We start from the raw sequence: 240,027 nt of genomic DNA, 5'->3' as shown, positions 1-240,027 counted from the left end.
TTTTTAAAGCTTTTACTTTTTTTAAAAAAAAAGTAATTTTTTAATAATTTCCATATTGAAAACATTGTGTTTCTGTGAGTGAGATCTTCGAAGGGAGTGTGTTCACATGGGGCCCGTCCAATAATAGGACTTTCCAGAGAATGCCACGTGTCCAAATCCCACGATTGATAGATAAACATGCTTCCGTAGAATACGACAAAATCCAAAGCCCACATTACATGACCCTAGAAAAAATTATATTAAATAATTAAAAAAAAAGAGAAGAAAAAAAAAAAAGGAAAGGCAAAAGCCTTGTTAGTCTCCCAGGCTCTGACAAAAAACATGCCGTCACGCGCTTAACACTACCGGACAAAAAACATGTCGTTCTCAGTGGCTGTTTCGTGGTTTCCGTGGGGGAAACGAGGGTAACTTAGGTATTTCCGACGGTGGTTTTCGGACAAAAGACTAAAAGAGTCGAGACGGAACCCTTTGTCGCCACGTGCCTTGGCGTCGGCCGCACGCAGGAAACTCTTGTCTCCTTTCTTTGCTTTTTCTTCCTTTTTTTTTATTGTTTTGTTTTTTAGCGAAAAAAATTGCTGTTTAGTGCAGCTATTGCCACGGCTAGGTTTTGGCTATTTCCAGAAACTGTCTTTTATTTTAAAAAATAAATTTTCAGAACCTGTCTGAAGTGATATTTGAAGTAGTACTTTCCCTTTTGCATTTTTTTTCCTGGAAAAAGAATTATTATCGCTTCTGTTCAAATACGTATTCTATCGTCCAAACTCCAAACCTCAAGTACAGATTTTTGTGGAATAAAGAATATAAGAAGGGTTGTGCAATTATCCCTTCACTTTTCCATCTCAATGCAATTATAAAAAATATATAATTTTTTAGATTAATATATATTGAGATACCTGAATTTAGTAATTTATATATATAATTTTTTGAGCTTAATTGGTATAGAACTTGATATTTTTTTTATATATTTTAAAATATGATAATGTACTACTGACATGTGATAGTATCACATTTGAAGCGTGACAAAAAAATATATCACTTGTCAAAATATGAGGCTGTCACATGTCACAATGCTTTTGGTTGTCAGTGTCACGTTAGCACACATGCCCAGCCTTAGGGGTTGTCTGGAGGTGCGGCCGACTAGGGCCCAATGACTGTAAGGGATCAAAAATATTGTTTTCCAATTTTTAAGGGGCCATTTTTTTTTTAGCTTTTAAGGGCTCAGAAATATTTTTATCAACTTTTAAGGGATCTAGAAAAAATTTTCTCCAACTTTTAAGGAATCTAAAACCCCATTTTATTGTTTTGCCTAGAGGCCCAAAAATATCAAGAGCAGGCCTGTTAGCATATTTTAACGGTGTTAGTTAGATGCCTAAGAAAAATGACCAATTGGAGAAAATCGACTAAATTTACAACTGTATGAATAGTACAAGACTAGTAATTGAATTTAACCAAACGAATTTAATTTATACTGTTTGGGTCAAGACTAAAATTTCAAATTCTGTAAAGTACAATGACTAAAATTGACCAATTTGAAAAGTACAAAGACTAAAAATGATCAAATAAAAGTACAGGGACTAAATCTACATCTTCCCTAAAGTACAAGAACTAATAGCAAATTTAGCCTTTATAAAACCTAAACTTTCCTATTTGAAACGAAGTTTTATTTTGATTTTGATATATATTTTAAATTTTTTCACACCTTTTCACCCACATTATTATATTTTTATTAATTTCAAGTTAACGATTGAGTTAAATGTTATTTTACATGCACATTTGTATTCTAAATACATGATTTTTATATGTATATACATGTGATACAATTATTAGTAATAAATAATCGCGAATGAGAATGTGAGAGTATTAACAAAGATTGAGCATTTAGATACTAAACCTATGCGGTGAAAATCATGTGTTATTTTTTTTTCTCAACTTATAACTTCAAAATGTACAATAATAAACAGTCGATTGAACCACGCGTGAAGTGACAAAAAATTTGTGCGCAGATTTCCGATAGAAAATAATATTTTTAACATAGTTTTTTCTAAAGATTTTTTTACTCATTGTTATTAAAGATGATTAGTTAAATATGAATAATTAAAATTAAAATTAAATAAAAATACTTTAAAATAAAAAAATGAAATATGTCAAAACAAAACTCATATAGGATAGGACTTAGAACAAAATAAAATTCCAAAAAGGACCCATTTGGAAAATAAAAAAAATCTCATTTTCAAAGAAATGAACAGGAAAGAAACAAATAGATGAAAAAAAAAATCGAACTAGAGGAGTGGCAATAGCCATAGTTTGAAGATTCAAATGAACACAAGCATAAAGGTTAATCACATCGTACATCCCCAAGTTATGATCTATGTTTTAAATTAGTCCCAATATTTCAACGACGCAGTCGAATCTTTAAAATATTAATACCATTATGTTGATCAGATCCTTCCATCAGTCTAATCATAAATCGAATTAATGTGAAGCATGTATAAAACATATAAATCCAATTTTAAATATTAAGTCTTCGATGCTTAAATGTCTTGTTTTTAAAAAATTACAAAATATAAATTTAAAAAATCTAAATATATCCACATAAAATATATAATAAAATAAACATACGTAAATTTTATGAGCTAAATTTGTTATTATATTAAATAAATTTATATACAATTAACGAAAAACAATAACGATGTAATTACTGCTAATTTTTAAAATTGGGCTAATCTGGTTTGCTAGTCTAATTAATTTATCGGTTTAATTAAATAAATTATTTAAAAATAAAAAAATAATTTAATTGCTTAATTCAACTGATTTAAACTAATTTTGAGATCAACCAATTTAATAATTTTTTTGGAACGAAGCCTCATTCAATTCTCAATCCGAGTTTAAGCCTACAAGAGAAGAATGTAGGACCCACAATGAACAGTATAATTCGGCCGCCCCGCTTTGTCGTCTCTATCGTCTCCGTTCTCCTCCGTCATTTCTCTTCCCTCTCCTTTGACTCTTTTTTTTAACTAAAAAAAAAAAAAAAACTTCCTTTCCCTCTCTCTCTATCTCTTTTGTATATTTTATATACTTCCTTTCTTTAAACATTATATAGGTAGACACACGTAGACACATATCTTTGCGTCCTCTCTCTGATATTTTCCTCTCTTTCTCCCTTCCATTTCTCTCCCTCTATTTAGTGGTGTTGGGTTCTTTTTTTCTTCAGAAAGGAAGTGTCTCTTCTTGTTCAGAACAAAAAAAAAAAAAAGCCAAAGAAAGGAGGGAGAGTATAGAGACTCCAGTACAAAAGAGCAAAAAAAAAAAAAGAAAAAGAAAAATCCGGAACCAAACAATAATTCTCTTACTTTTTAGTGTTTTTTTCTTTCTTTCTTCTTGTTATGAGGCTTTCTTTGGGAAGATAAGTTTCATTTCCTTTCTTGGGGGTTTTCTTTAAAACCTTTTGTTTTTGCTTTTCCTTCTTGGAGTTCTTTTCCAGTCCGGTTTGTTCGGCCATGGCCGGTAGCAATGAAGTCAACCTCAATGAATCCAAGGTATATATATATTTTTGGAAGATTGAATTGATCTGATGACTTGTTTTTTTATTATTATTAATTTCTAGCAAAGTTGGTGTCATGGGGTATTTGACTTTCATTTCAACTTGGGTTTCCAAAGATTTGACCTTTTTTTTTCCTTCTGGGAGGGGGGGGTGTTTGATTGTTGGGTTTAACCGAATTTTTGTCTAATTATGAGCTTTTGTTGACTGAATAGTTTGTGGGATTGTGTTAAATTATATCCTAGTCTGATATGTTGAACAAAAAGGTTTGAAATTTGAAATTTGAAATTTAAGTTTGATTTGGAGATTTTTGAATTTCATTGCTTGCTTGTTTATTTGGGGGGGGGGGTTTGATGTTATTATTGATGATCAAAGCTCCTAATTGTTTGGATTTGATTTTTTTAGAGGGTTGTTCCATTGAATACATGGGTCCTCATTTCCAATTTCAAGCTAGCTTACAATCTACAACGCCGTCCTGATGGAACCTTCAACCGAGATTTATCCGAGTTCCTTGACCGTAGAGTCCCTGCCAATATAAACCCTGTCGATGGGGTTTTCTCCTTCGACCATGTCGACGGTGCCACTGGTCTTCTAAACCGGGTTTATCAGCCTTCTTCGTTGAATGAGGCTCAATGGGGCATGGTAGACCTTGAGAAACCTTTGAGCACAACTGAAATTATTCCTGTCATAGTGTTCTTCCATGGTGGAAGCTTCACTCATTCCTCCGCTAATAGTGCTATCTATGACACCTTTTGTAGACGCCTCGTTAGCCTTTGTAAGGCCGTTGTGGTGTCTGTAAATTATCGCCGATCGCCTGAACATAGATACCCTTGCGCGTACGATGATGGTTGGGCGGCTCTTAAGTGGGTTAAATCAAGAACTTGGCTTCAAAGTGGGAAGGATTCTAATGTCCATGTCTACTTGGCTGGTGATAGTTCTGGTGGAAATATAGCTCACCATGTAGCCGTGAGAGCGGCCGAAGCTGATGTCGAGGTATTAGGTAACATTCTTCTTCATCCGATGTTTGGTGGGCAGAAAAGAACAGAATCCGAAAAACGATTGGATGGGAAGTATTTTGTCACGCTGCACGACCGCGACTGGTATTGGAGAGCGTATCTACCGGAAGGGGAAGATAGAGACCATCCAGCTTGTAATCCATTTGGTCCTCGGGGTCGAAGCCTCGAAGGGCTTAAGTTCCCCAAAAGTCTTGTTGTCGTGGCCGGTTTGGACCTCATTCAAGATTGGCAATTGGCATATGTTGAAGGGCTTAAAAAATCCGGGCAAGAGGTGAAACTTCTCTTCCTAGAGAAGGCTACGATCGGGTTCTACTTCTTGCCGAACAACAATCACTTCTATTGCCTCATGGAGGAGATAAAGAACTTCGTCAACCCTAACTGTTAATAGTCTCCACTTAACCGTAACTACAGTCAGCGTATACATAAATCCTAAATATAAAGATTTTGTTCCATGTCCAAACATTGTTTCTGGGTTTCAGACAAGCAAACCCTTTTGTCTGTTAGGCATGGCAATGGTGAAGTACTTGGAACTATAGTGTTGTAAGGACAGTGATTCTTTAATGTTTCTTCATATTATAACCATAAATGACCTAATAAGTGGATACTTGTTTACCAAGTTAAAATGTTGAGTGGCCAACTCTGAAACCCTCCCTCCTAGAAAACGAAATGAAATTTTGGCATCACATGTGGATCAACATTTCAACTAATCGTTTCCACTCTAATAAATGCTTGTCAGCTAAGTAGAAAATTCAACTACTTCATAATGTACATTAACTTTAAATATATGATATGATGATTCATGGTAGCAACTTGATTGAATGCCAGTCTCCAATTTCTTAGCTGTTTCCCCTAAACAAATTAAAACCCTAAACCAAGTTTTCTGCATCAAACAGTGATTGGGAATTTTGGAAGTACTCTATACTAAGGGACCACAAGGGTATTGGATTTGGATGGTTTAATGGGCACTAAGTGGTAGGAGAAAGAGCAAGTAAGGATAAAGACAAGGAACCTTGTCTGTGTTTTAATTGACTTTCTAGGCTTTTGCTTAGAATATATGCTTTGTGTTAATTTAAAATATTAATTAGTGTTTAGATTTCCAATGGCCAATTTGATTTTTTTTTATTTTTAATTTGTCTTATTATGAAGCTGTGGGCTGTGGGCATTGTAAATTAGCTGTTTATGTCTTTTGAAAATTATTCCCTAATACGACAAAATAAAGAATCATTATCAACAAATTTGCCTTTTTGCTTAAATCATAGTCTGGGGACAAAATCCTTAATTTACTTTGCCTCATAATATTCTACTTTATTTTCTTTTTTTAGTCTTTGCTTGCCGACTTCAACCTTTGCCCCTTTCACACATTTATTATTATTGCTCAAATTTTTACATCAGTCCTTGTACTTTAGTAAACTTTGAGATTTAATCTTTATATTTAAATCATTTACTCTTTTTTAATTTTAAGAAAAATATTAATCCACTCATCAATACCGTTAAAATTTGTTAACATTTTAGTTAAATCATTATTGCCGTTGATAGTTTTTATTAAAATTTATTGAAATTGTAAAAGATATTTGAAATGTGATGAAAATTGATATGTCAATCAATTTATAAGGTTTTAAATTTTAAACACATTTTAATGGGGTTTTTTCCTAAACACATCAAGTGATAGATAAAATAAAAATAAAAGCATGAGAAAATACAAGAAAAAGGTTTGATGTTATAGATATAACTCCAGAAAAGGAAATGGAAAAGATTGATTGCTCAGAATTTTCTTTTTCCTTTTCTTATAGTTAAATTTTATCAAAGGTCCCTGTATTATATCTTTTTATTGAATTTAGTCTATTTGCTATATATATATATATATATGTTCTTAAATGTGTATTTTAATCCTGAGTTTTGCTCCTTTTTTTATTATTTATTCGATGAAATAATTTGAAATGATTCCATTTTTCTTAAACATGTGATATCGTGATATATACACGGATAATTTTTTATAGTTTGATGACTTTTTACACATTTAAAAAAGACAAAAAAAAGGCGAGTATTTGTTTTTATTATCTTGCGAAATCTTAAAAATTTCTTTTTTTTTTCCGAGTCATTTGCGACTTCTCTTTTGTTTGCCCAGGCTGGTTACCTTTTTATCTTTTTTCTCCCTCCAACTAATCTTCTCTTCTTTTTTTCTTCTCCTCGTTCACTTCATGTGCCTTTTTTTTTTTAATTTACAAATCTATTTTGTGGATACGTTTGCTGACTTCACAAGTTGTGATGGATAGATGATTGTGCTTGTTGTTAATGAAGCTCCACCAACAACTAACAATTTTTCTTGGAAAGTGGGTGGCTCTTCGTTGGCTTCTTAATATGTTTTTGTTTTGAGAGTGTATCAGAATAATAAATGATTTCACAAGTCAATTTGGATCCGTGTTATCTTATAAATTGATTTTGTTCCTTTTTCATGAATTGGAATAGTTGGGTTCACATGAGAATAATGAAAACAAAGAGACAATAATAAAGGATGGGAAAACACTACATCTATCCAACACACATCAACATTTAACTATGATGTTTGTTTTTATGTGTTTGGTTAAGTGAAGCAAATCTGGGTTTTCACTTTTCTCACTTTTTTGTATTTGAGTTCGGTTTTGATGTACAATTTGGTACCTGAGTTTTTCTTATCCTAATTTAATATTGGAGTTTGACTTCCGTGTTTATTTTGGTACATAAGTTTTTTTTTTAATCTATTTGATACTTGATTATTTTTGTCTTAGTTAAATACATACATTTGACTTCAATGTTCAGTATGATACTTGAGTTTTTTTTACTAGAACACATGCGCCAAATATTCATTGAACTACATGATGCTATTTGGTCTAAATATTAAATTAAACATCGAAACCAAATTTAATGTACCAAATTAAGACAAAAAATTGATTACTAAATTGAACTATTAAAATCAAACTCAGATACCAAATAGTATATTCATCCTTATATTTATTTAAAACAATAACTCTGAAAACTAAGAAATAGGTTAAAAGAAAAGCCATGTTGTTCCTAGTCAAACATGTTTCCGCATGTTTCCTGCAATATTTAGAGTACAAATATTAGAGATAGCTCCGACATAGACATAGTTCAATCTTCAACCGTATTTCGAGGGTGTCAAAATCTGGGAAGCAAAATGGTAATGGGGTTATTACCAATGGCTTCCTTGCGGTGTTGTAGGACAACATGTTAATCGTTAAATAATATATTTTTTTCTTTTACAGCTGCTGCAACACAGCCAGCTCTCGTCTGAATGTGTTTTTAAGTTTTGAGATTTTTTTTTTTTTTTGCCACGAGTAGACAGTCATTGGACATTGACAGCAACACTTGATCCCATTGTACTGACAATCTTTCTCCATCTCAAGAAGAAGAGCCAATGAAGAGCCTTTTTCTTTTTCTTTTTGCTGCTAAATTGAAATTATTGATGCATGAAATTTACCTACATACATACATAAGCCAAGGGAAGAACCCTAGCTTTTCTTTGCAGCTTGAATTATGGTTGAGATTCGAAATTTGATGTTGAATACACGTATACTTATTGTACAGACAACTTAGACCTAATGTTAAAAGAAATACTCTTCTAATTTTATTAACATTATCTTTTTTTCTTTTTTTTTTAAGATGTTATATTTAAGTTGTTCATGCAACAAACGCACACTTATTTACAATTTGATGAACGTCAGATCCGAACTAGTATTTAACAACAAAATTGACAATTAGGATAAGGCAAGGACCTAATCGATACAATGATAACACTTTAAGGACTCAATTAATGCTTTGAAATTTAGGGACTAATTTAAAATATTGATAATAGTTTAAGGGTGTTGTGTAGAATTAACCTATATATATATTATTTAGTTAAATAAATAAAAAAATGTGGTAATAATAATGTTTGTAATTTCTAAAATGAACCATGTCCTGTCTTTGGTCAATTCACAATCTAACACTGTGTAATAGTTTTAGTAGTGTGAGTTGTATTTAAATGATATAAATTTATGTATAAAAAATATTAAATATAATATTTATGACAATAAAAATAATACAACTATGAGGTGGGAATGATATTTGTAATTACAATTAGGAAAATAGAAAACACAAAATCCCTTCAAAACATGGGCCCTTGTCCAGAAAGGCTAAACAGGCAAAAGCTTGGACCCCTAGCCGAAAATAATAGGCATAATTGTAATTTTAGCCTTCAACATCTATATTTTCTATCAATTTGGTCATTATTCTTTTTTTATTATTATTATCTAAATTTAGTTATTAATCTTTCAAAAAATATCAAGTTATCTTTTAACGAAAATATTAACTAAAAAAATTAAATTTTTTTGATGAAATTGACGTGATAACCCGCTTGGTAATCATCATGAACTTCATACTAACATAACACTATTTGACTTATATGCCACATTAACAAATAATTTAAAAATTATAAAACAAAAACTAAATCCAAAAATAAATATAAAAGTTGATTAAAATTTTTAAAAAAAGTAGGATGAAATACACATGGATTGCCTTGCAGAACATTTTAGCCGATATTTTTATTTAAAAGAATCAATTTGACTCTTTCTCAAAAGGCTAATAGTCAAATTTGACTCTTTTCAAAAGCTTGAGGGCCAAATTTAGCTAAAAAAAAATAAAGACTAAATTGACAAAAGATATAAACATTAAGGACTAAATTTGACATTATGCCAAAATAATAAATAAAAAACTAACTAAGCCATCCTTCACTATAGAGACTAAGGCATTAACTTAAAGCATAAATATCAAATGAATTTCAACACATACTGGACTTGTAGCCCAAAAATCAGCCCTTATGCTGTTATAATGAATGACACTTTTTTTTTTTTTTTAATACATAGTCAAAAGAAAATAGAAAATATATCAAGATGAGTCCTAATCTCCAAGTACATTTAGGCAAACATGGATTGATTCTAAAAGGGTTTGAATATTTGATCACAGAGGCAACTTCCAGTCAACTTTCTATTTTTTGAGTAATTTGTTCTATCGCCGAGTTGTTGTCATGGAAGTTGCTTGATCTATACCTAATCCCTGTAGATGCAGTAAAGCTTGGCGTAGGAACAACTTGCATTGCAATCTGGAACCTGCTGAAGTTCTTTGTCTGATGATATTGGGGTTGATCGTTTGCCTGACCTGTTTCTGTTTGCGGCAACGGTAACGCTAAGAGGTGACTCACAGGTGTATTTGAGGGGAGCAGGGATTGGTTTGGAGATAAAAAGGATTCCTGGTTGACTCTGGTGTTAGCGTTGGTTTCCTCGGTTTGATATACTGAACAAAGGTACTTGCAATATCCTGAAATTGCATGAACAGTCTGTAAAGGGTTAGCGGTGTTGCTCGAAAAGCAGACGGATTTGCTTTGGATCCAGATTTGCCAAAGAGTAATAATGAATTTTCTGTATTTAAAATGGCGGTCATACTCATACCCATCAAATTTTAAATCCCCCACCCAACTTGCAATCCATTCCTGTATATCAGAAGCCTGTAGCTTTTGGGTATGAACTAGACCGCTCGTGCAAAAGATAGCCTAGTGTTTTATCTTCCGTGAAACACAGTGGGCAACGAGAATCGATAGCAGTTGTTGCAGATAGTTTTATACGCCATTTGTTAGCCTCTTTGACCGTGAGATTACCTGAGTAGTTGAACTTTCAAACAAATCTGTCACCCTGTTGGAACACGGAGAATGATCTGGACCATAATTCCTTCCATCCTATGAGCGTAGATTCGATGTTGATATTCCTAGAGTAGGGATAATCCATTGTCCACAATCGATTCGTTTCCACCATCCCAAAATTGAATGTCAATTCCCTGCAAACAAATGTCGCCTCCTTTTAAGTTACTCTTCCAAATGTCGGGGGCAATATTTCGCCAGCAGTATTCTTGAAATAAAGGGTTGAGGTTCCCAAAAAAATCCATCCCTATAGCAATATTTGCACATCAATCCCACTACTTACTCAACCTTGTAAATGTCTGTAACGAGACACTTATATATATGTCTTGTATATATAACAATCCGATTTTAGACCGAATTTAATAACACGAACTGTTTGGAAAGTTAAGAGACAAATATGGGTTAAGAAATGGAAATAATTAGTAATTAAACTGATTAAGTCATTAAAGTAAATAGTACAAAGACTAAATTACAAAGTGACTAAAATAAACTGAAGTTTAGAACAAGTCCTTAGTATGAAATTGATCCATGGTTTAGTAAATAATTTTACCACTAATAATATGAGTTAGAGGAGATCGCATAGCCATTGGTTTTTATTTTTTTAATTCGATTGGGTAAATAATGAGGTACGAGTGTTTCAAGCATTAGGAATTCAAAGGACTAAATTGTCATAAATGTATTCATGTTTAAATGACTCGTAGATTATGTTCGAATTATGTGATTAATGAGTTTCTGTATTCGAGTTTAATTTCATAGCTGAAGACAATGTAGGATCGGCTCGAGACAAAGGGAAAGCCAAAGTCGTTGACAAATAGTCATTTCTAGTTTGTGCTTCTATAATTCTCTTTCATTAACTCGTTCATAGTCTAGTAAGACGTTATAAACAAATATGAAATAAATGTCCAGGTAATCGTATCTTTCCCCAAAAAATAAGAGATGATGAATTTGATGTTGTGATTGTCGAAATTGAACTATGAATGATTAAATTGTGATTTATATATATGCGCGCATGCACGTACATATATGTTTGATATAGATGTATATATGTTATTGAGATCTTGATATCATGTTGAATTATGTTATAATTGTGATAATATTGATCATGCACGTTATACGATGTTAGACGTAATTTGAGTATAGTTGGCATGCCATAGGGTCACCAATATCAGTGATTTATTAGCCCCAATTCCCAGATGGTCGTGAGCAATCCCAATTTCCGAAGATTCATGGACATATATTGACATTCAGATTGAGTAGTCTCAATTCCAAGAGGGTCATGGACTTACTCGTTATATAGATAAAAGTATTCGCCCTAATGTCTATCGTCGATTTATAAGGGCCGAAATGAGTAAGTATTGCAAATGATAATGTATGACATGTTGAAATATTGAGCACATCACGATATGAAATTATGAGATATTGAAATACGTATCAAACGAGAAAGTTTGGAAATTATATGATTATTGATATTGTGATAAAGTAAAGTAATATAGTTGATGTCATATTCATATATTTGCTTTAATTTAATATTAATATATTGATTTTCAATTATATTAGCATTACTGAGTATTCAATATTCAATGTACTGTATTGTTTGTTTCCATGTACAAGTTTCGGATGAGAGTTGACGTGGATTAGAAGTAGTCAAGCATCCAACTCAACAACTCAGCTTGGGAAACATCTTGTTACCTCTTTTGTACGTATTTATGTGTTTTGGTTATATGACATGTACCTAGGTTATTTGAGATTGTTGCTTAAGTTAATATTTTGGCATATTTGGTACTTGACATATAAGGTCTTTGAAGTTGAATTTCATCCTTTAATTAGTAGTCATTCGTGTTTGTTTATATAGGTGTGAATTATGCAAATTAGTTGGTTATGCTTTGATGCATGAAATTGTTATGGTTTGATGATGTTTAAATGTATTTTGCACGTGCCAATTGGTTCATTTGAGTTTGTGTAATGTTTAGGTATGTTTGAAGAAGTTTTGGGTATGATTTAGTCACTTTGAAACATTCAACCTAGGCTAATTTATCATAAAGTCTCGAGACAGGAAGAACATGTCTTAAGACTTTAAGAATAAATTTTACTATATGGGATGTTACATTAGACTTGGTCCAGAGACCAACCTTATAGGTCTCGAGACAACTTGACTTATGCCTCAAAATAGAGTGGCCTCTGTCTTGAGATAAGGGTACATCGAAGCTAAATTAGTTTTGTCCTGGTCCAAGTCTCGAGACAAGAACCCATTGTCTCGAGACATTCAAACATTGAAGCTAAAATAAGAAAATAAGGGAGGTTTAGGTTGAGGTTGAATTTCAGGTGCAGAGGGAACATGAGGCAGATGAGGAATAAAGAAACTGATTTAATGTTTGGAAAAAAAGTCTTTTGTGTTGGCCTTCCTTCCTTAGCAAACACTTGCTTCGGTTCAACTCTTTATTCTCTTTCAGGTTCTTGTCTTTGTTCATGTCCACCTTCTTTAGGAGGCCTTAGATTTACAGGTCCTTTCGACTCGCTATGGGCCAAAGGTGGGAATTGTAACACCCCACACTCGACCTAACCGCCAAATTCAAATGTGTGATGTCACATTACATCACTGAAGCAACTTAAATTACTAAAACAAAAATACATTCAACTTCAATCATCAAATAATTCATATGATTGTATTTATGCACTCATTGAATTCATTTCATCAATTTACGAGGTTATAGGAGTTGATTTTAGATTTAAGACTTGAATTCAAACTCAAATGTTCAAATTTAAAGTTATGTCTCGAGATAGGTCATAAATTATTTTAGAATTTTTGGCTTCAAAGTCAACATGTCTCGAGACATTACATGTTATGTCTCGAGGCAAGGTCTTTTATGTCTCGAGACTAGGTCTCAAGACCAACCTCTCATGTTGTCCTATTTTTACTTTGATGTTTGAATGTCTCGAGGCCAGTGGTTCCTGTCTCAAGACCTAAAGCAGGGTAAAATCTGTTTAGTTTCAATATTCTTTTGTCTCGATACAAAGGTCATCTGTCTCAAGACTATACAAGTATGTCTCGAGACCTCAGACTATAGAATGAAAAGTTTAAGTGAAATTTGTTCTTCCTATCTCGAGACTTAATGACCAAATGGTCAAAATCCTGCATTTTTAAATGTTCAAAACCTTAAACAATTGAACTCAAACACACCTAAAATGTACCACAAATCATATTCATCCAATTGACCTATCTAAATACATTCAAACAATACCAAATTTTAACCTTCAATACATCATAACTAAACCAACCAATTAACGCATTCAAACTCACATAATTAAACCCAAGTAACTATTGATCAAAAGATGAAATTCAACTAAACTAATATTATAGGTCAACTGCCAAAAGTGCCATAACTAAGTTAAGTTATAAGTCAACCAACTTAGGTACATGTCATATGACTTTAAAACATATAAATACATATTGCAATGACTTCCAAGTTGAGCTTGAGGCTTGGATGCTTGACCGCAAGATTTCTTTAGCTTTATCCAAGATCTGCACATGAAAACAAATAAATCCGTACGCTGAGTAAAGTATACTCGATGGTGCTAACATAACTCGAATTCAATTATAAACATAACTAAATTTAAATAACATATTAACTCAAGCTAACCAACTAGCCTTTTCATGCTAATATCAAAGATATGCATATATTAATAATTCATGTATCATTTCAACTGGTTCTCATCTATGCTTTACTCGATAATTCGATATAATTTCCGATGCACCTCAGGGTATTTGCATCTAATTTAACATAACAAGATCATGCCTCACTAAAATCAATGTCTAGTATCAATTGAATACATATTCAATATATCATTTTTACATTTTAATCCCTCTTAATCAAATCAGATACAATAATGAATACTTGGATTAATCTACCATCAAATATAAAGCAAATAATTCATTCAATCATGCATTCATGTCATAAACACATTTACATTACGATAAGCATTGTTCTGAGTCTCAATCGAGCTTACGAAAGCTCTTTTGTTGACCTGAGCACAAAATATGACCAAATTGTAAAGTTCCAAAATTTTTGGTCGACGTCGTGACGTCACATCCTCCATTTCGTGACATTGTCAAACAGTTTGTCACGTCGTGACCTCAGGTCACTCGACATCGCGATGTGACTCGCTGTCTGCCGACGTTGTGATGAGAAAGATTTCTTATCGGGACATGAACTCTGTTTTTAGTAAAATTTGAGTCATTTGGTGCCCATTTCAAGACTGCCATATAACCTTCACATTTTGAGCACAATTGACTAGTTTTCCTGAATTAAAACATTCCATACACATAACTAAACAAGTACAGATAACCATATTCATCTTCACATCAACTAATAACATCTAAACAACCTTTAGACATATCATTCATTTATCAAAGTATATATGTCAAACCATTAACCGAATACCATCTTTATCACTATCACTTCACATCCAAAAATGCCATTTCAAATGCCATACATACAACTCATACCATTTACCAAAAGCATACCATCTCGACAAGCATTACCATTATGCAAAGTTATGCATAAAATGGATTTCAAGCTATGTCATCATTCAAGGTTAACAAATACATAACACCTATATACATGCCATAAAACCAAACTTTTAAATGATTGAGAAACTACAAAATCAGAAACGGGATAGTGTGAGCTTCTTGTTGATCTGCTTGACACGTTCAGCAAGTTGACAATCTACAAGAAAAGAGAGGTAACAGAGTAAGCATATTAAATGCTTAGTAAGTCCATATGAAATTTACTTAACTTACCTTGACATTTCAACAAACTAACATTTAAAACACATTGGTATTTAACATGACATCATTTGACATATTTTGTAACATCATATGCAAACCATCATATACAACCAATGGTTAGTCAATTTACATATCAAGAACTTATAACACAAATCATATATAACCATTCAATTTGGTAATATGTACCAACCAATTAATAATCTATTAGAAAGCATATATAGTTTAATTCATATTCAATCCATTTCAATAATTCTATTTCCACTAAGTTGCATTTTCACCCGAAAGAACCTTAGTAAATCAAACTCAGATACACGGGTCAATAGTGCTCATACAAGCTGACATTTATGAATTTGCTCACACAAGCTGACATTGTATCGAGGTTACCAATCCAGACTAAATCAATGATACATATAAACTGAGAATCCGCAACAACTGTTAGGTCTCATATAACCATGTAAATTCCTGATCGATTCCATATTAGACCCTAATGGCATGTCATACGTATCCTAATCCTTTACTAAGTTCACACGAGCATTATTACTGTAATCATATCATTTCAATTCCTATAACAGCATATACATGTCATACCAATTTTATAAAAATTCCATTTCCATTTTGGTACCTTGTACCTGTTCATAAATATCACATTTTTCATACTTTATAATTTAGTCCAATTGATGCCAAAATCACCAAATTCACATAAACTAATAAGCAAAATAATTAAAATTCAATTATAACATGAAACAAAAAAGTTTCATATGATCTTACCAGGCAAAACAACAATCTATACAATAATTTGGTTCAATTTATCAATTCCAAACATTTTATAACATTGTATTACAAATCAGTCCAATTTTATTTTTCGAATGCCCCTAAAATTTTGCATTTTATTCAATTTAGTCCCTAAAACCGAAATAACAATAATTTTCAATTTTGAGCTTCGATTTCGAAAGCAATCTTAATCACATCTTTCTGTGGCCCTCTATTATCAATAGTTACAGAAATTTCACATCAATATCAAAATTTATACACTTTAGTCCTTTTGGACTAGAGGTGCTCATGAGTCGGGTCGGGCCAGGCCCAGCCAAAATTTTAGACTTGTTTTCCTAAGCCTGACTCGAATAAAAATGCTAAAACTCGGGCTCGGGCCTTATTAATTTTTTATATAATTTATTTTAAAAAATATAATACATCAAAAATACTAAAAACTATAAAAAATAAATGTCTCCGAAAAAATTAAAAATAAAATAAAAATATGTATACTAAAATAACACTAAGATAGGTGCAATTTAACAAGCAAATGCCTCTAAAATAGTAACAAAATTAACAATAAAACAAGAGTTATACAATAACAATAAAATAATAGCAACATAATAGTAAAATGGTAGCAAAATAGTGAAAACAACAATAAAATAACAATAAAATAGTAAAAAAATAGCTTTTTTTGAATATTCAGGTTGGGTCGGGCTGGCTCGGGCTAAAAAAGCCTTACTCGAGGCCCGACCTGTTTTCACCCAAATCCTCCCACTTTTTCCAAGTCCATTTTTCAAGCCTATATTTGTACCCAAACCCTTCCACTTTTCGAGCGGGTCAGCCCATGAGCAGGTCTATTTTGGACAAAACTAGCAACTTAAACTTTACAATTTAGTCCTTTTTCACATCTAAGTTTAAAATCTATCAATTCAACACCAATTTCTTTAAGAAATAATCAATGGCAACTTTCAAAAACTTTAATAGTTTTACAAATTAGTACATAGACTAATTAAATCAAACTCTCACAACCTCAAAAACATAAAATTTATAAGAAAAGGACTTGAAAACTTACCAATTTGAGGGACCGAATGTTTAAAGCTCAAAACGCTTCTCTTTTTCTTTGTTTTAAGCTTACGAACGGTGGAGAAGATGAACTTATGACAATTCTCCACCTTTTTATCTTTTATACCATAATTAATACCTTAATTACTTAATTAAATTAACTTAATCTTAATTATATTAACTTAATCTTTCGTTCTACATATTCCACTATCTATTAATAAGAATTGGTTTAATTACCAATTTGGTCCTTTATCCAATTAAAATTTTATAATGATAAATTTTTTACAATTTAGTCTATGTACCTTAATAAACTAACGATTTGACAAAATTACTAGACCAAACTTTAATAAACTTTTATACTAGCATTCATAAAGATTAAATCTCGAATTACGGAAACGAGATTCCGGCACCACTGAAAACTGAGTTGTTACATACCTGATCGAATTTAAATCCGACTTAATAAATATAGTACAAGGACCTCCTACAATCATTATTTATTCTTAAGCCTTATAGTTTCTATCATTTACAATTTAGTCCTTAACAATACATAATTTATCAAATGATTCATACTAAATTCTTTAATTCCTATTACATTTCTGACATATTTTTCCATTCCTTAGCTAAACTATATTGATGCATGAATTCAAGCTGTTTATATCAAGATTTGAAAACTTTCTAACAATGAAAACCTAACTCAAACTTATTAATTTCATAGATTTATGTCATGGGCTTCTAAAATTAATCAACAATTTTACAAAAAAAATTAAAGAAAATGAAGGATAATGATGCTTTACTTTTTAAACACTTAAAATCATTATATATAGCATAATTAATTATCTAACCTAATCACTTATTATATTTTAAGATTAATTTAGTGGACAATGATGACAAACTTCACCATTTAAGCATTATCATCTATTTCAAATGGTTTAATTGCTAATATAGCCTTAACTTAATTGAAATTTAAGGCACTTGCCATATTATAATTAAGTCACTAATCAATTTAGTCCCCGTACTATTTTTATTCAATCACACTCACTAATTCAACTTTTCTATCTCGTATTTGACACTTAATTATTCTATTTTTAACTATCTATTAATTCAACTCAATTAGTCCGCCCCGAAATTGAATTTTACGACACCATTGAAAATCAAGTCGTTACAAAGAACTCATTATTTTTACAAAGTACCAAATATTAATACAGTGGTATTTTTGTATTTTCAAGTGTTTTTTTTAAATAAAATAACATAACCATTTCGACCAAAACCTCACTTGGTTTTAATATAAAAGCTTTATAAATATATTGTAGTCGGTGAATTTTTGGATCAATTAAAAAGCATCGCATGTCAAGTCGAGATTACTGTGGATAAAGTCGAAGTTATAGGTAAAATTGATAACATCGTATCAATATCATAATTATATTTTAATTAATTTAAATTAATTAAGAGATAAATAATTAAAAGTTATATTAATACTAATTAAAAATAAAATAATTAAGTGATAATATTAAATGGTTATTTTATCTCTAATGAATTGAATTAATAAGAGACAAATAATAAATAAAAGAGCTGAAATTCTTGTAGAACAATAAAATGAAACAAGTAAATTCTACTAAAACTTTCTTCTATTCAAGTAATTAATACTATAAAAAAGGAGTCACCCCGAGCTATTCTACTCATAAAAAAGTTTAAGAATTTGAACGTTCTTTACAGAAACTAAGAAACTAAAGAACTTGCATAAATTTTAACGAACACCATATTCGTTCAGAAGAAAATCCACATTCCAATCCAATTCAATCAAGAAGAGGAGGGCAAAAGATGTTTATGACAACATATTATTGATTAATTCAAAAAAATTTTTTTATCGAAAAATTGTATTAGTAAGTAACATATATACAAAATGAAAATACATAAATGAAATTGATAATTTAACTATATTACAAAGATAAAAAAAAAAGAAAAAAAAAGGTGCATAAGATGTCCATCTCTCTACTCAAATCATCCATACTTGAAAAATACATTACTTGCTTTATAAAATATATGGTATAAATAAGTGGGTAAGATGCAGATTTCGAAGGTCTAAATTGAAGGATTGGCAGTTATTTTCACCCAAAAATTATACCATTCAACTAAAGTCAACTCTTACTAATTACTGTTGAGATGCGGAGGGGAATGACGTACATAAGAACAAGTTTTGGTTCAACATGTCAAACGATACGTGTCAGGAACTGAATCAATCAGGTCCATCTTATTGCACCCACTTCAATCATCAACAATCCCCATACTCAGTTCATACCCCCAGAAAAAACAAAATTATAATTTTCCCCAAAAACAATTGTTGGCAAAGGGAAACTCCTAATCTGTCTGAATCTCAGCAGCAGCATCTAAAGAACCAAAATAGGTAAAGCTTCATTTGTGTCTTATCCACTTTTAAGCTCTTTAAGCCTTTTATTTTTCCTTTTTAATCAGTTTTCAGTTGTCTTGTTTGTTGTTATGTTCAAGTAGGTTTGGGTTTTGTTTTTGTTTGATGATCGAATCTTTGTTTTTATAAATCTTGTGTCATGTGCAAACGGTTCGACTTTGTGGTAAAACTTCACACTTCGCCTTGCTTCAAGAGCTGGGTTTGGTTTAAATTTCATGGTGGTAGGCTATACAAGCATGTGAATTTTAGTTAATTAAAGAGCAAAAAAACTTGTCATTTTTTTGGGGTTTCTTACACCTTTTCTGGGTATGGATGGAAGTGACCTTAAATTTGGTCAAACTCTGACAAAAGTTCATTCTCTTGACCGTTGATCATGTGAATGTTTGTCTATTACAAATCCATGTTGTCCTTATCTTTTTAAAACTCTTCATATACCCAATTTGTATTTGGTGTTTTTTTTCAGGTTTGACCTGTTAAGAACCCAAAAAATTGTACTTTGGCATGAAGGGTTAGCAGATATGTGTGTGCATTAGTGATAAGAACATATTGGCAGTTGCTTTTATATTGAAAGAATGTTTGTTACAGCCAGTGGGGTTGACATTGATGAAATGGGGTACGCCATGAGTAGGCTAGAGATAGAATCCGAGTTGTTCGATGGCGGTAATACTGTCCATGAAGCCAGTAGCAGTACTAGGCCCGGCAAACTGTTTCCTAAAGTAGATGACGAGATTTCCCAGCTTACAAACCTCAGATCAGGGCCTAATGATCGACTGCATCAACTTGTGCCCGGAAAGCAGCAATTACCTGTTTCCCCGGTGAGGATGTTGGCAGGTCGAGAAAGTAATTATTCAGGAAAGGGAAGGTTCTCGTCAGCGGATCGTTGTCACATGCTTAGCAGGTATTTGCCTGTAAATGGTCCTTGGCTTGTGGACCAGACGACCAGTCGGGCCTATGTTTCTCAATTTTCAGCTGATGGTTCTCTATTTGTTGCCGGGTTTCAGGTATTTTTGCTCGGTGTCTTATTTCCAAATGAAACTGACTTGATATTGAATTGATTGGATTATAGTAAATAATGTGTTTCGATTTAATTTGATTGTAAATGTTTGGTTTCAGGGAAGCAATATTAGGATATACAATGTGGATAGAGGTTGGAAAGTTCAAAAGAACATTCTTGCTAAAAGTTTGCGTTGGACAGTTACCGACACGTCCCTTTCTCCGGATCAGCGGTACCTTGTGAGTTTGAACCGGATACTGTTACATTGAAATGCAACCCTCATTATTCGAGCAAATCATTTTGTAACAATTTATAAGATATGAAACTAAGGCATTAACTTGGATTAGTTTCTTTCCAACTCTAAATACAGAATGAATGTCTTAATAGATTTGTTTTTTGATGGCTTTAAATGTTTTTTCTTTTCTTTTTTTTTTTGCAGATATCTTAATGAAATTTCTATTCCTTTATTTCAGGTTTATACCAGCATGTCGCCTGTAGTTCACATTGTTAATGTTGGGTCTTCTACCACGGAATCCTTTGCAAATGTCACGGTAGAATGCTCGTAATTTTGGGGGTAGCATTTGTGGTTTAAAGTTGAACAACATGAAATATTTTGATTCGGGGATGTTTTTTTGTATTCATCCGAGCATTGTTTATGTCGACAATAACCTTTTCAGTTACACATTTGGAGTTCTAATGTTTTTCAGGAGATCCACGAAGGATTGGACTTTTCTTCTAATGATCGAAGGTATTCTTTTGGAATATTCTCCGTGAAATTTTCAACTGATGGACGAGAACTTGTGGCTGGAAGCAGTGATGACTCGATATATGTTTATGATCTGGAAGCAAACAAGCTTTCCCTTCGAATTATGGCACACACGGTTGGTTCACTGCCCCTGTATTCTCGATATGATAAACTTGTTGTTTTATGATCATTTTATTGCTTGGATATTGTGGATTTATCATAACTATCATTTTATCCCCTATCAGTTTTAAAGATTATATTTGCTGCTATGCTTATACTTTGTCTTTGTGACCAACAAACTCGAATGTGTGACTGGTAATAAAATGTGTGGAAGTTGCCTCTGCTGACTTGTGATTGTATTTAAGTTTATATGGACATGACTTGGAGTCTTAACTCTTGCCTTTGTAATGCATCGGCATTGATGCGCACAAGTGTTGCATGAACAAGAGAATTAAGGGAATGAATATCCTCAGAACATATGTATTTTTTCAAGATCCATTCAATAAGTATAATGCTTTATTTTGGATTTTTTTCATTTAATTTGCATTGGTGTACTTCCCACTCTAATGTCGGAAGATTACATGTAATGCGGTGACCATTTTCCCTATTTGGATCTATAATTTCTGGGGACCTAAAAGTTGATTTGTGTTTTGTCTTGCAGGCTGATGTTAACACGGTAACCTTTGCCGATGAAAGCGGCAATTTGATATATTCCGGGAGTGATGATAACCTCTGCAAGGTGATTCAAGTCTTCCAATGCATGGAATGCATAGATATTATTATCCTTTTCTCTCACGTACCAAAGTTATATTCCGTTTATTATGCATTCCTCCGTATGTACAATATTTTTCCAAGGCCACTGCTAATCTTTCACTAACACTAATATTTTGATTTTGTTTAGGTGTGGGATAGGCGTTGCTTTGTAGCAAAAGATAAGCCGGCAGGAGTCTTGGTGGGACACTTGGAAGGTATTACATTCCTCGACAGTCGTGGGGATGGTCGTTATTTCATATCAAACGGTAAAGATCAGACTATCAAGCTTTGGGATATCCGGAAAATGTCCTCCGATACCTCTTGGTATGCTTTTTTTTGGCTTCCGATATGCATGGTTTAGATTTTCTCCACGTGTATGTCCTGTTCATGCTCTAGTAAAGAGAATTTATTTTTTTTATCGATTTGAATTCCAGCGATAGTTTGATCATAAAAAAGTTCGGATTTTGAATTCAATTTACTAGATTACTTTCAGTTAAAGCAACATCCAGTTTACATGCAATGGATTAAGTTTACGGGAGTCGACATTTTTATATGTTATTGCAGCAATTTAGGGTATCGGAATTTCGAATGGGATTACAGATGGATGGACTACCCTCCACAGGCTAGAGATTTGAAACACCCAAGTGACGGATCAGTGGCTACTTATAAAGGTCACTCAGTGTTGCGCACTCTTATTCGCTGTTATTTTTCACCCGAATACAGGTGAGTTCTCTTATTCTCCCTTTGCTCGATCTTAGTCAAATTAACAATACAGTTTTCTTTATCTAACCGTTGGTTCCAGATTACAGTATTGATTAACATTTCATCAATTTCTCGAAATGTTTTATCGCAGTACGGGCCAAAAGTACATTTACACCGGATCTCACGATTCTCGGGTTTATATTTATGATGTGGTAAGTAACTAAATGTGATATGCTTTTCCTATAGGGTGCCTTCAGAGTCGTCACCGTTGCAAACAGCATTGACATATCCTGTAGATATTAAGACTACAATGCTCTTTGCCGGATTCAATTTGTTATCGGTTTCATATATTACGAAAAATGTCTATTGCCATCTGATATTTGATGCCATGCATGAGTGATTATGCTGACAAAATGACGGCAACATAATGTTACTAACCATTGCATGAATACCAAATACGAGAGAGTAATAACATGGTTATACCGTACAGGTCACCGGAGCCCAAGTTGCGGTACTGAAGCACCATACATCACCAGTAAGAGACTGTAGTTGGCACCCGCATTACCCTGTGTTGGTCAGCTCCTCTTGGGACGGGGACGTGGTTAAGTGGGAATTCCCTGGTAACGGAGAAGCGCCGGTCCTTGCGAACGAGAGGAGAGTCAGGAGGCAATATTACGATTGAAGGCGGCGATCCGTAAGCTATAATCATACTACGTATACGGTATTTGTTAACTGTATCTACATGTTTTTTTAAGTAGCAGCTCCGGTATATCTTACATTATTTGATCCAATAAGGTGTAATCATTTAAGGAAATGATTACACATCCATGTATAAAAAGTTTTAGTTGCATAGTGCATATAAATAAACCATACAACTCCCTTGTTTTGCTAAAGAATTTTATAATATTTAAATTATCTTCATGGATAAATTATAAAATTGAAAAACATTGGTATTAACTAAAGAAATAAGGTGGAGTGGCAAATATTTCCTTACTAAAATTTGGGTTTAAATTTCTTCGTCACTATTTAATTTTTTTGGATTTTATATAAAAATAAATAAAAATATCTTTAAACTAATATTTATTACTTTGTTAAAATAAATAATTTAATGACCAAATGATTTGGGACCTGATTATGATTTCTCATTCTACTTAGGTCTCTTACATCAAAATAGAGATAGCCATGGGGTAGTGTGAATTTTTGCCCGCTCCGATCCGAGCTTGATATACGTCCAACATAAATTGATCTCAACTCGACTCAATTGAATATAATTTATCTAATTTGAAAATTCAAAGTTATACTTAACTCCAACTCAACTTAATGTCATAATTTTTAATTTTAAAATATTAATAGAATAATAGTTTTTAATTTTTAATTTACTATTAATTGTTCTCTGGATATAATTATGCTAGAGAAAATATTAATATAAATTTTATTATTATACATTTTAAACAAGTATTTAATAATTATACTGAGACGGAGTGGATTTTCGCTTAATTCGACCTAACTAACAGGAGAATTAGACATACCTGACCCAGTCGAATCTAAACTCGTTGGGTCCGGACTTTCTTTTACCATACCAATAACTGGTGGGCCGTACATACCATGCATCCACCCATTTAAGTTTTGGATCATTCATTGTTTCTTCAAAGGGTTAATATATTGTTTGTGCTCTAAATTTGTCCAAAAGTATTTAAATCTTTTTTGGGTCTAATTGACATTCAAACTTGTATTCTCTCACCTAGTCTGGTATCTTTACACTAACACCACAGTTTATGCTAACGTGACACTGCTAATCGATCGGTGACATATGGCGGCCTCTTGGTATTACATGTAGCATATATAAATTCCAAAAAAAAAAAATTAAAACATATGAATTAATAAATATATATGATTTTTTTCACATCAAGAATGAACCTGAGCAAAGAATTATACTCTTTATTAATTTATTAATTTTTTAATTTATACTCGTCACATGGAATACTAAGAAGATGCCATGACTCACCTCTAGATTGGCTATCAGTGCCACATCATCACAAACTAACGATGTTAGTGTGAAAATATCAACCTGGGTAATGGAGCACAAGTTCAGGTACCAACTAAGTACTTGTGGACATGTTTAGGGGTAAGCTACATATTAACCTTTTTTTCAAATGATAAATTAGATTAGCAAATACATATTTTTTTTTAAAAATACTTTTATAAATAAATAAAAGGCTTATATATCAAAAAAGCCCTTAACAAAATGCAAAAAATAAATTAATCCCCCTTTATTAAAATCGAACCCAATTGAGCCCTTGTAGTTAACAAAATGATCAATTAAGCCCCTCGATTAACGGAATTCATGGCTAAATATATTCACTGTTAAAATAAATTGATGGACCAATCAAATTGTGACATGTGGCAACTTCTAGTTTAATATAATATTTTCCCCATAAAATGATTAAAAATAAAAAAAATCATTAAAATATAATTAAAATATAAAAATATAAAATTTTAAAAATATTAAAATGATATAAACTTATAAAACTATAATAAAATAATAAAAACTTATAAATATTATAATAAATTCTAAAATATTATTAAATATTAAAATTGATATAAAATTATAAATAATATAATACATTATAATAAATCATAAAAAATATTTAAAAATCACCTAAACCCTAAAATCATAGTGAGCACATGGCATCACACCAATCGTTAGAGTCATTATTATGTTGAATAAAATGTTCTTAATATTCTATAAATGAACCAATAATTGTTGGACCCTCTAATTTTTATTGATAAATTATTATTTTATTTTAAATTTTTTATCTCTAATTTTTTAACTACAATACAGTAGTTTAGATATTGAAAAGTTGAAAATTGTTTGCTAAGTATCGTACGATATAAAAGATTTTTACTACAGTTAGATACTATCAAACCAAAATTTTATTTTCCAACTATTAGCATATGTCAGAATGGAATTTTTTGACCAATGTTTTCAGAACTAGACTAGTGGTCGAATTGGTTTGTTAGTTCGATTAGTTCGTCCAATTTAATTTAATAAAACATTTAAAAAAATAAAAGAAATTGGTTCAACTGCTTCACAGGTCTACTGATCTAATGACTTTCTTTGGACCGATACCCTTGTCAATCTTGGTCTAACCAATCTGACCGACTAATCCGGTCCAATTCAAATTTTTATTTTTCTTTTTATAAGTTTATGTTTATTTTAATATTTTTGATATTTTTTATACTTTTTAAATAATTTTAAGGATTTTAATACATTTTTATAAAATTTTAAATATGTTTTATTAATTTCATAATTTTTTTATAGTTTATTAGATTTTCATATTTTATAGTATTTATAAGTTTTATTATTATTTTTATATTTTTATATCAATTTCAATATATTCTAATGTATTCTATTTTTTTTGTTTTCTTATATCTTTTTCTTATGTTTTTTAATTATTTTTACGGAAAATATTATACTAAATCATAAATGGTCATGTGCCACCATCTAATTGGCTCGTTAATTTATTTTAACAACCAATGTTGTCAATGATGGAAACCATTAACGGAAGGGCTTAATTTTTTTTTTTGTTAATGACAGGGGCTTAATTGAGTGTGAATTTAATACATGGACTTAATTGATTCTTTTGCATTTTCTTAAGGGCTTTTTGACATATAAGCCTAAATAAAATATCTTTTTTTTTTCCTTTTGATATGGGTAAAAGTGCCACAAAACCCCTGTACTATACCTTAGATTGCATTTTGGCCATTCAACTAAAAAATAGACAAATTGTGTTTATATAGAATATATAATAACAAATTTAGCCCTCAATCTTTACAAATTTATTCAATTTAACCCTACCCTTTTATTGGAAGTAAGTTAAAAAATTTAAAACTAATAAAGCTAAAGGGTCAAAAGGTCTTGTAACAAATTAAAAATAATTAAGCCCTTTTAAAATTTAAAAGTAATAAAAAATCATAAAGTTATAAAAAAGTTATAAAAATTTTAAAATTATAAATTTTTATTAAAAATAACAATTGCAACCCAACAAAGCAAGGATCAATTTTCTTTTTTTATCTTTAAATATTAAAAGGGCTTAATTAGTTTTTGTTTTGTTTTTAAATTGCTACTAAGGTCTTTTGACTCTTATTAGTTTCAAAAATTTTAATTTACTCCCAATAAAAAGTAGGGTCAATTTGAATAAATTTATAAAAGTTGAGAGCTAAATTTGTTATCTTCTATATAAACACCAAATTTTAACGGATAGACTATTTTACCGTAGAAATTTTATCTTTTCAGTAGAGAAACTAAAATGGGAGGAAATTTGGTCTTACTTTTACATTTGATGTGAAAGAATGAAAGTCATTCATTTGCAAAAATGACCCTTTTTACCATCAAAGAAATTGGTATTTACTTTTCCTTTACAGAGTTTAGTTGCAGACAGAATATATAAGAGTTTTACACAAATAAAGACACACTACCATTGTACCAAAAACACACAAAAGAAAAAGGCATGCTAAAGTTGATACCAAGTCTTTATTCTCTGCTACTTTGCATTACAATGGAGTACATTTCTGGGTTCCATAAGGGTTAATTTGGTTTGCAAGAATCCGGAATTAGGTGTGCGTATGGGAGACGCAATAAAAACCTAACCTTGGACGGTGGAGCAAACCAAGTGCCATCCTTTTAACCTACAAGTCAAACTAAAAATATTTACCCTATTTTCGGGTCTTTTTATATTCTGATTATGCACAACAAATTTACCTAGTTTATTTATTGGATATAATGCAAAGTTAGCCCTCACCCATGGAATAAGACAGGCTATACTAGAATAAAGCAATACCCACTATGCATCATGCAAGTCAAAAGGAAAGTTCACTCTTTCATTGTTTATCCAAGTAGTTTGTGCTATTAGGCTTCGTTTTCAGCCTAGTGACTGACTAACCATTTTAGCATTGGGTATATGTGTACTTTTTTAGAGCATTGGGTATTCATCCCAGTTGGAGTTTAAGATAAAATTGAAGCAATATTTTGGGGATTGAAACTTGAAAATCAGTGTGGGGGAACATGTGAGAGATAAGGGCCCCTACTTAGGCAAATTGATGGATAATAACACAATAAATGACCTTTTTTTTTCTTTCTCTCAATAACCAAAGACTTAAACTTGATAATGATTAGTGGGGGACAAAGACTGTGAGGGCCACCATTTATAGGTAGTTTAGTTTAACATTTTTGCAGACAATTTAGATTGAAAAAGTAAGAAGAAAATGCCTAAGCAAAATTAATTATTGTAATAATTGATTCTCACCATAATTATTCATATTGTTATAAGTTTGACTTAATAATCATATTGATGTCTTAAAATTCTATTATATATGAGTACTTTATAGGTCTTTTATTATAGGAATCGATCCAATTACTCCTTCTATTATTAAATCGATCAATTTAATCACTGTATTTAAAAAATTTTAAATAAGGCTAAATTAGAACAGAGTTAACATTTATTGTTTAGAAAATATCGTTTATAGAAATATTTTAAAAGAAAAAGAGGGCAATATATATACTAGATAAAGCTTAATCACAATTGACAATACCAACAACTCCCACAGTCCATACCCAAAAATTTCAGGCACTTTGCATAATATGTCATTTTCTATGATTTTCTTTTATCAGATTTGTTTCATGGGTAAATGTGATGGTCCATCATCTACCTTATACTATAATCTTTTACAGTGTTATCTCCATGTCTCTTTATTTATGCTCACATCACTGTGCATGTATTATAACACCTAAGAGGCAAATTTACAGTAATTTTATTAGGTCTTGTTTAGCAGAAATTCCATAGCAGAAAAGTATGCAGCCCAAAGGGGACAATTTTGACAAGAAAACGATAAGATTTGGTGGTATAGTATATGCACTATGAAGTAGGTGTCACAAAATACATTAATATAACATGCAAATAAACATTAATTAATTACATATATATAAATATTAAAATGATACATACTGATGGGGACGATATCTATCACCATGGATGGTATTTTCCATGTGCCTAGGCACTGATATATATTATTATTATAATGGTATCTTCAGTCTCCATCAAACCTAATCCTAGTGGTTTACTCATTTGGTTCATTGCCAAAGGAGACTAAGCAAATAAAAATGGTGAGAAAGAACTACTTTTTGGGTTTTTTGGTTCTCGTTATGAAGAGGACAAATGTGTAGGTAACGTATGAGGACCACTTCCAGTGTGGAAATACATTTGAATATTCGTAAATCACAGATTTTATTTAAGAAATATTTATCACTAAAAATATAAGGAATTATGAGGTGTTGAGAAAAGGAGAGCTGCAAAACTAATAGACGTAAGTTGATTGGTGAAGCTATGCTGGCCCCAACTACATTGTCGACGCCAATCATGAGTTTACATTTCATCTATGTTTGGGCATGATTTGGATGATTGTTCCATTCTCTTTTTTGCCCAACCTCGTGCATTTGGAAAGCTGCTCAACTCTCAAACAAGCCCCAAGTTTTACTTTATTTTACCCCCCACTCACCTTCCTTCAAAACATGAACACAAATATAAGAAATGCTTTTTTTTAATTGTATCGATCTGGGTGTTGTTGAAATAAATAAAAAAAATATGTTGTATATTCAAAAAAAATATTATCTGATATTTGATAATTACATTGAATTTCAACTAAATTTAAATTTGAGCTAACTAATTTTTTTTTTAAATAAAGCTATTCTAAAATTATTTTTCAGGTCCACAAAACTCAAACTTTACTTACGAAACACTTATTTTTGAGGTCCACAAAACTCAAAACTTAGTACTTACTGGCAGTGATGACACTAGCGGGGCTGACAGGGACTCGCCCCTATTAAAATGAAATTTTTTTTATATAATCTCTTTAAAATTTTTAAAATTACTTTAGCTCTCCTTAAAAATATAAAAATTTTGATTTAGTCCTTTAAAATTTATGTATTAATTACAATTTAATTTCGACTAGATTCACCCATGCTTAACTAGCAATGAAATGGCAGTTGTGAGTAGGGAATGTGGGCTAACCAATAATATTGACATGAAACAAGCACAAGACTTGTCCCCAAAATTGATACTAGTATTAATGTAGTTTAGTTTAATATAAATAAGGGTGATTAAGTACATAATAAACTACAAAATATTGCATATCACAAAATTATAGTGTCTAAATTCTCATGTATCAACCTCACTTATTGTCACCTTTTACCCACAATATCAATAAAATTCTATCCTAATTGTTTCTTCTTCTTCTTTTTTTTCCAAAAGTACCCTCCACAGGATTGCTCAAATGACCAATTCTATCCTTTACACTGGGAAGTAGGCCTAGTCTTCATTTTACCGGCTTTCAACGGGCACGCTGTCTGGACCGGCGGCACCATGCAATTATACTGTAAACATAGCGAGCTCCTCAGAGGAATCTCCGCCGTCGGACTGATCTCGATTCCGGTCAAATAGTTATGCTGCAAATAGAGTATTCTTATGCGGGCGGATAATAACCGGTCCACGAAGCTGGCTGGGACTTGACCGGTGAAGTAGTTGTTGTTCAAGTAGAGATTCTGTACGGTCGACAACATTGGTGATATGTGACCCGACAATCTGTTGTGGCTCAGATCGACGGTCGGTATCGTCACTTGTTCAGTCGGTTGCACTGGGCCGGAAAACGAGTTTCTTTCCAGCTGAAGGTTGGTGATTGGGAATGAGAACAAACGGCCCGGGATGGGACCGGTGAATTGGTTCAAACTTAAGTCTAGGTAGTTCAAGTGGTTGAGCCGTGATAGAAGCTTATCGACCGGTCCGGTAAGCCGGTTCCAGGAGAGGGAGAGGGACTGCAAAGAAGGAGGGAGGGAGTAGGGAGCGAGCGAACCGGAGAGGGCATTGTGTTTGAGGTCCAACCGGGTTAGGACATGAGAGAGAAATGGAGGAACCGAACCGGAGAGATGGTTATGACAAAGAATAACATTGGTGAGCTCCGGCATGGTTCCGATGGAACGCGGGATTCCACCGGTGAGTTGATTATAACTGAGATCAAGCGTTTTAAGCCTCCTCAGTCGACCGAGAGTCACTGGAATATTCCCGGAGATAAAATTCCGGCTGATCGCAAGAAAACGAAGGCCCTTCAATTGCGAGATTGACTCCGGCAACGACCCATAGATCCGACCCGGAACAATAGACAACTCAGCGAGAGCAGATAGTTTACCAATAGCCGAGTCTATCCTTCCAGTTAAACCCGGCGAACCAGCACGAGGATCACCAAGATTAAGAGCTACTACTTTATCGGACGCACAGTAAACGCCGGCGAAGTTACAAGGATCGGAAGTAAAATCCCAGGAAGCCAAAAAATTAGAGCCAGGCAAATCATGGAGAGACTTTCTAATAGATTGTAAAGCCAAAAAATCAATTGGGTCTAAAATTGCAAAAGCCAAGAATCTACATTGAAACAGAGCAACTAAAAACAGAGCATAAGAAACCACATGCATCCTCTTCCTTCGTTTAAGAAGACCCGAGTTTATCTGAGTGAAGCAAAGAGGTGAGGGAATTGAAATGTGGTTTATATAAGAAGAAAAAGCCAAAAGGGAAGGCTTTCGGGTTGGCAAATGTAGGTTTTACGTGAGAGAAGAGGACCGGTTTCTCGTTGGGGATACAAACGTGAAAGCTTTTAATGGCGAAAAACTATCAGCATCAAAAAGATTATATATAACTTAATGAAGTAAAACAAAGATTGGCTTCAAACAGAAGCAAAAGACCAAAACTTTTATCTTATTCTTTAGTTTTTTTTAGTGGCTTCTTAGACAAGATGCATAGCACAACGGTGACGGCGTATTTTCTAACACCGATGAAGGAAACTGCAAATGTTTGTTTTACTTTTCTTTATTGTTGTTTAATGTTTTGGTTAAGGGATAAAGGGTTTGTTCAAGCCTACATGGAAGGCAGAGGGATAGGTTCGGGAGACAAGTCAGCAGGTAGGGTCGGTTGACGGTGGTTGATCCAGGGGCTCAGGGATCACGTGACTAATGAGAGTGGACTGGACACAGGGTGGCAATGTCCAGCTAGGATAGTAACGTCGTCAATAAGTGAAGCGGTACCATTGAAACCTATCATAACTATATATATGACATGTATATAAAATTGTGAATTAATTTTTATCGAGATATCGGATTGAAATAAAGAGTTAAATTGATTGACTCGTAAATTGGTTGAATTATTAGTGATCTGATTAATTTAAATACCGATCTAATTCCGAAAAGGGTAGCACTAAGGATTAAGGAAGCATGTTTTGAAGAAAAAAACAGACCTCCCACAGACAAGAGCAGAGCCCAAAATTCATGTTTCTTTGTCTGCTTAATGCACCAAAAAGACGTAGGACATTGATCTTAATTGTGCGTTCCACTTTCCATTAATGGAGGAGTTATATATAATAAACGTGTAAACAAGAAAAAGGATGTTTGCATTTGGACAGCATGCAGATGCAGGCAAAGGGCTATGCCTTAGCCACTGTTTGCAGCAGTTGCAGTCTTCCCTCATTAACTCCCAGTGTCGTTTCTCTCAACCCAGGCCCGGCTATTCACTTTTCACTACGTCGCTATCCCATTTTGGTTTGGATAAAAAAACATAATTATTTGACTCAATTTTAATTAAAAAACAATCTTTTTAATAAATAAAATACCAAATTATTATATTAAACAAAAATTGTTTTAGGTCAAATGATGATTATGTCATGTATGAGAGAAAAAACACCAGTATCCCTTGACCTTGATCTTCCAGCTGAATGTAATAAATGTTCCAATAACAGATTCAGACCCACACAACATTTATTTTTGTCTTTGATTTTCAAAAAACATGTTTGATGATGTCCCTCTCAGCTTTTCTTTTCTTTTTCCATAGGCAAAAATCGTAGGAAACCTTTGCTTAAAGCAAAAGTAATAGTTTTTGATGTATCCATCTATAGATAGATAAGTCAAATGCTAGTGTGAAAACAACTCTGATGTTGTTTAGTTTTTGATGCATCAGTCTATCGATAGATAAGTCAAATGTTAGTGTGTGAACAACTCTGCTGTTTTAACCAGAGGTTTAATCAGTTTTATCGATACGAACTGACCCGATTTCAAATCGAATTTAACACGAAAAAGTTTGATGAAATTCTCAGACATTGAACAACTTATGCAGGAAAATGCTAGAAATGTTTTTATTCACAACTCTATGCAGTGTTTCTCCCTTTTATTCTATCAAGAAGACGATACGAAATGTGATTTAATGCACTCTTGGAATCGATCCACCAGCTGCAACTATTTGTTTCTCCAGCTGAAACACCAAAACATCAGGGAACGGTTCCGCATGCTCATTTCCCCGGCAAAATATCACTAGGCATACATACAAGCAACGGGAAGCAACACTTACCCGGAATAAGGTTTGAAGCTTGTTCTTCAGTAGGGAGTATTCATGAGAGAGCTGTTGCAGACATCTCAAACACCTGGTCCATTCATCATCAAGCAATTAGGTGCATAAAAAAGCATTGCATACAGGCAAAGCAAGACTCACCCTTCGCGGTTTTGACCGTCGCTGAAACTCCGAAAGGCGATACATGCATTTTTAACCCTCAGTGCACCTATGCTATTACCATAGAGGCAAAACACTTGATTTTCAAAGGCATCCATACAATATGATCAAATTAGGTCCTTGAAAATGCTTTTGAGATTGAATTACCTGGAACTGCTACCCTTTAGTTGATGGATACATTCATCTATTTGCTTGAAATCAACACCTTGTTTTTGTTCACTTTAAAAGAAAAGAAATGGAACAGGAATCAAAAAAGCGAAGAAAGAAACAAGACAAATGATGAAGACAAAAGCAGAACTTACAGTGCTATGGCCATATTGTTAATAAGTTTCTCACAATCTTCAAAGAAAAGTGAGGCAACCTCCATGACAAAATGTGGGCTGTTTTCATCTTCCAGTTTTCGGAGCTGAGTGAATTGATCATCCACAATTCCCTGTTCATAACCATTAACAGCCCATCATCAAAACACAGGCAAATAATGGGACAAAAAATAAGACTTGGTATGGTATCCAACCCGAAACCTGGTGTTCACAAGCACAGGGTACGAAGCCAAACGAGTAAACTAACGAACACATGTCAATACCATGCCACATAAATACTCGATTCTCCCCGCTAAGAGTACACCCCTCAAAAACACTCAACACCAATAAAAATCCAACTTTTCCTTAAGTGGAAGGATTTTTGCGAATCTGTAAGACCCCACAAGATTTGGTTTTTATAACAAATACACTTCCTTAAAAACAAACGATTTCCCATAAATATTTCATTGGAAAAAATCAAATCTTTTAGAGTAAAATCTAATGAAGGAAGCACAAATAAAACGTAAAGGAAACATGCATTTTTACCTCACGATGGAGTGATGAAGAGTAGTCAATGAACTTTCTTTGCAACTGATTGACAAAATCCATGGTCGCCTCTTGTTTTTGTTTCTTGAAAAAGGAAAAGCAGTTAAAAACAGATACTTGAAAAACTTTTTTTGGAGGAGATTAAGGAAAGTAATTATTTGACTTATCAATTATAACTAATTTATTATTTTTTACTTTCACCTTTAACTACATTAATTATTTTTTAAAATTGAAAATGAAATGACACTTAAAATGTATTATTTATTTGATTTATATAGAAAAATATTTTAATTAATTAAATTATAACTTTTAACATTAATTTAAACTTAAAAGTTTAAAGTTTAAACACAATTGTCAAAGACTGTAAAGTATTATATAATAAATTTAAATATTTAAACTAAATATAAAAAATTCAATATTTTAAAATAATTTAATTATTTTAAGGTGGAATAGTTTTTAAAATTAAATAATATCATCTTAAAAATTGTTTTAAATCAAGTTGTTATTTATAAGAGTATTTTATTGTATCTAAAATATAAATCTTTGTTAATAGATTTTTAAATTTAAATTTCTCAAAACATGCTATCATCGAAATAAATTTTTCAAAAACAAACGTGTTCTAACCCGAGACATGAAGAGCACTGTCTCGATAATGTTAAAACCTGAAAATTAGTTTAAATTCGAATCCAAATTTCTAAATTGATTTAGTAGCTTCGCATAACTCGATGAATTAGATAAATATACTTTATAAATATATGACTGTACATTAAATGGATGATCATTTTAAAATAAATGATATTGTTTGCTGTAAACTGTAACACCCGTTACCCGTATCCAATACCGGAATAGGGTACGAGGTATCACCAAAACACATACACTTGTAAGCGTATTTAACCGAGTTATAAAATTTCATCTAAATAAAAACTTTCAAAATAATTAACATGCTTCTATAGCTTTTCACAATATATCCTCGAAATATTATAATCATAATAATTAGGGCCTACGAGACCCGTCACATACTCATGCAATTCAATGCTTCGTTTCCATTTCATTCAATTCGCAATTTCTCATGCTCACAATTTAGATCATATCACTAGCAATTTCCATTTAATTCACGTACAATTCAATGTCACTAAGTTTAACACTAATACGTATTTACCATTTAACTCAACGTTTATCGATTATACCATTCACTAACACATTTATGAAATTCTCAATTTTGCAATGAAGATATCACTTTAACTTAAATAACAACATCATCCTGGTATAAATACACTACCACTTATCCAATTGCTTTAATTCTTTTGGGCCCATTTGTCACTTACCATCCTTAATCAAATTAGGGAACGGTTACGGAAAATTGAGTACTTCACTTTCACTTTGCCATAGTATAACTATGGTCTTACGTATGATCACTTATCACTTGTCCCTGATCAGATAAGTGTAGCCACTTATCACTTTGTTTCTTGATCAGATAAGTGTAGCCACTTATCACTTTGTCTCTTGATCAGATAAGTGTAGCTAAAGCTATCACTTATCACTTTGTCTCTTGATCAGATAAGTATAGCTGAAGCTATCACTTATCACTTTTCACTTGTCACTTGATCAGATAAGTGTAGCCGAAGCTATCACTTATCACTTTCCACTTGTCACTTGATCAGATAAGTGTAGCTGAAGCTATCACTTATCACTTTGTCACTTGATCAGATAAGTATAGCCGAAGCTATTACTTATCACTTTCCACTTGTCACTTGATCAGATAAGTGTAGCTAAAGCTACCACTTATCACTTTGTCACTTGATCAGAAGTACTCAAACCCGGCGTTCCGCTCAATTTGATCATTTATTCATATATCAGGCTTACCAACATGTGTTAATTCATAAACCATTCATGGTATTATTTCATGCCAAATCATACACTGAATACACCATACACACATACTATGAAACTTTATTTTCACACATGAGCTTAAACCATGACCAATAATGCACAAAAATAAGCATCATTCATATTTCATCGTTTATCAGTTATAATCAAACATATGACCATTTATACACGAATCATTCATATATTTCCCAATTTTCCTCCTCCTTCTCTCCATTCCACATCCTTAATGTGTATAACACACTTAAACAACATTAACCATAATTTCAATATTCACTAACATGTATATTCAAAGCTGTTTATCCGAGTCAGAGTCACTAAATTATTTTTATCCGGAGCTACAGAGCTCCAAATTAAGATCCGTTAATTTTCCCTGAAACTAGACTCACATATATTCATAGCATAAAATTTTCAGAATTTTTGGTTGAGCCAAATAATACAGTTTATTCTTTAAAGTTTCCCCTGTTTTGCTGTCTGACAGTTTTCGACCACTCTTCACTAAAAATTAATTATCTCATTGTACAGAATTCAGATGATGTTTTCATTTGTTTCTTATAAAAATAGACTCATTAAGGATTATAACCATATAAATTATAACTCATAATAATTTTTGTACAATTTTTAATGATTTTCCAAAGTCAGAACAGGGCAACCCGAATTCATTCTGACATTGTCTCACAAAATCTATTATATCTCATGATTTACAATTCCATTGCTCACACTGTTTCTTTTATAAGAAACTAGACTCAATAAGCTTTAATTTCATATTTTATTCATACTCTAATTCAATCTCTAAAATTTTTTGTGATTTTTCAAAGTTACACTACTGCTGCTGTCCAAAACTGCTTTAGTGCAAAATGTAGATTTCCATTTTGCCCCAAATTTCACAGTTTATACAATTCGGTCCTTTCTCAATTAATCTAATTTTCTCAATTAATACTTTACCTAGACATTATAAGTTGTTACACAACTATTGAAATTCAGAATTTCCACATATAACTCTATCTTAAAGCTCTTTTACTATTAGGTCCCAAACATTCACTTTCTATTCAATTCTTTCGATAAAATCAGCATATGAACAATTTAAAGCTCTAATTCCATGCTAAATCATCATATACTTTCAGCACATATTCATATCAACTTTCAACTTCTTTCATAAAATCAAAACTAATGAATTTAACAAGTGAGCCTAGTTGTAAAAGTCATAAAAATACAAAAATTTCAAGAAATAGTCAAGAATTGAACTTACTTGTAGTAAAAATATGAACAACCAGCTTGAAGAAGCCCTTCCATGGTGTTTTAGCTGATGAGAATTCAGAAAAATGAAGAGAAATCTAGATAATTCCACTTGGGTCCTAACTTTATTAAGCAAATTTTGTAATTTTCCAATTTTGCCCTTAATTCTCCTTACTTTCTTGCTGATTTCATGCCTCTGCCGTCCAGCCCAAATAGACCTTGGGTCTATTTGCCTTTTAAGCCCTCTTCCTTTTATCATTTAAGCTATTTAATCATTTCCCAAAATTTTGTATTTGTTACAATTTAGTCCTTTTTGTTCAATTAATTATCGGAACTTTAAAATTTCTTAACGAAACTTTAATACTAACTTTTTAACACTCCATAAATATCTCAGTTTAAAATCACCGAGGTCTTGATACCTCATTTCGATTCTAATTATTTTAATATTTATTTCTAGTGCACTATTCACTATTTCAAAAATTTTCCTAACTTCATATTTAACTTATACTTACTAAATTAATAATATTTTCTACTCATTTGTCGAATTTAGTGATCTCGAATCACTGTTCCGACACCTCTAAAAATTCAGGCCATTACATTTTTTTTTCTCTCGTCGGATTTGTGGTCCCGAAACCACTGTTCCGACTAGGCCTAAAATCGGGCTATTACATAAACGATATGATTAAAGAAGTAAACTAACCCGAGTTGCATCACATATTCGAATTCGGTGACTGAATATGGCGTGAGATGTTACGATTTGAACAAAATATAATTTAATATTGGATGTGGTTCCATCTTATCACCTATATAGTGTTTACAAATACCACTGTATGAAAACACAAAACTCAAATAAAAAATTATCTATTTGTTACAACCTTATGCATAACCATTTCAATACTTCTCTCAGTTATAAAAAATTATAGACAGATAATGATACGGGGGTTGCGCGCAGACCAAGATCGAGTTGCCAAGTCACGGGAAACTCCTACGAAAACCCTAAACAATCGATCTCAAACGAAACAGAAAATTAAAAGATTAGAATTTTGAATTTCCAGATCTGAAATAAAATCCCCAAAACAAGAAAGAATCAAATTGAGAATAGAAATAAGTGTTAATAAGGGTTCTTGAAACCTAAAGGAGATTCGATTACGCCAATTGAACACCAAGATAGTTTTCCCAAATTTCGACAATCTAATTTCACCCAAAAGAGTATGGAAGAACCCTAGAAATTGGGGATTTTGGGTTGATTCCTTAAGATAGAAAAAGGTGAAAACACAATAAGAACAGAAAATAAATTAGATAAAGATTCAAAGACAAGCGAAATAAAGAAAGAATTGATGAAGAAATTAAAAGATAAGTCCTAAGAAGCCTTGAAATCCCGAAAGATCTCACAACTCCCTTCAAACGGCTCTAATCTCCCTCCAAAGAATATCAATGGCAAGAAGAAGGCTGAAGATGGCTCCCACAATCAAAAGATTGTTAAAACAACTTCTAAAGAAAACTCAAGAGAGAATTCTTGGAGAAAAACTCAAAGAGAATTCTGCACTTAAACAAATCTGATATTTTTGATATAATTGAGAAGTTGTTTACAAGGTGGCTAGCCATGCTTTTAAATAGGCCTTATAACTAGTCTTAATCTAATTAGAAAACTAAAATAAAAAAAACTCCTAATTATTTTAATATGAAAATTCAGCCAAGGGTCTTTATTTGGGACTCTGGGACTGAATATTTACATAAAAATTAAACTTAGTAAAAATAAATAAATAAATAAATAAAAATAAAACTTTACAACTTGGGCCACTTTGACAATTTGACCTGATTTTCAACTAAGTATGGGTGGATTTCTTGATTGGGCTTGGAATCTTCTTATTGGGCCTTGCCTTTGTGACTCGTATCAGATAATCGCGTTCGTTCCGACTCTTGGAACCTTCTCCGCACCCTTTCTCAACCCTGCAACCGCTGGTTGGTCGGTTACGGGACGAGAACCAAATGACGGCATTCAGACAAGTATTGGGATGACTGTGGGTTGGTGGATATTGCATACTCTGGAAGCTGGTTCACATGGGAATGAGGCAGATTGTCGAATAATAATATCCGAGAAAGGCTTGATAGTGGGCTTGCTAATGCTGAATAGAAGGATGAGTTTCCTAATTATTCTTTGCAACACCTTCCGCACAGTTTTTTCTGATTACTGCCATTGATATTGTTAGATACAACCCACATGCTGTTATGAGCAGAAAAGTTAGTAGGAGACATTTGCGAAGATTAAGTGAAACGGGGCGTTTTGGCGTTTTGTTTTTAACAGAATGGTCCACGTCATTCTATTTGTTTGTTTTTCTTTATATTGAATGCATTGCATGTTTATACGGTTATGTTGAATATACATGAAAATTTCTCAAATCTCTGAATTCTCCTCTCTTCTTCAAATTCTTTTTTTCTTCCTTTACTCTTAATTTTGTTCCGTAACAAAGGTATCAGAGCTTTCTCGATCCCTTTTAAATGGCCGGCGATGGTGTCTTGACGTGGTGGCAGAAAGAAGTGGGCAGTATACAGCAGGAAATTTCAAAAATCCGAGAGAAAATCGCGCATCAGGAGACCAAAATGGAAACTCGACTTCAAGAGTTCAAAGTTGAGCTTCGAGGAGACTTGCAGGCGTGGATGGGCCAGTATTTTGGACCTCCGGTGACAAGCTCGTCGGGAAATCCTGCAGCTGCTGCTGTTGATAAGGGAAAAAGAGTCCTAGGGGCTCCTCCTGGGTTCCTACCAAAATATTCTGATCCACATCAGATGCAGACGGATCCGTCCGTTGCTGCAGGAGGTAGTGTGCATTTGAGAGGGCAACCACTTGCTTTGGGAGCTTCGGGGAAAGGTAACAGGCTGGAATGGCCCAGGTTTGATGGCACTGATTTCAAGGGATGGTGGACCAAATTGGAACAGTTCTTTGAGGCCGATGGTACTCCAGATGCTAACAAGATCCGACTGGTAATGCTGAACCTGGAAGGGCAGTTCATATACCAGAAGGGCGCACGCGCCTTGAACACGAGCATTGGTGCAATAGCGATAGTTTCAAGTGGAACGGGGTGTTTGGATACAGGGCAGTTCATGTACCAGAAGGGCGCAACATTCGGTGCCCCGTTGGGAAATACTGCACCTTTTCCGGAGAGGGTCCAAGTTGGGGGATCTCCTATGTACAGGATAGAAAGAAAGCTTGGTAAAGGTGGACTTGGTCAGGTGTTTGTTGGAAGACGTGTTAGTGGTGGAAATGAACGTGCAACTGGTTCTACAGCCATGGAGGTAGCTTTGAAATTTGAGCATAGAAACATCAAAGGTTGTAGTTATGGTCCTCCTTACGAATGGCAAGTTTACAATGCTCTAGGTGGTAGTCACGGAGTTCCAAAAGTGCACTACAAAGGAAAGCAATGAGACTATTATGTGATGGTTATGGACATATTAGGGCCCAGTTTATGGGATGCTTGGAATTCTTCAGGGCAAACGATGTCTGCAGAAATGGTAGCTTGTATAGCTGAGTCCCTATCTATACTAGAGAAGATGTACTCCAAAGGTTATGTGCATGGGGATGTTAAACCTGAGAACTTTTTACTTGGTCAACCATCCACGCCATAAGAGAAGAAGTTGTTTCTTGTTGACCTTGGATTAGCAATAAATGGAAAGATAGCAGCAGTGGACTGCATGTTGATTATGATCAACGACCTGATATATTTAGAGGAACTGTTCGATATGCAAGTGTCCATGCACATTTGGGAAGAACTACTAGCAGAAGAGATGATCTTGAGTCTCTTGCTTAAACGTTCATATTTTTTACATCGAGGCTGGCTACCATGGCAGAAACATACATTCCAAGTCAAATTTCCTCATTTTCAGCCTTGAGGACAAGGCTGTTTTCTGGGAAAGGAATATTGTTATGAGCAGAAAAGTTAGCAGGAGACATTTGCGAAGATTAAGTGAAACGGGGCGTTTTGGCGTTTTGTTTTTAATAGAATGGTCCACGTCATTCTATTTGTTTGTTTTTCTTTATATTGAATGCATTGCATGTTTACACGGTTATGTTGAATATACATGAAAATTTCTCAAATCTCTGAATTCTCCTAAATTCTCCTCTTTTCTTCAAATTCTTTTTTTTTCTTCCTTTACTCTTAATTTTGTTCCGTAACACATGCCTTATATAGGGCGCTCTTGGAGGTTCCGTTTCAAAACTGATTGGGTTCTTGTGAAAGTGTTGTAAAAGATAGTTGGGCTAATTCAGCTAGTAACGTGGTTGCCAAATTGAAACAAACGGATGTTGATTTGGGTAACTAGAGTAAGGGCATTAGAGCTTGTAGGTCTCATCGTACTACAATGCTTAAGCAGCGGTTAGCTAAGTTGAATGAAGATGACCCTAATTCCTATCTGTCAAAGAAATTAATTCAGATCGAATATGATTTTCTTTTTCACCTTTTTTTTTTGTTCAGCGTGAAAAAGATATATGTACGAATATATTTATAAAATTTAGGTGGAAAGCAAATAAACAAGATTAATGGTGAGTTTAGATAGGCAGTACGTTTACTTGCGGTTAATGTAAAAACAGTAATGACGATGAGATTAAATATTGTAGCGATACTGTAGCTTGAGACAAAAAATAAACTAAACACACCACACCCAATCGCCCATCCAAATCCACCCTAAAACTTTGAAAATCGAAACTACTTTTCTAAATTTTTTCGTGTTTAAATTCTTTTAAAAAAATTTATATAAAAACATAAAAAGATAAATATATATATATATATTATTGTTGAAATTTTAATCATTTCTCTACTAATGTATAAAAAATATATAAACAAAAAACAAAAGCATCTCCAGAGAATGACAGAGTGAAGAATTTATGGATACCTTACAGTCATTTCATTTGCTTTTTCTTCTTTTTTTTCATTTTCATCACCAGACAAACAATATTGTTAATACAGATTGAGACCAACAACTTCACACAGTTTTCTGTACATACAAACAAATCCAATATCATCAACACAAAGGAACTTCAACCCAAATCTAAGTACCAGAATGAGTTTTACCCCCTTCTCCTAAGCTCAATACTCTCATCCATTTTTACGTATTGCCAGCTGAATAACATGTACAAAAGAGAGGAAGGGAACGATGAAGCGTCGTTCTTGCTACACTTTAAGTATACAACACAACCACCATTGCCCTCCCCCACCCTTTATTTACAGGGTGCAATGCATTTTGAATCCAAAAACATACCTTTGCTAAGCTTTCCACAGTGGTCAAACCAATACCGTGACTGATGAATCCGGTTCAACCTGTTAAAAGAATCCCGACCGTGAAAGGACAAGTCAATTTAATTTTAGACAAAGGTGGATAAACAACATTATTAACGAGGAAAGCAAATGGTGTTTGAGGAAATGCTGCCCCATTACTTGAAGTTTTCTACCTTCTTCAGAGAACAGAAATATGCCACCTAGCATTTCATCATTTTCCCCATCTTCTTCCAGTTTTTCCTTTCCACAGTGGTTGCTGCTGATGCTGTCGACATCATCATTTGCATGTACAGACAACTTGCCACTTCCATTCTGCTGTATGATTTCATAGTGCCCTTCCCGGAAGTGCACAAAATCAACCGCAATCTGTTGTGCAGAAAGTGATGATTCATCTGCCAGAATGTTTTTAGGTGCATCATAGTGGTCTACATGCAACATTGAGGCAGCACCGATCCCTACAGCATTGAAAGAAGGTATTCCTTCAGCCTTACTTCTTGATGGAGGCAACTCCCTCTCCAGAGAGGAAAAATCACTTCTCTCAGAGTGACCGGTATCATTATATATATTCTCTGAGTGCTGAAATGGAGAAGATTTGACAGTCAAAGACTCCTGATTCAACACCAATGGCTCAATGAAGCCATTCCCCATTTTTCCATGGCAAGTTTCATTCAGACCCTGGTAGATGGATGGATAAGGCTTTTCGCTGTTAATCTGATCGAAATCAAGTATATTATCCAGTCTCCTTGATGAACCTGACAGGAATTGCAATCATCAAATGAATGCAATTTTAGAGGCAAGGACATTTCAATAGCAAAACCAAAATTTCTCTCGAGCAATCACATAGGCTTACCTCCTTCAGAACTTTCAGTGGAGCTAAGTGACGCTGGTTTTGAATGACAAATAATAATCTCTTGCGAGGCTTTATATTCACCTTGATGAAGATCAGGAGACAAGGACAGAGGATATTTCCCAACGGAAAAACACCTATATGGAACAACCAAGATAGCTACTTTATAGATTTTAAACACAAACCATAGTCAACAAACATGCACATGAACACACATTTGCGTTGCATGGACTTGCTGCATCTAAAGCTTGTGGGAAGCATTGAATTCCCAGAAGTATGGAACGTCAATCCTTAAAAATGAAGGAAAATTTAACCAGAAATCCTTTTTTTGGCAATCAAATACATATTTATGTCCAAAACTCTGTACAAGAAAATATTCCATGATATTAGTACATCCTATATTCATCTAACAAACTACCCTTCTTCAACCAAAGCCAAACACTCTTTCCCTCCTGAGTATCGTATGCGAGCACATTATAACTGAGGGTGAAAGAGGTCATATTATCTTGCATCTTCTGTATACTGGAGGAAATAGTAAAAATCAAGACCAAACAATAATTACAGAACTCTGCTGTACGTTTAAAGACCTCAGGCACACATGGAAACACTAACTTAAATTTGTGGCAAAATGCTAAAAGACAATCTTATTATATCCTTGGTTATACTTTGAGGCTACACTATAAACAACATCAGCATTAATACGGACAATAGATGTTAGATGTAAACACATTCTTAGTGCAAACTAAGTATGAGAAACTTCCAGATAAATTCAGCAACATCAGCCCATTTCAGTGAGATTTTCCTTGAATCATCGGCCAGAATAAAACATTTCACTAGATTGGAATCAATAATAACCAGAAACTTCAGGCAAGGATGGATATCAATATTAAATTCAGAGTTCAAAATATGGCTAGAGCAGCCAAAAAGAATATGCATGAAAGGGAACTCACCTGTCATTCCAGCTTGATTTGATTCGATGGAAGCGATCAAAAAAAGGTAATAATTCCTTGCTTTTGATTTCAACTTCATGAACTGGGACCTCCTCAATTTCAAACTCACCACCATTATGACTATTGGCTCTTGAAGAATCCATCATATAGAAAGAAATCTGTAATAATGAAAAAACTAAATCAACCAAGTTATTGCACCTATTATGAGTAATAGAAAATTAAGAACATGAACTACCTTAGACTTTTGCCATGTTGGTAACCTCCAGGAGTTTACTTGCACCTCTGCATTAGAGAGGTACCAGTGGAAGCTCTCATGGGGCTTTGTGGGAAGAGGTGTTGAAGTCTTCTCTCCACGGGCATTATCATTAATTTCCAGAGAATTAATGCTGTATTCCTCACAAACTGATTTACTTTGAACAACTTCAGCTAAATCTTGTCTCTCAAGGGTAGCCTTAGAAATACTTTCCTCTCTTTCTGGCCAATCTGACCTCCTACATACATCCCACCACTGAACAGGTTCAACCTTCACCCTCAAGTCATCCTCTTGTACGTGTGTATATGAAGCTGTCTGGAATCTTAAATTACTTGCTCCTGAATCTGCCCCAATTGACGGGAGAAGCTCATGTTGAACTACATGACCTGATGGAGTATAAACTAAGAGATGTTCCAAGGAATTAGTTCTTGAAACAACATGCTGAGGAGCGAGCGATATAGAATTATGAAAAGCAGCAGCAACAGCACCAGATGGCACAAAAACCTTTCCTGTCGCAGAATTCGCAGCATTGCTTACTGTATTAAGCCATCCAAAACTACTATATTTTATCCTGCTGACAACAGAAAGGGCAACAGGTAGTGGGGGTGGGAAAGATTGCTGATTAGTGACACAAGATGAGGTAGACCACCATGGTAGGGATATAACTGGAAAAAGGGAGGGTTCTTCACCCTGAGAACTAAGCGTTTGAAATCCTGTATCACCTCCAAATGGGGACAAGACAAAAATATGGCAAGTTCCCTTGGATGAAACAATCGCAACCCACTGACTATAGTGACTAAAGCAAATATCTTGAATCATCTGTTAAATTATAACATAAAAAAAGGAACAAAAACAAAAAATATATATTAAAATGCAATCTGCAAGGGGAAGGTAGAAAAGTAAGATATATCTTGAAACTAAAATTATACTAACAGCTGATGTCATTCCCCGATGTAGCTTGTAAAGATGCACATGAGAAGAGCTCCAGTCAGAACTTTGCACACCGGATCCAGAGCGCACATACGATGGCATGATCCTGAAGATGTTTATATTATTTCCATATACTGATGCAGTAACCAGAAGGGTCCCACTAGGGTCAAAACTTAGTGCAGAGATTGGGCTTGTATGAGCTTTAAATTGAGATATAACATCTCGAGAAACAAAATCCTTTATGACAACCTACAAAATCAACCATTTGAATCATAAGAAGTGTCAGTAATTGGATGTTCTAAATCTCATCTATCATGTAAAATATACTCTCTTAATAGAAAATAAATAAGACGGCACAGTCACTAATGCATCCTCCCAAAGCTATTTATGATATAACTGCATTCATTTTGTTCTTCCCATTTAGCCTTGCAACTTCCATAGACAAGGAAACATGAGGCCCAATTTGCTCCATTTGGAGATAAAATTGGAAAAACAAAAACGATCATCTCATTCTCTTTGCGGACTCCATACCTTTAATAAATTAAATTAAATTCTATTTTTCAGAGATAATAATATTCTTTATGATTGAAATGATATTATGTATCCTGCTAGACTTCTTATAAGTAGAAGCATAGCAAGACATCCTAGAGGAATCCAACTGGAATATTTAAATTAGTTTTCGAGTCATCAGGCAGTAACCTCAATGCATTATTTTGCTGCAAACATGAACTATTCAGAAATGCCATCCAAAAATAACAGGTTTAACCTCAAATTTTAAAGCATGCGTACTTTCATCCTGAAATATAGAGAAAAGAAAGATCTTATTAAAATAGAATGTAATCTACGTAAAAGCATAAGACTAACCATTCCTGCATTGTCCATATCAGTTCCTGCAAGTCTTCCAACTTTCCAAACTGAATTCTGTGACACGGGGGAATGTGAGCCATCAGGAAGTAGCTCTTGACAACACTTGGATAAAGTCCTGTATCCCATATCTCCCAGGTTGATTAGCCCAGTTGCCAAATGCTTACTAGATTCCATTGCATAACGAGCAACCAAACTACTTCCACCAGGGGATGTTGATGGACTGACACCAGGAGAAGGGGTAAGGTTTTGTGGGCTTAACCGTCCAGTGTTAGACAACAGTGGATTATTGGAAGCATATGCTAACCACCTTGGACCCACAGCCATTGGACCCAAGCCGACATTAACCCCAACAGCCCCTTGTCCTGCCAACTGGGGAACAGGATAGGTGAGGACACTAAACTTATTCTCGAGAGTGAGGGCATCAAAACAATATATCTGCAACCATACAAGAAGAGTTGATTATGATATCTGCAGCACCAGAAATAAACTAGAAAAAGAGGAGTGCATAATCTTCATAAAATTGCTTTGCCTTTGATTGGTATATATATCTCAGCTTACTGCCTTTGGACTGACCGATCACTTGCAGCACTAGTTAAAGCAATACAAGAAACTAAGACAACCTACAGACTGAGATCACTAATAACCATGACTACAACAAAACTTAGAACAAAAGGAGATACAGGTTATAAGGAAAAACCTATGCTGCTGATAAATTTTTATCATAGAATAAAGCAGCAACAATGCCGAGTAATTTAATCTGCACTTCAAAACCCAAAACATGCAAAATGAATTTTCAAACTCTCTTAAATTAATATACCATTTATATCAGCCAGCACTTACCTGTGTTGCAAGACCTACCGCTACAATCCGGGAACTGCATCTAATCATGCAAACCGATGATCGAAATCTCAGCACATGCACATAAGAGTGAGACTGGAGAGAGTAAAATCGAACTGTTGTAGGTGAGTTGACAGTGTTTCCTGACTGTGGCTCCATACGGCAATCTTGGGCCACCCCAACTGAATGGCCAGTGTTCTGAGCCAATCTTGAACTATTGGTGTCATAACCAGCAACGACCAATAGCATAGGATGCGATGACTTGAATCCTTCTTGTCCATCTGAACTCAGGGGGCAAGGCTGCATCTGTAAGAAGGAAACTGGACCATCACGCTTTGAAACTAGTTCACTATAGTTAGAGGCATCCTCCACATCAAGGACTTGAAATCCATTCTGGTAACCAAGTAAGAGGACACGCTTGAAGTGAGACGGACCAAGTTCCAACCTGTCAAAGCCAGCCCATGTTACCTGTTCATGGAACAAATAATGGAAACACACCTAAGCAAACGTTGATTTCAAAATAGGAAGAAAGGAGAAGCATTCTGAGACAGCCCAAAAAAATCCAACAGAATTATTATATTTAATTCGAATGTGCCAAATTCACACCAAGGCAGGGAGAGCAGATAAAAAAATCATTGTGTAAAAATTTGTTTGTTGATAATTTAAAGCTAAGCCTCACCATTCCATGAGAAACCACATTCCAAGTCTAGTGCAGCTTAAAAAGAGATTCTTAACAAATATTAATGCTTCACAGAGCACAACAGTCCAGATATGAGACATTATGAAAGACACATTCATGCACACACTAGTTCTACTATATCAATTCTCCACTGTAAAAAATCATAACAATCTAAATAAATTTAATTCACAAGATAGTGCATCGGTGACTTAACTCTTTAAGATTTTCCAAACAAACACCCCATGAAAATTGTGCAGACAAAAAGCAGCATGAAATAATCAATGCTTTAAAGGATATCAAAGATAAATAATCAATGCTTTAAAGGATATCAAAGATATAAGGTTTGAGTTAACATAGTTAGAGCAGGTTAGCTAGACTCCATATCCAAATTGTTTAATATTAGCAGAGTCAAAACTAGTTTTGTTAAGGTGTGCGTTTAGGAACTGTGCCTGCATAGGTGTTGTTAGACAAGGAGCTTTTGATGAGGCAAGCACACTTTTCTAAGGAGGCAGACACCAGAAATATATATATTTGAAGTTCTCTTTAATTTCTTTCATTTTTTTCATTAATTGCATCTTTAGTAGTTTTTTTAAAGGACAAATTCAAGCTCTCTACTTCTAATGTTTGAATATTCAACAATCTATGGACCATAAAAAGATCGTGCATATTGGCCAACAAAAGAAAAGGAAAATTGTGCATGTTTTATAAGATGGGCCGCTCTTTAGAGTTTATAATCAAAATTATATATCTTAAGTGTGTGCATATCTGCATACACGTACACAAATACACATACTGCGCCTTACTTAAGTAAGCGACTTCTTGGGCAATATAATAGCTGAAGCACCTAAAGCTCATAGTGCGCCCTAGAAGTAGACAAGACTGAGCCAAATGGTTCTCGACAAGTAATACCGAGTAGTGAGAGCAATTAAGCTTTAAATCACCATTAACTCTATGCAAACACTAGACAACTCTACTAAGTAAGCTAAAAGCTTTCAAGTACCAAGCAAGCTAAGAGTTCAAAAGCTAAAAAGAAAGAAACCAGAAAAACAAATGTAAACGATTGAGCCTAAAATGGAAAGTAAACCTGATCTTTATGATCTTCAGAAGAAGTAGAAATGGAAGCAGCGACGGAAGCACCAGCGGAGCGAACCGTGGATGCGACGTTACTAGCATTCGAGGAAACAGTCTTCAAACAAGACGATATTATCCTCAAAGAATTCGGCAACAAGCCATTGTTCCTTCCTTTCCCTTTCCTCATCCTCCAACTATAAAAACACTCCTACTCGTACTACTACTCTCGAGCAAAACCGCCACCGACTCTTCTCCTTCTTCTCCTCCTCCTTTGTCACTGTCACCACCAGCATCACAACGGCCTAACTCCGCCTTCACCACCGTGACCACCGGCGAGTAGCATCTCCGATCGCCGACGATCGGATTTAACATCCGATTCTCCTGATCGCCACTCGAAAATCCTCACAACAAACAAACAAAAATAACTTTTACTTTTTTGCAACTTAGCCTGAGATTACTTTAAGGCTTGCTTAATGTTTGACTTCAAAGGAAATATTATCAGCTGTATCCTCTTTATACTTATCCAAATTTACTCTTCTACATAAGGTATTTTTATTTATTTATTTATTTTCAAATTTTGTCTCTCAGAAGTTTCTCTTTTTCTTTCGCTTTCTCTCTCATATCAATCTATTTTTAATTTTTTTGAATGAATTCTTATTTACAAAAATTAAATAATTTATTAAAACTATAAAACTCGAAATAAATTTTGGTTAAGATAATAAATTTAAATGTTTAAAAATCATAGCGTATTGGCGTACTAGAAATAAATTTACTATATGTGAAATTTTATTAATTTTATATAAAAATATTTTTGTATAATTTTAATTCAAATAAAAATTAGTTTCGGAAGGTAAGTCATAATTTGATTTTTCATATAAAATATATTTACAAAAATAAAAATATTATCATAATAATATAATTTTATAATTTTTTTACTCATTTTTAATTGAATTTAATTAATATAAACTGAAAAGTTAAAAAACAAAAATATTAATAATACATCCATTTATAAATATCTTTGTTTATATTTTTAATGTTATAGAATAGTTTTGAATGGGCGATTGGGTGTGGTACGGTGCGTTTATTTTATTTTCTGTCTTATATTATAGTATCTCGTTATCGCTATTTTTACACTAACTATAGATAGAAAGTGAAATTTTGGTTTGGGAGGGAGATGTGGACCGAGCGGTGTGGCTTGGACTTTGGATCACAACACGCGAAAGCCTGAAAAACATGTTTACAATTTTTCTTAAAAAATATAAAACAGTGTGACCTTTGTCTCGTGCCGTGTGATATCAGTTGTCAGGCTGTTATTAATTTTTCTGTTGATTCATTAGTGAATTTTGTCTTCGCATTGGGCTTCTTGCAGTAGATTGGCATGGGCTGGCCAACTTAAGACTTCTTTGGTTTGGATTGGACATGAATTTTATTAGTGACTATCCTAAATATTTAGTGTTTTTTTTTTAAATTAGTAAATTATGAGGTTTTAATGTATTATATTTTATCAAAATTAGGGTTTAATTAGCGTTTTAATTAGGGTTAAATTGATAACATGATTAACATAATGGCATAGTTTTTTTTTAATTTAGAAGTCGGATTAAAATTTTCACTTATCATTTAATGGTAACAACTAATACTTTTATCAAATTGGACTCACTAATGATATTATAAAGAAACCAAAATATTGTATCAAATAAAACTAGAGGGTATCAACTAGGAGGAGTTTGAGCATGCTTTAATGTATTTTTCTTTTAGTTTATTTGGTGGAGAGAGGTTATAGGTAGAAGTATTGTATAAAAAGGTTTAATGATAAATCTAGCCACTAACATTACATGTTTTGTCAAAATAGCCCTAATTATATTTTTTAGTCTTTTTAGCCATCAATCTTTGTTTTTTTCAAATTGTTTTTTAATCGATTTGATGAAAATACAGTTAAAAAGTTAAACGGGATGATGTGAAATTTCATACGTGGAACATTCTTAACGAGGTGTAATTTATTACTTAAGTAACCTAATAAGATAATTACATGTGAAAAATAATAAAATAAATAAATCATACATGAAATTAAAAAATAACTCTTAATTTAAAGAAAATAAACTTAATTGTCTAAAAAAGTTTGAAATGATCATATGTTTGTTTCTTGAGAGGTTTTTAAAAGATGATTAATAAATCAAATAAAAATACCGAATATGTGTGTTCATTTTAAAACCTTTTGTTAGATAATTAGTTTATTTTCTTTAATTCTGATTATTTTTTCACATATAATTATTTTATTGGATTATCTAAGTAATAAATTTTATCTCATTAAAATATTTCATGTATGAAATTTCATATCATCTCGTTAACTTTTTAATGGTACTTTCATCAAATATGTTTTTAAAAAAAGTAATTTGAAAAAGGAATAAAGGTTGATGGTTAAAAAATTTCAAAAATATAATTAGGGCCATTTTGACAAAACATGTAAACATTAGTGGTCAAATTTGTCATTAAGCCTATAAAAAAATGTTGAAAATTTTAGATTTACAAGCTAAATTCTCAAGGGAAAATTTAGTGGCGAGAGTTCTAATCTTCAAAGGTTGAGGTGTGACATATTTAAGTTCTGTAGTTGTAATTGTTTAAAGATAATGAATACTCCTCACTGAGTTAGGTTCTGCAAATATAGAGAAAACGAATTGCGTAAACAAACTTGATTGTCACTTGTTTATTTTGTGTCTTCATAGTGCGTGGATAAGTGAAAACTTCTGCAATCACGGCTCTTTATAGTTTTCATTATATTAAAAAATGAAATTATTAATAAATTTTTTTGTGGAAAAAGAAGTTAATAATAAATGGAAAAACTAAAGAAAAAAGTTAGGGTGAAATGATAAGATGATGAGAAGATAAGAAAGAAGGTAGGCGGATTACGGTGGGTGTAATGGAGTTACGTGCCGCCTAGGTTGGGTCAATTGTAAATAAACAAATCATCATCGTCATAAGTCAATTGGCTAAACACCTTGAGAAAAAAAAAAAAAGATGATCCCATCAATTGGCTCACGATAGAAATATATAATTAATTTATGTTTTTTTTATTTATTTTAGTTTTAGATTTTATATGGTTTTTAAAAAAAAAATTAGACGAACATATAGTAAAATATTAAAATGTCACGTCATTATATTATAATAATAAAAACTGTTAAATTTGACTACTAATGTGAAAAAAACACATTGATTAAGTTGAGAAAAATACTGATTCTAATCTACTAATTTTTAAATATATATATTTTGATTCCTCAAGATATCTACCGAATCAGTCTAGTAACTAATCTTCCGTGATTTCGTAGGCCCATTAAGGGTAGATATTTTTAAAATATATTTAGTTAAGTGTATAAGCATTCTATAATCAATAGATTTAAATGTCTAAATCAGTATTTGTTATTCAAATAAGTGACATAGATTCATATAACGAATATCCGGGATATCTATCGCATCTACTTCAAATTTGCAGCAGATAGTAATTTTAAAATTTGAATATTCAATTCTCAAAACCTAACGCTAATTTTGAAGAGGATTATTTTGTACAAAATTTTACTCATCATTCAATTTTAATTTTAAATCATCTTGATTAGTTTTATTTTATGTCTCGCTATTTAGTGTTTATCTTCTTTATTCCATATTATCGTTTTTAGGAATATACAAAAGTTCAATTAAATAATATTTAATGAAAATTTTAATCAATATGTTAGATGTAACAATATGACATATTTTACTTCAAATGAGAGAACTCAAATTTAAATATTAGATACGAGATTATTGAAACATATAATTATGAACTTTAACTTTGTATGGAAACATGTTTTTCTATTAATATATCTGCCTAAAACTATTTATAGTCCCTTAAATAGAAGGATAATACGTTTCAACGCACTCAAACCTACGTCCTCCTGCACTAATAATAATGCCAATACTAATTGAACTAAGAGTCGATCAACTCAGATATTTTTGACATTATGGATATGCCAAAAATTAATAATTATCCATTAATTTTTGTTTAAATTAATTCATTTCCTAATATAAGGGTGGGTTTAAATGGGCGGTGCGTTTATCTGTGGTTAGTGTAAAAACAGCGGAGGCGATGAGATTAGATACTGTAGCGTGAGACAAAAAATAAGCTAAACGCACTGCACCGCACCCAATCGCCCATCCAAACCCACCCCCTAAATTGGTTGTGATTTGACAAAGAAGTAAATTGAAAAAGTCCAACAACATAGAATTGAAGAGAGAGAAAACAGTATTAAAGAATAAATCAAAGATGACGTGGAATAATAACATAGCAAATAAATATCTTATTTTAAAAATAAAAACAAAAGAGCCTTCTTTTGGGAATTAAAAAAAACTCCTTTTATCATTGTTTGCTTTAAAGTTAAAATAAATTAGAAAAAAGAAAAAAAAAAGACAATGGCTGGTTCTCCCCCTTAATCTATTTCTCCGACAAAAATTGACTGAACCATAGGGTATTCTCTCTACTTCTGCTCCCCAATGATTCTCTTATGTACATGTCTTCTATGTCCCAAACACACTGCCATTCTTCACATTCCTTTTTGCCCTCCTCGGAATTCTACCCAAACCCTAATCCTGTTCTGTTCCTTTTTAAAAATCCCATTTTTTAATGTACGTGAAACAACGTCAATCTTTTCAATTTGGTCCCCCCTTTCAACTTCATCTCTCTGCATGCACCATTTCAAATCTCTTCATTGAAAGCTTTTTTGAAAAAACGGGACCCGACATTTCTTAATGCTCTTTAAGCTGTTGGGATTGCCATTAAGTAGCTGCACTACCTGCATGACATTTTAACAACCAACTGTTAACATATATATACGTATATGTATATGTAATATGTATGCATGCATGAAAGTTATCAAAGCTTTGATGTGGAACTTGTCGACATGCCTGACTCATTTGCGGACGCCGTATCGACGACCGGTGTATGCACAGCGAAGCGGCTAGGAGGACAAGGCCCATTTCTCGAGCACTGTAATCGTTGCCGAGATTGGGATCGATCAGCTCTCGGATTTCGTTCTTCTTTAGCAAAGGTTTAGCCTAGGTGGGGTCGAAAACAAATTCAAGGCATAAATAAAATACATGTGCATATCCATATAAGCGAGTACTTGAGTATATGGTGATGTTGTGTGTCTGCTTTAGTGGCGGTACGTACCCACAATACAAGGCTTTGCTGAGAGTAATCCAGAGCTCTACGGCCGGTAACGAGTTCCAACAACAGTACACCAAAGGCAAACACATCGGTTTTTTCGTCGACTATGCCGTGCATCAAGTACTCAGGAGCTAGGTAGCTGCAAAAAGAATGACATAAAGGAGATCGATTTAATTATTGGAATCGATAGCCGATAATTGTAATGAAAAGTTCAGTGTTTAGGTATACGAACCCGAAAGTGCCTTCGAACTTGGAAACGGTGTGGTGAGTCCAGTTTTCGGGTAGCCATTTCGCGAGTCCGAAGTCACAAATCTGTTGCTTTCTTATGTTACTATATAACAAAGTAAGAAATGGAACGTTTAAGGATTTGGTTTTGGAGGGTACCTGAGGATCAAAGTCCTTTGTAAGCAAAATATTTGCAGCCTTGACATCTCTATGTATGATTCTCCTCTTACTACCTTCATGAAGATACCTTAAACCTTCAGCTGTTCCTAAAGCAATCTTAAACCTAATACCCCATGTCAGTTTTTCCTTTGAACCTGTAAGAAAAAACAATACATAAAAAAAAGGTCAATTCAGACCGGGATCCATCATCCATCCCTTCAATGTTCATAATTTCATGAAAACGATGAAACTAACCATAAAGAAGAGAAGCTAAGCTCCCATTTGGAGACAACTCAAGGACAAGATGCATTCCACCTTCAATTCCATAACCAATTAACTTAGCAGTGTTGGGATGGTTCACATGAGCCATAATCCCAAGCTCAGACAAGAAATCCCCTATAATCTCATCGGCTGTGCCTTTTGTTAGTCGTTTTATTGCAACAAGCTGTCCGTTTCGTAAACTCCCTTTATAGACTTCAGCATAACCACCTTTTCCGACAAGATTCTCTGCACACACACACCAAAAAAATAAAATAAAATAAAAAATCAACCCATAATCAAATTCCAAGCAGAGTACAAAGTATACTAACCAGTGCTGAAGTTTTTTGTGGCAGCTTGAAGCTCTGAAAGAGTAAAAATTTTCCTACGATTATATGAACCGGAAAAAAAATCTGGTGCAACAGCAAAGTTTTCTCTCATACTATTACTCCTTAACGACAGCCTAAATGACCCGAAATTCTGCAAATTGGCTAAAGATTTCTTCGATTTACTTCGGAATAATTGTGCCAATCCTCGCCATTTAGAACCACCTTGCTTTGAGCTTTGATCATTTGTTGGTTCTTTACAAGAATTAGTCCCTTCGAATTCTTCACTCCTAAAGAAATCCTCGAGAACACCAGTTGGAGAACATGTATCCACCTTCTTCTCCATTTTTTTAAACTTTCATGTTTCAGACGATAAGAGGCAAAACAGGGGAGACACAGAAACAGAGTACTCTGTTTTCTTTTTCTTGTCTTCCCCCACCAGTTTAATTTGCAAAATTGTTTTGATTTCCCTGCAGATATAATGGATAAGCAAAACAACACAGAGAAATAAAAACCCAGAAAAAAAAAAAAGCAAAGAGAATGAGTGAATACCATTGGAGGATGAAGGTTTTAAGTTGTTCAGAAATATACAGATATTGTAGTTGTGAGACGAAGAAGCAAACAACATAAAAAACAACAGAAGATATGGAAGATATTAAACGAAACCAAAAGAGGGGACGATTAAAGAAGAGGTGCACATAAATTTGCGGTTACTCTAAGCTTTTTATCATCACTTGCTTCTCCATCAATATTGTTTTCAATGATTTCTTTCTGTCTTTCTTTAAAAAAAAATGTTATTATTTATTTCTGAAGTAAATATTACTTCTTCTGCTTAACTAATTTATTTATTTTTAATTAATATTATTAAATAGAAAAAAAATGGAAAATATATATATATATAGCTTCGGTTGGTCAAAGACGGCTTCAGTCCATTGAGTTGCGGCACGTGACTTAGTTAGACACGTGGGTTTTTACTGTTATCTCTGCCGTATCATGTAAGAACTTTCCGGCTTGGTTCAATGACGGGACGTAATTATGGATCACACAAATATATATAAAAATCTCTATTATCTCCATCTAAAGAAAAAAAAAAAGGGAGGACAAAGTGGAATATTTTATAAAATTGTAAGCAATTTTCTGACTTTTCTACTAAAATCTAGACAAATAAATCATAATCTAAACAAGAACTAATTTAGTTTAGGGTTTTGGGACAAATGTACAATGTTTTATGAACGTGTCATGTTTTTAATTTGGTCAAAATGTTTAAAACCTTAAATTACTCGAATTTAATTAACGGAAAAAACCATTTAAAAAATTAAATATAAAAAATAAACAAAAATTTGAATGTGAAAAGAAAAATGGGAGGGACGATATGATGATTATTCCTTCATTGATTACCTTGTATACAAGTTTCACTTTATAAATCATGTCTTATACCACATCACCCCTTTAGGTTAGTTAAACCAAATCAATGCTACTTCCAATAAATTAAGTGGAGTGATAATAAATAATGAAAAGAGAATAATTGGGATCGGATTTGAAATTATAATCCTGCTATTTTCAAAATATGATGTGGTAATGCTATGTCATCTCGTTATTTTCATATATCACTTACTAAAATTTTAATTAATGGATCAATGACTATCATTTGTCTCAAGATTGAAATTTTAAAATTCAAAAAGTATATAAACTTAAAATGATCTAATTAGAGAATATTGACTAAATCTGAGATATGACCTGCTGGGTGTAATTAAGATTTTAAAAATTAAAAATTATAGGGATTAAAATTGACTAAATTAAAGTATAGATACTAAATCTACAACTTTCATAAAGTGCAAGAACTAATAATATAATTACATATATAAACTTTGATGTGAAGTATAATCAGCCGCGTAGTGAAAGGTTAGGTAGGCACAACACACCATGATCACCTTGATTAAATGGAAAATTTATTTTATAGTCCCTATCAAATACTAGTAATTCAATTTAATTTTGTTTAGCTTTTTTAGTTAAATGAAAATTTTTATTTTTGGCTCTTCCAAAAATAAGGTTTTTTTCAGCCACTGATTAAATGGGAAAAACTCTTTTTTGCCCCTCCCAAAAATCAATAATTTAAATTAAACTCCTTCAAAACAAAAATTTTAATTTGTATCCTCAAAATTTTATAATTTATCTTAGTTCCCTTAACACAATTTCTTCAGTTCACCCTCGAGACATATATAAATTTTGATTTGGTGTGCTTATATGTATATATATATGAAATTTTGGTTTTAATAATTATAAATTGCTAACATCATATTGACTTAATATTATTTTATGTTTATTTATTTCAGAAATAGGATTGACTACGAATTTGAACAATATACACATGGTTTCATAAAATCATACGATTATCCCGATCTAAATTAAGCAGGTTTTACATGAAGAAGATTTGCCTTGGCATGTTCTATTCGATACGAGTAGGAGAAGCGATATTCTTAAAAAAAAAATAGAGAAATTAGAACTAAGTCAATATGATACGGACCAGTCCCTTCTTCTTGTGTCAAAAATCTTACCATTTCTTCTGTCAAAAAAAAAAAGATCTTACCATTTCTGAAGGAACTGGAGTTACATTTCCAGTTCCTTTCAAGAGTTCTTATGTGTTCACACGACCCTTTAAGACCCCGAAATTTTGACAAAATTCTTTTCTTTTCTTAAGAACATATACAAGATTCGTCACTACAAACAAGATAATGGTACATACATAAACAACTATATTTATTTACTACGAAAATAACCGAATTTATTTATTTTAAAAACATACAATTGAATCTAAATTTTAAAATCTAAAAAATAGAAAAACTAAATTCTTAAAAATAAAAATAAAAATAAAAATACTAGATTCTAAATTTGTGAAAAGTTTATGCATTGAATCTGAAGTAACTTGTGAAAGTGGATTTTGATTGAGATGCAAGGTGAAAAAATAATGGGTGGGCTCTTATTGTTGTTCACCATTTTGGTTGGTGGCTCTTAGACCTCGATTCTCATTTGGGTCTCGCGTGATTTGTTCAGATTTTGTTTTGTCAACTACTAAGTCTTGTGTTGACACGTAATCCGACTCTATTTGGATAATCTAAAAATTGACCCAAGCTTAAAATTTTGATTTCCAATGTCCCAAGAAAAAAACATGCTGATGTTGTGATTGAATATTCTCAAATTCAGCAGCATAAGTTTGACAGTTTAAGTGATTAGCTATACTATATTGCACTAGTAATAAAATAAGAAGAAAACTAATGAATAATGTAAAAGATGTTGAATCTTGTTAATTGCTTAGAAAAATAAAGGATTGAATGGAAGTGTTTAGATGGTTATTGCGATCAACAAATTAAAAAATGACAAAAATGATTGTTTATGTAATTCGGTTTTTTTTTTATGTCTTCGGTGTGTAAATTTACTATTTTTAGTCCCCAATACAACAAGTAATTCATGTGATATCGCTCTACTAGCATAACAGCCTCACGTTTGTATTTAAAGACCTAGATCATTCACCTCTAAGTTCTCCCATTTAGAACTTAGGCAATAAGCAAAACACGTTTACTCTCTTAAATAACTCAATAAAGAGTTCTATAATGAACAAATTAGTTTTCTCAATACACATTATAAAACCTATACAAGCCTCTCAATATATAAGAGTTTTCAAGACTTGCTAACATACTAGAGATCAATTACATTCCTATTCTTATAAAACAACAATTGTAAAATAGAAAAATACGATATACTAATAAAGACCAATATAAAGTGGACTATTGGAGTTTTTTTCTTTAATGTTATCCCGATCTGTTCTCCACAATCTTAGGATCTGATTGCTTGATCCAATCCAACCTTTAAGATACGTTGCTTCATATGGATAGGTTTTCAAAGTCGGGCTTGCATGTATCCACAATATCATCATCATTCAAAGCCTAAAGATTTTGTTTCAAAAATTGTTAACTTCAAATATGGCAGGTAACATCATGCCACAATGATTGTGGGAGTGACCACTTCCGTTTGCACTTAGCCAACCACTTCAAAAACTTGCATCAACAATCTCTCTCTTGGGCAATTTTTTAACAAAAACCAACCGAGTCAGGAAGTTAATGAACAATATACCTATAGCTCCCCTTCAGCACAACCCCTTTAATCCATCACACTTATCTCAAAACATAATCAAGCAAATTAACCATCAATGCCTTTGAGTAGTTACATCAATATTTAATATATTAGAATTATAACTAAAATTTAATATATTCTTCAGGAGTATGTAAGAATTCTCTTAAAATAGTGATTTGACATAAGATGTAAATTATTACAAAAGTTGGTTACAAAACAGATCTACACGCCACTCGCCCAAACGGTCATACATGATACAAATTTAGTCAAGCGGCTCACTATCAACAGCAACTCTAGCTTAGTCCCATTCTACAGAATCTTTTTCTACTATCTATATGCTTGAGAAGGAAAAGATAACAGAGTAAGTTCAAAAGAACTTAGTGAGTTCCATAAAAAAAACACAAAAAATACAAGGATACCACTGGTGAACAAGCATTAATTCTCATAAATAGCATTGCACTTTTCGATGAAACCATGAGGTACTGTAACAGCCCGTTTTCAGTGGTGTCAAAAACAGTAGTTTCGGGACCACAATTTCGACTAGTGACTTATTATTTTATTATTTATTTAATGTCTACAGGATTATATTAAGGTCGTATTAAAAAATCGTTAAGAAATTTTAATGTTTAAATGGTTAATTAGGTAAACAGACTAAATTAAAAGGTATAAAAGTTGAGTTCTATTAGTTAAATGGGTCAAATGGCTATGAAATTTTAAATTAACGGACTAAGAGAGTAATTATACCATTCTTAATGTTAATGGACATTTATGGGGTAATATTTTGTTAAATTTTTAGTTAATAACCAAGGTTAAAATGGTAATTAATAAATAAACTTAAACTAAATAAAACAAAATTGTTTCATCTTCCTCACTTAGTCTCTCCACCGAAATTTGAAGAAGGAAATAGCCATTTTTAGGGATTGAAGGTTCGACTAGCTTAGGTGTTTGCATGGTACGTGATTTCGATCCAGTTTTTAGTGATTTTTATGTTTTTGAGTTCATTTTAGCTTAATCTAGCTAGCCAGGGGCTAATTTGCAAAATTTTTAAAGTTTGAGAGACTTGCCATGGATTTTTTGAATTTTTTCGATGTTAGTTGATAGATTATTAATCTTGGTTGTAAAATAAACATGTTTTGTTAAGTGATTTTTGTTGAATTCTGGAAATAAGGATTAAACTATTAAAAGTATAAATCCATGGGTTTTGTTGTGAATTTTTGGTGATTATGGGTTGTTTCAAGGTCCCTTGTAACATTGGTTAAGTTGGATTTAGGCTAAAATGAGTTATAAGCTTAAGGACTAAATTGTGAAAGTTAAAGTATTAGGGGTAATTTTGTAATTTTGCATAAATATGAACTATGGATTAAATTGAATACTAGAAGTACTTAATTGAATGAAATTATTTATTTAGATAAAGACAAACCACAATCAGACTTAAATCGAGGAAAAGCTAAAGCTTCGATTAGCTCGACTCTACTACTACGACCCTAATTATCGAGGTAAGTTCGTATGAACTATGATCGTTTTAATGTTAGTTAAATTGATTATTTTCTATTTTTTAATATAAATGAATCTATGTATAAATGTTTCTATGCTATGATGAATTGACGAGTAACGAGTCTCGTTTGAACCTTCAGAATTCTCAGGGATTTCATGTTTCGGGTGCTGGTCTTGAATGTCCTATCAATGGCTAAGATTCTGCATTTATTGCGGATTCTCCACAGCTCGTGTGAGTAGTATCGTGTAGCTAACATTCCAACCCACAGCTCGTGTAAGCTAGCCCATTTCACAGCTCGTGCGAGCATTGATGTAAAGGAAATGTTATGGTTATATAGAAAGACACACTATGTGTGAGCATTCCCGAGTATCTGATGTAATTCTAGACGGTTCAACGGGTAAAAAAAGGAAATGAAATGGTAAGTATGCAAATAGAATGAATCATGATCTTATGAAAACATTGATGAGTTAAATATGTGTTGATATTTGGAAATCTACTTATCTTACGGTTGAATTCATGTGTATCATGGACAAGTATACTAACTTGTGAGTTTGATGATGTTGTATAGGCTTATGCTAAGCTTATGGCATTGGTAACGATTTATGTTTGATCTATAAATTGTATTAATGAAATGGTAAGTTATGTTTAAGTTTATACGAGCTTACTAAGCACTCATTACTTAAGTAGTTACTTTCCTTCGTTTATAGATAATCGGAAGCTCAACCGGTTGGAAGCTCATCGGAGACCTATCACATTATCCAACAATCATTTCGGTAGTTTTTGAGTATTTTGGCCAAGGTTAATAATGGCATGTATAGGATCTTTGTAATGGATGTTTTTGTATGTTTAAACTTTTGAAGTTATGTTTGGTTTGGTGAACTTTAATGTTTTACCAAGTTATGTCATATTGGTTACTTTTAAGTGCTTGTAAATAAGGTTCTTTTTCTATGTTTGTGATGGCTTGAAAATGGTCAATTGTGGTAGAATATAATGGTTAAGTGAACTAGGTTGTGTGTTTGAGATATGATCAATTTGCTTTGGTTTGATTCATAACGTTTGATACAATTGTGGTGCCTTTGAATGACATATTGATTAGGTGCTTTAAGATGTTTGAAATAGCATGTACATGTGTGTTTGAATTATGGTTCCCAAGGAATGGTTAATTGAGTATGGTTTGACATGGAAACGGCTTGATTTTCGGTAAATTTTTTGGATTACACAGCTTGGGACACGGGTTGTCACACGACCTGGTGACAAAACTGTGTGTCATTTGAAATTTCTTAGTGTTCCAAGTCAGTGAGTTACATGGCCTAGCACACGGTTGTGTGTGGCAACTCAGAGAGTTACACGGTTTGGCACACGACCTGCGACATGGCTGTGTGACCCTACTCAGTGAGTTACACGAATGAGGACACGGGCAGAGACACGGCCAATTTTTAATAGAGTTAGCATTGATTGTTTAAAATTTTCATTTACTATTTAACAAAGTTAATATTTTTAAAATTTATATGGTTCTGCAAATAAAATATTTTATCTGAAGCTGAACTACAGATGAATAAAATTTTTCCATGTCATTTTCTAAGCCGTAAATATTAATTCTATTAAAATTTGATGTTATTTATTAGTTAATATTATATATATATATATATAAAAGGCAACAGCTTCCAACTACTTTACCATTAGCCTTTTTTATATTCCTTTCCAAAATCGATTTTATATATTATTACAAAGTGTTTAAAACGTGGAATTTATTTTGAAAAATTAAGCAGGCTTTGAACCGGATGAATTTGATGTCATCAAGTCATAATTATAGGCATAAGATGATGTCTTGTAATGTAAAGGATTAAGTTGTCGCCTTCATTTGGAGCTACAACAAGAAGCCAAGTGTTTTGTGGTTTTGTTATGTATGTATGTATGTTAGAAGGATGAAGAAAATGAATACGAGCGGTTTATAATTATACCTATTAATAGAGTTTTATCTCTAACATAGAGGTGTTCATGGGCCGCCCGGCCCCGACGGCCCGCCCAAAATATGGGAGGGTTCGGGTAAAAATATAGGTCCGAAATATGGGTTTGACAAAAAAAATGAGGCTCGTTTAGAAAACGGGTCGGGCCTCGGGCACCACTTTTTTAGTCCGGGCCCGTCCCGGCCTGAATATAATAAATATTTATTTTTTATTTTTTAATTTTAAAATATTTTTAAAATATTTTTTTTATTTTTAAAATAAATTTTTAGTGTTTATTAAAAAATGAATCGAGCTCTGGCTTAGGAATTTTTTCCCTGGACCCGGCCTGGCCCATGAGCACCTCTACTCTAACCCATAAATATATATAACCATATATATAAATCTTCTTATAACAATATAACAACTTTAAAATTTTCACATTTATGTTGTGTATTAAAAAAAGAATTAAAATTTCAAAGTCAAAAAATTATCATTCTAATTAAAATATTTAAAACGTGCATAACATTATTCCAAAAAAAAGTACATGTTAGGAAAATAAAATCACGTTAATATATAATTTGATTAAATATTTCAATTATTTTTTTATGAGTATAAGAATAAGAATACTAATTTAATAACATAATCCAAATTTGTATTTTTGTCTTTATTCGACCTCGAGTTATCAAAAGAGCTTCTGTAAGCTCATTTTAACCCTAGAAATGAATGTATATTGTAATGACCCGAAAATTAGTGGGGTCAGAAAATGTGATTTCGGAATCCTGATTCCGTAAACCGGGCACGTAAATATTTTTATGTTAGTAGTGAATTAAATTTCAGTCGATTAATTTTATCGAATCAGTGCTTAGTTTTAGTACAGGGACTAAATCGTGTAAATGATAAAAATAAGAATTATTGAGGAATTACAATTGGAACTTAATATATTGGACTTATAAAGAAAATAAATCCTCAGATACATGATTAGGTGGCCGGTTACAACTTAATAATATGTATGCTATATATTATAAATTTTAGTTAAAGTAAAGTATAAAATAAAAAAAAGATGATATTTAGTGGATTGAAAAGAAAGTGTTCAATCTAAACATTTCGAAAACAAAAAGAAAAGTGAGAGGGACGAACGACAATGTTTTCATAGATTTCAAGCTTCAATTTGGTTAGTTTAATTTATTTTTTTAATTTTTATGTTTTTGAATCTCAGTATTATAAGCTAGTTGACCATGTTGTTTTTAGTATTGTTAAAGAATTAAGAAGTTGCCTTTGTTAGATAGTTGAAGCTTTTGGTAATATTTTGGTAGATTTTAAGTTTAGGATAAAGGACTAAATTATAAAGTCAATTGGTGATTTTGGTGTAATAGGGACCAAATTACAAAAATTTCAAAATTTTGGGGTAAAAATAAGAAATAGGGAGTTAAATTAGGCTTTTAGTGAAATTGGTATAAAACTTTGGGGTTAAATTTAGAAGTTATGTTAGTCTTGGTTTTAGGAGCTAAATTGAATAAAATACAAAGGTTGCATAATTTAGCAATTGAATTTGAAAATGAATGTAAATTGATAATTTTATGTGTTGTTTTTAACCCGTACCTAATATCGACTCGAATTCCTCGAAAAAGAAAGAAAAAGACAAAGTCGTCAACGAATAGCTCGGAGTTTACAGTTTGTGTTTCTATAATTTGAACTCTTGTAAATTGCTGCATTTTGAACTGTTTGTGCATGGTAAGAATACAAGGTGAGTTGATTGTGATAATGAAATGATTTTGGCTCAATTGAGTTGATTGATATACCTAAGGATTAAATTGAATGTATATGGAAAAGATATATTGTTTAAAATGTGGAATTGAGTATGAAATGTGAATATATAAAGTTGATATTTGTAAGTTTATATGTTTATGATGAAAATAAAGGTGAAATGAGATATTTGATGTTATTGAATTATGAAATGAAATCTCTATTAACTGTTCGGGCAAGTCGGATATAGTTGGCATGCAATAGGATAGGAAGAGTTTAGGGTTACTTCGACTACGAGTCGATGAGGTACTGGGTGCCAATTTGCTTTGGTTTAACCAATGAGACACTTGATATCAAATTTATTTATAGTGCTAGGAGCAACCACTTGCTTCGATTTATCCAATAAGGCACTAGATGTCAAACTGGTGTGTTGGTTGGGCCCATGTATCCGTCAAAGTTCGAGTTGTGTTAATAGGGGAAGTAAATGGTAAACTTGAGATAATGACTTTGAAACGGAAAATGAAGTTGAAATGGCAATGCTAGAATGAAATGTGAAATGGAAACCAAAATAGTGAATGGATATGTGAATAAGAAATGGTGTTGATTTATGTATGAAATGAATTCAACAATGATTGATATGATCATTGTATACATGAAATTGGATTTCGGTACCACATGATATGTAAATTGAATTTGCCGTGTATTAGTAAAATGTGTTTGATAAAATAATGCATATATTAACATGCACATTTGATATGATATTTGCATAGCATCATCTAGTTTCAACTTGAGCATTTAAATGTATTATATTTTGCTTTTAATGTTTGGATTATAGAAATACCTCTGAGTTATACTCATTGTACAATTTTGTTTTTCGTGCGCAGGTTAGGTACTTATCAGTTCGATCGTCAATTCAACATCCAGCGACAATCTCGAACTCAAGTGTTAGTGATGTGTTTCATTTTGGGTCTTGGCATGTACCTAATAAGTCTAATGGTTATATGATGTCCATTTTGGGTTACATTGCCATTTTGTGAATCACATGTAAATATTACGTGTGATGGCAAAAATCATTATAATCATAACTTGTTAAGTAATTGATGGGCATGTTCTTTGATTAATAGTATTTAGGTGATATACTCAGATATAGGTATGGAAAGATGATACTTATGCTATGCCATGCTTAAAGTGATTTGATATTTCTTACACCTAAGTTATAAGGCTAATATGGAATCAATTGAAAGATGGTTTGAATTGTTAGATGATTACATATTAGGTTCAATGTTTTGGAGGTGCCATTAAAAGTTTATTGATTTAGTTGAATGTGGTCTTTTGTTTGGTTTTGATTTGTTAATTGAGGTGTCAATTGTGGCATATTGGTTAGACAATTAGGTTGACTGTTAAAGTGATGTTTTTGGCAAACTGGAAATGGATAGAAAGGTACTTTGTTGATGGTTTTTATGTTATAATTGTGCTTATAAGGTACCAAAGTTTAGATGAATTTGGGCATGAAATGGACCATTTAAAGATAGATTTTTACCATTTCTGAACTCAAGTACTGATATTTTGGCATTTGGTATTGATACTTGACCAATAACAGTTTTTAAACAAACAGAATGCCAAAATGGTGTCCATATGTATATAAGTATCATACCTTTTCATAAACTATCAGTACCAATTGATAAATATTGATACCTTTGATTTGCAAAGAAAACATATTTTTAAAAAGGTATCGATACCAACTATGAACTTTTAGTATTAACTTAAAAACTTTGAAATTTTACAGTCTAATCTCATTTCATGTCTAGATTTTCATAATTAATTCCTTACTGATCTCAAATTACTGATGTATGGTATGTGATTTGTAATAATGTAAATTGTATTTTAAATATGAATGTTTTTTTATGTAAATTCCTTACTGATCTCGTTATTCGGATCCGACGTCCAGGTCGAGTAAAGGGTGTTACATTTATTATATGTTAAAGATGATTAAACTAAATAGTATGCATATATATAAATTGTGATATTGAATTATAATTGATCGTAGTTGTTCTGGCAACGAATGTGGCATCTCATAGCTCAAATCCGGCGATCGGTCGAGTATGGGGTATTACAATATTACTATATATTTAATATTTATGCACCATAAATTACATTATATTTAAAATAATATAATATTTTCAAACTTAAAAAATGGATTGAACCGAGTTTAGGCCTTGAATGTTTGAGCCGAAGCTCAACCTATATTTTAAACTAATCTAATTGTTTGTAATTAAATACGTGCTAGTAATTATTGTAATAAATAGGTCTCAATAATTTAAATTTAATTGGAGCACCTCAATTACTTGCTCTAATGCGTATTTAGTTTTTTATATTTCATTCACTTTCAATTATTTTATTGTCTTATTACAATTTGTACTATATAGAAAATTAAGATTTAATTACACTTTGCTACCTAAACATGTCTAGACAATTTAATATTTTTGTAATTACAAGATGGTGTAATTACTACGGTGATTACACTTTTTGCACTTATCATTTGATGTTTAGATTTCAAACTTGTTCAAGGCTTAAGCTATTTATTTTAAATATCAAAGCAAAGAATCCTACAAATGAACTCAGAACTAACTCATTCTTAATATTTTAATATTTTATTTTACATATTATATAAATTAAATATATCATAAAAATATTACAATTTAAAAACATAGAAATATTAAATATTAAACTAAAACTAGTATAAGTTAGGTTAGGTTTTAGGGTGGGTTTGGATGGGCGATTGGGTGCGGTGCGTTTAGCTTACTTTTTGTCTCACGCTACAGTATCGCTATAGTATCTAATCTCATCGTTACCGCTATTTTAATATTAACCACAGATAAACGCACCGCCCATCTAAACTCACCCTTAAAAAAAATGAAAAACTTGAGGCATATCTTAAATAGTATCCAACTTAAATAAATATAAATCTATAACAAATGTTACAAAAATGTAAACCCTGGGGATTTATTAAAAACAAAACCCCAAGTGGGAGCACGTAAAAACAAAACCAACCACATCATCAATAAAAATAAAATATTATTACACGACACAATGCATCATCAGCTTCCAGCCTCCTGGTACACTTTTGCCAGCTCCTTTCCCCTGTCTCTATTTCTCTTCGATCCGCACTTCACTGTTCTGTTTTTTTTTAAAAAACATTATACTATTTTTACGCTTGGCAACTCATCTCTCCCTCGATTCTCGTTAACTACTATTACGAAAAATAGTCAAAAAGGCTGCTTTGATGCTTTTCCCATCTCATCTTTTTCAAGTCAAATCTCTCAACTAAATCACAAACACCCCCCCGGTCTCTCTCTCTCTTCTTCGGCAACTCCCTTTTCCTTCTTTCCATTTCCATCTCCCTTTCCATGTATTGTAGGCTATAGCAGTTACCTTTCCTTCCTCAAATGTCCCTTCTTCTTTTCTTCATTGTCTTCACTTTTTCCCCACTATGTTTTGCTCAAAGCAATACCCAACAACAACCATGTCCTTTAAACTTCACTATCCTCCGTCCCATCCTCCCTAACCCCAGGCCTCGTCTCAACACCTCCATGGAATGCCACTATGTTCGTCAGGGTCTCCGCCTTGTCCTTTCCGACTACCTCAAACGCACCGATTCCTTCTACCCTCCTTTAAACACCGCCGAGTCCTGTTGGCAATCTTACCAATCCCTCGACCCCACCTTCGACATGCGTTCCAGTTGTGGTTTCCAGACCGATTGGATCTCTCAAGGTTGCTTGAACTTAACCACCAGGGCTGATTTTGAAGCTTTGATCCCCAACGCCACCTTATCCGATGTCGTTTCGAATTGTAACCAGTCGTTGCAGGGCTCGGCTTGTGCTTCTTGTACTCGAAGCTTGGCCAATGTGCAAGCTTCGTACTTGATCGACAATTCAGTAGCAAACGTCTCCGACTGCACCGCTTACCCGTCTATTTACGCAGCTGCTTTCGCTAATTACGCTGGACCAACCGATGAAGCCACCGCCTCTTGTTTATTCTCGGTTGATTTTAGCACCATTAACAATCGTAAAAGTAACAGACTTGGTCTGATTTTGGGTGTTAGCGTTGGTGTTAGCGTTGGTTTAACTGTTTTGATTGGTGGGTCTTGGTTTGCTTATAGAAAATACCAGGATTCAAAGAGAAAGAAAGGGAAAGACAGAATCAGGAGCCTCGAGATGGGTGGTGCTGGTGGTTCTGGTTTGTCTTCCATCACTGAAAGTACTAATTTGCTTCGCTTTACCTTCGATGACATCAAGGAAGCCACTAGGAATTTCTCGAGAGACAACATTATTGGCAAAGGAGGGTATGGTAATGTGTACAAAGGTTACTTACCTGATGGCTCTGAGGTTGCTTTCAAAAGGTTCAAGAACTGTTCTGCCGCTGGTGATGCCAATTTCACACATGAAGTTGAGGTAATCGCCAGTGTTAGGCATGTGAACCTTGTTGCTTTGAGGGGATATTGTACAACCACCACCACGTTAGAGGGTCACCAAAGGATAATCGTTTGTGATTTAATGAAGAACGGTAGCTTGTATGATCATCTGTTTGGTTCCATGGAAAGGAAACTCAGTTGGCCAATGCGTCAAAAGATAGCACTAGGAACAGCTAGGGGATTGGCTTATTTACATTACGGAGCACAGCCAGCAATCATTCATAGGGATATCAAAGCGAGTAACATACTTTTGGATGATAAGTTTGAGGCCAAGGTAGCTGATTTTGGACTAGCAAAGTTCACACCAGAAGGAATGACACATTTGAGCACCAGAGTAGCTGGAACAATGGGGTATGTTGCCCCTGAATATGCATTGTATGGTCAATTGACCGAGAGAAGCGATGTGTATAGCTTCGGCGTAGTGCTTCTCGAGTTGTTGAGTGGAAAAAAGGCACTCACGATGACTGATGATAACCAGCCTTCTCTAGTGGCTGATTGGGCATGGTCATTGGTTAAGTCTGAGAGAGCTTTGGATGTTATTGAAGACGGCATGCCGGAGTTAGGGCCACCGGAGGTTCTTGAGAAGTACGTGCTGGTCGCGGTCCTTTGCTCGCATCCAGAGTTACAATGCCGGCCAACCATGGATCAAGTAGTAAAAATGTTGGAAACTGATGTTTCAGTTCCCTCAATCCCTGAACGACCGATTCCTCTGGTGGCTCATATCGATGACATTGAGAGATCGATAAGCAGTAATGGCTCGGGTCATCTCTCTGGTTTGGCTGGCTATCAAATATTTACTTGTGAAAGCAGTCATCATTCAGGTAGTAAGGAGGAAGGGACAAGTTTAGGCGCTATTGAATAGAGAAAGCTTCCCTGATTGGTATGCTCACCTTGATTTTGAATGGTTTAGATTTTGTGCTTCACCAGTTTTAGAATTGCATATGATGTTGTAAAGATTCATTAATAGTTTCACGGTCACGTTAGGTTCATTTGAATTCAAATGATATATAGGGCACATAAGTGCTTGCCACATTTGTATGTACAGCAACTTCCTCTAGAACATCAAATTGATTTGTTCACCAAATGATGCTTCATTGTTTTTTCATTTTCTGGAAATTCCTGTATATACATGTATGTCATGTTTTTGCCAACTTGTGGCATGGAGTTTTGGTCTTATGAAGAAAGAATTTGATTGTTATGTACTGCAAGAATTTGATTTGTAGACCTTGTTGCCTAATATGTAGCTCTTTGCAAGTTCTAATAGTTCTGCTTAATTAATTTCCATATATATATATATGTATATATGTATGTATGTATGTATGTAAGTCTTCATTCAAAGATTGTTACATGACCACAAAACGATCAAGAGAGAGAGAGAAGGCCGGCCTAGCGAAGAGGGCCACAAACGGCCTAGCAAGAATGGCCATAGACAGCCAAGTGGAAAAGACCACAGATGGTCTGGCAAACAATGCTTAGCCAGCCAGCGTCCTTAACACCACGAGCTTCTTTCCCAAACACACCGGAGAGGAAGTCACTCCAACAGAAAGGAGAAGACAGCCCCTGGAGAAGAAGCCACGTGTGGTGACAGCAGCCTCAGAGGTCCTTTCGGCCGACAGCAGAGGCAGGGAGTTAGGAGAAGAGAAACACGAGATGGCCGAAAGCAAGAATAGAAGACCTTTTTGATGGCTTCTTTTATATAAAGGAAAAACGGTTAGGTTGATATATTCTTTTACATATTTTGTTCTTTTGGAACTACAGAAAGTTGGCAAATTTGCAAAAGAAATCATCCCAGACATGCTTGTTAGAAACTGGTGCAGCTCGTGCTGGTCTAAAGCTTGGACAAGAAATGGGTGATGTTGCACCTTTCACATATCGGATGTGGCTATGTCACTTGGACTTAGCATGTGTTTGACGCAGGTATATCGTATTCCCGTATGAAGCATCGAATGCGACTATCGAACATGAGAGTTTGAGCAACATAGCAGTGGAGAAGAGTGATATTTTACAGATTTGGCTTTAGCAATGCCGCATCTGGTGTGAACCAAGGAAGCATCATTGTAGTTGAGGAGTCATGGTTTAAGAATTTACTGAAGATGGTTGACTGAATATATTATGAATATGAAGAAGCAGATAAGACGGCCCTGAGGTGGGTTTTTTCTTGTGTCTGAGCTTAGACTTGACCAACCACGATTGTAAGCGTGAATTCAAACGTCTTAAAGTTGACTAGTCAAAGCAAAAAACGGCGGCTGGTAATAATAATTGAAGAATGATGACTGATATTATTGTTTGTTAATTTCTGACCTCAAGCTATGTACATAAAGCTTAAGCCAATGGTAAGTTAGGGGCCCAGAAACTGGACTGCCCAATGTACTCTTGCTAGAATAGAACCCTCGGGCTTGCTTCATGCTTCATGGGAAACCTACAAGCATCACAAATTCTTCATAATCGGATCCGTCAAATTGAGAATTAATTAAAATATCAATTTAAAATAAATGGTTGAACTTTGATTTATAAATTAATATGAATCAATTGAATATGTTAAAAATAAGTTAAATCGATTTTTTAATTTTTTAAAATTTTATAATTTATTTAATTAAACCAGATAAATTAATTTGAAAACCAATAATTTCTTCAATTCAACTATATAATTTTGAAAACAAAAGGTTTTCACGTATAAAGTTTCACATAAAATCTTGTCGTTGGACAGGCAGGTCCATAGCGCATCATGGGCAACTTTGAATTTTAGGATTTTTTTTTTGTCAATTTATTTGATATTTTTTTGTTTTTATATCTTTTTAATTTTGGAAATCTTAATTTATGACTATATGATAAATTTATTAAGTTAAATTTTACTACTTTTAAAATTTTATGGAAAAAATATATTATTATATGTGTAATGTGATGTCAACTTGATATTTTCACATAATACTCGAAAAGTATAGGAACTAAAAAATAATCAAATTGGAGAATATAGACTAAATCCACAATTTACGCATAATTTGAAACCCATGTCAGAATTTGACCTAATGGATTAAACTACTAATGTTTGAATCATAACTGAAATTTCAAAATTCGAAAAGTATAAAGACTAAAATTAGGGATGGCAATGGGGTGAGGCGGTTTTTTGCTCACCTCGATTCCGACCCTACCTCAAACTTGTTTTTATTTTTATTTTTCATTTTACTTCCTTTCATATGAGTGTAGCATCATGATTCCTAATCTTTGATTTTTGATACAATGCTTAGAACTACCCAATACCCATATCCCCTCCCCAACCTTTAAATAAGAGAATAATGTGCTTCAGCGCGATTGAACCCACATACTTTTGCACTGGCAACAATGTTGATGCCAACTGAGCTAAGGCTCAATCCGCTAAACCCATTTTTAATTAAAAATTGGGTAAACTACACTATTAATCACTAAACTATGGTAAGTTTTCATTTTGGTCACTTAAGTAAAAAAAGTTATAATTTTGTCACTAAATTATTTGAAAGTTTTCATTGAAGTCACTGAACTATATATTCAAAAAAAAATACTTAAGCCATTGGGTTGTTAAGTTTTTCAAAAAACAAATTGCATCAACGAGCTCTCAGTGACGATTCGTTCAGTTGAAAGTCAAGATCGACTCGAATTTGTCTTGCACAAAGCACAGGTACTTTCCAATAAAAAGTTATTGCTATAAATATCATAGAATGACTCGGTTTTGAAATTTTTTTAACTTCTGCTATAACTGTAAACCGTTTTCTTACTTGGATATTTCCAACACAGTACCCATCGATGAGTAGAAGAACATACCTCAGATCCAAGTCGATTGGACGGTCAGAGTCGGAAATTGAAGAAAAAATTGTTTGAACTTTGTTTCCTAAATTTGTGACATCCAAAATTGTTTCATGAAAAAAAAAAACCTGAATTACAAAAGAGAAAGTGAAAGAAATTTTTTTTATTGGTGCAAACAGTGTGAACAAAGAAAGCCATATAACATTGGTTTTAACAACCCAATAATTTAAATGAAAATTTTAAATAGTTCAGTGACTATATTGTAACTGTTTTAATTAGATGACTAAAACGAAAATTTAATCATAATAGAGTGAGCAATAATACAGTTTACCCTTAAAAAATTTTGTCCCAAACTTGGAAATAACTTCACGATCCCATCTCACCCTAATATAGAATTATAATATATTTATTTTCATCAGCCCCCAAATCAGAACTTGACAATCTAACCCCAAAAAACACCATTGTTTATAGCTTCAAAACAACAAGGGACCCTGTCTCTGTTAAACCCTAAAGTTACTTGTCAAACCATGATGTTGAACTTTGAAAACACAGCCAGTGTTTTAATTGAACACAACTACTTCTAAACAAATCCATTTCCTATCCTTAACTGCCACTGCAACCTTTTCCTTTCATTAATACTTTCATGCTCATCTCTTTGGTTAATATATACTAAATTTTAGGAAATAAAAGAATAGAGACTAAATTTCAAATTTGTGGAGAGTAAAGGGGCCTATTGCAAATTTTAACCCTTTTTTGTTGTTGTTGTTGTTTGAGTACTTGACAAGGACTCATCAACACTTTCAACAATGTTACTGCATCTAAGGACAAAGGACTAATTGGACACCCATGAAGCATGTGATTTTTCCCAGAAAGGCTGAAACATTTTCAATCCTCACATCAGTTCCAATTCCAAGAACTAATTTGTTGCGTTGGAACTTCCTTTGGGGTTTAATTATACCAAAATTTGTAATTTAGTCCTCATATTTTAATTGAATTTAATTTGGTCCGTTTGTTTTTATAATGTTGTTTGTATGTTCACATTGATAACATTATCGAATGTTTACATAATCAACTAAAGATATTATCAATTTAGATCTACTAATAACATTATGGAAACAAAAGGTAATGTTTTCAGAATCAATCAAATCATCAACTTTCAATTCAACCAATTCGATCGGTTAAAAAATAAATCTAAAAAGTATAAAAAAGGGGGTAAATATCAAATAAAAAGGGAATTATTGCAAATAAGGTCAATCACAAGCCTTTCGATAAACAAGAGTGCACCTACCAAATGTACTCACACAATTCCCTTAAAAGTTGATAGCGATTTGTGTCATTTATCAATCCCCATTCTTGGCTTGCTCCATTCATCTCGATTTTTGTTCTTTGTTTATACTAACTCCTTCTTTATCACCTCCACGGCAGCGGCTGCAGCTTCAGACAATGATGCTGGCAGTAAGGACGGGAGAAGCTGAAGAAACAACAAACTTGCCATGAGGCAGAGGGGGTTGAACGCAGTGAGTAAAAGGTAGTGGATTTTGATTTTCCTTTTTTATGGTTTAGGAATGGGTGGGTTGTTATTTAAAATAGGTACCTAAAATATTGTTTGTGTTCTATTTTGATCACTAAATTTTTATTTTGTTCATTGAATTGTTCGAAATCGAATTTTTTGGTCATCCAACCATTTGACATTTGATGGGAGTGTTGACGTGGGTTTTTTTATTGCTCTAATAATAAAGTTAGTTCTCCAATGATTACTAATTCTATCAATTTGATTTTAAATTTTAAAAATTCAATAAATTTAGCCCTCAACGATTACAAAATGATAATATTTAATTTTTAAAAATTTTGTAATTTTTAGAATATGTAACTATTAGAGGCTAAATTTATTATTAGAGCAATAAAAAATGTTCACATCAGCACTTTCGTCAAATTTTAAATGGTTGTTAACGTTTGGTGACAAAAAATTTTGATTTCGAATAGTTTAGTGATCAAAATAGCATAAGTTAAAAGTTCAATGACCAAAATAGAATAGGGGCAATACTTTAGTAACCATTTATGTACTTTACCCTTATTCTTATTTTTTTTCATTTTGGGCAAGTTTTAACATTAGGCTTTTGTTATTGGAGGGAGAGAGGGATTTACTGTAATGAAGTAAAGGAAAATTAATAATGAAGTTGTTGAAACCGGGTCAGATTGATTGGATCAAAAATCGATTGATGTATTGGTTAGGATAAAAGCATCAAATTAATTTTTGAGCGAATTATTCGATACAGATAAAAATTCAAAAATCAAAACAAAAAAATTGAAGTTTAAACCGGTTTATACATTTTTAATGGGTCGAATCAAAAACCAGTAATGTGACCGATTCAAGTAACTCTTGGAGTTTTAAAACATTGATGGCATGCCTGTCTTGGTAGGTCAGTTATCATCAAGAAACAAGTTGCAAAGCATGCTATTGCTATAGCCACAAACAAATAGTTGAAAAGACCATACTGTCTATAGAATGAGACAGACTTACCAGCCATGGACCACCAGCAGCTGCTAGTCATTGTCAACATTTAGTAATTTTAACAGCAATGGTGTTTTTTGGTCTGAAACAAAATCATGGTGTATTGTTTTCAATCTTTTCCTGTTGCATTTCTATGTTCAAATTCCTTTCTTTTTTATCTATTCCACATTTTCATGAATACCAACAAAGCTTTGTCCACTTGTATCAAAAGTAAAGTAATCGAATGAAGGAAAAAAAATAACAGCTTGCAATAGCATGTCTCTATGTGACTTCAATACATACAAGAAACCAACCTGGTAATTTTCACAAGACAGGGAATTCATTCTCACCTGGAATTGGAAAGTCCCTGGATTCCCATTTGTTTTTCATCATATTGCTTCAAGCTTTTTCTCTTTTCCATTTGTATCAATCTACAGAAACTTAAATACAAGAATTGAAGGAGACCATGGCCATTAAAGAGGACATAGAGAGAGGTAACGACAGTGTTCTTGAAAGCGCAGCTGTATCTCTCTTGCAAGAAGAGAATGATATGGCCGATAAGGAAGATGGATACACTGATCAAACAAGCAGCAAAGCAAGTCTGTGGATGGTTTACTTCAGTACCTTTGTTGCTGTGTGTGGTTCATTTGAGTTTGGATCTTGTGTACGTGTTCCCCCCTATTCTAAAAAAATGTCCTGGAATGAGCTCAATTTGCTTGTAATATTGCTTCTTTAAGTTGTAATGCTATAATTCAAGTTATTTTTCAGGCAGGCTATTCATCGCCGACTCAGACCGCCATCAGGACGGATCTCTCTCTGTCTCTAGCAGAGGTACTTTTTGCTTGTAATAACTCAATTGGTATGTTCACTAACAGAAGCAACTTCACACTGATGCAGTTGATATTTGAACGTGCAGTATTCAGTGTTTGGTTCTATATTGACTTTTGGTGCAATGATTGGTGCGATCACAAGTGGACCGATTGCTGATTTTATCGGTCGGAAAGGGGTAAGTTGAGAAATCATTGATTAATATGCATGCTAAGACTGCTGTAGATGATGACCCTGAAGTAACATCATGTGCATGCAGGCAATGAGAACAGCTACTGGATTTTGTGTTGGAGGGTGGCTTGCCATTTACTTCGCTAAGGTTTTAGTTTGCCCCCACCTATAAAATTAAACCAGAAATGCAGAAATATGACTTTATAATCTTTTTATCTGTCTTGATTGGAAACAAAAGGGAGCTTTGTTGTTGGACGTTGGAAGACTGGCAACAGGTTATGGTATGGGAGTCTTCTCGTATGTGGTGAGTTTCTATCTCTTCTAGCAATTCATTTCTGAATCCCTTGTTCAATGAACGGTACTCGTACACTTTCTCTTCTTAATGATTGTGATGCCTTTGTTGAATGCGTGACAAGGTACCAGTATTCATTGCTGAAATCGCACCAAAGAATCTTCGAGGAGCATTAACAACTATAAATCAGGTAACAAGAGCCTATTAAGTAGCAGTATTCGTTTATGATCATCACAATTTACTGAAGTTGTGAATGTAAATATCTAACCAGTCGTCAGTTTTATCTGACTATTTCTTATCTTCTTATGCAGCTTATGATCTGCACTGGAGTATCTGTTGCCTTCATAATAGGTACAGTTCTAACATGGAGAGCTTTAGCACTAACAGGTAAAAAAAATGTTTTAGCAGTCAATTCATAGCACGGTGATGCCGAACATTATTCTGCCAAAACCATGTATATATGTGGGACTCACAAGTAGGGTGATTGCAGGACTTATTCCTTGTGCAGTTCTACTCTTTGGACTCTTTTTCATTCCAGAGTCTCCTAGATGGCTGGTAAGAAATAGCAATGAAAAGATGATGAAATCCTTTGTGTTTTTTTTACCCTGACATATAGAATTACATGGGAAACTGGGAATGGCATAAAAATCTTAGATATAATGCAGGCAAAGATTGGACGTGAAAAGGAATTCGAAGCTGCACTACAAGATCTTCGTGGCAAGGATACTAATATATCAAAGGAGGCAGATGAGATTCGGGTTCTTAATCTAAACCTATCATCCTAACCAACAATGAAGATGAGTTAGAACATTATAGAGAAGATGTTTAATAAAAAGAACTTTATGTCATTGTTTGACAGGACTATATAGAGACCCTCGAACGGCTTCCGAAAGCCAAAATGATGGATCTGTTTCAACAAAGATACTTGAACTCAGTCATTGTAACTACAACTCTTTCTAAACCCAGTTTGTGCAATTATATCAATCTTTCTAAACCCAGTTTGTGCAATTATATCAATCTTCATATAACAATTAGCAACCACAACATTGCACTCTTCTATCTTAACTAAATGTTTCTTTACCATGCATTTATGTTTGATCAGATAGGAGTTGGACTAATGGTCTTTCAACAATTTGGAGGGATCAATGGTATCTGCTTTTATGTCAGCAATATTTTCGAGATGGCAGGTAACGAAACCTTCAAGTTGCACCCTGATGCACCGAGGAATCCGAGTTGGAAGAGCCCGTAGGGACTTATCTTTTATTAACATTGCTGCTTTTGTGTTTCAAATGTCTCAGGATTTTCTGCAGCTGTTGGGACAATAATCTATGCTATTCTTCAGGTTTCATCTCTCCCTTTCCTTGAAATCAATGTACTTTCCTTCTAGCAAACAAGAACTTAAAAGCACCATTTGTGCAGGTTGTCATCACTGGCCTTAACACAACCGTCATCGATAAAGCTGGAAGAAAGCCTCTATTACTGGTAAGTAAACAACAATTTTACAATCACGAGGTCCTCGAAATTGCTTTCAGTTTCATGGTTAAGAAGATGAATCTCATATATGTTCCTTTCATTGTAGGTTTCTTCAACAGGACTGGTCCTTGGTTGTATACTATCTGGGGTTTCATTCTATCTTAGGGTTAAATGTCAAACCATATCATCTCTAACTATACATATACTTCCCTCTGTTCTAAACTACTAACATTTCAATAATCTTTGCCAACCAGGATCATAATTTGGCACTCGATGCAGTTCCCATTCTTGCTGTAACAGGCATATTGGTAATTTCATCAAATAATATACTCAATTCAATTTGTTCATTGGCAAACTATGACTTACCATTTCTTCTGACATAAATCTTAATTGATATCAGATATACATAAGTGCCTTTTCAGCTGGGATGGGTGCAGTTCCTTGGGTTATAATGTCTGAGGTAACAAAAAGAAGTGCCTGCAAGATTTACCATTACGCTAATTGATGTACTAACCATTCAACTCTTCTTAACCATGCCATTTGGTTGCAGATATTCCCTATAAATATCAAAGGAGCGGCCGGAAGCCTCGCAACGCTGGTGAACTGGTTTGGTGCATGGGCAGTTTCTTACACTTTCAACTTCCTTATGAGCTGGAGCGCCTATGGTAAATAGAATGCAATTTTTAGCAGCTTCAAGTTAAAAAAAAAAAGGGATTTGTGAGTTTAACAGCAACTCTTGTGGATTCATGGCAGGTACCTTCATTCTTTATGCTGCAATTAATGCAGGGGCTATATTGTTTGTGGTCACATTGGTACCTGAAACAAAAGGGAAAACCTTGGAACAAATTCAAGCAGCCATTAATGCATGAAAGCAGATTATCTTTGAGAGAATAAAGAGCATTTACAGATGCTTTACAAAATCAAACAAAAATGGACGCTACATTTTGGGTGATACAGTTATATTTGTATGATGGGAATGATTTATATCAAAAACCGGAGGAGAAATAAATACAAAGGCAACATCTCTTCACACAAAATAAAGCTAATGAGAAATAGACTTCTGTTAGCTTTTTCTTTAAGATGAATCCTCAAATGAGAGGTTAACATTCAAAATGTTATAAATTCTTAATATTTTCTTTCTACTTGTTTTTGATGTTTTATTTTAATGGTATCATATTTGATTATTTTTCAACTGGAGGTGAAAATCTAAATGATTACACTGAAATACAATTGTTTGGCTTTAAAGATGTTAGTGCCAAGACTCAAACTCTAAACTTTGAAGTGTTTAAGTCAGAATTTTAATCACTTGAGTTGTAATCCGGATTAGGTAAAAATTATGTTACTCGAATTTGGATGTAAATATTAGATATATATATGTATGTATTTGACACAAGCTGAATTTTTTCATGTATTTGAAATATCTTTAGAGGTCATATTTCTGACCACAAGTGACGGATAAAAATACAACATGGGAAAAAAAGAGACTAATGAATTCCCTAGGCCCTCCATTTGTTGACACTAACCCTCGTTTTCTTTTTTCCTTTTTTTTTCACCTTTCAATACAAAATCTCCCGTTATGGTAATTAATTGGTTACCTGACTGAAAAGAATCTACTCAAACAAATAGATCATGTTCAAGCCTTGGAGGTTAAAAAGTAAGCAACACTTGATGGTAAAACGTAAATGTAGATCTAAATCATATATTATATCATTATATGGAAAAGAAACAACCTTTATTAGATGGTTGTGAGCTATAAAAACTTTCTCTTCTATTTTTATCTTTTTCATACTTTTAAACTACTTGTATAAACTACTCCAAAGACCCCAAAACAAAAACAAAAGGCACATGAGGTTTGAAGGGACTTCTCAGAGCTCCTTTTTCACCTATCTACCATCAACTCACTGGTCTTAGTCGAGCAAAATGGTTCAGCGAGCTATAGCATGTGGCTTAGCAAGACGTGCACATATGCGGTTACTGATCATGGTCCTACAAGCAGGACAGTCCTTCATCCGTTGTTTCTCATGGAGCTCATTGCATTTAACACATAGGACCTGATGAGCACATGGAAGAAATACCACTATCTTCTCTTCTGATAAGCACATGACGCACTCCCGCTCCTGTTTCAGACCTCTGCTCCCTGAATAATCATTAATGTCAACCACCCTTTTAGAGAAACTTGGACTATGATACCCCTCGTTGACAGAAGAGCACTGGCCATTTCCACCATCGATGCAACCCCAAAGTGCTGCTATTTTTGAAGAATCCAGCTTCATCTTCAACTTGGATAACTTGTTCTCAAGCATTTTTATCTCCTCTCCATATTTCTTCATATCTTTTTCAGCTTTCAGCTTAATCTTATCCTCCTCCACTTTTGCTACAGCTTCAAGACTTTCTCTTTCCTTCCTAATGGAGGCAGCCTGAGCAAAGAACTTCTCCTTTGCCATCCTCTCCTCTTTCCATGTCATCTGCAACTTTCACCGTTTCTCATGAGAAAAATATAAGTAAATAGAATTAATCTATTTAAGGGCATAAACAGCTAAGTCCACTTCTCTAAGCACCTTCATGAATCTTGCCATAAAATGAAGACGGAAATTTTTGAATGAGAAAGTTGCCAAGAATAAGACGTTTGACCATTCTTGGTATCAATAATTGTCTTTACTGGCTTATAGATCTAGATGGTAGACAACCTGTCAGGGGTTTGCAAAGTCTTGCCATCCTTTTGACTAATTTCATGATAATTTGCAAAGAAGACAGATTGGTACCTGTACACATTTTTGCAAATTCTTATGGTCTCTTAGAGTTTTATACTTTATTGTTTTCTCTTGGGGGCATTTTATTCGATAATCTGTCTTCTCCTCATCTTACCATTCTATAATCTCCCTAATCTATTTAGTTAGGGAAGATTAACAGCCATATATTAACTTAACAAGGCAGAAGTAAAATATACGTTGATTAAGGTTTATTTAGCAAGTCAATGAGCATTTTGACGATGAGCCATACCTCAATTTGGCTGTAGATATTTTTAGCCTTGCCTACTTTCCTTTGCAGCTCTGTTGCCTTCTGCTTCTCCGAAGCAAGCTCCTCCTGAAGCAAGCTCCTCTGTCCTTCCCATGACTGAATATCCTTAAGTGCCTTTTGTTCTCTCTCCAATGCCTCTCGACAACTTACAGCTGAAGCAATAGCTTGTGATTTAGCAACCTCCATCTCCATCTTCAGCATAGAATGCTCCACCTCAAGCTTCTGAACAGTATTGTTAGCATCCTCAACCTGACTAGTTGCGTTATTCAACGCAAACTCCATTTCAGACAGCCTCTTCATGGTATTCTCCTCCATGATTTCCTTTTCCCTTTTGAGCTGTTCTACTTCTTCCTTCTCTTGCCTCAGTGATTTAAGTTCAGCTTGGTCCTTGCTAAGCCTTCGAGCAGCCTGCATGACCTTCTGATTGGTCCATTGAGTCCAACTATCTAGTTCATTCTGCAGTTCCTCTATCCTTGGAACAAGCTTCAAAATCATTTCATCCTTCTCATTTTGTGGGATGTATTTTCCTAGAGATTCATCATATGGAATTCCAGCACAGTAATCGATTGACTTAGAAGACATAGAAGTGCTGCCTTTGGCCTTTGGAGCGGGTTTCTTTCCTGCATCTTGTTCAGGTGTCTTAGAAGATTTTGAGGTTCCTCCTTTAGATTTTGGAACAGGTTTATTTTCCAAAGACAATGAAGGTGCAAGCCCAGTATTTGCAGTTGGAACTGTAGATTTAGTACCCTTCAATGTTGAAGAATCATCTGCCACATGATGACTTTCATCAGCTAAAGCTCCAGCTTCCATAACTACATTTGGTGAAGAATCTTTCATATGCACAGATGGTAATTCAGATGGAGACTTCATTCTCTTTTCAACAACAGAACTGCCAGAGGCAGCTAGTTTCACAGCTCTAAAACTTTTCCAATAGGCCGCCCTGTTAATTTCCATATTGAAGGATTTTTTCCGGATTGCAGCTAGTTCCTTTTTGGAGCGCCCCTTTCTACCAGTCCCTGTTTTCTCTTCAGAGATAGATGCAACCGGGACATAATCTCCAGAAACACTCCTAGAGACCAAAAATTCTTTCTCTGGTGTCATCCCTTCATAAGGAAGAGGACTTTTGGGTTTAGGTAAATTAGGGAAACTTCCAAATTTGAGTGCTTCAGAGGACAATGAAGGTTTTGAACCATTGGACTGATTCGAGATTGAAAGTTTAGTTTCGGGATTTTGAGTTCCCGCTCTCGACTTGGGGTTAGAATCAGAGGAGCTCTCTCCAGAGACTTCCACACAACCTAAATTACGCAAAATATCTCCTTCCACTTCACATGCCACGGAAATGTTTAGATCAAACATTAACAACCACCACATTGCTTCTGCAATAGATAGACATGGTTTAACCTCTCTAAGCACACTAATCATCTCCAGCATTGTATACACCACTAGCTGCTGCAAATCCTCGAACAGATGAATTGAAATATCACCTTCTATCCCTTTCTTCAAGGAAGCAATAGCATCATTCACAACATTCGACACAAGATCTTTACCCCCTTGATAGAGACCATGCCTCGAAATGGCCTTTTCCGCAACATCTTCCTTAAATCCACACTCAACAATCTTTTTAATAGCGTTCTGGAAAATCATTTGCAAATTAGATAACAGTAATTCCTCAAGTTGACAAGCAATTGGATCATCCCAATCAGCAGGTTCAAAAACTTCACTAAGAGATCCCATAGAGGATTCTACCTCCAATGGTCCAAGTACAGGGCCTCTGAATATCTCCAGAGGTAATGCGTAAGAAGCGAATTCACTCATGGACAAAGGAACCATAACCGGATTCTCTAAAGAAGGATCATCTAATTTTCTCTTGTTCTTACTTCCTTTATCCTGATGTAAGATAGAAGTCCCTAGTTTGCAAGCAATACTACCACCACCACTATCATTCTTTTCACCCATCTTATGAACAACAATAAAAAATATCTCACAATTTCCAAATAAATTCTCTCTCCCTCTCAACAAACCCTGTATGAAGAAGAAAACAAGCAGGAAATAAACATGTGAAAATTCAATAAAAATTATGAATTTGAAAAAAAACCAGTTGCTAATAGAAATGAACAGCAGACTGACATACTGATATACAGTGTAACTTTAATGCAAATTAAAGCATACAATACTCCTATAAACAGACACTAAAATACAAGTTAACTACAGCTTACAATAAGATTCAAATTATAAAAAATCCAACTTTATCCTCAAAACAGATAAATACATGATACACACACACAAAATAAATAAATAAATAAATAAACACGACAAGAAGTTGAAAATTAAAAAAAAGAAAAAAAAACCGAAAGTCTATTTCAAGCAAGAAGTAGAGAGGGAGAGCAAGGGACGAAAAAAACGACATACTAGGAGTGGATTTCGATTGGAGCGGAGGAAATAGATCCTTTTTGGGAGGTGGAAGCCGCGACTTGGGCCGTAGATCTAGCCTTTTTAGGGATTTTTTGAAAACCCAATCTGGTAGCCAAAAGAAAGAGGGCAATGAGAGTTCGGAGATGGAATTTCGGAGTAAAAAGATACCGGCGGGCGGCGGGAGGTGGCAGCAAACAATGAGTGAGAGCAGAGGAGGATGAATTAGAGAAGCTGAAGAAATATAATAAAATAAGATTTTACGGAGTTTATTCAAAGCATTATACGGCACCGTTTAAAAGGGGTAGAAGACAAGACAATTAAAAACATTAAAATAAATAAATAAATAAAATTTTAGCAAAGATAAAAGGAAAAAAAGGAGTAACCAAATTTTAGCCTCAATTTTCTTACATGTATTATTTATTTTATTTCAATGTTATTAGATATTTATATTTAAGGTTTACCACATTTAAAATTAATTTTTCTACTTTAATTTCTATAAATTTTGTCTTTACGAAATTTTTTAAAAAATTCTACTTTAATTTTTACAAATTTTGGCTTTGTGCTTACAAAATTAAAAACTTAATAATACAATTAAATCGTAAAGTTAAAAATCTAATTTATAAATAAAGTAAATTAAAACATAGAAGCGTCAAACATAAACATAAAAAAAACAAATTTAATTGGAAAAAATCAGCATTAACATACACTAAAAACCATACTTTTTTTCTTAGAAAATTTGAAGAACTAAAAAAGAAAATGCAAAATGAGACAGTCTGTTTCTCATACCTAGAAAAGAAGAGGAGTAGAGCAATGGAGAAGGAGAAGAACCATTTTTCTTGTTTTTGATGCGTTACATATTACATTGAAGGGAAAGTTAAATTTGTAGTGGTTTCGTATATAATCTATAAATGGCACCCTTTTAAATTTTCTGATTTTATTGCCATTAATGGCTTTTTTTTCCTGAGAAAAATAATGAATTTTTGGAAATATTTCATCATCATCACCTAGCATCTAACCCGAACCAAAATCTCCCATTTTCTTACAATCCACAACCCAAGGCACTATCATAGTCTTGATCATTCTACCACTAAACCCAAAACCTGCAAGCAATAAATAAACTGCAACAAAAATTCAAGCAACTCGGTTACCTGTATCTTTAAAATCGAAAGCAACAGAGGAGAGAAAAAGAAGGCTCGAACCCAACCACATCTAAGGAGTTTTGGTTGTCCTTTTGCAAATCCGAACGGTGGAGCTGCAAAGGAGATTGCGAGGAAGCACTAGTTTTGAACGAAGGACGATTAGATTCCCAACGTTGGAGATCGAACAAGAAGGAGCTGAGAGTTTGAGAATCATTTTGGGGTATTCTTGAAGCTTTCTGGAAAATTCAAGCTCGATTCATGTTTAAGACGTTAAGATGAATAATGGATCAGTGCCATTATTTAAGTCGGTGGCGGAGCAACGACATTGGCTGCATGAGAGGGAGGAAATGTGTTTTTAATTTTTATGGTTTACTATGGAGACGAAGAAAGAATAAAATTTTAAATATTTTATGTAAATAAAAAAAAGGGTAAACTACAAAAATAGTCACTTTTGTTTCCCTCAGGTTACATTTTAGTCACTTATGTTTGAAATGTTACGTTTTAGTCACTTATGTTATTATTTTGTTACGAAGTGATCACTCTTCCGTTAAGTTCCTTTATCTCCTTACGGTAATCCTACGTGACAATTCAACTAGATTTTAAGTGCCAACTTGGATTTCCTAATGGGACGAGAATAAATTTTTAATTAAATAAAGTTAATTAATTAAAAATTTTAAACCCTAAATCTTAGTTAAAAAATCATTCATCTTCCCCTTTTTTTAGTTTTCTTTTTCAGTTGACTAAGAAATCTATTATCATCAGAATTTTTTATTCACCTACAAAAACAAAAGAGGATTCAATAGAGGGTCCATGTATGTCTTCTTCACCGACAAATTTATGTTCTAAGACTTAAAATCAAGTGGTTGTCGACAAATTTATGTAATAAGATGAACTGCAATGACTGCAGCATGTGAAAAAATGATGTTCCAGTTAACATCCTAGAATGAAAAGTCAAAACAGTTTGTTTCAATGGCTGAACCAACTTTTGTTCAACTTGGGGCTTTTTCCATTTTTATTTGACATGGGATTGTTTATTCAGAGAAAACTCAGAATTCCTATGTTTTGTTAATTTCCTACTTGATCTTGTTTCAAGTAAAAAAAGACAGAAATCGCAAACCAACTTGGAGTTCTTAATGCGTTGCATGCAGCAAAGACACAATGGTACCATTTCACCGCAATTGTGATTGCTGGAATAGGTTTCTTCACTGACGCTTATGACCTTTTTAGCATCTCTTTTATCACAAAATTGCTCGGTCGTATTTACTACTTCGATGCACTTTCTGAAAAGCCTAGAACTTTGCCTCCTCGTATTGCAGCTGTTGTTAATGGTGTGGCCTTTTGCAGAACTTTAGCTGGACAACTTTTATTTGGCTGGCTCGGTGATAAATTAGGACGAAAACGAGTTTATGGACTCAACTTGATGCTCATGGTGATCTGTTCCATTGCCTCTGGACTTTCCTTCGGAAAGTCTCCAGATGGTGTAATGGCAACCCTTTGCTTCTTCAAGTTTTGGCTTGGTTTTCACATGCTGCAGTCATTGCAGTTCATCTTATTACATAAATTTGTCGACAACCACTTGATTTTAAGTTTTAGAACATAAATTTTTCGGTGAAGAAGACATACCTGGACCCTCCATTGAATCCTCTTTTGTTTTTGTAGGTGACTAAAAAATTCTGATGATAATAGCTTTCTTAGTCACCTGAAAAAGAAAACTAAAAAAAGGGAGGAGATGAAGGTTTTTTAATTAAGATTTAGAGTTTAAAATATTTAATTATTTAATTAAAAATCTATTCTAATCCCATTAGGAAATCCAAGTTGGAACTTAAAATCTAGCTGGACTGCCATGTAGGATTACCGTTAGGGAGATAACGGAACTTAACGGAAGAGTGATCACTTCGTAACAAAATAATAACATAAGTGACTAAAACGTAACATTTCAAACATAAGTGACTAAAATGTAACCTGAGGCAAACAAAAGTGACTATTTTTATAGTTTATCCAAAAAAAATGGTAGAGAGAAAGAAGGGTTTGGAGACCCATTTGCCATAGAATAGGAGAAAAAATTAATTAGGTGGGAATTAATAAATGACGTGGAATGCAAATCAAAACCTCATTAAGGAGAAAGCGGACGAGTGATGATTTGCGCAATTTAATTAAAAAATTTTAAGTGATCAAAATAGGAATATTTCATTTTTAGGGTGACTAATGGGATATTTTACCCAAATTATATATATTCATAATTGACTTGCACACACATGACAGAAGCAAATCACTATCAACTTACACACACAAGAAGTATGACTATCCTTGTGATTCGAACTTACAACATGAGTTTTTAAGACAAGGGAGAGGAAACAATGGTGGAGGGAGGTCCAGTGGAGGAGGGGGAGAGGAAGAGGAAGAGGGATGAGGTTGAGGATTTTTATTTTATTTAATATTAAAATAATCATATCTATTGAAAACATTTATGTTTTTTTTTTTTTTATAAATTTCTTTCAATTTTTAGAATTAGGATCTAATTGAGATCAATTGTAAATTTTGAAGGTTAATTTTTAAAATTATGACTAAATTGATATAATATGTAAAAGTTGAGGATCAAATTGTTATTATACCAAAATTTTTAACTGTCATGTTAACTTGCTATTTGTGATTTTAATGGAGTGACCAAATGAGTACTTGAATTACAATCTTTTAATTTGGGTACTTAAATTTTATTTTTAATAATTAGGTGACTATATATACAATTTACCCTTAAGTTAAACACCTAATACCGCTAGACAAAAGTCGAGGTTGAATTTATAAAAATATATTAAGAAAATATTAAACTTGTTTAAATAGTTATTGGCATAAAATGTTACTAAAACCACAAAATTGAAACAAAGATTTTTAAAATTGTAAGGTTGAATTTAATTTCTTTATTTTTAAAATTTTAAAATATAAATAAAATTATTTAATATTGTTAATATTTTTAAATTTTTATTAAATTTATTGGTGTGAAATTTAAAATTTTAAAAAATAATTATTTGATAGTCATGCAACTAAAAAAGTTTCGAACCTGAACTTGAATATTATATTAACAATTGAACTTGAATTCTTCAATCTGAAAAGTCAAAAGACTAAATTATTCAAAATAAAAGTTGAGAGACTAAATTCTAAATCTACAAAGAATACAGTGCTCAAAATAAAATTTAACCATTTTGTTTTCTTTGGAGAACTTTCTGACGTGGCAGTTATGATGACATGGCAAAAACCCGAATGGGCCTATTCGGACACTAAAGCCCATATTTTTTTAATTGAAAAAAGGAGAAATAAAAGTCCAATTTCAGCCTATTCCGGAAAGTAACAGAGAAAGATGACTGGACCTTGCTTCATTTCCTTCTTCCTTCTCTTCAACTTGCTTCCATTCTTTCAAACTCTCGAAGCTTCTCACTGCTCCATCAAAGGTAACCCTCTTTTCATTCCTCTTCCTTTCTGGGTTTGCTTCAGTCTTTCACCAATTTTCCCTCGTTTTCGAATCGGCTTGTTTTAGTTTCCACCATAGTTGCTTTATATTGACCTGGAGAAAAAAACATTGGAGGTTGCAGCAGTTCCTTGATCATTGATTTATGTGGAGTTTAATTTATTTATTTGTCCAGTCAATACGGGTCAAGTTCATTAAGAAGATTACTAGGATTTCTTCAGTTTTTTAATGGCTGATTTTGTGTGAAATAATATATATTTTGGTGTTTTTTGATACAGGGTTACCTCTGGTGAGGAACATTGCTGATCTTCCACAGGATAATTATGGAAGAGGAGGTTTATCCCACATAACTGTTGCCGGTTCTCTCTTGCATGGGTTGAAAGAAGTATGCAGTTTATTTAGATATATAATACTATTTCCTTTTGTAAATTGGCCTACTTTTCCGAATTTTCACAAATAATTATATTTTTATGTAAATTTGAATAGAAGATGTTGAATATTCTCCATAGAATAACTGTTTTTGGGTTTTGCTTAGGTTGAGGTTTGGCTTCAAACATTTGCACCAGGATCGCGCACGCCGATCCATAGGCACTCTTGTGAAGAAGTTTTTGTTGTTCTTAAGGGCAGTGGCACTCTATATCTCGCCTCGAGTTCTAATAAGTACCCTGGAAAACCGGAGGAGCACTTTATATTTTCGAATAGCACGTTTCATATCCCTGTCAATGATGTTCACCAGGTAAAATATTTTCACTATTATGAATGTGATTGATGTGAAGAACCATAGGAATCTCGAAACAGAGACAGTTTTGTCTTAGGGTTCGCATGTAGTAAGATGATGTGGTTATTTATCACCTTTTGAAAAATAGTAGGAATCATGAAGCAAGAAAATCCTCAGAGGATTGAGAAACTTTGATCATTTCCCTAGCCAATGCTATGCATCAATAATCGATATGGTCGTATTAATCTTTACTTTATAAGGTTATGGAAAATGCATTGCCCCTTTCTTCACTTCAATGCTATCAAACATGCTAATTGCTAATATCCTTCTATTTTTGTTTAAGTTTAACCTCCTTCTTAACTTTGGAAAACGTTCTCTTTGTTGGTGCAATCTAATCTTGCTTGGTAGTTGCCACTGATTTGGAGGATTGTTAATGTTTTCGGTTTAATTAGGTATCTCCACTGGATGCAAGTTTGGAGTGTGAATGTGCATTTCAGTTTAAGCACTAACATATGCTATAGTCTTTAGGTTAAAGATTTGATGACTGTAAGAATTACTATGATATTAGGTGAAATGGAGGGAAGGACCCGATGAACAATGACGTCACTATGATGAATTTCACAGACATTCCTTGTTTTTCAATTATTCATGATTGTCATTGCAGGTCTGGAATACAAATGAACATGAGGATTTGCAAATGCTTGTGATAATATCTCGGCCTCCTATCAAAGTGTATGTAATTTTTCTTCTGTCTCGTTTTGCATCAACATTTTCACCATTAGTTGATGGATGTCCTTTTGTATTTCCATTGTCCAGTTGAAAACCATGGTTGCTATCTTTGGCTTTCACCCTTCCAAATGTTTGCTGGTTGACACATTTTAGTTCTTGCTAGTTTCGAATGACATCTTCCTAACATTTAAAATAAACGAACCGAAAGCACCCATTCTCGAAGCACTTTGCCTTGGTTTTTATAGTCCTTTAAGTTGCTATATTAGAGTACATCAAGATGGAATTTACTTACCTTGAAACTTTAACTGTCCTTTACTCAATTAAGAGAAAGAAAAGTGGGAGCAGTTGTTTGGAAGCTTAAAGCAAAGGCTGTCCATGTATCTTTTAAAACATGACCCACATTTTCTTTATCTAAACATGTTCCATTGCCATTGTTACTTGTTTAAGAACACAAGAATGAATTACTGTTTGAGCATGCACGCATCATGATTGCAATTCCACCTGTTGATGTTTCCTGCATGATTGAAGATGTTGCTCAAGTTACTATACGCAAAATAGAATTTAAAGAACATTATTGGGTGCGATTGTTCATTCTTTTAACCCGAAAACTTTGTATTTTCAACAAATTTTCTTGTATGAAACTGAAAATGCGGCCCTTGTTTTACTAGTTCCTTGTGATACTTTCCCTTGATTCTCTCATTCATGAATGCTGAGGATGATTACTTTTCCTTTTTCAATTGAAATTTGCATTTAGGTTCATATATGAAGATTGGTTGATGCCTCACACTGCAGCTAAGTTGAAGTTTCCCTACTATTGGGATGAGCAGTGCTTTCAAGTACCTCAGAAAGATGAGCTTTAATTTTTGAAGACACGCCCCTTCACATGCTTCTATATGAACACTGTAATGGGGCCATTCCCATTTTACTGCTCAGATTACTTTACAAATTACATAAAGATTACAACATCTTAGCTTAGTGTGTATATTTTCCCACTCATTTTGAAGTCTGAATCCATTTTCTATTTTCATTTCATTTGACACTTTCATAATCAATTGACGGTTTCCCTTGAAACTTCTCATCCCTCTGTTCCCAATGAATAGTTAAAATATGGCACTCTTCACAAATTAGGTGAAATTAAAATATAAGGATTAAATTTAAAAATTAACATAGTAGAGGGATTCAAATCAAAGTTAGACCTTTTATTTATAAGCAAACAAGTGGACAACAGTGTCTAGAAACTGAACCGGTCTGGTTCACCGTCAAAAACCAACAAGAAATAGGCCCTCCACCCTCTTTTGATGCGCTCTTCACATCCATAGTTTCGCTATTATTTCACTATTCAGAAAACACAAACTTAACAAAAAAAACTTTGTTCCCCCAAATTTTATCCAAAATTTTCATTTCCCTTTCATTTTCAGTTCTTTAACCCAGGAAACCCCAATTTTTCTTCATGAATTTTTTCAAATCAGTTTTCGCCGATGATCCGGATCCTCCTAAACCCCAACTCGAATCCGATTCACCCAAAGCCGATTACTCCACTCCCGATTCTTCTCCCAGGGTGCCCGATCCCAACCCTAACCCTAGCGGATGGAGCTTCGGCGGCCTGATCCAAACGATAGCAACCAGATCCGAATCCGTCATCGAGACTTACCGTCGCGATCTCGAAGAATTCGGGTTGGGTCTCAAAAAAGAAATTGAGGTAGCTCAGGATTCATTAGGGAACGTAGGGCAAGTCATTGATGAGTTCGGGAACACGGTTATAAAGGGAACGACTCAGATCATCAATCAAGGCAAGGATGCAATACTAGCTGCCGATAACGAATCCGATTCCTCTTCCTCCGAGAGTAAGATCACCCAACGGAGCTTGAACTCGAAACGGTACAGTCGATTCGATGCTCAAGTGAGGGCAATTCAAGGGGATATTAATACTTACATCGAAGAGCCAGAGGATTTGGAGGATTACAAGAAGTGGAAATCAGGGTTCGGTTTGGAAGAGAAAAAGGAAGAGATTGAGAGATTGATGGAAGAGAATGGGGAAATGGGGAGTATTTATACAAGGATTGTTGGTGTTTCAAATGGGGTTGATCATGAGACGTTTTGGTGTAGGTACTTTTATAAGGTTTTTAAGCTTAAGCAAGCTGAGGATATGAGGGTTAAGCTTGTTAATAGAGCGATTTCTAGGGAAGAAGAGGAGGAACTGAGTTGGGATGTTGATGAAGATGAGGAAGAGGAAGAGGTGGATGAGAGAAATACGGTGCCGAAGGCGAGTTTGAAGAAGCAAGATGTGGATAAGAAAGAAAAAGATGAAACTGTGAAAGATAAGGCAGAAAAAAGTGATCTTTTGGAGAAAGAAACTGTGGGAGAGAAGGGTGAAAAAGATGTTCTTTTGGAGAATAAGGATCAAGTTGTTGAAAAGAATCCTGTTGAGAAAGTAAAGGGTAATGTTGATGAATCAAGTAGTGGCAATATTGTAACTGAGAAAGTTAATTTGGAGAAGAATGAGGAGGTATGCAAGGATGATTCAATGGCGAAATCTGTTGAGAAAGTAGCTTCTGAAGCTAAAGACAGAGAGAATAAAGAGCCTAGTAATGGCAAAGGTAAAGACAGTGACATTTCTGTGGCGTCAAGCCATCCATCAATGGCTGAGGAGGAGGAAGAGGAGGATCTTGGGTGGGATGAAATTGAGGATCTCAGCAGCATTGATGATAAGAAAGAAACTCATGGTGGGAGCCCGAGCTCCAATAGGGATGAGCTGAGGAAGAGACTAAGTGCAGCTGAAGAAGAGGAGGATTTAAGCTGGGATATTGAAGACGATGACGAACCGATTAAAGCTTGATGAAAAGCGTGTAGTTTCATCTGAAATTGTTGATGTTTATTGCTCATAATTTACTGCATTGTTTCCTTTTTTTTTCCCTTGTGTTCCTCATATTTGTCCCCTGGATTCATTTCTCGTTTGAAATGCAAACATCTATTATTGTGTACCCTTTACACTTGAAATGAAATTGAAGCATCTGTGTACATATTAAAACTGCATTTACACGTATCCATTTTTACTAACCATGATATTGCTTCTTCATTATGGCCAACAAAAAAAAAAAAAAAAGAAGCTTGGGTTTTAACGGACTGAGATTAACATATTGATGTGATCTTGAACATGAGGCTTTTAAGTTTATTAACTGTATCTGCTAGGCATTTGAGAAGTTTGATGTTTGCATTTTAATGGGTGCTAATGAAAGTTTAGATGCTATAATTTGGTGTTATCCTCCTAATCAAGGGTTTCATTTAGGAGAGCATTTGCATTAACCCTGTTAGGAAAATTGCCAAAAAAAGTAATGACATTTAAATTAATTCAAGTAAACAAAAAGTAGTGACATTTAAATAGGGAGTTTAGGCCTTTGCAAGTGAACTCTAAGACTGCAGCATCATAAAACCTTTTTGGAGTCATATAAGCATTCCTGCCGCTATGCTTCCAAGTTTTATTCTACCCTTCAAGGATTGGCTGATTACTAAAGGCCTAGACACCCCTGGAATCTCGTCTAAGCTTACTGCCATCGTGTCAAACACCCTGACATCTGCTGCTGAAGTCTTTTCTGCACACTGGTCATGCCTTTCAAATGGAATCTACCTAACCCTGGTTGGTTTAAACTCAACTGTGATGGATCATCCATCGGTAATCCAGGTTCACAACCATGAGGGAAGTTGGATTGCAGGTTCACATCGTTTTCTTGGTTATTCTACCAACATGGTGGCTGAACTTCTTGCTAGAGACCTTAATATTACTCATTCAATCATTGAAGTTGGTGCTACATTGGTCATTAGTCTTCTTAAGAACACGTTATCAAAGAATTTATTGCTTGATCCGTTAATTGATAACTGCAGGACTATCTCGAGAACTTTTTAGAGTAGCCAAATCCTTCATGTTCTCCAATAGAGCAATTGATGTGCGGAAGGGGTAGTGACTACTATTTTCGGGAACTCTAATGATGATTAAGTTGTGTAAAAGAGACGAATATAAATGACTTAAATACAAAACTCTGATCCTCACACTCAGTATATCTAATTCACACTAAAGCTCAACTACCTGCTAAGCCCTACCATGGCTTTCAACAAGTATTGTGACAATTGCTAGAACATAACCTTGCTGAGGAAAATTAGAGAAAAAGCGAAGGGGGAAACACAAGAAACTCTTACAGCACTTGAACCGCATTTGTACAGTAAGTTAATGCTCTTTTTAGAGCTAAGAAGTGCGTACGAGCAATGCCTTTGACAATTCATATTGATATGGCCCTAGGGCTGGCTTTGAGCTTGACTTGTACTGGTTTATGTTTAATATTTGATGCCTGGTTCAGAAGTAGACTCTGCAACATGAGTCTCAACAAGTGAAGGTAATGCAAGCATTCTTCTTTTTAGGGGCACGTGGTGGAAGGTGTTTAGTAGGTTTCCTTGCTCCCATTGTCCATGGCAAGAACACCCCGTACCGCCATGAGGAAGTTTTCAAGGGCTTGTTATCATCGGATGCCCAGGAGCAAGCATGACAATAGGACGACGGAGGATTCCCGATTTTGGCATCATCATATTCAGTGCCTCATTGACATTGCATGCGGAGTTGTGGACCTTGAACACCAGGCTGCCACAGAGTCATGGCACCAGCCTAGGTAGGAATTGGTGGAGACTGAACTTGGTTGTTACGAGGCTGAACTCGGAAGGATGTAATGCTGATTGCTGACCCTTTTGCTCGGAGATGGCACATTACATGCCTTGCTTTCCCCCTCATAAGTAGAAGGGACCTGAGAATAGTAGTAATATGTTACGAAGTTGCTTCTCATGTAAGAGGATTATCTTCTCGTACTTATATTCAAATACGGGTTAGACACAACCACTTAAAGAAAATTGAAATTTTAGAAAGTTGAAAATTTGAGTACCATAGCAGAACATTACCCTTGAAAGTTGGTGTGTTCCCCTATAGTTCCCTTCACAATTACTCACAATAGTGCGGCCAGAAGCCATTGTTGATTCAGAGAGAAGAGTGGAGATAGGTTGATCCAAATGTGGGGGCTTAATAAAAAGGCTTTGAATATTATCCCTTCAACTCCGTCGGTCTTCTTGGCAGCCACCTTTTTCAGCTCCACCTTTCTGGCTTTCTCAGTCTCATTCTCCTTTTGAATAGTTTCCTTTTTCCTGGAAGAGAATCGAAGTCTTCTCGAATGATAAAATTTTGTATACGCAGTTTTTACATTAAAGTTATTTAAGGTAAAAATAACTTTTTGGTCCCTCTCAATTTTGATATTAAGCAAATTAGTCCATCTAAAAAAATCAAAGCAATTTGACCCTATCAATTTCAAAAGTGAGTAACTAAGAAAAATTAATCACAATCATACATCTTTTTCTTTTTGTATAATAGTAGTTTTAGCCCTTAAAGCTTACATATTTTGTTAATTTGATCTTATTTTAACAAATTTGGTCTCAATTTAATAAATTTAACCTACAAAATTTACACATTTTGTTAACATTTACACAAATATATAAACATTGAATGTTAAATTTGTTATTATACCAAATAAAATTAGGTAGAATTGACAAAAAAACATTAATATTGTGATTAATTGTCCTTCTTTGCTCACTTTCAAAATTGATAGGGATTAAATTATTTCAATTTTTTAAATAACTAATTTACTCAATTTCGAAATTAAAATTAAAAGTCACTAGAAAAGTGTTTTTACCTTTATTTAATGGAATTAGCGTAAGTGGCATAATTTGTTAATAATAAAAGTTCAATGGTATAATCCATTTAAATTAATCTTTTGTGACCTGTATGAAAATTGATGTTAAATTGATGACCTAAAATGTAATTTACCTTCAGGTTTGTAAGGTTTCCTCTTTATATACCATGCCTGGTTTATATATTTTGAATTAAATTTTACAAATGCTTATATTAATTATTTAAAACAATTAAAATTTATTAGAATATGGAGATATATTTGAAAATAATATATAATAAATTAACGTATGTTTTGAAATTAATTAATAATAATACATAAAACGTATTGTGTATATTAAAATGAAAATGTACATGAAATCTTAAAATAATATTTTAATTGAGTGGTAAATTTAAGGTTTTACTAATCTAATTAATGTAGGTTCAAATTCCACCTTATGCATATTTTATTAGTTTTTGTTAAAATAAAAAAACTAAAGGACCTCAAATAATATAATTTATTTTAATTACGAAGGACATTTCGTAATTTCCTTAATTGAGTTGGTGTTCGGTTGACTCGTGACACCGATTCAATAAATAGCTTTATAAATAGCATAGATATATCATGCATCGATATCATTTTAAATAATTAAAACTTTTAAGCTTTTTAATATCATATCTAAAAAGATATTTTGATTTTTTCATGACACTTGTTTTATAACAATGATAAACAATTAAAATAAAATAAAAACATATTTTCCATATCACTTTTCAAAAAACACTTTCTGAATTAAAATTTTCAAAATTATACGAGGTTTAAGACTCAATTTCATACTCATGGATGTGATGGGCTTATACTATCTCAAGGCCCAACAAAAAGGTCAAAAGGTCAAGCAAATCAAACCAAAATTCAATCAAAGCTAGTAAGTGAGGATGAATCTTTTTGAAGAAACGAGGAATGATACATGCATGGAGTAGGTGAAATTTATTAAAGTCAATTCAATCAAAATGTAAATTTTCAAGTTGAAAAGATTAGTCAACTTGCAACGAATTTTTGGATTGGTTCTAGGCATTTATTGGTTAAGATGTTTTCACGACGTTCGAAGATCTATCTCTTAGTTTCGAAACTCACTTTGAATCACTCAATTTTGAGTTCGGGAGCTCAAGTTATGACTGTTTTAGTGAAGACTGTGCAAGTAGAATTTCTGAACGGAATTATGATGGGAATTACGAGTTTCGAGCTTTTAATTCGAGTTTAAATCATATTGGATTTGGGTTTTAGGCTTAATTTTTATTATATAAGAGCCCAATATTGTATTTATCAGCTCTTATTATTTTTTTATTCCGATTTTTTTTATAATTATTAAGTATTTTAAGTTATTTAGGAGTTTCATGTCAATAAGAAAGTTTAGTTACTCAAGAGTTTTATTTAGATTTATTTAACTAGTCTATATAAAGGTTTTTACATTGTACACAAAATAATAAATTCGCTTTGAGTTTTTCCTTTTAAAAATTTTCTTGAGTGTTCTTTTAAAAGAGTTTGAACGATTTTTCAGATTGATTGATCATTTTCAAACATTTTATTGTTATTTTTTTAAAGGGAAAATTAGAACCGCTCATGATCTATTTTATTTATTTTCTTTTTATTATTCTAATATATGATTTATTGTTCTATTTTATTTATCTTAGTTACTTACTTTTTTTTATCTGACTTGGATTTGTTTGTGTTTTAGGTTAAATGAAAATCTAAATTTATTTTTTAACGTCTAAAACTCTAAGTCAAACCTACGACTTGGATAGTGTTTGCTATCATGTGATTTTTGGTTCCTACACTAGATCCATTTGAATTCTGTAAAAGTGTAATTACATGCAAGGGCGGAAGGCTTGATCTTTACCTCCTAAAATGGGAAAATTATCCTTTAAACCCTCTAAAAATTGTAAAGTTATAAATTTATATATAATGAAGCATTTTAATCCTTCAAGAATGATAAAATTATGATCTAATCCTTATAAAAAATAATGAAATTATATTTTAGCTTTCATAAAAAAATAAAATTTAATTTTATCTCCTTATAAAATAATTCAGCGAAGTTGAGGTATTATAGTATACCAAAAAAGCTACAGAGAGAAAATCAAAGTTGATCCAATTATATGCTGAAATAACAAGAATGCCGAAGAAGCCCTAAATAGATGAGTAAAGGAAGGAGTAAATGGTATTGGGCCTGTCAACGACATATTGATCTGAGAGAATTGGACTGGTAATCAACATCACAGAGCCCTTTTTCTCTTCTTTCGCCCTAAAACCCTCGAATCGGAATAAAAAGCTAAAACCCTTTCACCAAAGGCCACCACCAGCAGCAACAACTACCCCCGCCCCTATCTCTACCAGCGCCACTCTCTCTGTACATAAATTGCTTTGCTTTTTTTTTCTAACTACAGATCAAGAACCAAAAAGGATAAAACTATGGCTGCGGCTGTCCTCCGGAACCCTAATTCGAGGCGCCTTTTGTCATTCTCTTCCCCGATTTACTGGTCCTGTCGTGGCTTTATCTCTGCTTCCAACTTCTCAGTTTCCGATCTTCTCTTTGGAAATGAGGAGGCGGCAGTTCACGCTAACGCTAACCCTTGGTGGAGATCCATGGCTACTTTCACTCGCACGTCAGTTTTCTTCCCTTTCCTCTTTTTGCTAAATAGATTAGATCTCTTTCTCTTTGTTACTTTCAACTCTCATATGTAAGTTTCTTTTTGGGGGTTTAGTTGGTAAAATTCGTGACTTTAAAAGTAGAAGTAGGCATTTCCTTTCTGTTTTTGGGATTTTGGTGTGGCTTAATGGCGGGTATCTGTTGAAACATGATATGAGAAATGGGATTTCATCTGTAACTTTTGAAAATCGTTTTCTTTTTTTCAGAAAACCTCATGTTAATGTAGGAACAATTGGGCATGTTGATCATGGAAAGACCACACTGACTGCAGCAATCACAAAGGTTGGCTTATGGATATGTTTAATAGTTTCTTTCCGCAAATCATGTCACTTTGGAACAGTTCTGAATTAGTTATTAGTGTTAGAATAGTGATCTGAAGGCAAGTTCGGAGTTTTGTGAACAGGTTCTGGCTGAAGAAGGAAAAGCCAAGGCTATTGCCTTTGATGAAATTGACAAGGCTCCTGAGGAGAAGAAGAGAGGAATTACAATTGCCACGGTAGGTAACTTTTAATACTATTGCTCTCTTGAATTGTTTCCCCCCTGCAAGGTTATCACGCTTGATTTGGTTTTGCAGGCTCACGTGGAGTATGAGACAATGAAACGTCACTATGCACACGTAGACTGTCCTGGACATGCTGATTATGTTAAAGTAAGCTGTTAACTTAATATGGTAAATTATGTTTCCGGAATCTTTTCCTGCATAACCTGGCTGGATATGTTGCAGAAATGTTGTACCTTTCATGTTAAGAAGCATGCTATTTTATGTAAATGAAACTATAAGTGTTTTCTTTAGGGGGATGGGGATACTAGTTTTTGGACTTTCTAATGTTCTCTCATTACAACTTCAGTATTACTTCTGCTGGTAGTTTTATCTAATTTCACATACTTAACCATCTTGAATTGTTGATGTGTTATGTTTATTAATGCATACCACAAACTCTTCAAACATCTTATGAACAGTGGCCTAATTATTATCTGTTCTGCAGAATATGATCACTGGTGCCGCCCAAATGGATGGTGGTATTCTGGTTGTGTCTGCTCCAGATGGGCCCATGCCACAGACTAAAGAACACATTCTACTTGCCCGACAGGTGGACACGGCTACTAATAGCTGTTTAGAACTTATTTTCCATGGATGTTTGTCCGTGGGTTTTATAAGAAAGCTATTTACATATAAAAAAGCTTTTCTTCTGCAGGTTGGTGTGCCATCTCTCGTCTGTTTTTTAAATAAAGTTGATGCCGTTGATGATCCAGAGCTGTTGGAGCTTGTGGAAATGGAGCTTCGTGGTAAGTAGCCTTTTGAATTATTCTTGTTTGTTCGATGTTTTGGATTCTTGTAAGTAATTCACCTAAGTTTTTCTTTGCAACAGAGCTTCTTAGCTTCTACAAGTTTCCTGGGGATGAAATACCTATCATTAGGGGGTCAGCACTGTCTGCTTTACAGGGTACAAATGAGGAAATAGGGAAAAAGGCAATTTTGAAACTAATGGATGCGGTAGACGAATACATTCCTGATCCCGTGCGCCAGCTTGACAAGCCTTTCCTGATGCCAATTGAGGATGTTTTCTCAATTCAGGTAGAGGGCCATGCATTTTTTTGGGCACTCACTTAATCCATTGTTTTAGAAGCACTTCTTATGGCTTTGGTTATCATCAGTCTTGGTCATTCTTCCCTTTTTTATCCATCCGAGTTCCTTTAGGATTGTGTTAAATGTCAAGTAACTGAGTTGTGACTAGAGGTGCTCATGGGCTGGGTCTAGCATGATATTAACCTACTTTATGCTTGCCCAAGCCCGGCCTAGCCTGAAATTTAGGCCTAAAATTTTGCCTAAATCCGCCCGTATTTGCAAAAGACTAACCCAAGCCCATTTAAGCCTGCCCATATTATTTTTTAAATTTAAAAAAATATTATATTATATTATTTTAATATTTAATAATTTTATATATTTTGTATTTATTGAAATTTTTTATATAGTATCTTAACATTATTTTAATGTTTACATTAGAGTAATATTATATATTTAATATAGATTTATTTTTTTAATGTGTTCTAAATTACATAATATAAAGTATTATAAACTTAAAATGGGTCGGGCTGGGTCAGGCTTAGGCCTTGAATGCTCAAGCCCGAGCTCAACCCATATTTTAAATGGGCCTATTATTTTTGCTTGAGTCCTCCCAAATTTTGGGTGGGCCTTTGGGCCTGGGTGGGTAGCCCACCCCATGAACAGGTCTAGTTGTGACTACAATATTGTTGTCATTTGCCCTTTTTCTGTTTCATTTAGTATGTTGACGTGGGGCTTAATGCTTGGAAATGGGAGTTTTTTTCACATAAATTTGCATTTTCTTTTGTTGGAATTGCAATCATATTCTGGTCCCCTTCTGTATTTGAATAAACCCTTTCTAATGCATGTGTGAGCATATTTTGTGAGTAAAAGTTATAGAACTTTGTTACTATTACATGCTGGAAGTGGAATTTTTGGAGTTAAAATTCTTAATTTAGGTCTGATGGTTTTGGTTTTGTCCTGAAGGGGCGTGGAACTGTTGCAACTGGCCGTGTTGAACAAGGAACCATTAAAGTTGGTGAAGAAGTTGAAATTTTGGGGTTAACGCAGGTATATGTATATTTATTTTGTCATTTTCTATGAAATCTCAGATGCGTTTTCTTGAGACACATTAGCTGTGACTGATTCTGGAACTCTTATTCTGATTCAGTCAGCTTGATAAGGGTTGTTGATGAATGGTTCTGTTGGTTTGTTTTAATAAAATGTCTTCAGGGTGCACCTCTAAAAACCACAGTTACTGGGGTTGAGATGTTCAAGAAAATCTTGGATCAAGGACAGGTAAATGAACTGTTATAGAGACCTTTCCGTGCTATGGCTCTTCTGCATTTGTTATCCTGTGTATTTATGCTCATGTGTTTTCTACTAGGCTGGTGACAATGTGGGACTTCTTCTGCGTGGTCTGAAAAGAGATGATGTGCAGCGGGGAATGGTAAATGGCACCAATTAAGCTTCTTTATGTTCACTTAGTTCTGTAGCAATAAATAGAACTTTTTGTAGTAACTGTAATCTGATTTCTTCCTACTGCTTAGGTCATTGCTAAACCTGGAAGCGTGAAGACATACAAAAGGTTTGAGGCAGAGATATATGTCCTCACAAAAGATGAAGGTGGACGTCATACCGCCTTTGAATCAAATTACAGGCCCCAGTTTTATCTGAGGACAGCAGATGTGACTGGAAAAGTGGAATTACCCGAAAGTGTTAAGATGGTTCTGCCAGGGGACAATGTTACTGCAACTTTTGAGCTCATCTCACCTGTGCCTCTTGAAGCAGGTAAGCTATACAGAAATTCGTTTTCACCTGTTATTGTACCAAGAAGAGGTTTGTTCACATGTTATTAAAGTCTCAAAGCTTAGAAAACAAGACAGTCTTATCATGTTGCTTGCCATGAATGTAACAGGACAAAGATTTGCCTTGAGGGAAGGAGGTAGAACCGTAGGTGCTGGTGTAGTATCAAAAGTACTGACCTAAGAAGTTGCCATTCCCATATCAATGCCTGGTTTTCTCCATCTTGTTGATCGCAGAAATGGAGAAATTGATAGAACAATCAGTTGGTGATATTTTCTGTTCTAGAATTACTAAAGAGATTGTTAGTGATATGAAAAATGAGGGCTGTTATTGAAATTATTTTGATTCAATTTCGCTGGTGGTTGGTAAGCAGTCAGCATGTTTTCCCCTGTTTCCACCCAAAAAATCACAATTGAACAGCTTTTTAATGTCATTGAAAATAATAGTCCCTGTTGAACAGTGCTATAGTGCCATGTAAACTTGGTATTTTGCACGTCTTAATCAATCATTTTTCCTTGGAAGTTGTTTCTTGTATTGTAGATACTTATCTGTAAGGAAAAAAGTAATCCCTTTACTGTCAAGAAAGAGTATTTAAGCGACCACCTAATGTCAATGACACAGTTAACCAAGCAAGATAAACATAGATTGTTATTCTTTTGTTCCAAATCTCTGAAATATTTTATGTTATCCTGCATCTTATAATCACCTACACCATTTATGTTGCATTTAAGGAATTCTGTGGAGAAGCAACTCCATGGCGTATTTTATTCATAGAGGTGACATGATTGATTTTATTACCTGGTTGAGGTGATGTAGAATTATTGTCTTTTTTCTTAGAAATTTTATTGCGTTCTTTCATCGGACTCTCAAACTTCGTATAAAATTTTACTTTAGTTCTGAATTGTAGTATTAAGTTTTAATTAGAATTTTAAAAAAAGAATGGAGATTAATTAAATATTTTTTTCAATTTAGGGCTTAATAAGACTTTTATTGAAACTGAGATCTAATAAATTTTCAAAAATTTAAGAAGTTATTTTTGGGAGTCTAGAGGAAAACCCATACTCAAATAACCATCCACCTGTGTCATACATTTATCATAATATTATTATGATTAATATATTAATTTTACAAACCTTATCTTATTATTTCAATACACCAATCTCGATTTCTTTTATTTTACCATAACATATATTATTTCAATTAAAGTGTATTTTAGATAATTTTTGCAGTTGGTTAATATACTATTATATTAAATATGACAACTTTTTTTTTTTCTTTTTATTAATATATTATGTTTTTTTGAAAGCTAATATGTTAAGTTAAAATATTACATTATAGTAATTTGAATTAAAAAAATATAAAAAATCATAAAATGAAAGAATAAAATTGATCAAAATAAAGAAAAAGATAAAAAAATGATAAAATCAAGATTACCCCGAGTTTTACATTATTTTATATTATTTAAGAAAAAAATGATAAATCTTTGCGAACCAAAGTGAGAACATTATACCAAATGTGCAAACTTTACCTTACATATATTTCAAAACCTTGAATAATCTTCACAAACTAAATTTGAAAAGGTTATATTAGAATATAAAATTACCGTTAAGAAATGCACTAAATTACGCTTCCCTAGTTCATACAGGGGACAGACAGTTGACCCATTTTACAGTCAATTTGTTATTTTATCCACTGCACTGTCTTGTGCACACTATTAGTTTCTGCAAAACAAATACCAATTTTAATAGTTAAGAAAAGCTTGAAATGCAATGCCAAAATTGTAGTTATATATAAATGAAAGGTTTGTTCCTTTTGGCCCTAAGGCAGTAGTACTCTGACCCTCTCCATTTACATGTTTACGATTGTTGTACATACAGAAGCACCAGAGTATGTGCTCTCAAGCCCATCATAGGACCCCCCATGGATATAGCATAGTAAGTCAGAGTTCCATTGTTGCCCTCAGAACCCCTCTCTGTTCTTCAGATATTGACATCCCAGATCAATATAATTGAGTCTAACTTTCGACTGTCTAGATCTTCAGAGTTCATGCAAATCTCAGCACTGCTATAGCCATCAATGTCGCGGCTCTGAAATAGATCTGATTAACACTTTTCTCCACTCTCTCAACCATCTCCTCTTCCTTCAGACCAGACTTGCTAGTATTTTTGCTGATTTGTACAACCGTGTCTCTCAATTGGTTAACTGCCCATGAGATCCAAACTAGCCCAAAACCGATGCTGGCGCTAAAGAGTTTAGGTGTACAAAATGGAACTCTCCAACAAGCTACCTTCCAAATAACAGATAAAAGAACAGCAAGACCGGTCCCAGCAATGCCAGCGGAGAATTGGGACAAGAGCTGAGAAAGTTCAGGGCCGGATTTCTTAAGGGAAAGAATTGCTGTTCTGCCATGCCGTCTCTTATCAACGATCAAGGAAAGAAGACACTCACATGCATGGAAATAATTCTTTTTGTAGAGATCTCTCTCACTGGCTAACTTCCTAGATGCATTCTTCTTTGGAGATGGCTTCTGCTTGATTTTCTCGGGACTGTCAAAAAAGAACAAACCATTTTTTAGGTTCCATAACCAGTCAACAATAGCCAAGTTTCTGTGATCTTATTTTTGTTCAGCACACTGTTATAATTTCTATTTCCGTTTATACATATTTTCTGGTGTTCATCCCAGTGCTATGGTCTGATTACAATTAACATAAATGAAGTTGGTAACTCACAAGTCATTATCCCATCAAGATTCTATGCATAGATTTCAATATCACAACCAAGATAAATTTCAGTTACTTCAACTAGACGGTTTCCACTATATTATATAGACAAATTACGGCAAGATAAACATTCTTGAAAAAGACAATCAATCACGTACCTTTTCATAGGTGCAATACTCGCAACTTCAGACTGTGGAGAAGATAGGTTAGTACCGGTACGTGCTTTGGTAATCCGCTTCCTGTTTAGTTAGAGTTTAGCATCAGAAGCCTTTCAAGCATTCAAATCAACTTATCCTTTTTCATTACAATAAGGTTAAACCAGAGCAGAAATTTATTTAATCTCAAACCGGAAGCTCAAATTAAATGAACATGCCACAATATAATTGAAATGAAGCAGGTGTTAGTTGCCATACCTATCAAAGTATGGGACCAGTGAAAACTGATTTCTAGACTTAGTTGAGTTGCTTGATAAGTAAAACTCAGCTACGATCGAAAGGATGTCTTTCATCTCAGTCCCGGTAGCTGTAAGTACAACTTGACCATCTGGGTTAACTGTAATTTTCGAATAGTGGATCATCTCTCCTAAAAAGTCTGGGAGAGGCACCTGGTAATCGATTTTGCTACTTGGATATATTAGAGAAGACGCATAAGGCTGTTGATGCACACCAAACATCAGTGGTTGAAGTCCCATCAAATCAGATAGCAAAGACAAATCAAGTTCCCCATTCTCTAATTCATTCGATCCAGACATAAGAAACTTCAAGATTTTTTCATGTCTAGTGCACTTTTCAGCTATCCTGAAGCTAAACCGTGCTGTGTCTAGATAAGCATCTGCAATCAAAACAAGGCACGTATAAGCATTGAGACTACCGGAGAGGTGTCGATTATCTCTCAACTCCTTTTTTCCCTTAAGAAAATCAACATCTAAAATTATGAGTCATAGCAAAGTTCTAAGTTCCAAGTATACAAACCCTCATCAAGACTAAACGGAAATCTAATTAGCATGTTAACTAAACTTCATACATAAACACAAATTCTTTATCATGTTTCTAAGAACAGCAAGTACATAGAAAAAGCAACAATTAGTCCAATACAAGGAACTAGGCAACAAGTTGCAGACCTGGTTTATCTATAACCACGGGGTTTTGTGCCGTTGGATCAGCATCGATAATCAGTTTGGTCTCACATAGTGCAGTAACTGGCTTTGGCTGCTCCTGGAAATGGAATTGGTTGCACCTCAGATCAAAGGAGCCAATCTGTACCATGTCTTGTTTCACTAGCTGACCTGGGAAGACGGAACCAAACTCCTGCTTTGGTCCAAACAATAAAGTATTCATTAATAAACAACCACAAATCTCAGTAACTTCTCAATAAAGGCACGAGTTTTGATAAAAACTCCATTAAACAAAACCATTAAAATCCAATAACACGAAATTAATTAAACAAAGAAGAATTAACACAATTTAACAAGCTCATAACAGAAAACATTAACCCAACAAAAAAAGAAGAAGAAGAGAAACCCAATTGAAATAACAACGAATCTCGAAAACCCAAATCATCAAAAACCATAGAAAAACAACAAAAAAGAACAAACCTTGACCATCCTGCTAAAGCCTGGCTCTTGGTGTAAAACAGGCCCCAGACCACGAGGGTAGCCATGAGAAACCATTAAGCAAAGCTTCAACATATTGATTTACGGAGAGAAACCCGGTTCTAAAAATTCTCAGAAATTCAGACCTCCCTGTTTACGTGACCCTTTTAGCCACGGAAGCTGAAAAATCCTGGATTTCCTCGCAATTATCATTGGTATTAGTGGTTATAAGAGGGAAGATGGGGAAATGTAGAATTATGTGAACCAATTGATAGGATTTGAGAAATTTGAGTGGGTTGGGTATTTGTGGCAACCCTGCTTAGAGAATCAAAGATCTGAAACCCGGGGAAAAAAAACAAAGAGGGTCGCTGTTTTCAATCTTGGATTCTTCCCAGATTTGTCGACTAAGTGAAGTCTTTTCAATTGAGTGGTTGTCTGCTGTGGTGGATTCGATAATTTTAACCATATCAATAATTGAGTGGCGGAGTAAAATTAGAGATGCCAACCGGGCGGGGTGGGCTTTTTCCCCGCCCGACCACACCCGATAAACCTTCAATGTCATAATTTTTATTATTATGTAGAATTTATATAATTTTTTAATATGTAGAATTTATTATCTTTATTGGTTATATCGATTATTTTATTTAAATATTGTTTAATATGCATAATTTATTATCTCTACCCGTCGAATATATACTATACTATTAATAAAATTCTTGACTGAATTGGTGTCACGGGTTAATAGGGTTTTAAAATAAAAGAATTAAAATTAACATATTAAGGGATTAAACTAATGTTTAATAAATTTATAAACAAATCCTTTACCACCACACCATTAATAATTCTTAAATGAACTTAAAAAAATTAACTTTTAACATAAAATATTTTCTCCCATCATATTTGTGTATCTATACTATTATTTAAGCTCCTTACTAAATTGGTGGCACCTTCAACCGGGTCACCAACTTAGCTAAGAGAATTACAAAAATGTAACACTGTGATTAAAATAAGTTATATTATTTGAGGATACTTTAATCTTTTTATTTAAAAAACCAATAAAATTATGTTATAAGGGGATTTGGACTCAAACCAATTATATTAGTAAAACCTTCATTTTCTTTTTAAAAATCCATTTACAACCTATTGGTTTGGACCCGGTGGAAGATAAACTAAAATCTAAGATTGATTTCCCATTTTTAAATCCATCTCATCATTTATTGTTTCTTTCCAAAAAATAGAGTCCTGAGATTTCATTAACTCTTCAAATGTAATAAGATTAGATTCCGTACTATAACAATAAGGTATTTTATTGCCTATACTTTTACCTTTACCTTCTACAAGGAACTTAATGAAATCTGGTCCAAAATCTTTGACCTTTCTTCTTAATTCTTAACAAGATTTATCATTGTTATCAACTTGTTCCAATGGAATCTCATTTGAAGAATGAATTAATTGTTGTGGTTGTAATTATCTTAAAATAAAATTAAATCTATTTTCATAAAAATAGCATCTCTTGATTCAATAACAGTATTAATTGAAATTGAATAATTTGGTTCAATTACCATGAACCTATATGCCTTGCTATTATGTGCATATCCTATAAATATGCATTCAATTTCTCTTTCACCTAACCTTTTACGTTTAGGTGTTGAAACTTTAATAATAGCTCTACATCCCCAAATCTCCAAATAATTAAGGTTTTATTTCTTTTCTTCTATTGTTCATAAGGGGTTATTTTAGTTTTTCTTATTAAGAACTCTATTCAAGATGTGACAAGTTGTTAGAACAACTTCTTCCCCAAAAACCTTGTTCAAGACTTAAATATGACTATTTCAGTCAAAACTCTAATTTTTCTTTCAGCTACACTATTTTGTTGTAGTATGTAAGGAGCTGAAACTTGATGGACAATCCCAGTGGATTCAAAATAACTTGAATTATAGTATTCTCCACCTCTAACTAATTTTAAGCACTTGATAAATGATTCACGCTGAAGTTCAACTTCAGATTTATAAAATTTAAATTTATCAAGCGCTTCATCTTTTAAGTGCAATAAATATACATAGCAATATCTAGAATAATCATCAATAAAAGTAACAAAATATTTCTTTCTACCTAATGAAGGAGTATTATGCATGTCACATAAATCACTATGTATCAAATCAAACATTTTATTTTCCTTTTAATTTTAGGGAAAGAATTTCTAGTAATTTTAGTAAACATACATGTATTGTATTTTTTAATAATATTAATAAAAACATGAATTAAATCTAACTTATGCATGTCATTCAATTTTCTATAATTCAAATGACCTAATATATAATGCCATAAACAATAAGATTCAATCATATTTTTTTCTTATTGATAATATTGAATTTGAATATACCCTCATACATATACCCTTTCCTACAAAAATTTCTCCTTAGATGAATATACTTATCTACCAAAAACAAATTTGAAACCAAACTTATTTAACAAACTTCCAAACACTAAATTTTTCTTAACTTCTGGTACATAATATACATCATTTAAGGTTAAAACATTTCCAGAAGTGAATTGTAGTTCAATAGACCATTTGTCTCTGATTGCTACAATAGAAGAATTTCTCATGTACAAGTTATTGTCATATTTATATTGTGTGAACTTTGTGAACATACTTTTATTTTTGCACACATGTTTAGTTACTCCAGTATCAATCCACCATGCATTATCATCTTGTACCATATTAAGTTTAGAAATCATGGCAACAAACTTTTCGTTATTATCAGCCTTAAAAGAAGATTTCTTCTTTAAGAATTGAAATTCATTTTTGAAATGTCCTGACTTGCCACAATGGTAACATAAGCCCTTTTGTTTCTTTTTGAACTTAGGTGCTCTAGCAGTCTGTATGAATTTTCTCTTGGATGGTTTAGTAGTTTGTATTTTCTCCGTAACATGCACTTTGGTATTTTCAGAATCTAGGTTCTGATCTTGCTTTTAATATTCTTCTTTAGTACGAAGGTGATTTGCTAAAGCCTTAAGAGATATTTTCTCTTTCTTATGTTTTAGACTTCTTTTAAAGTCTTTCCAAGATGGATGAAGTCTATTTATTATGAAGGATACAACAATAATTTCATTCATTTTCATATTATATTGCTTAAACTGATTCAACATTTTTTTCAATATCACGAAATTGTTCCATAACAGAACGATCATCAATCATTTGATAATTATTGAAACGGCTTACAAAAAATTTCTTATTTGTAGCATCTTCGTTCATGTATCTTGTCTCCAATTTGTCCCGTAGTTCCTTAGCGGTGACCTCGTTTTAGTAGGTGTTGAACAAACAATTGGATAAACCATTCAATATGTGACCTATGCACATGTAATCAACATTGTCCCGTTTTTGTCTTTCTTGGGTTGCAACAATAGATTCATTTTCATCCTCTTCCAGTCTTGGAGTATTCAAAATATAGGCAATCTTCAAAGTTGATTATAAGAAGTACATCTTTTTCTGCCATCATTAAAAATTGTCACCATCAAACCGACCAAGCTTGACAAATTTGGAAGCCAACTCCCTTAGTGTTCCATTTTCATAGAGACATCTTTTAATATATGTCTTTGCTGAATAATAACATCTTTAAAAGAGATATAATTATTCATCTAATACCATAACTATTTAAAACTATTCAAGTAATATTGTTTGAATATTTATAATTCTTTGTTAAAAATCGAGTGATATAACTCTTGACCATTAACCAAAATATATAACTTTTGATTGATTACACTCTTTCATTTATAGTTATTGAAACACTATAAATATTGTTGAAAATGTTCCAACAACATAACTTTTATATTTTAACTTACTCCTTCGAAAAGTTAAATCCTTTTTTAGGATTTCATTTTTTATGCATATTTGGTAATCTAAAATTAAAGTAATTTGATAGAATCTTTTCTAAAAAATATGAAAAATAATAAGTAGTTAAAGGGCCACTTATCACTTAATGGATAATATTTTTATTATTTCAGTTTTATTTTATTTATTTTAATGTTATATTATCATATAAAATTTTTACATTTAAAATTTTATTTTTATTTAGAATAAGATAAAATATTTAAAAATTAAGGATAAATGTATAATATATTTTTTATAATTTAAAATCTATATTTATTAAACAATATAACTATATTCTATAATTAATTTTAAGTAATATATCAAACAAATTTTATATCTTAAATTCAATACTTAAATTTTCAACACTTATCTTTTCAACATTTAATTTTTAATTTATCAAACAATACATTAATTTTAATGCTTTTGTTTTAACTATTTTAATTATAATTAAAAATAAAATATAATCATTTAAATAAATTAATTATTTTAAAATTTTTATTTTATATAAATATATTTTATGAACATGTAATTGATATATAGATGCATATTATATGTGTTTTAATAAATTTTAAAAATTAGATATTGAACAATTAGTTAAGAGTTCGTATTGGTATTCAAAGTTCAAGGTTCAAATCTTAATGACATCATTTTTTCTCTTTCTACTGTACATAGGGGTAGAGATAGTTGTTTTTTTTTTCTCTTAGCCTCTCTTATATCAGGAGTTAGTGTGTCCTTTTATTTGAGTCATAAGAGATGGTTTACATAATCCCCAAGTTTGGTCGGATAAAGAATCACATGTAAACCATGTATAGTCCACATGTCTAAAGTCACGCAAGGTTTGATGAGGTGAGATGTCAGTAAAGTCATTTTTAAAATTAATAGAATAAAATCGTAAGACGTGATGATTGACTTGACAAAATTATCTAAATAATGTAAAATCGTTAACAAAAAATTTAAATATAAATCCTTTATCATTACACTTACATTTCAATATTTAAAAATCCTACTTTTCTCTAAAAAAAATCTACATTTATGCATCAAATGATTGCACATTCAAGGCAATTAAACCTTGATTTAAAAAAAAAATTTTCCCTTTCAAATGGGATGTCAGTTACGTTATCTTCCCAATTACATTTTGAAAACGTAAAATCTACACCGTTAAGAGGAAATCACAATCTTCTCAATACAATAACAAGGCTTCTAAGGCTTAATTATTTTCTATTTCAAGAAGAGTAAATAATCCAGATTTTCTTGCCAAAAAGGAAAAGCAAAGGAAAATTCATCAAAATTTTTCTTTAAAAATAGCCACACTCAACTACATTGCCCTTCCCCTTACTTAGGTTCTCAAAGTTCCAATGGGAGACGATCTCAATGTCCCGGTATTCATCTTTTTCTTTGTATGTATGTATGTATGTATGTATGTATGTATGTATGTATGTATATATGTATGTGTTTAATACCCGTGATATCTTTTTCATGGTTCTACTTATTTTTCAATTACTTTTCAGACTTGTGTTCTGAAAGTGAATATCCAATGTTGTGCAACATGTCCCAAGAAAGTGAAGAAAAAGTTGCAGAAAATCAATGGTATGCTTCCTCCCTGAAAGACTCTTTATTTCATCTTTTGAGTCCTGTCTAGAAATTGAATGAGGAACTGGTGTCAATTGAAGACTTAAACACAAGTTCATCGTCATAGTTCAATCGAACCACAAGACCAACATCTTTAGAAATACTTTCTGATCTTTGTTTACTTGATTCTTGTCATGTAGAGGTGTATGATATTGACATGGATACCAAAAATGGGCTGGTTTCGGTTCGGGGCATCATCGAACCCTCTATTCTCATTCAGACAATAGCAGAAAAGGTTGGCAAAAAAGCAGAGGTTTGCTCCTACGAGAAGAACCCCAAGATTCAAAGCGACTTGCTAGACCAAGACAATCGTCGGACCGGTCGTAAATACGAGGAAAAGAACCAAACATGTTCTTTTACTGATGAATGTAATGTTCGTGATGAAGCTAAGGACCCTATTTCAGAAGGTTCCAAAGGCTCACATTCTAGGCACCACCCACAACATGACGTGAGAAAGAAGAAACGAGGCTTTGCTAGTTGGCTTGGCAAGAAGAGTAATGGAGGATACGCGAGGCTGCTGACGCCATCGTCAGCACCGTCGCTACCACCGTCATCATAACCAGCTGACATGTCCTTATGATTACTCTGATGATACAATGTTAATGCTTGCAGTAAATGAGATGATGTTGAATTGATTTTTATTATCATGGAAATTTGGAAAACCAGTACCTAAACCTCAATTTATGATCAACAGATGCATGGGTGCATTCACAAAGTAACATAGTTGCATGTTCTTCATCCATAATATATCCAATATATACTAATATATCTATGTATGAACAATATGAATATCAAACAGAGCCTCTAAAATAATTAAAAGATGCATGATGAACAATACATACATCCAAAGTTGATTCTCCTTAATTTTATTCTCAAAAAGTAAAATTTTGTCTTTTAAGTTCCACTACAAGAAAAAGAACATCCAAGATTTAATTCTCATTCTGTGGTTGATTGTACGAGAAGGAAGCTAACTTTATTTGATTTTGAAAAGCAGAATAAAAAATTAAGCCTCAAAAAATTAGAGAAAGTAAGCAACACCCCAAAACCAGATGAAAAAAAAAAAAGTAGCCCCCAGAATTTGTATAATCTAGTCAAAAGCAAAGCACAAATCCTTTCACACATATTCCTCGAATCTAAAAAGAGAAAGGAAGAAACCCACAGATAACATTTTTGTTCCCCATTTTTGTATTGTGTTTCAATCAGGTTTCCTTACTGACTTCACTGTAAATACTTGGTAAAATCATACTCCATTGCACCACCACCTTGCGGTTGCAGTTTGCAGTGGCTGTCAGGCGGCATGACGGTGTCTATACAGGCGAAGGGTACTACTGTTTGGGACTGGGTACTGGAGTGCACTAAGTCTGCTCGGGAAAAGAACAGTGACCCACTTCTATGGGCGGTTCAACTCGGTTCTAGCCTTAACTCGGCTGGGGTTTCTTTGCCTTCAATCGACCTAGCTCACCTCCTTGTCTCCTACATATGCTGGGATAATCACGTGCCTATCGCGTGGAAGTTCCTAGAGAAGGCCCTGACTGTCAAATTCGTTCCTCCTATGCTCGTTCTCGCCCTGCTCTCTTCCAGGTCCACTTCCCTGATTTTGTTTTAATGTTATATATATATATATATATATATATATATATATACAGGGTAGGTGATATTTATGACCATATTGAAGTTGATAGTATAACGTACAGTGCAATTGTAGAAATAAGATAAGTGTTGTTGTGTATTGACAGTGCTAATGGGTGGCCAAGGTAAGTTGTTATGATGATATCATTCATTCAAAGGACCTATGTATAAAAACTGTATTTCATTCATAGTCTTTCTTTAAATTGATTGCCTTATTTAATCCATGTATAAGAAACGCTAATGCCAAAAACTCATAATCCTGTTTCGTCATCAGAGGTTAAAAATTTACATATGGTATTTGGTTCTGTTTTGTTTCATTGTCCAGTTGTCCTTATACCTGTAAGTGTTCCAAAAGGTTGTTTCTTTGATGCCCTTTGCTAGTGATTGACATAAACTTTGAGGATATACAACAATGTGATATGGACTTGTGTTTGAGCATCGGATATGAGTATGTATATGGTTATAATTTTCTAAGTTTTTCCATGTACTTAGAGAATCCTTGTAGGTCATATCCCCATATCCACGTGTCATTTATCCTCAAAGTTTATGTCAATCACTAGCAAAGGGCATCAAAGAAACAATCTTTTGGAACACTTACAGGTATAAGGACAACTGGACAAGGATGTGTGTTTGTCACTTCTGGTTTTGAAAGAAATTTTCTGCTTGATGGGGATTTTTTGTTAGATTCTGACCATTAAATGGCTATCTTTTCTGTTTTTCTCGCATACATTTAAGTCCTCCACCGGGATACGTTATCTGATAATAGGTGGGCTGTGAAATTATGACTTCACTTGGAACTGACTATAGTTGTTGTCTATGATAGGGTCATTCCAAATCGTAAGTTTCACCCTGCAGCATATCGGCTTTACATGGAACTGCTTAGGAGACATGCCTCTGCACTTAAATGTCAAATCAGTGGACCAAATTATCTAAAGTAAGCTTCAATTTCACCTACCCCATTTTCTTCATAGAAGTAGAATTTGTTTATATCTTTATGATTACCATCATGTTGACATATTTTACTGCCTATTATAAAATCCATGATTCATCAGTGTCTTTTTTTCATTTTATTTTCTCTTTTACGACATTTTATGATTACCCCGTTTTATTTTCGCTTCATATCTTTCAGGGACACTTGGTTAAGCAACTGCAATAGTATTAAACTTAATGCTAGTTCCTGGTGAACTTGCAGGATTATGAAATCAATAGATGATGTTCTTCACCTTTCCAAGATATTTGGTGTTCAAGCATCCGAACCTGGTCTGCTTCTAGTTGAATTTGTATTTTCAATTGTATGGCAACTACTTGATGCATCATTGGATGATGAAGGGTTACTGGAACTTACTCCAGAAAAGAGATCAATATGGCCTATTGTAACTCAAGACATGGAAATCGATAATGCTGATAACTTTCATGAAAAGAGAAATGACCACCATGATGTGCTATATAAAAGAAACACTATGATGGCTATTGAGATTATTGGGGAGTTTCTGCAAAATAAAGTAACTTCAAGGATTCTTTTATTGGCACAAAGAAATATGTAAGAACTTATATCTGTTATTGATCTTCTTCTTTTTGAGGCATTATGGTGCTATCATTTGATTTATTGTACTTAGGGTGGAATCCTGGTAATACTCTTGAGTTAATTGAGTAAGATTTGACTAACACATATTCTAATACCGTTTTTAGTCCATCACATTGGGAAGCTTTCATTCAGCAATTAAGAGTTCTTTCCGCGAAGTCAGTGATATTGAGGAATTCAAAACATACAACTCCAGAGGCCCTTTTGCAGTTGACATCTGATACACATAAAGTTCTATCTAGGAAATGTAAAACACCGTCACAACAAGAGTTTCATCTTCTCATAGGCTCTAGGTCTCTAACATCTGCATCTGGTCGGTGTCACGGGACTAGTCCTTCTGCACATTGGCTTCCTATTGACCTGTTTCTTGAGGATGCTATGGACAGATCGGAGGTGGCAGCAACTGGTGCTACTGAAAGACTTACTGGTACTTGTTAATGGTCACCATATGCTTAATTTATTGCTTTATTCAAAGCAGAAAAGGCTCTAGTTCCTTGATCACTTTTACCTAGAGTTATTCTTGCAGGTTTAGTGAAAGCTTTACAGGCTGTCAACAGTACAACATGGCACGATACATTTCTAGGTCTATGGATTGCAGCTTTGAGGCTTGTTCAAAGGGTAAGAATTTCTGCAAATTGATTGAGCTCTTGTTTGCATACGGCCATCGTTTTCTTTTGTACTGATTAGAAAGTTTTTGATTATACGTAAATAAGTACATACACATATGTATAACATAGCATTTATGTTCGAATGTATCTAGATAGATGGATGTATTTGATGATACCGAGAAAAGATTAGTTCATCATAGGTGCGGTTTGGTTTGTCAAAGACCTAGTTCTGCTTAAGATAAGCCCATAAATGATAATATAGAACACATTACACTCCAATATCCTTTTTTCTACTTTTTCATGTATCTGAACGGATCTTCCCTTTCTATTTTATTGCTTCATAGGAAAGGGACATTAGTGAGGGTCCTATGCCTCGCCTTGACACCTGCCTGTGCTTGTTATTGTCTATTTCTCCTCTTGCGGTGACTAATATTGTGGAGGAAGAGAAATCTGAATTGATCGATGAAATTGATTGCAGCCAAACCACTCAAACAAAAGAAAAACAAGCCCCTGGGAGATGCCATAAGGGTTTAATATCCAGCTTACAGATGTTGAATGATTACGAGGCTTTACTGACTCCTCCTCAATCAGTTCGTTCAGTAGCCAATCAGGCTGCTGCCAAAGCAATCATGGTTATTTCAGGTCTCACTATTGGTAATGGATACTATGAGTGCATGAGCAGTAATGACATGCCTATTAATTGCTGTAAGTACTCTTATCTTCATCTTTGATATGTGAAAGGTAACTGATCTTTTATGGCTGTTTTGAGATATGTTCCTGCATAAGTCGACTTTAGTGCAGTCTCTTAGTGAGCGGTGCAAGAGGCATAATGCTAACTACATTTTTATCTTTTTGAAATTTTGTGAAATGTACCCTCAAGTATGCCCTTAATAAAATTCAACCATAGAACTAAATATAGAGCTTTGATTATTTGTTCTATAATATTATGATTTCCTTGCAGCTGGAAATATGTGGCATCTGATTGTCGAGGCTTGTATTGCTAGAAATCTATTGGACACATCTGCATATGTCTGGCCTGGTTATGTAAATGCACGTCCAAATATACCCCGTAGTGTTCCTAGTCAAGTCCCTGGTTGGTCATTACTGATGAAAGGATCCCCTCTAACTCCAACACTGGTAAATGCTTTGATTGCAACTCCAGCTTCCAGGTATGCTGCAACATATATCCCTTTCAAAATTATTTACCTAATTATTGGCCACATTATTATCATCGTCGTCATTTGAAGTTAACTAGTTCCGGTTACAATTAATGTTAGTTGTAAGTTGCCTTGGGGGATAATTTGTTTCATCTTCATAGTATCATCTTTCTTCTATCTGCTAAGGCAACTGAATTTGAGCTCATGGATTTGATTGAAGCTTAGCAGAGATAGAGAAAATATATGAAATTGCAACCAAAGGTTCAAATGATGAGAAGATATATGCAGCTAGCATTCTTTGTGGAGCATCTCTAATTCGTGGTTGGAATATACAGGTAATTTAATGGAAGGTTACTTCCTACAGGGTGCATTACTGTCACATTGTCAGTACAATTCGTACAAATTTCGGCTTTATTTTGGTCTTGCTTGTTTATAGGAACATGCCATTCTCTTCATTACAAGTTTGTTATCGCCACCAGTTCCTTCAGATTATTCTGAGAGTGAGAGCTATTTGATCAGTTATGCTCCACTTTTGAATGTTCTTCTTCTTGGAATATCATCTGCAGATTGTGTCCAGATCTTATCTTTACACGGCATGGTAGGTTTTATTTGTAATGGCTCATGCTTTCTACTGTCTTATATGGAAATATTCTTGTGTGACATTTGATGAAAGATCCTCCATGCATTGATGTTATTTTATGTTTTTTTCAGGTTCCAATACTTGCTGGTATGTTGATGCCCCTTTGCGAGGTTTTTGGGTCAACTGCTCCCGATGTTTCATGGACTCTTCCAACAGGGGAAGAACTAACTAGTCATGCGGTATTCACCAATGCATTTACACTTCTACTGAGATTATGGAGGTTTGATCATCCACCTGTTGAACATGTGATGATGGGAGATGCAACACCGGTGGGATCCCAACTAAGCCCTGAATATCTGTTGTTGGTTCGAAACTCGAAAGTATCGGATTTCGGAAAATCACCCAAGGATCATTTGAAAATGAAAAGGCTGTCGAAAAATTTAAACCTCACCTTGGAACTCATATTTATGGATTCCTTTCCCAAGTTGAAAGGCTGGTATCGTCAGCATAACAAATGTATTGCTTCCACCCTGTCAGGACTTGTTCAAGGGACCACTGTTCATCAAATTGTTGATGCACTCCTCAATATGATGTTCAGGAAGATAAGCAGGAGTGGTCAGTCTTCTGGAAGCAGTAGCCCTTCTACATCTGGAGCTGATGATGTGCCCTTAACACTAAATGTGCCCGCATGGGATATCTTGGAAGCCACTCCATATGTGCTTGATGCAGCTCTGACTGCCTGTGCTCATGGAAGACTCTCGCCCCGTGAACTGGCAACAGGTTTGTACATGGAATATATCAGTATACCATGAACTACAGATAATAGTACTCAAGACTCTATCTAATGTAATGTTTTCTAATTGACCCTCTATCTCTCAGGACTCAAAGATCTTGCTGATTTCCTTCCAGCAACGTTGGCGACCATTGTTAGCTACTTTTCTGCTGAAGTAACACGAGGTATATGGAAGCCGGTTTTTATGAATGGATCAGATTGGCCAAGTCCAGCTGCAAATTTATCCAACATCGAGCAGCAAATTAAAAAAATTATAGCTGCCACTGGTGTTGATGTCCCAAGCCTTACCACAGGTATGATCTTGTACCACTATATGTGTTTGTGGTCAAAATGATAATTGTCTATTTAGTTGCATCTCCAGAACATGAAGTAACTTTTTGAACTAAATGTTGCAGGGAGGAGCTCTCCAGCTATGCTTCCTCTTCCCTTGGCTGCCCTTGTTAGTCTAACGATAACATATAAACTCGATAAAGCCTCGGAACGTTTCCTTGTATTAATCGGCCCAGCATTGAGTTCCCTCGCTGAAGGTTGTCCCTGGCCTTGTATGCCAATTATAGCCTCACTATGGGCTCAGAAGGTTAAGCGTTGGAACGATTTCTTTGTGTTTTCTGCTTCTCGTACAGTCTTCCACCACAGTAGTGATGCTGTGGTTCAGCTTCTTAGGAGTTGCTTCACCTCTACTCTCGGATTAAGCCCTTCCACCATTTACAGCAACGGTGGAGTGGGTGCACTCATTGGCCATGGATTTGGCTCTCATTTCTCCGGGGGAATGTCTCCGGTTTCCCCAGGGATTCTTTACTTACGAGTGCATCGATCAGTCAGAGATATCATGTTTATGACCGAAGAAATCGTTTCTCTTTTAATGTCTTCGGTAAGAGATATTGCGGGTAGCAGGGAGAAACCAAAAAACACAAAGTTTGGCCTGAGGTATGGACAAGTTTCTCTTGGTGCTGCAATGGCTCGTGTCAAACTCGCTGCATCACTTGGGGCTTCATTGGTTTGGCTCTCTGGTGGATTAAGTTTGGTCCAATCGCTGATCAAAGAAACACTACCATCTTGGTTTATATCAGCTCATTCAGCTGACCAGGATGCAGGGGAACCTGCAGGTATAGTTGCCATGCTAGGGGGTTATGCACTTGCATACTTTGTAGTGCTTTGTGGTACCTTTGCATGGGGCGTGGACTCGGCCTCACCAGCATCGAAACGGAGACCTAAAGTTCTTGGATCACACTTGGAGTTTCTTGCAAGTGCAGTAGACGGTAAAATATCACTCGGATGTGATTATGCGACTTGGCGAGCATACGTAGTACGGTTCGTGAGCCTGATGGTAGGTTGCACCCAGAAGTGGATTTTGGACGTCAATATTGACGTCTTGAAAAGGCTGAGCTACGGATTGATACGGTGGAACGAGGAAGAACTAGCTATGGCTTTGCTTGGACTCGGTGGTGTCCGAGCTACGACTGCAGCTGCCGAATTGATTATCGAAATTGGGGCTTGAATTCTTGTCTGAATATTCCTTACTGCTGGTAAGAAAATTTGGTTTCCTACTATTTGATCCACTACAAGTATATATGCACTGCTGATGTAGAGTTCTGAGGTAATTTATTTTTGTGCAAACTACCAATTTAGTTACCCAACTTTAATAAATTTTATTTTAGACACTGAAAATAAAAAAAATTACAAATTGTACATCACCGTTAACAATCGTTTCTATTTTAGTCACCGTCATTAATTCAATGTTATCTTACACTCATTTTTATCACTCGACTATAATAAAATTTTATTATAGTCAATTTTATCATTCAATGTTAACAATCGTTTCCATTTCAGTCTTTAAACTTACGGTTTTTTTGTCAAATCATTAAAATAGATAGAACGCGTTCATTAACTTTATGGTATGATATACATGTAAATTGTCACGTGGTTGATATATCAAGATTTAATTAATTTTTAAAATTTAAAAATATAAAATTATTTTTAAAATTAAAAATCATTGAATTTATTAAAATTATATATATTTTTAATATTTTAAATTTTAAAATTAATTAAATGTTGACGTATCATCTACGTGACAATCTACATGTATATCATACTAGCAAAGTTAATAAACACGTTTCCATTTATTTGGGATGATTTGACAAAAAAATGTAAGTTCAAAGGCTGAAGGAGTAAAAAAATTAAATAAAGAACTAAAATTACTTTTTTTAAAGTTAAAAGGGCCAAAAAAATTTACCATGCGATCCAAGTAGACCTGTCCATGGTCGGGCCGGGCCCGGAAAAAATTTCGGCCCGACTCTTAGGCCTGGGCCCGGCCCGAAATATGGGCCTGAAATTTTGCCCAGGCCCGGCCCGAAAAAAAAAATAAGCCCGAGCCCGGCCCGACCCGATTTTTAATAAACACAAAAAATATTTTAAAAATAAAAATATTTTTAAAGTATTTTAAAATTAAAAAATAAAAATAAAAAATATATATTTATTATATTCAGGTCGGGCTGGGCCAAACTCGGGCCAAAAAGTTGATCTCGAGCCCGGTCCATTTTTTAAACGGGCCTCGTTTTTTTACCCAATCCCATATTTCAGGCCTATATTTTTATCCGAACCCTCCCATATTTCAGGCGGGCTAGGCCGCCCAGTCCATGGACAGGTCTAGATCCAAGTGACCTAAATAGTAAATTTCCCATAGTTCACACAGGTAATTGAATAATTGTTTTTTTCTTTATTTATTGGTTAAAATATTTTTTAAAAAAATTGAACTAATCTTGATTTATTTCCATGGCTCAAAATTCCAATTCATTAAAAACAGCATACAGAAAAGGCGGGAAAGGAGGACAATTATGAACCAATTGGCTGCTTCCGTTCCAATTAAACTCCATAAGAAAATCCACGTCATTATTTTTCAATCCCAAGAAAATCAGTTTCTAACATGAGGCCAAAAGAGCATAGCCATGGGACCCAATCCAGACTCGACACGTCATATTTTACATTACAAAAAAGAAAAATCATAGAGAGAACCAATCTGGTCCGCTAATCTGTTTCTTTCTTATAATACGCGCAAAAATTTAATCATTAATTACAAGTTCAGCAATAAATCGATGGGCCCACCTCCTAAAACATCTTCCCCTAACGAGCTCGTGCTTCCATTTGTCACCGTCTGATGGCTACACGCGTCCCCATCGACCTCATCATAGCCGGCATGATCTTCATTCACATCATCGTCGTCGCCGTCGACGTCTTCCTCCCCATCGTCACATACTTCTTCATCGGACGACAGAGGTACGAGCCAGCAAGCCCCGTGCAAGTGCCCGTTCACACAAACGAAATACTCCAGCCTTCGGTCACCCGACCCGAGCCGCCTAGCCGCGCTCTTGGGGACGAGCCGAGCCGCCGTCATGCTCCAGACTCGGGTCCCACAATAAGGGCACCTCACTCTCTCGTCGAACGGTACTTGCCGTCTGAGCAAACAGGCTCTTGTCTTAGATCTCATGAATCCCCGAAATACCCCTCGGAATATCCCCAGATCGTCTTCCTTATCCCCCATTGGATGCTCGCACGGGTCACTCACGAACAACAAATCGCCCCGACACTTCTTGGCCAAGAAACTCCGACCCGAAGTCTTCGAAAACCGAGAAGCTCGGGTGAAATGACCCGGAATAGCCCGACTGACTATGAAATGACGAGTCGACTCACAACCGCTGCAGAAAAACATGAGCTTCGCGAGCGCATCCCATCCACCACCAATTCTTCCATTAGGTGCCCCGTTGGCCAATGCTGCAACCATGCACGGCGCTCGAAACACGCAGAGCTTTCGCCACAACAACCGTTTCGCTATAGCTCGAAGCTTGCGATTCACCGAAGCAGTCAAGCAAAGGACCTGCAAGTCCCATTTTATGGACTCAAAGACGAGTAAGAGAATACCCTCGTTCAATATCCCCGAGTAATCCGACTCAGGCTCATCACTCGGATGAACATTCACTCGCCGTCTCTGGGCAGCACTCATTTTTTTTTTTTTCTGAACATTGAGACAGCAATGGTCAATGCAAACAATCCTAAAATACCAGTGTCCCAAAAAAAAATTCAACACACGTGTCGTATGAGAAATGGATATTTTACTGCTGCCGATCCCATCACACGTGGTGGTTTTCCATTGGAAAGAAGAAGACGCGTGTTGATCACACATTGCTGAAATGCCGTGATGGAGAATCTAAAGGATTAGGGGGAGTACGTGTCGATGAGATTACCAAATCCGAAATATCTTTTTCGTGGCTCGAAAATATCAAGGGGATTCCACGTGTTGGATGGGAAGCGAGTAGGGAGACGCGAGTGCGCCTTAGTTTAATTTTAAGGAATAAGAAAATCTGAAACTGAACCCAGCTAGCACGAGCACTGCCGGTACACGTGGAAGGATGTAGAGAAAACAGGTGTTTTGCTTAAAAAGAGGTTGCTTTGACGTATGAGCACGTGGGTCCCGGTATGGACCATGAAGCAGATGACAACCAAACCCCAATATTGTTTAAACCGGTGCCCCGGTCCGTGAATTGTTTTGAACCGTTATTAAATAGTCAATTACGAGAACTGGACAAATGGATAAAAGATGGGTTCATTTTCATCTAATCCAAACCGAAGAACAAGCCCCAAAAAATAACACTCAATCTTTATCTATCTCAAAACCAATATAAAAAAGCCTGAATTTAAGCAGTGTGAAATCGATAAACTAAGCAAGCAGAAGCTGAATGATTTAGAAGAAACAAGAAGACCAGAAAGATGAACTGAGAAACTGCAACAATCGTTTGTGTTTTCATATTTTGAAAATCATTGGTAAAGAAAAAGAAGAAGATGAACACAAAAGAAAGAATATGGAGAAAAGGAGACTGAAGAAGAGTTGAAAGTTGAAACGGGAAAGACTTGAAAGTAGAAAGAACTTTTAAAAATTGAAATGAAACTAGGTTGCACGGAAAACAATGCTTAATCTAACTCCATCAACCCATCCGAGAGTTGTTGTTTAAAAAAATAAATAAATTCATTAATACATTCAATTAATGAAATTATATAATTTAGAGAAATAATAATAAATATTCGTTGTAGATAGTGAACGACAAGCTGCATCAATATAACAAAGTTTTAATACAAGCACTTAATACGATAAGAAAATTAACCTCGGATGATCCAGAGCGGCGAGCAAAACTCACCAAACCAGAGAGGACGACAACAAAACCATCCCTAAAATCACTTGTAAAGCTAAGATTACATGCATAAGAAAAACTAAAAAAACGTGCTACAAAGCAGACAAAAACTTCTAAAATTGAAGACTTATTGAACAATGGAAAAACAAACAAACAAAAAACATATAAAACTTAAGACAACACGAGTCCAAATCGACACGTGAAATCATTTATTATTCTAAGATACTTTCAAAATAGAAACAAATTAAAAAGTGGACGAAAAACCACCCACTTTCCAAGAAAAACTATTGGTGGCCGGTGGAGTTTTAGTGAGCGGCAGACACCATCATATGTCCATCACAACTTACGAAGACAATAAAGATACTTATAAAATAGATCTGCAAACTGAAAAGAGAGAAGACATGTGTAGTAAATGAGAATAAGAAAGAAAGGGTTGATGGGCGATAGCCAGCTCGGAGGCTAGCAAGGGCTCTTTTTCCATTTTGACCTTTTAAAATTTTTAAAATTTTTTAAATCAGCAAATTTTAAATTGCACTTTATCCCTCCTAAAATGATAAAATTTCAATTTAATCATTTAAAAATTACATTTTTACTATCTTAAAAATTATAATTTAATTTCGACCCCTAAAAAATTCTATGGCGTTACCCCTGAAAGTTAGCACTACCGCTAAACAAAACAAAAGATAAAAAGTAAACAACTTGAACCAATTTTTTTACTTAAATACGTATGGTTTTAAATTAGTCTTGTAATTAAAAGTGATTAAATATGAAAAGTAAAGGATAATTATTTTCATATATAATTAAATAAAACAATTCTACTATTCTGCCCCGTAAAGGTTGTATAAGCAATGTGTTATTCACATAATATTTGACATTTTTTACCCTTTTGAACTTCTTAAAACGATCTCATACATGTAAATTAAATAAATATCAATAGTAAATATAACAAAAAAACAGTTCATGGATGCTAAAAGAACAATTAATTAATGAGAAAGGATTGTATGAAACTGTGATTCCACGTCATCCCTATCCATTTCCAATAGGAGAATGACAAATGAGATTTTTTCTCTTGATGTTGAGAAAGGATTGTATGAAACTTTAATTCCACGTCATCTATATCTATTTCCAATAAGAGAACGACAAATCAGATTCCCCTCTGATTTTTAGTATTTTTTGTTGAATTTGAAATTTTTTAGGAGGAAGATACTAAAAATCAGGAAGAAAAATCTAATTTATCATTCTCCTATTGAAAAGAGATAAGGATGACATTGAATCACAGTTTTATATAATCTCTTTTCTAAGGAAAAGATAAACATATGTAAAACTTATGCACATGCAAATTTCATCCTTTTTTGGTATATTAAAAGCAATAAAAGCATAGAAAAAATACACCAATTTTAAAGTGTTTTTTTTAAACATTTGAGGTTTAAGGAGAATAAAGATTGATGCAAGAATATATTCATATAAAGATCATGTCAATTGTATTCTTACAAATAAACACAAAATATGTCATGTGACCACCTCCGAACGTACTAATGTTTAGAGTGTAATATTACAACTAAATAAATAGAATTGAGGTAGCGTCCACAAGTATACGGGTCGGGTTGTAATATAGTTACAACGAAGTAGGTAAGTACTCCGAGGATTGTACCCATGGGAGACGAATACTAAATTAACTTTAACCTAAACGCAAATAAATCTAATTAGTACTTTAAATAAATTATATTACGAATAAACATAAATAAGAATTTTTGGTTTTGATAAATAAAGAAACAAAAATAGCAAAAATAAAGGGAGCTTTAGATAAATGAATTCTAACTTAATCAAATCTAAACATGGGTAATTAGCTCGCTTCTATTTTGGGTGTCTACTCAATCAACTAGTTGTTACCCTAGTAAGATCTCTCGATCTTCCACTAAACTAATGAGTCAGCAAGAACTACTTATCTCTTGACCTCATAGTCTAGACCGATTCAGGGCTAAGATGTTCACGGATAGGTCATACCAATTTTGGGTTAATTCCCACCTAAATGACTTCCTACAGTCGTACATAACTAGGCATTTTCATGTTGACACATAATCTTGGCATGATATATAAACAACTTACCACTTTCAATATCAAACACCTAAGTTCAGCATATTATAAAGTATACAAGCATTAAGGTTTTCAAACATATGCATCCATCAACAAATTATAAAGGTAATTTGATTATCTTAGTAGAATACAAATAGTTGTAAATGTAATTACTTAATATGATGTTAATTCATGAATAAGTCTACCTAGATCACATAGGACTTTTCGATTTGTAACATTTTGAGGCTTAGGACAGGTATGAAATTCAAGAACAGGAAGCATCAAAATAGTTTCAAGCACGAAAATAGTTTGACACATCGTATTGTTCCTTATTCTTCCCCCTTAGTAATCCTTGCCCACTCGCTGCATTATTTCTCTTTCTCTCACCTTCATTATTTCTCCACATAGGAAGTTACAACATAATATAGCAATTACGGCTAGCTCACGAGTTTTTGTTCATCAATGACTGAGTTTTTCCACTTTTGTGACTTCATCACTTTTTGATCTTTTTCATACATCTCACCCACAATGATTTTGTTTTTCACATACTTTTTCTACTCGTTTTGATTTTTTTTTTGAAATTTTCTTTTGCTACACATATTGGCTAACCTATAATCACTATATCACATTGATTCTTCCTATGAATGTATTTATTTTTTTAACAAGTGACGGGATTCGAGTCACACAATTTCTAACAATATGATCTAAGCCAGAATAAATTTGAATAGAATTCACAAATGATTTACACGGAATGTGAATCAAATTTAGACACTTAAGGACTCAAATCCTCAACTTTGCACACGTAATTGTAAAACATGATTATTAAATACATTTGTATGCAATTTCTACTATTACTCATAACCTCACAAACCCTTAAATTGAAAGATAATATACGTTTAATTAACCATATTCAAACTTACATTCTCTTAAATATTAAGACAAAATGATACGAAGATGAATTTGAATATCGTTAAAATGCATTATTTACTTAATAAACAGCTTTTAAATGTTTGACCTACACGAGTCAACTTCACATTACAAAGAAAATTAAGACAACAAATTGACAAATAATTAGACACTGAAACCGTTATAATATAATATTCACAGATATTTTGTGTTTGGCTCCCTACTTGTTTCTATTACATTGCACAGGAATCAATGATTGACGATTTTAATTTATCTGAATTATTATTCAAAATAATATTTTTATTTTTTATAATATTGAAATAAAAAAACTGGAATCTGGTGTCTTCATTCTGAAAATATTTTTGTTTAATTTATAATTGATTTTATTTTATAATGTTATTTTTAAAATATATATATTATCTATATTTGTAAAAAATAATATCAATAAAACCTATTTTTTGTAAAAATGAGATAAATTAATGAAGACGCGTTTAACGGGAGAAAGTCCCATAACCAGAACTAGAAGCAGTCATGTGGGACGAAGACAATATCTGGTGCGCGTAAACGCAATTTCCTGTCGGGACAGGTGGCAAGTGGAAAATCGAATATGGACTCCACCATCATAACATGTCTAAATGCAACCCACCACCACCCTATGGAATATGGGTCCACCGATGCCTAGTTAACCGGTTTAGCATTGTTCGGGTGTTCAAAACCGGACTTTGTTGGGCCGGTCCACGCTGCATTTCAATAGAGGGCAGCAGGGCTACCGAGTTCATGCTCGATAGGAACTTTAGCAAAATTTATATTGGACAGTTGGTCCGTTGCGTATTCTTCTGGTTTAATTCTACATCTGGTCCATATACTTTGAACTTTTGAAATCTAGTCCTTATACTTTTAATTTCATGAATTTAGTTACTCTATTTGTCGAATTTGAAAATTAAAATCCAATTGATAACCCTATTAATGAATTTCAGTTAAATTTGAATATACAGTAATTTAATATTCAATTGTCTAATTTAAAAATTAAAATCCTATTCACTCAAATTTAACAAAAGTCAATTAATATGTGTCAAAAAAAAGTCTGTAGGGCCCAATTTTTGCCCGGCCCTACCAATAATAAAACCAAATGCAAATAAAAAATAAATACCCAACCATTATTACAATAGCAGGCCCAATTAATTGACCCTAACATTAACCCAAACAAAAAATTTTCAGAAACCCTAGCAGCTTTGGCCCCAGCGCCGCATCACCCTGCGCACCACCCCTCCGCAAGCTCTGCACATCGCGCCCGTCGCTCCCGCGCGTCACGCTTGTCACTCCTCCCCCATCGCACGCACTCAACAGCCACCAAACCTGTGGAAAAGAGGCATATGGCGCAGCAATAGCAGAGTAGTAGCAAAAATCGCAACTAATATTGAAGGGGAGATATGATTTTTTGTTATTTTCGGCTATTTAAAAGCCGTGAGGATTCAGTGTAAAGGGGGGAATTCAGTGTAAAGAAATACGAAAATAGGGAGAAATACAGAGGAGATTTGTTTTTTTCGAAGGTTTTGTTTTTACTTTGAAGTGTTCATCGTTTCTTTTTGTTTATATATTTCTTTTATTTTCTTTTATTTTTTCATTTTATTTTACCTAAAACAACAAAGAAAAGAAGGGAAAAACACTTACCTGTTCGCCGAGGTCGTCGTGCCACCACCATCTCCGCCGTCATCGGAGCTTTGAGTGGGGAGGCTGATGAACGGCGGCGCAAGGATGCTAGGGTCGAAACCCTAGCAGAGCAAAAGGGGTAGCATTCTTTTTTTTTTTGTTTTAAAATGAGCTATCAAATTTTTTTTAAAGGAAAAATTTTGTTTTTATTGAAACTACAAAACAGCACCGTTTTATCTAGGAATGACCCGCGCGGTGACCCGACCCGGAGGGGAGGATCCGCGCATTCTGGCCTTGAATGGGAAATTTACGCATTTAGCCCCTACTTTTTGTGATGCGTTTCAATTAAACTCATTTTGTTTTTTTAAAAATTAGCCGCGAATTTCATTTCTGTTTCAACTTGGTCCCTCGCTGCGTAGCGTTTTGGAAGGTGGGAATAATTTCCCTTTTGGTCCTCCATTATTGCTTGCGCATTCATGTTGGTCTTTTTTAATCTATTTCAAATCTGCCCCACTTTTTTCCGTTTTAGTTCAATTGAGTCCATTTTTTCAGTTATTTTTATTATTTTTTATGCTATTATCATTATACCATTATTTATTATTATCATATTATTTACTATCATTTTTTATAATTATTTCTAAACTTATACATGCATTTTTATATAGTATATATATACATATTTCTTTATATAATATATATGCGTTCTTAAGCTTTAGAACATGTATGCATACTGTAATAAGCCCAATCTACCCGGGCCCGCATGCAAAAAATAAAGGCCCAATTTTTTTTACAAACCCAATACCCAAACAGCCCAATAGACCCAACAAACTAAACCTAGCCCACAAAAACAATATAGCAGAAACCCTAAGAGCTCTCTGCTGTCAGCAAGTCAAGAACCACCCCTACGTGCCTGGCTCCCACGCCCAGCAGTCCCCCTTGCACTTCGCAGATCGCGCCGCCCGCCGCGAATCTCGCACACACCTCCAAGCACGCACCTACAAACAACCCAAAAAAGCAACAAACAGGAAAAATAGCAACGAAAAAGAAGGAAAATAACAGATTTCGAATAGAGAATAGTTTTTTTTTCTTCTTCTTTCTATTATTTTTAGGCTATAAAAACCCTATTCCATGTACTCAATAGGGGGGATTTCAGTGTAAAATATACGAAAAAAGCACGGAGAAAAGACAGATTTAGAACCTTTTTTTCAAAGGTGGTTTTTTATTTTATTTGGCAGTGTCCATTTTATTTGCAAACGTTTTTTTTTCTTTTTTCATTATTATTTCGTAAAATAACAAAGAAAAGGAAGGAAAAAACTTACCTTTGCGTCGAACCCGCCGAGTCGTGGCCATCTCCGTCGCAATCGGAGCCTTGGTGCAAAGGGGAGCGACGGCGCTCAAAGGGTTGAGAGAACCCTAGAAAAATTTTCTTTCAGGAAGGAAAGAATCTGGAACTTTATTTTAGTTTTAATTTTGTTTTTTAAAACTTTAAAGCAAAGACGAAACGGTGCTGTTTGGAAAAGGGGAATCCGTGCGTCTGACCTTAAATAGTCTATTTGCGCGCTCGGTCCCCTATTCTTGCAGTGCGTCTAAATTGAATTTCTGATTTCTTGTAAATTTTCCGCATGTTTTGTTTTTGTTCCATTTTGGCCCATTGCTGCGCAGCGTTTTGGAAGGCGGGAATAATTTCCCTTTTGGTCCTCCACTGTTGTGCGCGCATTCAATGTGGTCCTGTCTTTAATTTGCTTCGAATCTGCCCCATCTTTTCGTTTTTAATTCAATTTAGTCCATTTTAGTTTTTTTTTAAATATTTATCATTATATCATTATTTATTATTATATTATTTATTATTATGGTTATTATCATTATTTCTATATTCATACACGCATGGTTTTTACATAATATATATATATATATATATGCATTTTTTTAATATATATATTTTAAGCTTTTATGAATACATGCATATCTTTTATTCATACGTTTATATATATATATATATATATATATTTTTTTATATTTTTAAAACTTTTATATACTTTATATTTTATATATATACTTATACATTTCTTTTATTTTGTAAATATATACATTTTTTATCTTTATTTTATTTTCATGATTTTCATATACATATATACATGCATTTTTATTAGTTTTTGGTTTGACGTATTTCATTCCTTCTTTTTGTTTGCAAATTTATTTGTATATCGTATTTATATATAAATTTGTAAATATTCATTCATATTGGTCTCAAATTAAAGTTTGTTTCATATTATACATTAACTTTTAACATACCTTTCGAGAAATATATTTTGGTCTTGTCAAAACATTAAAATCATCATATTTCATAAGTTTTCAAAGTATTTGGCGTTCATGATTCTCAAGAAAGACCGTGTCCTAACTTACTGGATTGCGATTATTCTTCGATGAATTTAGAACGCTAAGTATTCATTTTACACTAAATTCGCAAAAATAAAAGCTTATTCTTGGAGTTCAAAAATGTTGGGTCCTAACTTACTGGTCCTGATATTTTGACTTCTCGAAATAAGAATTTTCAAAAGCAAAAGGCAATATTCGGGCATTTTGAAGATTTAGAAACATTGTGCCCTAACTTACTGGGTGTGGTGTTTTATTTCTTTGAAATAAGAATGTCTTATCATTTTAATTCATTCATGAAATAAAAAAAAAAAAGTTTCCTTTTAAAATCTTTTCAAGTTTTCGACACCAAGGCATAAATAAAATCAATTTGGTACAAATTTTGGGCGTTACGAGGGTGCTAATCCTTCCTCGTACGTAACTGACTCCTGAACCTGTTTTTCTCAAATTCCGCAGACCAAAATTATTTTTAAGGTGCGCTGATCACACCTTAATAAATGATCGGTGGCGACTCTCATTTTCGTTTTTAAAGTCGACAACCAAATTTTTGTTTTCAAAAAAACGGTTTCGACACATACATTTTCATTCATGCGTTTTAATTTTTTTTTAACCTTCACATACATTATATTTTATACATACATACTTTTTTTTATATTTTTTTATATTTTTTATTTTACTTTCCTTTTTTTTAAACTTTATACTTTATATATATGCATATACGTATTTTCACGATCTTCCAATACATACTTATACATTTTTTATTTTGTAAATATATACACATATACATACTTTTATTTTTATCTTATTTTCATAATTTTTAGGTACATATATATACCTATATACATACATTTTTTGTATATACATATTTTCATATTTTTTATATATTTAACAATTTATATATCTGTATAAATCTAAATACATTTTTATTCTTTTATTTTTTATAAATATATGTACATATTTTGTAAATACATGTACATATTATATATATATATATATATATATATATTTTATTATTCTTTTATTTCCATAACTTTTGCATACATGTATATATATGCATTGACATTTCATAATACATATACGTATATAATTTAAAATTAAGGTATGTGTTCCATGTTGTATATTAACATTATGTCATTTCTTTTTAAACAAGAAGTTATATTTTGGTTTCGTCGGTATATCAAAATCATTTTCTCTTGATTCAAGATTTTTTTTTGAATAAAAGCAATATTCAAAGTTTGAGATTTTCGAGGAAATCGAGCCCTAACGTATTGGGTTCCGATTTTCTTTGCTAATCCTAAATAACCGAGAATATTCTTTATTCAAAATGCATGAGAATAAAAATCATTTTTGGGAACTTAACTTGTTGTATCCTAACGTATTGGGCGTGGCATGTTATTTTCTCAAAATGAAGTGATATTCAAAGTTCGAGGATTATGAAGAATTGTACCCTAACGTATTGAGACTCGATTTCTTTACATGACTTGAGCAATTGATTATCCTTTTACAAATTCCATTGTTTGAGTTGATTTTAAAATCTTTTTTAACCTTCGACACTAAGACATCAAATAATCAATTTGGTACCGATTTTGGGCGTTACGAGGGTGCTAACCCTTCCTCGTATGAATCGACTCGAACTCATTTTCTCAAAATTCGTAGACCAAAATAATTTTTAAGGTGAGCCGATCACACCTTAATAAAGGATCGGTGGTGACTCCGGTTTTATTTTTAAAGTCGACAACCAAATTTTTGTTTTTCAAAAAACGGTTTCAACAAAGTCAATTAATAATTTTATCGATTGCATTTTAATTTTTGAATATAAGTAAAATGATTAAATTTCTAAAATCTAAAGAGTATAGGGACTGAAGGAAAAGTTAGACCTTTTTTTCTCTTAGAACCCCTCACCCTTATTTTCTGATTGTTCATTTTGCCACCCATTTCAGCTGTAAACAATCTACCATAATATCTATTATATTTTGTTTATGCAATGACAAAATTTCAGTCTCATGGGTTACATATTTACTTGCAGTTTTAGGCGATTTCTTGAGTTTAAATCTTGTCTAAGTTAGCCTATTCTTGGAAAATGAGAATTCTTGCAGGAATTTTTTAAGGCACCGAAGCAAACTCGAAAGATAAAAGAAACTACGAAGAAACAAAAAGCCACAGAAAAAAATTGCACACCAAGTGTTTGAGTAAATGTTATCAATAGTATTCAATTACTATAAATGAATACAAATGACGAGGAAGGCTTCTATTTATAGTTGAGCTCTCTTAAAACTAACGGTATTGTTTAAGTTACATCAACGGTCAATATAGAGCCTATCTACAATTAAGAGTCCTAAGAGATTTAAACTCTATATAATCTTATTCCTTTAAGATGTATACTATTTACTTTGACAATTCTAGTTTTACTTGGATGTTTCACTGAGCCACCAAAACTTCAAATAGATAGGCTTCTTCATGGGTTCCACGAGTCAGACTAGTTAATTTGGGTCAGATGAGCCTCATTTAATAAACTGACTTTTATGGGACATTCTGTGTGCAATGACCACGGGCTTTGATCTGCGGTCCATGACAAGTGTGCCTAATTCACAAAGTCGGGAGCACCTGAGGCATATAAGCCACTTACTTGCAATCATAGTACCATTTGAGGGACAATACATTTGATTGTTGGGGAATTGATCGACAACATTATGAAGAATTTTCTATTTGAATCTTTTGTGCATAACAGAATAGTTTGAAGCCTTTTGTACCCCTTTTATTAAGCTTACAATGTAATCTAATTGTAGAGTTCTCCATTGATATTACATGAAGCAAAACTGGTGTAAAAGACTAATTTTGTTGGTTACAAATCCAATGGGGAAAACATGTGAGGTCCATACTTGTAATATAGTGAAGATAGAATCTGTCCTACAACATGGATAAATATTTCAAGGCCATTTTCATCACATGATAAATTAATCATACCCTACTTAATTTCTTTGTTGTTTTGTCACCTCCGGTGGACCCCCGGCATACGGAATGTTATCAATCATCTCCCTTTCGAAGACGACGGTTGCAAAATGTAAAGTGTAAAACCACAAACGTGGCTTGCTTCGTGTGCATGCAGTTCATGGTGTATCGTGTACGTAGACACTGAGACTGAACTGGTTTGTCACGGCCGGCAATGATAGGTGCCCGGCCAGCATGTCGATTTGACCTCACTCACGACAAGGCACGCTACACGTGACCGAAATTAAATTTCAGATTTTATTCGATATGGATTTCATTTAATCAAGTCATAATAGAAAATCTAGCTCTCAATGTTTATATCTTTTGATAATTTATTTATTTTTAGTTAAATTTAGTCATTAGTTTTTTAAAAAGTATCGAATCACTTTTTTTTAATAGAAATGTTAACTAAAACATTAATTTTTTAATAATGTTGGCATGGCAGTGCACATGTACTTCATGCTGACTAGGTACTATTTGTTTTATATGTCATGCCAATAGATAATTTAAAATTATAAAAATATTAAAAATAATATTCAAAATTCAAAAAATATAAAAACTCTGGAAAAAATTAGCATGAAGCACATATCGATAATCATGGAAACTTTCATGTTTAAAAATTTAATATTTCCATTAAAAATAATTTAACTTTTTTAAAAAGTTTATGATCAAATTTAATTAATATTAATATAAAAGTTTAATGTTATAACTATATGTTAGAATTTTTAAAAAATTAATTACAAAAAAATTTTAACACCAGTGACATTTTCGAAATGTCACAAAAAATCCAAAAGCGTCACAAAAGGTCACTTAACACGTCACTGAAAGTTCATTTTCCTGTGACATTTATCTTTATTTTACATTTTTCTAGAAAGCGCGGTTGAAATATGGTTTTGAATTCGTGACGTTTCTCCAATTTCTTGTAGAATTGGGTTAAATTGGAAAAAGATATAAATGTTGATAGCTAAATTTGACATTATGCCTTTAAACAATGGGTATTTTAACATCACAAGGATGTCATTTTTTTCCTCTTCTTTCGTTTTAAATTATTGGTCAAAATACATTGTAATTTTATAGAAGTTGAGATTTAGTCCTTAAAATGTAATTATAAATATTAAAATTTTAAATTAAGCTATTTTTCTGTTAAATTTATTGGTTGGTAGGCATGCGACAAAAAAAATGAGATTGTAATGAACTTGAATTTAATAGAAGAATTCTAACTGTGCTAATAATTGGACTTGTATTTTTAAATCTTAAAAGTAAAGAGACTAAATTCTTTAAAATAAAAGTAAACATACTAAATTCCAAATTATTGAAGAATATAGGGGCCTGCAGCCTATTTTAACCAATTAAAAAAGAGAGGGTGACTTGATCCAACACATGAATAGATATAATAGGTGATTCCTTTGCCCATGAAATTCATGGCATGTTGGCCCCTGGGATCAACAACAAATCTTGAACCAGCACCACCCATGATGGGCTGACTCATGCTATGTTCTGAGCTTTTCCGCTCATTTTGTCACTTCTATGTAGAATTTGATACGGTAAAAGTACCGTTGAGGTCTTTATATTAAGAGTCAGATTATATTTTATTTTTTTATATAAAATAAAATTGATAAATTAGTCTTTTTACATTATATTAAAGCAAATTGGTCATTTCTAGTAAAATTTCATCAATTTTACTGTTAGCAATTTGATGCTATAAAGATTAATTTAACAGAAAAATAGATAAAATTTTAAAAGAATGACCAATTTGCTCTTTAATCTAATGTTTAGAGACTAATTTACCAATTTTTTGAGTGGAGAGGACAAAATGCAATACGACTCCTAGTACAAAGGTCTCCATAATACATTTACCAATTTGATACTATAATGAGAAATAATTCTATATATATATATATATATATATATATATATATATATATAAACGTAAGATTTTATATTTGTTTACTTTTGTAGCACGTTTTTTAGTCTTACTTATGCATGTAATCTTAGTTTTACAAGTGATTTTAAGGATGATTTTGTTGTCGTCTTCTCTAGTTTGGTGAATACTCGATTCTTTTGTCGATTTTTGCTCGATTCTTTGGACCATTCGGGGTTGATTTCCTTATTGTATTAAGTGCTTTCAATCACTCCAGATATGCCGTGCTTGAGTTGTGACAAAGTCAATTGTCAAAGTGTTATAATTTTCTATTGATGCTGAGACTAAAGCCTTTGTCGTGTTGATGGAGCTTGCTATTCATCATCTACGATGAGTGTTTGCTATTATTTTCTCTCTGAATTGTATGGTTCTATTCATTAAATGGATTAAAGAATTTACCTAAAAAAAAAGTAAGATTTCATAGAAAATTTTGAAATAATTAAAAATATCTTTTAGCGCTTAGTATATTACTAAATTGACATTAAAGTAATAATTTATAGGTTAGTATTTGGTAGACTGACATTGTATTTTTTTTTCACAAGCATTATTAAAAAATTGATATGTCTCTCTTTTTCAATTTTTTCACTATACTCTTATAGGACACTTGTTTATAGAATCTAAAAATTTCATCGTCGGAATACCAAATATTTTCCCATAGTTTATTATGTAATTAAACTTTGTATCCATATTAAACTCCACTTATTATTTTAAATTGATTATCACTTTTTAGACTCATTTTCTAGGCTCGGCCTGGCCCAGCCCGAAATATAGGCCTAAAAATTTGTCCAAGCCTGTCCCGAGATAAAATTGCTAAGCTTGAGCCCGGCCCGGCCAGGCTCATATTAAATATATATATTTAATATATATAATATATATTTGATTAAAAATAAAAAAAATATATTTTTAATATATAATTAGGGCCGGGCCCGGGCCATAAAATTTTTACCCATATTTCGGGCCTATATTTTTACCCGAACCCTCTCATTTTTCAGACGGGCTATCGGGCCAGGCCGGCCCGATCACCTCTACTTACAACATACAATTTATTTATTTTAGAGCTCAAAATAACATTATTAATTAATGCATTTATAATATAAATATTTTTTTAGGGATCAAAAGAATAAAAATTGAAGTGCAGAAGGTATGAATGTGCAACATTGTAGAAAGATAATTATTCTTAATATATTTTACTTATTTGACTTACATTAATTTTATAAATTTAAAATATTTTATTAAAAATAAAATAATTAAATACATATATTCACATGTAACTTGTGAGATATATATATATATATGGGATAAGCCCAATTTAAGTATAAAATAATACATAATCTCAAGATAATATTAATTAACACCTTAGCAAAGGAATAAAATGAACTTAGACTTGGTACTGCCATTGACTCATCAGGCACCTGCCTTTTTTGAACAACAAATTTTATTATACAAATATGGGTAAAAGTATTACGAAGACTCTTGTATTAAAAGTCAGATTGTATTTTGGTCTTCAGACTAAAAAAAAAAATTAGTCTCTGTACATTAGATTAAAGAGTAAACTGATCTTTTATTAAAAATTCCGTCTATTTTTACTGTTAAAAAAGGTCCTTGCATTTACCTGTTTGATTTTTTTATCAGTTTTTAACCATTCAAAGTGATGAAATTTTTAAAGATATTATTAATTTGCTCTTTGTTTTAACGAAGTGAAATTAAGTTGCCTATTTTTTAATAAAAATATAAAATATGATTTAACTCTTAATACAAAATTTACGTATGAATATGTAGGTGTACTGGTATCATATATATATATATATCAAGTTGAAATTTATAAAATGGTTGTAGTGTTAGGTATATTATTTTAATATTCCTTGAATGATGCTGATTCTGTTTACAAATATTTATTTGTGTGATATGACCTCTGAATCATGTTTAGGACAGTTGTTAATTAGCTCACTCCCAAAAATAACATTAATAACCAACAAATTATTCAATATAATTTGGTTATCTTAAAACTACATCTAACCCTTTTGATTAAATATTAGTTTGACTGCTATTAGTATTGTTGTCAGTATAAGATGACATGGTTTCGAATGTGCTGATACGCATTATCCTTCTATTTAAGAGTTGGGGAGAGATTATGAATACTTTTAGGCATTGTATTAAAAAAAAAAACCTAACCCTTCTATTTTTTCACCTTAAAAAACATTACAATTTAGTTGACAATAACAACTTTTTAATTTTTATATTTTTTAAAAAGCGAATATAATTTGGTTTTCAATTTTTCATATTAATATTTTTATTTTAAATGTTAGGATTTATTTCAATAAAATTAGGTTTATTGTATACTTTTGGATATTATTTGATAAAGTTTTAAAATATTTTATAAGTATTTTTAAAATCCATTTTTGAAGTATGTTTTTTAATTTTTATATAAAATTTTAAATTATTTTATTATTTTAAATGTAAAAATTTATGGTAAAAAAACAAAAGTTCTTTAGTCTCTTTTCAATTTTAAAATTGAGCAAATTAGTTCCTTTTAAAATAATTGGAGCAATTTAATACCTAACAGTTTTGAAAGGGTGAGTTTGGATGGGCGGTGCGTTTACCTGCGATTAGTGTAAAAATAGTAGTAGCGATAAGATTAGATACTATAATAATACTGTAGCGTGAGACAAAAAGTAAGCTAAACGCACCGCACCGCACCCAATCGCCCATTCAAACCCACCCAAAGTGAGTAATTAAAGACAATTAATCGCAGCATTAATGTTTTTCGTCAATTGTGTATATTTTTTTTAACAGTATAATAAATTTAGCCTTTGATGTTTACATATTTTGTCAATTTGGTTTTGATGCTAAAAAATTCAACAAATCTAGCCTCGTTATTTACACATTTACAAAAGAGTTGTGGGCTAAAATTGTTAAATCATGACCAAATTGATAGAATGTATAAATTATGAAATCTAAATTTATTATTATACTAATCAATTTATGTAAAATTGACTAAAAACATTAACACTGTAATTAATTGTTCTTAGCCGTTCACTTTCGAAATTATAAGAGATTATAAATTGTTCCGATTTTTTGAGAGACTGATTTGCTCAATATCGAAATTGAGAGAAAAATGAAAGATTTTTTACCGGTATTTAACATAAATAAAAAATAAAAATAGCATTATCTAATATCTCTGTTGGAATCGTTTTTTAACATGTTTGTTTTTCTTAAACAATGGTAAAAACAACCAAAACTAGGTCCATACAAGAACTGGCTTGGGCAAATAAACAAGCAAAAAACAACTAGAAACTTTGTACACTGGTAAGACAGGATTGGTAATATGTGCATGAATGGAGGGCAAAGCATGGGAGACACAGATAAAGATGAGATGACCCTTCTTCCTTCAGACAAGAAGCTGATAGGGCAATGGCAAGTCATTATCAAAGATTAGTTTGGCAAACAGACAAAGCTTAAATCAGCTCTGCTTTGGCTTTGTCTTCTTTTACTCAAAAACCAGTGGGTGCCAACGTCAATGACACAACCAAACGGGGCCAACATTTGTCATCCACCACATAATCGATTAAAATATTCTCACCGAGTATCTTCCTATAAAAACTTGAACCTACCTACAATTATTACCAAACAAGGAAGTTTTCAAGTTTTTTTTTTTCTTTTTTTTCAGTTCTGGTTGTGAAAATATGGGAGGAAGCTCAATTTCAATGAGGAATATGAAGGTACGGACATGGGAAAGGTGTTCGAAGCAAATAAGAGAGCAGAGGGGAAGGCTTTATATTATATGGAGATGCACTGTGTTACTCCTTTGTTGGCATGAATGAGAGAGTTAATGGATGATTATGATGTTTAGTTTAGAAACAGAGATCACCCTTCAAGTAGGAGGTGGGGATTCTTCTTCTTCTTCTTCTTCTTCTTCTTCTTCTCCTCTTTATTTTTTAGGAGGTAGAAAAATTAGATTCAAGACAGGATTGTTAGGCTGATGAACATTGCCTAAACATGAATTTCAGAAGAACAAAGCTGATAAATTAACATGTTGGGTTCCATTTTGTGTGTGTGTGTGTGTGTGTTGTAAAAGATCCCTTTTAATATGCCACTGCAAGAGCAGAGTAGTTCCAGAAGTTAATGCAAAATTGCTTTCACCAAAAACATTAAGGCCCCAAATTTTAATCGCAAACGAGGGTAACAACAACCTTTTTAGTCCCTCTTAATTTTGATATTGAGCAAATTAATCCTTTTAAAACAATAAGCAATTTAATACTTATCAAGATGAGTAATTAAATACATCTAATCATAGGGTTTACTTTTTTCAGTCAATTTATCCTATTTTTGATTGGTATAATAACAAATTTAACCTTTAATGTTTACTTAATTATGTCATTTTAGTCATGATTTTAAAAATTCAATAAATTTAGCTCTCATTAGATATTAACAAATTTAGAATTGAGACAAAATTGATAGAATGTATAAAATGTTTAGGGCTAAATTTATTAACTTTTTAAAATTAAAACCAAATCGACAGAATTAGTAAACATTAGAACTATTATACCAATAAAAAATAAGATAAATTGATAAGAGAAGTGAATACCACAATTAATTCACAATTTATTCTCTTTAGTTGCTCAATATTAAAAAAAAAAATCAATTTGCTCAGAGGTTCTTATGAAAAGAAAAAAAAAGAGTTGGTTATCCACTTTATTAAATTTGGGTTGTGTTTTGGTTAAGGTAAAACCCAATCTAACAGGCTTTCAATACAGCCAGAAGCAACAGAGAATACGTTGCATGATACATGCAAGCACCGCACTAACCCAAGTTTACTAGGGCTAAAGATTAGCAAGAATATTAAAAGAATTAACGAGCTTCATCATTCAATAAAGCGAGCATCTGCATGATCCATTCACTTATTCAATAATTAATGCTGTACAAAAGTTGTGCATTAGTATTTTGCACTAACATATAGTAGTATAAGGTTCAAAAGAAACTGCCTATAGGCTATATATATGCTAGAGGAAAATACCTAGTCACTCATATAGTACTGGATTGTAGTATTTAACAAATAGTTATTAAGACTGGTAACAGCCATTTATGAGCGAGGAAAGGGTCCCTTTAATGTTCTATCAAAAGATTCATATAGCTTTCTGTCAACAAAAAAAAGAAGAAGATACACATAGCTTCACTCTACTATATCTTGATTTCGGCATCATCAAAAAATTCCCACCCCTCATCCAATAACTCCTCGTCATCACCTTTGTATTGTTCTTCGGATGATCTACTTTTTGGTGACTGCATATCAACAGATGGTGTTGGGCTTTTCTTCTCCAGGATTTTAGTCGCCTCTCCCTGCTCGGGACCAAGATCAGACGCCATGCTTTTCAGAGATGAGCTGGAAGAGGCCAGGATGCAGCTGGTTTGGCTTGAGGAAATGGATTTGCTCAATGGGATACGCTCATCGAACTTCTCTTTAAGCAATCTCACATCCTGGCAAATAACAGATATTTCTCCCCTGGAAAAAAGGATGAACAATAAATTGTTACCACTCCTCCATTGCTATTCAGTTCCTCTTGCAAACATCAAATCAGAGCTAATATATTTAAAACAAGAAGATAGTTTGGAATATATCCACATATGATAATATTATTCATGAATTGATCCATTCTATCACATGGAGTTGAATATCCTTGGTGCTGATCAATCCTAAATAATAAATGCATAACCATCATATATATGGTGATTCATCATAAATCAGACTTATAATATGAAAAAAAAATGTTTGATGCGAATTGATAAAAATAAATAGCCAGGCAATAACACTTACTGTAATGAGTCAACAATCTGACCACAGTCCATAAGAAACTCACGTAGCTGCAGTTGAGCATAAACATAGAATATAGTAAGTCCAAATAAGTAATCTATTTCAAAATTTTGTTAAGACTAGCAAGTACTAATACAGGGTGCACAGAAATGAAAGCAACCTTGGAATTTTCTTCTGCCTCCTGCTGTAAGGTCTCTGACTCTTGGACCACTTTCAACATAATGGCTTCTTGCTCAGCAAGAGCATTAAGGGCAGATTCTTCTTTTTCCAGCTTTTCCTGCTCTGCAGCTTTCATCAACTCCTTTGCAGCAGCTTGTCGAGCTTCAAGGGTTTGATGCATCTGTGGATAAATGCATACAGGAAAAAATAATGAGTATAACAAAGTCTTTCATGGAAACATCATGTTCCTTGTTAAATACACCATAATTGATTAATTCAAAGGATGATCAAGTACAAATCTCTAGAAAACTTACTCAATGATGAATCTGTTTCAAGAAATGGCTGATTTATCTCAAAATAGATGAAGTCAACCAAAAATTGGTTTATTGCACAATATGTTTTTTGCAAAATTTTTCAACTTCTCCATATGCCCAACAGCATGGATAAACATATTGAACAACCAAGATCAAGATAATTTATCACATGCAGATAACTAAACAGACAAATGAACCATACCAAAGCAAATTATATCAAGACAAGATTTTCTACTAATTATCTACTAGATGGCGAATTAATTTGTTCCTAAAATACCTCATCGAGAACGGAAAGAGATCTATCTCTTTCTTCTGACAAGCTGTGCAAGCGACTTTGAAGCTCTCTCACTTCAGTGGCTAGAATTGCCTTCTCCCCATATACTTCTCCAGCATGCTGCAAAAGAGATGCCAATGGCTGAGCTTTCATACTTTTTAAATAAAAATAGAACTACAATATGTTCTATGACTTAAAAAAGGGGGCTATTAACAAACAAGCGCACAACCATGTCATTTGCTTCCTTTGCATGTGGCAGCATCTGTTTAAGTTCCTCCACCTTGACGAGAATATCTGAACCACCCCTGGCACATTCCTCTTTTGCTTGTTCTGCAGCTTCCTCTTGAAGTTCAACTTCTCTCATCAAGTTCATGATTGACTGCATAGCCTGAAACAAAGTTTTCTACACCAAAACATGGTAAGGGTATGCCATCCCAAAATAGAACAAAGGAAATAATGACCTAACTTTTCACTTTGAAAAGCTTCTTAAATAAGCAATAACATCAGAGTTAAGAACCTCATGCCACAGCTGAATGACACAGCAGACTATAGCATTGTCATCATTGTAAATAATCCATTCTCATACCCAATTAGCCTCCAAATTTTACAAGAGTAAAAGGTTTAAAGCAAAGTACCTTGTTATTTTTACCATCTTCAATGACCTCTTCAAGTAGATCAATTCTACATGTTTGACTAGACCTACTAACCACAGGATTGAAGGTATCATCCTCAATATTACCCAATGCACCGCTTTCTTGTTTCTCAGAATCACTAGAGTGACTACTTTCAGAATGAAGACCAGCTCTCAGGGCTTCTTGCATTTGTTCTTGAGAAGATGATGGAACCAGAGCAGCCACAGCATTTTCTTCCCCTACCAAGGTTGCATCTAATGAACTGTTTCTGCATAAAACTGCATGCAAGTCCACAGGCCCATCAAAAATTAAATGACCACTAGAGCTGCCACTAGTACCAGTATTCTCCAGAAGTGAGGTAGAATTATCAGCAGTATCTGATGAAGCATGAGGAGCCCTTACAAACCCAACTTCAACGTCTATGGGTCGGTCTTTACTCGATGAACCAGACTCCCTAATTTCATGATTCACATATAGAAGAGAACTCTCGATCCCTGAAGTATTCAAGATGACACCAGATCTATCTTTCCGACTTTCATCACTTCTTTCTGAGCTCCCCAACAAAATCAATTCATCAGTTTCAATACCAGCAGGCTCATTATTTTTGTTCTCATGAAATTTTGAAGTACTCGCTGCATTTGGTGGCTCAACAGAATCCACATTGGTGGCAGCACCTGTAAGACCAATGTCTCTGGCAACTTTATTTGGTTTGAACAATGGTTCTGCAGAAGAGCATGCTGTTTTCCCCAACAACACATTATTCAGCCTTGATTGATTGCTTTCTTCCTCATCGACAGCTGCAAGTTCAGCAAACAATGTATGCATGACATTAAACAGGCGAATAGATCAATGCATAAGCTCCAATATGCAAGGCAGTTACCGTCCAAACCACAATACAGAACATACAGAGATACAATTAATTATTCCACAAACTTGCAAAACTGCCAAAGCACAATGCAGAAAAAAACTAGTCTACAACTAAATCATAAAAAAAGCTACCTTCATTTGCTTGCACAGGAGGGCTCCGATTCCGCGAGGAAGAACTACCAGCCACAGTTCGTTTAGATACGTAAGGCAGAATCTCACACAGAACAATCTCAGCAGCAGCGTCCACATCCTTAGAGTTCTCGATAGCAACAGCTTTTAGAATTCGTGAATCAACCTGTGCAGTAGGTGTAAGAAAAAATACTTCCACTGCATGTTTGTTACATTTCTTTTTCCAAATCACTACGTTTTATGTTATACGCATACATAAATCAATTACAGCATGGGATTAAAAATGAGTAAAAAGAAATACCTGCGGGAAAATATCCATCAAGCATTTATAAACCTTTTTAAACCCCATAGTGGAAAGCTATTAACCTGCAAATAAAGTAACAAAAATTTACATGAAATCTGTAATCAAAGTAAAAAACGATGAAGGAAGTATTCATGATGAGAACCATAATTTTAATCACGTTAATCAAACGTAAAACTATAAAAGCTTAATTTTAACGACAGAATTGAGGAAAAATTAATATATATATATATATATATATATATATATATATATATATTACATGCAAAATGACCGATCAATTGATAGAATTTCTTCCAATTAGTAATGGAGAAAAACAAAGGAGGAGATATGATTAATATAAAATAGTGTATCATAGAATCAGAAGAACCGAAAGTAGAAACCCTAACGCCAAGTCTGGATATTAAAAAGACAACAAAAGCTAATTTTGTATTAAAGAAAAAAAAAGAACTTTCTTATTTGATTCTTTTTCGTTAAAAAATAGAATAACAATAATCATAAAGGAACCCTGACATGAAACGAAGGAAAACGAGTTACGAAACAATGCTCTGTTTGGCTGAAGAGAAAAGAAAAAAAAAGAGAGAATTTAACTGCTTGAAAAAAGAAAAAAAGAAAATAATTTTACCCAGGAAAAGGAAAAAAATCAAGTAAAGAACCAAAAATAAAAAGGGAAAAAGAAGTGACCTTTTTTCAAGCGATAAACAGCGAGTGATCGGAGCAAAGAAATGGAGAGAAGATGAGAGAGTTTTGGAGAAGAAGAACGGATAGTATTTTGTAGTTGTTTTAATTTAATAAATTTTGGTTAGAGTATTTATAAAAAGAGTCAAATTCTTCTATTAGTCCTTGTATTTGAGTAAGTTGTAGATTTAGTCCCTATATTTTAATTTGATCAAATTTAGTCTCCTTATTTTTCAAATTGCTCAATTTTAGTCCCTATGCTTTTTTGAATTTTGAAAGTTTAGTCTACACTTAAATTTAGTGCATGTTGTTTAATTTGATCATTATTAGTTCCTATATTTTTCGAATTTTGAAATTTAAGTCTCGACGCAAATGGCAACCGTTAAATCTATTAACTAGCTTTTTCATGAGTAATATGTGGAAATAATAAATTGACATGGCATTACACGTGTGATAATATATTTTTCACTTCAAATTTTGGAATTAGAAAATTAAAATAATGAATTTAACAACTACTATTTGATCAGGATTTTAATTTTAAAATTCGAAAAGCATAGGAACTAAAAATAACCAAATTACAAGAATAAAGTCCAATATTTTTTAAATCGGACCAGTGGTCGAACAATTCAGACAACTAATTCCATCCGTCTAGTTCAAATTAAATGATTTATTGAAAATTTCATAAAATAAAATAAAAACATAATTATAAATTTCAATTTAACTGGCAATTCAATCAATTTTTTAGCTTAATTCAACCAATTTGTATTGGTCAAATGATTAGTCAATTTTTGCCTTCCTTTAGACTAATGTACTAATTAATTTCCGATCCGACTAATCAACAACTTTAACTAAATCCATAACTTAAACATAATATAGGGTCTAATATCATTTTTTTTAAATAACGTAACCATTTCAAATAATTAAAATAATAAATGTGCGTGAGATAGAAGACATAATCTTTTTATAAAATATTTGAAGTACAAGTTTAAGTTTATTAATAAATAGAATGATTTAAGGAAAATTAAACTTACTAAAGAAAATTAAACACATTTGAAAATTTTATTAGCCGGCTCGAAATTTTATCATAGTATTACTTAGGGACCATCAATGAAGGTCATAGGTCTTGTTCAATGACCTTCTCCCACTCAATATTTTAAAAAACATGTAAAGTTCTTTTTATCTCATATTTCAAAAATGATCATATAATAGTCCTAGTGACATTCTTATCTAATCTATATGACATGCTTCCAATGTATACATGGCATGAGATGACAATTTTATAATATTCACAAGAATCAACTAATCATAAAACAAACAATTTTAATTATTCATAATTTTTCTTTTGAAGGAAAAACTGAAGAAGTGAATGTAAACCGTGCACCAGGTAGAGTCTTAGGAAATGGAGGTGAGTCAAATTTGACCACTTAAAAATCAAGCCTTTTTTAGCTAGAGTCTGTCCTAGACATGCACTTCTCATTACCACACTTCTTATTTTTTAATCGATCAACTGAGGATCATCTCATATATATATCATAATTATAACATTGCATAATATACATATTATAAAAAATTATAAAATATATATAAAGAGATAGGCAATTAAAATAAAATAATCAGTCAAGGTTTTCATGGTTCTATTTATAGAAAATAAATGAAAAATAAAATAAAATTACATAGTTTTTTGCCACAAGGCATTCCTTGGGTTTTTAACCGCCATCGCTCCATCTTCTCCTCATCATAGACTTCTTTTGGAAAAATTACATTTAAATCTTATGTTCGTTTCCGGCTTATAAGAATTCTATAAATTAAAAAAAAAACAGTCCTACGCGGAAATCATAGTTCACGGTCTATTTCCTAAGAACCACAATATTGGGGAAAAAAATAATTATATGACAAATATATAATATCACATTTATTCTCATATATAACTCAAAACATGCATAAGATCTAAATATTGTCAATTTTTATGTACTTAAATCATTCAAGAAGAAGAGAAAATTATTTTGATTATCTGTTTATACTTATAAATAGAGTACAACTTGACTCTAATACCAATTGTTGAAAAATCAAGTTTGAAAAACGTAGGGAAAAATAAATTTAGAAAAAAATTAGAGTTTAAAAAAATTCTAAAATAAGAATTTGGTTGTGATAACTAAAGTAATAAACACTTAATCAAAATTGTACATTTTTTATTCGTTTAGGATGAACGTTTCGACCGAGTAGTCTTCTCCGGTATCCTCAAACTCACGTTTGTCGAGTGTGAGCTCACTTCGAATCTGAAAATTATTCACAAAAATTGTCAATGGGGTAATTTTATAATTTCTCTAAACTTTTAGGCCAAATTGTAAATAAAAAAATATCTCTAGAAATTTTATGAAATAATTTCTTTAAAAAATTTTCTCTCTACAATTTTTTATTGAATTCAAGAGTGTGAAAAATAATGACCCAAGGCTATAGGGAGAGTTTAGAGAATTCAATTATTATTAAACTTAATCACTTTAATATTAAATTTAATCTAATATTTATGATAAATATTAGATTAAATTTAATATTAAATCTTATTAAATTAATAAAATATTTATCTACAAGATAAATATTAAATTAAATTTAATATTAAGATAATCACTTTAATATTAAATTAATAAAATACTATTGAGATAAGTATTAAATTAAATTTAATATTAAATTTATTAAAATAATATTATTTTTGGAATAATTAATCTGAAATCAAATTCTCTGGTAGAGTCTCAGTAGGAATGTAATTCTTCCACTGCTCAACCATGGAAGAACCACCGTCGCCAACTATTTGTCGGCCATCGAAATGTCACCGTCGCAACCATCAACACTCCGAGTTAGTTCAGTTTCTACCAGTTCGATTCGGACTAGTGACGACCAAATCAGTCCGATACAGCCACCAGTTGGACTGTTAGTCTGTTTCACATACTAGGCCCGGTTTGACCATCTTTTGGGTATTGGTCTCAGTTTGGGCTCCTAGGCCCAATTTACGATCTCAGATCCAAATTTCAAGTTCAATTATTCATTGGGCCAATTGTCTAATTTGAAAATTAATTTCTAAAAATTTCATACTAATTTTAATTAATTTGATTAATTTAATTTTACTTCATCAAAATTAATTTTCCCAAAAATCACTTAGATTTTCCAAATTAAATTTTCAAGAAAATTTTTTAATCAAATTCTCTAGTTGGACAATTCTTATGACCGCCTAATTTAATTCCACATTGAATAAATCGACTAAATTAAATTATTTCTCCAGTCATAGAATTTTCTTCTAGTTCAAATGTAGTCTGATCGAGCTTTTATTGAGCTAGCGGGGGGACCAATCGAACATATACAATCAGGCTCTATTAATTGTAATTATGTCCAGAAGTATCATTCCGATAATTCGCATCATGGAGTCAGTCCACAATGAGTACCTTGATTGCAAACTCCTTATTATATACTCTTTACGAAAGCAATTCATCCAACTGCTTTGTCCAATGACCTCGTCATGTGTGTGTTACCCTCATATGATATCCTTGGTTCATTTGAGTTAAATCTGTTCACTCAATACAATTTTATTTTATCTCATTGTTACAATTGTGTCTTCTTAATGATTAATATAATCACTGTCAACAAATGACTGTGATAAATTGCTCGTTTGAGAATAAGCAACCTGTGGTCACGTTCCATATTTATAATCCACGCAATGCCAATGAAAGGATGTAGTTAACTCTTTAATTGAGCTATGAATTACACTGATGCTAGTAAAGTCATGCCATACAAAGTCATGTACCCAACATACTGGCTATCAACTTGATCGTCTTTAGAGCATAAGCCTCCACTTATATCAAAACACATGAGTTACATACGCATGGTCAGTGACTAACTCAGGATTTAGATAAATCACACCATGAATGTCACAAGTGAATTAATTCACAAACGAATTCAGAATTAATTCATCTTAAGTCTAGTCCAATGCATCATTTTGCCAATGAATACATCTATGTCTCTACCCGTGGAGTCAACTGCTCCGATAACCAAGACTGGCCATCTCCTCAATTGGAATTTTAGACGACATAATAATCCTTCTCAGTATTTGAATCAAATGCTCACTTTGATTCTTTTACGAGATTACGGACTCATTTAGTTTATCTATTGAAGTAAGTTGTCTTGCTCACAATGTAAACATTCTTACAATACCACTTATCATCAGTTTGAACTTAGACTATTAATGAGCTAATATTTGCTTGTCACAATTTCGCTATGCATGAAAGATAAAAATATTAAAGACATAACAATGAAAAGTAAAATTTATTTATTTCATATTACATGCTTATTACAATATGGGCACATTTCCCAACAATTTACAAATTGAGCATAGTCAATAGTATATGTTATAATATGAAATGGTTATATATGTACATGATTTTGGTATTATGGTTTGATATGCAAATGAACTAACATAGTGATTGTGTGGTTGAATTGTGCATGAAAGTATAAGGTTGCCAAAAATCCCATGTTCATATTAATGTGTTTCAATTGCTAAATTGTTATAAATGTTAAGGTAAGTTAAGTAAATTTCATATATACTTACTAAGCGTTCGTTATGCTTACCGTTTCTTTTCCTTTTCCTTGTAGATCATTAATTTCTGAAACCTATCGATCGAATCACTTGAAGACCACACTATCCTACCATCTATTCGGTAGTCTTTTGATCGTTTTAGACTTGATGTTGTGGCATGTACATAGGTGCTATAAAAGTGTTAACTTTGAATTATTAGCTTGGTTTGAGTATGGCTAATATATGAATTATGAGATGTTAATGCTTACACATGTATTATGGTATGATTTGGTCATGTGTTAAGACCATATGGATAGTGTTTAAATAGCTCATTTGAACATGCAATGGTATGATTTGAGCATGAAAAATGGCATGGTTAATTGTTGTTTTGGAATGGCTTGAAAGCATGGAAGATTAGTTTGTGTTTTAATAAGGTGTTTGATGTGTTTTGATGCCAAATTAAGGCATGTTGAATTGGTTGATTATGGTAAAGATTAAATGATTATATGGTATGCCATTGGTTGGTTTTTTGCAGGAACAAAGGTGCAATTATGCACCAAATGAATTAATGGTATAGTTGGCTTGGATTAGGTGCCAAAACCAGAGTTCATGTTGGTACGTCGTTCTAAAATTTTAAAAATGTTGCAATTTGGTCCTAATGCGATTCCGGGTTAACTTTAGAGCTTTCGTAGGCTCGTATAAGACCCGAAAAAGATTATATAATGAATTTATGATTTGTAATGGTTGTGTTTGGATGAATTATGTTTTTAATGTGATTGTTAATTGTCTGTAGTTGTTTCGGCAACAACTGTAACATTCTGTAGCTCAGATCCGACGATCAAGTCGAGTGAGGGGTGTTACACAGGTGACGGATGGTTTGCACCTGTCTAGATGGTTGTCTTCGGGAAGGGTAGCTTGTGGGTGGCTTCCCTATTTGTTGTTAGCTGACTTACTGTTTGGGTGTTGTTTTGACTTGCCATTTGTCCTCAAATGGCAATTTTGTAAGTTAATTTCTTGATACATTTTCTAATTTATCTTTAACTATCCTGAAGTCTTAACTAATAATACATTTGTCTAAACACAACCTTTAAATTTTTTTAATAATTTCAATGTCAATTAAATTAATAGTCAATAAGCTAAATGAGTTAAATTTAATCATGATGATTAATACTCGAATACACAATATCTAAAATCTTCATTAATATTGATACCAATTAAATTAGTACGAGGTTAAATTTAAGTGTCATGATTAGTACATGAGTTACCAGCCATGATGTGTAGAGAAGCAAGCCATCTTTCTACTCTATTGTCAACAATTCAATCACTTTCAATGTTCCAAAAAGTGAAAACAAGACAAAACAAGACTAAAAGAGATATGTTTTTTATTGTCTTTTATAACATTGCATATGCGTTAGTGTGTGTATACTATATATATTACCAATTCAATTGCCATGGTAGCATGCGGTTGCGATTTATTTTCAGAGTCACACTGTTTCCAAATTTCAGACTGGTAATTTTCTTGAAGGAATGGTTTTAGACATATATGTAATCAACAATTTGACACCTAACAAGGTCTTCATGCTAAAAGAATGGAAAATAAATGAATGAATAAATTACAAACAACCGAGAAAACCTGAACTCTTCCCATAACATCAACAAACCATCACCTCATTCTCTTGGTCATCCCCTGTGTTTTTTTATTTGTCTCATACAAGAAGTTTATGGATGACACAATATAAATTGAAATGAACACCCATGGTAAGACATCAAAATCCCCTCTTTTTTAGGTCATTTATCACCTCAACCCCTATATCTTGAGAGATAAGATCAATAATGGCAAAATTTGGGGTCCTTATATTGTTCATCTTCTCCATGTTCTACGTTGCAATGCCTAATAACCTGACCTTGATCCCGGAACAAATAACATTTCCACATCCACTTTGCGGGTCCCAAATCGCTACTGGTGAACTTTGCATGCTGCTGATGGTGCTCAGACTCCGATGCCACTGACCCCTCCTCCGCCGGCAGATGAGGAATGTAATTCTTCCTTTGCTCAACCATGGAAGAACCACCGTCGCCAACTATTTGTCGGCCATCGAAATGTCACCGTCGCAACCATCAACACTCCGAGTTAGTTCGGTTTCTACCGTTCGATTCGGACTAGTGACGACCAAATCAGTCCGACATGACCACCGGTTGACTGTTAGTCTGCTTTCACATACTAGGCCCTTTGACCATCTTTTGGGTATTGGTCTCGGTTTGGGCTCCTAGGCCCAATTTACGATCTCGATCCAAATTTCAAGTTCAATTATTCATTGGGCCAATTGTCTAATTTGAAAATTAATTTCTAAAATTTCATACTAATTTTAATTAATTTGATTAATTTAATTTTACTTCATCAAAATTAATTTTCCCAAAAATCACTTAGATTTTCCAAATTAAATTTTCAAGAAAATTTTTAATCAAATTCTCTAGTTGGACAATTCTTATGACCGCCTAATTTAATTCCACATTGAATAAATCGACTAAATTAAATTATTTCTCCAAATCATAGAATTTTCTTCTAGTTCAAATGTAGTCCGATCGAGCTTTTATTGAGCTAGCGGGGACCAATCGAACATATACAATCGAGGCTCTATTAATTGTAATTATGTCCGAAGTATCATTCGATAATTCGCATCATGGAGTCATCCACAATGAGTACCTTGATTGCAAACTCCTTATTATATACTCTTTCTGAAAGCAATTCATCCAATCGCTTTGTCCAATGACCTCGTCATGTGTGTGTTACCTCATATGATATCCTTGGTTCATTTGAGTTAAATCATTCACTCAATACAATTTTATTTTATCTCATTGTTACAATTGTGTCTTCTTAATGATTAATATAATCACTGTCAACAAATGACTGTGATAAATTGCTCGTTTGAGAATAAGCAACCTGTGGTCACGTTCCATATTTATAATCCACGCAATGCCAATGAAAGGATGTAGTTAACTCTTTAATTGAGCTATGAATTACACTGATGCTAGTAAAGTCATGCCATACAAAGTCATGTACCCAACATACTGGCTATCAACTTGATCGTCTTTAGAGCATAAGCCTCCACTTATATCAAAACACATGAGTTACATACGCATGGTCAGTGACTAACTCAGGATTTAGATAAATCACACCATGAATGTCACAAGTGAATTAATTCACAAACGAATTCGAATTAATTCATCTTAAGTCTAGTCCAATGCATCATTTTGCCAATGAATACATCTATGTCTCTACCGTGGAGTCAATCGCTCGATAACCAAGACCGGCCATCTCCTCAATTGGAATTTTAGACGACATAATAATCCTTCTCAAGATTTGAATCAAATGCTCACTTTGATTCTTTTACGAGATTACGGACTCATTTAGTTTATCTATTGAAGTAAGTTGTCTTGCTCACAATGTAAACATTCTTACAATACCACTTATCATCGGTTTGAACTTAGACTATTAATGAGCTAATATTTGCTTGTCACAATTTCGCTATGCATGAAAGATAAAATATTAAAGACATAACAATGAAAAGTAAAATTTATTTATTTCATATTACATGCTTATTACAATATGGGCACATTTCCCAACAATTTACAAATTGAGCATAGTCAATAGTATATGTTATAATATGAAATGGTTATATATGTACATGATTTTGGTATTATGGTTTGATATGCAAATGAACTAACATAGTGATTGTGTGGTTGAATTGTGCATGAAAGTATAAGGTTGCCAAAAAATCCCATGTTCATATTAATGTGTTTCAATTGCTAAATTGTTATAAATGTTAAGGTAAGTTAAGTAAATTTCATATATACTTACTAAGCGTTCGTTATGCTTACCGTTTCTTTTCCTTTTTCCTTGTAGATCATTAATTTACGAAACCTATCGATCGAATCAGCTTGAAGACCACACTATCCTACCATCTATTCGGTAGTCTTTTGATCGTTTTAGACTTGATGTTGTGGCATGTACATAGGTGCTATAAAAGTGTTAACTTTGAATTATTAGCTTGGTTTGAGTATGGCTAATATATGAATTATGAGATGTTAATGCTTACACATGTATTATGGTATGATTTGGTCATGTGTTAAGACCATATGGATAGTGTTTAAATAGCTCATTTGAACATGCAATGGTATGATTTGAGCATGAAAAATGGCATGGTTAATTGTTGTTTTGGAATGGCTTGAAAGCATGGAAGATTAGTTTGTGTTTTAATAAGGTGTTTGATGTGTTTTGATGCCAAATTAAGGCATGTTGAATTGGTTGATTATGGTAAAGATTAAATGATTATATGGTATGCCATTGGTTGGTTTTTTGCAGGAACAAAGGTGCAATTATGCACCAAATGAATTAATGGTATAGTTGGCTTGGATTAGGTGCCAAAACCGAGTTCATGTTGGTACGTCGTTCTAAAATTTTAAAAATGTTGCAATTTGGTCCTAATGCGATTCGGGTTAACTTTAGAGCTTTCGAGGCTCGTATAAGACCGAAAAAGATTATATAATGAATTTATGATTTGTAATGGTTGTGTTTGGATGAATTATGTTTTTAATGTGATTGTTAATTGTCTGTAGTTGTTTGGCAACAACTGTAACATTCTCAGTAGCTCGATCCGACGATCAAGTCGAGTGAGGGTGTTACAGTGTGACGGATGGTTTGCACTGTCTAGATGGTTGTCTTCGGGAAGGGTAGCTTGTGGGTGGCTTCCTATTTGTTGTTAGTGACTTCTTGTTTGGGTGTTGTTTTGACTTGCCATTTGTCCTCAAATGGCAATTTTGTAAGTTAATTTCTTGATACATTTTCTAATTTATCTTTAACTATCCTGAAGTCTTAACTAATAATACATTTGTCTAAACACAACCTTTAAATTTTTTTAATAATTTCAATGTCAATTAAATTAATAGTCAATAAGCTAAATGAGTTAAATTTAATCATGATGATTAATACTCGAATACACAATATCTAAAAATCTTCATTAATATTGATACCAATTAAATTAGTACGAGGGTTAAATTTAAGTGTCATGATTAGTACATGAGTTACCAGCCATGATGTGTAGAGAAGCAAGCCATCTTTCTACTCTATTGTCAACAATTCAATCAGCTTTCAATGTTCCAAAAAAGTGAAAACAAGACAAAACAAGACTAAAAGCAGATATGTTTTTTTATTGTCTTTTTATAACATTGCATATGCGTTAGTGTGTGTATACTATATATATTACCAATTCAATTGCCATGGTAGCATGCGGTTGCAGTTTATTTTCAGAGTCACACTGTTTCCAAATTTCAGACTGGTAATTTTCTTGAAGGAATGGTTTTAGACATATATGTAATCAACAATTTGACACCTAACAAGGTCTTCATGCTAAAAGAATGGAAAATAAATGAATGAATAAATTACAAACAACCGAGAAAACCTGAACTCTTCCCATAACATCAACAAACCATCACCTCATTCTCTTGGTCATCCCCTGTGTTTTTTTATTTGTCTCATACAAGAAGTTTATGGATGAACACAGTATAAATTGAAATGAACACCCATGGTAAGACATCAAAATCCCCTCTTTTTTAGGTCATTTATCACCTCAACCCCTATATCTTGAGAGATAAGATCAATAATGGCAAAATTTGGGGTCCTTATATTGTTCATCTTCTCCATGTTCTACGTTGCAATGCCTAATAACCTGACCTTGATCCCAGAACAAATAACATTTCCACATCCACTTTGCAGGTCCCAAATCGCGCTGGTGAACTTTGCATGCGCGATGGTGCTCAGACTCCGATGCCACCCCCTCCTCCGCCGGCAGATGGGAATGGGCATAGGCACCGACACCGGCGTCGACACAGGCACAGGCATAGACATGGGAGTCATGAGACACCCGAACAGCGTTACTGTTGTGAATGGCTGAGGCAAATGGACACGTTGTGTGTGTGCGAGATACTGTATCACTTGCCGCCTTTCCTTTGGAAGCCTAATCATAAGTATACCGTCGTCGTCGACGATGAATGCAGCGTCACCTTCTTGTGTGAAGGTCGGCAACGGCTTTGATGCTGTGGCGCGGCGAACTCAGCTTTTTTTTTCATCTGCTTTTTCAAGTTTGATGCAAAAAAAATATTTATATGTTGGTATGGAGTTATATTATATAGAAAGATTTTTATTCAGTATTTTATTTCTCATAACATCTTTAAAAAAATACAAATTAGTTAATTAATTACACCTTTAAAATGAGTTTTCTTGGACAATATATGATGCTACAATTTAGGGTTGTATATTTACCATTTTGTATAACCTAAATTCAAAAATTTATTTACTTTCAATTTCAATTAGAATCAATTAAATTATTTATTGAATATTCGGATATGCTAAATATTCACATTTATTAAATATAATAATATTTTTCAAAATAATAATTTACCGCATAAAATAACAAGTTAAAATGATATTACACAAGTAATAATATTTTTACCGTATAAAATTTAAAATAACAAAATTTAACTTAATAAATTTAACAATCACTATTTAATTATGATTGATATTTCAAATTAAGCGTGTAAAGTTTGTTTTTAGAATATTTATCGAAAAGGTGATGGACCATTTCTAATTGAAATAGTTCGGTTTAGACTTCAATTTTAATTAAAAGAAATCAATTTTCTTAATAAATATTCATTTGTATTATCAATTATCCTTACTTTTTTTTTTAATCTTATTTTAAGTTTTGATCATATCTGTTCTTTTTGATACAATGCTTAGAATTACCTATAGCCTCTCCCAACCCATAATTAGGAGGATAATGCGCTTTAACGAACTCAAACCCACGTCCTTCTGCATTAGCAACAATGTCCATACCAATTGAGCTAAGACTCAATCGACCCACATTTTCAATTTTTTGTTTTCATGTTTCGTGGCGAGTTTTGAATGTGTATTGAATTCTATGCATGAAATACTTTTATTGTTAAAATAATGGGTAAATTAGATTAACAGTCACTCAACTTTTGAAAAATAACAAATCGGTCACTAACATTATCGAAAAGTGACAAATCAGTCACATATTAACAATTTTCATTACAGGCCTAATGGGACAAGTGACGTGCCAGTTAACTAGCTGGAATGGCCAATTAACTTGCCACATTGGACATTTTCCTATCATCCCTCTCACACGCCACCATTAAACAGCAAAAACAAAAAGAGAAATAGGGGGCACTTTTTCACCATTTTTCTTCATCCCTCTTGGCTCATTCACCACCACCCTCGATGTTGGCCACCTCCACAAGCCCACTATCATTTAATCACCACACTAGCATCACTCACTGTCACTCATTTGCCAAGCCACCACCACCATAACCACCAAATCCCAACCCCTAAACATTATAGACCCATGAAATCCCAATCAAAAACAAAAATATCAAATAGCAAGCATCCAAAATCAAACCAGCAAAAAAATAACAAGAATTTCAAATTGGCCTACATCAAAAGAGATAAGTAAAAAAAACTAAAAAAGAAAGAGAACCAAAAGAGAAGAAACCCACACCCATTTCGAGTTTTACGGGTTGGAGAACTTAAGCCACCAGTTTGATAATCTGAGCGATCAGTAGTCATGGTTGGTCAAAGAAAAGCTGTGGCCGGAATATGGTGGTGATCCAACGGTATATGGCAGAGATCCGTTGAATCCTTTTTTGAAGCTTTGAAGTTTTAATCTCAGAATTTTGAAGGCCTATTGAGAAATCTGAAGTGAGATTTGAGAAGAGGAAAAGAGGAGTCATTTGGTGATGACAGTTGGTCGGAGAAGGCAATAAGTGGTGGCGACTAGAGTTAAGAAAAAAAAAGGAAAAAGAGATGAGAAGAAGATAAGACAAAAAGGGATAGAGATTCAACGGAGTCACTTAGAGCACAAAGATTCAAAGGGGCAGCAGCGAACTGGGTGGTGGCTCCACCTTGGAGGAACAAAACGGCCGTACTTAGAGTATCTCCATTTCTTCGCTTTTTCTTCTTTTTCTCTTCTTCTTCTTTTATTGCCCAGCAAGAGCTTGTAAATTGCGCCTTTTAAATGACAGCTAACCCTCCAACTAGCAGGTTAATGATAGAAAGGAGTTGGTTAAATGTCTTGTCACTTTTTCGTTATGTCTGTAAGGGAAAATGATTAGTAAGACTGATTTGTTATTTTTTGAAAGTTGAGCGACTGAATTGAAAGTTAAGTGATTGTTTTGTCATTAAGATCAAAATTGAGTGATTATTGACATAATTTACCTAGAATAAGTTATGTCATTATCAATTGTGCCAACATATTTTTGTGATTGAGATGGATGTTCTAGATGACTTTATTTCTTTGTTTTCCATTTTTTTTCCTTCATTTCTTTTTATTTGACTTTGGTGACATTTATAAATATAATGCTCATTTGATAAAAAAGATTATATATAAATCAATTAAGTTATTTATTTTATCATATAAATCACAAATTTAATTTTGTTGCTACGTTAATCAATTATTAGTTGATATTATTATAGATAAGATGAGAAGAATGGCACTTTGAAAAAGCATATTCTTTATTCGCTAAAATAAAACTTGAGGCAACCAAGTTATGACTTCCACGAAAAAAGCTAAGAAAAAACAAAATATATTTTATAATAAAAACTTAAATAATAATCTCATAATCAGATCAATGCAAATAGATTTGGTCAAAGTCAAAAGTTGTCTACCATGCCGCCACGTCCACAGCATAGGGCTGGCAGCAGGCTTTGCTTCTTCAAGCAGCCTGCTTTGACCTTTAAGCTTTTAGCGGTGGCAAGCGCTTTCAGCTATAAATATAGCTGGATTTGTACGTGTCTCAATACCCATTTCCCTTCATCATATTACATATCCATGGCTTCCCTTCACTGTTTTCTCTTCACTTGTCTGCTGTTTTTCTTTTCTTCACCATCTTTAGCTCAACAGTCTTTTCGCCCCAAGGCACTGGTAATCCCCGTCGCTAAAGATGCTTCTACGCTTCAATACCTCACCACTATTAGCCAAAGGACACCATTAATGCCTATAGACCTCGTGGTTGATCTCGGTGGCCGACATATGTGGGTTGATTGCGATCGGGATTACGTTTCTTCGACATACCGTCCAGCTAGATGTCGTTCGGCACAATGCTCATTGGCCGGGGCCGATGGCTGCGGCGATTGCTTCTCGGCACCAAGGCCAGGGTGTAACAACAACACGTGTGGCGTCACACCTGATAATTCCGTCACCCACATCGCCACTTCCGGTGAGGTTGCTCAAGATGTTGTGTCTATCCAATCGACTGACGGGAAAAATCCCGGCAGAGTGGTTAGTGTACCTAGGTTCCTTTTCGCATGTGCGCCGAGTTTCTTGCTTCAAGGTCTGGCTACCGGCGTTGTGGGCATGGCTGGACTCGGTCGGACTCGAATTGGGCTTCCTTCACAATTCGCTGCTGCTTTTAGTTTCCATAGGAAATTCGCCGTTTGCCTCTCGTCTTCAACCTCGGCAAATGGTGTTATTTTCTTCGGCGATGGTCCTTACGTGTTCCTCCCTGGTGTTGATGCATCACAGTCGCTTACTTACACGCCACTCTTCATAAACCCCGTCAGCACAGCCTCCGCTTACCCTATGGGCGAAGCTTCCGCCGAATATTTCATCGGTGTAAAGTCCATCAAGGTAAACGAAAACCCCATCTCACTGAACACAACGTTATTATCCATCAACAACGAAGGCGTTGGTGGCACAAAAATCAGCACCGTGGATCCCTACACCGTTCTCGAATCTTCAATCTTCAAAGCCGTCACCGAAGCCTTCATTAACGAAGCTGCTGCCATGAACATCAGTAGAGTTGCCGGTGTGGCTCCATTTGAGGTGTGTTTCAGCTCGAGTAACATAGCAAGCACGAGATTAGGACCCACCGTGCCATCGATAGACCTTGTGTTGCAGAACCAGAACGTGTTTTGGAGGATGTTTGGTTCGAACTCGATGGTCGAGGTTAACAGGGACGTGTTGTGTCTTGGATTTGTAAATGGTGGATCGAACCCGACTACTTCCATTGTTATCGGAGGGCACCAATTGGAGAACACGCTGCTTCAGTTTGATCTGGCAACTTCAAGGCTGGGATTCAGCGCCACGCTATTGGGCAGGCAAACTACTTGCGCCAACTTCAACTTCACATCCAACGCTTAGATTTAATGGCATAGCCCTGGTTCATATAAACTGGGTTTTAAACTTCTTTTCAGAATTCATTTCCATAAATCATAATTATTGAGCAACTGGCCATGAAAGAATAATAATCTACGTTCTGCAGTATGGTGTGTATATATATTTGTATGGATATAATATATGAGAGTGATTATTGTGTAAGAAACGTATTGAAAATTTTTATACGATTAATAAATCGGTAAAAGTATCGGCAGATGTATGTATTTAAGGGTTGTATTTCCGTCCCCTACTAAAAAATATGAGAAAACTAACGTGCAAATTTCCATTAAAATTTTGTGTCGAATATGTAGGAAATTATTTTTTATGGGTAAATAATAAAACGGTGATCCAACTATGCCTTTTATTTTATTTTGGTCACCCAACTATTAATTTTTTCGATTTAATCACTAAACTTTTGAAATTAAATATTTTAATCTCTAAGCTGATGTGAATTTTTGTATTGGTCTAGTATCAAAATTAGCTCTCTAAAGAATTTTTTATTCTATCAATTTGATCCTAAATATAACAAATTCAACCTCAATATTTACAAAACTTGTCATTTTAGTTCTAACTCTAAAAAATAATAAATTTGATCCTCGATATTTAAAAATCTATCAATTTAATCCTAACTTTAAATTTTTTAATTTTTAAATTATATTTAATTGATATGTTATCAATTTCAATTCAGTAAACCCTATTTTTAAAGACTTTAGAGGTGTCAAATATAATGTCTTAGCATCATTTGACATAATAGAAGTCAATATATGTGGTTAACAATTTCAACTAATGGTTTTTTTGGTACGAAAACCTTTTATGTGTATTTAATAGTAACGTTACGTTTCACTTAAATCTAGAATTAAGCTGAACAAGAGTACACCATTTATTTAAAAGTATGTGGATATTTTTTTATGGATAATTATTGGTAAATTACTTATTTAATCACCCGAGTTTTCTCATGTTCTTATTTTGGCGACTCATTTAAAAACTTGTTATTTTAGTCATTTCTGCTAGATAAGTTGTCAATTTTAGTCACCGTTAAATGCCTTTGGTCACCAAACGAAATGCTATTTTTATGTCCTTTTATAAATAATATATATTCAAGTTTTTAAAATTATAATTTTTTTGAATTTTTAGAATTTGGATTAAATTGAAAAAATTTATAAACATTGAGGGTTGAATTTTTTGAATTTTTAGAATTAGGACCAAATTGACATAATGTGCAAAGTGTTAAAGACTAAATTTATCATACCAATCAAAAGACTGCCACATCAGCATTCCATCGGGTGACCAAAGGCATTTAACAATGGAGTGACTAAAATGGACAATTTATTTAACTAGAGTGACTAAAATAACAAATTTTAAAAATGAGTGATGAAAATGGATTGAAGTTTTACTATATATTCTTAAATTAAATTTAAAATATTAAAAATAAATAAATAAAAATGTAGTAAAATCTCAAGCCGCGATGTAAGAATATTGGGCCGATACATAATAAAAGTTTGGCCCAAGAGTACATCAACTATTCTTGCTACGGCGTCGCTTCATTTCAAATAAACTCAAAAAGTCAAAAGGCCTTGTAGGAGTGTACCGAGTCATAAATTCATCGCTCGGTGCACATCTGGTCTGGTAGCATTAGCAAACAGGTCCCTTACTCTCCTGCTAACTCACTGAGTTCCATAGGCTCTCTCGCCTTTGCTTCAACCTCTAACTCTCCTCAGTATGAAGCTAGTGAGGTAATTCTTTAATTCTCCTGATTCATTACACCATTTCTTTTTCTTGTATTTTCTTTCTTTGTTCGAAGTGATGTGGAAAATATCTTTTTTGGTATTTAATAATAATGGCGTCGATTTGAATTAAACGATGAGCAGGTTTTTGATGAAGTTGAACAATGAAACGGTGTCGATTGAGCTCAAGAATGGAACCGTTGTTCACGGCACCATCACAGGTTCCTCTCTTTCCCTTGCCCTTTTTGGTTTTGCCCCCCTTACATTAGGGTTTAGCTAAACCCTAACCCTCCCTTTTAGCGAAGTTGTAAAAGCTTAAGATTATTTGCTAAGTTTCTTGTCAATCCGCTGTAGTTATTGATAGTTTATTGTTTTCTCAGTTTTTCCCCCATTTTTCCTAAAATGAGTAATGGCAACTGTAGTATTAACTCCCATTTCAATCGTGTATTCTGTTGCTTCCCTTTTGGTTAAATTACTAACCTTAAAATTAGGGACAGATTTAGGTATTCATGCACGATATCACTTGTTATCACCTTTTAAGATGAACTGGTTTTGGACACTTAGTATGCTTTTTGTCTATGAAACATTTTTGAGAGGTGGCTTATATTTGATAAATTATTTAGCTTTTAGATCAATTCACACGTATGATATCTTGTTAGTAGTTGGTTACTCATCGTATTAGATGGAACCGTCTCATTTGCAGACTTTTGTTTATGTGACCAACATATTACCGTATTGGATGACTTTTTGTAACATGATTATTTTCTTTTAATTGTTATTTCCAATATCTGGCACAAAGTTTGTGAATGACTGATTGTTTGATAATGATTAATGAGCAGAGAATATCTGCCTTTCTGCTAAACAGGATGTATTGAACTCATAATTCTTTAGATACTTTTTATGAATGTCAACTAAGTTACCGAATAGTGGGAGTTTATTTGAAACTGGTGATTATGTTTCTAATTTGGACAGCATCTGTTTTAATCATGAGTATTAGAGTTTAAAGATGGGTAAATATACCTTAGTGATTTCCTTGTTGAACATAAACTTTTATTTGCATGCAAATTCAATGACAGTTTGAATTGGTGTGTTTGTTTTAGGTGTGGATATCAGTATGAACACCCATCTGAAAACGGTGAAACTTACATTGAAGGGGAAAAATCCAGTGAGTTTAGATCACCTTAGTGTGAGGGGCAACAATATTCGCTACTATATTCTACCTGACAGCTTAAATCTCGAGACATTGCTGGTTGAAGAGACACCTAGGGTGAAACCCAAGAAGCCAACAGCTGGTATTCTCTGGCTCCATTTTCTCCTGTTTCAGAGTGTACTACTTGTATAAGCTTTGTTTTCTTCAATCATTGTTGGTTTGGTCCTTCTAATGCTTTTTCAAATTCAGGGAAACCTTTAGGACGTGGTCGGGGTCGTGGACGTGGAAGGGGACGCGGTCGAGGTCGTTAACTCGGCTGCCTTGCATCAAATTTTTTGTGACAATCAGATGTGTAGACAGATTTGCTGTAGGGAGAATTTTGTGGGTGATTATACGAATATTAAAGGAACCCTATTGGCATATTACCATCATTTATGGTTATTAGCCTGGATTTGGATAGCTTAATCATGAATCCCGAGATTACCAGCCTCAGATGATATGATCTAGTGCTAATAGGTGAGCAGGTAATCTATTTCTATTCCGATTTGTTGCTTTTAGAACGAGAAAAGGTAAAAATAGGAAGCAACAATCTTGGATTGTCACTTATACAGACCATGTTTAGTGTTGATGTTGAACCTTTTACTGAAGTTGATTGTTGTGTTTTTTTTTACTAGTTACTAGGGTTATCAAATAGCCTTATGATGGATTATATGAGCATATTAGTTAAGCTTGTTTTCTTCCCTTTTTTTTTTTTTGCCGAGTACAACCCGAAAACAAACTCCATCTTTGAGTTTCAGTCTCCAAAAGCATTGTGAATGGGTTGTTTCTGTTGTCAATGTCTAGAATTTTTCCGGTGGATCTTGGCATAGTCTCTTTGAGGAGAAAATAAGGACGGCAAAGGCAGAGGTTGAAGGAAAGGGAGGGAGCGGTTGCTTTGCTTCCCTCTTTTTTTTTTTTTTCTTTTTTGTTCTATGGGTTCAAGTTACAAGCAAGGAAATTTTGAATAATGAGAAGGGTACGAGAAATACATACTCAAGAAAGACTCAACAAATTAATATCAATTTGCACACCACAAACAAGGTTGCTTTTATATTTAGAATCTACACTGAATTTTTAGGATGAACACTCGGTGATTAAATCAAAAGCAAAATGATGGGTCACTTCTGAAACGACAAATGAAGATAGCATTGAACTGAAAACCAGATGCTAATATAAAATTTAGTGAATGGTGGTCATTCAATCATACTAACAGGGTAGTATGAAGCTGGTGGGGCTGCCATCAATAACAGGACAATATTTTATGTCATGGGGTCTTACATTCCATAATTGCAAGCATATATCTTAAAATTATTACAGATCTTGAAATTGCCCTACCTTCAAAATATCATGACACTATTGTGTCGGCTCGGGGGGTCACGTCCACAGCCACCATCACTATGTGGTCCAAAAATTGCCGCAAATTATAGTCACGATGCTTCTTCACCCTGGTATTTAACTTTCTTGTCTAAGTTAAAACACGTCTTTTTTCCTTAAAACTAAACTCCACACTTGGTTTCTCTCCTTTCCTTTTTATTGTTGTTGTTGGTGTTTCTTAGAGTTGATAAGAGATGAAGAATACAACAACTAAACAAGACGTAAACACAACAAGCCGTTTAGGTTATTTCAATCAATTCAACCTTGTCGAGCCCTTGTCTTTTCATTGCTTGCTTCTGTTACTTAAACTACTACTACCAGGTGCTCGTCTTCCATGGTTTCACTTGGTTTGGGGCAACAAATGAAGGCCTTGGGTTATTGGATGAAGGTGGTGATCATTGTGATATTATGATGGGAGATGGGTTTGGGACGATAACTATCCATTGCATGAGAGCCCAGATTGTCCTTTTATAGATAGTGGTTTCCGGTGTTTAGAGAATGGGAGACCTGATAGTTTCTACACTAAGTGGCGGTGGCAGCCTAAAGCTTGCAATTTACCAAGGTCTTTTCCTCTTCATTTTATTACCCTTCTTTTAGCAGTCGAAAGAGAAGAAAACTGAAAAATCCATTGTAGTTTTTCCTTCTTTTTTTTTCAATAAATTCCATTGTAGTTGAATAGGGTTTACTTCTAGTCTTAGTCCTTCTACCACATTGAAATTTAGAATTTAATCCCTTATTTTAGTTTAACATAATTTGTTCTTTGTATCTATTTATCTATACTGTAAATAAAATATATTATTGGGTTGGTGTCACAAATTCACTGAACACCATCTCGGTTGAAAATTTAAATATTTTTTTTACTTTTTTTCTATAAAATCTATAAAATTTGATTTGAACTCGGAATAAAATTTGGGACTTTACCTAAGACATCTTGATTCCTTCTTAACTTGTCGGTAAAAGTTTATTTTGAATTTTACATAAACTCTTTTAAAAGTATATTTTTTATTTAATCTTTTCACCTGTTATAATCTAATATTTATAATGTTATCAGTAGGTTGAAACTAATAACAGTGTTAATTGTTACCATGAATAGTGGTATTAATTTGAACCTACTAAAAACTTTATCAAATTAAACCAAAAGGATAAATTCTCAGATCCCAATATAGTAGAAGGATCTAAAACACAATTATACCTAATTGAATATAATGTCGGTTGCCAATAATGAATTGCCATTTTTTGTGTGTACGTGATCGATCATACGAAAAATTCATGTTTGTTGCAGATTGAATGCAACGAAGATTTTGGAAAAGCTAAGGAACCGTCGCATTGCTTTTATCGTGACTCAATAGGGAGGAACCAATGGAAGTCACTGCTGTGCATGCTTAGCTCTGCAATTCCCAATAAGGATTCAATATACGAGGTGAATGGAAACCCCATCACGAAGCACAGAGGGTTCTTGGTTTTCAGGTTTGCTCATTATAACTGCACGGTGGAGTATTAGAGAGCACCGTTTCTGGTGGCTCAGGGAAGTGCTCCAAGTGGAGCTCCGAAGGGTGTTAAGATGGCTCTGAGATTGGACCGTATGGACCGGACTCAGCAGCAGTGGGTTGGTGCTGATGTGACTGATCATTGGTGGAGCCATGACAAGACCACCAACCGGTAATTATCATCTATGATCTTAGTTTATACACATTTTTAATGTAGTTTAGGTTTAATTGCACTTCTAGTCCTTCTCTTTGCATATTTGTTAATTTAATGTATTCTTTTAATTGTAGGAATTTCAGTCACTTTACTCTTTTAAGTTAATAACTGAAATTTAATTGATAAGAGTGTTAAAAGATTTCCGTTCAATTGAATTATGTAGAATTTTAAAATAAAAAAAATACTCATGTGAGCACAAAAAAAATTTGTATTGTCTTTCCTTCTTCTTTCTCTGAATCAGTGCCGAAGAATCTTACAACTCGATATTCAATTTTGGAAAAATATCATCCTCGGGTTCAATAATTTTATTTGTTTATTTAGCTTTTCATGTGAGTAAATTTTTTTATTTTAAAAGAAGCATATAATCCAATTTAACAAAGTCTTTTAATAGTGTTATTAATTGGACTTCAATTATTAAATAAAAAAACACTAGAGCACTAAATTCTTGAGATTAAAAGGACTAAATTTTAAATTTGCAAAGAGTATAGGAACTAAGAGCAGAATTAGACCTATAATTTATTGTCTGTCGCCTGTCGCTATAGCTGTTAATGAATGATGCCCCTAATCTTTCAATTTATATTGCAGTGGCTGCTTTTTCCAAGAGGGAACACAGGTGAACTTAAAAATGGACATTGGGACAGCATTTCGGAAATCAATTGAAACATTACTTGACTTTGTTCATAGTAAAGTAAATACTAGCAAGACCCAAGTTTATTTTCGAACCTATGCTCCTCAACATTTCAGGTTTTTTTTTTAATCAGTTATTTGTTGTCTTCCTGTCATTGAGTTAGAGTTCATTTTGATAGTTTCTTTGAAGGATACACTTCACCGTTGATATATTGGCTTTGATGTAATCAGAGGTGGTACCTGGAGCAATGGTGGACATTGTCACCATATAAAGCTGCCAGACTTTGGTCCATTTCCTGATAAAACTGAAGAACACGTCGAGATAGTACAAGATGTGACTCCCATGACATATCAAAGACAAGATGGCCATACATCTTTGTATCATTTCGGACGAGGAAATGAAACGGAACCTCCGGGCGAAGATTGTAGCCACTGGTGCTTGCCGGGGGTACCCGATTCGTGGAATGAGCTTCTCTATGCACTTTTTCTCAAGTGGGAATCTGATCACTCCACTCCAACTTGATTTTCTTCTCATTCTTGTACATAGAAATTCATATGAAGTATTGAGTGTGTTGCATGCAGTTTGAATCAAGAGACTACGGTGGCTAGTTAATTCATTCATTTATTATAGCCAGAATTTACTTTCAGCAAGGATGAAATGGCACCCAAAAAATAGTAATATAGAAAAACTATTGGAGACTTAAAAATGCATAGGTCAGGCCATATGAATGCGGGATTGAGAGACCAAATAGACAATATTACAGTTCATACACTTACAAGACAAGATGCAATAACTAGTCGTGTGCGTTTCAGACATTAGACGGATAAATTAAATAAAAAATTGCAGCCATTGTGTTTGTCTCTCGATCAAATTTTACATCAAATTGCCTTACCTTACAACTTGCCTTAATCTACGGAAACCGGGTCCCTCTGTATCTTCCTGCGGAAAGATGGGTCATGGGTCACCTGATGTTCTAAATCCAGACTCTCAGACCAGAGAAGTAAAAGCCATATCCTCACATAATACACTATACTAGAGAAGCCATGTTCAAATCCAGAAAAGGAGGAATTAAAAGAATCGGAACCTGCTTCGTGAGTTGATCAACTAAATAATCGAGTTCAACCTTTTTACCTTTTACTTGGCTCAACTAAACTGTATGAACAAAATTGTTATCACGTGTGAATGATATCTGCACCATGGGAATAATATTTCCTAATCATTTGCCAGTATGAAGCATGAAGTACAATTTAAGGTTATATAAAATGCAAGGCAGTGAAGTACCTCTTGAAATGTTACACCCCATATCGCCTCAATGCTTTGCTTAAACTTGGCATGACATTATATGCTTGGTACGATCTTCTTAGCTCAATTATGGAACCCACCTAATCAAAATGGATGGATGCATTAGACAAAATGTAGAACAGAATGCTAACTGTAATGATTTGGTCTCCTATCAAGTGCTCTAAGCATTTTTTATAAAACTGAGCATCAGCACAAACAAGACTCTAGAATTGTACTTACAATTATTAAAATTGATGTAAAACCAATTGCAAATCCTTCATTGATATGTCGCAAGTAATGATCAAGTATGGTTGATGTAGTTGCCAAAATACTTAACAGTAGCCCTCCTGCATATGTGATGACAAGAAACAGCCAAAATCCCTCAAGAAATGAGAAGCAGGTTCAACATATTGCCCAGACAAAGGCATAAGCTTCCAACTACATACTGTAATTATTTTACAGACAGAAACATACCCCAGAAACGTGTTGATGCCTGAATCTTTGTGAGATATTCAATAGTAGCCTTCCCAGGCTTTATATTTGGTATCCTGGCACCCATCTTATTCAGGTAATCTGCTATTTCCTTCGGTAAGTTGGCCTGCATAGGAGTTTCCACATAAATAACAGAAAGAAGCAATGAGTACTAGAATAAACTAATAGGAGCCAAGATTGCACGATAACAAGCATAGCATACTAACAAATTCAACAATTGATTAATAGATTAGAATGTTTAGCCCAAGTATACAAATAAAAATATATATAAGACAGTGGATCAAAGCATAAAGTTTAATCCCTGCTCCAAGTACCCAATGTCTCTCATTGAAAGCTCAGCAGTCCATTTTATGATTTAAAATAATAATAAAAGCAAAATTAAGGATAATAGTAAAAAAAGAATCATACAATACTTTCTATTGGCATAGATACCCCAGGTAGTAATAGCCAGAAGAAATAAATCATGGCAGCAGAAGCAATTTAGACTAAAATAGCAGGCAATAAGCAGGTTATCATCAGAAACTTAGAACCACCAAGGTTCAAAAGTACTTACAATATCAAATATATTGAACAGAAAAACAAAAAACGCATATATTGAATAGTAGACCCATGGCTCTGCACCGACAGATGTTGCAGGGTTCAATATCTCCTTAACATGCTCCCAAAAAGGTGAACCAAGGATACTGCAAAGAATGCAGTGTGTTAGATAATTGCTGGAAATTTGACAAAAGGTAGCCTTAAGGGAAGTGCATAGGACAAGACAACAACAAAGCCAGGCTATGTAATGCATCAAAAGCATATTACCCCAAAATGCAAATGGAACAGAGGATTCAAAATAAGTATTTAAATCACTTCAGGTCACAATTACCTTGCAACAATACTTGGAAACGCCAATAGATAAGTGGTGGTGAGAACAGGCTGCATTCCTGACGGATTAATATTAAAAGGAATATAGGGTTCTACTTCAGTAATTGGGGAATCTTCCCTGTCCAAGACACAAAATTAAGAAAAAGTGACAATCAGAAAGATCATATGACCATTTATCATAAGTTAATATACAAACAGAGAAAGTTACAATATCCTTAAATGAGTTCAACTAAAGTCCTAGTTCTCATAAAATTAGTTATTGCCCGCTGCTCAGAATAGCCAGAAAATATAATATCAATGCTGCACCGAGAACGATTGAAACCAAAGCCTATTCTCTCCACAGAATGCATCTAATGTCTAGGCAAGTAGCACTGACTTTACCTTGCGGCAGATGCCAGTTTAAATCCGTAGTACTGCAGCTTTATTTTCCTGCAACCCTCAGTAACAACAACGGCCCACATTGTGACTACAGTGAAAACACCCAGTACAGCAAGCATGTATGGCCACCAACCCACAGCACTTCCTGGGGAAGCAAGAAACCAATACTGATGCAGACTTAAAAAAATACAGAAAACACAGAATAGTTTCAAGATATTCTGAATGTACATGCTCTGTTGATATCCACATCTACGGAAAAACAAATATCGTTGCAGTTTCTATATTGGACTAGAGCAATAATCACTAAAAGATTGATGTACAGGTACTATTTTTGCACCACTTTCCTTACCTTCCTCTAATCCACATATATGATTACTTTTATGAAAATAGCTACAGAATGTACTCTTTACACTGAAATCAAATTTTGGTACAGGCTCATTTTTGTAATAAATAATCGCTTGGTGTTTTTAGTTAATACTATTAAGAATTTTGCATGGAAAAGAGAAATCCTGTAATCATTTCTTACTTTTAAAACTTGACAGTTTTTGGTACTGAATAATTATAATTCTGACAAAATCTCCACCCAACCTAAACAGCACTAAGACCTCAGTCAGCGGATACGACATACCTGAGAGCTGAGTCAACATCTTGTACAGTGTATCAGTGTATCCGGTTAATATTCCAACACATATAATTAGAGACGAACCTTGACCTGAAACACACGACAATGGACTAAGAAGGCTACCAACACTCGCAACTCAAAGAAATTATGCAATTTCATCACTTTCAAAATGTAAGAAAACAGGGTATATATAGGCACGGACAAGCCAAAAGGCTGAATTCAAGACCATAAGAAGCTAAAACTTTTAATGAATTTCTTGTATTCTACAACTGCTAAAACTCATTTTTCTAAAAACGTCTATAATCTTGGATAGCAGCATATTTCCCTATCTCAAGGTGAATACATGAGAAGATTATCACTATTTCCAATCAATTCCTCCAATCCCAAATAAGGTCTCCTACATCAATTAAACGTTTTTGCTTCAAGCTCTATTTCCAGAGTTACTATAAATTCTAGAGAAAAAAAATACTAGCAGTATATTTATTTGGTCAGTTGTTCTTATTATCTTAAAATTAAAAAACTTCTCTGTAACAATTGGAATGAACAACAAATAAGGAATAAATGTGATAAGAAAGATACCAAATCCAGATTCTGATATTGTATCACAGATCCATGTCATAGTCATTGCACCACAAACCAAAAGAAAAGCAGTCACCATCACATGCTTGACCCTACAAAAACCATAGACTTTAGCTTACAGATAAAAGGTCAAATATAGCATATAGAAGGAGGAAACGGATGGACACTGGAGAAAAAATGATTTGTAATTTCATTCCAGGAAAAGGCTGAATATGTTTCATATCATACCAATTTCTTAGCATCAGAAATTGTTGCTTTCATGTTTACATTACTAAAGTACCTGTAACTGGCTGCATAAATTGAATATTGAAGAGAATAACAAGCAACTATAACAGCTTCTACTATTGCAAAGCCAAGTGAAATCCACCATCTGCAATAGAAAGAAAAAATAACATGCTTTGTAAATGTCCAATTAATATTATCAAGAACTATACATGTAGCAAGGGCTCTTCTCACTGCTTGAGATGAAAAACTAGACACACATATAACTCTTAATCTTCTCGTGACCATCCAACCCCTCCTTCCTCAACTTCACTAAGGATGGAACAACATGACAGAGTACCTGTTTTCAACCGGTACAAGAGAACGCACATGAGAAAGCAACAAACAAAAGAACCCATAAAAATAAAAGAAACTTAGGCCAAAAGCAGGATACTATGGGGTATCTTTCTCTTGGCAAGGAAAGCATGCCCTTTTTTTCCCCTTTTTGATGATAAGTTAACAAATATGTCTATTGAGATCATAGAAGATGGTTACCAGGACTAACGAACAAGAAAATTTTACAACCATTCCTAAATAGATCATAGAGCAACACTGCATAATTTGAAGGAATTCCTAGTCCCATCATTTATCTGATCACAAATTAGTAATTTTCCAACTAAAAAAAAAAGCAACTCCAGAATCCTAATGTACCATTAACTCTAGAACACGGACCAAAGAAAACTAGGCTTGTCATAAGAGCTTCATACTAAAGGAAATAGCTTTTGGTCATTTGTATAATAATTCCGTCTTGCAAGAACATAGCAAGCATCCTCAACATCTATCCATCTCCACTTTGACATATAAAAATGAGGGTGGCAAATAGGTGTCATAGCATGAAATTAAAAGAAGAAAAAAAAAGGAATTTAAGTATACACAATCATGCAAGAAAAGAAATCATATATGGCCAAAGAAAAGTTACAAACCTGCATAATTATAGATGCAATTATCTGAGGGCTGATACCAAGCTGAAAAAAGGACAGTTTAAGCTCCGCAGAAAAATCACCCAGGTCATCTACCAAAAGAAAAATAAAAGGCCAGGCATTTGTTATAGACAAATTAATTAACAACACTAACCAAAAATGCAGATAAAACTCCATATAGCTTAAAAGGAAAGGAAAAGGGTGCAAGTTTTTCTTCTAGATTACAGAACTTACCAACAGACCCAGAGGCAAAGCTAAGATAGTCTTGCGGTATCAACCTTCTATCAAATCCAGGTAGAGGGATGAAATATCCAATACGACTAATTACAAGAAGTATAGCTGTCACAAACAGCCTCCTCCGAATCTCACTCTTAAAGAATGATTCCGCAGCATTATTCAGGACAGAACTCAACCGTACAAAATTTAGAAACCTATTTCTAAAATATTTTGGTCTAACATGTGAAGTCTCAATGTTATTAACAACATTGTAATCGGAAATATCAGCCCCATCATCCGAACTTGAAGGAACAACTTCCAGGTTTAGAGACTCTGAAGATGATGATTTGACATTTACATAGTCGCTTCGAAGCTGATCAGACGAATTGCTAGACCATTCGCGTCTTGTTCTTGACCGGAACCATCGATTTGGCAGCACGAAATGACTTCTACTTGAGTTCACCAATTTCATCTTGAGAGTCCGGTGGGCTTTGGCACGAAGTGGATGATAAAACCGTAGGTCACGAGCCACATGTCCATCTGCATACCAAGTCATAGTAAAATATTCAGTACACATCATTATTCCATCATAGAAGTCAACATTGTATCTTTTCCAATAGCTCATTTCAGCTAGAGAGAAGTATAACCAATTTAAAGCTAGAAAATTTTAAGTAAAATGTCCGAGTATGCCTGACAAGTTTCTATCCTTTCCACCAAAATTGTATTGTAGCTTTTATTCATTCAGCTTCTAACATCACCTATTTCTCCCCATGTTTGAAATATTCCAAGCTAAATTAAGTTCCGAAAATGAAACATGGTTAAATTACGAATTCAAAGCATTTCCAATCAAAACCGCAATTACGAATTAAATTCATAGCCACGAATAACTAGCTCCAATTAACCAAAACCGCATGTTTAACTAAGTCTTTTCGAAGTAAAGCCCAACTTTCAATAACCTGTAAATAAAATCACTTCAAAAATCATACGCATATGCTGAAAACTGATGTAAACTCTCAAAAAATTGAACCGGTGCTCAACGCTTCTTTATTAAACATACACTCCTTTTACTTCTAGATTTTCTAAGGAACCAAACAGGGGGAAGAATAACCTGGAATTTTAAGCGGTTTCGTTGATAAGAGGCTAGGGTTTAACCGATGAGAGCCAAGAAGAGTTGCTTCCATTGTCCACTGAAAGAGGGAGGCAAAAAAAAAAAATGACCGTATTTTCCAGTAGCGAGAAAATATTCAGTACTACAAATCATTAATCCTTAAGGGAGGAAATCTCCTGCTTTGTTGCTTATTTTATAACCTAAAAATATCTCTTTTGACTTTCTTTGACTTTTTATTGGGTTAATTTCTTTAGACTTCCTCAAACTATAGCTTTAATTTTAAAACCAGCCCTTAACTTCAAAACATTTAATTGAATCCCCATAGTATTGTATCAATAAGGGTGAGTTTGGATGGGCGGTGCGTTTACCTGTGATTAGTGTAAAAACAGCGGTGGCGGTGAGATTAGATACTGTAGCGATACTGTAGCGTGAGACAAAAAGTAAGCTAAACGCACCGCATCTTACCCAATCGCCCATCCAAACTCACCCTAAGTTTCTTCCACCAGTTTATGTTTGGATTTAACCCTAACTAGATTTAAGCACATAGATAAAAATCTTATTTATACTTATTGTACGATTAACATATTAACAAAAAAAAAAATCACACAAAATTAAATAAATATGTTTTTTTTAACACATCACATCTAAACAGATCAAAATAAAATTCAATTTAAAAAAAAAATCAAATTACTCAAATCTGTTCAATCAAATAGCTGAGTTTGAATCCATATTGAAAATTTTAACTACCAATTTTTTGATAAAATTTTCGTAGTAAACTATAATTACAAAAACCAATTTCGTGGGTTCAAATCACAAGGCAACCCTACTTATGGTAGGGAGTAAATGTAGGCAACAAGTGTTGGGTGTAATGATAAAGTCCATTCCACTCCCAAACATTGAATGCAAATTTAAACTTTGGAGACGATATTGATAGAAAGGGTAACCCGAGCATTAACAGTAAAACGGACATAAAAATAGAAAATAAATCGCAAAATAGATTATCCATCTGCCCGATAACACTCGTCAAAAACTGCTTGAAACTTCACAGGCGCATTTTGGTTGTTAATCGTAATAGTTCATGCGTTTCCTCATCCATTGGCACATTATCTTTCTCCATTCGTTCAGCAACTACAAGCGGCATTTTACCAGCATTTGCATATCCTCGAAGAAGCGAATTATATACCATAGTACTCACACGCCCAGCATTTCGAAGAATCACCAACAATTTCTCCAACCCTTCGGTATCACCGAGCTCTTCAAGCTGCTTCAACACTTCGCCAACCAATTTGTTATTAGGATTCCATTTTTTCACACTGCTAACACCTTGCTTAAAACAATCCAATACCTTCTCCATTTCTTGTTTCTTCAAATAGCCCCTAGTAAGAAGTTCCCAAGCGGTATAACACAGGGAACTACCCTTCTGTGCAATCTGCCGATAAAAGTTTTCAGCCATTTCGATTCGGTCTCCGTTTATGTAAGCTGCGAGGAGTATGTTTGGAACTCTAGCATCGCCGCTTCCGGAAACAGACTCCCATTCACTATACAGTTTCTCAGCTTCTCCAAATTCCCCGAGTTTCGCAAGCGACGATATCGCACATGTGTATTCCGTATCGCTAATTTTACGGAAACACGATTTCATCTTCTTCCAGATTCGATGAACCCCATCTTTATCCCCCATGCTTGTGTACAAACTGATAAGGGAGGGATAAACAACTCGATTTTCCCGAGTTGCCATCTTCTCCATTTCCTTCAAAGTACACATTGCCTTGTCAATTTGCTTTCCTCTGATATACAGATTGGTCAATGCACTAAATGTTACCCAATCAGGCTCGATTTTCGCCTCCTTTAGCTCGACAAAGATTTTCCCGGCAGCTTCGATGTCATTTTGGGAAGCACAAACAGATAACAATAAATTATAAGTAAAGATATCTGGTGAAGCATTTTTCTTTAGTTCCTTCACTATTTCAGGGACCTTTTCTAGTTTTCCTTCTGAGATGTATAAAGAGAGCATGTGGTTGTACGGAAGCGGATACTTTGCGAAACCACGATCAGACATTTTCTTCATTAAAGCTTCGGCTTTACCCGATAACTTGTTCTGGACATACGTGTGGAGCAAAGCTGTATATGTGGCTTGGTCTCTCATCTTGTCTGGAAGATCTTTGAAGAATTTCTCCGCGCTATCTAAACCACGAATTTTTGCAATTAAGTCCAAGTGAATGGCGTAGTCACCTGGTAAGAGCTTGATATCTTTCTGCAATCTCATCCATTCACATATCTACAATAAAATAAACTATGGTGATATAAGGCCAAGCAATTTGAAAACCCAGCTATAACATGCAGTAATAATTGTATAAATGGTTTCTCATCTCAAACCGGAGTTTAATTACGAATTTTCCCTCTATGAAAACTGAAAACTTAGTCCTTCTTAGTTGCTATGAAATTCAGATTCATATGCAAAGAATTAGTAAAAATCATTAGTTCAAGGAGATCGTGCGTTTATGGATGGCTAAACTAGTTCTACAGATCTGGGGATCAAATTCTGAAAAATTAAAATAGATGGATTAAATTCAGGAATTCATAATTAGAACGAAACATTTACTTCAGACTACTCAAAAAAAAGAGCAACATAGGACATTTTAGAAATAGGGATAGTTCTCAACTGAAAATGAAAATTAAGTTCAAAGTTAAAGCAAGCATATACCTCGAGGGCGTGCTTATAGCGCTTGAGCTTACGAAGCTCTCGAACGACTCTATTGAGCTCATACTTTCTGACCGTACGACCTTCCTCTTTCCATTTCTGTATTGTAGCTGCAGCGCTGTGTTTCGGATACACAAGGCCTATAAGCCTCCGTCCCAACGTGTTTCGTCGACCTCCACCGCTGCTTTTCGGAGCGACTTCGTTAGTTGGTACTGCTTTCTCTACCGACGCTGCCGTCGAGAAAAAACGCGACGCGATGAGGGACGAACGAACGTAGCGCATCAACATTGTGTTTTTGTTGAATCCGTAAGGCATTTGATCAGGGTTTTAGCATTAGGGGAGAAGAAATAGGGAAGGCAGATCAAACGGCACCGTTTATTTCGCGCTATCCTGCATGGATTTAAAATCCAGCAATATCAGGGGATTAATTTCATATTTTTGGGCTCCAAAAGGCCCAATGGACTGAAACATACCCGAGGACCGTTAATGAAGGGGAGTACAATTCATTTTTGGTTAAAATGTGCTATTCATCCTTGTATTTGTATATAATTTGAGCTTTAGTCCTTATACTTTAAAAGTTAAAATTTTAATCTTACTTTTTCTATTTAAAAATCCTAGTCCATAATTATCGTCATTGGTAGTTTCTACCAAATTTTGCCAACTTATAGTTTTTATCTCTTGTTAATCATGTGCCACATCACATGAGGTCAACCTAATCAAAATTCCAAATTGACAAATCTTGATAGAAAATGTTTTTAAATAAAAAAACTAGGAGGACCTTATTTTTAAATTTTTAAGTACAACGACTAAATCTTAAGTTTTGTGAAAGCCCAAAAACTAATGGCATATTTTAACATTCATTTTCTTCACATGCAATAAATTGCTCTCAACTTGGATCAATAGGTTGGGTATTTTTCATTGTTGTGAATTTTAAATTTGAATTTGTAAATTTATTTCAATATCCGAATCTATTTATCATTTACATTAAATTCAATTATTACTTGTTATACAAGGAAAAAGTTGTGGTAGTTAGTGATGATTCACTCGAATAGCGGAGAATCGTAAGAGAATTAAGGTAATCAAAATGTGGTTGCAAGAGAGGAGATGAGAGGAAGAGCCGAGGAAATTAGAGGAGAGAGAGTGTATAGGCCTTCTATCTTGATATTTGTAGGCTTTTAATGGGCTATCTCTAATCATTTCCTAAGATGCCACGTGTTGTCTATGCATTGATTCCGGGCTCTTTGAGATTTAGTTGACCTATCAATATTTTATCATCGTAAGTATGAATTATTATACCAAGATAACAAACATATATATATGATGTGTGAATGACAGATACTCTATCCATATCAATGTTGTGATCTCGATGGTATAGTCGCGAAATCTTAAACTCACAAAATGATCACTCTTAGTAAAAAATGTACTCATGATGTTAGAATAACACGAAAATGAGCTCAAGAGCTAGAAGATAACAATACTACTCCATTATGGGTTCAAGATTTGTGGGTTGATAATTAAAAATGGACTTGGTCCTCAATTAGCATATATTGGCTTTACTCATTTGTCTCAAAAGAACCGGTTGAGCAATTCTCACTTATGTTGGCACAATGGGCTTCAATAGCTTATGCAAGATTCAAAGGAGAAACTTAAGAAGCTTCACAGCTACCACTATAATCCACACCACCTTAGCAATCACATAACCCCCACCCAACTTTGGGTGGTCTGAGTGAAATGATTCATATCAACCTATAAGGTATTATTATCCACTTCCACAGCTCATTGAGTTTCACAGCTGTATCACTATAATACACAGCATGTTAATAGTGATGTTAACACTTATATTAAATATCCAACACCAACTCAAAACCTCAAAACCTTTTCTGCTTTACAACTTAACCACAATGAAACCATTTTTTTTATATTTTGTATGTTGATTTTACTGTCTATGTTCGGGGTTCGTTGTTGCTCCTTCCAATAATGTTGTATTCAAGGTTCAAACGGATTAAATCGAATAAAAAAATGGATTAGGTTGGTGACATGGATGTCTACGACACATTATTATTATCACATAACATGACAGATGAATTTGAACGCGTAGGGAAAAGTGGGTAAAATGAGAGCAAGGCCACAAGAACTGGTGGGGATATACGTATACAAATAGTCTTGATGTTGGCACGATGAGGCCTAGCCCACCATTGGAATAAAACAATAAATTTAGTCATTAAGTTTATATTTTTACCAAATTTATCTTTATTTTTTCATTAAATTTAATTATTAAATTTTTAAAAAAAAGTTAATTTAGATCAACTTTTTGAAAAAAAAAATATTTTTTTTATAATTTACAAATTATTTATAAACGTAACATATTAATATGAAATATAAATAAATGACTACGTGGATTGCATGCTAATATCGTTAAAAATTTAATGCTTCTATCTGTATTTCCCTTAAAAATAAGTGGTTTGATTTTTTTTTTTAAATTAATGATGAAATTTAATTACAAAGAATGAAAAATAAATTAAAAAATTTGTCGGCATATACCTTTAAGACTCGTCGTTGCAGTATTTTTAAGGTTTTTTATTGGTCCTCCTTAATGCGTGACGTTGTCGTGTATTAATTACGAGGTTGCAACTTTACTAGGCATACTTGTTGCCTTGTCATCTGCACAGAGACAAAGACAACCAAATCTTTGCTGCAGGTTTGTTCTTTTTATGGTTACGTCGTCATATTTGTGAGCGGCTATGGCTTTTGTAGTGCCGTACTAAAGTTTAAAACCCTTTCCTCGTCAATGCTGATGATGAGAGATAAACCCAAAACCTTTAAAACTTTTTCATTTATTTAATGATTATATGACAATCATTTATTAAAAAATTAAAAAGTATTTAGAAATATATAAATTAATTAAAAAATGTATTTTTTTCATGTTAAAAATGAATTTAGACAACTGGTTATCCGGATACATTTTAATCTGGACAGTCATTGGTTCGATTCATTTCAGATAATTTTAGTAAGTTTATATGTTTTTATTATTTTATTATAAAATATCAGGTTATTATTATTTTAAAATTTAAGAATATAAATTATAAAAAAATTTACATCAAAATAAGCCTAACAAATAGTTGTCAAATTCAAATGCATATTGATAACCATTTGTCTAGATCCGTTGTAGATGTGATTTTAGTTCTTTTATCTATTTATCTATTTTGTAAATTTAAAAGTTTTTTATATTTATATATTATATATTGTAATTTTTATATATTTTCAATATATTATGTACTTTTTATCTATCTTTAATTGAATATAAATTTATATATTTTAAAATAACAATAACTTAAAAACTAGTATTTTATGAAAAGAAATAAAAATCTATAAACTTACTAAAATACATCCAGAATAAATATGGACAAATGATGTCCAAGTTCAAATGTATTTTGACAACTATTTGTCTCAGTTCATTTTTATGTGAAAACTTTAAAATTTTAAATTAATTTATATATTTTTTAAAATTTTAATTAATATCTGCCACGTGCCTCAACAAATTGGATGTTAGTGACCACGTTAGCACAAACTAATAATGTTAGTGCAAAAGTACTAACCTGAATGACGAAATGCAAATTTAAGTACAGATTAGATAAAAGGAAATTCATTACTAACTAGGAATTTTTACACAAATTCGGTTTTTTGGCTCAATTTTTTATTTGTTTATTTTCATAAATGCATTTATATTGGATTCCCATAGCTATCATGGTATTAAAATCAATATATTTTCACTAAAACCTTGTATGAAAGGCTTATATGGTAGGCAAAATTTTCATGTTTGAGGTTACATATTATATGCTTGTCTCTACACTTCAATGGTTTTAATGTAAAAGGACAAAAAAATCACTCCCTTTCCCAATGAAATCAATTATTTGACAAAATCAAAAGGAGTAGACATTAACTGGTTTATTTTTTAGATTTTTTAGTATCCGATGATGATGTTGGGTTCGGGTTAAATTTCAAGTCAAATTAGATTAGACTTTTAAATCGAAAAATTTTTCTTTTAACATTATTTTTTATCCATAAGATGTAGATCCAAACTTTACTTAAAATGTATTAAACTCTTACTGCTTGACCCAAAAATTTGGTTATTTATTTCTTATTAAAAGAAATTGTTGGATAAACTATTTGTCATGTTTTATTCATGTTACTATAATGTTTTGATGAATAATTTGGGGATAATTCCACCAAATGTTCTTGAACTATTACTCGGATTTTAAATTGATTCTTATATCTCAAAGCGTTTAAACCGAACTCAAATATCAATATTATATCAATTAATTTTTCCTATCAACCGAACTATTAGTTTACACATTAAATACCAGCTCAAATGCATATTTAAAACTTGTGGATTAAATTATAAACACGTGTGTATCTACTGTATAGACAATTTGAATATAGCGTGTTAACAGATAACTCTCCTAGAATTTATCAGTACTATTTGAGTTTTTAACGCATCAAATCTAAAGTATTTATATATAAATAATCCACATATTTCAAATATACTCCGAACGAGATATGATATTGATACATTAGGGACTCGGTTACAATTTATAGAAGTTGGAGCACCAGATATTAGACCAAATTTGCTATGCCAGACATCCCACCCCCAATAAGCCTCATTTACATATTCAACTCAAGCAGCTAAAGGACTTGACTTATTCTACTGTTAGAAACTTTTGCTAAAAAGTCCTTGGACTAAGCTATATTTGACATTTGTTTTATCTAATTTATGGAACCTGAAATGAGATAGGATTGAATTTTAATAGTAAAAATAGATATTAGACTCTTCAGTCATCTCATTCAATATATACATATATATATATAGGTTTTCTGCAAGGTCTTAACCTGTTAAGTCCTTCAATGAAGAATGATAATAGTAGCAATGAAAAAGATACCTTCCCATTGCTTTCAATCACATGGCTTCTCCCAGCCAACAAAACTACAACAATATTTGATGTTGTTTTGATAATAAAAAGGAGAAATTCCTGGGAATTGGGTTTTGATGATAAATTTATAATTTAATTATTCTTAGTCTCGTAATTTGATGAGAAATTCCTGGGAATTGACTTAAATATGGAGTGATTGTTAAAACTTTTGTCAAATACTTGCTTGAAACGGGTTCAAATCGTGTACCCATTCCCTACCCAGTATTATATATATATAAGATGTATTTTAGTTTTGAAGTCAACTTTTTGGATAGAACTCATTTTAGAGAGCATAATTAAATTATAAATTTTTAGGGGTTTAAAATGTAAGTTTATAATTATATTAAGATTAAAATATGGTATTAGTTTTTATATTCTTTGAAAATTTAAAATTTTATCTTTATACTTTTGTCGAAATCATTTCTATTTTGAAAAAAAAAACAAAAATTAATAGTCGACTTAAAAAAATAAAAATTGGGAGTCGCCACCAATCTTTTATTAAGGTGTGATTGGATCACCTAAAAAAATAGCTTTGGTCTACGAGTTTTAAAAAAATGGATCCGGGAGTCGGTTACGTACGAGGAAGGATTAGCACCCTCGTAACGCCCAAAATTGATACCTAGTTAATTAATTAGTGTCTTAATGTCGAAAATTTAAAAATATGATCCTTAATAAAAACGTAAAAAACGTTACTTATTAAGACTCTTATCATTTCGGAGAAAGAAAATGTCACATCCAATGCATTAGGGCACGACATTCTAATTCCTCAAAAATGAATTAGTCCAAAATACTCGTGTAATAAAATTTAAAAGAATATTCATTTGTTTAAGATTTATAAAGAAATCGCGGCCCAATACGTTAGGGCACAATTTCTCAAAATCCTAAACTTGGAATATTTCCTTTGTTATTGTTTTTTTTTAAAAAATCTTTGTCTCGAGAAATCAATACGTCACATCCAATACGTTAAGATACAACATATTAAATTCCCGACAACAAGCTTTTCATTTTATTTTTTGATTAATGAGCAATTCTCGATTGTTAGATTTAACGAATAAAATTGGAACCCAATACGTTAGGGCTCAATTTCCTTGAAAATCCTAAATACAAGATTATCTCAATTTTGAAAATTTTAAAATCGAGTAAAAATGATGTAATGCTACATTAAGTGTAAAATACAATAATAAATACAACAATGGCATAGAAATAAACGAAATTAATGTACATAAAAAACAACGACATGTAAAGTATCAAATGAACAAAATATAAAATGAAAACATAAATCAATAAGCAAATGAAGGAAATAAACAAAAAAATATAAAGAGAAGAAAAAAGGTACAAAATATATACATGAAATTATAAAGAATAAAAGACATACACATGGGTTTACACATATAAAATTTTGGACTATAGAATTTATAACAAAATATATATAATGCATTTATGAAAATAAAATATATATAAATATACATATATATATATATATTATAACATATGTGTTGAAAATATAAGTTTGTATTTAAGCAAATAAAAACATAGACATGTATGTATATATATAAAAATATTCATTAGAAAATATATAAATACATACATGTACATATATACAAAAGTAAAAAAATTGAAACTAAATATAAAAGTATATATATGTATATAAAAGTTAGGAAGTAAAATAAAATAAAATAAAATATATATAAGCATACGTATACTATATATAAAACAATATATATTACATAAAAACGATGCATGCATATGAATATAATAATAATAATAATAATAATAATAATAATAATAATAATAATGATACAAGATTAATGATGCCACATAATAGTATTAATAATATTAAAATAATTAATTTAATAATAAAAAATTAAAATAACAAATAGAGGATTAAATAACATCAATAATCAAAGACCAATTAATTTAAAACAAAGAGTATAAAATAAAATAAAAATATAAAGTGAAATAAAATGTAAACAAATTTGAAAATGAATAATAAGGGAAAAAGAGATTTGAAATCAACAATATACAAATCAATAAATACATTATACACAAATCAACAAAATAAGAACGCAAGAGAGAGAGAAATTTGAGTAAATATTCTTAAGAATTATTATTACTCCCCACTTCAGTCTTCTTTTTTTTTACAATGAAGGGAGAGGCCTTTATTTATAGTTGAGCCTCCCCAAATCCAACGGTACATATCAATTACATCAACGGTTAAGATTAAAGGGTATCTACAAATTAAATCTCTAACATTATAAAATCATATCTTCTAAGATTGCACATCCTTGAAGATTATGTTTCCATAAGCTTGTAGATGGACCTTCAACCTTTTCAAGTAATGGACCATTCCGATCGGGCCAAATGACATAATTTTGTACTGGACTTAGACTTTATTTTATTATTTTGAGTTTATTATTTTTTTGTGAGCCAGGGCTAAAATTGGGTATTACAACTTTTAGTTTCAAGAATTTAGTCCATTTACTTTTCTTCAGGTCCAACTGTTAACATTATTAAAATTTTTGTTAAATTCAAATTCATCACAACATATTTTTTTTGGCTACATGGTTACAAAATGAATATTTTTTATATTTCAAAATGTCACGCCAATAAACTTAAAAAAAAAGTTAACAGTGTTAATAGTTGGACCTAGATTCTAAAAATTAGACGGGCTAAATTCTTGAAAATAAAAGTACAAGGATTAAATTTTAATTTTTTAAAGAGTACAAAAATTTACGACATATTTTAACCTTATATTAACTTTATAATTTCAAGAGGAATTAAATCATAATTTTACTATTTTTGGAGGAGTCAATGCCCGTACCAATCCCTGAAACATATGCCATAAGTCCTTGTACAAAAATAAGCCACCAAAAACTTTGAAGGGATTTATCGGAAAAAAATTGGTCTCATGATTGAAAATATACATTTTAAAAAATAGAAATACTAAAAATAATCAAATTAGGATAAATGAACTAAACAAATCAAAAAAAATATTAACATAGTACAAGGACCTTTCATATAATTTGACCTAAAAGTTAAGGAGATTTTTTGCTCACATGTGGGTGCAGGGGCATGAAAGGTTTTACAAGCACACAACGCTAAAAAGAGAAGTGATAAAAGCAACGTTTAGTATTTAAAATTGGTATTTTTTCATTTTTTTTAATTTCTTATTTTGCTCATATTAGTTTTAGACTTTTGATAACTTTTCTCATTTTGGTCCCTAATTTTGGGTTCTACTAAAGTATGATGATGTGGTACTTAGAGATTATGCCATACCATTACTTGATTTTCTTTAAAAGCAGTTTAATAATTTTTGGGTTTGTGTATACTAGGAGTGAAGGCAGAAACTCTTTTTATGGGAGGTTAAAATTAAATTTTAATTTTTACGATAGTAAAAATGTAATTTTATCATTTGAATAGCCTGTATCATTATAATTTTAAAGGATTAAATCAAAATTTTATCAATTTTAAGGGTCAAAGTACAATTTTACTTTTACTAATTTAAATTTTTAAAATTTAAAAGATTAAATGAAAATTTATTCATCTTAGGAGGGTCTTTTATGTCACGCGTATAATAAATTAGATAAATGGTTGTCCAATTTCATTTAAGTATAGGCAAAATCATTTGTCTAAGTTCATTTAAACGTATATTTTAGTAATTTATATTTTATAGTTTCAAAAATAATAATACAATAATTATTTTTAAAATAAATTCTAGGTATTTTTTCATTCTAATATTTTAGATTTTCTTAAATTTTAAGATTTTATTTTTTTATTTTATGTACATAATGAACTTAGACAAATGGTTGTCCAAATTTATTTATATTCTTTTTAACATTTATTTCTAGTAAATTTATATTTATATAATTTCAAAAACATAATATAATTTATTTTTAAAAGTTCCATGTTTTTAAATAAATTGGATTGGGAGCAAAAAGAAAAGGAGGCTAGCACAATATAAAGTGCTCTTAAATGGATCTTTATAATTAAATAAAATTTTGGTTAAATAGATAATTAATAAATTTTCTCAAGCTTAATTAAAAATTGAGGGCAGTTTATTTATATGTAAAAGGTTTATGGAAAATATTTTCTGCATTTTTTTGTGTTTATTTCATAGAAAACAACTTGGTCAATGTAAAATGACTTACAAATCAACATAAAATAAGCTATTTTTCCTATAAAATAGCTTACCATTTGGAAAAGCTTAAGTCATTTTTCCATAAAAGAGCTCATCTATAGATAATTTTATTTTTATATAAAATTAACTTAGATCAAACTTAATATTATTATATTGATAATAAATTTTATTTTTATTTTTAAATGTATTTAAAATTATTAAAATATTAATATAAAATATTATAATTTTCAATATTATTAAATATACATATTTAATCATTTATATTTTGTCATATAATAAATTATTAATATAATTAATATAATTTATTATTTTAATAAATTAATTTAATATTTCAATTTTATTTTAATAATAATAATTTTAAATAATATTCTTCACATATTATTGTAAATATTCAATATTAATATTTTAATAATAAATATTTATTACAATTATAAATATATTAATAATAAATATTTTGTAGTATAAAGGTTAAATATGTCATAAGTCTTTGTACTTTTATTTTCAAAATTGTCCTTCTACTTTTCGATTTGAAAATCAAGTCCAATTGTTGACATTGTTAATTTTTTGTCAATTTCGTTGATGTCATATTTTTAAATAAAAACTAAAAATGACATTGTAATGAACTTGAATTTAACAACGTATTTTTAATATATGCAAAAAAATGTAAAATATAAAATAAACTCAACTACGTAATGAAAAGATAAAAAATCTCAAATGTGTATTTGTTTAATTGAAGACAACTTTATGAAATATTTTAAGAAATCTGTCAAACAACAGGAAATATTTTACACAGATTCATGCAAACACCAGAAAATATTAACTTTTCTAGGAAAATAAGTCCTTTTCCATAAATCATTTTTCGGAAGTCATTTTCAGTGAAACATATAGACCCTGAGTACAAATTATTTGGTTAAATATATAAAATTTGATTTAAAACTTTTATATTGTTAAATATTTGAATCTTTAAAATGATCATAAATCATTTAATTAAAGAAAATTAAGATTTATTTTAAAACTTGAAATTTATTTTAAAAATAATTTTATATTATTATTTTTGAAATTATAAAAATCTGAATAACTATATGTTTAGGTTTATTATGCACGTGAAATAAAAATATAAAATTCTTAAAAGTTCAAGAAAATATAAAACAAAACCTAAAATTTTCTAAAATACCTGTAATTTATTTCGTAAAAGAAAATAAATCTACTAAAATTCACAATTAACAAAACAAATTTCATAAAATTTCCTATTTTATAATTTTTCAAAAGATAGGTTTTTTAAGACACATGTCAATATTCTATTGGCTAACAATCTGCAAATCAAATCAAATAATGACCTAACAAAATATCATAATATTAAATTAAAAAAAATCAAATTTCAAGACTAACGTGAACGAATAGCTTAGCCCAAGAGAAAATGATAGTATATGCCTTATGTTAGAGTAAGTTTGGATGGGCGGTGCGTTGTGAGATTAGATGCTGTAGTGATACTGTAGCGTGAGACAAAAAATAAGCTAAACACACCGCACCCAATTGCCCATTCAAACCCACCCTTAGATAATTTCTACATCGTCCCACTTCTAAAGGCAAAGTACCTGAATGTATGGATACCCAAACTCCACGGTAGGACACTGTCCTCCGCTCCTAAGGGATGTATTATCCCCAATCTCGACTGGACCCGACTCAACAACCAATCAAATTCGACCCTTTATCAAAAGTTACCTTTTCGGCATCCCAATTTTTGTAGTAAAGAGTAAAGTGTGTTGCTTTTGTACAAATGAGAAATTTTCTGTTTACCAATATCTAGCTTTGATTCGTTCCATGATCTTTCATCTTCAGTACACATGGATTTTCAGACAGACATAATAAAGTAGAGGTAAGAATTGTGAGGATATGTTTGAATGTGAAATGGAAATTGTCTGTCACATGACATGAAATATAGAGAGAGTAGAACAGAGATCTCACGAATCATATCAGGATCTTTTTTAACTGATTGGGAGTTTTTTTTTTTTATAAATCAGTGAAGGCAGCTACCTAAGCACATGGAAGATCATGTTGTAATGAGGTCAATTTGCATGTTGGTCCCTTTGTGGGTCCAATTGTTATGACTGTGTCCACGCATTTGTACTCCCTTCGTACAAAATACCCCCAACAACTTGCCTTTCATCTTCCACATTGTAATTTAACTGCCATAAATCCCTAACCCCATATGTTTTCTTTTCGATATTCAAGTTAAATTATTAAAATAGTCACTTTTGGTTCCCTCGGGTTATATTTTAATCACTTATGTTTTAAATGTTATGTTTTAGTCATTGAGTGTCAATTGCCATTAATGGTGTAACGGCAAACTGATGTAACACATTAATTGCCTTATATTTTTTTCGTTTTGAGTAAAATTTTTTTTCCTTTACGTTAAAAGAGATGGAGGAGGGAAGAAAATAAAGGGAGAAGCAGAAGAGAATGGAAAAAATAAAGGAAAGTTAAAAAGAACATAAAAGAAAAAAATTTACTCAAAACGAAAAATTATGGGGACCAATTGTATAATTTAACCTAATTTTTTTGTTTGAAATGACGATTTAACGTTTATGTTTAAATATTTTTTGAAGAATTACGTTTACATATTTACTTGACTTTAAAAAATTTGAAAATATTTAAAATAATAGGGCGGGGCAAAGCGAGGATAGATGTATATAACATCCATAGAGGTTAGAGGACAGATGGATTTAGTAATATTCGCCCCCGCCCCACTCCATTGCCATCCCTAACATTGAACATGTTCAACCGATTATCGAAAAAGAGAGAAGATGTGTCTTCTCTTCCACAACCACAATTGATCTCTCTCTCTCTCTCCTTACTTGGTTTTGAAACTTATTTTTTGTATAATTATTTAAACAAAACCTTAAATGACACGATCAATGGTAGCTTAGTGTTACTTTTTAGCCTTTTAATTTCAACCATGAATTTAAAATGAATCTCACGGGATCTAATTATAATAGATGTTTCTATGGATAAAACATATTTACAGAATTATCATAAGATAGAAAAAAATGAGAGATCCACCTATCATAGTTGTGAAGTGCTAACTTTATTTAAAAGTATCGCTCGGGCATAGGTGTCTATATTTTGAAAAATGAGCAAAAAGGTCCTTACACATTAAAAAAAACTTGTAAAATAATCATATTTTATAACAGTTGTAAAACGCGTATCACTTCATATTTTAATAAACTAACATTACGTTATTTTTATATGATCCATATTTGTTTTACGATTATCTTCAGAGTTTGTGATCGTCCCTTTAAAATATTTTATCTTCAAAATTCAAACACACATCTCTTTTCGAAAATACAATATGCTTTACGCTACCATTCACTCCATAAAATTAACATTTTCTCTTTATTACAAAAAAAAATCCCTTCATGCGTTTTCCGTAACATAGTACAGGGACTTGTATACATTGCATTTACCGTTAACCTTAAATTAGACAATATATTGGGACGCAGTGCAGCAGCTTGGACCGTTGCAGACAACCCCAACCATCCATAATAAATATAGGAACACAAGGACTATGCTATCTGGGGGCAACTTTTTCAAACTTTGCTTTCATGGGTAAAATTATGATATTCTATTTATTTAAAAAAATTATTAAATTCATCATTGTTTGTTAATTTAAAAAATAAATTAGTCATTTTTATTAAAAATTCTCTCTTTTTGTATTGTTAAAAACTGGAGTGGTGTATAGAATAACCACATAGTGACGCTTGGCGTGCTATGTGTACCTCATATTGGTTTATAGAGATCAGTTTTTAACAATAGAAATAGATAGGATTTTTAACAGAATGACTAATTTACTTTTTAATCCAACAAATAGAGATTAGTTTATCCATTTTCTAATAGAAAAATCAAAATGAAATATAACTCCTAATATAAAAGCACCGATAATACTTTTACCGCTTTCCTGTAGTAATTTCGAGAGACAAACGAAAGCTTTATCCACTTTAAATCGGTATATAATTTCTTTAAAAATTATAATATTATAAGTTAATATAATAAAATTACATTTTATCCTTTAATTCAATTATAGCACCTCAACAAAAAATTATGTTATAAATATATACAAATATTAATAAATCCGAAATAGTACTTTAAAACACACCAATACTCATATGTATCTATATTTTTATACTATATTTAAGAATCTTACTGAATTTGCGTCACTCGGGTACTAACTCAGTAGAGAATTTACCAAAGCCTCCTTATTTTTATAAAGGCACAGATATTATTTTGAGAGCAATCTTATCTTTTCGTATAAAATTTAGAAAAATGTTTACATGTGACGGGATTTGAACCCAAAAAATCATCCTTAATTTTAACCTTTCAACTTTACCATATCAATCAGAACCACATTTGGTTTTTATATCATTTTTTAATTTGTTAAATAAAATTTTCATCCACACTAATACATAAAAAAAACCGCTAATATATATTCTTTTTTATATAAAATAATAAATAATTTATTTATTTATTATAATGAAAACCACTATTTAAAGGAAAAAATTATCTCACCCACACATTGGGAGATAAGGATTCTATCATATATCAACAACAACGTCTCAGGTGAAATCTTATTATAGTGAGATCCCATGAGATCTTTTTTAAAATCAGCGACTATGATTAAAAGATAAATATGATGAGACTGTAGCCGTTTGATCAGGTCACGTCGGAAACAAAGATATTGTCCTGGTGATTTGGAACATGGTAAATCAATTACCGAATACGCTGCTTTTATTTGGAAATCAGTTTCTCTTATTCAGTGTTGAAACGGGTTGAATTGATTAAGAGGCAAGATCACATTTCTTAATGCAAATTTTACATGACATGATCAATGATGAAGTAATGTTTCTTCTTCTATAACGAGATCTTTAAACAGACGATACATATCTAAACAATAAAAGAAAAAGACGAATAAGACCTTGGTTTTAACCTTTAAAATATCTCATATAACCAAAATTATAGAAACATTTTGCAAGGCAAAAAGAGGTTGTTGATACCAAAGATGTAAAAAGGTTGAGAGTGAGGTGGTAAAATTTCAACTTTGGACCGTACCATACATGTGGTAGTGGCCTTTTTCTTAAATGATATATGGTCCAACAAAATATGCCCCCCATTGAAAGCGACGAGGAACACCATTAATTGATCGGGACCATCCATTTCATCTATTCTTGGTGGTTGGAAATTTAAGCCTACATTTCTACTTCATTGCTGTCGCTATGTCTTGCTTATTTCATAATGATGTTGTTATGCTTCATGTAATTAATCTATGCCATGTGGAAGGTAAAACTATATATATGAATTAGGGTTTTTTTTAGATGATGATAATTCTGGGTTTGAGTTGTTATTTAGGTATTTTTAATTGGGTTATTTTGAATTATTGGTTGAAGCCATTTACTCTCAAAGTCTTGGTTAGATACACTTAATTGACTTTTTTTTTTATAATTAACTTGGGTCAAGATGAATTTGGGTCAGAATTAATTGGATTAGGTTTTTGGTATTGTTGATTATGAATTTCATCTCTTTGAGAAATTAGTCTATCTGTTTTAATTTGTTAGAATCCGGTCCCCGTATTTTATGAAATTTAATAAGCTAGTTCTATTGTTGGTAAAATATAAATTGTTAAATTATTGATTTTCGATAATTTATCGCACAAAATTTCTTAAAAAAAAATTAGGAAAAGGAGAAAGAGAGTAGTGCATGGAAGAAAATGGAGGGAAGATTATTGGTAATCTCAAACTTTTTATAGCTAAAAATTAGAAAAATGGAAAGAAAAAAAATTAGTGACATCCAATGCTAGTAATTCTCTTTGTTAGGGTTGAGAAATATTTTTAAGTAGCCACCAAGTATGGCTCCCAATCAAGTAACCCTGTGTGCCCACACCCATTTCCTTTGCAGCTTATTAGCCTTGCCAATTTCCCATTTCCAATTTGATCCCCAATTTTCCCATTCTTTTCATCCAAGTCCTCACCTCCCCAATAACACTTTTCTCCTTCAACTTCATCTTCTACAACACCATTTTCTTCATAATCTATATCTTCTAAAATATCATTTTCTTCACAAAGTACTTCATCTTCTACAACATCATTTTCATCCTGTACAACACCATTTTCTCCATAAAGTACTTCATCTTCTTCTACAACTTCATCTTCTTCGGCTACCTCATCTCGTTCTTCTTCTTCTTCTTTGTCATCGAAAATTGGGGTATTAGCGGTTGTTTCTTTCAAAAGGCAAAGCCTAAGCCTGCCCTCACTTCGTTCTACATGGAAGTACGTTTGACAAGAAGGGACATTAACGGCTTGAAGTACTAACCGGCCGCCTTCGCGGTGAGACGTGACTTGGACGCCATTCGAACCGCTAATGGACGTCAAAGGAGGCGGAAAGCTGCTGCTGCTGCTACGATTCATCCTTTTCATCACCAAATTTTCCCTTGTTTTTAACGGATTATAACTCATATTTGAACCGCTAATGGATGTCAAAGGCGGTGGAAAGCTCCTACTATAACTCATTCGTCTCGTCACCGAATTTTCCCTATGTTTCGATGGACTGCAGCACCCAAAGGTAATGTCGTCGCTGATATCGCTTCCGGTCTCACTGCCTAAGCTTTCGGTGCACATTTCAAGGCTTTTTTTACTTAGGGCAGAAGCTGAACTTTTAACGAGAGGGTGCACGTAAACTTCGTTATTCTCCGTAGAATCTTTGGGACCGGCGAGGGATTGAAGGAAACTCCACACACCCATATCAGCATTTTGCTTGCTTATATTGTCGCTGTTGTTGTTACCGTCGGTAATGTTAATGTCGGTGTCATCATAATCATTGTGGTATGAAATGGGTTCGGGTTCGGAAGGGTTAGTGAAACAGGGCGTGGGAGTTTCAATGGAGTCTTGAAAACTAGTTGGTGGAGCCAGTTTCAGCCTCAAAAAATGTGATTCAACGATCCTTGGCTCGAGGCATAATTGCAAACCTTGACATACACTTGAGAACATTTTTTTTTACCCACCAGAAGGAAAAAAGAAGAGAAAACAGAGGAAAAACAGGGGAGCTAAAATGAAAAAAAAAAAGGTGAGGAAAAAAAAACCCTTTTTTCTTTTGGAGAATTTTCTGAGATCAAATAGGGATGTGGGGGATGTAAATGAAAGAGAAAGCTTGCATGAACAACAAAAAGAAAGCAATATATTTGGGATTGGAGGAGAGGAATATGAAAGAGAAGGGAAAGAGTTGTAGGATGATTTATAGTTGAAGAAACAGAGGAGAGAGGTGATGACCTTTTAAAGTACTCTTACCACACATTCATTACCTAAAGGAAATAACAACACAATTTTGTAGTGAAATTGTTTGGTAAAAGACATATTTTGCTGTTAAAAAATAAATTAAGGTTTAAGTTTTAACTTCTTTCCCATTTTGAGATTAAAAAAGCACTTAACAAAGTTAACCCAAACCCAAATTCCTTTTTATTTTTAACCAAAATAAGTTAATTTGGAGGTGTGGGTTATTAAAAAGAAACAACCATGGTTAAAAAGGCTGGATTTCTTCTTTTAACTGCTTTGGCCATTGCTTCAGTTTTTGTCTTAGCTTTTTGCCTTTCCATTTTTAGGTTAAACAACAAACTTGGTTTTGCATAAGTGAAAGTATACCAAAACCCTCTTAATTCTTTGCTATTCACTAACCGGTTGCGGTATTATAGAGATTCTTGTACTAAGAGTCAGATTTTATTTTATCCTCTTTACTCAAAAATGGGCAAATTAGTTCCTGTACATTACATCAAAGAGCAAATTGATCCGTTCTGTTAAAAATTTCATCCATTTGTACTGTTAAAAACTGGTGTAAGTGACCCAAATAACCAAACATTGACATACGGTGTGCCACATATACCTCATGTTGACGTATAGAGACCGGTTTTTAATAGAAAAACCATTTACTCTTTGATGTAATATATGAAGACTAATTTACTCATTTTTTAGGACCTTCCTTTACATGACACCTGTCCAGTCAATTTCTTTTTCTCTTTTTTTTTTACATGAGAATATATAATTGCTAAATTTTAGTTCTAATCTTTTTACTTTTTGAGATTATATAATAATGGTTAAATTTTAGTTTTAATCCTTATATTTCGCTCAAATATGAGATTTAATCTATATATTTTAATTTTTACATTATTTGGCGCCTCAACTTTTATAATGTCATTAGTTACTCCAAATACTTTATTCGATTAAAATGTTGATGGGAACTTTTAAGAATTATTAACACTTGTTAAAATACTATATCAAATTCAGTCCATTACAATGTCATTTTCTTGTTACATGGATACCAAGTGAGTCTGTTGTTTTTAATTTTAAACACCAACAAATTTAATAGAAGAATTTTAGCGGTGTTAACAAATAAACCTAAATTTTAAATTTGAAAATAGAAGGACTAAATTCTTAAAAATAAGAATATGAAGATTAAATTCCAAATATGTGAAGAGTACAAGAACTTTAAATATATTATAATTTAGTCCAACACATCATGACCAAAAGCATACTAGTTCATAGTAATTATGTGGCCATAAATTTTGGACTCACATACATGGTTTAATTTAGCCTTAATTCTCTTTATTCTTAAGACTTTTGTGAAATTTGAATCTATGCTATTAATTGGATTTTTATTTTTAATTTGGAACGTTGAATATTAAAATGTCATATATTCAACTTTAACGAAAATTCATAAACAGGGTTTTACCAATTGAACGTTAATTTCAAATCGAAGAAGTAAAGGGAATAAATTTCTGGAAATAAAACAGAGAGATCAAATTTTCAAAATTCCAGAAAAAAGGTACAAGGACTAAGAGCCTAATTAATCCCACATACACTCTCAAGTTTTGCCACTATTTTCAAATTAGTCTCCTTAATTTTATTTTTAGAAATTTAGTTACTTTACTTTTAGATTTCAAATTACTGATCCAACTATTAACACCGTTAGAATTCTTCTTACATTCTGAAATAAAAAAAAAAGTACTCACCAGATAGCTATGTAACAAAGAAAACAACATTGTAATGAACCATAATTTAACAGTATTAACAATTGGACTCGCTTTTTCTTTTTCTTTTAAATCCAAAAAGTAAGATTAAGTTCCTTCAAATAAAAATTAAAGGATTAAATTCTAAACTTGTGAAAATACAGGGACTTGGAGCATAAAAATCATTTAATAAAGGGTTGAGTGAAACAAGAACCAATAATCTTGTTTGTAAGTGTGAAATGATCAAACTGATTTTATTATGCCATTGCCAGATGCTAAAATCTCATTGGCACCCATTTTCATTGATGCTTTAATGTCCTGTTTTCAGCTATCAATCATATAAAGCTTACAAATAATACCTTAAATCTCACTTCAATTTAATACTATGAATATATATATATATATATTATTTATAAAGTGAATGCTAAAAAAAACAAATTTAACCCATAAGTGGTAGATAGGTATATTACGCTCTCGAACATTTTCGGAAAGATTATTCTCTATATGAACCATAAAACGAACATGGAAGATATTTTTGTTCTTAAAAAAGACAAACCAAAAGTTGTATGTCAATATGTACTTATTTTAAGTGTTTTACTGAACTGGTGTTACGGGTCAATTAGACATCGTCTCAGTTATGAAATTACTAAAATATTTTCTCGTATACAAATCAAGTTATATTTGAACTCAAAACGACATGCATGATTTTAATCAATATATTTATTACATAATTTTTTTACCCGTGTGCCAGTAAAGATTAGTAATTAAGGAAAAAAATATTTTATCAAACTTAACTCCATACTAAATTAAAAAGATAGTCAAAAGCTCAAAGAGAAGGCAAAACAATAAGGGATCATGCATGTATGAATGGAAAAAATTTATTGTTGAGTATTTTTGTGTGTATATCTCCTTTAGAACTTTAGAAGGGTTAAATTTTCTATTTATATGATACGGTTATTGTTCATGGATGTGACGTCGTAGATAGGTCCTCATGTATGCCAACACGTACCCTACTTTAAAATTAACACGTGTTTTTTATTTGAAGGTTCATCTGTACAGTGGTGTGAACTCACACCGTGCGAGCTCATTGAAAGACGTGAACACCTCACATGCGAACTCAGAGCGCCAACAATGTAGGCTACGGGCCGAAACCCGACCGAATAACCGGATAGCGGATCAATAATAACAAATACCATAACATTTATCATCAAATTTTACTAAAGTTTCTCAAGCATTAGCAGACATGGAAGGCCACAAAGTTCTAAACACAAACAAGCAATCCAAAACCTTATACTATTATATATATATATATATATATATGCATATGTATATGTATATATATGGTGCATTCATGTATTGACTAGAAATATCATTATATATGTGTACAATTTTATATATATATATATATATATTGGTACAACTTAAGATTTTGTCCAAGGTCTCCTCTGCCTTTCTCATTTATATGAACTTATGAAGTAAAGTGAACAATGGCGAGACTGTAGAGTTGCTTATGCAGTACTGTTTGATGAGTTCTACACACCCCATTAGGTGAGACGTGGTGGTTTTTTTTGCTTATACCAATCTCATTTTAATACCACTTGAATTCGATTTTATGTAAAATTTACAATACTTGAATTTGACTCCAAACAAAAAAAATAATTTTTTTCTAAAATATTATATTAATTTTATAAAATTATGAACAACAGTTAAAACTCTCATAAAAGCTTATATGAAAGTTATTTTGATAATATTTTTCGAGGCGGAATGGATCAAAACTAACCTTGACCTAGACCCAAAAAAATCTGATTGATTTCGAGTTATTTTGTCATCCCTACTAATTTTAATATATGGTATGGGTTGGAAAACTGGCAAAGAATATGTACCTATTGAAGATACTCTTTGCCCTAACCATCGATTTTGCTTTCAAAATCTTGCCTTTGTTTTTTAAGCTGTGGTTTCATTAGCCAACCAAAGGAATAAGAGAGACTGTTGAAACCTAAGGAAAAAAGGGGCCTCTTTTGCACCCCTCCCACTGCCATTGGCCATTGGCCATAGGCCATTCGTCAGAATTTAAACCCTAAATCCCGCATTGAAAATGAAGTCATGTTTATATATGCGTCTCTCCTTTCGGCTTTAAAATATGATTAAACCAAAAGAAAGATGATGGAATCAAATTCTTGGCCACCCCATAGCTTTTGTTTTTGACTATTTCAGCTCCCTTTCTTAAAAAGTATAGTTTTCTACCAGAAAAAACCTTTAAAATTTACATTTCTTTAATTAAATTTGACCATCAATCTTATAAAATAAGTTAAATTTCATCGTTTGTTTTCCAAAAAATTGTTAAATTGCTATTTTTAATGAAAATACTGATTAAAATATTTAAATTTTAAACACGGACAAAGATAAATAATGTTATGCCAACAAAAAGGAAATGAAGGTCTCGCCAACACTTTCGTTAGAAAAACTATATAATTCTTTTTGTAAAGTGAGAAACTAAATTCAACTTAAAAAGAATAAAAATATAGATGTAAATATTAAGGTTTAGACCTTAATAAAAACCATTAAATTAAAGTTAAGTGTTGGAAGTTATTTAATTAATATAACAAAGGCGTTGACATAAAAGGAGCTTAATGGAGGGTATAATAGAAAAATAATAAGATAGCATTGTTGAACTCCACTATCTAAAGCTTATAAATGGTAGCTAACCCACACAGCAATTCCCAATATTTAATACTTTGATTAAATTTCTAAGTCAAAATACCCATTATTTAATACTTGATTGGAACTACTATTTATTTTAGTAGTTCATGTAGATAAAATAATATTATGCTACAACAGGATTTCAAACTCTCAATAAACTTAAATTTTAAAGATAAGAAATAATCAAATAAAAATATTAAATTTTGTTGTACATGCTCAACCAGAGATACCTTCACCTCCTTACTCAGTTACACCATGGTCACATCCATTAGTATTTAGAGAATTTTTTATTTTTGAATTTTCGAAATTTAATTTTTATCTCCATCTTTTATACTCTTTGTTCTTTTGTCATTATAGTAAATTTATTTTCACTTGAAGTTTTTCCACATGGTTTTTTATACTCTTTGGAGATATTTTTTCACGTTAAATTTTTATGTTCAATTTCTTAATTTATTCCGCTATTTTTCATTTGGATTTTCTTTCCTTCGATGACAAAGACAGTTATGCGAAAAAGAATGCTATTGAACTAAATTTCTCCCCTCGATTTCTCTGAATTCGCACTATCTTTTCTCTATCTTCTGTCAACAATCGTACCAAGTTGATGCCCAAAAGCTCATTCATGGTCAATTACTGCCGGCTCGGTCTAGAGATTTGAATGCCATAACAATTACACTGCTGGAATGGAGACAAATAAAAGGGAACTGTGGAGCTTGAATGATTATATTGGTCTAATCATTTTATTATGTTAAAAAATCACAATATGAAAATATAAAAATTTGGGCCGACTAGTAAATTATAAAAAATATTAAAACAACCAAATCATGTACAATACCTAATAACAAGCTGATGGTGTAACCTAATTCCTACCAATTCCTAAGCTATCTGTACAATACCTAATAACAAGCTGATGGTGTAACCTAATCCAACGGCCATAAAGGCGAGCTTACATTAGAATCATAACACTTTACAAGTGCACTTACGAAGAAATTCCTTAAATCTGGAATGACGCGTTGAATCAAACGGCCACACCTGCAAGTTTTACACACCATGGAGATCATCAGATTCAATTCCCATAAATTTCACCCTTCATGACAAGACTTTTCAACAATCAAAACACCGTTTAGGAATTACATACCATGGTTTGGTACTTATTCTTTCAAATTGTTCTAATATGAAGAGTAAGCATGTTTCTCGGAGTGTGGTGGCATTGAAGGCCTCGGCTAGTTCGTACATTAGCATAACATCCTCCACAGAAATATCCTTAAAAGACAATTAGAACAAATAAGCATGTGTATCTGTCGTGCAATTAAAAGCTATGGTATCGAGATTCGGGTTTGAGTGACTCCAGTTTCATTTATCTTTTCTAAGTTTTTTCGCGTATCATTATTTCAGTAAAACATACACACCTGTGCTATGGCATATTCACAAAGACGCTTAAGGCCTTCAAGAAGATATTGGTCGGCAGCTCTAAGAAGTTCTTGAGCATGATCAATCTCGACGGTTACTGATCCTGTGTATATATACCTAGCAGCATGGACCGGGACAGCATACATGTAAGAACTTTTTCGAAAACACTTGGTGTATTTACATGCAAAGGCAAATTCAGGTTTGTCGTTTGTACCTCATCATTAACACAAAAACATCCCATCTGATATTTGGAATCTCTACATCTTTGGCATCCCTCTCCTGCAAATCAATTTTCATATTAGTCATCGTTCTATCAACTCCCCTCGGATCTATGGTATTAAATCATTCTGTTCTATTATCTAGCAATGTGCTCCTCAAATTTGTGACAATTGAAGAAGTCCGCGGGATGGTGATAACAAAGTAACAAGGAAAGAAAAACAGATGACAGAAGCGAAATACTTGAACTGTCTGACTCACCCGGTAACCACCATCAAACATGGCCCGGAATGCATCCGAAGAAGCAAGAAGACAAATTCTGTGAGCATAGAATCGTTTACCTGAAAGAAGAATGTGGAAATTGAAAGGGAGTACATTACTAAACTTGTGGAAAAGTCCATAGCACATAGGTAAGAATGTTTCAACTAGCACATGGGTAAGTAGCACAATCATTCCAAAGAAAAGATCCGTACCTTCAACCAAAAATGTAACATCAGAAAGTGTAGGATTATTTACATACTGCTCGCCCAAATACACCTACAATTGTGAATGGGAAAAGAACATCCAAGACCACAAAATTTATCAATCTCAAAAGACATTTTGCTAGATATATAAATAAGAAATTGGTAAAATATGCCTATGCATCCAGCACTCCTATCATCCTATGTTACTAAAGGATTTCCAAAGCAAATGTAAGAACCTTCTTGTAAACCAGCAGATATAAACAGACCTGTGGGGTTGGAGATACCGGGGCGGCATCCACAGATGAGAGTGAAGTACCCTTTGTAGCCAGCTTATACAAGGCCTCTGAACCATCTTTTTGCTGCTTGAAACTTTTAGACTCAAGAAGGCCCAGTAGCAGCTCCAGCCCTGGAATAAATTGACAAGAACCCAGGGAGCAGTTAGAAATTGCAACCGGGAGAGGGGAAAAAACAGAAAGAACTGCTCACGGTAATCAATGTGCAAGAATAAAAAGGAATGATGACAGTTGAAATAGAAAACTGCTATACCATTGTTGTCAACAAAAATAGTTTTCCGATCATTAGGAGCACAAAGATGAGCAAGAGCCAAAGCAACTCGTTTTTGAACAGCCTTGGCTGCTGTCCGCATAAGGTACAACAGATGACTCAATGCCTGTTAAGAGGACGTATCAAATAAATGCCACTTTCTAACTCTAAAAGCTACTGGCTTAACCTTACTGTAAAAGCAAGTAGGAAAGGGTCTAAAGTTAGGAAAAAATAAACTCACTCGTCCATGAATTTTTTCCTCCAATCTCTTCAATGTCTTTGCTACACAATCTTTTGTTGGCTGCAGTTTTACAAGATAAATTCATAATTAACAAACTGGAAAAATTCGTACAAGTCTTCTGACAATATATTCTAAGGGTATGCAAAAGCAAATTAACTTAAAACGGTAGCATCCAAAAAGCAGAAGAATTCTAAAGCACACCTGAGCAATGAACTCCCCTTCCAGGAGTTTCTGAACACCTCCAGTCTTGATAAGATCCACAACATTATCCTATAGAACAGACTAATTAATCGTCAATAGGCTCACCATGTAAAAACTGCAGTTCAAGTTGAAAATATTACGGTAAACCAGTGTCATTTACCTCATTCTCAGCAAGGCCGTATAGGGCAAATGCAGAATTATGCTGCAATGGTCCACCTTTTGAATCAAGTAGACTAAGCAACGGTACTATTCCACCACTCTGTACAATTCCAACTTGATTGTGTGTGTCCTGCAAGAAGAAAATCTTTAATTGACAAAGAAAGTAAGATTTCAAAAAAAAAAAAAAACTGTTGAGCATTTTAAAGTGAGAATTTAGCATGATTTCATATAGTATAAGATATCAAATAACTAATGTTATTCTTCAAGTCCTGCCAGAGGAATTTTAACCCAGAAAGGCAGCAAATAAATACAAACCTGGGCCAACCGCCCAAGCGCAAATGCAGACATTTCCTTGAGCTGTACATCTGAAGATGTGAGCATTTCTATTAAGGGTGGAACAGCACCTCTTTGGACAATGTGTACCTGTAGAATCCCCAACTTCATAACTTTTAACAGAGAGACGCATTTGCATAAACACAGAATCATATGCAGAATTATACCTAAAATCTAAGCGTCTAAAACAGTAATTTATTTCAGATGCTTTGAGTAGTGATCACAAATTCACAATGTAAGTGCCAAATTAGAATTAAGATGTCAGCCTACCTTGCAATCTGAATCAGCAGCAGCAAATTGACCTATGAGTAAAGCCGCTTCCCTCTGGCTCTCCAAACAACTAGAACTGTTGGCAAAATCATAAACATGGACATCATATGATTAAAACTGAAATCATCCCGAGCAAAAGTGAAAACCTAATGTATAACTCGGCATTACCTAAGTAACCTAATCACAGGCTGCAGTGCTCCAGCAAGAAGAACGTCTTTCTTTATGTTTGGAGAGGAGTGGACAAGGTTCCCAATCACGCCAACCTGAACATCCTTTGATGTCAGCTTTTAAGGGAACGGTAACTCTCCAGAATGTGTATTAAGATGACCAAACAGAAAAGATAAAAGTCAAGAAGAGAACTAACTGCTTCATAATGTACTGTAACGTCCTCAGAGGAAAGCATTAGTACGAGGGTTGGTAGAGCATTGCATTCAACAATCTGCAAATATACAAACTATATTAAAACCCGCAAAAGAGAACCAGGTAATGCTACCGCAAAGTGCAAAAACAACCTTACCTGATTTTTGTTTTCGTCGTTCTTAAACGCTAGGGTCCTTAAGGCCCCAGCAGCTGACCTCTGCACCTTTATGTCGTGATACTCCAGCAACTGAACGAGAGGAGGAATTCCACCCTCAGTCCTAATATTTGTAGATCGAAAAACAACCTATAAGGGTGTGAAAATTAATGCTAACAAAATAAAAAATAGATATCCAAAAAAGCCAACCTGATACGGGTTTTAATGCGGGCATTTTCGTGAGCAAGATTAGTTATAGCATCAGCAGCTTTCCTTATAACACCATTCATTTCCCGAGAATTACAACCATCCTTGTGCATTTTCAACAAATTCACTAGACAGGGCAGAGCCCCGGCGTCAACCACTAGTTGTTGATGCTCTGCCTATTTTGACATAAATACAACATATTACCTAAAAAATTTTAAGTAATCTAAAACCAAGTAAATGAAAGTCTGCACAGTTACCTTGACCGCGATTAGTCCAAGCGCAAACGCGCATGCTTTCTCTACTTCATACTCAAATGGTATCGGATCGGATTCTGCCAATAGAGGCGGCGTTTGAATTTGCTTTACCAGAGCAGGAACGGCCCCGCACTCCACGATCAAATCCACGATATCCTCTAACAGCCAAATAATAAACAAATAACAAATAAACACCGAAATCCATTCCGCTACAAATAATCGAAAATTTAAAGATCCGAAACGTACCGTTCATGGCGATTTTCGAAAGTAACTGAGCGGAACATTTGGCAGCGGCGCGATGGGCTTCTGTAAAAGAGATGCAGGTATTGAGAACGTCGACGTGAATTCGAACATCGCGGATGATATCTTGGTGAGTACGGCGGGACTCGACGACGACCGCCTTGCACCGACCTGATTTATCTTCTTCGAATTCTTGCTCCAGTTTCCGCTTCAAGCTTCTCCTTGTTTGGGGCTTGTTCTGGTGATCCATTGGAGGAATGAGGGGAAATGGAATTTATGAGAGAGAGAGATCTTTATTTTGCTCTGAAATAAATTCAAGGTATTTTAGTTTTTAGCTTTTGGTTTTTATATCGCAGGGTTTCAGTTGCTTAGTCTGAGCGGAAAGAAAACGCGCCAATTTAATTTCGAATTTAATCTACTTTAATGCCTGCCTCCCTCCGCTCGCGCCTTTTTTTGGCCTTTGCTATTTATCTCCTCAAGAGTGCGGGTGTGAATATATTTTTAAAGGTATAATATCAAAATTTAGTCCTCAATCTTTATATCTTTTATTAATTTTACCTGTATTTCTTAAAATGTAAATTTCACTTCATCCTTTTAAAAAAATCAAATCTAATTTAATTTTTTAACATTTTAACATAAATGCTTATTATTTAAATATGGTTGTCCGGCTCCGCATAGCAATTTATATGCATTTCATGCTATTTTAAAAAAATAATTATGAAATTTATATTTTTTTTTAGTTTTTAAATTATTTATTGATGTGGCGCCTATAAAACAAATAGTGCAATGTCAACATGAAGTACGCGTGGACTGCCACATGGGTTATCACACCAATATCGTTAAAAAATTAATGTTTTAGTTAACATTTTTGTTAAAAAACAATTTGACTCTTTTTAAAAGGTTAATAACCAAATTGCCCACAATTTTGAAGGGGTAATAATTTGGATACCTCAAGTTGTTATCCACAGAATTAAAGCTAAGGTTCTCAGAGCCGAACTGATGGCAAAACTTGTTAAATCATTGGTTATTGGGTGGTTTAGTTTAATTAAATAAATTATTAAAAAAATCATAAAAATATTAAAAATTAGAGAAAACCAATTGAACCGTTTTTTAACACAGATCAATAGGTTTTGAGCAATTCGCTAGTCATTTTCTCTAACCCCTCTTTCTGACCGATGCCCTGACCGGTTTCAAATCCAACCAATTGACCCATTCCAGTTTAATTTAAATAACGTTATCTTATGATTAATATCAACATTCGTTCCATACTTATGATTAATGTCACATCAACTCGGTTAAAAATTAAAAAGTTGTATAAATAGAAAGATTAAATGATGCTGAAAATTTAAAAGGAAGCGATGAGTTCTGTATGGGGTGGTATTGCTATCAGACAATTGGGCCTTTTAGACTACACCAGAACAAAATCCAACTCGTGTTGAAGCAAACAGCCCAGGCCCAATATAAAGTTCCATAAAATCTTTATTATATATTTTTTATAAAACAATATCAATTTTGGGTGGATATGTAGGTGGAAAGGATTATGTTTTTTTTTCTTTCAAAAAATATAATAATTTATTTGGTGCTCTTATTTTTTTTGCGTTATTTGTCAAATCATCCCAAAATAGATGAAAAAATTAATATCTGTTTATTTTAAAAGTAAGTTTTCTTTTTGGTTTTCTCTTTAAAGTTGTGGAAGAACTTTTCACTCTCCAATTTATTAGGGTTCGGCCTTAGGAGGTTGGTTAGAGTCATTTGTGGAGCTTGTTGTAGATCATTCTTCAAAAGGTTTTATAGGATATCATCTTTTTCGCCACTTTTCATCTTTCTCGAATCTTTGTTTATCTTGATTTTGTCCAAATTAAATTCTTTTTTAAACGCTCGACATTCTTTTGAAATTTCAAGTTTCAAGATCAAAGGATTTCTTTGCAAGAAACGCAATTTAAACATCAAGAGTATGATATTTCTCAATCGGTTTGGATTTTTTTTTCATTTTATTTTTCTTTAATTTTGTTTTTGTTTCTTTGTTTTTTAAAATCTGTTTGGTTTCTTCTTTTCGGGTTAGATCCGAATCCCCTCTTGTCGAAGAACTTGAATATGATATTGGTCTACTGTCCCTTATCACATAGATTATCACGTTAGAAATTAATTAAAATTTTAAATGTAAATTTTCAAAAAAAATTAAAAAGTGTAAATTTTATTAAAGAATAAAAATATATAGAAATTATTAAAAATATTTGTTACATGTTTTTAAATTAATTAATTGCACGAAATTTGAATGACATTAACTTTTTCTTAATTTTGGAGTGGTTTGATAAACAATGCAAGTTCAATGACTAAAAGAGACAATAAATTAAATGAATGGCTAAAATAACTTTCTTTTGTAGAATTGGAGAGTCAAATAAATCATTATATATTTTCAAAATAATAGGTATAAATTGGTTAATAGTTTTTCGACTGTGTAATCCAGTTTACGGGTATCATGAAAAATATACATTTTCCCCAAAAAAAGAAAATGAATAAAAGCGGGTAATTCTCAAGAGATGTTAGTTTGATTAAGCTAAAAATTAATCATTTGATTAGTTTGACCACCAAATTAGTTATTAAAACTTTGTGTTGCCTTAACCACAACACACGGTAAAAGTACTATGGAAGCCTTTATACTATGAGTTAAATTAGGGATGGCAAAATCCGAACCACCTATTGATTATAAATCAATTAACTCCAAATGGAGCTTTGGTTGAGTGGTAAATTCAAGGTTTGACCAATTCATTTGGTGTGGGTTCAAATCTCATCATATATTTATTTTTATTGGTTTTTCTTAAAATAAAAAAGATGAAAGTGCCCTAAGTTAATACACCTTATTTTAAACATGAAAGGACATTTTTTTTTATAATTTTCTTAATTGAATTAGTGTCCAATTGACTCGTGACACTAATCCAATCAAAATATTGATACAACATTCGAAAAAATCATTTCGTAATCGAGGATGAAATATTATATAAAAATTAAAACATAAAACTAATTCGTTCCTTCCAATTACGTAAATCAATAGTTCAAACCGCACTCAAAGGTAGGGCATTTCCCATTTTTATAGGAACTTCTATACCAGAAACAATGGTATCTCCAATTATAGCCCCTCTGAGATGTAAAATTGATCTCTTCTCACCATCCCCATAGTGTATGAGACAAATGTATGCATTTCAATTAAGGTTGTATTCTATGGTTACAACTCACTCATTTTCCATTGCTATTTGTTAGGTCATCATCAATTGATTAGATCGTGAATCCGTTAAAGTATTGGTTTGAAATAAAGGGTTAGAGTAATCGACTTATGAATTGGTTGAATTGAAAAATTGATTGAATCAATTTTATTATTTTTAATACATCTAAATATTTACTATTTTTAATAATTCATTTAATTAAACCAAACGGATTAATTAAATTAAAATTTTATAGTTTGATTTGTTCGACCACTGATTTACTTATAAAAACCACCATGGAGGCTCTTATATCGAGAGTTAAATTACATTTTGTCCACTGTGCTAAAAAAATGAATGAATCAATCATCGTACATTAGATCAAAAATCAAACTGATCATTTTTGTTAAATAGTTCATTTATTTATACTTTTAAAAATTAACATGATCGATAAAATGATAAAATTATTATATATAACGTGTGACGTATACATTATTTTGATAATATTAAAAGTTGATACGATTTCAATAGAATAACCAAATTATACCTTGATCTAACTTATTTTTAAATAAAAAATAAAAAAAATATTCCTATTTTTAAACAAATTATTTTGTCTGAACGAGGCTCGGGCATGGGTGTCGGCGAGGAAAAGTAAAGAAATAAAGTGTGGAATACAAAGAAAATACGCATAACAGTTAAGAAGCTTCCACGTCCCCTAGTGTTTGGTCGGCTCCAATTCTGTTACTTTTCATACCCAAAACCGACAACAGAAAAGTCAAATCAATGAAGACATTGCCAGGTGTTTTTCTCTTGGAAATCATGAAAATGACCCTTCCCCACTCATCTACTGTTTGCCACGTGACTCTCCTACTGTCTACTGTCATCTGCCCACTACTATAACTATTGTTCTAGTGCCTAAGATCAGATCATATACTGCTAATTTGTGATTAATTAGTATAAAAATAAAATATTATAAATAATCACGGGGTTGGTTCTGCTCTATGATGCATTAATTGCTTTAGTTTTAACAACCAATATCATTTTGAACCTTGTTTGACTTAATGTCATTTGAGAGTTGACTTGTTGGACCCAATCAAACTTCAACCCATTCACATGTTTTTGGATTTTACGTCTAAAGTTTTACTAAATTGTTATTGTTAATAATATTAATAATTTATAAAAATTTATGCTAATAAATAAGTTATTATATACATCATTAAAGTAAATATAATAATTTAAAAAAATAAAATCCAGCATCGATTGTATGTGATTGCACAGGAGGTCTATGGAGCCATGATCCGATGCTCCCGCATGGTTGCCAAGTGTTTTCCCGTGTGGTGAACTTGGGAGAGTGTGAGGGCCATAAACTAAGGATCAAATACATGTTATTCACCACACATCTGTTCCTTCTTCGAAGATTCTCACACTATTCTGCAAATTCTTTTTAAGCAATTATTTCAAGATTCCATGAAGGAACTAACATGTTTGGCATGCGGGAAGCCTAAAAGGAAACAAGGAAGTAGCCGTCTCTTGGAAAGTGAGATGCATTGTCATTCTATAAGCTCTTGTTGGCATGAGCCATGTGGTGTAGTTGGCACCTGTGTTAGGATTTCCTGAGCCGAATGTCATCTTTAGTTTGCATGATGATGCGTGGGCATACGACATGATGTATGGCAGGATTCCAGTACCGAATTAAGTGATGAGTATAAATGGAGTGGACATCTAAGTAGAAACATGGTATCTGTTGAGTACTGTTCATTAACATGATATACTAACTAGGTAAGCTTCATGCATATAGACATATATTATACTCTAGATTTAACACGTGTTTATAAGATTTTATATGAGCCTGGCCTGTATATATAACATCGCGGGAAAGCAAGCTTAACCTGCGAGTCGATATTACGAGCTTATTATAATCCGACCCAAATTAATTCAGGGCCGGTAATGAAAATTGTCTAACAGTATCATTTTTAGTTAAAGCTTTACTTCTCGACCCACAAACACTAGTTCACGTGCTTTTCTTTTTGCACCTTGAGAAATTAAGGTGATTGAAAGAAGTGGGAAAAGGGGGTAATAAAAGAAGTGATTTTAAGTGGTTCTTGTATTACATTTTGTAATACATCTCAAAGGCTTTGTTTTTTGGTGGAATCTCGTGACAGTCCCAACAAATACACAGCAAATGGATCCCCATATCTAACTAGCTTTTTACATAACTTTGGTTCCCACTTTCCACCCTTAGCCATCGACAAAAGAAACAATCAAAAGATTTCCAGCATCTAATAATTTTTATGCTTATACTATTGATTTTCATTTGGTGACAAGTCACTTTCTCCTCTTTATAGTTTTAGGGTTTTCCTTTACTTCGAGTCTTCAAACAGTTAAGTCCAAAATTTTCCATTAATTGGTGAGAAGCCAAAATGGGTTAGTAAAAGATCCAAAGAGCATGCTTTGCTTATGAAATGAATCCCACCATCAGAAATTAATGCCATCCATCATTGCATAGGAAGAAAATGGAAGTGTCTTGGGGAAACCAAATGGAATAATCAGCCATTTGGTTGTATTCACTTTACCCAAAAAAAAAAAAAAAATAGCCCTCCATTTAAATTTTCTCTTCTTTTAGTTATTGAATTCATATTGTTTATTAAATCACTTTAAAATGGATGAAAAAATTAATGCCTGTTAACTTTGTTGACGTGGCAATCCACTTGTATCTCACATTAACAATTAACTAATTTTTAAAATTAAAAAATAATTTTTAATTTTTTTAATTTTAAAAAATTAATTACTTGCTAGCATAACATCTATGTGGCAACCCACGTATATTCCATGTTAGCAAAATTAACAGACGTTAATTTTTCCATCTATTTTGGAGTGATTTGTCAAATAGTGCAAGTTCAAGGGTTAAAAGAGGTGAAAAATTAAATGGATGACTAAAATAATTTTTTTTATAAAGTTAGAGAGCCAAATAAATCATTATGCCGAAACAAAAGGACATACAGTTACTATATGAACAACAATTCAATTCAGATAAAATATGCTATCCATTTATGCATTTTGATAACGTTTTATTCTTTAAAAGTTAAAAATTAAATATTTTCCTTTTTTATTTGAAAATATTTGTGCAATCATTAACATTATTAGTGTTTCTTGTAAAAATTCTCAATTGGGCACATTTATTTTCTATTAATCATATGCCACCAATTTTATAAGAAGTGGATCGGAAGTCGAACTGATTGAACCTGATGTGTTAATCACTTAAAAATAAAAAAAAATTATAAAAATTATTCAATCGATTATCAAAAGAGAGAAAATATGTGTCTTCTTTGTGTATGCTTCACCCAAAATATAGGTTTATAATGGATTCTAAGGGAATCCACTATAATAGATCTTTGTGTATATTTCACCCAAAATATAATGAAAAAAATATTAAAATGTAACACCTTAAACCCGGCCTAGACGTTATGGTCGAATCTGGAGGAATTACATTAGTTTGTTTAAAAACTCAAAAATCGAAATCTAGCTTTAAAAATCATGTGATTAAAAAACATTACTTTTGACAATACTCTTACATGTTATTTATTTTACGAAAAGAACTTAATTTGACACTTAATTTTGTAGCAGAAATTTTGGAGTTGATTTTTGAAACTCATGATCTCGATAAGTAAAACATATAATTTTGCCGAATGTGCATATTCTCAAACTTACGTAATTTAACTTTCGTAAAACTTATTTTATATTTGTAACGGAAAAACCTTAATTTATTTAATTTTGGAAACCAATAATTTATATTTAATTGGCAGAAACCATGTGGAAATTTATAAGGAAATAACAAAAATCATCGCAAAACCCCAAACCAAAAATAAAATCTGAAAATTAGTCCAAAACCAAAAGTTTAGAAAATTAAATTATTAAAAAAACAAATCGTTTTATGCGAGAAGCCAACCTGAGTTCTCAGACGCTGCCCAATCCTAATTTTGTCGATTGCCTAAAATGGTTAAAATGAAAAGGGGTGAACCATAAAGCTTAGTGTGTAACTAAATTAAAAAAGAGACACAAATAACATATTAACAAATCAAAACATTGCAAAGAATTTCATCGAACTCAAATAGGCAAAACTTAGCATGAATGGTTATGTGAATGCAATAAATTTTCGGAAAAACGAAATGCAAATTTTTTAGAAAACTTCCTACCCAACTCCACTACACACCAATTAAGAGTTCCCTATAACTCGTCCATCCAAAACGCACCAATTAAGTCATTCCGGGTTGCCCGACAATGATGACTTATCAATTTGCAGTTAAACTGCCAGATCAGATATATGTGGTCAAACCACTATATTGCAGTCAAGCTGGCAGAAAAGAAATGTGGTTATACCATCAAATAGTGCAGAATATTAAATTGCTAGATGTTCCTCCTTACCATATTAACCCAACCCCGCGCAATGTGACATAACATGCAAACACAGAATTAAAATAGTAAATATGTTGAACATGCAATCGTTTATTTATAAAAAATCAGCAGGCATCAGGTTTCATGCTTTGCAAAAACAGATATGTTAGATTTCAATATTTACAAATCACTTAAATAAGAAAAACCAAAATGTCACATGCAATGGGAATTGAATAAAAACATACTTTATCAGTACTCGTATATACTTAACTAATTAGAATATAAAATCATGCTTACAGAGATTGCATAAATAGTCACAGATTAACAGTTTTCACACTCATATCACAAATATATCGCATTATAGAACCTACAAGGTGAGTAATCTTGAATTGCACTTCAAATACGACCCTAACCAAAATTTGGGAAAAACGAGCCCACACCCCTAATTGGCCCAGCCTGTGTGGCCCACACAGTTTGGCACATGACCTAACACACGCCTGTGTGATCCACACGACCCAAATAACCCAGCCCGTGTGGCCCACACAGTCTGGCATACGGTAGTGTGGCTCACACAGTTTGGTACATGGCCGTGTGACGTCGACAATGGTTTTTCGGCTTTCTACCGTTAGTTGTATTTACGAGATCGAGTCACACACCTGATCATTTTCTGATGTAATCACAATAGCGAGGATTCCCGCACCTAAATCTACAATCAAAACAAGCAATTTCAGCAACAAAACACTAAATCTAAGCCACTAATTTGACCCCAAACAGTAAATGTTAGGTCTCAACAACACTAAACAACCACTAACAGAACAAATTAAATCACTTATCCAATCGGAACAGCAACCTTACGAGTCTCCTAATTCGTCATCGATAATCCGCACTTCTTACAAACTTCCCCTAACAGAACCAAATCAATTAGTTTAAAACCTACCTCATTGCAACGAAATGATGGCATACTACCAAGGAGATATACAAAGCCTTACCGAACCTTTACAATACGCACCACCAACACCAAAGATAAAACCACAACAAGAAAAAATCACAAAATGGAAAAAGAAAGTCTTTAGGTGAAATAAAGAAAATGAGCATAGTTGCTAATTTACGGTAGCCACAAGGAAGAAAGAAATGAAGAAAATTGAACAAGAAAGGAACTACACAGTTTGCCACATGGCCGTGTGACATCGACAGTGGGTTTTTTGGCTTTCTACCATTCGTTGTTTTTACGAGATCGAGTCACATACCTGATCATTTTCTGATGCAATCACAACAGCAAGGATTCTCGTACCTAAATTGACAATAAAAACAAGCAATTTAAGCAACGGAACACTAAATCTAAGCCACTAATTCGACCCCAAACACTAAACATTAAGCCTCAATGACACTAAATAGCCACTAGGACAACAGATTAATTCACTTACCCAATCGGAATAGCAGCCTTACGAGTCCCCTAATTCACCGTCAATAATTCGCGCTTCTCACAAACTTCCCCTAACAGAACCAAATCAATTAGTTTAAAACCTACCTCATTGCAACGAAACAATGACATACTAACAAAGAGATATACAAGCCTTACCGAACCTTTACAATACGCACCACTAACACTAAAGACAGAACCACAACAAACAAAATCACAGAATGGAAAAAAAAGTCTTTAGGTGAAATAAATAAAATGAGCACAATTGCTAATTTACTGTAGCCACAGGGAAGGAAGGAAGTAAAAATATTGAACAAGAAAGGAAGAAAATTTGAGAAAATAGAAAAATGGCCAGCAAAACCGAGGGAAAGAGGGAGAGACGTGTAGGGGTGAGCATTCGATCGAATTGAATCGAATCGAAAATTTTCGAGTTAATCGAGTTTTCGAATCTCATTTTATCATTCTAACTTTATTTGAAGTTTTCTCGAATCGAGTCGAGTGAGATAGAATTCGAATCAAATCGAATCGAATATATTTGTTTGAGTTAAATTTTAAAAAATAATTTTGAGTCCTTGTAACCACTGTCACCCATCTTAATAAAATTTGTCCGCCTTAATCAAATTTTTTATTAACTTTCATCACCTCATAATTTATTTATTAATTTTTTATATATTGGTTAGCTTCTTTGCTTGCTTAGTTGTTTCAATTATCTTGATTCTTATCACTATGTATTTTGGAATTAAAAATATATTAAATGTAAAAATATAATTTTTAATAAAAGTTATTTTAAAATAAAATGTGAAATTGATACCAATATAAAATTTTAACACGAATATTTTATGGCATAATTAATAATTCAATTTTAATATAAATATTCAATATGACTAAACAGTTCAATAATATAAATAATATAAAATCTAAAATTTAATTTAATAATATAAATAGTAGATATAAATAAAATTATTACAATTTATGTTTAGTGATTTTTTTTGGATAATTTTGATTTTTTATTTGAGAGTAAAGGGTGAGAAGTAAAAGTTTAGGGGGAAAATAAAAAGTTTTGAGGAATAAAAGTTTGAGGGAAAGTAAATAGGGGGAGTAAAATTTTGGAGGGAAAATATTAAAAAAAATTGGAGGGGGGGTTTGGGGTAGATGGGACGTGAGATGGGAAGGGAATAAAAGTTTTAGAGGAAAAGTAGGAGGGAGTAAAAATTTTGGGGGAAAATAAAATGTTTTGAGGGTTTTTAGGAGTAAAATTTTGAGAAAAAGTAGATGGAAGAGTAAAATTTTGGTGGGAAATGGATTTTGGGTAGATTGGGGGGTTGGGAAGGGAGGGGAGTAAAAGTTTTGGGGGAAAAGTGGGAAGGAGTAAAAGTTTTGAGGTAAAAGTAAAAAGGTTTGGGGGTTTGGGGTAAAAATGTAAAACACTATAGTTTGATATTCGAATTATTCGAGTTATTCGAATTCGAAAACTCAACTTGATTCGAACTCGAAATTTGAAAAAAAAATTCGAGTTGATTCGAATAACTCGATTAACTCGAATAACTCGATTCGTTTAACTCGAAATTTGAATTTTTTTCGATTTTTTTGAGTCGAATCAAGTTTTGCTCACCCCTAGAGACGTGAGAGGGAGTGACGGAAACGTGAGAGAATTTTTGGGGAAATTTTTTCTAAAATTAGAATCTCACTAAATCCCAAACTAACCACCCTATCAGAATTTTCCCTGAATTCGAATTCCACCGACCTACTACAACATGGACAACACAAGCAATAAATTAGCAAAAATATTCCTGTTTACACGCATAGGGATTCAAACACAAGACTAAAGGGTAAGTTAAAGTCTTACCACTGAATTAGCGGGGCTCATTCTATTATCAGTTGAGCGAAAATAATATATAAGCTATAAGTTCGAAGAAAGGGAAAAAATTCAAACCAAAAACCTCTCACACATAAGTAACACACTTAACCACTAAACCAGATTAAATCACTTGACAAAATTTTCACAACCTTAATCCAAAAACAAGACGTGACCACTCCTAATTTCACTAACTCAATTTCTACTAACCTGATTGTTGGGATGTAACACAAAATTTTGCTAATAATGATAAAATATTTTTTTGAATCAATTTTTCTTGTTTTCAATTTTTGATTTTTTACCAACTCAAAATGGTTAAGCTAATTCCGGTTTATATGTCACTGGTTGAACTTTTAATTTTCGGTTCAATCGACTGATTTAGTTCTATTTTGATAATTTTGTAAGCCGCACCATATATGAACAACCTAATCAATATGTTAAGTTGATATATTTTAACAAAAAATACTAACAACGTTAACGATTCAACCGATAAAAAAAGTATATTTTAACTAAATTAATTTTGTCGTTATTGTGTAGGAAGAAGAAGACAAAAATGAGAAGTAAAGCCAAGGAGACAAGATCTTATCATGATCTATATGTATAATCGTTCATTACCAAGTACATTAAGACTCACACATTTTGTGGAGTAACACACGTGTGCTTAAGAGATGTGGGTACAATGGGGGCATTGTGTTTCCCCTTTGTTTATCGCCTTCAAAAGAGTGTTACACAAAACTTGGCTTCTTATTTTACATTTAGTTTAGTTTGCATATGCTGACTATTCAACAATAGCCAGCTACCCAGCTGACCTTTCTTTTTGTCATCGTCTCCCAAGTGTGCCCATTGCGCTCAAGTCTCAACATGTTGCCTTGTCTCACTCACTCATCCTAGTTGTTGCACCTGATATGAATAGTGAATCTGTGTGCTATCTGCTAAAACACTGTGAGATGATGTTTTGGGAGTAATGCAAGCAGTGGGCCAAGATGTTGTTGCCCATTCTGATGTTTGAATTTGAATCCAATTCTATTCGGGTTGCGAATGATATTCAAGTAAAGTTCTCGGAGGAGTGAAATTTGTTTGCAGACTAAAACTGATATGAAACTGCTTACTTTTGTACTAAATTATTTAATGGAAGGTGTTATATTTATTCTTGTAAGGCTGCAGCACAGTAACTACAAACAATCTCTATATTAATGTAGAGCTGGTGTACCATAATTGTATAGCAATAATCAAAAGATGGAAAAAAATGTGAGCCGGTAGAAATGAGAAATTAATTTAATGCATTTATTTGTGGACCACAGTGATTATACTTACTATGTGGTCTTAAGCAAAGAGTTCGTCTAAGTTAGACTAAATTCTCTAATGTGTTGTATCCTGAGAAAATTTTGTGATCTTAAGTTAGTAATTTGCTTTAAAGTGTCTACCTAAATCAAGCTTTTAATTAGAGCAAGCAGTGTGGTCTTAAAATGCTTTAAACTGTCGAAGCTAAGAATCTCAAACAAATGTAATGTGTCTTATCCCCAAGCAAACGGTGTAGCTTTAGGCAGAAAATTCGCTTCAAACATCAACATTTTAGAGCAGATTGTACATCCTCATATGGAGAATTCGCTTCAAACTCCTCAATTTATTTGCTTAAATTAACCTGAACCCTGAAATATAAAAATCCTGAAAATTTAAATTGTCTAAATCAACCCGAACCTTCAAATATAAGAGTAACTTTTCTTTTAGAATAAAATTCTACCTTTACTCAAATAATCAATAATTAGATTATATCTTATTTTCGTTTTTCTTTTTTGGAGAATAACCCTCTCAACATGAAATCAACCAGAGTGTAAGGGTAACCTATCATTTGTACCTACTGTCAAAATTTTGTTTTATATGGGTACAATGTACGTCGCATTCTATAGGCTCATTAAGAGGTAGGTATTGGTATAATGTATAAGTTTTTCCTCCACTATTTTTTTATCATTATTTCCAGTCTAAACTTAATTACTTTTTTTCATATTGGGGTTTGAACTTTATCTTTTGTTTAAGTTAAGCAATGAACTTTACATTTGTTCCCACATTGGGATTTGGACTAGGCAATTATTTGGCTTGAACTTTTTTCTATTCATGTTAGTCTCTGAACTTGGTGATTGGTCCCATATTGAGGCTTAAACTTTAGGATTTTCAATGACTAGCTTGGATGAGAAAAGTTCAAACCTTAATTTGAAAACAATCGTCAAGTTCAATGCCTAACTTTGATAAAAAAAATTCAGACCCCAATATAATAAAAGTTGCTAAAAATCATTTTTTTTGTTATGTTGATGAGTAATAAATTTGATATCTGGTAATAAAATTTCGGTTTAAATATTATAAAAATTTTTGAGAAAATTTTATTTTTCATTTAAGAATTCCACCATAATCAATTTTAAATATAATTGAAATTGAATGTATTTTAAATAGGAATAAATTATATTGGGATCATCCTAAAAGTATAGTTTTAGGCACCAATAAAATAGTGCCACGCCATTAAAATTTAAAGGTAACAAAGTATTATTATACACTCATCTATATCTAATATCTTCTCCAACTTAATTTAATTTTAATAAAATTACTTAAAATAATTAATTTTAAATTATAAACAAACATATTTTTTCTTTTACAAATTTTAATCATTTTGTTTTTTTTCTCTCCATAAGTTAATATTTTTTTAATTTTGTGCAACTATTTTTTTAAAAAAATTATTAATTTTTGTGCAATTTTTTCCATGTCATTGGTACATAATTTAGGTAATTATTTTTCCTTAAACTATGAACCCTAAATCTTGAACCTCGAATCTTGAGGTTCAAGGTTTGGGTTCGAGATTTAAGATTCAGGGTTCGAAGTTACAAGTTTAGGGTTCTAGGTTTTCGATTTAGAATTTGGGATTCTAGATCCGGGGTTTAAGTTTTGGGTTCGGGGTAAAAAAAATTACTAAAATTATGTGTCAATGACATTGAATTTTTTGTTGCTGAAATATTATTAAATAATTAAAAATAGACTATGAATAATATAATAGGAAGAGTCCATAAAATATTTTATCATAACAATTTCATGTCTTTAGAATTTGAAGATGATAAAAATTCTGACTAAAATTATTCCCTTTTAAATAAGATAAAGTTGAAACCGACCTATGTATTGGAAAGGAGGCTGAATTTAAGATGGCGTGAAACCCAAATCAGGTCGAATCTATGGCTGATCACGACAGCACATTTTTTGTGCAAAATCAATATACACGAATGGCTTTGGAAGTCCATTTAATTTTGGTAAAAGAATTGGAATTTCTTACCGGAAAAAAAAATATTAATATGGACTTTTGTTTTTGTTTAAATATATGAGAAAAATGATAAAAATTAGTAATTGTATCACATGCATATTCGATATTCGATATAAAGATTCTTTTACCAACAGTCAACCCCATTTGTTAGAATAGCTTTCATTGAGTCTCTGCTCTTATCTTTTCCTTTTTTTATTATTCTCGCTTGCTGATCCTTTGTTCATGTTTATTTTCGTAAAATAATAAAATAATAGGATTCGGCTGAGGATTGCTCATTTTTCATTACAGGGTTTCTCTGAATTTGAAAGTTATCACTTAGTAGGTTTCCGTATCAAGGCTCAATCCAATTAAAATTGTCTTGTACTCCTTTTAAAATTTTTAAAAATATAAATTAATATAATGGTAAATTTGAATTTTGCCTCTCCAAAATTTATGATTCATCTGTGCCCCGCCCTTGATGTGTGTATTTGTGAGAACCATATATATAAATTATAGATGTGTGTTTAAAAGTAACATTTGATGAACAATAAAAGATTTATTTAACAATTGAATCATAAGTTGAGTAGGAACTTATAGTAAAACCTTCATCGATCCTTGGTTGGTATTGAGTTGAAGTTTTTTATGTAAAAATATTGAAATTTAGAAGAAAAAAAATCAAATTAAAGTCTTTGTTAAAGTGATAAAATTGAAATTTTAAGGAGTTGATGTCACGGGTTCAAACATCATCTTATGTGAGATTTTTATCGAATATACTAGAAAAAAGTTAAAAACTATCTATAATTTATTTTGTGTATAAAAATATTTTTAATAATTTCTTCAACTTAATTAATGTTTAATTAACTCATGATATCAATTCAATCAATTTAATAAAAATTCAATCCATTTCTATAAATACAAAAAAAAAATCGTGTCTAGAAAGCGATATCTGTAAAGAGGCATTAAAAAATCAAATAGTTAAAAAAAATATTGATTTTTTTTAACAATCTCGTTATAGGTTTTGATCATATCTGCTCTTTTTGACATAATGCTTAGAACTACCCATAACCCCTCGCTAACCCACAAATAGAAGGATAATGTATTTCAACGCACTCGAACTCATGTCCTCCTACATTGGCAACAATATCCATGCCAATCGAATTATGACTCAATCGGCTATAAAGTAATGCTAAAAAAGTGTTTCGTGAACAAAATCCTAATATTTACGCATAATTAATTGATATAATAATGACAAAATGGCATGCCGATCCTAACAAACAATCGTTTAAATACATCGAGTTAAGTTAAAGTGATGGAGATCGAGTGATTACCAAACTTCACAACCAATAAATTTAATTTTTGTTTATACTCTTGGCATTATTTTCATTGAACTCCATTACCTTTTTTGGGTAGCAATGAGGTAAAAATACATTTTGTAATTGAGTGATTTCCCAATAGCACCCAAAAAAAAGAGAGAGAGATGAGCATGGATGGTCCCTCACTTTTTGAGTGTGTACCCTACCTAGGCAAATGAATGGTATTCAAAAGCTTTTAGTAACCATTATGATTGAATCAATACTTTAATAGGCAAATTCCCTAAATAAAGGGATAAGAATGTATGTATGATGTCAACTAATTATAAGCCAATTAGGGTAGTTAGCTTGAAACATTTTGCAAGCATTTTTTAATATCATTATCTTTCAATAACCTTTTTGGCTTCGTCTACTATTGGGTGCTTGGGAGGGGCACTAATTAAACTGTTCTTTTTATTGCTTTGGTCATTATATAGCAAAAGTGTGTACATGAAAGAAACTTTTGTTGTTGTTGTTGTTGAGTTGGAAATGGACAAATATTGTTAATGAAGACTATATAGTTTGAGTCTTAGAGTTAGTTTGGATGGGTGGTGCGTTTACCTGCGGTTAGTGTAAAAACAGCGATGGCGGTTAGATTAAATACTGTAGCGATACTGTAGCGTGAGACAAAAAGTAAGCTAAACGCACTGCACCCAATCGCCCTTCCAAACCCACCCTTAATGTGGGGTGGTCTTTGATTGTCTCCCCACACACACAAGAAAACAAAAATAAAAAAAATGCATCACTTGAACCTTACACCACTCTTCCTCTCCTTCATATTCTACACTTGAAAATAACTTTGCTCTTAATCATATTGGAATTTCTTATTTTATGTGGTTTTCATCACTTGAATACGATTGCTCACCAACCATTTTCTTCAACTTTATGATATAAAAAAAACATGGTAGATATTATGGTTTAAACCCAAACTTATAAAATGTCGTTTTTATAAATAATTGTATAATCAATCATTGCTAAACGTAATGATAAGTTACGTTGTATTCTTTTCTTGAAAGTAATATTATAGAGAAAATAATTATAAATATCGAAATAATTCTATAAAATTATTATATAATTAATTTTTGCTTAGCAAGCCAAGGCTAGAAACCTAACACCCTTGATTCCCTTATCCTTTTTCATGATGTTATGTACCTTCCACTAAATCTCTTTTGGTAGAAGAAAACTAGTTTATTAAGCTTATCTTTATAGAGAAATAAAAAGGGTGGTGGAATCTTGCTTTACTAAAAGAATCAAACAAACTCTTAAGTGCCCCTTAAAATAAGCACCCCATGCCCATTGGATAAACCTAATAATTAAGTGGTGATGAACAATAAGGGAGATGCTAGCTACTCAAAAGCTTTTTCAACCTTAATTTATAGCCATAACCATATTATTAACAATTGTCCAAGAAAAAAAAATCTCAACAAGATTAATACATGTCAATCTTAAGTGGAGCTTCCCTAGGGTGGAATCTACTCTTTCTTTTCACATAGTTCTTAGTGGCCTCTTGTATATATAAATGTTAAAAGAAAACACTTTCATATGTGTTTTAGTACAAATACTTGATATTTTTCATTGCTTAAATCCTAATCATTAGCATTTTACATGCACTAATGGTAATGCTTAGAAGTTCTTTCTTTCCTGTTTTTTTAGAAAGTTGATAGTTACCTTTTCAATATTGAATTAAGAGTTTTTAAAGAAGATTTAGCTTAATGATAAGTTGAGATTTCGAGAATTTTGATATCCTTGAGTTTCACATTGGGTAATTCAAGTTTGGTATTACAACAATTTTGTCAATCAGTGACGCATTTTTAGTATAACGCTTGAAATAATGTCATAAAATATACTACAAATGTGACGAAAATAAATAATCTTCACGTTTAATGATTGATTGTATATCTTAGATGAAAATTTCAAAAAAGTCTTAAGTTTTTGTCACTATATGTTTGGAGCCAAAATTTAACTCAAAAAATTTGGGGGGAAATATTTTGTGACGTCTTGACAAAATTGTGATGATTTTTTATCATCACCAATGTAAATTCTTATTAGTGACGAATTTATATTATTTTATATTTAAGATTTTTTCCTTCTTTATAGCATTATTATTAGTAGGTTTTGTTTGTGATAATTTGATTCAGTATTATCTATAATACATAAAAAGTGGCGCATTACTTTTGTCACAAAAAATAGGTTTAACATGACAAACACAATAAATTGTCACTCTTTGTTTTTTTTTTATATTTTATGTAACGATTTCATGAAACATCATGGTATTGTGTCACTTTATCACATCCCAAAAGTCGGGTTAGTAGAAATTAAGTTGGTGAAATCAAAAGAGGGCACGTCTTGTTTTTGGTTTAACGATTGTGAAATTTTTGTAAAGTGAATTGATCTGGTTCAATGGTGATGTGTTATATATGAGTGTTTAAGGTCTTGTATTCGAATCCTTTCCCTAAAATTTTTTATTATTTTTGTCTCTATCTTTAAATCTGAACGTCTGACCTTAATTTAATTCTCGCGCAAGTTTAATAAGAATGTGCTGGTTAGTTCAATGGTAATGCTTTAGCTTACCCTTGGTCTTGTGTTTAAGTCATTGCGTTTGCAAAATGGAAATATATTTTTGGTCTCATGTGTTGTGCTACTTTGTGTTAGTAGTTGAGTTCAATTCGAACTTTGGGAAAAATCTGATAAGTTATCAAAATCAACCAGTTGGTTGGATATTACCATTTATTATTATTAGGATGTAATACTCCAAACTCGGCCCAAATATTATGATCATATTTTGAGGAATTACATTGACTTGTTTAAAAACTTTTGATTTAATCAAACTTAGAGTGCGTTTAGAAAGCATAAATTTTGGCAAAACTCTTACAAAAGTTTAGAAGAGCTTGTGTTCAGAAATGCGTATTTTAACCCAGAATTTAATTTCGAAATCATGTGTTTTGAAAGTATTAATTTTGGCAAATCGTTTCCTGTTTTAAGGAAACGTTCGTTGAAAACTATTTATTCACTTACGAAAAAGCACTTAAGTGTTTACTTAATTTTGCAACAGAAAATTTTCATAGTTTTAGTTTTGAAAACCAAATTTTAGTTTGATAATTCAAACGATTTTGTAGTTTAACTCAAAATCCAACAAACAAAACAAAAACCAGAACAAAGCCCAAAAACAGTTTTACAGTCCAAAAATCCAAAAAAAAACGAAAACGTAAACCATCATATTAAATGAACCGAGAAACAATTTGAGCTCCCGCACGCCGTCTGTTCTTAAACTCAAAGAATACTTGAAAAGTCAGAGATAAAAAAAAGGGCTGAGCTATAAAGCTGAGTGTATAACTAAACTCAAATAGAGATCACACATAACATAATATACAAATCAGAGTATCACAAAGAAATTCATATTGATGAATTAAACAGAATAGAGAATGCATGATTATGTAAATGCGGTATTTTTCAGAAAATCATCATGTAGATTTTTTTTAGAAAATTTCCTATCCAACTCTGCTACACCAAAATAGAGTTCCCCAGAACTCGTCCAACCAAATGACACCAACAGATAATTGTAGACAATACAACTAGAGTTGTAGTTAAAACTGCCAGATCAGATCTATGTGGCCAAACGACCATATTGCGCCAAGCTGCCAAACAGAATTGTGGGTAAACCACCAGATAGTGCAGATCATTAAACTGTCAGAACTTTCTCTTTACCATATTATCTCAACCCCATACAATGTGTCATGACATGCATATATAGAACCAGAATAACAAGCATATAGGACATGCTGATGTATAATAACTGAAATCAGAAGGCATGGGAGTCCACGCTTTGCAGAATAGATTTATGAAATCTCACTGAAAACACATCAGTTTTGCCATGAAGTCACATACATGGTTATATGACAGATTCAGAGATATACAAATTAACATATTCTGACTTCACATGCTCCCATCAAGATATAGTAACACAGAAACATACCGTCAGAATTGACAGAACACATACCATATATGTATAAATCACACACCTTAAACACAATACACACAAAACATATTAACAGATATATTATTTTCAAGTCTTATTTAAGTAGTATAGACCCTACGGAGAGTTTAATTACGAATCATGAATCAAATCGAGCTTAAATAGAAATTTTAAAAAAAGGGCCCACACGTCTGTGTGGGCCATACGACTTAATTGACCAGCTTGTATGGCTCACGCGGCCTCACCCACAACCGTGTGGCCTATAGGCTCGTGTGGCCCACACGATCCATTTGACCTAAATCGTGTGGTTCGCACGGTCAAGCATACGGTCTGGTACACGGTCGTGTGGCATCGACAATCCACTTATCAAAAGTTTTTAAACTGTTTGCTGCATGTTTCCCCTCACCTTTATTCTTTTCTTTTCTTTTATTATTTTTTCCCCACGTTTTGTTCACTTTTGACTTTTTGTGATTTTTCCTTCTATCCCCTTTCCATTCTACTTAGATTCTTTCTTATGCTTGCTACCTTAGTCCCTATCATCTTTAATGTCATCATCTTTTTGCCAATTATTCCGTGGTAACTTTGCGTGGTAAGTATTTCAGAATTAGATTCCTGAGTTTGTTATGGGTAAAAGCTTCAAATGTTTTCCTTGAGTGTTTTTATCGTTGAGTTATAATGGGTATTTTGTAATGTTGGTTAGGCAAGGGACGTGGATTGTTGGATCCTCTAATGAATTAAACTCTCGTTGGCTACTATTTTTACAAAGGTAAGTGGATGAAAGTTCAATTAAGGGCTGGATTCGTTAGTTTGTGTTAACGGTTTGTTTGTGGTCGATGAATCAACAGTTTTTAGAAAAACATTTATTTATTATTTATTAAGAAACGATGATTTAGGTACTAGAATTGTTGTTGTGGTGTCAACATCGACAAATAGTCAGGTTTGTATCGGAAAACTTAAAAAAAGTGAACGACGTGAAATCGTAAAACTCACTGTCGACATCACACGACCATATGGTAGGTCATGTGGGTTAGACAACCATGTGGACCACACGGGTTGGGGTATTTAGGTCGTCTAGGTCACACAGATATGTGTAGGTTCTGAGTTAGGCCATGTAGGCCACACGGGCATGTGGGCCCATTTTCAAGAAAATTGTTACTTGGGGCTGTTTTGATCTGTGATTCGTAATTAGACTTTTCGTAGGGTTCATACTATTTAATAAGACTTGAAAAAAAGGTATCAGTTAATATGTTTCTGTATGTGATGTGTTTAAGGTATGTGAATTATATCTATATGATCTGTATTTTATGGTATGTTTTCATTTTGCTATGTTGAGTATGAGCATATGATGTTTGAATCTATTAAATTTGAGTATATTTGAATTATGCTATATGACCATGCATGTGACGTTATGGCAAAATTGATTTATTTTTGTTGAATTGTGACATGTCTGTTCTGTTAAAGCATGGAATGCCATACCTTCTGGTTTCTGATATTGTACGACTGCACGTCTTAATGCTTTTCATTCTAATTCAGTATATGCATGCCATGCCACATTGCATAGGGTTTGGATAACATGGAAATGAGGAAGTTCTGGCAATTTAATGATCTGCACTATCTGGTGGTTTACCCACAATTCTGTCTGGCAGCTTGTCTGCAATTATGGTGGCTTGACCACTATGTTTGTTCTGGCAGCTTGGCTGCAACATAGTGGCTTGACCACATATATCTGATTTGGAAGTTTTAATTGCAACTCTGATGGCATTGAGCACAATTATCTGTTGGTGTGATGGGATGGATGAGTTGTAGGGAATTCTATTTGGTGTGTACCAGAGTTGGGTAAGAAGTTTTCTGAAAATTTTGCATTATGTTTTCTGAAAAATACTGCATTGGCATAAGCATGCAATCTTAGTTTTGCTCAGTTGATCGATATGAAATTCTCTGTAATTTTCTGATTTAATTGTTGTGTTATATGTGTTCTTTGTTTGAGTTTAGTTACACATCAAGCTTTATAGCGCACCCTTCTGTGTTTGATTTTTTAGGTAATCAACAATCTTAGGATCGGACTGTGTGTGGGAGCTCAGATTTGTTTTCTCGTTTATGTTTGTTTGATTTACTATTAATTAAGTTTCTAGACATTTGGTTTGTGGACTAAGTGTTCGGATTTAAATTTTGGGTTTAGGGTATTGTTATTTAATTAAAGTTTTTCGGCATGGTTTCTGTTAATAAACAATCAATGTTGGGCTTTCAAAATTAAACAAACTAATAATTTTCCGCTTCTTTTCTAAATAAATGATTAAGCGATTATGTTGTGAAATAAGTGATTTTGAAACTTGAGATTTTTCTAAAACTCATAAGAGCTTAGCTAAAATTTAAGATTTTTGATCACATGATTTTTAAGTTGGATTTTAAATTGGTTTTTCAAATGTGTTGAGGCAACTTCTCCAAATTTCGCCATAACGTCTAGGCCAAATTTAAGCTGTTCCACATTAGTGCAAGAATTATCACAAAAAGATAATAAAAAAAATTGTTGTTGTTGCTAATTCAAAAATTTATTAGTAACGAATGTTGAAATGTGTTGTTTTACTAATAAAATTATAATCTCATTCTCCTTATCGTAAAGGGTAAACTACACCCATGGTCACTTTTGTTTACCTTAGGTTACATTTCAGTCACTTATGTTTGAAATGTTACGTTTTAGTCACTTACGTTATTGTGTTGTAACATTTTAGTCACTGAGCCGTTAATTGTCATTAATGGTGTAATGGTAAGCTGACGTGACACGTTAAATTATAATTTCAAACAAAAATTTTAGGTTAAATTATACAATTGGTTCCCATAATTTTTCGTTTTGAGCAATTTAATTCTTTTATGTTCTTTTAACTTTCATTCTTTATTTTCTATTCTCTTCTGCTTCTCCCTCTGTTTTCCTACCTTCTTTATTTATTTTAACATACCAGGAAGTCGAATTGGTAGTGAAGAAAGAAGCATGGTATGGGTTTATGGGTTTTGGTTATAGGGTTTTGGTTATAGGTAAATGATGATAGTCGATTTCCTACTTCTTTTTTACTGCCAATTCGACTTCCTAATATGTTAAAAGAAATGGGAAAGATATGAAAACAGAGGGAGAAACAAAAGAGAATGGAAAAAAAGAGGAAAGTTTAAAGAACATAAAATAAAAAAATAAATTACTTAAAACGAAAAAATATGGGGATCAATTGTATAATTTAACCTAAAATTTTGTTTGAAATGATGATTTAACGTGCCACGTCAGCTTACCGTTACACCATTAACGACGATTAATGGCTCAGTGACTAAAACGTAACATTTCAAACATAAGTGACTAAAACGTAACCTAAGGTAAACAAAAGTGACCATGGGTGTAGTTTACCCTATCGTAAATACATTTAGTGGGTGGCAGTTTAAGTTGGAAATTACTATGATGCAAATATAATGACACGCATTTATGTCGCAACAAAATTTGTAGCTCATGGCAATGTTTAAATTTATATGACATTATAAGTAGCATTGTAACATAAATGGAAACATAATAAAAATGAGGCGTTCACTCATAGAATGATTATTTCTATCTTTAATATTTTTTGCGTAGTTAAACTCCAAAAAACCCTAAAAATCGATAAAGATAGTCTTTCTCGATTCATTTAATCGTAAAGTGATTTTGAATAATATATAATTCACCTTAATTAAAATAATATTAATTTCCATACATGTAAACAAATCAGATAACCTTCAATAAGAAATTATGATTTTAAAGATGAGAAATAAAATACCAGATTTATGATTCAATAAAAATAAGTTGATTTATTCAAAAGTAGAGACAACCCAATGAAATTTGCATTCATGTGGATGGTCAAAATGCCTAAGAAATATTTCAATCAAATGAGTTAGTGGGTTTTGACATTGCAAAGTGTTTATTTATCTATTTATTTATTTTACTTGTTGAGCAATTTGCAGTAAGTACCGGGATTAAAGGTGGGTTTGATGAGTGGTACATTTATCTGTGGTTAGTATAAAAATAGTCGTAACGGTGAGATTATATATTTTAGTGATACTGTAAGGTGAAATAAAAAGTAAGCCAAACGCAATTTGTAACCTTCTCAAAATAATGGAAAAGAATGTTACAAGAAGCAATTCTATGAGTATGCACAAAAGTTTTGAAAGAAGTGTCTATTTTTAGACCATTGTTTGATTAAGTAAAAGGTAAACTATCAAAATAATCACTTTTGTTTACCTGCGGTTATATTTTGGTCACTTATGTTTGAAATGTTATGTTTTAGTTACTTATGTTAACGTGTTGTAACATTTTAGTTATTGAGTCGTTAATTGTCATTAATGGTGTAACGATAAGCTGATGTGGCACGTTAAATCATCATTTCAAACAAAATTTTTATGTTAAATTATACAATTGGTCTCCATATTTTTTCGTTTTGAGCAAATTAACTTTTTTCTTTTATGTTCTTTTAACTTTCTTTTTTTTTTCCTTTCTTTTTCATTCTCTTCTGCTTCTTCCTCTGTTTTCCTCCCTTCTCCATCTTTTTTAATGTAGTTTTTCTATGTTTTCCATTTGTTAAAACTAAAGGGGAAGAAAAAAAGGGGGAAATAAAAAATAAAAGTATATGGACTAATTTCAAACATAAGTGACTAAAATATAATCCGAGGTAAATAAAAATGACTATTTTGATAGTTTACCCTTAACTACAAGAATAAGCTTGCTAATGATTATATTTTTCTTTTACATGAAGCATTTCATACCCTTGATTCATTATTTACGTGACATCCATGTGGCGAACCTCGTGTATGCCACGTTAGTAATTAATTACTAAAAAAATATTTTTTTAAAATTATACTTTTAAAATAATGTTAATAATTTTTAAAATATTTTTTGAATGTTTAAAATTTTAAAAATTAATTACTGATGTAGCATTCATGTGTATGTCACGTCAACAAAGTTAACAAACGTTAACTTATTCATCTATTTTTGCGGTGATTTGACAAAGAACATAAATTTAAGTGCTAAAAGAGCCAAAAATTTTAAATGGATAGTTAAAATGAATTTTTTTTATAAAGTTGAAGGATCAACTAAATCATTACGTTACATTTGCGATGAAGCGCCGTAACAATACAAAAAAAATACCAAAATGATCAAGAGTAATCAATCAAAGATTTTCTAGATTTTAATAGCAAGAGAGATCAATATTTTTAAATATAAATCAATTTATCTTATATAAATTATTTTTCAATTTTATGTGATCAACTGACCTCGCAATCATGCATGTATTTTTGTGAATGTATGCAAGTGTCTTGTGTGTATTAGATGTTGAATATTAAATGTGTTATTGATAACACTCGTATTTAGAGTTGTTTTAGTATAGTTTTATATTTTTTAGGAGATAATTTTAGCTTTTAGATTAGTTTCTAGTGCATTTTATAGTTTTTTGATTAATTATATTTTGTTTAATGTTTATCTTTTTTAGAGTTTGTTTGGATTTACTTGCTATTTTTCTCTCTACATTGTAAGTTTCGAATAAAGAATGGAATACTTGAAGCATAGGGTAAAAAATAATGTGAGAAGTCTTCCGCTCCACTGGATTTCAATGAGGTGGAGCACAATCTTCAATTTAGAATTTTCAAACAACAAGCAATCTGCTCCATTGCAATTATGCGCCTGGTGGAGTGGAAGGATAAAAACCCTATAAATAAGGGGTGACGTGATTTAAGAAGAAAAGCGAGGAAAAAGAGGAGAAATTAACTTGGAGGCTAAGAAACAATTCTCTCACACCAAAAGGAGCTTCAAGCTTGCAAAGACGAAAAGGAAAAGAGATCTGAAGCACTCGGCATTAAGTGGATAATTATTTTTTCTTTCTAGATTATTTCTTTTTACTTTTTACCAATGCAAGTTTGTTTTGAATTTCTTCTTGTGATGTTTTCTCAGCTCAACATGAACTGAACTCTATTTTATTGGAGCGATGATGGATCATGCTTTTAGTTAATTAATTTATTTTCTCTTCAATTGTTTCGATTCTTGTCAATTATTTATCCAGTCTTGTGCTTATTTAATATGCTTGTTTGACCACCAAGTTGCATTAATTTGATAATTTTGATTTGTCTTTGAAGAGAAAATTAAGGTTTAGATTTAGACTGAATAGATTAAGATTAACTTTAGTAGCGTCGACAAACGAGTTAACTTGCCGTTAGTATAGGAATATACTTAATGTCCTAATCAACCCAATAGGTTTGATTGTAGTAACTTTACCCAACTTGTCTAACATGAGAATATAGCTAGTGGAGAAAGGAGATTAACTTAACTAGATATAGGAAGAGTTTAGTTAATGCCACTGAATCCTAAGTTAATAATTATATAGATTGAACAATTGGACGAGAGATAATTGATTAACTAATCAAACTATCGGTTTTTAATTCCATCATAATGTAATATAAGTGAGTGAATAGTGGGATTGTCTCATCTCATCCAATGCCAACGCAAGTGGGGGAGAAGGGAGAGAGAGAGAGAGAGTAGATGCCTGCAAATCATCACCCACCAAACCTACCTACCAAAAGTAGAACAAAAAATTTTCAGAGGAACATGCTATAAATGAAATGATTCAGTGTAAAAATTGCCCCCTTTTTGTTAATGATTTTACAGTGGATGAAAGATACTATGTAACAGTAAGAGGATTTGATTCCTCTTCAAGGTCTATTCTTGTGTTTGCATCCACAACTACGGAAAACAAAAGGGTTGAGATTTGGGAAATAATGGATTGGTTAAAAAGGAAAACAGAAGTTTTTTGTATTTAATGCTGGACCCATTTGGCATCCCAATGGGGTTTTGTTTGCCAGTTCGTCCTCGTCCTTTCTGCTTCAACTTCCAACCTATTTTTCCATATTTGTGATGAAATTTGGTAGCTCAGCTGTATGCATCTGGATTCTAGCTAAATTTTCAATTCCTTTATTTACTTATTTCAACCTTTTAGGTAAATTGCTGAAATTTTAGTAGACCACTTGCTCTAGCCAATTGTATGTATATGTTGGTCAAGGCATGTCATTAATGTCATAGAGGGCCAAATCTTTCCTACTTACAAGTCAATCACTAAACAATCTTATTCATCTTTTGCTAGTTTTCGTTTAAAATCAGAATGAAGTTTTCTCATACAAGGAGTTGTTCAATAAGTTTTTTTTATTTATGTTACCATCATCCTTACTTAGAGGTGAAGTCGAAATTAGAAATTTATTTTAAGGCGTCAAGATCAAATTATAATATTTTGCGAAATTACACGAAAAGAAAATTCTGTCTAGGAGAGTGGGTAAAAAGCGAAACTGTTTGCGGTTCTTCCAATCTTTCCTGGGAATTGAACTTAGTGCGGTTTCGTCAATTTTCTTCCTGTTCATTTTCCAATCAGATTTCCGATCATCTGCTTTTGTTGTTCGGCTTCCATTCCTTTCGAGAAGAGCAATGTCAATTGTGTTCCACCTTCTTTGTTCTGATGTATGAATATTGATTACACCGATTATGACAAATTTGCTTCTAATACAATGGTTCTTCCACGACACAGTGATTGCTATTTTATTTACACTCAAGTTGTTTTTTGTCAGCGCTAACAATTTTGTTTTGCAGCAGTATATTTCCAACAACTTTACTATTAAACTAACTTATAATTTTAGAAACATCCCTTGGCACCGTCCTTTCTCAAAGGTCTACTCTCAATTCGTATTCTTTTCGTCCTAATACTCAACCAAATCAATTACAATAACAATAGTTACAACATTCCTAATAAAACCATTTCCTGATTTATCAAAATATTAATGAATACTCAATAAACCAAATCAACCCGTATTGAGATATATAAGAATTTTCGGGTAGACTTATTAATATTATTATTAATTCATGAATTGTTGTGTAGCCATTAGAGAAAGATATGGGGTGGTCCTTAATTTGGAACTTGTTTATAACTTGAATGTAGGGATGTGATGGAATAACACTCATTTTTAACTTCTTATGGACTCCCTTCCTAAACTAATTAACTATGAATCCATCTTGCCTAGAGGACCACTTCATAATTCTCATCATTTGCACTTCACATTAGGTTCTTATGGTGACTATTTTTATATTTCATTTATATTATTATATTGTGAATGAGATATTTTGTTTATAACACATAAATTCTTCAACAAAGTGTGAGTGTTTTTCTTTTCTTTTTCTTTTTTAAGAAAATAATGTAAAAGCGCATTAATAAACAAAATATAAATTACACCAACTAATAGTAATGATTTTAATACATAATTAATAAATATTTTTTATTAAACGAGTAACAATTAAAATTAATTATATACAATGTTTTTGGAATCGAATTGGTAATCGAACTAGTTAGACCATCGATTTTCAGTCTGATTAATTCAAAGTAAATAAATAAATATTAAATAAAATTATAAAATCTAGTTGAACTAATTAATTTATCGACTTTATCGATTTACAATGTTAACCGATTTTTGTCACCCTTCGAATCAATACCTCAAATGTCTGAGGTATATTTATAATGATATATTTTGAAATTTGGAGTATTTAAAGGAAAGAAACTTTAATTTGGTAATATAGTGACGTGTCATTCATTTAAATCATTATTAACTCAATACTTCAGTACACTTGGCTAAGTAGCAGCTATTTTTTATCCAAAGTAGGGCAGTTAAAAAGTAGATCTTGAGGAGGTTTGCTCCATATTTCAACTTACAAAAGGAGGGTTAAAAGAGGAAAACCAAAAGGAGTGGGTAAAAAGAAGAAAACAGAGGAGAACAAATATTTAAAATGAGTAGCTAACGGCCGTTTGCTAGTGGGCTGACGGCTGATTCCTTGCAGGGGCTTGGGGGGAGGCTGGTTTTTCCGGAAGCAACAAGGCGTTGCACAAAGCTTTCAATTCTATTTCCGTTAGTCTCCGTCAGTAACCTCTTCCCGCCAAACGGTAACGACTCGACCCCTCTTTCCTTCAGTACCTCCTCCATTCTCATCCTTCCACTCCCCAGTCCGTTTGCCTGCACGTTACAAACCGTCAAATGTGGTGTGGTGTGGTGGGTCAAATATTAAATCCAAAATTTTAAAAAAAAATCGTTTAAATCTGTTTGGCTACCGAGAAACCTGAGTAAAATTTACGTTGTTTAACAATGGATTAAAAAGTTTCTTTAAGAACCAATCAGAGCATCGAAGGGAGTAGAAGAAGAAAAGGTTGATGATATGTATACCTGAATTCGAACATAGTCAGTACGGTTCCAACAGAAAGCGTTCCCCAACATCTGGTCCACCGTCTCCGAGACACCGTCAAGCACAATGTCAACGACGGAAGAAGTGGAGCATTCGCCGTTACTACCGACCTTCCACCTTCCGCACGACGGACCGTTGCCTAAAGACAAAACCATCAAATCCTCAACGCCGTTAACGGAAGGGAAATCTCTCTTGTTATGGAGCACGTGCGTTACCGCGGCGGCGGTAGGGTTGTTCATGACCAGACCGCCGTCCACGGCATAGCACGATGTCTTGCCGTCGATGGATGACAATCGGAAAGGTTTGAAGAGGCTTGGAGTGGCTGACGTGGCGCGGCACACTTTCCAAAGCTCGAAGTTGAAGCTAGGTGATCCGGAAGCGTCGGCGCGAGAGAAAACAAAGGGTGCTGAACTGTTGAGGTCAAAGCAAGGAACCAGGAGAGGCTTACACGTGTCCTTCAGTGTCAAAACCGTTCCGTCTTCTCTCCTAAACATTTCCTTCAGCACCTTATCCATGCTCTTACCAGAGAATTTTTTCCGACGGTGAAGAACTCCGGCGAGCTTATTGACTCTAAAGAGCCGAGAGTTGTTCAGCGTGATAAACTTAACAGCTTCTCTAGCAGTGAAAAGTGGATGGCCAGTTCCATCGTCGGCAGAAAGCATAGCAGCAAGGATAGCACCAACGCCAGTGCCGGAGATCATATCGAAGAAATCAGCAATTTGAGCATACGGATCACCGGTTTTGAGTCGGATCTGGTCTTCAAGGTGGATAAGAGCAGCAGCAGCGACAATGCCAGTCGTTCCACCACCATCGATACTAAGGATTCGAATCTTCTTAGTAGGTTCACAGTGAGATAGCCATTTCTGCTCCAGTTTCGTGAAGATCTCGAAAGTTGCCTTACTTTGCTCCATTTTAGAACAAATTAGTTTTCCTTTCGGTCACCAATTAGCATTAATGGTGACGATAAGCAAGAAATACAATGCTTCACTATCTCTCTGACTCCAAATAGTGATTTATCAGTTTTGTGTGTGAGCACTGAGTTGAGTTAGAAACGGGGGTGAGCGAAGGGACGAGTGAGGAGGATATATGAATAGGGGAAATAGGACTGTTTGTTTGGGCTTTAGCTCTGTGCTGCTGGTTCTCTTTATATATGCTGAGTGCTTCACTGCTTCTTCGATTGTTCTTTCCATTTTTGTCGTTTTATTTATTTAATTATTTGTGTATGTTTTACTGAGAGTTTACTTTCTCAGTGGTGGTGAGAGAGTCGTACGTGTTTGGACTGTCCTCGCACGTGTTCTTATTGGGTTAAGCGAAGCGCCAACTTCGGCTCGGCTTCCGCTTCCCTCCTTTCTTTAATGCTTTTGTCAAATCTCTTTTACCTTTACTTTTTTTTATTTTTTTTTACATAACAAATATATTTAATTATTTTTTATTAATTTATTAAAACTCTTATCACACGCCCCAAAATAGCATATCCAAATTATAAGAAATCCCATAGAAGCCACAAGTGCGGAATTTACACCTTCCAAATTTATATTTGTTCGAGTATGAAAATAAATCACAAATACGGTACAAGTAATAAACGCCCAAGTTTCCTTTGGGTCCCCCAATTCCAATATGATCCCCACGCCTCATTAGCCCAAACGGCTCCCGAAAGAATTCTTATGGTTAAAAAGATAAACCCGAGACTAATAATATGATAACTCCAACGATCCAATTGTTGAGTCAATTGATATATGTAATAATTTTTAGAAGAAAGAAAATAAGTGTTTAGTAAAACATTGCTTCTTTTAGAGTGTAGAAACAACAAATATGGAAGATAAATGTGTATTTATAAATAATGAAACACATGAAATATATACGATATTAATAATTATCTTATTATGATTAAATTTTGATTAATTTATTATATTCAAAACTCGCATGATGAGATTAAAATTTCGATACTCAAACACCAAGACCTTAGCTTTTGACAATTATAAAATATTAACTATTGATTTATAAAAGAGCTTAATTATTAGTAGTAAAAGTTTTATCACACATGTACGTGTATGTTTAAAAACAACATACAATAACTAATGAAATGTAACGTTTGAAATTAATAACGAAGAATACATTATGCAATATGTCAAAAATAAAATAAAAAATAGTTTAAATTGTGAGTAAAAGGAAATTTAAATAGGTAAACAAAACAAATTAAAAATTGTAAATGCACTCTAATATTTATTATGGTATTTAGGGCGAATCTAGGGGCTAGCAGGGGCTTGGCCCCCTGAAATGGAAAAGTTTTTATTTTGGCCTTTTAAAATTTTAAATTAGTAAAGCTAAAATTATAGTTTGGCTCCTTAAAAATGATAAAGTTTTGATTTAATCTATTAAAATTATATTTTTACTATTGTAAAAATTACAATTTAATTTCGCCCCCCCTAAAAAGAATTTTTAGCTTCGCCCCTGATGGTATTGCCATTTTTCTTGAGCTGGTATCGAGTTTACTTGTGACATTAGCTCAATAAATATACAAACAATTTGTGTAATAACATTGGAACGCATCAAGATATCGGGATAAAGCTTTGTTAAAGTGGTAAAAGAATTTGTATAGATGCTAATAACATGGGTTTAAATATCAACATTCGTATTTTTTTTTTCATTAGTTTCTTTTAATAAGAAAAAAGATAAAAATACCATCATAATTATATAATTTATTTAAGATATGTAAGGATACTTTAGTAGTTTCATTGATTGAGCTGACGTGGAATAAGTTTATTAATATGGAGTTGATTGAATCATGGGACTATTTACCTTTGATATTATCCCATGTGAAACAAACAGAATTTTCTTAATTTTTAATTTTAAAACCGAATCAATGTAGAAACACAGTTGAAGTAATTTTTATTTTTTTTAAGAGTTTAATGCTATCGATATCATCGCCATTTCAATTTCAAATTTTGTTGTTTTGAATTTTCAAAATTTTAATTTTAGATTATTATTGAAGAACAAATATAACTACTTTTAGGGTGAGTTTGGATAGGCGGTGAGATTAGATACTATAGCGATACTGTAGCGTGAGACAAAAAGTAAGCTACACGCATCGCACCCAATCGCCCATCCAAACTCACCCTTAATATATATTTTTATTTCTTTTTAGTATTGTATTAAAATTTAGTCATTTACATTGTTACTCTTTGCTGAGGGCTGAGGAGTGAGATGTCTATATTCGATTTTAGCTTTGAGGTTTTGTCTCTTTATTTTGAAGAGAGTTTAAAGGGGTTCACATAGTAGGGAGACAAAACCCGACTATAGACACCCTTAAATAATACTTCCATTGTTTGAAGATCTAATCGATTACTCAGTAAATGACACTTCAAAAATTTCTCCTAAAAAGAACCTAACTCAATAGATTGGAATTTTGTCTCTCGAGATTGGATTGAAGTTAAACTATGCTAATCAAACCATTGATAATAATAATAATTACCTAAAATGAAGAAATAGACAAAATTACATGTAAGTAACCTGTTTTTTTCACTCTTCTTTGTAGTGTTAATTCCTAACTCATGGATGTTATGCAAAAAGCCTTTTATGTAACCCAAGGTTATTTGGTTTAGTTAAATGCTTTACTAACTTCTAATAGAATTGATCACTCTTAACTATTTCAAGTTGCAATAATTTTAATAGGGCTAATTATTATAAGCATTGAATTTAGTAGTTAATTCTATTCTAACTAATTAATTATTATGAGGTTGACTCTTTCGAATAAGTTTGTTCTCTCGAATTTGAACAAAACTCAAATGCTTGAAATTGTTGTAAGAGATAGTGAGTTTATCAAAGTAGAAGCATATCGTCGGGATAAATTATGCGAGGCACATGATCATCTACCAAGAAAAAGTAAGCATTTGTGTTTGGCAGAGTTTGAGCTCGTGCCTTATAACATATGACATTTACAGCACGTTTGGATTGGAAAAAAAAATGAAGGAAAGCTGAGTGAAGTGAGCGAAAATGGGTTACTTTCCTTTGTTTGGATAAATTATTTTTTATAACGGATGGGAATTGAGAATCCTCACTTTCTTTAGTAAAATAATTCATATATTTTCTTTTCCCCGATTTAACAGAAGAAAGGATTTCCTTTATAAATTTTAACTATCCAAACAATAATAAATATATATATATGTCATTTCCTTTATTTAACATTTTCTTACTTTCTTTTCCTTTCCTTTAATTATGTTTATCCAAACATAGGCTTACGGGTATGTTGCCACTTAGTATTTAGTAGGTAGTTGTTCATCGCGCACAGCCAATCTAGATAAACCGTTGCCTTAACCAATCTCTCAAAGCACTTTGGCTCCTCCAAAGAATTGGGAGACAACACTTCAATCGGGGATAATATTAACAGGTTTAAGTATTCGTCGGCTTCAAGCATACAACATTTCAAAGGCTTGTTCCGAACAATTCTCTCTCTTCAACCTTGTGGTTATAATTATATGTATAAATGAAAAGCAGAGATTTGGGCAGTGCATTGATGTGGAATCTATATTAACAAGCAAACATATTTATGTAGCAAGTAGTTATTATAAGAAAAGGAGGTTTCCAACATTTTCCCATGGAATATGTAGCTGAGCTTGGGGAAGCCAAAACACTTCCCTCACCATTGCCTGCAAATTTTAGAATATGCAATTTCAAAGGGGCCTTCAATGAATTGTTTCATGCTTTGTACGGGAAGAATGTGCAATGATTTTGTTGGTAATATTGGGCCAAAACATAAAAGGGTTTAGGGTTTAAGCCCCCTTTTTCAATTGTCATGATTAAATCATGGAATCATTCCATATGTATACTAATCTTCATGTAGGCCTGAAATGTAAGTTTTAAATTTGAACCAAATTTGTTTATATTTATAAATAGCTCATTTAAATCCATTTAAATTTGGCAATTGTTCTTACATTAGGGTCTGAATGAATTTTTTTTGGTCCAAGTTAGACCCTAAACATGGTAATTGTTCCCATGTTGGGGTTGAACTTTAGGATATTCAAGAACTAACTCAGATAAAAAAAAAGTTCAAGTCCCAATGTAGGAACATTTGTCAATTTCAGGGCCTAACTTGGACAAAAAAAATTCAAACCCCAATATGAGAAATTTTGAAGTTAAGTGACCAAAACAAAAACACGTTAATAATTGGGGTGATATTGGTTGAATTTACCCAGAATAAATGAATATTTAACCTTTTTTTTAAATGTGACATAAGCCCCTGTACTCTTCACAAATTTAGAATTTAGTTATTATATTCTTATTTTTAGGAATCTAATTCCTTTACTTTTAAGATTTCAAAACTCAAGTTCAACTGTTAATACTATTAAATCTTTTTTTTATTAAATTTGTTGGTGTGATGTTTTGAAATTTAAGAAAAGTAAGCACTTGTTAGCCATATAAAAAAAAGGTGTTATAATGAACCTAAATTTAATAAAATAATTTTAACAGTGTTAACAATTAACTTGAATTTTAAATTTGAAAATATAGGACTAAATTTCTAAAAGTGAAAATATAGAAATTCAATTCCTAATTTACGAAGAGTACAACAACTTATTTCGAAAAAAATAAGAAGATATTAAAGGGGATTATCAAAATCATGAAAGGATGGAATCCTTGTGGGTTAAGAGAGTTGGACCCAACTCGCTCCAACAGTCAATATTAATTAGCTGTTGCCCACGGGCTACCCATTTGGATTCTAAACTTTAGCCCATTGGTAATACCTCTCAACAAAACTCATTTTCAATTTAGCCCCTATATTATTAAAAAGAATTAATCAAGTCCAAATTGTAACAGAGTTAAATATTTGTTTTTTTACATAAAGACATCACGTGGTACTTTGTGATTGAGTATAAAAATAATTGTTAACGTTTGTAAAAAAACGGGTTAAAAATATACCGAACAATACTTTAGGTACCAAATTGGGAATTTAAGTGTACTTTAAGTACCAAATCAGGATCAATTGAAAATATAGTACAACATTTTTAAATATAATTATCTATTTAATATTTATTAATTATATATATTGTTTTTATATTTTTGTGCTAAATTTGTAAACATAAATATTTCAACATATTATTTTAATATTTATATTGTAGTATTATATATTTAATTTTCGTAAATTACATGATGTATAAAAGAAAATAATAATATATTATAAACTTAAGGTTGGGCCAGGGACAAAGACAAATGGGACCTCAAAAATGGTAAAATTTCCATTTAGTTCCCTAATTTCTTTTTGAAATTATATGTTGGAATAATAAGAAAATTGCAATTTGATCCCTAATTATTTTTTGATTCATCTCTTCATCCTTTGGTTGGGCCAAGTCCAATCGGTCTCAGGCTTTGAATATTGAAACCTGATCTCTATCTATATTTTGGAACAAATATATTAGCAAGGAAAAGCTTGGAGATAGTGGTCCCAGTCCAGTCTGAACTGGGCCTCATACCAACATTTCTAAAGGTGGGATGGGTTGGGACATGTTGGTTCAAAACTTCTTTTTAATAGTTTTATTATATGTTCTGATCATATCTTTTCCTTCGAATATAATGTTTTGAACTATCCATAGCCCTTTTTCTAACCCATAAATAGTAGGATAATGTGCTTTAGTACACTCGAACTCACATCCACCTGTATTGACAACAATACACTCAACCCGGCCAAAACCTTAAAAACTTTGTTAGGGTGTGTGGTTAAAAACAACCGAACATAGACCCTGCAATAAAAGCCACAGAAATGAGAAAACCTCATCACAAACGACTCTGTGGGATGCGGTGTAAAACTAGCCAAATAGTCCACACCTTTGCTCTGCGTTTGACGTGTAAAGGGGGAAATATGTGGACCATCCTCCATAACCCAGTTTGACAATGCTACATGTTGCTTCATAAAATAACTCAGATGTCAAATAGATAGAGGTGCAGTGCAGCCCTAATTGACTTTCCTTCTCCAGGAGAGCGATGGTGCATTTCCCCTCCTCACTTTTCTTCTTCTATCACCACCTGGTCTTATACCATGTTAAAAAGCCACCTAATTTTCTTTTTAATTAAAATTAATATTTTAAGATGTCAATATCGTATCAATTATATTGTTCTGTCAATCTACTTAGGATTTATCAAATATTTTCGCATATTGCATATCATAAGGATTGCTAAAGGTTTTTTGTCCCTAGCATGTTCTAACAATCAAAGTTGAAGCAGCTACTTGGATGAGCAATTCATGGAAACTTCAGACGAGTAGTGAAGATAGATAGGAACTTTTTCTCTTTAAAAAAAAACCAGTAAGTAGTAGTATCTATCCCATTGCATGGACCCACAAGCATAGGTTCCTTTTAATCCAAGATAGTTTCTTTCTTTATTTCTTTATTCATTTCATAGGTTCCTTTTAATCCAAGATAGTTTCTTTCTTTATTTCTTTATTCATTTCATGGTCCAACTAGATCGGATTCCCTCTCCCCCCCCCCCAAAAAAAAACCCCTAAAAAGAAGATTACTTGCTTTTCTTTACTTCATATTTTGCAAAATCATATACCCTTTTCATCTTTTCTTGTTTTAAATCATTCGATATCATAATATTCACATTGGGTATTTATCAAATTCGCAATTTAAATTGATTCAAATGGAAAACTTGAATCGCCGATTGAGTTTTAACTCAATTACCATAAGTATTGTTGTCAATATAGGAAAACGTGAGTTCGAGTGTGCTGAAATACATTATTCTTTTATTTATGAATTGAGAAGAGATTATTTATATAAAACTCGAATGAGACACTTAATTTTAAATACATATGCTTTTGCATTTGTATCCAACAAATTTGTGCTTTATTTTTCTTTTTTTTGAAAAAGAAAAAAGAGTGATGTTTTAAATGGTTGCTTTTAAGTGATGTTCATATGGAAAGTGGAATTAGACTTAATTAGGTCCCTGGGGGTGGTCGGCTGAGCCTATGGCCTACCATCCAACGGTTTACACCTACCCTTATCAATGTATAAATGATTTCTTAAGTAAAAACCAAATCAGTTCTTTCAATTGTATTCGGGTGAATAAAATTCGATTTGATTCGAAAAAAATTTAAATTTCAAGTATTTCAAGTCAACTCAAATAAGTAATTTGAGTTTCTAGTTCAAGTCGAGTTAAATTTTACAATTCGAATAACAGATTGGTGTTAATACCCCTTTGGTCCTTCTCAATTTTGAAATTGAGCAAATTGGTCTCTCTCTCAACAAAAATTATAAAAAAGTTCAAAATAATTTTCAAAAATTCAAAAAATTATTTTTTAAAATAATTATTTTGAATACTTAAATAAGTTAATTAATTATTTAAGTTTCTCATACTAAAGTATCTTAGTTTTTTATTATTATTTTGCTTTGAATTTTTTTTTTCAAATTCATGTGATCCGACATTGAGTTAGATATACTATAACAATATTTGAATTTGACATGTTTAATTTTTTAATTTAACTCGAACAATTTCACTCGATTCGACTCGACTCAATCAAACGCTCACCCCTACTCAAACTATGACTTGGATCCTAAATCAACCTTAAAATTTATAACATTCTGATTGAGTTCTCAAAATATCAGTATTATATCAATCGAATCCTTCCGTTTTTAGGTGTTAAATACTAGTTCAGATATGATGTATAATATCTTTAAAATATGTGTGTACTTACTATATGGATAATTTGGATTATAGTGTGTTAAAGAACAAGTAGTGTCATTAAAATTTAGAAGGGCTGCTTCTTTTTTTTACACGTTAGATTCAAAAAGTTTGCATGATAAGTACACACACATGTTTCATACATACTACATGGCGCGAAATGATTTGATTAACAGATTGATGCGTTGATACTTTGAGGGCATAATCAGAATATTTTGAAGTTTGAAAACCACTTTAGAATCTAAAGAGCTAATATACTATTTGGTACCTATATTTGGCTTAAATGTTCAATTTGATACACAATTTTTTTTTCAGTTTTGTTTGTCCCGTACAAGTACTTAAGTTTAACTTCAATGTTCAATTTAATACTTGAATTTTTCTTGTCCCGATTAAGTATGAGAACAATATATATCAAATACACTAGTTTATTAAAAGTTGTTTAAAATAATAAAATATAAAAATGGACATTGGAATCACTATATATATATATATTTAAAATGGGTTGGGACCCAAATTAAAAAAAAGACATTGACTTGTTTACTTTGCCAAAACCATTAGGTCATGTTTGCCGGTTCAAACATCGTTTCTCTAATTCCCACAATTAAATTAAACATTCTAATCTTCTCATCAAATGTTTCCCATTTTAATTCAGCTATTAATATTCCATTCGATTTCATTTAATTCGACTCAGTTATTGATTAAATCTGATTAGTTCAGTTTGATTTTCGTTTAATGTTACCTAAAATGAACATAAAGTCAAATAATACGAACAGAAATACGAGACTAAAACCCAAAACCTCGACTCGTAATTTTTTTAAAAAAATTTTAAAATTAGAGACCCACTAAAAGAAAACAGTGTTTGAAGTAGTATGATTAAAGGGTAGGGTTTAATAATAATAAATTAATGTAAGATGATTAGTTTAGAAATTGGTTGTTTGACCATGTTATGTACCTTCCCGAAACCTCCCTTTGAGGGCCACTTCATTATGGAACACCGTATTAACAAAATAAAATTTATGTTTTCCACTTTTGTCTGTTTAGCCCACTTTCAATATTTTATTATTTAAAAAAAAAATCACGAGTTTTATATGTAAAGAAATCTAGTTTTTAATTTAATAAATAATTGTAAAAAAAAATGTGAGTGTTGGAACTGAATTGAATCGGTCGATCAGATTAGTACGTTGATTTGGGACTACGAAAAGAATACGTTAACCAATCAGATTAAATCGAAAATCAGTGATCTGACCAATTTTAAAATGGATTCAAAGGCACTTGTCTCTATCAAGCAATGTTTGTTATATTGAGTTGTGGATGTGAATAAAATACGAGGAAAAGCAAGGTTTAAGTCAAAATTAGAATAATAAAAAAAAGATGCGCGGATAGTAATGAGATGGATTAGAGGGTAGTGGAAAGAAGATGGATATCTGTATCTAGGGTTTAGAATTAGTTTTAGAGACACAAAGTATTGAAAAAGCCAAAGAGACATGCTTTTATTGCTAATAAAATAAGGTTAAATTAAAAGGTGGGAATAGTTTAAACAAGGCTAGCGTGCAAACCCATATAGAATAAAGGATTCTGGTGTACTAAGATTTCTTTTTATTTTAATAAACAAACAAAGCTGCCTTATGTCTCATCCTTTTTATTTATCAACCTACTTCTCTACCTTCATTTTTTACATTTTGGTCCTTGTATCTTCTGGAACTTAAGAAATTAGTCTACCTTATCGATCATTTTTACATATATACAGCCTCTGAGCAAACCGGTTAAATCCACTAAAAAAACGGGCCTTCTTTTTTGTTTAAACCCAGACATTTCTACTATTCGGATGAGCGCCCATGAACCGGTCTAGTTTGAAGTAATAAAATAGGTCTAAGGTAGATTATATATTAAAATTTGCATATTCAGTAAACATAAAGTAATGGAGTATTTATTTTTATATTTTATATCTTTAAATATTCCATATGCAAGTTGGTAAGTGTTGGTGACATTAAAATTATAAAAAAGCACATAACCTTTTTTTTTTATAAATTTTAAATATTTTAAATATGAATTAGTATTTAATAAATTATAATAATGATTTTCTATGATAATTTTACGATATATATTCGAGCTCGAAATTATTTTTCTAATAATATAAATTAATTGTCTTAAAACATTATATTATTAATTTAAAGCTGACGTGGCAATAACGAGATCCGAGGCCAGTAGCGGTTTGGAACCAAAGAACAACGAGGCAATTACAGCCCCCACGCTCACTGTCGTGATTGCTTTTTTCAGATCCTGCCCTATTTACACGTGTATTTTCCCATCTACCTGTCTCCCACTCGCCTCCTTTCCTATACTCGCCATGCTACACACACACTTCTTCCTGCCTTAACAATCCTGCCTGTCACTTTCGACATTAATTGGATGTGCTAGATTCATTTGAACACATGGCGAAGAGTGACATGCAAGTAATTTTTTTTATTTATAAAATTTAAATAATTATATTTATTCAATATAAAAATAAATCGATGTATTTGTTTTTTTAAATGTATATAATT

The 240,027-nt window shown here is 32.9% G+C and overlaps 26 protein-coding genes and 1 pseudogene across 34 annotated transcripts; 14 read left to right on the top strand and 13 right to left on the bottom strand.

Moving 5' to 3' along the window:
- The first annotated feature begins 3,094 nt into the window (after positions 1–3,094).
- Positions 3,095–5,177, top strand: LOC105762637 (gibberellin receptor GID1B). The gene is made up of 2 exons (XM_012580433.2): positions 3,095–3,536; positions 3,944–5,177. Exons 1-2 carry the CDS (start codon positions 3,498–3,500, stop codon positions 4,937–4,939), a joined length of 1,035 nt encoding a protein of 344 aa, XP_012435887.1. The 5' UTR covers positions 3,095–3,497; the 3' UTR covers positions 4,940–5,177.
- Positions 5,178–19,092: 13,915 nt separating this feature from the next.
- On the top strand, positions 19,093–23,392 carry LOC105762633 (LEC14B protein). Of its 2 annotated transcripts, none has more exons than XM_012580425.2 (10): positions 19,093–19,281; positions 19,766–20,303; positions 20,416–20,535; positions 20,770–20,847; positions 21,004–21,177; positions 21,703–21,780; positions 21,943–22,118; positions 22,359–22,517; positions 22,648–22,708; positions 22,987–23,392. In XM_012580425.2, exons 2-10 carry the CDS (start codon positions 19,875–19,877, stop codon positions 23,176–23,178), a joined length of 1,467 nt encoding a protein of 488 aa, XP_012435879.1. In that variant the 5' UTR covers positions 19,093–19,281; positions 19,766–19,874; the 3' UTR covers positions 23,179–23,392. The 2 variants fall into 2 exon arrangements, with proteins under 2 accessions (XP_012435879.1, XP_012435880.1); XM_012580426.2 differs by having other exon boundaries at positions 19,094–19,281; positions 19,888–20,303.
- A 6,221-nt stretch (positions 23,393–29,613) lies between these two features.
- LOC105762635 (probably inactive leucine-rich repeat receptor-like protein kinase IMK2) lies at positions 29,614–31,368 on the bottom strand. Its single transcript, XM_012580427.2, has one exon. It carries the CDS (start codon positions 31,012–31,014, stop codon positions 29,836–29,838), a length of 1,179 nt encoding a protein of 392 aa, XP_012435881.1. The 5' UTR covers positions 31,015–31,368; the 3' UTR covers positions 29,614–29,835.
- Positions 31,369–32,649: 1,281 nt separating this feature from the next.
- On the bottom strand, positions 32,650–37,300 carry LOC105762636 (histidine-containing phosphotransfer protein 5). Of its 3 annotated transcripts, XM_052625019.1 has the most exons (7): positions 37,070–37,300; positions 33,937–34,020; positions 33,394–33,524; positions 33,239–33,310; positions 33,074–33,145; positions 32,933–33,005; positions 32,650–32,836 (listed from the first exon to the last, which is right to left on the bottom strand). In XM_052625019.1, exons 2-7 carry the CDS (start codon positions 33,997–33,999, stop codon positions 32,786–32,788), a joined length of 462 nt encoding a protein of 153 aa, XP_052480979.1. In that variant the 5' UTR covers positions 34,000–34,020; positions 37,070–37,300; the 3' UTR covers positions 32,650–32,785. The 3 variants fall into 3 exon arrangements, with proteins under 3 accessions (XP_052480979.1, XP_052480978.1, XP_012435885.1); XM_052625018.1 differs by having other exon boundaries at positions 32,650–33,005; XM_012580431.2 differs by lacking the exons at positions 33,937–34,020; positions 37,070–37,300 and adding an exon at positions 33,606–33,915 and having other exon boundaries at positions 32,650–33,005.
- A 4,632-nt stretch (positions 37,301–41,932) lies between these two features.
- LOC105762632 (autophagy-related protein 18g) lies at positions 41,933–49,274 on the bottom strand. The gene is made up of 9 exons (XM_012580424.2): positions 48,774–49,274; positions 47,014–47,478; positions 46,171–46,608; positions 45,310–45,555; positions 44,359–45,195; positions 44,124–44,281; positions 43,177–43,310; positions 42,500–43,078; positions 41,933–42,368 (listed from the first exon to the last, which is right to left on the bottom strand). The coding sequence occupies exons 1-9, from the start codon at positions 48,945–48,947 to the stop codon at positions 42,364–42,366; spliced, it is 3,036 nt and encodes a 1,011-aa protein (XP_012435878.1). The 5' UTR covers positions 48,948–49,274; the 3' UTR covers positions 41,933–42,363.
- A 3,782-nt stretch (positions 49,275–53,056) lies between these two features.
- LOC105762631 (receptor-like cytosolic serine/threonine-protein kinase RBK2) lies at positions 53,057–55,658 on the bottom strand. Of its 2 annotated transcripts, XM_052625764.1 has the most exons (8): positions 55,469–55,658; positions 54,923–55,386; positions 54,588–54,839; positions 54,333–54,487; positions 54,181–54,260; positions 53,952–54,087; positions 53,683–53,836; positions 53,057–53,570 (listed from the first exon to the last, which is right to left on the bottom strand). In XM_052625764.1, the coding sequence occupies exons 2-8, from the start codon at positions 55,260–55,262 to the stop codon at positions 53,488–53,490; spliced, it is 1,200 nt and encodes a 399-aa protein (XP_052481724.1). In that variant the 5' UTR covers positions 55,263–55,386; positions 55,469–55,658; the 3' UTR covers positions 53,057–53,487. The 2 variants fall into 2 exon arrangements, with proteins under 2 accessions (XP_052481724.1, XP_052481726.1); XM_052625766.1 differs by lacking the exon at positions 55,469–55,658 and having other exon boundaries at positions 54,923–55,450.
- An 11,765-nt stretch (positions 55,659–67,423) lies between these two features.
- Positions 67,424–69,921, top strand: LOC105762630 (probable LRR receptor-like serine/threonine-protein kinase RKF3). The gene has a single exon (XM_012580420.2). The coding sequence runs from the start codon at positions 67,675–67,677 to the stop codon at positions 69,559–69,561; it is 1,887 nt and encodes a 628-aa protein (XP_012435874.1). The 5' UTR covers positions 67,424–67,674; the 3' UTR covers positions 69,562–69,921.
- Positions 69,922–73,844: 3,923 nt separating this feature from the next.
- Positions 73,845–78,923, top strand: LOC105762627 (sugar transporter ERD6-like 7). 3 transcript variants are annotated; one of them, XM_052624714.1, is made up of 19 exons: positions 73,845–74,004; positions 75,405–75,631; positions 75,736–75,798; positions 75,884–75,973; positions 76,055–76,114; positions 76,205–76,270; positions 76,383–76,448; positions 76,570–76,645; positions 76,749–76,813; positions 76,924–77,016; positions 77,118–77,198; positions 77,361–77,445; positions 77,557–77,600; positions 77,678–77,740; positions 77,838–77,897; positions 77,986–78,039; positions 78,132–78,191; positions 78,282–78,396; positions 78,485–78,923. In XM_052624714.1, exons 2-19 carry the CDS (start codon positions 75,434–75,436, stop codon positions 78,598–78,600), a joined length of 1,455 nt encoding a protein of 484 aa, XP_052480674.1. In that variant the 5' UTR covers positions 73,845–74,004; positions 75,405–75,433; the 3' UTR covers positions 78,601–78,923. The 3 variants fall into 3 exon arrangements, with proteins under 3 accessions (XP_052480674.1, XP_012435870.1, XP_052480673.1); XM_012580416.2 differs by lacking the exon at positions 73,845–74,004 and adding an exon at positions 75,094–75,284; XM_052624713.1 differs by lacking the exon at positions 73,845–74,004 and having other exon boundaries at positions 75,094–75,631.
- A 493-nt stretch (positions 78,924–79,416) lies between these two features.
- On the bottom strand, positions 79,417–83,401 carry LOC105762626 (putative E3 ubiquitin-protein ligase RF298). Its single transcript, XM_012580415.2, has 3 exons — positions 83,159–83,401; positions 80,732–82,771; positions 79,417–80,196 (listed from the first exon to the last, which is right to left on the bottom strand). The coding sequence occupies exons 2-3, from the start codon at positions 82,703–82,705 to the stop codon at positions 79,657–79,659; spliced, it is 2,514 nt and encodes an 837-aa protein (XP_012435869.1). The 5' UTR covers positions 82,706–82,771; positions 83,159–83,401; the 3' UTR covers positions 79,417–79,656.
- On the top strand, positions 83,305–85,963 carry LOC128035340 (probable inorganic phosphate transporter 1-4). Its single transcript, XM_052624788.1, has 3 exons — positions 83,305–83,362; positions 85,407–85,842; positions 85,960–85,963. The coding sequence occupies exons 1-3, from the start codon at positions 83,305–83,307 to the stop codon at positions 85,961–85,963; spliced, it is 498 nt and encodes a 165-aa protein (XP_052480748.1).
- A 1,669-nt stretch (positions 85,964–87,632) lies between these two features.
- On the top strand, positions 87,633–90,239 carry LOC105762629 (auxin-binding protein T85). The gene is made up of 5 exons (XM_012580419.2): positions 87,633–87,743; positions 88,039–88,145; positions 88,296–88,496; positions 89,143–89,210; positions 89,962–90,239. The coding sequence occupies exons 1-5, from the start codon at positions 87,653–87,655 to the stop codon at positions 90,065–90,067; spliced, it is 573 nt and encodes a 190-aa protein (XP_012435873.1). The 5' UTR covers positions 87,633–87,652; the 3' UTR covers positions 90,068–90,239.
- Positions 90,240–90,386: 147 nt separating this feature from the next.
- On the top strand, positions 90,387–92,240 carry LOC105762628 (uncharacterized). Its single transcript, XM_012580418.2, has one exon. The coding sequence runs from the start codon at positions 90,658–90,660 to the stop codon at positions 92,041–92,043; it is 1,386 nt and encodes a 461-aa protein (XP_012435872.1). The 5' UTR covers positions 90,387–90,657; the 3' UTR covers positions 92,044–92,240.
- A 4,987-nt stretch (positions 92,241–97,227) lies between these two features.
- Positions 97,228–101,474, top strand: LOC105762625 (elongation factor Tu, mitochondrial). Its single transcript, XM_012580414.2, has 12 exons — positions 97,228–97,560; positions 97,811–97,886; positions 98,008–98,100; positions 98,179–98,253; positions 98,591–98,695; positions 98,801–98,891; positions 98,975–99,180; positions 100,135–100,218; positions 100,381–100,446; positions 100,535–100,597; positions 100,698–100,938; positions 101,066–101,474. Exons 1-12 carry the CDS (start codon positions 97,367–97,369, stop codon positions 101,134–101,136), a joined length of 1,365 nt encoding a protein of 454 aa, XP_012435868.1. The 5' UTR covers positions 97,228–97,366; the 3' UTR covers positions 101,137–101,474.
- A 1,244-nt stretch (positions 101,475–102,718) lies between these two features.
- LOC105762624 (uncharacterized) lies at positions 102,719–105,633 on the bottom strand. Its single transcript, XM_012580413.2, has 5 exons — positions 105,268–105,633; positions 104,794–104,980; positions 104,087–104,504; positions 103,832–103,912; positions 102,719–103,499 (listed from the first exon to the last, which is right to left on the bottom strand). The coding sequence occupies exons 1-5, from the start codon at positions 105,358–105,360 to the stop codon at positions 102,998–103,000; spliced, it is 1,281 nt and encodes a 426-aa protein (XP_012435867.1). The 5' UTR covers positions 105,361–105,633; the 3' UTR covers positions 102,719–102,997.
- A 4,853-nt stretch (positions 105,634–110,486) lies between these two features.
- On the top strand, positions 110,487–111,417 carry LOC105762623 (heavy metal-associated isoprenylated plant protein 36). The gene is made up of 3 exons (XM_012580412.2): positions 110,487–110,514; positions 110,644–110,722; positions 110,905–111,417. Exons 1-3 carry the CDS (start codon positions 110,491–110,493, stop codon positions 111,321–111,323), a joined length of 522 nt encoding a protein of 173 aa, XP_012435866.1. The 5' UTR covers positions 110,487–110,490; the 3' UTR covers positions 111,324–111,417.
- A 334-nt stretch (positions 111,418–111,751) lies between these two features.
- On the top strand, positions 111,752–118,859 carry LOC105762621 (mediator of RNA polymerase II transcription subunit 33B). Its single transcript, XM_012580410.2, has 12 exons — positions 111,752–112,345; positions 113,217–113,327; positions 113,586–113,933; positions 114,083–114,402; positions 114,502–114,593; positions 114,928–115,288; positions 115,545–115,752; positions 115,961–116,075; positions 116,177–116,338; positions 116,452–117,100; positions 117,200–117,406; positions 117,509–118,859. Exons 1-12 carry the CDS (start codon positions 112,062–112,064, stop codon positions 118,609–118,611), a joined length of 3,960 nt encoding a protein of 1,319 aa, XP_012435864.1. The 5' UTR covers positions 111,752–112,061; the 3' UTR covers positions 118,612–118,859.
- A 1,086-nt stretch (positions 118,860–119,945) lies between these two features.
- Positions 119,946–121,147, bottom strand: LOC105762622 (EID1-like F-box protein 3). The gene has a single exon (XM_012580411.2). The coding sequence runs from the start codon at positions 121,108–121,110 to the stop codon at positions 120,184–120,186; it is 927 nt and encodes a 308-aa protein (XP_012435865.2). The 5' UTR covers positions 121,111–121,147; the 3' UTR covers positions 119,946–120,183.
- Positions 121,148–137,696: 16,549 nt separating this feature from the next.
- LOC128035554 (small polypeptide DEVIL 14-like) lies at positions 137,697–138,350 on the top strand. Its single transcript, XM_052625619.1, has one exon. It carries the CDS (start codon positions 137,888–137,890, stop codon positions 138,023–138,025), a length of 138 nt encoding a protein of 45 aa, XP_052481579.1. The 5' UTR covers positions 137,697–137,887; the 3' UTR covers positions 138,026–138,350.
- Positions 138,351–139,068: 718 nt separating this feature from the next.
- On the bottom strand, positions 139,069–143,474 carry LOC105762620 (uncharacterized). 2 transcript variants are annotated; one of them, XM_012580406.2, is made up of 9 exons: positions 143,374–143,474; positions 142,690–142,754; positions 142,392–142,554; positions 141,396–142,189; positions 140,990–141,163; positions 140,764–140,880; positions 140,174–140,353; positions 140,017–140,063; positions 139,069–139,704 (listed from the first exon to the last, which is right to left on the bottom strand). In XM_012580406.2, the coding sequence occupies exons 2-9, from the start codon at positions 142,735–142,737 to the stop codon at positions 139,383–139,385; spliced, it is 1,845 nt and encodes a 614-aa protein (XP_012435860.1). In that variant the 5' UTR covers positions 142,738–142,754; positions 143,374–143,474; the 3' UTR covers positions 139,069–139,382. The 2 variants fall into 2 exon arrangements, with proteins under 2 accessions (XP_012435860.1, XP_012435862.1); XM_012580408.2 differs by having other exon boundaries at positions 140,990–141,148.
- A 13,324-nt stretch (positions 143,475–156,798) lies between these two features.
- On the top strand, positions 156,799–158,368 carry LOC105762618 (probable aspartic proteinase GIP2). Its single transcript, XM_012580404.2, has one exon. The coding sequence runs from the start codon at positions 156,829–156,831 to the stop codon at positions 158,137–158,139; it is 1,311 nt and encodes a 436-aa protein (XP_012435858.1). The 5' UTR covers positions 156,799–156,828; the 3' UTR covers positions 158,140–158,368.
- Positions 158,369–159,726: 1,358 nt separating this feature from the next.
- LOC105762619 (small nuclear ribonucleoprotein SmD1a) lies at positions 159,727–161,765 on the top strand. The gene is made up of 4 exons (XM_012580405.2): positions 159,727–159,887; positions 160,023–160,099; positions 160,979–161,170; positions 161,278–161,765. The coding sequence occupies exons 1-4, from the start codon at positions 159,874–159,876 to the stop codon at positions 161,337–161,339; spliced, it is 345 nt and encodes a 114-aa protein (XP_012435859.1). The 5' UTR covers positions 159,727–159,873; the 3' UTR covers positions 161,340–161,765.
- A 521-nt stretch (positions 161,766–162,286) lies between these two features.
- On the top strand, positions 162,287–165,390 carry LOC105761884 (protein trichome birefringence-like 11; annotated as a pseudogene).
- Positions 165,391–165,476: 86 nt separating this feature from the next.
- On the bottom strand, positions 165,477–171,664 carry LOC105762616 (preprotein translocase subunit SCY2, chloroplastic). Of its 2 annotated transcripts, XR_001124000.2 has the most exons (15): positions 171,495–171,664; positions 170,405–170,926; positions 170,174–170,262; positions 169,472–169,551; positions 169,270–169,359; positions 168,990–169,081; positions 168,417–168,500; positions 167,792–167,933; positions 167,412–167,528; positions 167,097–167,226; positions 166,526–166,649; positions 166,292–166,398; positions 166,052–166,152; positions 165,902–165,959; positions 165,477–165,709 (listed from the first exon to the last, which is right to left on the bottom strand). XR_001124000.2 is itself a non-coding variant. In XM_012580401.2 (14 exons), the coding sequence occupies exons 1-13, from the start codon at positions 171,565–171,567 to the stop codon at positions 166,063–166,065; spliced, it is 1,740 nt and encodes a 579-aa protein (XP_012435855.1). In that variant the 5' UTR covers positions 171,568–171,664; the 3' UTR covers positions 165,477–165,959; positions 166,052–166,062. The 2 variants fall into 2 exon arrangements, 1 of the variants encoding a protein (XP_012435855.1); XM_012580401.2 differs by having other exon boundaries at positions 165,477–165,959.
- Positions 171,665–172,224: 560 nt separating this feature from the next.
- Positions 172,225–174,530, bottom strand: LOC105762617 (pentatricopeptide repeat-containing protein At4g02820, mitochondrial). Its single transcript, XM_012580403.2, has 2 exons — positions 174,196–174,530; positions 172,225–173,769 (listed from the first exon to the last, which is right to left on the bottom strand). The coding sequence occupies exons 1-2, from the start codon at positions 174,505–174,507 to the stop codon at positions 172,537–172,539; spliced, it is 1,545 nt and encodes a 514-aa protein (XP_012435857.1). The 5' UTR covers positions 174,508–174,530; the 3' UTR covers positions 172,225–172,536.
- A 14,537-nt stretch (positions 174,531–189,067) lies between these two features.
- LOC105762614 (protein FANTASTIC FOUR 1) lies at positions 189,068–190,580 on the bottom strand. The gene has a single exon (XM_012580400.2). The coding sequence runs from the start codon at positions 190,329–190,331 to the stop codon at positions 189,177–189,179; it is 1,155 nt and encodes a 384-aa protein (XP_012435854.1). The 5' UTR covers positions 190,332–190,580; the 3' UTR covers positions 189,068–189,176.
- Positions 190,581–195,744: 5,164 nt separating this feature from the next.
- Positions 195,745–200,392, bottom strand: LOC105762613 (ARM REPEAT PROTEIN INTERACTING WITH ABF2). The gene is made up of 19 exons (XM_012580399.2): positions 200,096–200,392; positions 199,853–200,007; positions 199,599–199,771; positions 199,392–199,512; positions 199,239–199,313; positions 199,043–199,137; positions 198,875–198,950; positions 198,587–198,694; positions 198,273–198,401; positions 198,113–198,181; positions 197,912–197,971; positions 197,674–197,797; positions 197,394–197,533; positions 197,137–197,200; positions 196,925–197,004; positions 196,662–196,726; positions 196,447–196,564; positions 196,176–196,300; positions 195,745–196,069 (listed from the first exon to the last, which is right to left on the bottom strand). Exons 1-19 carry the CDS (start codon positions 200,337–200,339, stop codon positions 195,958–195,960), a joined length of 2,133 nt encoding a protein of 710 aa, XP_012435853.1. The 5' UTR covers positions 200,340–200,392; the 3' UTR covers positions 195,745–195,957.
- Positions 200,393–228,142: 27,750 nt separating this feature from the next.
- On the bottom strand, positions 228,143–229,955 carry LOC105762612 (probable inactive patatin-like protein 9). The gene is made up of 2 exons (XM_012580398.2): positions 228,799–229,955; positions 228,143–228,591 (listed from the first exon to the last, which is right to left on the bottom strand). The coding sequence occupies exons 1-2, from the start codon at positions 229,726–229,728 to the stop codon at positions 228,376–228,378; spliced, it is 1,146 nt and encodes a 381-aa protein (XP_012435852.1). The 5' UTR covers positions 229,729–229,955; the 3' UTR covers positions 228,143–228,375.
- Between the last annotated feature and the right edge of the window lie 10,072 nt (positions 229,956–240,027).

Source organism: Gossypium raimondii, chromosome 12 (assembly GCF_025698545.1).
Source record: "Gossypium raimondii isolate GPD5lz chromosome 12, ASM2569854v1, whole genome shotgun sequence".
Taxonomy (NCBI): domain Eukaryota; kingdom Viridiplantae; phylum Streptophyta; class Magnoliopsida; order Malvales; family Malvaceae; genus Gossypium; species Gossypium raimondii.
This window is presented reverse-complemented; position numbering and strand designations above follow the sequence as displayed.

What these genes read in the sequence shown, in the direction of transcription:
- LOC105762628 (XM_012580418.2), top strand. Translation starts at nt 90,658, where the DNA reads ATGAATTTTTTCAAATCAGTTTTCGCCGATGATCCGGATCCTCCTAAA.
- LOC105762635 (XM_012580427.2), bottom strand. Translation starts at nt 31,014, where the DNA reads ATGCATGTGGTTTCTTATGCTCTGTTTTTAGTTGCTCTGTTTCAATGT.
- LOC128035340 (XM_052624788.1), top strand. Translation starts at nt 83,305, where the DNA reads ATGGAATTTCGGAGTAAAAAGATACCGGCGGGCGGCGGGAGGTGGCAG. An exon ending in GAGGTGGCAGCAAACAATGA is followed by an intron (nt 83,363 to 85,406) that starts GTGAGAGCAGAG and finishes AAAAAAAGACAG; the next exon opens with AAATCGCAAACCAACTTGGA.
- LOC105762623 (XM_012580412.2), top strand. Translation starts at nt 110,491, where the DNA reads ATGGGAGACGATCTCAATGTCCCG. An exon ending in GAGACGATCTCAATGTCCCG is followed by an intron (nt 110,515 to 110,643) that starts GTATTCATCTTT and finishes ATTACTTTTCAG; the next exon opens with ACTTGTGTTCTGAAAGTGAA. An exon ending in AAAGTTGCAGAAAATCAATG is followed by an intron (nt 110,723 to 110,904) that starts GTATGCTTCCTC and finishes CTTGTCATGTAG; the next exon opens with AGGTGTATGATATTGACATG.
- LOC105762626 (XM_012580415.2), bottom strand. Translation starts at nt 82,705, where the DNA reads ATGGGTGAAAAGAATGATAGTGGTGGTGGTAGTATTGCTTGCAAACTA. An exon ending in ATATCTACAGCCAAATTGAG is followed by an intron (nt 80,197 to 80,731) that starts GTATGGCTCATC and finishes TGAAAGTTGCAG; the next exon opens with ATGACATGGAAAGAGGAGAG.
- LOC105762636 (XM_052625018.1), bottom strand. Translation starts at nt 33,999, where the DNA reads ATGGATTTTGTCAATCAGTTGCAAAGAAAGTTCATTGACTACTCTTCA. An exon ending in AACAATATGGCCATAGCACT is followed by an intron (nt 33,311 to 33,393) that starts GTAAGTTCTGCT and finishes TTTCTTTTAAAG; the next exon opens with TGAACAAAAACAAGGTGTTG. An exon ending in CTAAAGGGTAGCAGTTCCAG is followed by an intron (nt 33,146 to 33,238) that starts GTAATTCAATCT and finishes CTATGGTAATAG; the next exon opens with CATAGGTGCACTGAGGGTTA.
- LOC105762620 (XM_012580406.2), bottom strand. Translation starts at nt 142,737, where the DNA reads ATGGGGTTTAAAAAGGTTTATAAATGCTTGATGGATATTTTCCCGCAG. An exon ending in CTCTTTCCGTTCTCGATGAG is followed by an intron (nt 140,354 to 140,763) that starts GTATTTTAGGAA and finishes ATTTATCCACAG; the next exon opens with ATGCATCAAACCCTTGAAGC. An exon ending in AGGCAGAAGAAAATTCCAAG is followed by an intron (nt 140,064 to 140,173) that starts GTTGCTTTCATT and finishes GCTCAACTGCAG; the next exon opens with CTACGTGAGTTTCTTATGGA.
- LOC105762633 (XM_012580425.2), top strand. Translation starts at nt 19,875, where the DNA reads ATGTTTGTTACAGCCAGTGGGGTTGACATTGATGAAATGGGGTACGCC. An exon ending in AATCCTTTGCAAATGTCACG is followed by an intron (nt 20,848 to 21,003) that starts GTAGAATGCTCG and finishes AATGTTTTTCAG; the next exon opens with GAGATCCACGAAGGATTGGA. An exon ending in GTGATGATAACCTCTGCAAG is followed by an intron (nt 21,781 to 21,942) that starts GTGATTCAAGTC and finishes GATTTTGTTTAG; the next exon opens with GTGTGGGATAGGCGTTGCTT.
- LOC105762617 (XM_012580403.2), bottom strand. Translation starts at nt 174,507, where the DNA reads ATGCCTTACGGATTCAACAAAAACACAATGTTGATGCGCTACGTTCGT. An exon ending in GCTATAAGCACGCCCTCGAG is followed by an intron (nt 173,770 to 174,195) that starts GTATATGCTTGC and finishes ATTTTATTGTAG; the next exon opens with ATATGTGAATGGATGAGATT.
- LOC128035554 (XM_052625619.1), top strand. Translation starts at nt 137,888, where the DNA reads ATGGGAGGAAGCTCAATTTCAATGAGGAATATGAAGGTACGGACATGG.
- LOC105762621 (XM_012580410.2), top strand. Translation starts at nt 112,062, where the DNA reads ATGACGGTGTCTATACAGGCGAAGGGTACTACTGTTTGGGACTGGGTA. An exon ending in CTTTGAGGCTTGTTCAAAGG is followed by an intron (nt 114,594 to 114,927) that starts GTAAGAATTTCT and finishes ATTGCTTCATAG; the next exon opens with GAAAGGGACATTAGTGAGGG. An exon ending in TGACATGCCTATTAATTGCT is followed by an intron (nt 115,289 to 115,544) that starts GTAAGTACTCTT and finishes ATTTCCTTGCAG; the next exon opens with CTGGAAATATGTGGCATCTG.
- LOC105762627 (XM_052624714.1), top strand. Translation starts at nt 75,434, where the DNA reads ATGGCCATTAAAGAGGACATAGAGAGAGGTAACGACAGTGTTCTTGAA. An exon ending in CAGAGTCTCCTAGATGGCTG is followed by an intron (nt 76,814 to 76,923) that starts GTAAGAAATAGC and finishes GATATAATGCAG; the next exon opens with GCAAAGATTGGACGTGAAAA. An exon ending in CTTGGGTTATAATGTCTGAG is followed by an intron (nt 78,192 to 78,281) that starts GTAACAAAAAGA and finishes ATTTGGTTGCAG; the next exon opens with ATATTCCCTATAAATATCAA.
- LOC105762632 (XM_012580424.2), bottom strand. Translation starts at nt 48,947, where the DNA reads ATGAGGAAAGGGAAAGGAAGGAACAATGGCTTGTTGCCGAATTCTTTG. An exon ending in CTGAAGATCATAAAGATCAG is followed by an intron (nt 47,479 to 48,773) that starts GTTTACTTTCCA and finishes TTCCATGAACAG; the next exon opens with GTAACATGGGCTGGCTTTGA. An exon ending in CACTGAAAGTTCTGAAGGAG is followed by an intron (nt 43,079 to 43,176) that starts GTAAGCCTATGT and finishes AATTCCTGTCAG; the next exon opens with GTTCATCAAGGAGACTGGAT.
- LOC105762624 (XM_012580413.2), bottom strand. Translation starts at nt 105,360, where the DNA reads ATGTTGAAGCTTTGCTTAATGGTTTCTCATGGCTACCCTCGTGGTCTG. An exon ending in CGTGGTTATAGATAAACCAG is followed by an intron (nt 104,505 to 104,793) that starts GTCTGCAACTTG and finishes TTTTGATTGCAG; the next exon opens with ATGCTTATCTAGACACAGCA. An exon ending in AGTATTGCACCTATGAAAAG is followed by an intron (nt 103,500 to 103,831) that starts GTACGTGATTGA and finishes CTTTTTTGACAG; the next exon opens with TCCCGAGAAAATCAAGCAGA.
- LOC105762629 (XM_012580419.2), top strand. Translation starts at nt 87,653, where the DNA reads ATGACTGGACCTTGCTTCATTTCCTTCTTCCTTCTCTTCAACTTGCTT. An exon ending in CTGTCAATGATGTTCACCAG is followed by an intron (nt 88,497 to 89,142) that starts GTAAAATATTTT and finishes TTGTCATTGCAG; the next exon opens with GTCTGGAATACAAATGAACA. An exon ending in TCTCGGCCTCCTATCAAAGT is followed by an intron (nt 89,211 to 89,961) that starts GTATGTAATTTT and finishes ATTTGCATTTAG; the next exon opens with GTTCATATATGAAGATTGGT.
- LOC105762622 (XM_012580411.2), bottom strand. Translation starts at nt 121,110, where the DNA reads ATGAGTGCTGCCCAGAGACGGCGAGTGAATGTTCATCCGAGTGATGAG.
- LOC105762614 (XM_012580400.2), bottom strand. Translation starts at nt 190,331, where the DNA reads ATGTTCTCAAGTGTATGTCAAGGTTTGCAATTATGCCTCGAGCCAAGG.
- LOC105762637 (XM_012580433.2), top strand. Translation starts at nt 3,498, where the DNA reads ATGGCCGGTAGCAATGAAGTCAACCTCAATGAATCCAAG. An exon ending in TCAACCTCAATGAATCCAAG is followed by an intron (nt 3,537 to 3,943) that starts GTATATATATAT and finishes TGATTTTTTTAG; the next exon opens with AGGGTTGTTCCATTGAATAC.
- LOC105762625 (XM_012580414.2), top strand. Translation starts at nt 97,367, where the DNA reads ATGGCTGCGGCTGTCCTCCGGAACCCTAATTCGAGGCGCCTTTTGTCA. An exon ending in TGACTGCAGCAATCACAAAG is followed by an intron (nt 97,887 to 98,007) that starts GTTGGCTTATGG and finishes TTTTGTGAACAG; the next exon opens with GTTCTGGCTGAAGAAGGAAA. An exon ending in GAGGAATTACAATTGCCACG is followed by an intron (nt 98,101 to 98,178) that starts GTAGGTAACTTT and finishes TTGGTTTTGCAG; the next exon opens with GCTCACGTGGAGTATGAGAC.
- LOC105762630 (XM_012580420.2), top strand. Translation starts at nt 67,675, where the DNA reads ATGTCCCTTCTTCTTTTCTTCATTGTCTTCACTTTTTCCCCACTATGT.
- LOC105762619 (XM_012580405.2), top strand. An exon ending in TGTTCACGGCACCATCACAG is followed by an intron (nt 160,100 to 160,978) that starts GTTCCTCTCTTT and finishes TGTTTGTTTTAG; the next exon opens with GTGTGGATATCAGTATGAAC. An exon ending in ACCCAAGAAGCCAACAGCTG is followed by an intron (nt 161,171 to 161,277) that starts GTATTCTCTGGC and finishes TTTCAAATTCAG; the next exon opens with GGAAACCTTTAGGACGTGGT.
- LOC105762631 (XM_052625764.1), bottom strand. Translation starts at nt 55,262, where the DNA reads ATGGAGAAGAAGGTGGATACATGTTCTCCAACTGGTGTTCTCGAGGAT. An exon ending in AAGTTCGAAGGCACTTTCGG is followed by an intron (nt 54,088 to 54,180) that starts GTTCGTATACCT and finishes TTCTTTTTGCAG; the next exon opens with CTACCTAGCTCCTGAGTACT. An exon ending in TCCGCAAATGAGTCAGGCAT is followed by an intron (nt 53,571 to 53,682) that starts GTCGACAAGTTC and finishes TCATGCAGGTAG; the next exon opens with TGCAGCTACTTAATGGCAAT.
- LOC105762612 (XM_012580398.2), bottom strand. Translation starts at nt 229,728, where the DNA reads ATGGAGCAAAGTAAGGCAACTTTCGAGATCTTCACGAAACTGGAGCAG. An exon ending in CTGACTATGTTCGAATTCAG is followed by an intron (nt 228,592 to 228,798) that starts GTATACATATCA and finishes TGTAACGTGCAG; the next exon opens with GCAAACGGACTGGGGAGTGG.
- LOC105762613 (XM_012580399.2), bottom strand. Translation starts at nt 200,339, where the DNA reads ATGGATCACCAGAACAAGCCCCAAACAAGGAGAAGCTTGAAGCGGAAA. An exon ending in TTCGAAAATCGCCATGAACG is followed by an intron (nt 200,008 to 200,095) that starts GTACGTTTCGGA and finishes TTTGGCTGTTAG; the next exon opens with AGGATATCGTGGATTTGATC. An exon ending in CGCATTAAAACCCGTATCAG is followed by an intron (nt 199,513 to 199,598) that starts GTTGGCTTTTTT and finishes TACAAATATTAG; the next exon opens with GACTGAGGGTGGAATTCCTC.
- LOC105762616 (XM_012580401.2), bottom strand. Translation starts at nt 171,567, where the DNA reads ATGGAAGCAACTCTTCTTGGCTCTCATCGGTTAAACCCTAGCCTCTTA. An exon ending in TGTTCAATATATTTGATATT is followed by an intron (nt 166,650 to 167,096) that starts GTAAGTACTTTT and finishes ACTCCTATGCAG; the next exon opens with GCCAACTTACCGAAGGAAAT. An exon ending in TTACATCAATTTTAATAATT is followed by an intron (nt 166,153 to 166,291) that starts GTAAGTACAATT and finishes CATTTTGATTAG; the next exon opens with GTGGGTTCCATAATTGAGCT.
- LOC105762618 (XM_012580404.2), top strand. Translation starts at nt 156,829, where the DNA reads ATGGCTTCCCTTCACTGTTTTCTCTTCACTTGTCTGCTGTTTTTCTTT.